The sequence below is a fragment of the Leucopleurus acutus genome (genome assembly GCF_964270905.1).
Source record: "Leucopleurus acutus genome assembly, chromosome: 2".
In the NCBI taxonomy this organism is placed as follows: Eukaryota; Metazoa; Chordata; class Mammalia; order Artiodactyla; family Delphinidae; genus Leucopleurus; species Leucopleurus acutus.
Genome location: NC_139143.1, coordinates 192,391,334 through 192,669,712, shown reverse-complemented (window position 1 = coordinate 192,669,712; position 278,379 = coordinate 192,391,334). Strand labels below are relative to the sequence as shown.

General features: G+C 59.2%; 4 protein-coding genes across 7 annotated transcripts; 3 read left to right on the top strand and 1 right to left on the bottom strand.

Moving 5' to 3' along the window:
* Nucleotides 1-30,310: 30,310 nt before the first annotated feature.
* GABRD (gamma-aminobutyric acid type A receptor subunit delta) lies at nt 30,311-40,456 on the top strand (the record flags this gene model as incomplete). Of its 2 annotated transcripts, XM_082834249.1 has the most annotated exons (9): nt 30,311-30,378; nt 36,157-36,269; nt 36,568-36,635; nt 36,733-36,953; nt 38,113-38,195; nt 38,622-38,759; nt 39,368-39,523; nt 39,735-39,946; nt 40,172-40,456. In XM_082834249.1, 9 exons carry the CDS (start codon nt 30,311-30,313, stop codon nt 40,454-40,456), a joined length of 1,344 nt encoding a protein of 447 aa, XP_082690375.1. The 2 variants fall into 2 exon arrangements, with proteins under 2 accessions (XP_082690375.1, XP_082690376.1); XM_082834250.1 differs by lacking the exon at nt 39,368-39,523.
* A 13,552-nt stretch (nt 40,457-54,008) lies between these two features.
* Nucleotides 54,009-155,296, top strand: PRKCZ (protein kinase C zeta). Of its 3 annotated transcripts, XM_082834628.1 has the most exons (18): nt 54,009-54,226; nt 58,978-59,099; nt 60,042-60,131; nt 61,823-61,873; nt 123,310-123,395; nt 127,946-128,077; nt 128,651-128,732; nt 129,723-129,775; nt 132,361-132,549; nt 135,307-135,404; nt 146,804-146,890; nt 148,354-148,489; nt 148,676-148,763; nt 149,739-149,858; nt 150,546-150,625; nt 151,008-151,097; nt 154,200-154,315; nt 154,462-155,296. In XM_082834628.1, the coding sequence occupies exons 1-18, from the start codon at nt 54,156-54,158 to the stop codon at nt 154,547-154,549; spliced, it is 1,779 nt and encodes a 592-aa protein (XP_082690754.1). In that variant the 5' UTR covers nt 54,009-54,155; the 3' UTR covers nt 154,550-155,296. The 3 variants fall into 3 exon arrangements, with proteins under 3 accessions (XP_082690754.1, XP_082690755.1, XP_082690756.1); XM_082834629.1 differs by lacking the exon at nt 54,009-54,226 and having other exon boundaries at nt 59,074-59,082; XM_082834630.1 differs by lacking the exons at nt 54,009-54,226; nt 58,978-59,099 and adding an exon at nt 59,183-59,257.
* A 2,198-nt stretch (nt 155,297-157,494) lies between these two features.
* Nucleotides 157,495-162,399, bottom strand: FAAP20 (FA core complex associated protein 20; the record flags this gene model as incomplete). Its single annotated transcript, XM_082856938.1, has 4 exons — nt 157,495-157,769; nt 161,569-161,855; nt 161,947-162,082; nt 162,338-162,399. The coding sequence occupies 4 exons, from the start codon at nt 162,397-162,399 to the stop codon at nt 157,697-157,699; spliced, it is 558 nt and encodes a 185-aa protein (XP_082713064.1). The 3' UTR covers nt 157,495-157,696.
* Nucleotides 162,400-187,183: 24,784 nt separating this feature from the next.
* On the top strand, nt 187,184-245,150 carry SKI (SKI proto-oncogene; the record flags this gene model as incomplete). Its single annotated transcript, XM_082834561.1, has 7 exons — nt 187,184-188,253; nt 242,105-242,224; nt 242,306-242,421; nt 242,906-243,168; nt 243,269-243,570; nt 244,149-244,379; nt 244,962-245,150. The coding sequence occupies exons 1-7, from the start codon at nt 187,285-187,287 to the stop codon at nt 245,148-245,150; spliced, it is 2,190 nt and encodes a 729-aa protein (XP_082690687.1). The 5' UTR covers nt 187,184-187,284.
* Nucleotides 245,151-278,379: the final 33,229 nt, after the last annotated feature.

The window sequence follows — 278,379 nt, the reverse complement described above, 5'->3', positions numbered from 1 at the left end:
CCGGATGCGCAGGCTCAGCGGCCATGGCTCACGGGCCCAGCCGCTCCGTGGCACGTGGGATCCTCCCGGACCGGGGCACGAACCCGCGTCCCCTGCATCGGCAGGCGGACTCTCAACCACTGCGCCACCAGGGAAGCCCACTTTTTACTATTTAAAAGAGAATTCTAAAGCAATAACATACAAAGCACTGCATTTGCAAAGTCAGACAAAGATGCCCTATATAGAAACTGTAACAGGAAGCTGGTGGCGTTGTCTAGAAACAGACAAAAATACTTTAGGCAAAAAGCAGTAACAGCAGTAAGAGGGTCAGGTCATCACCAGAGGCTCAGCTCACCAGGAAGATACAACAGTGGTAAATCCACGTGTATTCAAACGCATAGCCACTAAATAAACAAAGCAAAGACTAGCAGAACAAGGAGAGTCAAAAGTACAAACGCTAGTGGGAGGGTTAACACGCCTCTCTCAGGGACTGACACAAAACCAGATAAAATAAGTCATTAATGACACACATGTAAACAACATCATCAACAAACTGAACCCCACAGACATACATGGAACAGAAACAACTATGGAAATTTAAGGGCTCCCCTAAACCATTACACAGAATATTTACAAAAACTATCTACTGGCCCCAAAGCAGGACTCAACACATTTCAAAGAACTAAAATCATACGAAGCTTATTCTCTGAGCAAATTAATCAGCCCAAATCAGTAACAGATAGAGAAAAGCAAAGCAGATGGGAGCAGGAAGACCCCTGAGCTCACCTTCGCCCGCGGACACAGAGAGAATCACCCTATCACAGAGCAGCTAGTGACGAGAAAGGGCAGGAGCTGAGAAGAAAAGACCGTCTACACCTGAAGCTGTACAGGAGGACTCACAACAGGCGGGGCAGTCAAGACCCAAAGCCCCGGGTGGGTGAGCTGAGCACGGGAGGATAATCACAACCGCAGAGGGGCGCCCCAAGGAGTCAGGGTCCCCAGCCTGGGGGCCCTGCACCAGGAAGTCGAGCCTGAAGAACATCTGGCTCTGAAGGTGAGCGGGGCTTCCTTCCAGGGGAGCCAGAGCGCCGTGCGAAATAGAGACGCCGCTCTTAAAGAACACAAAATCTCACGTGCTCAGGGCCCAGGACAAAAGCAGGAAATGGAGAGGAGCCTGGGTCAGACCCACCTGCTGATCCTGGCAGGGCAGCTCATCCTGGGGACACAGACACTGGTGGCAGCTCTAACACAAGGACACTGGTGCTGCCAGTGCCACTTCAGAACCCTCCCTCTGGCTTATTAGTGCCGGGACCTGCCCTGCATGCCAGCCTGCAGGCACCAGTATGGGGACGCCTCAGGCCAAGCAGTGAGCTGGGTAGGGGCATAGCCCCACCTGCCAGTAGGCTGGCTGCCTTAAGACTCCCTGAGCCCACAGCCACCCCAGGACCTCGCGCTGTCCACCCGAGGGCCCAGGACCCAGTCCCACTCACCACTGCCCAGCACCAGCCCCGGGACCAGCGTCACCCACTAGCACGCAGCACCAGCCCCAGGACACCCTGGCCCCTGGCCCTGCCCCCCAGTGGGCTGATACTCCTACTCCAGGACTCCCAAGCCACTTACATCAATGGGCAGGTCGTCCAGACAGAAAATCAATCAGGAAACACTGGCCTTAAGTGACACATTAGACCCAATGAACTTAATTGATCTATCTGGAACATTCCTTCCCCAAACAGCAAATACACATTCTTTTCAAGTATACGCGAGACATTCTCCAGGACAGGTCACATGCTAGGCCACAAAACAAGTCTCAATAAATTTAAGAACATTGAAATCATATCAGGCATCTTTTATGATCACAATGCTACGAGACTAAACATCAACTACAAGAAAAAGACTGCAAGAAACACAAGCATGTGGAGGCTGAGCAGCATGCTGGTATGCAACCAATGGGCCACTGAAGAAATCAAAGAAGAAATCAGAAGAATTCCTGGACACAAATGAAAATGAAAAGCGGGTAATCCAAAATCTGTGGGAGGCAGCAAAAGCAGTTATAAGCAGGAAGTTTATAGCAACACAAGCTTCCCTCCGGAAACAAGAAAAATCTCAAACAAACAACCTAACCGTACACCTAAAGCCTAACCCTAAGTAGAGACAGCAGAACAAATGACACTCAAAGTTAGTAGGACAGAAATCGTAAAGGTCAGAGCAGAAATAAATGAAATAGAGACTTTAAAAAACAATCAGGAAAATCAATGAAACTAAGAGCTGGTTCTTTGAAAAGATAAACAAAATTGATAAACCTTTAGCCCAACTCATGAAGAGAAAAAGAGAGAGGGCCCAAATGCAGAAAATGAGAAGGGAAAAAGAAGTCACAACCAGCAATATAGATCAATGGAACAGGACAGAAAGCCCAGAAATAAGTCCACATGCTTACAGTCAATTAATCTACAACAAAGGAGGCAAGAATATACCATGCAGAAAAGACAGTGTCTTTAATAAGTGGTGCTGGTAAAACTGAACAGCTACATGTAAAATAATGAAATTAGAACATTCTCTAATACCATACACAAAAATACACTCAAAATGGATTAAAGACCTAAATGTAAGACCAGATACTATAAAACTCTTAGAGGAAAACATAGGCAGGATACCCTTTGACATAAATTGTAGCAATATCTTTTTGCTTCCACCTCCTACAGTAATGAAAATAAAAACGAAATAAACAAATGGAACCTAGTTAAACTTCAAAGCTTTTGCACAACAAAGGAAATCACAAACAAAATGAAAAGACAAGCCAGAGAATGGGAGAAAATATTTGCAAATGAAGCAACCGACAAGGGATTAATCTCTAAAATATACAAACAGCTCATGCAGCTCAATATCAAAAAAACAAACAACCTAATCAAAAACATGGACAGAAGATCTAAATAGACATCTCTCCAAAGAAGACATAAAGATGGCCAAAAAGCACATGAAAAGACGCTTGACACTGCTAATTATTAGAGAAATGAAAATCAAAACTACAATGAGGTTATCACCTCACACCAGTCAGAATGGCCATCATCAAAAAGTCTACAAACAATAAATGCTGGAGAGGGTGTGGAGAAAAGGGAACCCTCTTGCACTGTAGGTGGCAATGTAAATTGGTACAACCACTATGGAGAACAGTATGGAGGTTCCATAAAAAACTAAAAATAGAACTACCATACGGCCCAGCAATCCCACTCCTGGGCATACACCTGGAGAACACCATAATTTGAAAAGATACATGCACCTCCAATGTTCATTGCAGCACTATTTAAAATAGCCAAGACATGGAAGCAACCTAAATGTCCATCAACATATGAATGGGAAAAGAAGATGTGGTACATATATACAATGGAATATTACTCAGCCATAAAAAGGAATGAAATAATGCCATTTGCAGCAACATGGCAGGACCTAGAGATTATCATACTAAGTGAAGTAAGTCAGACAAAGACAAATGTCATATAATATCACTTATATGTGGAATCTAAAAAAAAATGGTACAAATGAACTTATTTACAAAATAGAAACAGACTCACAGACTTCGAAAACAAACTCAAGGTTACCAAAGGGGAAAGGTGGGGGGAGGGAAAAATGAGGAGTTTGGGATTAACATATACGCACTACTATATATATACAATAGATAATCAACAAGGACCTACTGTACAGTACAGGGAACTCTACTCAATATTCTGTAGTAATCTATATGGGAAAAGAGTCTGAAAAAGAATGGATATATGTATACATATACCTGAATCACTTTGTTGTACACCTGAAACTAACACAATATTGTAAATCAACTATACTCCAATATAAAATAAAAATTAAACTAAAAAAAAGAAGTTACAACTGGCACCACAGATATACAAAGGATCATAAGAGATTACCACAAAAAATTATTTAAAAAAAAACTCCAAACAAACAGAAGTCCAGGATCAGATGGCTTCACAGGTGAATTCTACCAAACATTTAAAGAAGAGTGAACACCTAGCCTTCTCCAACTATTCCAGAAATTTGCAGAGGAAGGAATGCTTCTGAACTCTTTCTACAAGACCAGCATCACCCTGATACTAAAACCAGACAACAATATCACAAAAAAAGAAAATTATAGGTCAATATCACGGATGAACATAGACGTAAAAATCCTCAATAAAATATTAGCAAACTGAATCCAACAATACATTAAGAGGATAAAGTGGGATTTATACCAGGGATGCAAGGCTGTTTCAATATCCACAAATCAATCAATGTGATACATGACGTTAACAAATTGAAGAATAAAAATCATATGATCGGGACATCCCTGGTGGTGCAGTGGTTAAGAATCCACCTGCCAATGCAGGGGACACGGGTTCGAGCCCTGGCCAGGAAGATCCCACATGTCATGGAGCAACTAAACCTGTGCACCACAACTACTGAGCCTGCGCTCCAGAGCCCATAAGCCACAAGTACTGAGCCCGTGTGCCACAACTACTGAAGCCCACGTGCCTAGAGCCCATGCTCCACAATGAGAAGCCTGCACACCACGACGAAGAGTAGCCCCTGCTCACTGCAACTAGAGAAAGCCCGCGCGCAGCAATGAAGACCCAACAGCCAAAAATAAATTAATTAATTAATAGATTTTTTAAAAGGCCATCGACTGAGCGGCAGATGATGTTTGCAAATATATCCAATAAGCCGTTAATATCCAAGATATATACAAACTCATACAACTCAACAGCGACAAACTGAACAACCTGATTAAAAAATGGGCAGAGGATCTGAATAGATGTTTTTCCAAAGAAGACATACAAACGCTGGTCGAATATGGAGGAAAGGGAGCCTTCCTGCACTGCTGGTGGGAATGTAAAGTGGTGCAGCCACTGTGGAAAACAGTATGGAAATTCCTCAAAAACTTAAAAATAGAACTACCATATGATCCATCAATTTTACTCCTGGGTATTTATCAAGGAAAAAAACCCAAAACACTAATTAGAAAACATATATGCACCCTTATATTCATTGCAGTACTATTTACAATAGCCAAGATATGTAAGCAACCTAAGTGCCCATCGACACGTGAATGGATAAAGAAGATGTGGTATATATACACAAGGGAGTACTACTCAGCCATAAAAAGAATGAAATCTTGTCATCTGCAAAAATATGGATGGACCTCGAGGGTATTATGCTAAGTGAAATAAGTCAGATAGAGAAAGACAAATAATGTATGATTTCACTTATATTTAGAATCTAAAAAAACAAAACAAATGGACAAACATCATAAAACAGAAACAGAGTCATAGATACAGAGAACAAACAGGTGGTTGCCAGAGGGGGTGGGAGTGAGAGGGGGAGAGAAATAGGTAAGAGATATTGGAAGGTACAAACTTCCTGCTGAAAAATAAACAAGTCACAGGGATGAAATGTACAGTGCGGGGAATATAACAATAACTATATAGTATCTTTTTATGGTGACCTATCGTAACGAGACATACCCTGTGATCACTTAGAAATGTATAGAAATATCGAATTGTTATGTTGTGTAACAGGAACCAACATAGTGTTGTAGGCTTATTATATTTCAAAAACAAACAAAATCATAGAAAAAGAGGTCGGGTTTGTAGTTACCAGAGGCGGGGGATTGGGGAAGGGGGAATTGGATGAGGGCATAAAAACGTACAAACTTCCAGTTATAAGATAAATAAGTACTAATGATGTAATGTACAACATGGTAAATGTAATTAACACTTTGTATGTTATACATGAAAGTTGTTAAGAGGGTAAATCCTAAGAGTTCTCATCATGAGGAAGAAGTTTTTTCTATTTCTTTAATTTTGTACCTATATGAGACGACGGATGTTCACTAAACTTATTTTGGTGATCAGTTCATGATGTATGTCAAATCATTATGCTGTACGCCTTAAACTTATACAGTGCTGTATGTCAATTACATTCCAATAAAACTGGAAGAAAAAAATCAAATCAAAAACTATAAATTCACCTTATTTTTTGAAAATAAGAAACATACTTCTAAATAACCCATGGGCCAAAGAAAAAAATCATAATGAAAATTATAAAATGTTTTTAACTGAGTTATAATGAAAATATCATATATCAAACTGAGTGTAGCCAAGGTAGAACAGAGTGAATTTGTAATCCTAAATGCTCATATCAGGAACAAGACAGGCTAAGTATTAATGTGCTAAACATGCAACTCAAGGGGTTATAAAGAGAGCTGCGATATAAACCCAAAGAAAGTAGAAGAAAACAAAAAAAATTAGAAATTAATGCTGCAAGACAAACGTGATAGAGATGTTCCTCAAAGCCAAAAGTTTGTACTTTTAGAAGATTTATAAAACTGACAAACCTCTAATGAAACTGATAAATAAAAAGAGAAAGAACAAATCATCCATATAAGAAGAAAAGGGTCTCTAACTACAGATACTACAGACATGAAAAAATGTAAAAATGTCACGAGCCACTTTACACCAATAAATTTGAAAATTTAGACAATGGACAAATTATTAGAAAAATATTACTAACCAAAATTGTTTCAAGAACAAAAAATAGAAAACTTGAAAATTCCCACAGGCGTAAAAGAAATCCAATCAAGAGTGAAATATGGGGACTCCGGGAGGGCTCACACCAAGGAGAACCTCCCAGAAATGCTGCTGCCAGTGTCCCTGTCCTCACGGGGAGGCACAGCCACCCCCCGCCTCTGCAGGAAACCCTGCAACACTAGCATCTTCTATGGACCCCTGACTGCTGCTTGAGAATTGCCCTGTGGATTTGACTGACCAACGATTGTGATATAAGCAGTTTCAGGTGACTGGCCCAGCAGGAGTGAGAAGAATTTATCTTCAGTATAAACTTCATTATTCCACAGTGTCTCTTCATTTGCCTGGGAGGTAAGAATAATGAGACTCAAGGAGATTAAGCAATGGAGTATTTTCACTGCTCAAATGTAATGATGCCATGATTCTGATGGAGTGTTGACCACCCCTCATACACTGCTTTCTTCATCCAAGTGCTAATTCCATCTTATGAGACGCTGTGTCCTTTCCTGGCTGAGGAAAAGAGGATCTACAGTGCGGGCAGACAGCAGAAGCAAGAAGAACTACAATCCTGAAGCCTGTGGAACAAAAACCACACTCACAGAAAGATAGACAAGATGAAAAGGCAGAGGGCTATGTACCAGATGAAGGAACAAGATAAAACCCCAGAAAAACAACTAAATGAAGTGGAGATAGGCAACCTTCCAGAAAAAGAATTCAGAATAATGATAGTGAAGATGATCCAGAACCTCGGAAAAAGGATGGAGGCAAAGATCGAGAAGATGCAAGAAATGTGAAACAAAGACCTAGAAGAATTAAAGAACAAACACCTAGAAGAATTAAAGAACAAACAAACAGAGATGAACAATACAATAACTGAAACGAAAACTACACTAGAAGGAATCAATAGCAGAATAACTGAGGCAGAAGAACGGATAAGTGACCTGGAAGACAGAATGGTGGAATTCACTGCTGTGGAACAGAACAAAGAAAAAAGAATGAAAAGAAATGAAGACAGCCTGAGAGACCTCTGGGACAACATTAAACGCAACAACATTCGCATTATAGGGGTCCCAGAAGGAAAAGAGAGAGAGAAAGGACCACAGAAAATATTTGAAGAGATTATAGTTGAAAACTTCCCTAACATGGGAAAGGAAATAGCCACCCAAGTCCAGGAAGCGCAGAAAGTCCCATACAGGATAAACTCAACGGGAAACACGCTGAGACACATAGTAATCAAATTGGCAAAAATTAAAGACAAAGAAAAATTATTGAAAGCAGCAAGGGAAAAACGACAAATAACATACAAGGAACTCCCATAAGGTTAACAGCAGATTTCTCAGCAGAAACTCTACAAACCAGGAGGGAGTGGCATGATATACTTAAAGTGATGAAAGGGAAGAACCTACAACCAAGATTACTCTATCCGGCAAGAATCTCATTCAGATTCGATGGAGAAATCAAAAGCTTAACAGACAAGCAAAAGCCAAGAGAATTCAGCACCACCAAACCAGCTCTACAAGAAATGCTAAAGGAACTTCTCTAAGTGGGAAACACAAGAGAAGAAAAGGATCTACAAAAACAAACACCCCAAATTAAGAAAATGGTAATAGGAACATACATATTGATAATTACCTTATACGTGAATGGATTAAATGCTCCAACCAAAAGACACAGGCTTGCTGAATGGATACAAAAACAAGACCCATATATATGCTATCTACAAGAGACCCACTTCAGACCTAGGGACACATACAGACTGAAAGTGAGGGGATGGAAAAAGATATCCCATGCAAATGGAAATCAAAAGAAAGCTGGAGTAGCAAGACCCATATCAGATAAAATAGACTTTAAAATAAAGCATGTTACAGGAGACAAGGAAAGACACTACGTAATGATAAAGGGATCAATCTAAGAAGAAAATATAACAATTATAAATATATATGCACCCAACATAGGAGCACCTCAATACATAAGGCAACTGCTAACAGCTATAAAAGAGGAAATCGACAGTAACACAATAATAGTGGGGGACTTTAACACCTCACTTACACCAATGGATAGGTCATCCAAACAGAAAATTAATAAGGAAACACAAGCTTTAAATGACACAATAGACCAGAAAGATTTAATTGATATTTATAGGATATTCCATCCCAAAACAGCAGATTACATGTTCTTCTCAAGTGTGCACGGAACATTCTGCAGGATAGATCACATCTTGGGTCACAAATCATGACTCAGTAAATTTAAGAAAATTGAAATCATATCAAGCATCTTTTCTGACCACAACGCTATGAGATTAGAAATGAATTACAGGGAAAATAACATAAAAAACACAAACACATGGAGGTGAAACAATACGTTACTAAATAACCAAGAGATCACTGAAGAAATCAAAAAATACCTAGAGACAAATGACAATGAAAACACGATGATCCAAAACCTATGGGATGCAGCAAAAGCAGTTCTAAGAGGGAAGTTTATAGCTATACAAGTCTACCTCAAGAAACAAGACATATCTCAAATAAACAGTCTAACGTTACACCTAAAGGAACTAGAGAAAGAAGAACAAACAAAACCCAAAGTTAGCAGAAGGAAAGAAATCATAAAGATCAGAGCAGAAATAAATGAAATAGAAACAAAGAAAACAATAGCAAAGATCAATAAAACTAAAAGCTGGTTCTTTGAGAAGATACACAAAATTGACAAACCATTAGCCAGACTCATCAAGAAAAAGAGGGAGAGGACTCAAATCAATAAAATTAGAAATGAAAAAGGAGAAGTTACAACAGACGCTGCCGAAATACAAAGCATCCTAAGAGACTACTACAAGCAACTCTATGCCGATAAAATGGACAACCTGGAAGAAATGGAAAAATTCTTAGAGAGATATAACCTTCCAAGACTGAACCAGGAAGAAGTAGAAAATAGGAACAGACCAATCACAAGTAATGAAATTGAAACTGTCATCAAAAATCTTCCAACAAACAAAAGTCCAGGACCAGATGGCTTCACAGGTAAATTCTATGAAATATTTAGAGAAGAGCTAACACCCATCCTTCTCAAACTCTTCCAAAAAATTTCAGAGGAAGGAACACTCCCAAACTCATTCTATGAGGCCACCATCACCCTGATACCAAAACCAGACAAAGATACTACAAAAAAAGAAAATTACAGACCAATATCACTGATGAATATAGATTCAAAAATCCTCAACAAAATACTAGCAAACAGAATCCAACAACACATTAAAAGGATCATACACCATGATCAAGTGGGATTTATCCCAGAGATGCAACGATTCTTCAATATACGCAAATCAATCAAGGTGATACACCATATTAACAAACTGAAGAATAAAAACCATATGATCATCTCAATAGATGCCGAAAAAGCTTTTGACAAAATTCAACACCCATTTATGATAAATACCCTCCAGAAGGTGGACATAAAGGGAACCTGCTTCAACATAATAAAGACCATACACGACAAACCCACAGCAAACATCATTCTCAATGGTGAAAAACTGAAACCATTTCCACTAAGATCAGGAACAAGACAAGGATGTTCACTCTTGCCACTATTATTCAACATAGTTTTGGAAGTCCTAGCCACGGCAATCAGAGAAGAAAAAGAAATACAAATTGGAAAAGAAAAAGTAAAATTGTCACTATTTGCAGATGACATGATACTATATATAGAGAATCCTAAAGATGCCACCAGAAAACTACTAGAGCTAATCAATTAATTTGGTAAAGTTGCAGGATACAAAATTAATGCACAGAAATCTCTTGCATTCCTATTCACTAATGATGAAAAATCTGAAAGAGAAATTAAAGAAACACTCTCATTTACCATTGCAACAAAAAGAATAAAATACCTAGGAATAAACCTACCTAGGGAGACCAAAGACCTGTACGCAGAAGACTATAAGACACTGATGAAAGAAATTAAAGTTGATACCAACAGATGGGGAGATATACCATGTTCTTGGATTGGAAGAATCAATATTGTGAAAATGACTATACTACCCAAAGCAATCTACAGATTCAATACAATCCCTATCAAATTACCAATGGCATGTTTTACAGAACTAGAACAAAAAATCTTAAAATTTGTATGGAGTCACAAAAGACCCTGAATAGCCAAAGCAGTCTTGGGGGAAAAAAACAGAGCTGGTGGAATCAGACTCCCTGACTTCAGACTATACTACAAAGCTACAGTAATCAAGACAATATGGTACTGGCACAAAAACAGAAATACAGATCAATGGAACAGGATAGAAAGCCCAGAGATAAATGCACGCACCTATGGTCAACTAATCTATGACAAAGGAGGCAAGGATATACAATGGAGAAAAGACAGTCTCTTCAATAAGTGGTGCTGGGAAAACTGGACAGCTACATGTAAAAGAATGAAATTAGAACACTCCCTAACACCATACACAAAAATAAACTCAAAATGGATTAGAGACCTAAATGTAAGACTGAGTACTATAAAACTCTTAGAGGAAAACAAAGGAATAACACTCTTTGACATAAATCATAGCAAGATCTTTTTTGATCCACCTCCTAGAGTAATGGGAATAAAAACAAAAATAAACAAATGGGACCTAATGAAACTTCAAAGCTTTTGCACAGCAAAGGAAACCATAAACAAGACGACAAGACAACCCCCACAATGGGAGAAAATATTTGCAAATAAATCATTGGACAAAGGATTAATCTCCAAAATATATAAACAGCTCATGCAGCTCAATATTAAAAAAATAAAGAACCCAATCCAAAAATGGGCAGAAGACCTAAGTAGACATTTTTCCAAAGAAGACATACAGATGGCCAAGAAGCACATGAAAAGATGCTCAACATCACTAATCATTAGAGAAATGCAAATCAAAACTACAATGAGGTATCACCTCACACCAGTCAGAATGGGCATCATCAGAAAATCTACAAACAACAAATGCCGGAGAGGGTGTGGAGAAAAGGGAACCCTCTTGCACTGTTGGTGGGAATGTAAATTGATACAGTCACTATTGAGAACAGTATGGAGGTTCCTTAAAGAACTAAAAATAGAATTACCATATGACCCAGCAATCCCACTACTGGGCATGTACCCTGAGAAAAACGTAATTCAAAAAGACACATGCACCCCAATGTTCACTGCAGCACTGTTTACAATAGCCAGGTCATGGAAGCAACCTAAATGCCCCTCGACAGACGAATGGATAAAGAAGTTGTGGTACATATATATGATGGAATATTACTCAGCCATAAAAACGAACGAAATTGGGTCATTTGTAGAGATGTGGATCCATCTAGAGACTGTCATACAGAGTGAAGTAAGTCAGAAAGAGAAAAACAAATATTGTATATTGACGCATATATGTGGAACCTAGAAAAGTGGTACAGATGAACCAGTTTGCAGGGCAGAAACTGAGACACAGATGTAGAGAACAAATGTATGGACACCAAGGGGGGAAAGCGGTGGGGGTGGCGGTGTGATGAATTGGGAGATTGGGATTGACATGTATACACTAATGTGTATAAAATGGATGACTAATAAGAAAAATAAATAAATAAACATTTTAAAAAAAATTTTAAAAAAAAGTCAAATATGTTCCCACCAAGAAAACTCCAGGCTCTGAGGCTTCCCTATCAAGTTCCATGAAACATTTGAGGTTCAAAATGTTCCAGTTTCACACACTTTCTTCCAGGAAAGAGAACCAGAAGGTCCACTCCCTGGTTTGTTTCGTGGAATCACTTAACTTTTGCTACGAGAGCCTGGCGGTGACAACAGGGAAAGGAAAACCACAGACCAGCCTCACTCTTGAGGTGAAGTACCACCAGGCTAAAGCCAGCAACACGTAGACAGGATGACACATCACGACGAAGACGGACTTGCTTAGCATTAGAAATCAAGTCAACTCACCACACGAGCAGACCAGAGAAGAGAAATATACAATTGACTCAACGCAGGAAAAGACATTGATGAAATTCAACATCCCACTTACACTTTTTAAAAATGTAGCAAACTGGCGTTAGACTTCTTTAATGTGATAAAATGTTTGCCAACAATAATCCACAGGAAGCGTCATACTTAATCATAACATTATTAAGACTTCCCTGGCGGTCCAGCGGTTAAGACTCCGTGCTTCCACTGCAGGGGGCGTGGGTTGGATCCCTGGCCGGGGAGCTAAGGTCCCCGCAAGCCGCTCGATGTGGCCAAAAGAAAAAAAATCATAAACGTTAAAAGCATTTCCTTTAAGACTGAGAAAAAAACAAGGATGCTCTCTGAAGCCACTGGGTCTCCTGACTGGAACAAGGAGAGAAGAAAGAAATACAAGGCATGAGGAGTGGAAGGGGAGACAGTTGTTTTCAGATAACACGATTGTGCATGTAGAAAGTCCCAGTGAGTACAGAGATAAATTGTTAATGTTATCGAGACAATTTAGTAATGTTGCTAGATATAAATTCGGTAATAAAAATCAATGATATTCCTATTTATCAGAACAAATAATGAGAAAGCAAGATTTGGAAAACTTATTTACAATTACACCAATAAATATGAAGTACTTGGGAATAAATACAAGAAAAAAGGAGTAGGACCCCCGATGAGAAAATGATGAAGCCCCATGCCCGTCAGGCGACGTGAAGTGAGACCTAAAGAAAGGATAAGTGGAGTCAATGACCCAGGTTCTTCAACAAATGGATGCCGTGGGGGGAAAGGGAAGCGGAGCTGTTCTGAATGTAAACGCCGTGAGAGACAAGTCAACCGCGTGCAAGGGGGGGTTCTGGTTTGGAACCTGAGTCAAGCGAGAAACTGTAGAAGACATTTCTCAGGTAACGTGGGAAAATGAACACCAAGTGGTGTTAGATTTTATTAAGGAATCAATGTTAACTCGGCTGGGGTTGATAATGAATTTGTGGTTATGCTAAAAATAAGTTCTTTATCAGTTAGAATTGTGTACTAAACAGTTTACGGGTGGGGCTTCCCTGGTGGTGCAGTGGTTGAGAGTCCGCCTGCCGATGCAGGGGACACGGGTTCGTGCCCTGGTCCGGGAGGATCCCACACGCCGCGGAGCAGCTGGGCCCGTGAGCCATGGCCGCTGAGCCTGCGCGTCCGGAGCCTGTGCTCCGCAACGGGAGAGGCCACAACAGTGAGAGGCCCGTGTACTGCAAAAAAAAAAAAAAGTGTTTATGGGTGAACTATTACACCTGGGGTTTTCTCTGAAATACATCAGCCAAGCGCTACAAGTGAGAAGCAGTAGAAGCTCCAGGATTGACTGAAGGGGGGCTGGGCGCCCGACAGTTCATAGGACCACTACGTGGTGAGTTTGAAATTGTCCATAACAAAAACCTAAAGAAGAATAAAACCAATATAAATAAATCAATGGAGAGGTGCATGTTCACGTAATGGACACTCAATGCTGTCAGGATGCCAGTTCTCTCCAAATTGCTCCCCAGAGGCATTAAACCCCCCCAAACTCCGACAGGGCAGCGTGTGCACGTGTGTGCACGCGGCGGGCAGGGAATGCACATCTCAGTCCACATGCTAAGAAGCTGCGTATCCACCCCGGAAATCAGTTCCTTGGGGGCCAAAGACTCACAGGTGAAGAGCAAAGCTGCTACCGTGAAGGCGGAGGGGCCTTCATGCCTTCAGGTTTTCCTAAACAAGACATCAAAAACATTAAGTCACAAGAGGAAAAGCTGGCAGAGTCTCGTACGCTTAAAAACTTTGGCTCAGGTGACACCCTAAGGAGAGTTTAAGAAACACTACAGATTAGAAGATAAATGCAACACATTTCCCAAAAGGTTTACCATCAAGACATGTAAGGAACATCGTCGGCTCAACAGAGAAGGTGGGCAGCCCAGCAGCAAAACGGCGAGACCGTAACAGGCAGGTTACAATAAAGGACGTTCAGACGGCTGGATCCGTGCCTGTTTTCCTGGCATGATTAGTAGTGCTCCCTGTAACTCTTAACAGAGTCCTGGCCAGATGATGAACTGTTTCTTGGTGATCAACCTCATTTGTAATCAGGGAAATGCAGAGTAAAGCCACATACTGTTGTTACACAGCCGTCAGACTCGGTAACACATTCCGAGCCTGAGTGTACCAGTGGCACAAAGGACACGAAGCAGTGGGGAGGCGCACGCCCTAACGGTGGGAGGGAAAACCGGGACCGGGGCTTTGAAAAGAGCTCAGCATTGTATCGTAGTTAAATGTATACACGCCCTCTGCACTGGTATCCTATTGCTGCCGTAGGAAATTGCTGCACACTCGGGGGCTTAGCACAGGTGTGTCATCTTACAGTTCCGGGGTCAGAAGTCTGAATGAGCCCCACTAGGCTAAAATCAAGGTGTCGGCAGGGCTGCCTTCCTTTCCGGAGGCTCTGGGGGCGCGTCCATTTTCTTGTCTTTTCCAGTTTCTAGAGGTCACCCACGTGCCTCGGCCAAGGCCCCATCCTACCAACTTCAAAGCCACTACTGTCAGGTGGTCTTTCTCAGGCTGCTTTCTTTCTGGCTCCCCTCCGCCTCCCTCTCACACTAGGAGGGCCCTTCTAGGTGCGCTGGGCTCACCGGGATAACCCAGCACTATCTCCCATCTCAGAGTCAGCTGACTAACAACCTACATTCCCAGTGCCTGTAACCTAACACATTCACGGGTTCCAAGGGTCAGGACACGGCGGTCTCCGGGGGCCATTATTCTGTCTACCACGCCCTCTGACTCAGCAATTCCTCTCCTAGGCGTTTACCCTACAGAAACTTAGATGCTGTATTAGTTTCCTGGGGATGCCGTAACAAAGTACCACAAACTGGCTCTTAGAACAACACAGAAGTATTTTCTCATAGTTCCGGAGGCCAGAAATCTGAAATCAAGGTGCCAACTCCCACTGAAATGCTAGGGAGGGATCTATTCCAGACTTCTCTGCTAGCTTCTGGTTCCCGGGCTTGTGGCAGCGTAACTCCAATCCATGTGACAGTCTCCCTGTGTGCGTGTCTACGTCCAAATTCCCATTTATAAAGATGTCTGTCATATTGGAGGAGGGGCCACCTTCCTCCAGTATGACATCGTCTTAACCAATTACATCCCCAATGACCCAATTTCCAAATGAGGTCATATTCTGAGATACGGGGGGTTAGGATGTCAACATATCTTTTTTTTGAGGAGACACAACTCCACTCCTAACACACATAGATACCAGGAGCCATAACGAGACCCCAGAGAGCAGTGTGCGTAAGAGCAGTAACTACGGAAACAACCCACAGCCATCGGCAGCAGAACGACTGTGAGATCCACACCGCGGCGAGCCAGCTGGTGATGGAGGTGACGACCCACAGCTCGTGCAGCAGTGTGGATGAGGCTCTTACACACAGCCGAGAGGGAGGAAGACACAAGCACAGGCTGCCTTTCTTCTTCCCCTTCCGCCCCAGGTGGGCCTGTGAAACAGGGTCCACAGTGGCCCAGACTGGGTGACAGAGCCTGAGTGGAGGAAGGCAGTCAGTCCAGTGTCGGGTATGAGAGCCCGAGCGGGGAGCGGGGAGAGGGGGTAGGTGTCCACTGTGTGCGCCACTGGCTCAAGCCTGGGAGGGATGACATAGCTTCAGAGCCTCAAACTACCACCCAACAAAATACTCGTCAGTTACAAAGGGCAAGGCCACTTCCCCGGCGAGAAGCTGGCAGGCACCACCTTCATCAAGCGAGCAAAGCAAACTTGCCACTAATGTGACAAATGGGCCACTGTGAGCCACCTGACGGGATGGAACGAGCAGAGAGTGACACGTGGCCTCACTTCTGTGGCTTCCCTGCCAAAGACGCATAATGGGAATCTGATCACGAGGAAACATCAGACAAACCCAGAGGGGCTTTCTACAAAGTCACTGGCCTAAACCTTCAAAAGTGTCAGGGTCACGAAGCCAAGGAAAGCCTGGTGAATGTTCTGGAATGAAGGAGACTGAAGAACCACGATGACTGCTCAGTGCAGTGGGGGGTCCCAGACCGGACCCTCTCGGGTTTGTGACTTTATGGGTCTTTGATGGTCGTGTGTGGTTATGCTGGAGATTGTCCATATGTGTAGGAAATGCACACGAAAGTATCTGGAGGTGACAGCGCATCACGCAGGCAACTTATCCTCAACTGCTCCAGGAAACACGTTTTTTATGCTGCACTTGCAACTTCTACATAAATTTGGGATTGTTTCAAAAATTAAAAAAGAATATATACAGCATTTCCCATTTATATAAGGTTTAAAAACAGGTGAAACAATTATATTGTTTACAAACGGTAAAACTAAAGAAAATCAAGGAAATTATAATCAGAAAGTCAGGCTATGGTCACCGGGGAGGGGTCTGCGTGGGGCAAGGGCAGGGTAGGTTGACTTGGGGTGCTGACCAGGTTCAATTTCTGGACTTGGGTAGTGACTAGTGATGCTGGCTTTATAACCAGTCCTTCAGCAGTACCTGTGAGTGTACTCGCCATCGGTCTGCAGGGATAACCCATCAGGGAATTCTTTGGACTGTGGGTACCAGAGCCGGTCCGCCCATCACCTGCTTCAGTACTTGGCTCACGGCAGATGGTCAAGGAGTGTTGCCAGATACATAATGTGAGCACGTAAGACGAGTGAAACAAATAATAGAGATTTCCAGAAGCAGGTAACCATTAAACACCAAACTGAGATGACCTCGGAATTCCTTTCCTCTGCCCGGACCCTGAGTCCCCTCTTCTTACCAGCCGGGCTGAGCCCTCGAGTTTTGCTCAACGGTGTCCTAGATGTGAAAGGACAACATCGCAACGTCCGCGCGGAGCCGGAGCAGAGCTCAGAACCCAAGCTTCACGGCACGCTGGGGTCCCTGAGACCGGCCAGGGGCGACCCCCACTCCCCGCATTAGCACTTATTTCTTGGGCAGAACTTCCACGATGAAGGCGCTGATTTGTGCCTGAGGGGGCGGCTAAAGTCCCCGACCCAGCCCCAGGCTCCGGGGCCAACGGACCCACCTCTCAGCAGACCCGCCGGGGTACGAAGGGCGCGCGCTCCGGGCGGAGAAGCTGCTCGGCTGCGGCTGGCTGCGCTGTTTGGAGCGGGCAGCTCCATGGCAACGGACGGCTCCACCGCGGTGTGGGGGTGCCCGCGCCCCCCTTCCCCGCTCGCGCGATGGCTCGGTCCGGCGGCGCGCCCCCCGCGCAGGCGCAGTGAGGCCGAGGCGGCCACTTGCGCCCCGAGCGCTGGAGGGAGGCGGGGGCGCGCAGCTCCGGGGCACCGGGACCCGGGCGCTGGCCGAGGCCGAGGCCGCGGCCGGAGGGTCGCGGGGGCACCCAGGCCGTGGCGGAGGAGACCAGCGCTGCTCGGTGGACCGAACGGCGCGCCAGGCTGCCTCCCCTGGTTTAGGCCAAGCCGGTCGAATTTCGGATTAGTTGTCAATTTTAAAAACAGGAGAGTTCACATAGAATCGGGGTTCCTCACTTTTCTTTTCGAGATGAGAGACTTGGCAGAATATGGCACACTGGGCTGGAGCTGAACTGAGCTTTCCCCGCGCATTCTCCAGTCCCCAGCCCTGCCCGGGCCCAGAGGGGCGTGTGTTTGCGGCTGAGATGCAGGGATGTGAAGAAGGGTTCTTCTCGCCAGTGCACTCAGTGCCGGGCCCTGGGTCCCCGAGTGAGTCCGCGTATTCCCCGTCCTTGCAGGGCCCCGCGCCTTCCAGCATCCCACCTGCATGTGACTTGCAGGGCCGCTGGCCCTGCTGGCCACTGGCTGGCTTTGACTAGTGTTTCCTGATGCCACAGTGGGGCCCAGGAAGTCCCTTAGTTTCATCCTGGGATGGTGAGATCCATCAGAGCCATCAAGCCTCGTGAAAAGCGCAGCATCTCTGAGAGCTGTGGACTTTACCCAGGTGACAGCAGTTACCTCTGCCTTCATTCCCCTGCAACGGTGCCCAGGCCTCTTCCCTTCTGGACCGAGGAACAGACCTGAGTCACCATATGAGCCCAGGGCAGTTTTTCTAAGAGAAATTATTCTTCTCTTCCCCACCCCACCCGAATTACGGAGCTTCTTCCTGGTCAGCTTGCTTCTCTGAGCCTGTCCATATGAATGATTAAGGCGCTTTCTGCTAAAGAAAAGGGCAGCGGAAGACTGAAAAGAGCCCCGTGTCCACCAGTGAGAGCTGGGTGAGGTGCAGCCGCACAGCGGAAGGGCTGGGAAACCTGGAATGATTGCCAGAACATACCGTTAAGGGAAAAACATCAAGATGCAGGACAGTGGTTACAGTATTTTATCTAAGAAGGGGCAGGTGCAATAAGAATATACTTGCTTATTTTCTTACATTATAAAGTAACGTAAAAATGGTTACTGACCAGGGGCATGAGGGTCAGTCGTAGAAACCAGATTCTCTAAATGTGCTTGTACAGTTGGCTATGGAACTGTGTAATTATAAAACCCAAAATAAGACAGAAGACAAAAAACAAAGAAAAGAGTTGAAGACAAAATAATAATAAAAATAAGAACCTAACTCTATGTCAGTTTGGTGGCTTAACCAACAGAAAAGGATAATTTCAAGTGACTTTAAAACCCAACAGTTTGTGCATACCTAGTAGACTATAAACTATACAATTGTTTGCAGTAATCCTGGTCTTTGGTATAACATTGATATTGTTATTCTGGAATTATCCAAAGTGGGGTAAAACAAATAAGTAGTATAGTAATATTAGGAACCAATATTTTTCATTTGGGCGAAGAGATAGAAATATAAAAAGTGGAAAAACCAGTAATATTGGATTTGGATGTGAAATATTAGTATGAATTAATATAAATTTTTCTTTTAAAATATATTTCTTAGCTCTGTCCACTGAGAAGGTCTAGAACTATCAATATGGTAGCCACTGGACACATGTGGCTATTTAAATTAATTAAAATTAAATACCTGAACGAATATTCGTACACCCATGTTCACAGCAGCATTATTCACGACAGCCGGGGGAAACAACCAAAATGTTCATCAGTGGATGAATGGATAAACAAAATGTGATAGATACATATAGTCGAGTATTATTGTGCCTTTGAAAGGGATGACATTCTGACACCTGCTTCAAAATGCATGAACCTTGAAGACATGATACTGAGTGAAATAAGGCAGTCACAAAAGAACAAACATTATTTGATTTCACTCACATGAGGTACATAGTCAAATCTATAGAGGCAGAAAGTTGACTGGTGGTTGCCAGGAGCTGGGGCTGGTGTGGTGAAATCTGGGGTGAGTGTTTAGTGGGGACAGAGCTTCGGTCTGGGAAGATAAAGGAGTTCTGGAGATGGATGGTGGTGACCGTCGCACGGCGATGTGAATGTGTCTAACGTGGCTGAACTGTGCACTTAAAAGTGGTTACAATGGTAAAATTTAACTTCTGTATATTTCACCACAGTAAAAACATTTTAATTAGATAAAATTAAAAATTCCACTCCTCGGCGGCAGAAGCCCTGTGCGGCTCACAGCTGCTGTATCAGGTGCCACAGGTTTAGAAAGTGCCCGTCACCGTCTGGGACAGCGCTGGTCTCAACACAATCACCAGTCCAGCAGGGATGAGCACTCTCGGCACCCGGGCTGTTGTCCCTACACGCCGTTTCCCACGAAGAAAGAAAACAGAGCTTCCTAGAAAAAAACGGCTGATTCCAGATCTGAGGCGGAAAACGTACAAGACCATCCTGGAGCATCTTTACCGACAGAAAGCGAGGAAATTATCAACGATCCTAGTGCTGTGTCGGAGGATTCATTAGCCAACTTGCAGGGCTCCCGCCGGTCAAAGTAGGGACAGTTTTGAGTATCCAAGTGTAGGGGAGATCCCGTGGCAAACCAAGGCCAAAAAAGAAAAGAAAAGTAACTGTTTACAAAGGACTGAAGCACATCAAATACGTTAATATCCATGAGCTCATTCTAAACATAGAGTCCTCATCGGTCATCTTTGGAGGATGCTAGGATACTAAGTTACTATTCTGACAACTTCCTAGCAGCCATGGGGGAGCACCCCTGTGATCTCCCTTCCAGAAAGCAGGTGCATGTAGCTGTGAAGAGTGGCAGCTGGCGACCCACCTCCAGCTGCAGTGCTGTAGTTGGACGGGGTTTGAGCAGATCCCACTCTCTCTCTGGCTGGCATCTGGGCCCGACCACCTCCCCCGGCATGAGACTCTCTAATGCACAGCCTCTGCTCCAGAGCCCATCCATACCCCCTCTGCGCTGGCCAAAACCTTGTCAGGTTTACATTAGAGTTCAGGTCTTCTGCTCAGTCTTGCTTTCCCCCTCTTTCCATCCACAGGTGTCAGATCAGGATTGCGGAATGAAGGCCTTCTCGGCCCAATCCCACTTCCTCCCCTTGATCTTTCATAGGCACGAGCCTCCAATAAATCTTTTGCATTCCTAATTCCCTCTCACGGTCTGCTTACGGGAGGACCCAGACGGACACAGCTGGCACCAGGAATGGTCTCAGAAAGCAGATGGCATGATGGGGATTTGTAACCTGATCACTCACTGTCCAGCTGGCAAGGAGGAGCCCATCCTGGGTAACATGTGGATGCCCGGAACAAGGTGGCAGTCTGCTGGTAAACTTCCACCAATAACAAATTGGGAGAAGGTGGCTGGTACAATGATTGAGGAGAGTGTGTGTTTGTGGGGGGCAACAGTACAATGATCTGGCTGTTACTGCGTTGCATTGAGGGGGTAGGAAAAGCTGGAGACGCTTAACCAACAATTGAAACTAAGTGTGTTGACACCAAAAGCAAAGGCAACAAAAGCAAAATTAAACAAAGGGGGCTACATCAAACTAAAAAGCTTCTGCACAGCAAAGGAAACTGTCAACAAAATGAAAAGGCAGCCTATGGAACAGGAAAAAATATCTGTAAATCATACATTTGATAAGGGGTTAATAACCCAAAATACATAAAGAACTCATACAACTCAGTAGTAAAAAGAACCCCAGACAATCCAATTAAAAAATGGGGGGCTTCCCTGGTGGCTCAGTGGTTGAGAGTCCGCCTGTCGATGTAGGGGACACGGGTTCGTGCCCCGGTCCGGGAGGATCCCACGTGCCACGGAGCGGCTGGGCCCGTGAGCCATGGCCGCTGAGCCTGCGCGTCCAGAGCCTGTGCTCCGCAACGGGAGAGGCCACAACAGTGAGAGGCCCGCGTACCGCAAAAAAAAAAAAAAAAAAAGGGCAGAGGATCTGAATAGACGTTTTTCCAAAGAAGACACACAATAGGCACATGAAAAGCTGCTCCACATCGATAATAATCACGGAAATGCAAATCACACCTGTTAGAATGACTGTTATCCAAAAGACAAGAAATAACAAGTGCCGCTGAAGATGTGGAGAATAGGGAACCCTCGTGCACTGTTGGTGGGAATGTAAATTGAAACAGCTGCTGTGGAAAACAACATGGAGTTTCCTCAAAAGATTAAAAATAGAACTACCATGTGATCCAGCAATTCCACTTCTGGGTATTTACCCAAAGAAAATGAAAACACTAACCCAAAAAGACATCTGCACCCCCATGTTCACTGCAGCATTATTCACAAGAGCTAAGACATGGAACCAACCTAAGTGTCCATCAGTGGATGAATGGATAAAGAAGATGTGATGGGTGGCTCAGTGGTTAAGAATCTGCCTGCCAATGCAGGGGACATGGGTTCGGGCCCTGGTCCGGGAAGATCCCACCTACTGCAGAGCAACTAAGCCCGTGGGCCACAACTACTGAGCCTGCGCTCTAGAGCCCGCAAGCCACAACTACTGAGCCCACGTGCCTAGAGCCCGTGCTCCGCAACAAGAGAAGCCACCGCAATGAGAAGCCCGCACACCACAATGGAGAGTAACTCCCACTCGCTGCAACTAGAGAAAGCCCGCGCACAGCAACGAAGACCCAACTCAGCCAAAAACAAATAAATTAAAATAAATAAATTATAAAAATAAATTAAAAAATAGTAAAAAAAATTTTAAAAAGTGACATCTTGCCATCTGCGACAACATGGAGGAGCCTTGAGGGCATTATGCTAAGTGAAATAAGTCAGACAGAGAAAGACAAATAGTGTATAATCTCATGTGTGGTAGCTAAAAAAAACCCCCAAAAACCAGAAAAACCCACCACCACCAACAATAAAAAAACCCAAAAAACAAAACAAAAAGCAAACAAACAACAACAACAAAACCCAAAAGACAAAGAAGGAAGCAAACAAAAAGTCCGGACTCATAGGTGCGGAGAACAGGTGGGCGCTTCCAGAGGCGGGGGCGGGGGCGGGGTGAGATGCACAAAAGCATCAAAAGGCACAGACGTCTAGGCATAAGAGAAATAAATCGTGGGGATGCGATGCACAGCACGGCGACTATAGTTAATAACACCGTGTTGCATATGTGAAAGCTGCTAAGAGAGTAGGTCTTTGAAGTTCTCATCAGAAGAAAAAAATTCCCATAACTATGCTGTAATGGTGGTTACCTAGGTTATTGTGGTGATGATTCTGCAATACAGGCGACCCTTGAGCAACGTGGGTTTGAAGCGTTTGGCCACTCATGCATGGATTTTTTTCAATAAATACCTGCACTCCAGTACTACAGGGTCCGCGGAGCCGCGGCTGAGGTGGGGCAGCTGTAAGTCAACCCGGGATTTCCAAGCCCCGCGTTGTTCAAGGGTCTGCTGTATACACAAACACGGAATCACTATGTCGTACACCTGAAATACGTACGTATGTCAGTCATACCTCAATAAAAAACTTCAAATTGAAAGCAAAACAGTATCTAAACCATGATGATTATAACACATAATTGTATTACTTGACAGAAAAGAACTTCTCAAATTAAAAATAATGAAAAAGAAGAAAAAAAACAAAACTAAGAGTGAAGGCCGGAGCTGCTTGGTAGCTTATCAAGAGGCTCTTACCTCCTTCTCTGGAGAAAAGGAGGTGATGGAAGCGGGACGAGGACAGGCTAGAGATGCTGAGATTCAGAGGTGTTGGAGTCCAAGCCAAGGTAGCTTCGCTGTGCCAAGATCAGGTCCTGGGACCAAGGGCAGGTCGAGGGGCCAAGGGCAGGGTCCTGGGTTCAAGGGCAGGTCCGGGGGCCAAGGGCAGGTTCTGGGACCAAGGGCAGGTGGGAAATCTTGACACATAGGGCGGGATATCTGGGTGGAGGCCCCAGCGTTTTTGGCTTCCCAGGCTGCTCTGAAACTTCAGAGGCGGCAAAGGTGGCTCCCGTCTCCCTAGGGGAGCCAGCACTCCCCGCATCTGGAAGGACACCGTGGAGGTCTCCCCAGCAAGGCATCAGGGCCCTGCTCAGCCTCTGCCCCACGCCTCCCCTGGCTGCCAGGCTGGTGACTAGGGGTAAGCTGCAGCCTCATCGGGTACCCGTGAGCCTGGGAGGAGAGGAAGGGGCTAAACGCCAAGGACTTGCACGAGTGAGCACCTCGACCCGGCCATGGGGAGGGGCGGCCGAGCAACGGGGCCAAACCTGAGCCTGTGACAGGGAGAGGTTACGAGGGCCTTTCTCTTGGGATGTGGGGTTTAATACCTTGAGGAGCCAGAGGAGGCTGAAACGCACGTGAAAGCGGCTGCAAATCTTCTAAATTTGATGAAAACTCTAAGCCCACAGACCCTAGATGCTCAAGCAGAATAAATACAAGACAATTTACACCAAGACTCAAACTAATCAAATGGATGCAAATGAGAAACAGAGAAACGCTCTTCAAACCCCCAGAGAAAGACACACTTTCCCTACAGAGCAGCGGAGAAACGCCGCCCAGCTTCCTGTGACAAACCAGAGACAGAGGAACTTGAAAATAAAGGAAGGAAAGAGAAGAAAACTAACCCAAACCTTGTCGACCTGAACGTGTTGGAGCAAGTCTTGAGGGGCAGAGCACGTGCGGCTAGGGGGCTGCGGCAGGGGGCGGGGCCACTGGATGGGAAGTGAGAAGGCGTCTGCACCAGCATCACCCTGTGAGACTCCAGAAAAGGCAAAACTGTAGGGATAGGAAGCAGACACCTGCGGCCATCTGGGCCCAGGGCTGGGGTGCAGTCACCTCCTCGGGGGACTGCAAAGGGGCAGGAGGGAACTTTTAAGGTGGAGCAAATGGGCAATGTCGTGATTTCAGTGGTGGTTATACAACGCTCCATGTATATCAAAGCCATCAAATTGTATAGTTAAATTAGTGAATTTTATTGTATGTAAACTGTATTTCTATAAAGCTCATTAAAAATAAGCTGGTGGCTTCCCTGGTGGCGCAGTGGTTAAGAGTCCACCTGCCAAAGCAGGGTACACGGGTTCGAGCCCTGGTCCAGCAAGATCCCACATGCCGTGGAGCAACTAAACCTGTGCGCCACAACTACTGAGCCCACATGCTGCAACTACTGAAGCCCGCGCACCTAGAGCCCGTGCTCCGCAACAAGAGAAGCCACCGCGACGAGAAGCCCGCGCACCGCGAAGAAGAGTAGCCCCACTCGCCGCAACTAGAGAAAGCCTGTGTGCAGCAACGATGACCCAACACAGCCAATTAATTAATTAATTAATTAAAAATAAGCTGAACACAGACATCAGTCCGCACCTACTGGACCACGCATGACCTGGCTTCTGCCTGCCTCACTCTGCTGCCCTCCCTCCCTCCCTCACGGCCACTCGGGCCTGGCCTTGCTCCTGTCTGGACTGGCCAGTTCACTCTGCCTCAGGGCCTTTGCACATTCCGTTCTCTGACCTGAACACTTACCTGGCTCTTGGTGGGGCTGGCTTTTCCTCCAGAAGGGATAGAATGGAATCCAAACCTCAGCTCAGATGTTGCCCCTCACAAAGGTCTTCCCGCCCACCCTGTGTACAGTGCCCGTCCCCACAGGTATTCCCCATGATTGTTGTCTTGCTGAGGTTACACTTGAAATGGTCTCTTTTGTTTGTTTACCCACTGATTGTCCAGGATCTTCCTCCCAGAAGTTGAGGCCACTGGGGACGGGAACCTTTCATATCTTATTCATGCCCAACGTCTGGACCAGTACTTGGCACAGAGTAGGATGAATAATTCCATACATATTGGTTAAACGAATATTGACCTGTGTCGGGGCCTTTCTTAAGGAAGTTTAATCAAAGTATCCAAATATCGAACGTGAAAAAGATTACAGCCAATCTCCTGCTTTCACTACTCCAGCATCCTGCCCAGAGGATCAGCTCACCAGACCAGAGAGAGTCTTGGGGAGCTGCGGGAGCAGGGTCGCCCGACCACCGTGGGGACCCTCTGCCAGCAGCCCCTTCAGGACTTTCACGTCAGTCAATTCAGTCGCGCTGGCACCTAAAGGAGAGTCTTTTTCACTTGATAGGCAGCCCTTTGTTAGGTATGTTAATCTGCGTGTAGCATTTTCCGTCACATGAAAGAATTCAAATTGTCGCTTTAAAAAACATAAAATACGAGAATAGAATTCTGTCTTCTCCTCATTACACGTGAGCAATTGTACTTGGACGTCTATCTACCTCATGCAGAAAAAATTCGCTAAGTGGCCAAGTTCGGGTGTTTATTGGTTCTCAGGGCCTTGATTACCAAAACCAGCCTCGAGACGCAGCCCCATTTCCAGCGCATCCTTTGTTTGAGCAGACAGTTGATCTCGGCCCGCTGCAGGGATTTTGCATGTGACCCTTTCTGCTAAGTTGCCTCTGCTTCTCCAAATGAATGGATTCCATCTGGAAATCATGGGATTAATAATTACACTCTAATAAGCTGAAGAAAATTTTTCTGTGTCACTGCCATTTTCTCTGGTGCATTTTCCCAGGAAAATAATAAAACAACCTCACAAATATATGAAGCAGGGATTTTAAAATTAGCTGGTGCAGCTTCCCCTCCTGAGTCCCTGTGACTCACCTGTACCTCCTGGGGCCCGTCCTCCTGCTGCAAGGGATTCAGGCCAGCTCTCTGCCCAAGCTTTGGACTCGGTGCCGTCCCTTCCCCTATGTCACGAGCATGCGGCAAAGCATTACCCGAAAGAAACAGGCGGAAAAGACAGCAGGCTGATGATCTCAATAGTCCAGTACACGCACCAACCACACCTTGCAGCTCCCTAGGTTCTACCTAGGGCGTTGTTACCCAGGGAAGTGTTGAGGTGGTGAGTCCGGGGGACAACCACAGAAGTAGAGTGTCTGTACCTTCCAGGGCTAAATGTGCGATGGCCCTGCTCAGTGCCACGTGGGGGAGAGCATAACGCCTTCCTGCACTAAACAGGAGGAAGGTACAGCAGCCGCTGCCCTGAGCCCGTAACCAGAGGGCTCTGCACGGATCGTCCGCCGGAGAAGCCGTGTTACCTGTGAAATAAGAGGAAGGGGAGCGAGTGGACGAGTTAAGTAGACCTCCAGGGACCAAACGCCTCAGGGTGGAATTTCGGGCTTCCTGTTCATCCCTGTACCCAGGCTCTAGCGCCAGGTCCCCTGTCCCATGCTCTCAGTGCCAGGCCAACGGGGTGGGGCTGTCAGGTATCTGGGTGAAGAGCACAGACCTCACCTGAAATGGACAGAGGCCCTTCATCTGATTGATTTGGAAAGTTTCAGCAAAGTCACACTTGGAGGGTGGGGTTCTGCCTTCCCCCCCAAAAAAATCACAGGTGTGGAATAAAGATGGGGAATCACCTACACTGTTTTCCACAGAAGGGGGGGACCTGAGCACCTACAAGTTAGACTGTTGTCTTCAGTGAAGACAGCCCATGAGGTCCTCTGTAATGGGCTTCAGCCTTGGGGACTTCCGGTACCCAGGAAACCCATCACCTCTCAGCTTCTCCTCTGGCAAATGCATAAAACAAGGTCAGGAGAAATTCCTTCCCTGAGGCCACACGGCCAGTTAGGAGCAAGACAGGGACTGGTACCAGAGCTCTGACTCTGGGGGCATTTCCTGAATTATCAAAGGGAGGGGAGAAGTGGACCTTCGGTGGGGCTGCCCCGCATAGGCTTCTCCCCATCCTGGGACGGCTGGAGCTTGTCTGGGTGGAGCGGAAGATGAGGGCCCCGAGACCGACTAGTGACACATCAGGGGAATGCGACCGAGGCTCAGGAGTGCAACAAGCTAATTCTCAAAACACTCGAGGAAGGAAAAAGGAAAATGCCCATTCTTGAGATCCAAACTGAAGCCAACTAGCACCAAAACAGAACTAAAATAAAGCTTGCAGACTCTGGGGAAGAAGTTAAGCATTTTGATTTGAGGTCAGTGAACAGCCGGGCATCCTAGAGGGAGCTGTGAAGGATGGGCGGTATCACGGGTCCCGCGGGCGTGCAGGTCGCTGCCTTACCTCTTTCTCTGTCCTGGCTTTGAAACGTGCTTCTCTCCAGGGCTCGAGGAAGGAAAGGTGATTCGATGGTACGCAGCGCCCAGGGCTGCGGCTGAGAGGCCTGTATGGGAGTTCTCCAGCGAAGCCCAGTACTAATGCTGGGCCTCAGATAGTGGACGAGGGTGTGGAAAATGGCAATAATCTGGTTCACCCTGAACCGACTGAATCAAGTGATTCAAGGTCGGCAATATTTCTCAGAGGCTATCAGCACCTGGATCTTCTCAGATCCAAGAAAAGAGGGTGACAGTGAACCCAGAGAAAGCGCTGGAGCCTGGACCAGCACAGAGACCAGAGCTTGGGCCTGAAACACAGGAGAGCGAGCGCTGTGCGTGCTCCCGAGCGCCTCGGGGTCTGACCACACCAGCTGTGCCGGCTCTTGGTGGCTCTGAGCCTAAATTTCCCTGCATTTATTAAGCATCTATCGTACACCAGAGGCTGTTAGACACGAGGGCTGCTCTAGAGAAGCAGACAGACTAGATTCTAATCTAGCAGAAGAATAATGAACACGACCCTCGTGAGGCTCCGGGCCCTCACGCCGTGCCAGGCCCCACTCTCCGCACTTTCTCGTGGGTTAACTCCTCAACCTCCCGTCAAGCCTGCGCAGGAGGACAAATGGGAATGTGTCCAGAGACACGCCCAGAGCAGACGCTCACACACACAGCAGGGCAGTGCTTCCACGTACCCAGAGGACGCAACCGAGGGGCCAGGGGACCCTCCAGGGGGGCATTTTTGCTGGGACCTGCCTGACTGTCTTAGAGCTCATTGCTGGCTCTAGGAAAGGAGGCTGAGACCCAGCCCCCTTGATCCGTGGCCCTCAGGATTGGGATAGAAATTCCCAGCAGCAAAGCCCTTTCTTTCTTTTCTTTTCTTTAGTATATTTATTTATTTATTTATTATTTATTTATTTTTTTTTTGCGGTACGCGGGCCTCTCACTGTTGTGGCCTCTCCCATTGCAGAGCACAGGCTCCGGACGCGCAGGCTCAGCGGCCATGGCTCACGGGTCCAGCCGCTCCGGCATGTGGGATCTTCCCGGACCGGGGCACGAACCCGTGTCCCCTGCATTGGCAGGCGGACTCTCAACCAGTGCTCCACCAGGGAAGCCCTATTTGTTTATTTATTTATGGCTGCGTTGGGTCTTTGTTGCTGCACGCGGGCTTTCTCTCTAGTTGCGGCGAGCGGGGGCTTCTCTTGTTGCGGAGCACGGGCTCTAGGTACACAGGCTTCAGTAGTTGTGGCACATGGGCTCAGTAGTTGTGGCTCGCAGGCCTAGTTGCTCCGTGTCATGTGGGATCTTCCCGGACCAGGGCTCGACCCCGTGTCCCCCGCACTGGCAGGTGGATTCTTAACCACTGCGCCACCAGGGAAGCCCCAGCAAAGCCCTTTCGATACTCCCCATCGCCTGCCCCGCACCTGCTCTGGCCAGTGTCAACAGTCACGCACAGGACTCAACCCACTCCAGGACCAGTTTGCCCATTTTTAAGTGTTTTCATGAGACGTTCGTTTTCGGTCGTGAACTGGTACCGAGTCCAGAAGTGAATGAATGAGACCAAACGAGAAGAGTTTGTGGTCACCTTTTTTGGGGAAACTGTGTAGAGTTTTATGTTCAGAAGAGTCACAGTAGAGAATACGGAGACCTTGGCTTTCTTGGTGGTTCGCTGCGGGTGGCGGTGGGGTGAGGTAGGGGTGTCGTCTCGTCAGAGCCCAGCCGTCGGCCTGCGGGCAGGTGTGATGGAGCCTGACCCGCCAGGCAGAGAAGTCACTGGGCCCCGCGACCAGAGCGGGGTTTGACCACAGACCTGCGGGCAGCGAAGCGGCCACGCCTGCTCTCACCGCCCACCCGACGGAGGGTGGGCGAGGCGCAAGCGCCAGGGTCTTGGAAGGAGCTGCCGGTGCTGGGGGGCGCGTCTCGCCCGGTAGAAGCTGAAGGCTTCTGGGGCGCTGGCACCCTCCTCCCCCCGAACCAGCTCCCGAGGACCCGTGACCCCCACAAATAGCCCATCGCAGACTCCGCCCCAGGGACGAGGTTCTGCCGCGCCCGTCGGTCCGCAGGCGCCTGGCCGGCAGCGAGAGGCCGCGTCCACGCGGGTCCTGCGCCTGAGTCGCCTCCCGGATAGACGCGCAGAGGGACCCTTTACGGCCGGCAAGGGCAGCGGCGCTGGGACGGGGAGTGCTGGACCCCCGGCCGGGGGCGCGGGGGTGTGGCGGAGGCGGGAGGGGAGCTGCAGGCGGGGCGGCCGGAGCTGGAGGGGGAGGGCGGGAGGGGGCCGTGCCGCGCGGCGCGGGGCGGGGCGGCTCCGGGCTCGCCGCTCCGTCCGCCCTCGCGCCCGCGCCGCGCGCCCTCCCGCTCCCGCCCTCTTGTGCCGCCGCCGCCGCGGCCGCCGGCTAAGCAACTTCTCGAGCTCCCGCGACCGGCCGGACCCCGGCGCCGTCCCCGGCCCAGCGCCCAGCCGGCCGAGGCCATGGACGCGCTGGCCCGGCTGCTGCCCCCGCTTCTGCTGCTCTGCGCGCAGCAGCACCGCGGCACCAGGTGAGCGAGCGCCGGGTCCGCGCTGCGCCGGGCCGCCCTCGGTGGGGAGTCCCGCGCCGGCCAAGCCCCGGCTGCCGGGATGGAGCCCCGTGCGAACCCCTGCTCTTCAGGGGCCCGCGTCTTCCCGCACCCACAGGCTCCCACCGTGTCTGTCCCCCATCCCCCCATGACTCCCCCACCCCGTCTCCCCCGCGGGCCCTCCTTTCCGAACTCGCCGCGGAGATGCCCTTGGGCGCGGGCAGCGGCGACGTTCTAGGTTCTGGCAGCCCCGCCGCCCCGGTGCTGTCCGCCGTCCCGGTGCTGAACCCGCGCCGCAGGGCCGGTCGAGGGCGTCAGAGCCGCTCGCAGTTTGCCCCGGTGCCCGGGCTCGCCTGCTGAGCTCGGGTTCCTCGCCCCAGCCGGCACTTGGCCGATCCCTGGCTGGCTGGTGCCCTTCCAGGCGCGGTCTGAGCTCTCAGCAGGGCCCCAGCTTCAGGCAGGAAGAAAGGAGGGGTCCGGAGAACACGGGAGAGGAGGCTGCTCCCCTCCCTCGGGCACCAGCTTCCGTTGCCTTTAGCAGTCTGGGGTGGACACGAAGGCGCGTCCTCATGGCAGGTGTGGCTGTGGACCTCCCTTCTGGGACCATTTCTAATGCCATCCGACTGCAGGGTATGCGAGTGGGGGAGCCAGGTGCCCCTGGCAGGGGACAGACTCCGGATTTCTTTTTAACTGTCAGGAGAGGGGATGGGGTGCCCTGTCTTCCCCCGCGAAGGCAGAGGCTAAGAAGAAAGGTGCCTGTGCCGAGGCTCCCTCCCTCTGGCTCCCAGGGGCCAGCATGGTCCCAGCTCGCTTTTCACGTCTCTGCAGACTGGACTTGAGGTGGGCCCCGGGCTGCCCAGCATCCTGACCACTGAGTCTGGTTACCAGCCATAGGAGCTGTGAGGGGCCTTTTTGAAAATCATCTTGGTGCCAGGGCTGCAGAAAAAAACAGCAAAAACATCTCTCCCTGCCCCTTCCCCCCAGCATTCCAGACTTTGTGGTCAACCAACTGAGGTCGAAGACTCTAAAAGCCAGAAATCGTTGAACACTGGCCTGTGTTGTGGCTGTAGTCACTTGGACAATACGTAACACGGCTCTGTGTGTGTGCGGTCAGAGCTTACTTGTTGGTGGGTGGAGGGCAGAGCCTGGCTTTGGTTGTAGACCTGGCTGTCACGTCACAGTCACAGGCAGTGCCCGTGTGGCCCCTGTCCCGGGGCCTTGTTCTGTATCAAGCCCAATGGGCTGTTCTCCTCTCTCCTCTTCCTGCTTCGCGGTCCCAGAAAGGGCGAAGCGTTGAGGTGTGGCTGTGGAGGGATGTGCTGGGGGCCGGGGGTCAGCCGCCGGCTCAGGCCCACAGCTGCGCGCCGCAGTTCTGAAATCCAAGTTGCTCTGAGCCCCAAGTGTTTGTCTAAGTTTGACACTCAGTTGGCGGCAAAGCCTGCCTTGCTTGTTTTGTCTGTATCCACGCTACTCGTGAGGCATATTTATACATTTCCTGCTGGAAAATTCTCCAGACACACCCCTCCCCAAGTCCATGAGTGCGTTATATTGCCTTTCTAAAATCTGCAGTGTTTTGAACTCCTACCCCATCTGGCTCCTGGGTTGCTGGGCGAGGGGCGAGCCTGTCTGCCTGTGTAGGAAGGCTGAGGCCCCGGTTGGGACGAGCGCCTCTGGGCTTTGGGGGCCTTCGGGGCCTCTTTTCCCATCTGCTCTGCGTCCCTCCACTCAGATACCAGGGCAACAGTGGCTTCCCTTCCCTCGTGCCCACCCCGGGGCGGTGTCGGGGGACATGGGGCGAATGGAAGGGCCTCTTTGTTGCCGCCCCTCAGCCCAGGTCCCGGGGCTGCTGGTGGGATGAGAAGGGAGTGGGCCGTGCAGCATTTGAGGGTCGGGTCAAGGCCACGCTTCCCTGAGCCTGAAGATCCGCCACGCAGTGGGCCGCCCGAGCTCGCCGGCTGCCTCCCCGAGTGGGTGGCCTTCCGGGGCTGCCGGCACCCCCGTCTCCCTGGAGAAGCTGTGCCCGCGGCTCCTGCCTCGCCCTCACCTCCCGTGAGCACGATCGTCGTGGTGTTCGCCTTGGTAACTGAGGTGCCGGCGCTGCAGCGGCTGCTCTAAAAGCAGAGCTGTCAGGGATCCGTGGGCTTCGTGCGCGCAGGGTCCGGGGTGGGGGGTGGGAGGATCCTGGGGCTGGTGCCTGCTGCCTCGTTCAGCTACACCCACCTTCCCTTTCCATCCCCAGGGGCACAGGCAAGTGACAGGGGTGGGGCTTCTCTCAGGGGGGCCAGGAGAGGGCGGGGGGCCTGACGGCACCCAGGAGCAGCCCCAGGAGGGCGGAAGCTGCCTGTGATTTCACAGCACCTGCTTTGTCCCACGAGCTTGAGCCTGGTGTGTCTCTGAGTTTCTGTTCCTCTAATGAAACCCCAACCCTAGGCCACCGCCGGCTTCCAGGGCCATCAGAGGAGTTAGACGCTCCCTCCCGGAACGCGGGTCAGAGTCCCAACATTCTGACCCCATGCAGAGCCCCCCATGGACCAGGTACCCCGCCTGCCCCACTGATTCTACCTGAACCAGTGGAGGAGGGTAGGGCCCTCCAGGACCCAGAGCACCATATAGCCCCGCCTCCAGCCCCCGCATCCCTTCGCAGCTGCGGAAGCGGCCACCTTGTCCCAGGTGAGATGTGGCACCGCAGGAGGCTATTCCCTTCTCCCCACTGGAGACGGCAGAGCTGAGAACCCACCAGTGTCCTGACACTTTCAGGCGAGCTTCATGGTGGGCGCTGCCCTTGCCCTTGCCTCCGTGCCCCTGAGCGTGTGTGAGGCCCTGGCCCAGGACAGGTGTGCTCACCTGTGCCACCAGCCCAAGGCCGGGAAGGGTGGTGTCTCCTGACGGCCTGGCTCCAAGCAGGCCAGCCGCTGGGCCGGTCCAAAAGTAAAGCCTCATTCCAGTCCCTTTGTGTCTGACCTTCAGGGTGAGCTCCGTTTGCGTTTCTAATTGTGCTTTACGTGGGGCCGGGGCTGCATTTAATTCCGTCTTTTACTTTGTTACCAAAGCACCTGCCCTGTCTACACGCTCTACCCAGCCTTCACCTGGAGGGACCCCGTGGGCCTGCGGTGAGAGCGGGTTTCGCAGGCCTCACCAGCTGAGGACCTCCTGGGTCACGTTCAGCCTTCCTCGTGGGCCAGTATGTGGAGCAGGCGAGGGGCCCAGGTGCCCTTGCCGGCGTTTCCCAAGCCCCGGCGGCCCGAGGCCTTCTTGAAGGCCCGGAGAGGGCGGCGTCCCGGGGCCAGTCCCGCTGGGTACCGAGCCCCACCAACTCAGCGGCAGAACTTGCTCCCGGCCCCTCCCTCCGCTGACCCTCCCTCGGTCTGGACCAGGCCCCTTTCTGTCTCCATGGCCCGCCCAGCCCATCATCCCCCCGACCTCCACGATGGCCCCCAGTTTATCCCCCCATTCCCTCAGGACACTTCCCATGCCCCTCCCTCACAGGCATCCAGGTTTGGTCTAATTAATCGAGCAGCTCCTTGTTCGGAGTGCCGGTTTCCCCTGGACCCCGGAGGAGCCCCACGGTCCCCCCTCCACACTCTCTGCCCCATGCCTGCCACCGCCCTGCAGGCCCCTCCCAGACCCCACCGCGTGGAGCCCTCGGCTGCCTCCCGCCTCTTGCCTCGGCCCAGACTCACTTTCTCTCTCTTTGGGCTGTGATGTCACTTTCTCGGGGAGGCTGTCCCTTTCTCCCCAGCCAGAGGGCTCCTGACCTCCCCTTCCTGTGACCGTCTTCACGCTCAAAGCCCCTTGCTTTGCCACCCCTTGCAGACGCTGACCTCTGGCCGCGACTGTCCTGGCCCGGCTCAGTCACATCTCTGGAACAGGGCAGCACCAAGGGTCACACTAGCCAGATGGAGGCGTGGATGAATAAATGCGTGATCAGGACAGCTTCCTTCAGGGGCCCGGGGCAGGGCCAGGAGAGGGATGGGGGTTCAGTGGAGGTGGGGGGGAATCAGCGTGGGGACATGGGGGGTCAGAGTGAGCGCTGGAGCAAGAGGCGGGACAGATGGCAGAGGGTCTGGAGGGTCAAGCGGGCGTCTAAGAGGGCGAGGCTGGAGTGCAGGAGTCAGTCGGGGGCAGTAGCAGCTGGAGGCAGGCAGGAGGCTGGGGCCATGGCGGCGGGGGGCGCGGTCTGCGGTGGCCCAAGTGGGGGGTGGGGGGGGCGGGGCACAGGCTGCGCCGACAGGCTCAGCGGTAGCCGGTCCCACGTCCGGAGGGGAGGGGTGGGGTGGCCAGCGGCAGCACCGCGGGAGCCCAGAGGGGTCAGCGGTCTCGTCACGGTGGCCAAAACGGCCCAGAGTGGGGCGCCTGGGCACGCGGCCACGCCGGACTCTGGGGAGAGGAAGGAATGGCCTCAGAGCTCCCAGCTGCTCTGCACCCACACTCTGGCGCATCGGCTCCCCTGCGGGCTCTGGATGGGCTCGGGCCCCAGGTGCCCTGGAGGCCTTCTCTGCCCACTGCGGACAGCAGTGATTCAGAGGAAAACAAGAGGCTTCCTCCTGAAAGTCCCTCCTTGTTCCCTGCTGTCAGGTTTAGGAGAAATCCTGCCCGCCCCCCCCACCTGCCGTGGCCTGGAGGAGCAAGGCTGTGTGAGGTTCCCGGGGCTGCTGTAACAAGCGACCACAAGCTGGGGGGCTTGAAACAGGGGGGATTTATTCTCTCGTAATTCTGGACGCCCGAAGTCTGAAGCCAAGGTGTCAGCAGGGTCCATGCCTCTCTGCAGCCTCTGGTGCTGCCGGAGTCCCTGGTGTCCCTCGGCTTGTGGCCGCATCACTCCATCCCTGCCTCTGTGGTCACGTGGCTTCTCCCCGTGTGTCCATTTCCTTTTCTTCTAAGGACACCAGTCATGGATTTAGGGCCCACCCTGGTCTAGCATTTCATCTTAACTAATTACATCTGCAAAGCCCCTGTCTCCCAATAAGGTTCCATTCTGGGGTTCTGGGTGGACATGAATTTGGGGGCGCTGTTTCCCAGAGGGCGAGCAGAAGAAGGGGGATGGGCAGAGCCACAGGGGGGCTTCCAGCAGTCGGCGTGTGCGGGCCACGAGACGCCTGTGTCGTTGGGTCCCCGTGCGGCCCCACCGGGGACAAACACGACCAGCACAGGCTGTCAGTGAGGTTAATCTGAAACCAGGGCGCGTGGCCCCCAGCTGCTCCGGGGTCAGGCTAAGCCCCGGAGGCACGTGGCAATTTGGGGAGATCTGGAGACTGCCTGGGAAGGGACAGAGAGCAGGAGGCCGGCCTGCAGCCTCCCCACGGGCCCTCGGCCTGGACCTGGGTCCCGGGTTTGGGACCTCACCCTCTGTCTCCCTCTCCCCAGCCTTCAGCCTCCTGGTCACACGTTTTTTCTCCCAAGTCACCTCCTACAGGACACATTGCCCTCAGAAGCTGAAAGGGAGGCCATGTGCTCTCGTTGGGGGACCCCAGGGGTGGGGATGCTGGGTGGTTATGGAGGGAGCCGGGGCCTCTGCCTGACCTGGGTGGCCTCCCTCAGGGCCGAGTGAGTGGGATGTAAGCTGAGCGTAGAGGCCAGTGGAAGACGCCCAGGAGTCCTGGGCTCTGCACCTCCCTGGGGCTCCCTGTGTCCGGCGTGAGTTCCTGGGACTGGTCAGGTCCAGCCCGCAGGGCCTCCCCCCTGTCCACCCCTGGCCTAGGTGCCCTGGACAGGCTCTGTCCCTGGCACCCTGCCTGTGACCAGAGGGCCTTGCGTTTCCAGGGCAATGAATGACATTGGCGACTACGTCGGCTCCAACCTGGAAATATCCTGGCTCCCCAACCTGGACGGCTTGATAGAGGGCTACGCCCGCAACTTCCGGCCTGGCATCGGAGGTGAGAGTGGCCGTCGGGCTCGGGCAGACCCCGGGTCCAGTGTGGGTGTGAGCCCTGCTTGGCTCTGGGCTGGTGCGGAGGCCCGCTCCCCTGAGGGGCGTGCCCGAGCTCCTGCACCAGCCCCCAGGGAAACGGCTAGGAAGGTGGATCTGCTCAGGCCGCAGGCTGGCCTTCCCTGCAAAGCCGCTGGCTGTTCCCTGTCCCGCCTGCTGGGGCATTCGCTGGCCTGGCTGAGCGGCGGGGGTGCCGGGCCCTGGCCTCAGCCCCACGTGCCTCGGGCCTGGCCCCTTGCTCGCAGGCCCCCCTGTGAACGTGGCACTCGCCATCGAGGTGGCCAGCATCGACCACATCTCTGAGGCGAACATGGTAGGTCCCACCGGCCTCCGCCCCGCCCCCGGCCGCGTGCCCCAGGAGCGAGCGGAGGGGCTGACGGCCGGGCCTCTGCGTCCCCCCACCCCCGCAGGAGTACACCATGACGGTGTTTCTGCATCAGAGCTGGCGCGACAGCAGGCTGTCCTACAACCACACCAACGAGACTCTGGGCCTGGACAGCCGCTTCGTGGACAAGCTGTGGCTCCCTGACACCTTCATCGTGAACGCCAAGTCCGCCTGGTTCCACGATGTGACGGTGGAGAACAAGCTCATCCGGCTGCAGCCCGACGGGGTGATTCTCTACAGCATCCGGTGAGCCCAGCCGGCTGCCTGCCCACCCACCCCCCACGGAGCGCACCGCTGGGAGCTGGGGGGATGGGGGTGGGGGGTGGCGGTATTTATATCCCCCGGCAACCAGCAGCTGCGCAGGAAGCCGAGGTTGCTGGCCGGAAGCCAGCAGAGGCCGCTATTTGGCTAACGCGTGCCCTTGTCTCTTTAAATTGAGGTGAAGTTCACATAACGTCAAATCAAGCATTTAAAAGTGAACAATTCCGTGATACTTAGCACACTCCCCATGTTGTGCAAACATCACCTCTACCCACTTGCCATATATTTCGCCCGAAAGGAGACCCCGCGCCCGTTAGCAGTCACTCCCCATCTCCCCTCTCCAGCTCTGCAAACTGCCAATCGGCTTTCTAGCTTCGTGGATTTGCCTACTCAGCACATTTCACACAAAAGTAATCATACGCTACGTGACCTCTTGAGTCTCCTTTTTTTCACTTAGCATAGGGTTTTCGAGATTCATCTATGCTGTGACATTTATCAGAATTTCCTGCCTTTTGATGGCAGCGTGACATTCCATTGCATGGATACGCCAGTTTTGTGTATCCGCTCCTCCATGGATGGACAGCTGTGCTGGTTCCACATTTGACTGTTGTGAGCTGTGCTGCTGTGAACACACGTGTACATGTATTGGTTTGAATGTGTGTTTTCTGACACATGCCTTTTAAAAGTGGACTTAATTGCCAACACTTTAAAGATCAGGAGATTTACATAAGAATCTAAATTCTCTTGGAAAACCAGCACACTCGGCAACACCAGCCTTTTCCCAGGCTGCATGGTCAGTGGGGACGCCTAGAGGCCGTCCCCAGGGGCAGACCAGGGGGCTCAGGCTGAACCCGCCTTCTTGGCCTCCGGCTTAGCCAGCCAACTGTTCTGAAGGACGAGGAAAGTGAATGAAATCCGGTTCTTGATCCCTGAAGACTCACAGATATCTGTAACGTGGCCACAGTTTCCAGTTTCCACCCAAATGCCAGCAGCTTGCCGGCAAGACCAAAGGCAGCCTGCTGCCGCCCCGTGAGGAGGCCGTACTGGCCGGTGCAGGAGCGTCTCGGCCATGTTGGGCCAGAGAGACGCCGGCTGCCGGGGGCTGGCCTCATCCTGGGGACCCACCGGTGTGTTGTCTGGGCAGAATCACCTCCACGGTGGCCTGCGACATGGACCTGGCCAAGTACCCCATGGACGAGCAGGAGTGCATGCTGCACCTGGAGAGCTGTGAGTGCGGGGCGGCGCAGGGGCGGGGCGGCGGCGCGGGGGCGGGGCCGGCGCGGGGGCGGGGCGGCGGGGCGGGGGCGGGGCGGAAACGGAAGGACGAGAAGGGAGACAGGGGGCCGGAAGGCCCTCCTGCTGCGGGTCAGCGCCCTGCCCAGGACAGCCGGCCCTGGAGCCCAGACAAGACACGTGCCTGTGTCACTGGGCCAGCATGGCGGCCCCTGCGGGTCACCCTGGCAAGGGCGACCTGCCCTTTGGCCCCTCATCTGGCCTTGCCCACCTTTCCGAGGTGCCAGGCGTGGGCCCAGGCCTCCTTGCTCCCTGCCTCTGTGTATCGGGCTCCCAGCACAGGCAGGGCAGTCCTGCGAGGGCTGCCAGGGGCTGGGGAGGGGGCGCCGGGCTCTGCGGCTCATGTGGGCTCTCCTGCAGACGGCTACTCGTCCGAGGACATCGTCTACTACTGGTCCGAAAACCAGGGGCAGATCCACGGGCTGGACCGGCTGCAGCTGGCCCAGTTCACCATCACCAGCTACCGCTTCACCACGGAGCTGATGAACTTCAAATCGGGTAACGCGGCCTCTCGCGGCCTCTTCCTTGCGAGCCCCGCTGGTGGCTTTCTAGGGCTTTCTGCAGAGCCACTAGCCGGCCCCGAGGGCCCCCGGAGGCTGCGACTGGAAAACCGCTGGTCGGCGCAGGCTGTGCCTGGCCGAGCCGCTCGGGACGAGCCCTAGTGCGTGCCCGGATCAGGTTTCCTCCGCCTTACTCCTCGCTTCTTCATTGCTTCCCGGGGTTCGAGGGGTGCCGGGGGGCTCCAGGGCCAAGCCTGTGTTGGCTCCCGGCCCCTCCCGCCCCTGCTGCCCGGTCATCGGAGCCAGCGAGCCCAGGCTGGCTCTTTCCTCGAGCTGGGCTGCACAAGCAGGGCAGGAGAGGGGTGCACTGCGCTCTGGGAGGGGCCCACGGGCCAGCAGCAAGGCCGGAATCTTTCTCCTCTCCCTCCTCTGGTGGCCCTGCCGCAGGGCCGGCCCCTCTCCTGACCCATCAGGCTGTGGGGGGAGGTGGGCACAAGGGTCTTCCTCTCTTTGGAGGCCGGCAGTGGCCCCAGTTCCCGCTCAGCGCCCCTCTCCCCGAGCACTGCCCTGGGTGGTGGGCCTGGTGCTAACGGGGGTCTCCGGCAGCCGGCCAGTTCCCCCGGCTCAGCCTGCACGTCCACCTCCGGAGGAACCGGGGCGTCTACATCATCCAGTCCTACATGCCCTCCATCCTCCTGGTCGCCATGTCCTGGGTCTCCTTCTGGATTAGCCAGGCCGCAGTGCCCGCCAGGGTGTCTCTAGGTACGGGGCCCTGGCCTCTCCCCCGCGGGAGCTGGTGGAAGGAGGGAGTCTGGGAGCAGGGCCCTAACCCCACTTGTCCTGAGCACAGGCCTTGCCTTGCAGTGCCTCGGGCCCACTGTCCTGGGGCAGTGGCCAGCCGGGCCGGGCCTGGTGACAGGAGCCTGAGCTGCACCCAGGTGGGTTCCAGTAATGACACCACCTGTCCCCACAGGCATCACCACGGTGCTGACCATGACCACGCTGATGGTCAGTGCCCGCTCCTCCCTGCCGCGGGCGTCGGCCATCAAGGCGCTGGACGTGTACTTCTGGATCTGCTACGTCTTTGTGTTTGCCGCCCTGGTGGAGTACGCCTTCGCCCACTTCAACGCTGACTACCGGAAGAAGCAAAAGGCCAAGGTCAAGGTCAAGGAGCAGAGGGTCGAGGTGAGGCTGGGGGTGGGATGGGGTTCTCATGTTCAGGACGAAGGACAGCGCCCCCGCCCAGCACCAGGAAGGGTCAGCATTGCCGGCGGGGCAGGGGGCACTTTTTCCTGTGCTCAGCCTGGGACCCTCTGCCGCCTGCTCTACCAATAGAGCCGCTGGCCTGGGCTGGGGGTCCTGCCCCTCGCTCGCCAGCCACTCAGCCTGCCCCTCTCCCTCCCCACACAGATGGACGTGAAGAATGCCATCGTGCTCTTCTCCCTTTCGGCCGCGGGCGTCACCCAGGAGCTGGCCGCGTCCCGCCGGCAGTGCCGCGCGCCCGGGAACCTCATGGGTTCCTACAGGTCGGTGGAGGTGGAGACAGAGGAGACGAAGAAACAGGGGGCCCAGGGGGGCCTCCGTGCGCTTTTCAAGCCCATCGACGCGGACACCATTGACATCTACGCCCGTGCCGTGTTCCCCGCGGCCTTCGCCGCCGTCAACGTCATCTACTGGGCCGCGTACGCCATGTGAGGCCGGCTTCGCAGGTCCCATGCCCGGGACCTCCTGGGGGAAGGACCCCCGGGGGGCTCTGCGTGTTTCACAGGGGGGAGGACCACGGGCCACATAAAAGGAGAGGAAGGCCTCAGCCTCGCTCAGCACCCCCAGGCTCTGTCCCCACCCTCACCCGGACCCCTGGTCTGCAGAAGACGGCCCAGCAGCCCAGCCTCCTGACCTGGGAGCCAGGCAGGCACCGGGACCCAGGGAGCTTTGCGTCTGACTCGGGAAAGGATCCTGATTCTGGGACTTAGCTCTGTGGGTTTGGACCACGGAGGGGGAGGAGGCCGGGCATGGAAGGTGCGCATCTTCTCGGTGAGAAAGCGGGAAGGCCTTTGGTCCCAGCATGAAATAAAACGGAGCCTTTGGCCGTTGCTTAAATTCACTGTGGCCTCCTCTGCTGGAGCCTGGAAGGCTCCCCTCCCACTAGCTCGACGGGCTCAGGACAGAGGGACTTGGGGACCGAGACTTGAGGACAGAGGGGCTGGGGGGAGGCACGGGGGCTGGAAGAGTCACTCACCCCCAGTCCCTTGGGTGCATGGCCGGGGGTGCCACCTCAGTGCCTTCTGTACGTGGTGATGGGAGAACAGAGACCACCAAGTCCCCATGAACACCCAGCCCCCTCCCACATCTGCTGCCACCACAGGGTGGTGGCACAGGGTGACAGGGTCGCAGCTCTCAGCAAGGGGCCCGGGTCACCCCTGCACCAGAGCAGGGCAGGTCCTCGCACTCAGAGGGGACAGAGGCGACTAGAGGGGCGGCTGTGCAGCCGAGCTGGGTCGGGAATGCCAGGCCCAGTGCCCTGCTGTGATCAGCCAGGCCACGACCCCGCTGGCCCTGAGGTGCCCCCGCGAACCACCTCGAGGGGCGTGTGACGGTGACTTTGTGGGAATCAGGAAGTGTGCCCTGCTGGGCCACCTGCCCAGGGTGTGCTCTGCCCCCAGGCCACGGGAGCGGGCTCTGGGGATGCTCACCCACTGCAGGGCTTAGCTGGCAGAGTGACCCCTGAGGCCAGCTGATCCAGCCAGGGCTGCAGGGCCCGGCGGCCCCCCACGGGAGCAGCCGTGTCCGAGGCCTGCCTCCCACCCAGGGCTCACACCTCGAGCTCAAAGGCCCCTTACCTCCTGAGGACGCCTCCTTGCGGCAGGCTGCCCCTTGGGCCCCCCGCTCTAAAGGACTAGGCTGCAGGGCTGGGCAGGCTCATCCCAGGGGGCAGGACCGCCCAGGGAGCGGGGCCTCCGGGCCACAGAGTGACTGACGTGGGAGCAGCAGGAAGCAGGTGGCCGAGACGCAGCAGAGCCTGGATCTGGGTCGGCCAGGGCCCCAGGCCATGCCTGGCCAGCTCGGACAAGAGGCCAGTGACGCCTCTTTCTCCCCTTCCCAGATGGGCGCCCTCTGGCCTGTGTGTCTCCAGCAGCGTCCCTGCTCCCTCCTCCTGGAACATGGAGAGCAGCCCGGGGATGGGACGTCCAGGCCCCGATGGCGTCCTGAAGTTACTGGGCTGGGCCCGAGACCGCCCACAGCACCCCCCGCCCCTGGCACCCGGGGTCGTCCTGCCCTAAGGCCTGCCTTCCACTGGGGCCTCTGGCGGATGCGCGGGTGGGTTCAAGGTTCCCGGAACTGCTGTGCTCACCTGGGTCCGCTGCCAGGACCCTGCCCACCCCGGGGCCCGCCTCCCCCCCCCCGCCTTCTTCACGGCTCGCAGGCTGCCCTCCTTCTGCCGCACGGTACCCACAGGGAGCTATTTCAAGCTGGGCTTTGTGGCCGCCTTGGGCACCCACGCAGCGAGGCCCGCCCGGGCAGGAGCCTTCGCTCGGTTCTGCAAGCGGCAGTCACTCCCTCTAGCCGGCAGCTGCTATTTCTGCCCGCATGTTTCCAGGGCCAGGAAGAGGGACGGGAAGGGCTGACGCTCTTTAAATGCAAGTTCTGTTCCGGTGCTGATGGCACGAGCAGATTGAAGGCCAGGGCGGATCAAGGTTTGCAGCTGAGAGGAGCTGACTTGGGCAGGAGTGGCAGCGCTTCCTGAGCCGGGGCACCTGGGCCAGGTGGCCGGGTGGGGCGGTGGCCTGGGCTCTGCGTGGGCCTCATTCCAGCAGGGACGGTCTTTGGCGGCTGGCAGCTTCCTTGTCTGTGTTCTCCCGTGGAGGCCGGGATGCGTGTGCTGCCCACGTAGACTCCTAAATGCTCCCCTGAGCCTGGGACAGCTTCTTCCCCGAGGCTGGAGGGGACAGGGCCCCAGGTCCCTTCCGTCCCCTGTAGCAGGGGGAAGACCAGCACGGACCCCTCCCCCTTCCAGTGGGGCACAAGCCTAACCGTGCGCAGCCCACACCTGGGGGCGCCGTTTGGGTTCCCTCAGAAGCAGAGCTCGGGACAAGGACCTGGTAGAGGGAGTTTATTTGGGGGGAAATTAGTTTCCAGGAGTGCCCGTAGCAAAGTGCCACAGACTGGGAGGCTTAAAGCAACAGATTCAGGGAATTCCCTGGCGGCCCAGTGGTTAGGACTCTGCACTTTCACCGCTGTGGCCCGGGTTTGATCCCTGGTTGGGGAACTAAGATCCCACAAGCCACACAGCACGGCCAAAAAAGAAAAGAAAAAGAAAAACTCATGCTCTTACAGTTCTGGAGGCCAGGAGTCCAAGATGCAGTGTGGGAAGGCTGGGCTCCTGGAGGCTCTGACGGCAAGCCTGTCCCTGGCCTCTCCCCAGTTCCTGGCACTGTTGGCAATTCCTGGCGCCCCTCGGCTTGATGGACGCATCACCCCATCTCTGCCTCTGTCATCACGTGGCTTCTCTCTGTGTGTCCCTCCTCTTCTCGTAAAGGTACCTGTCATCGGATTTGGGGCTCTGTAATCCAGGGTGACTTCACCTTAACTAATTATAGCTGCAAAGACCCTATTTCCAAATAAGGTCACATTCTGAGGTTCTGGGTGGACATGAATTGGGGGGGACACCGTTTAACCCAGTACGGAGGGTGACACCCCAGATGCAGGAGCAGGGTGTGGGGAGCACAGAGGAGGGAGGGAAAGTCTACAAGGAGGCAGTGAAAGTCTACAATGGGCCACCAGGTCCCATTCCACTGGGGACCCCTGCAGAGCCCTGGGGAGCGGGCCCCGAACAGTCCTTTCTTTAAAAACTTTATTTACTTATTTGTCTGAGCCGGCTCTCAGTTGTGGCACGCGGGATCTTTAGTTGCTGCATGCGGACTCTTAGTTGCAGCATGTGGGATCTAGTTCCCTGACCAGGGATCGAATCCAGGTGCCCTGCATTGGGGGTGTGGAGTCTTAGCCACTGGACCACCAGGGAAGTCCCCCAAATTGTCCTTTTGAAGAAGAAGGGTCTGGGGCTTTACCACCAACTCCCAGCCCTGACGCTCTGGAGGGCACTGGAGACGCTGCACCTTACACTGGGGACAGCTGCCAGCAGTCACCCCCGCGGCGCTCACGCCTGCTCAGGGTGGCACTGGTCCTTCAAGGTGGCAGCTGTCACGGCAACAGCAACAAATGACAAGGACGTTTAGTGGAACGAGCCACAGTCGGTGCCACAGCTGTGGCCAGCCTGGGGCCATGATAAGAGGCCTCCTCCCCCTGCCCCGTACCGTCCCTGGCCGGCCTTCTGCTCGCTAAGGTCACCTCTTGGTGCAGTGACCCACGCTGTATGAGGGCTGGTGCCACCTGTCTCAGACGGTCCACCCCTAGTCACAGGTGAGCTCCCACATCAGTAACTGTCCCCTGTCCAGCCTTACGTCCACCCCCGCCCCCCAATCCAACACCTTCCAGAGCTGCTCCCACACGGCCAAGCACGTGTGAGCCGCGGGCCACAGGTTCTCCATATATACGCCAGCTCAGGCTGTTGCGACTCGGTCCCGGCTGTCGGTCTGGATGCAGTGAGGGAAGGCGGTGGGGGGTGGGGAAGAGTCTGAAGAGCGTGGGGGGGGGGGGGGTGGATCGTGTCCCCCGGGAGATGTGTTAAGTCCTCCTTTCTGGTACCTGTGAGTGTGATATTGGATATAGGGTCCTTGAAGATGCAGTTAAGATGTGGGTTTAGATGAAGTCCTGTGGGATCAGGGTGGGCCTTAGATCCAACCCCTAGTGTCCTTATTTACAGAGGACACAGTGAGACAGGGAGACACCTTGTGGAGACAGAGGCAGAGAGGTGTCTACAAGCCAAGGAGCCCGAGGATGGCCAGGAAAGCCCCGGAGTCTAGGGCAGAGGCTGGCAGGGATCCTCCCTGCTGCCTGGAGAAGGAACCCGCCCTGCCCACGCCCTCACGTGGGCTTCTGGCCTCCAGACTCCGGGAATAGATTTCTGCTGTCTGAAGCGCCCCCTCCGGTTGTGGTCCTTTGTTACAGCATCCACAGGAAACGCATCCAACAAGCACCCTTTGGCAAAGGCATCCGCCTCAGATGTATTCTTAGGGACCCCTGACAAGGGAAGCCTCTTTCCCACAAACAAGCGGGATACAACTTGGGGGTACGGGACCCTCAGGTGAACTCAGTCCTAAGGACCCCGCACCTCAGGCACTATTCCCCCCCGTCAGGGTCCTGATCTCAACTCGAGAGGCCTGGCGAGGCGCGCGGGCCGTCCTCGGGGGGTCTGTCGCCTCACCTAGGATTGGACCTGGGGCCTGACGGTCCGCACCCGCTGCCATCTTGCTGCAGGAGACAGGGTGGCCTGGAGAACCTTCCGGCTCTCCCCGCCTGCCCTGAGGCCACAGTCGGCTCCAGAGGCAGCAGAGGGAGGTGTGCAGGCCTCCCCTCACCTCCCACGTTCCACCAGCGAAGCCAGGCTGTTGTCATGACACCACTGAGTGGCAACCCCACGACTCTTCCAAGACCCAAAAGCAGCATCTGTGCAAGGACTTCAGTGCCTGGGGCGGCCTTGGGAGGCCCAGGACGCAGGAGCAGGCAAGGTGGGGAGATGGGGGAGGGAAAGCCAGTGGCGTGTGGCTACTGAGCTGTCTCTGCGGGGTGGGGCTTCCATCCCTGGAGCCCCTCTGAGGGGCCCCTCGCCACGGCCCCCGAGGATGGGTAAGCCGGGTCCCCTGCCCCACACCCACCCCCGGCCGAGGGCTGCCCCACCCCGGGACATTAAGCCTCCACCCTTTCAGGCTGCCCCACCCCAGGCTGAGCAGGTCAGAGGAAGTCCCAGGCGGGACAGCGGTGGAGATGGAACGCTGGCCGTGAGCTCGGGGACTGTCCCCCTGCTGCTCTGAGGTTGGAAGTGAGCTGAGGGGACCTGGCCCAGGTGTCAGGAGCCGCTACAAGGAGGTTCTGGATTCCCAGGGTAACAGGGTGATCGTTTGGGGGAAAATGAGCGCGTTCTGCCTCCCCAGGTATGGCCCCTTGGGTGAGAAGTCCTGTACACACAGCGGCTGAGAGTGTGGGCTCCGGACGTGAATGCTTGTCATGTAACCTTGGGCAAGTGACCCACCTGCCCCGGGGACCGTCACCTGTTAAATGGGGAGACGATGGTATAAGGTTGTCGTGAACATTAACTGCTATCATTAATAAAAGGCACCTACAGCGGTGTCTGTACCTTGTCCCACTCAGTAGGTGCTATTGGTTGGCCCAAGGCACGCGTCTTCCTGGGCTGCAAGGCGATTAGTGTTTGGGTTTAGATACTCGAAATAGGATTTGCAGCGAAGACCATACACTTGCAATCTGGGCTGTGTCTTGAAAATTCCCTGCAGTCTCTTAGGTCTCATTGAGCACAGCAAGGGCACTTCTAGGAGACGCTGGGGGTGGGGAAGGGCGTGCTGCCCTGCGGAGGAGAGTCCGTCCTGAGAAATGCGAGAGCCCCCTCTCCCAGCCCAGGGGGCTGCAGGAAGGAGAAGAGGATGGGGGAGGAGGAGGGGGCTCCCCCAGGCTCACGGGAGCTGATGTGTACACGTCTCCCTGACGCCAAGTTCAGTGAATTCACGCCGTGGAACTGGGCAAACACTATACCCGGGGCTTTGATTTTCGGGGAGCTGGTGTACCAGCACGGCAAGTGGCGTGTGACACACGGGAGAAGGGACACCCGTCCCCATCCTGGACTCAACACAATTTAGAGGTGGAGTGGCGAGGCCAGACAGTGCGATCAGACCAGGCGGGTGGTCCAGCCTCTGGGCTGCCTGCCCTGGTCCACTGAGGCTGAGTGAGGGGACCCTCGAGAGAGGCTGGGGCTCCACTGAGGCCAAGGAGCTGAAGGACAGCAAGGCAGAGGCCTGGAAGGGTCGCCAGCCGGGACACCGAGGGCAGGACACCCCTCCTGGGAGGCCTGCTGGCTCCGCCAAGTCAGGAAGCCATGTCCCAACTTCCTGCTGGGAGACTGCTCTCCACGGGACTCTGGGTCTCTGCACATCTTATGAGCAAGACGCTACCTGCCTTTTGTCCTGCACTGTCTCTCCAAGGAGGTCTGTTGCGCACACAGCTTGGACTTGTCCCCGCAGGGGAAGGGGCAGGTTTTTCTGCCTGGTATAAAATACTTGGTGACTGGACCTCAAGTTCATCTCCTATAACGGAACCTGCTGTGCACACGGCGTCCACCTGGGCTACCTCCCTTAAGGTGGCCCCTCCCTGGGTGGGCCCAGGTGCCCGAGCACCTGGATGGGGTAGCTGTGGGTTTAGTGTCCTTGGCCTGGGGTGCCCGCAGCCCCCCTCTCCCAGGTACCGAGGGCGCCACGCCCCAGGCCCGGCCTTCGAGCAGTCCTGGGAACCGTCTGGCCAGGCTGGGTGGCTTCCCCCCAGGGTGACCTTGAAGGCACAGCTCTCAGGACTCCCCTGAGGCACCGTGCGGATGGGGGGCAGATGGGGCACAGAGGGGCCTGCCCTGGGATCTGCGCTGGACCCTGGAAGGCGCTGCATCTCCCAGGGCTGCAGAGCCTCAGCCACCTACCCACCCGGGTGGGAGCTGCAGAGATGAGGTGAAGTCCCACCCTGGAAGCAAGTGTTAACCCCACCTGCTCTTCCACGGCGAGGGTCATCGGGGGTCAGAGAGGGCGGAGGGCTGCCTCTGGGTGCAGCTCGTTTTCCCTTGGGGACGGCAGCCAGGGCCCTGTGTCCACAGGAGGCTCCCGACCCTGGGTGACAAGGTCCCGGTGACCTTCTCCCTGCGTGGGGAGGCAGGGACGTTTTCCTCAGGCAGGGGCGCCTGAACACAGCCTCCCGCTGGACGGGGCCTTGCTTGTCCATCTGCTGGTTTGCTGGTTTCTGGGGCCACCCAGCAGGGGTCCTGGCAGAGCTGCTCCTGCCTGGCCTGGGTGAGCACAAGCTCAGGTGTGCGCACGTGTCTGCACACGCATGGACTTGTGTGTTGTGTTGCATGTGTACGTGCCTATGAGTGTGCAACTTTCCATCTAAAGGTCATGCGGAGCCCATGGCTAGGCAGGTCACCTCCCACGTTTGAGCCTGCAGCTGACACGGGGACAGCTGGTTTGCAAACGTTTGCATTTCCAGTTCTTTTCTTAAAGCAGATTCCCAGAAGTGGAATGATTGGACCCAACGATGCAGACGTGTTTTGTGCGCTTGTCTCTGAAAGGTGGTCCCAGCTGCACCTTCCCTGCTGGATGGGGGCCTTCTGCGCGCCCTCCACCCCCAGGCTGGGGTTAAGGACAAGCAGTTTAGAAGCAATGCTGGGCTTCAGGCCGCGCCCATCTGGGGCCGCAGCCTCACGCTCTGATGGGCGGGCTCAGTGAGGCGGTGGCATCTCAGCCCGGTGGGTCCTGATGCAGGTGGCCTGGCGTGGACAGGCGAGGATGGGCGAGGAGCTCGGGCAGAGGGTGGGAGACCTGTCTCGGCTCTGCCACCGTGTCTCCCTGGGATGCCTCTAGCGCTTGCTCCGTATTGCCATGGTGACCGTTCTTTGGGTGCTGCCGGCACGGCAGGCTCCATTTGGGTTGTAAACACAATCCCAGGCCGACTTGGGGACAGGAAAGCGGGACAGACTCCATTTCCCAGCGGCCTCAGGACAGGAAGCGCCCCTCCCTCCACGGTGCTCCGAGCTGCTTGTCCTAGGCCCTGCTCTGTGGGCACGCCTGGCCTGAAAGGAGAGATGTGCGCCTGTCCCCATTGGCCTGGGCAGGTCTGGTCCCAGCCCTGAGACCCTGGACAAAGCACTGGGCCACCCTCACCCTCAGTGTCCTCCTCCAGAGAATGGGGCACGTCCTAGGGGTGATGCCCGGCGCAGGGTCTGACCCTGGGGGTGCCTTGCCTCGCGGTCCTCACCCGTTCAGCGTGAGGCTCAGCCATGAACGTGTGGGAAGTGCCTGGCTCTGCAGCCTCCAGCCCCTCCCAGCCGAGCCGTCAGGGTCCCGCCAGCCCCTCTCCAGCCCTGGACGCAGCAACCCCCGGTCCCTGCTTCCTGCCTCTGCGGACGCGGCCTCTCCCAGCACCTCCTCTGGCACGCGCACACGGAGACTGTCTGGGTCCAACCCGCAGACAAGCCTCGCCGTGCTTTGAAACAGGGACCATCAGTGTAACTGACGGTTAAGCTGAGAATGCGCCACTGCAGGGGGAAGACAGGGCTGAGGTCCTCGGAGGGGTGACCTTGGAGCGGCCCCTCCCGGGGCTGGACTCCGGCCCCGCCCCGGACCCCGCGAGCAGCTCCGCGCCTCCGGCCGTGTCCACGCCGCGCCCTCTGCCGGGAACGCGCAGCACTGCGCCCGCGGGAAGGCGCCTGCGGGGGGCGGGCTCCGATGCGGCTCCACACCCCGCAAGGCACCGGCCCCGCCGCGGCGACGCACCTGCTCCAAATGCCGGCAGTGCCGGGGGAGAAACCGTCACCCTCTCCTGAAGGAAGCCCTTCGGGTACACACAGCTCCCCCCCCGCCGGGTCTGCCCCTCGCCGTAAGCCGTCCTGCTCCCTGGGCCCCCAGGGGCTTTCTCGGGCCGCCCGGACCCCTCTGCTCCTGCCCCACCCCTCCCGCCCTCAGGCCCCACAGCCAGCCTCCCTTTCCGGGCCCTCGGCAGACCTCGCTCTCTCCGACCAAGCTGCCAGGTCTGTGACCTGTCGCCCGCCAGGGTGCAGCGCCCAGTCGGCCCGCAGTCGACCTCCTTTGAATAAATGAAGGAGCAGGTGAAACGAATGTTGACATCGAACCCGTGTCTCCAAATCCCGAGATCCGAGACGAAGAAAGGAAACATCTGCGGCCCATCCCCCCCACAGCTGCGCGTGCCAAGCGCCTGTCCGCGGGCGTCGCGGGCTCTCCCGTGACCTGCGTGCTCCTCGCCAGGCCCCGCCCGGGTCCGTGTCACGCCTGGCGGGATGACCAAACACCCAGGCCCACCCCACGGGCCCAAGCAGATGCTGGCTCCGGCAGTCACCTCTTCCTGGGCAGCCCCAAGTGCTGAGTCGGCACAGATGCCGCCTGTGAGCTTTGATGAGGAAGGCCCCCAGGCGGGGTTCTGAGCAGGACCCCTCAGGAGGGACCACCGACCCCCACGGGAGGGGGAGCTTCTGTCCGATGAGGCTCACCGAGCGTAAACTCCACCTGCCTTTCACCTGTCACCTAGAGGAGCTCAAAGTTGTTGAAAGTACTCATAAAGAACATTTAACAAAGAAAATCAGGGGGCGAGCCACACGCTGGCGGCCCACTCTGCCCGCTGCCGGCCCTGCCCACCTCCTCCCCGCGGTCCCACAGCGGGTGGGATGCACAGGCTGCAGCCCCGCCCTGGGTCCCAGGTGACAGGTGACAGGAGGGGCAGAAGGCCCGGCTGTGTTTGGAGGGGGGCCGGGCAGGGGGAAGGTCTCCTCTCCCTGCACCTGCCGTGCTGTCGGACCTCTACAGTGAGCCATTGCCACTTTTATAATCAGCCAATAACAACACACATTTGTACTTTTCACTTTGGAAATAATAGGTGTTTGTGATCATGAAAGTATATGAGAGCTTTGTGGAAAATTGGGAAATACAGGAAGTGCCCAGAGTGAAGAGGACCAGCCCTCGGCTGCCAGGCCCCTTGCGGGTCTGTCCCGCCTGTGCCTCCGTCCAAGGGTCACTGCCGCTCCGCCCCAGGCGACATCATTATGCTGCAGCCTGCCGGGTGGGCCCCAGAACAGGCCCGGGCTCCTAAGAGGACGACTGGTCCCAGCATTTCTGAGGGGTCTTCACCCATTTGTTCATTCATTCATTCATTCCAGGTGTGCCAGATGCCTGATGCAGTGGGGATACAGCGGTGACCCAGGCTGACGGGATCCCAGCCCCGCCAACTACCCAAACACCCCATGCCTGTGGCCAGGATGCCGGGTGAGAAGTGGATGCCAGGCAGGCTCAGCTGCCTGTCGCTCAGTCGGGACCAAGCCCTCTGTCCTCGAGGCCCTGAGAGGGATGGCTCAGTGGCCCTGCCCTCTGGAGGGGGTCTGCTGGCCTGGGCAGCAGCTCATTGTTTTGCAGAACTTGTTGGTGGGGGGAGGGTCTTTCACCCTCCCCCCTCCGGCGGCCTCAGGGAAGTGTTCTGGGCACCGCAGGCAACCCATGTGCCCTCACCCGGGCCTGGGGCTAGACGAGGCGGGGGACCCCTCCCCTCCTGGAATACACCTTTCTCCTCCCCAAACCCCATGGGGAACAGAGGCCCCACTCTCCAAACCCACCTGACCCTGAGCAGGCAGCTACCGGCCCCCCTCGGACTTCCTCACCAGTACTGGGTGACCCAGCTTCCAGACTCCAGGACAGAGGGTCCCATGTGGCATTCAGGTCTGCAGGCGGCGGCCAGCACCCACGGGGCCAGCTGGAACGCTCGGAGCTCCTACCCTGACCAGGGATTCCCTGGTTAGAAAGGGCTCTTGTGTCCGGTGGGGCCTTGGATGGGGCATGTCCAGGAGATGGTGCCCAGAGAAGGGACCCTCGCTAGCCCGTGCTGCCAGCAGGGGGAAGAGGGCATCAAGGACTGGACCCCCTGGCCCCTCCTCCTCTGCCCTCATCTCGCTCTGAGGCAGGAAGTCAGAATGTGTGTGTGGGGGGACGGAGGGCGGGGGTGGTGCTGTGGGACGTCTTGCTCTTCTCGGCCCGTCAGGACGTGCCCAAGGCCGTGTGCCAGGCTGGGCTCCCGGTGGCCCAGGGGACACAGCCACAGTGCTGGCCATGGGGCCAGGTGAGGGGCTGGCACAGGGCGCTGCATCCCACACACTCACCTCTGGGCCACAGGTTCCTGCTCCCTCCTGTGAGCGCCATGCTGCTCCCCTCACATGACAAACCCTCGGACCCCTCCCCTTCCACATGCACCTGACAGCCAGGGAGCTTGGTGCCCACGCCGGGGCGTGGAGGAGTGCCCACGGGGTGGGGTCGGGAGCAGACTAACACGGGCGTCAGGGATGTTGGGTAGAGACTCAAGGGAAGTGTGGGTCTGGGCAAAGGTGCCACAGCACATGCGAAGGCCCTGAGCCAGGAGGGGGCCAGGGGGCCGGTGTGGAAAGAGCCATATGAGGCTGGCGCGAGACCCGGCAGAAGGCCTGGGGTCCCTGAGGACGATGCAGACCACTGCAGGTCTTGAACACCAGGGAGATGGACACAGATGGACTGAGGTTGGACCAGGTGGCAGCAGTGGAGGTGGTCGACACGGCAGGAATCTGGAGCTGCCAGGATCTGCAGATGGTGGTGGGCTGCGTGTAAGAGGGAGAGAAAGCAAAGGAAACCCCGGGAGTTTTGAGGTGAGAATGAGGAAAGAAGGGGTGGGCGCCCTGAGGTGGAGGATGGCATGTCGGGGAGCTCTGGCGGAATGAGAGGTGTGATGGTGGGGGAATCAGCCCAGCGGGGCCATCTGAGCTTGGGATGGTACTTCGAGCCCTAAGTGGACACGAGCAGCTCAAGGGCTTGAGGGGCACCCGTGACTGAGGCGGGGGCGGCGGGGACGCATTTAGAGGCTGACGAGGAAGCGGCAGAGGCACAGGGGAGAGACAGCAGCGTCCTGGGGTGAGGACACTGCCAAGGGTCAATGCAGAAGAAGCTGACAGTTGGCCACTGTACTTAAAACACAGGAGGTGGTAGTGACAGTGGCCTCAGAGAAAGTGGCAGGAAAGAGAAAGTGGAGATAAGGCTGCAGAAAGCTCTGGGCAGGAGTTTGTTGTAGAGAAGAGCAGAGAAATGGGCAGGTGGGTGGACGGCTATGGGGCGCAGAGGGCTCTGTTTTTTAGGACGGAGAGTTCACAGCACCCTAAGTAGGTGAGAGGTGGGCTGTCTACAGGTTTCTCTGTGTCCATCTCTAGGGAGAATATGGGTCCTATGACCATAGGGACTATGTCCATGTGGTTCTCCAGGGACACCAGCACCCTGTACTAGGAGGCGCCAGGAAGCTCTGTGGAATGAAAGAGTGAATGAGAAATCCTTACAATTGTCCAGGTGAAGAGTGGTGAAGGCTTAGCCGGGACTGGAGTCGGGGGTGGGGTGGGGTGGGGAAGGGGAGGGAGGCAACAGGGGTGTGGCCCAGAGTAGGACAGGCCTTGGCGGGGGCGGCAGGGATGAGGGGTCTGTAGATCTCTGAGCCCGGGGTGCGCACCTGGTGCCCAGCTGAGATCCCACAGACTGCAGATTTGGGCCCCTGTGGATGCAACCAGTAAGGGATGGGCCCAGGATGCAGGCACCTGGTGGGTGCGGGCCTGGATATTATCCTAAGGCGACAGTCCGGAACCAACGCGCGGTGTTAAGAAGACCCAGAGAGGATGTGGATTCACAAGTGAAGGTCACGGGCGAGCTGGACAAACGCAGCCTCCTTGTCCCGAACCGAGGAGTGAACTGGAGCAGAGGAGCAGGCTAGCGAGTGTAGACAAACCTTCCGCAGAAGGAGGAGGGCGGCTGCGGCCGGGAGAACCCACTGAGCCCGGACCTGCCGGCCGTGACCTTCGCTGGGTTCTCTGCTCCTCGCAGTCTGTCTCCGCAGTTGTAAGCTGGCCGGACGCGGGTCACGCGGTCCGATCGCCGTTCGGAATCCAGGGTCTGAGCGGCGGGCTGCACTCGTCACGGGCGACCCGTCCCCGCTGTCCCCTAGCCCAGCGGCTCGCAGACTCGCGCTCACCCGATTTACTCGGGCTTGTTAGCACAGACTGCTGGAGTTTCGATTCAGCGAGTCTGGGCTGGGCCGAAAGCTTGAATTTCCAACAACTTCCCGGGGCGCGCAGCGCAAGGGCCCCACCTGGGAACCCCGGCCAGGGGACCCCACTTCACCGAGGGGCCAGCGCGCGGGGCAGACAGGGGGCGTCGGTTGCCGGGCAGAGCCGGGCCGCGCGCGCCCCCATTGGCCCCAGGTGGGGCCGTGCCCCGCCCGACAGGTAGTCCGCCCCGCGCCGCGCCATTGGGCTGCGGCCGCGGGGTCCCCCGGGGATTGGCCCAGGTGGCGGCCCCGCCTCGACCTCATTGGCCGCAGGTGCCACCGCCTCCGCCCCGGGACCGCCCGCCCCGCCGATTGGCCGCCGGCTGGGCCTCGGGTCGGCCATGTTCGGACACCCCCCGCCCCCCTCGAGGCCTGACGCCGGACTCCGTGCGCGCCCCCACCGGCGCGCTCGCGCCGGCCGCGCCCCCGCCCCGCCCCGCCCCGCCTGCCGCCAAGTTCCGCGGAGTTGGCCGGAGCGGTGCTCCTCTGTCCCCGTTCCGCGCGCTCCCTTCCGCGTTCCGCCGTCTACCCCACCTGCGCCCCGGCCGGGCCGCTGGGGCCCCGCGCCATGGCCCGAGCGTCCGGGGCGCAGCGCTGACGGCGGCCGGCGGAGCGCGCCATGCCCAGCAGGACCGGCCGCAAGATGGACGGGAGCGGCGGCCGCGTCCGCCTGAAGGCGCACTACAGGGGGTGAGCGCGAGCGCCCGACGGCAGGGCCCGGCCGGGGCGGGGGGCGTGTGCGCCGAGGCGGCGGGGCCGAGGGCAGAGCCGGGCGCGGGGAGCTGCCCCCGACAGCGCCGGCCGTCAGCGACCGTGTCGTCGCAGCTTCGGGAGGCCAAGGGCTGGGGGCAGCCGGCCGTGGCGCGGGAGGGAGGGGACAGCGAGGCCCCTCCGGGACCAGGGGCGTCCCGGGAGGTCCGGAGGCGCCAGCGCCTAGAGGCGGCCCCGGGCGAAGCGGGCGCTCCGGGCGCACTTGAACGTCACCGGCGGGAAGGTTCGCGGGCAGGGTGGGGTCGGACTGGCCCCCCGGCGCCCTAGCTCGGGGTCGCCGGGCCCAGCTCGGAGCGCGCGGCCTTGCGGGTCTCTCCCCGCCCCGACGAGATTTTCCTGGGCTGGGACTTGCCCGGAGGGGAGGCGAGCGTCTGGCACGCCCCGCAGCCCCGGGCCCTGTGTTGTGTTGACACTCTCCCTGGAAAGTTGGCCGAAACATTCAGGCCACGGCCTGTAAGGACGAAAGTTTTTGTCAAATTGTGAAGATTGCTGGCAGGTTTTTAAAAACGAGGTTTTCCTAAACTTTTTCCAATGTACCCGACCAGCTCTCAGTTTCAGAACCGTTTCATGACCGGGTGAAGGGCAGGTGCGGTGAGCCGCCTGGTCGCGCGAATGGAGGGCGCCTGGAAGGGCTAGGGCCCTGCGTCCGCGCTCGGCGCCTGGATTCGACCTGCCTCCCTGTGAAATGGGGCGAGCCGGCGCCCGCAGGGGTCAGTGGCCGGAGCGCCTGGCCCGGCCCAGAGAGCGCTCGCTGGACTCTCGGTCGCGTCGGGACAGCCCTGGGTGGGGGCGGGGGGGCGGGGGGGGAGGGGCTGCGCCCAGAGGCCGGGACCGCGCTGCGCGCTCGGTGTAGACTGAGGTCGGAGGAGAAGTAGGAGCCTTTGCTGCTGCTTCTTTCCACTGGTGTTGGTCTCCGGGAGCCCCCAGATCGGACCTGGCTGCTCCCAGGGTCGCCTCTGCCGGGGAGTGGGGAGGGGAGCGGACCTTGGCCCCGCAGATGAACTTGGTGGTCTCGGCTGTAGTGGCACCGGAGGAGGGGCTTCGGGCTCGAGCTGGGGAGCACACCTTGTTTGGGGTGTCAGTCAGGCCTCTCCTGCCCGCTTTGCTGTCCTCAGCCTGACCACCTGGGAACGCAGTGGAGGGGGCAGCAAGGGGAATTGGTGGCAGTGCCCCAGAAGGATTTCTGGGGGGGGAATGACTGGCCAGCCCACCTGAAGAGGTTGAGGGGGTCTTGTCTTTTGGCTGGCAAGGTGGGCTGCAGACCGAAGCTGGTGAGGTGTCAGCCAGGTCACTGAGGGTGAGGAATGGCTGCCGTACAGCAGAGACAGTCCTCTTCCCTTCCTGGAACCGTGGAATAGAGCAACAAGTGACTGAAAATCAGAGTTGATCCTTAGTGAGAGGAAGTCCACACCCGGAGAGGCCGGGGGCAGGGGGGAGCCAGACCCCCAGCCTCCCCCCGGACGAGTTCAAGTAGGCACTGCGCCAGGGGTGGAAGGCGGACCAGGCAGTTGCCGTGGGCAGAGTTCAGGGAGCCCCAGGGAGTTCTGGCTGAGCTGCCTGTCCGTCCCCTCCCCGGGCTTGGGCCCCTGGAGAGCGCTTTGGTTACCGGGGGAAATGTGACCTGTTGAGTCTGGTTTCCCGGCGATGAGGCCACACCCTATACTCTTCCCTCCTCTTTCCCGTCCCAACCTCCCCTCCTTCCTCTCCCCTCCCCTCCCCTCCCCTCCCTCCCCCCTCCTCCCCTTTCCTCTGCCCCTTCGCAGTCCCCTCCCCCTCCTCCCTCCCCCTCCCTGCTGCGGCTTCCTCTCTCCTTGTCCCACTCTTCCTTCTCTCCCTCCCACCCTCCTCATTTCTGCCCCAGGCTGACCGTTCCTCCTCGATCCCAGCTCCTCACGCCTCCCGGTGCTTTCCCTGAAGTGCTCCGCACTGGCGCCTCTAGCCGGGACGAGAGAGTCTGGCGTCTGAGTTGGGAGACAGTCCTCGGCGGGCGCTGACCTGATGCTGGCTCCGGAAAGTGTCCGCTGCGCTCCGCGCTCACTTATCCAAACCCCGTGGGTCCGAGTGAAACTCTTTCTCTGTGCTGCCACTGCAGGTTATTTTTAACCAGCAGGGCTGGGAGCTGAGGGTCAGATACATTGGAGACACTATTCTTTTTTTTTTTGTGAAATTTTAAGATCAGCTTATTAAGTTCAGTGCTGAAAGCCATCAGAAGAATATTCTCCTGAAAATTATTTTTTCTTAGAAAAAGAGAAAGGAAACTCAGCACCCTCTTAGCATGGCCACAGATGCGATGGCAGTCAAGCCTCTCTGAAGACGAGCTAGTCCATTAGTCGGTCGAGTCCCTCTCCTGTCGGCAGGACTGCAGTCTGGATCACCCTGTCATCCTCCAGCCCCAGGTCATCCATTTCCTGGAACAAAGACTCATCTACCTCCGCGTTGTCTCCAGCATCTTCCAAGAACTGAATATCAGATGTGGAGACACTGTTCTTAAAAATAGGGGGTCGTCAGTCGCCCCCACTGGGGGGATGCCTTCTCCCCTCGCCCTTTCCCATCCCCTCCCCTCCCTGCCCCAGGCCCTCCAGAGGCTTGAGATCACGGTCTCCCCCTTGCTTGCTGGGCCTTTGGAGGTTGTGCAGTCACCAGACAATGAGGGTGGGTCCGGGGGTCCGGCAGCTTCTGTGTTTTCAGGGGGTTTCCAGGTGATGCATGCTGGGTTTGGAGACCCTGCTCTGCCCGCTTTTCTGAGATCACAGGAACACTTGGCTGGATCTTCCTTCTCTGCAGCTCAAGCTTGTCTTCCAGAACTCTTATTGAGGGCCTGCTGTGTGCAAAGCCCGGGCCTGGGTGCATGGCTTGGGCAGACCCAGGAGTCCCGGGAGGGGCCCTCCAGCAGGCTGTTGCCCCAGCCCGGTGCTCTGTCTTGGCGCCCCTGAGCTGGCAGCCTCAGGATCCCGTTTGCTCAGAGATGCCACTTGATTCGGGTTTGGGATGACATTAGGGGTGGTGGTCAGGGGTCTGGCCGGGGGTTGGGACAGTCCCTCCCCACTGGTGCCAGGGTCATGCGTTGGAGGGAAGAGCTGCAGTGCTGTCACTGGGTGATGAGCTTGGGGCCCAGGGGCGCCTCCAAACCACTGGGGAGCTGCCCACCCGAACTCTAGGCCCTGAAATGCTGGGGGGTGGGGGACTAGCTGCCACGTGGGGTTAGAACTGCGGAGGAGGGTCATGGGGCAGGGAGAGGTCAAAGGTGAAGGGATGGCAGACTGACTTCTAGAGTTCCCTGTGGCAGGGGGACTGGTGGATGCTGGGTCATTGGCGAGTGTGGGCAGCGTGGGTACCAAGTCTGGGTGACCCCAGGATGATGGGGTGGGTGCGATGGGGGCTTGGTCTCTGGGGCCCCCGCTGATGAGCCGTGTGAGCCCTCTGTGCCTTGGTTTGCCAAGACGTCGCAGGCTGTGGTGAGCTTGGGGCCCCGGGGACAGGTGCTGTGGGTCTGTGAGCAGATGGGGCCAGTTCCAGTGAGAAGGGGTGGGTGGCTGGGGGCCATATCCCCCCACTCGATAGGGTGAGCGACCCGTGGGCCGGGCCCCAGCTGTGGTGGGCGCCCAGCAGACAGGTCTTGGTGGCCCTGGATTTGTTACCTGGTGGACGCAGACTCTATAAACACACGTTTGACAGACTTCAGAAGCCAGCAGTGTTAGCGCCAAGCAGACCCTGCATTTCTCTTGTACAGGATGTTTCACGTCTTTCTTCATACGCTCCACACCCTTGTGGTGTCAGATGCTAGCAGAATTTCCCCAAAACTTGAGCGTATTCTAAAGTGGTTCTTGCTAAGAGTCTCAGTGAGCATAGCCGAGTCAGTGCCAGCCCTGCTTTGGGTGGTGGGTGACGGGAGGGGACAGTGCATGGTGGGGGGGATGCCCCTCCCCCCATCCTGGGGGGGGGTCGAGCGTTTCCCTCGTGCTGACTTGCCTCACCCCCGAAGGGCCAGCCTTCAAGGGCTGACCGAGAGTCCCTGAGCTGTCTCCAGTGATCCAGCTTCTACTTCCCTATTTTGGATGAAAAGATAAAAGGCAGTGACATTCTGGGACTGGCTTTTCCAAAAAACCGAACCTGGAATTCTGTTGTGGCCGCACCAAAGGCGGTCGAATGGTCCCTCCAGGGTTTCAGGAAGCTGCGGCCTTGGATTAATACATTACCGCCTTCTGCCCCCACGCCCCCAGTTCCCGTCTTCTGAAGGTATATGACGTGGCCCTGTTGGCGCCATGGAGGTTGAGGGACGGTGTATTGAGGCTGGTGGGCTTGAGCTGAACAGGCTGTGTCCAGCCGCCCCACCCTTCTTGGGTGACCGTGCTGGCAGCCTCACTCCCGGTGTCCGAGCAGGTCTGCCCGGCCTCCACGGGGGGTGGACGGTGCTTTCTGCCGTGCCCACCCTGGTCCTTCCGCCCCACTGAGGCACATCCCCGCACCCAGATAGACCTTTCTGCACAAGGGCACTCGTGGTGGTAATTTACGTAGACTGCGGGCAGTGGTTCTGGGGAGAGCCTGTAATATTCTCTTTGGGGACAACGTTGCTTCATTTATTTGGTCAATAACTTGGTTAATCAATCATCAGTACTTCATGTGGCTTAAATGTGCGCCATGGTGAGACCTGTGCATCCTTTCTGCCCCAGGGACATCCTGATCACCAGCCTGGACTCCGCCACCACCTTTGACAAGCTCTGTGAGGAGGTGCGGGAGGTGTGCCACCTCCACCAGGGCCACCCGCTCACCCTCAAGTGGGTGGACAGTGAAGGTAGCGCCTGGGCGTGTGTCGGGCGGGTTGTGAACCTCTGAATCTGTGCGCAGCCCCTTCTGGGGGCGACGGACGACCTTGGAATTAAACCGGTTAAATTTAACCAGCTTCCCCACTGGGGTCGTTGGAAGCTGTTTCCTGGGAAGAGGCTGCGACAGGTGCGTGGACAAACTGGGCAGGGGGGTGGGGGGTGAGCTGCCCCTTGTAGGGGGAGCCACCCACCCCCGCAAGGCCAGCTCTGGTCTGGGCACCAGGGAGAGGCTGCAGGGTCTCCTGCACACCTTGCACGGCTCCTTACCCTCCTTAGGTGACCTTCCTTCCCCGTATCCCGGGTTTTTCTGTTGGGTGATTTGGAAGCTGAGCTCTTCATTTTCTCGGGGAAGTGGGGAGGGTAAGGGTGGCCGGGGCCCCAGGGTCCATCTCTCCTTCCCTCTCCCTCCCTCCTCTCTACCCCCCGCCTTCCTTCTTTCCTGCTGCTGGACACACTTCGGAGAAAGCTGAGGGTTTGGGAGACCATCCAGGAGCTCCCTGGCAGCTCAGCCTGGACAAGGGGCAGGCAGGTCTCTGGCCGTGCCCCTTCCCGCAGGCACCTGGCCACGTGGGGCACTGGCTGTCTGTGGATCTGTGCCCCTGTCCAGCCGCAGCGGGCAAGGAGCCCTTCCCTCCGCTCTAGGACTGGCTAAGCGTGTGCTTACTCTCGCCCTGGCCGGGAAACCTAGGACGCCTTAGCTCCCCGCGTGGCCTTCTCGGGCTGTGGGTGAACTCATTGCCCTTCTAGGCTTAACTGGTTCTGCTGTCGGGCCCTGGCTGGGGTGACCTGCTGGTCAGGCTGGGCAGCTGGTCACAAGCAGTGAGACTACCCTCCCAAACTCGGGTGCCCGCCACCGTGAACCCCTCTGCCTTGGGCCTGCGGTGGCCTCATCCATGTCTCTTGTCCACCAGGTGACCCCTGCACTGTGTCCTCCCAGATGGAGCTGGAGGAGGCCTTCCGCCTGTCCTGTCAGCGCAAGGACGAAGGGCTCATCCTTCACGGTCAGTGCCGGCCAGAGGGTGGTCTGGGGAGGGTGTGCGTGCGTGCGTGCGTGTGTGTGTGTGTGTGTGTGTGTGTGTGTGTGCGCGTGTGTGTGTGTGTGTTGGGGGGGCGGGGGCGCTCTGTCAGACCAGTAGCCACGTGGAGGATCGCGGTTTAAGATCTTAGGATGCCCGAGAATGTAAGGATGTGGGATGGGATGCAATGGGGTTTTTTTCTCTTACATTTTATTAACCCAGATAAAATTGCTCTTACTTGTAAGGAGAGGCCCGGGTCCCGGAGCTGGTTAGCCCTCACTGCCCTCATTTCCTGGGGGCGGCATCGCTCACCTGCCCCCACCTTTCCGGGAGCTCCAAGGGCCTGGGGCCCACGTGCCTGCGGGCAGAGCAGGGACAGTGCTGCAGCCCTGCCCCGGGGCAGATGAGACCCTCCCCGTGGCTTTCTGCAGGCTCACAGCCTCCCTCCGCTGGTTAAGCTCAGCGCGGGGTAGAAATTGAGTTGCGGGAAGCGTTCTTTGCTGTCGTGTCAGTATCGTCTTTAAATCGCAGGTTTTCAGGCTGTGCCCCCGGCACTTTGGGGTTCTGCAGGGTGTCTGCCGAGAGAGCGTAGTTCTGGCAGCTGTGGCCGCCCTGCCACCCTGCATCCACTTCTGGTGCAGCTTATAGTCAGGCGGGGGCCGCGGACGGCTGAGCCCAAGAGCCAGGACCGGCGCACAAAACCATCTGTAGTGTTCTTTTTTTTTAAATTTAATTAATTTATCTTTGGCTGCGTTGGGTCTTTGTTGCCGCGTGCGGGCTCTCTGTAGCTGCAGCGAGCAGGGGCTGCTCTTCGTTGCGGTGCTCAGGCTTCTCGTTGGCAGTGGCTTCTCTTGCTGCAGAGCATGGGCTCTAGGCGTGCAGGCTCAGTAGTTGTGGCGCACGGGCTTAGCTGCTCCGCGGCATGTGGGATCTTCCTGGACCAGGGCTCAAACCCGTGTCCCCTGCATTAGCAGGCGGATTCTTAACTACTGCGCCACCAGGGAAGCCCCTGTCCACGGTTTTCTGTTGGGTCATCGTTCTCTCTGATGCTGGACTAGTGGTTGGTTAAAATACCTAGTTTTTGTAGTCCTTTGTATGAACGTGGATTGAACGTCAAACCTACGCTCGTCCACTGCCTGGTGGTGGTTAGCACGTCTGTGTTGACTCAACAGTGAAAGGTTTGGTACTTTCAAAATTCACTCTGTTTTCTAGATTAGGAAAAAGGTCATTTGAGCTAGGTTTTAATACGTTTAACCTTTTCTAGTAACTTATTGTGGAAGCCCAGGGTGTATCTTACCACGCTTAATTTTGAACTCCATTTTGAGTGTAAAGACGTGGGCCGAGATGTGCTTTCAAAAGTCAGTTTTCAAGGGAATTTCGGTTCTTCCCATTCCCTTATGGACTTATCCATACACACCAGGAGTCCTCCTGGGACGGCTCTGCTCTCTAGACCCCTCTGGCTGCTTTTCCCCCTGAATTATTCCGTGCAGCTCCGTGTCTCGTCAAAGGGAGTTTGGCACACATCCATGTGCTGGGTTTGCCTTAATGAGCGTCTCCCAGGAGCAGGCTCTCATCGCAGCGGGGGCTGTACGGGCAGCCTGACTCCCAGCAGGACTTCTCACGAGGCCGCAGTGGGCACTGACGCTCTCTCTCTCTGTCTCTCTCTCTCTGTGCAGTTTTCCCCAGCATCCCCGAGGAGCCAGGCATGCCCTGTCCGGGAGAAGACAGTGAGTATCGCCTCTCCCATGACCTGTGTCACAGTAATGGGTTGACGTGTCTGCTCTGCGAGGCGGGGGAGGATGGAGCTTGGTGGCCCGAGGCTTGGTGCTCCTCGCAAACAGTCTGAAAGCAGAGTGGGCAGCGGGTGTGGCCTCGTGTGGGGTTTTCACTGGTGTCCTCGCCCTTGGCTAGGGGTGTATCCACCATCAGACAGGGCACCGGCTTGGTCAGTGATGCCATGAGGTAAAGCCCAGGAGAAGCCCTGATGCCCCCCGGCGGGAAGGGGCCTGGCTGGGATGGCTGGACACTGCTCCCGTGTGTCTGTCCCAGCTGCGGCCACCCCCAGACCCGGTCATCGGCCCCTCCCAGTCCATACCGGGCCCCCCAGGGAGGCATCCGTTCCTCCTCCACGGCAGGTCTGTTGGTTGAAGATAGAGTCCCAGGGGCCGTGGGTCAGAGGAGAGCTTCTGACCACGCCCCGGAGGCCCCTGACCCTGAACAGCATGCCCTGCCTCGTCTTTCAGGGCAGGGCCCCCACTGGATGGGGCGTAGAGAAACTTTACACCAGTCACCAGACCCTCCTCGGGCCCTGGCGTGGTGCTGAGGGGCTCTGGACCCCGGTGGCCGCTTGTTCGGTTAGGGGGACTTGGCTCCGCCTCCTGCCAGCAGGGGTCCCAGGGTGGGCTCCGGATCAGGTCCCTGGGCCCGGCCTCTGGGTGCCAGCAGCGTCCTGTGTGGGGTGGGAGCAGATTTGAGCAGAGGCCGGACTTGGGTGCGTGACTGGCATTTCGGGGGGCAGTCGGGGCTGAAGAGAGGTGTGGGAGCCCTTAGCATAGAGGAGGCTGTCGAGGCCACGGGGGGCGTGGCCAGGGATGAGGGCCGGGCCTTGGGGTCTCCCAAAGAGAGCAGGGGACCCTGGAGGAGCAGCCAGCAAGGCCATGGAGACATCCGATCGTGGAGCCCTGGCGGGAGTGGAGCAGGCAGTCTGGAGAGGCAGCAGCAGCCCAGGGGCCGGGGGAGGTGCTGCCCCAGGGGGCGGACGTGAGGGGCAGGTCTGGGAAGGCTGGGGGGTGGGTGAGCAGTCCCAGCGCGTCCTGGCTGGGAGGCAGATGTCCGCCGGTGGTAGATAAAGCCAGAGGTGGGGGGCGAGCCTGGAGCGTCTGAGGCCTGGAAGCCGCCCTGAGAAGGTGGGCGGGGGGGAGTCAGTCCCACGGGTAAGACTTCCTGGCCGCCGCCCGCCCCGTCCAGGACAGCAGGCTCCTGTGCGCATGTGCGGTTTCGCTGCCAGCGGCCCTTGGACCTGCCAGGACGTGGCTCAAGACAGGACACTGCGGGGGTGGGGAGTGCGGCCAGCTGGGAGCAGACCCCATGAGCAGAAGCCCACCCGCAGGAGCCCCAGGTGGCCAGAGAGGAGCTCGTCGGTGGGGGGCTCGGAGGCGGGTGGGCCTCCCGGGGGTCCTCATCCCCCGCGGGGCTGCCCCTCCCCGTGACCCCCCGCCCCGGGGTACCCACGTCTCATGGAAGGGGCACACTTTTGATAGTTCACGTTGTCTTTTCAGACACATAAAAGGATAAAATAAGGTAGACCTTCCAGCTGGAAGAAGGGTCCCCTCCACTGTGCTCTGTACGAGGGGTCCCCCAGCTCGTTTCTTTGCCCCCTTGATGGCTCTCAACCACAGTGACAGGCTGTCTGTCTGTCTGCCCAGAGCCGTCGCCAGCAGCCCGTGCGGCGCGGGGGTCGCCCAAGCATCTCTGCATCTCGGTCTCTGGCTGCCCGGCCATCAGCTCAGGCCAGGGCCCCAGCAGTGCCGCCCTGAGGGCCTCGGACCTGCCCGTTCTGTCCCCGACTCGGTGCCCTCCTGGCTTCATCCCTGCATGGACGCCGCCCTGTCTGGGGCCTCATGTAGGGGATGGTGATGGGGGTCGGCACAGCCAATGCTGTGCCCTCCTGGGGTCGTGGGAGTCACAGGGTCTCTGCCGGAGAGGGACGTGGGCTGACGTGTGGGCAGGGGCTGCATCACCGCGGGGGAATGCGGAGAATGTGGGGCCATCCCCACTCGCGAGCAGGTCCTTGAGATGCTCACCAGGGGCGGCTCCGAGCTCCGGGCCACTCGCTTTTGTTGGAACATTCCAGCAGCCTCTCCGCGCAGGTGGAGGATGGGGTGGACGGAGGGTGGGGGTGGCGTCCCCTCCCTGGCTCTGCTTGTCCAGCTCGGTCGTGACGCTGACCTTGGGCAGTTAGGACCGCCCTGCGCTGGTCCCCCGATGGTCCGGGTGCAGGCACGATCCTGGCACCTGCGTGGGCGTTGGTGTTCACTAAGGCCGGGCGAGTGAGAAGGGTCAGGCTGGTGGGACAAATGGCACCCTTGACCCGGGTCAGGACCGCGTGCAGATGCTGGCGGGTCTGACGGGCGGTAGCCAGACAGGGACACGTGGCAGAGATGCAGCCTCAAGATCATGCTGGGCATGTCCGGCCGGGCCTGTGTTCGTGGCAGCAAAGCGCCTTCCAGCACCTTCTGTGCAGGTTGTCAGCCTGAATTTAATCGGTTCTATAGGGTTTTTAAAAAATGGTGTAAAGTACACCTAATATAAAATGTGCTATTTTAACCACTTTAAACTGAACAATTCAGTGGCATTTAGTAGGTTCACCACCTCTGCCGTTCCTGAAACACGTTCAGGAAGAAAACCTCGTGCCCGCGAGCAGTCGCAGCTCCTCTGCTCGGCGCCTGACAGCCACCAAACTGCTCCATCTCTACGGAGTTACCTGGTGTAGACATTTCGTGTAAATGGAATAGATAATATGTGGTCTTTTGTCACTGGCTTCTTAACGTGATGTTATTGAACTTCATCCATGTTGTAACGTGTATCAGAACTTCAGTCCTTTTTTTTTTCCCCAATTTTTTTTTATCACGGTGAAATACACATAATATAAATTTATCATCTTAACCATTTTTAAGTGTATAGTTCATTGATATAACCTGAATTCATATTGTTATGCAGCCATCATCACCATCCGTCTCCAGAACTTCCTCATCTTCCCAAACCGACACTCTGCCCCCATGAGACACTCAGTGCCCACCCCTCCCCCAGCCCCGGGCCCCACCCTCCTACTTTCTGTCTCTGTGAGTGTGACTCCTCCAGGGACCTCACAGAAGCGGGATCCCACAGAATTTGTCCTTTTGTGTCTGGTTTATTTCACTCGGCATCATGTCCTCAGGGTCCATCCACGTTGGAGCAGGTGTCAGAGTTTCCTCCCTTTCTAAGTTTGAATAATATTCCATTGTATGCATGGACTACGTTTTGTTTATCCATCTGACATGGGGTCGCTTCTGTGTTTTAGCTACTCTGAATAATGCTGCTATGAACATGGGTGTAGAAATATCTCTGAGACCCTACTTTCAATTCTTTTGGGTGTACATGCAGTCATGAATTGCTGGGTCATAGGGTAGCCCTAGTTTTAATTTTTTGAGCAACTGCTGTGATGCAGTGGCTGCACCATTTTACATTCCCGCCAGCAGCGCACAGTGGTTCTAATTTCCCCATATTTTCACCAGTGCTTGTTGTTTTCTGGTTTTTTGATAGTAGCCATCCTGGTGGGTGTGAGGTGACATCTCACTGTGGTTTTGATTTTCGTCTCCCTAATGATTAGTGGTGGTTGAGCCTGTTTTCATGTGCTTGTTGGCCACGTGTATGTCTTCTTTGGAGAAATGTCTACTCAAGTTCTTTGCCCATTTTGAATTGGGTTGTTTGTTTTGTTGCTGTTGAGTTTTAGGACTTCTCTACATATCCTGATATTAACCCCATATCAGATATATGATTTGCAAACATTTTCCCCCATTCTGTGAGGTTTTTTTTGTTTGTTTAACTTTGTTTATGGTGTCTTTTGATGCACAAAATTATAAAATTTTCATGAAGTGCAGTTCGTCTGTGTATGCTTTCGTTGCCTGCGCCTTGGTGTCATGTCCAAGAGATCATTGCCAAATCCCATGTCGGGAAGCTTTTGTCTTTGTTCTCTTCCAAGAGTTGTATAGTTTCAGATCTTACGTTTAGGGTCTTTGCTGCATTTTGAGTTAACTTTTGCATATGATGTTAGATGAGGGTCCAACTCTGTTCTTTTGCATGTGAATATCCAGTTTTCCCAACACCATTTGTTGAAACGACTGTCGTTTCCCCATTGAATGGTCTTGGCACCCTTGCTGGAAATCATTTGACCATTTGTGTGAGGGTTTATTTCTGGGCTCTCTCTTCCATCCCATTGGTCTATATGTCTGTCTTTATGCCAGTACCACAGTTTTGATTACTGTAGCTTTGCAGTGAGTTTTGAAATCAGGGAGTGTGAGTCCTCCAGCTTTGTTCTTTTTCAAGATTGTTTTGGCTGTTCTGGGTCCCTTGAGATTCCATAAGAATTTTAGGATGTTTTTCTGCCAAAAACATCATTGGGATTTTGGTAGTGATTGCATTGACTCTTCAGATCACTTTGGGTAGTATTGATATCTTAACGATATTAACTCTCCTAATCCATAGACACCAGATGTCATTCTACTTATTTATGTCTTGTTTAATTTCTTTCGGCACTGTTTTATAGTTTTCAGTATACAAGTCTGTCACTTCCTTGTTAGATATATGCTTAAGTATTTTATTCTTGATGCTAATGTAACTGGAACCGTGTTTGTAATTTCCTTTTTGGGTTGCTCACTGTGAGGATATAGAAATGCAACTGAGTTTCATGTGTTGACTTGCTATCCTGCTATTTTGCTCACTTTGTTCTAACATCGTTTCTGTGGAATCAGTTTTCTGTGTCATCTGTGAACAGAGATAATTTATTTATTCCTTTTCAATTTATATGCTTTTCATTTCTTTTTCTTGCCTAATTGCTCTGGTTAGAACCTCTAGTACTCTGTTGAATAGAAATGGTGATAGTGGGCATCCTTGTCTGTTCTTGATCTTGAAAGAAAAGCTTTCAGTCTTTCACCGTTGAGTGTGATGTTTGCCGTGGGTTTTTCCTGTATGGCTTTTCTTGAACTGAGGTGGTTTCCTGGTTTCTAGGGTATGAGAAATGTACTTGGTCCTTGTCCCTAGTTTACGGCAAGGAGCTCCTAAAACCCTAGGAATTTCCTGAGTGATAGGAGTGTCTTGTCATTCATTAGGATGTGATTTAGGGTGGGGGCCCTGATAGCCTCAGGGTGGGGCTGGTCACTGGAAAGGCAAAGAGATTAGAGGCTTGGAGCTTTCAGTCCCACCCCCTGACCTTAAGGGAGGGGTGAGGGGCAGGAAGTTGAACTAATGTCCAACAACTGCCAATGATTTAATCAACTGTGCCTATGCAATGAAGCCTCCATAAAACCCCGGAAGGATGGGGTTCAGAGAGCTCTCAGATCAGATTTGGGGGAGTGGCTCCTGGAGAGCTGGAAGCTCCGCACCCTTCCCCGGGCCTCGCCCTGCGCATCTTCCTTCTGGCTGTTCCTGAATTAATCTGGGAAGTTAAATGTTTCTCTGAGTTCTGTGAGCTGCTGTAGCAAATTGATCGAATTGAGGAGGGCGTTGTGAGCCTCCAGTCTATAGCCGTGGGTCAGAAGCAGGTGTCAACCTGGACTGGCAACTGGCATTGAAGTGGGGTGGTGGGCAGTCTTGTAGGACTGAGCCCTTACCCTGTGGGGTCTGACGCTACCTGCAGGGAGATGGTGTCAGAATTGAGTTAATAGCTTGGTAGTATGGGAAAAAGCATACCAGGTACCTCCTGTTCCTAGTTTGTTGAATATATTTATGGTAAAAGGATTTTCTACTTTGTCAGATGCCTTTTCTGCATCCACTGATATGACCGCATGTCTTTCTTTTGTTCTGTTAATGTGGTTCATCACATTGATTGTTCACCTTTTTATTCCAAGAATAACTCCCCCTTGGTCATGGTGCATAAGCCTCTTAATATGCTGCTGAATTTGGTTTGCTAGTATTTCGTTGAGGAGTTTTGTGTCAGTGTTCTTTGGGGACGTTGGTCCTTCGTCTTCTTTTCTTGTAGTCTCTTTGCCTTGCTTTGGCGTTAGGGTAAGTTGACCTCCTAGAACGACTTAGGAAATGTTCCCTCTTCAGTTTTTTGGAAAAGTTGGGGAAGGACTGGTGTTAGTTCTTCTTTAAATGTTTGGTAGAATTCACCAGTGCAGCTGTCAGGTCCAGGACTGTTCTTTGTCGGGGAGCTTTTTTTTTTTATTACTGACTCGCTCTCCTTACTAGTTACAGGTCTATTCAGATTGTCTGTTTCTTAGTGATTTAGTCTTGGTAGAGTCTGTGTTTCTAGGAATTTGTGCGTTTCATCTAGGTTATCCGGTTTGTTGGTGCACTGACTTCTGTGAGATCAGTGGTAATGCTCCCACTCCCATGTCTGATTTTAGTCGTTTGAGCCTTTCCTTTTTCCTTAGTCCACCTAGCTAAAAGTTTGTCGATTTCGTTGATCTTTTCAACAAAAATGGTTTCCCTGATTTTTCTCTATTGGTTTTCTATTCTCTGTTTTGTTTGTCTCTGCTTTAGTCTTTATTATTTCCTTCTGCTAGCTTTGGGTTTTATTTGTTTTTCTAGTTTCTTAAGTCGTATAGTTAGGCTGTTGATTTGAGATCTTTCTTTTTGAAAAAAAATTTATTTTATTTATTTATTTTTGGCTGCGTTGGGTCTTTGTTGCTGCACGCGGGCTTTCTCTAGTTGCGTTGAGCGGGGGCTGCTCTTCGTTGTGGCGCACGTGCTTCTCATGGCGGTGGCTTCTCTTGTTGCGGAGCACAGGCTCTAGGTGCGCGGGCTTCAGTAGTTGAGACACGTGGGCTCAGTAGTTGAGACACGTGGGCTCAGTAGCTGTGGCTCACGGGCTCTGGAGCGCAGGCTCAGTAGTTGTGGCGCACGGGCTTAGTTGCTCCGTGGCATGTGGGATCTTCCCGGACAAGAGCCAGAATCCGTGTCCCCTGCGTTGGCAGGCAGATTCTTAACCACTGCGCCACCAGGGAAGCCCCGAGATCTTTCTTCCTTTTTAAGGGAAGCATTTATAGCTGTAAATTTCTCCCTTAGCTTCGCTTTCTCTACATCCCTTAGGTCTTGGTATGTGGGTCTTTGTTTGTCTTTAAGTATTTTCTAATTTACATTGTGATTTCTTCTTTGATACACTGTTTGAGTGTGTTGTTGAATTTCCACACGTTTGTGAATTTTCCAGTTTTCCTCCTCTTGTTAATTTCTAACTTGATCCTGCTGTGGTCGCAGAAGATATTTTGTATGATATCTGTCCTGTAAAATCGATCGAGACTTACCGTGCGGCCCGATGGTTGGGAGGGCAGAGTTTTAACCGCTGCGGCGCCAGGGGCACCCCCCTGGGTGTTCCGTCGCATCTTATGTGCCGTTCACCTGTGGTTGGACGTTGGGTTCTTCCTGCGTCTTGGCTCTTGTGGACATTCATGCACAGGTTATAGGTTTTGAAGGTACTGAATTGGTCATTTTGTTCTGGCCACAGCACAGAGAAGTTTTCAAGTCTGTGTATGTTGAAGCATCATCAGAATAAACTGTCAGCAGGGCCCGGGAGACGCCCCACCTTAAAGGGTTCTGGCTTCTGTCCGGTTCCGTGTCCTGCGCAAGCAGAGCTTGGTTGCCCTGCATTGCCCGCGAGGTGCAGGCAATGGGGGTGAATGTGCCGTCGGCTCAGCTGGGAGGATGTGCTCCCTGCTGTCGGCAGCAGGGTCCTGATGGCAGCTGGGAGACCGGGAGGCTCCCTCCCACCAAGCGGAAGCACCTTTCCAGGGCGTTCCGGGGCGCTGTGTGTGGGGAGAGCTGGGCTGGCTGGTGACGTCCCCGGGGGAGGTGGGACCTGCAGGTGGTGGCTCTGGGTGGCTCATTGGAGTCCAGGAATGACGTGGCAGCACTGGGGCCCGAGGGAGGGCCACCTGCTGGCTCTGGCAAGGGCGCGGGGCAGCCCAGGGCCAAGCGCGGGGTGGTGGCAGCACAGAGGGGCTCTGTGACCTCACGGTGCCCTCTGTGCGTCATCCATCCCGCTGGGGGTCCTCCTCTGCTCACACGGAAGTGTTCATGTTGGATTTTTGTGCGTTTCAACCTGTTTCACATTTTCCTTTCTGGCTCCCCCAAATGGAAGAAATATTTCGTTTCTTGCATTCTGGTCTTTGATTTGTCTAGAACATACAGCTGTGTCCCCGGTGGTGTTGGCCTGGGTGTCTGGCTGGACGCATCTCCTGTCTCAGATGTGAGTGGCCAAAGCTCTCGGGCCCGAGATGCAGCAAACCCAGGTCTCTGCTCTGCCCCTCGGGCAGCGGGACTCAGGGAGCCTATGAGATGCAGCAGATGTCGTACCTGGGGGCGGCGGGGATGTGGAGAATGCGCCGCACACGGGCCTGGGTCGCAGCTCCTCCAGAGCATACAGTCACGGTGACAGACGGCAGGCCGGTCCCCGCCGGGATTGCCGCAGTGAGCATCAGGGTCGCACCCGGTTGCTGTGCAGGGATCCCGTCAGGGACCCTCCTCGCCTCCCCTTTGCCGTCCCACCCCCATCAGGAAGGGAGGGCACAGGGCCAGCAGGCGGCCGGGCCCCTTCCGGGCAGGGTCCCTGAGTGCCCACTGGATGGCCTGCTCTAGGCTCTGCTGGGCCACTTGTCCTTGCAGCCACGAGGCCCGACGGGAGGGAGAGGCCTGGCGCAGGGCAACGGGGACTTGGGGGTGTGCGGTGCTGCTGGGCGTGTTAGGTCCTGGGGCTGCGCGACCTGGTACCCCGAGCTCAGAACAGCTGGAGACGGAGTCTGCAGTGGGAGCTCCGGGGGAGAAAGGTCTGGGTCTTCTGGCTGCACACTCCTCCCTCCGGCTTCATGGGCACCTCCCCTCTGTGTCCGCCTGTCTTTCCTCCTCTTCTTACAAGGACATGTCATTGGATATAGGGCCACTCTCGAGCCCCTTACTTCCTCACGTCTGTGAAGACCCTTTTCCGGGTAAGGTCCCATCTGCAGATTCCAGGGTCTAGGCGTGGACATGTCTCGGGCCAGCACCCAGCCCCCTACAATCGACTACACTCAGGTCCGATCCCCCCGCACCCTGTGGGTGTGGTCTGCCCCCGGGAGGTACCCTCTGCACAGGGTCCCTGCGGGCCTCTGGCGTGGAGCTTTGCGGCAGACGCGGTGCAGGTTTGCAGGGAGCCCAGGGCCCTCGCAGTGTTCGGGTCGGGGTCCCGTGCGGAGCTCTGAGGGGTGGGACCCTGGATCGGATGGTGGAAGGCGGGTTCACACCAGGCCCCACGCAGAGGTGTGGGGGACGGGGACCTGGGGGCTGAAGCGTGTGCTGCGGCCAGGCTGGCGGCCAGGAGCATCGCCTGGCCGGCTACTCGCGCACAGATTGTGGGTCTGGGTGGCACGTCCGTGGGTCTTCCCGCAGGGAGCAGGCCCAGCAGGGGCTAGGCATGGTCGAGACCTTCAGCCCTCCCGAGGACAGTGGGGTCCTGTTGCCCACTGCCCCGTCGGCCCCCTCTGACGGCCGCTGTCCTTAACGTCTGGCCGCACTCCCCTCAGTGTGACCGGACCCCTGTCGGCCACTCCTGCCGGCCCCTCCTCCACAGGGGCTCTTCCCAGGGACCTGACTCCAGCCTGGGGGCTGGGGGTGATTGTCAGCTGGAGCGAGCCCCCAGCAGGGCGGCCTCCCTGGGAATGTTGGGTAGTGAGTGTGTGTGCCTGGCTGGGAATCAGGCAGGTGTCCAGGCAGCAGCCGCAGCTCTGCCAGTGGAGCAGATGACAGACCCGTTAGCTACTGCCTTTCCTTACCTGTAACATGGGGTAATGGGACTGTGAATCAGACACTGTTTGTAAAGCGCTGAGACCTCCGTGGAGCGAGTGGTTATTCAGTGTGTTTTAAAGGACAGTTGGGGGCACTTACAGGGCAGAATAAATGCAATAAACGAAGCCCTCTCGGTCACTCGGGAGTGTCCCTGTGGGTGGTGAAGTTGGCCCCAGGAGGGCTTCCTGGAGGAGGAGTCTCGTTGGAGGCCCTGTCACACGGAGTTAGCCGTGGACACTGCGGGTGCTCGAGTGACCCCCGGGAAGGGGTGTGGGAAGGAGGGCTGCAGCGTCAACACCAGGATCCGGCCGGGGCAGGGCTGGCGAGTCTGGACTCAGCCGGGCTTCTCAGTCCTTAAAGGCCTCGGAGAAAATGCAGATCTGGGGTTTGGTGCTGGATCCCGTCTTAAAAGCCGCCAGTGTCCTGCGAGGTCCTGGGAGCCTGGCGCTGGCAGGCTGTGTGCTTCGTGTCATTGGTCCCGGCCTGTCCACACGCTCAAGCGACAGAGGTGTCCCTGGACTGTTGGGTGGGCTGGCTGGTGTAGGAACCCCCCTCCAGCCTGCTCCCAGGGAGAGGCGTCCCACGTTCAGGGGGGCAGGCAGTGCTGCAGAGGACCCTGCTTGTCACCTGGGTGGCCCTTGTGTGGCTCTGGGGCCGAGCCTGGCACCCAGGGCAGGACCCCCAGGGTCGGGGAGATTGTATCTGGGCCAGGACCCTTCAGGTCTGGAGGTGGAGTCTGGCTGGGAGGATGACGGCTGGCTTTGTCTGCAGCTGTGCCCACTGCCAGCCCCTGTGGGCTGGGCCAGGCTTCCTCACCGGTCAGGAGCCCCAGGCCTTCGGGGGCTTCCGACGCCCTCTTACTCCCAATCAGTGGCAGCGGCGTGGGGGTGGCAGCCTGGCCCTGCTCTCCCTGCAGCTGGGCCCCAAGCCATTTCCTCTCCGATTCTGGGGCCAGAAAGCTCTCACAGCCTGAGGTGTTAAAGGCAAGTACCTGGGTACATGCGAGTCAGCCTATGGGAGAGTGAGCGGAAGGGAGACTCACCTGGGCTCTCACCTGGGCATGTACGTCCGGAAGCCCAGAGGAGTGGTGACCACGGAGTGGGGCCGGGTTGGGGCTGGTGGGGACAGCCACGGGCTGCAGGGGCCACGGTGGGTTGCGGGGGAAGGGGCATCCCCGCCAGTGGCTGTGGGAGAGGAGGGGGCTCAGGCTGGGCCCCCTGCCCACCCGCCTCTCTCGTTCACGCTCCCACCCGCTGTGCCCGGAGCTGCTGTCTCGCCTGTTCTCTGGCTCTGAAGCTTCGCGTGCCTCCCGGACACACGCTGGGCGACCGCCCAGAAGCAGAGCTGGTCCTGGAGGGGCCTTGGCTGGGGCACGTCTCCCGCGGCCACGACCCACCAGGGAAACCAGGGGTCGCTCCGTGCGATGGTGGCGGCTCCTGAACGCGTGTGTTTGTGAGAGCCCAGAGGGCGGTGCCGCCATGCTGCCGGGTCCACACCCCGGCTCCGGCAGGTGAGGCAGCTTCCTGTGCCTTGGTTTCCCCTGCTGTGAAAGGGGTCTGGAGTGACCGCCCCCTTGGGTGCTGTGTGGGCACTAGCAGAGCTAGAAGGGCTCCGGGAACAGGCTGAGTACCCAGCTCGCCGCCTCCCCTGCCCCCGCTGGTGGATCAAGGGCGAGGTAGTTGCCCCCGTCGTGCGCTCACGGCCACCCAGCGTCCTCAGAGTGAGAGGACGAGAACGAGGCCCAGCGTGGGTGGGGGGCTGGGGGTGGGCCAGGTGGTCGAGCAGGTGTGGGTGGACCGGTTACCACCGAATCCTTCCAGGAGGACGGACGCCTGCTATTTCCTGGTGTTTATAGGTGTGTGTACTGTTTTATTAACAATCCAGTTTCAGGAAATTCTGTGGCGGTCCAGTGGTTAGGACTCTGCGCTTTCACTGCCAGGGCCCAGATTTGATCCCTGATCGGGGAACTAGGATCCAGCAAGCCCTGCAGAATGACCAGAAAAAAAAAGAAAAAAGAAAAAAATCCAATTTCGTTCAGCTTTGTCTCAAATTATCTGCAATAAGCTGGAAAAGCTACTTTTCCACCTAAAATGGACTTCCCGTGAAATGCACAGTCTCCTGGTTCAGCTTGGGTTTTCTAGAGTTCTGCAAAGCTGGGTGTTTGGAATGACTGGAGGAGAGATGGCTGAAGGGCAGCAGCGGTGACACCAGGCGCGTCTTTTGCAGGTTCTCCCCTTGGACTCAGGATAAATCTGCATTTCCCGTCGAAGCCCACTGTGGATGTGATGGTTCTGCGATTTTATGATTTTATAGTCTTAGGGTTATGCCAGCTTTTCCTGTAAAAGCCAAACGATAAATATTTGGGGCTCTTTGGGCCATTTAGCCTCTGTCTTGGGCTCTCAGCTGCCGTGTGGTGTCGAAGCAGCCCCAGTACGGCCGCGGGGGAGCAGGGCTGTGCTACCGCGAGGTGTTCTCGATCGGTACTTTCACAGCTTCTGGGGACTTTCTACTCCAGCGGCGCTTCTGGAGTTGTACTGAGTTTCAAACACCCTCGCACGGTCACTCGATGCGGGTCCGAGAAGCTCCAGGGTGACTTCAGCCCGGAGCAAGGGAAGGAGCTGGAGTCCAGACCCAGAGCTTTGGCGCGGACTCTGTCGGGAACACGGGTAAGCGTAGACTCCTGAGCCGGCTGCCTGCCTAGAATCCATCCGAGGAGGGAGGCCTGAGGGTGGGGGAGAGAAGTTTCCAGCATGTTCCGTGCCCCCAGCGTGAAGCCTGGCCACACAGGCTGAGCACAAGCCCTAGGGGCTTCAGGGAGGGGAGCCGAGTCCCCTCGTGATTTTGGAATTGGAGGGAAAAGCCGGCCAGGGCCGGACGCCGGGTATAGTGGGTCCTGGGGCAGGTGTCAGAGGTCCGGGGTCCACTCTGGCCACGGCCGGCACGACACAGGCCGCGTGGGGGGGCCCACCTCCCACCTCAGCCTGGAGCACGTGCGGTTCCAGGCTGGTCACCCCGATACTTGCCTCCTTGGGAGCTCGGTTCCCCCATTTCTGCCCTTCCCGCTGGCCCCCCCACCCCCCCAGAGTAGCAGCAGCATCAAGACACACCTCCTGACTTGGGTTCGCTGCCTCATTGACCGGAGCCAGGCCTCTCTCCTTCCCCTCCCCCCGGGCCGCAGTGCCCAGGCCTCGGGACCCGTGAGCATTCACGTTGGACCCATTCTTGGCCTCAGCGATGCAGGTCGGAGGTCACCCGCACTCTGGTGGCCGCGGCATCCCCGCATCCCGGCCGGTAAGCCTGATGTGGTGGCCCCAGGCCCCGCCGGGCTCTGTTCCCCATGGACGCTGCGTTTGAGCAGCTCCGGGAGGCCGAGCCGCTGCCCTGGGCTCCCTTCAGGTCCATTTCAATGCAGAGATGCTTGTGGTCCTGTGACGTCAGCTCCTCGACATCCAGGCCGTGTTTTAGCTGGTGCCTCAGCTGCCGGCTCCAGCTTCCCAGGGGAGCCGGGTACCACCCGGGCCTGGAGACATGAGGAGGCAGGGATGTGAGAGGCGGGGGACAGGCCGGCCAGCCTTCCTTTAAATATCTCCCCTGGTGTGTGAGCCCCCCTTGCCTGTTGTCGGGTCCAAGGGGAGCAGGGGGCAGCGTCGGCACATTCAGGGAAGGAGGATGCCTCCTTTCATGCCCTCTGCTCCGTAGAGCATAAAGGATCCGGCCGAGGAGGCAGTGGAAGAAAGCCCGGTAAGTGATGCGCATCTCCCGGCGGGGCAGCCGCGATGGTCCGCGTCTCGGCTGTGTGGCACCCGGCCTGCAGCCTCCCTGCTGCACAGATGCTCCAAACACAGGCGCGCTGGTGCCACCGGCCCCGGGCAGGGATGTGGCCGCAGCAGCTCCGGGTGCGCAGGGGGAGCAGCGCCGAGGGGTGACAGGTTTTAGAAAAACAAGCCCCAGGGGAGCGTGCCCAGCGAGGGATGCGGCTGACGCGGGGGGAGGGGGTGGGTGGGGAGGAAACCTGCCCCTGAAATCGGACGGTATGTGACCGAGGCCCGGCCGCGCGGCTGGTTGGCTCTGGGAGCAGCCTCGTTTTCATGTGGCAGCCTGGCCGGGGGGCCCTGCTCTCTCCCTGGGAGTTTTGCTGCCGGGGCTTAGCGGCGAAGGGTCTGGAGTGAGCGTGCATGTGTGTTGCCTGCTCTCTGCTCCGCGTTGCTGCCGCCTGCGTGTGGGCAGCGCCACGATGGGGCCGCCCGGGGCCCCCGGCTGCCCAGGCTGCCCGCGGCCGGCACCTGTTTCCCAGCCCTGAGCCCCATGCGCAGAGCGGCTGTGCTCCCGCAGCCCCGGCGGTCCTGGCTCTGGCTCCGGCTCCGCGTTGAGGGCAGGCAGGTCGTGTCGGCGTCTGGCTTCTCCGCCCGGGCCTGGGAGGTCGGCGGCCGGGTCCCTGTTCTGACATGACTGGAGGTAGACTCGGACGCTCCGGGGCTGCACGTAGCTCGCGGGGAGGTGGGGATGTGGGTGCTTTTCTGACGTCCATTTTGCAGAAGGTGTTTTTGTAAAAATCAAAAACACCAGCAGGCAGCCCCCGCCCGCCCAAGGCTGGTGGGGAGCAGGGCGGGTGGGCTGCTGGGTGGTGGGTTCCCCCCCATGTGGACGGTGCTGGGGTGACGGGGAGGCTGTTCTGCCAGAGCCGCCCCTCCCCCAGGAGCAGAAGGACTTGTACCGGCCACCCTGCAGCCAGCCCGGGATGCGGGGGTGACTCATTTGTTTTGGATCCTAGAATCACAGAACGTAGGGTGCATTGGAGGGGTGCATGGGAAAGGGAGACGGAGCGGGTGTTGGCGCACACGTGCACCGGCCAAGGAGCAGAAATTAGCTGTGTCATAGTTTCTTCAGGATGTCTTGGCCTCTTTCCTTTCACGCGATCACACGCTGCCCGTGCAGGGCTGGTGGGACCCTCAGGGCAGACACGCTGCCCAAAGACCCAGGACGTGACTTCCAGGCCTCAGGGTCTCGACTGGGTTTAGTCAAAGCCGTGAATGGGGGACAGGTGGGAGGAGTGAACGCCCCCAAAGCCACAGCCATCCTGTGTTGATGCTGCCAGGTGGGGCAGTGGCAGGGCCCACCTGTATCCATGTGGCTTCACCACTCTCCTGTCTCTGCTGCGTCAGCCACGACGGGCCGCCTTCACAAAGTTCAGAGCTGCTGACAGTTACGTAAGGAGTGTGAGCTCCGTAACCTTCCAGACTTTACTGCCAGGGCTGCCTATTTATCAGTCGGTCACACGGAGCGGCCGGGAGCCCCTCCGGGTGGATGTCACCCTCCGCCCCCCCGTCCCTGGGCACCGACCTGGGGGCCCCGTCAGGGTCGTCTGTCGTCCCTGCGGAGACGTCCTGCTTCAGAAGCTCCCCGTGTTCCCGTCTTGTTCCCTTTAACATTTGAGCAGTGGGGGGGGGGGGGGGGTTGTGTTTACCCCCCAGGACGGAGCGGATCCCATGCAGTCCAACCCCCGGGAGGCCCATCCTCCTCGGAGCTCTGGCCGGAGAGTGTGCCTGGCTCAGGCTCCAGGCCCCACTGAGCATCCGAAGGCCTGGGGAGCCGTTGTTTCCTGCTGTCGTGGGGCTGTCGTGGGGCTGTCGTGGCGGGCGGAGGATGCCCTGAGCGCTGCCTGCCAGAGCCAGGGCCCAGCGACCCCCAGCCCCGTGGAGGACCAGCCCTCTTTCCGGGTGTCGTGTCTCTGTTTACATCACAGAACAGAGAACGATTCTTTTCCATGTTTCCCTGCCTCGCTCTCTGGGAAAGGCGCGTTTGGGGGCTGGCGGGGCTGGCCGCCCCCTTGGTGGATCCCTGCTGCCGCTGGGCCTTTGCTCGTCTTTTCCCTCCACTCTTGCAGGGCGGGCGGCGCTTGGGGCTACGGCTCCACAAGGGTCGGATGGGCGTTTCATGTTCTAGTGGGGTCCCCGGCTCCCAGCCCAGGGGTGGGCACCAAGCAGGCTCTCTGTCCATAAGAGCTTGTTGCTTTGTGGGAGGGGCAGGAAAAGCTTTGTCCAGAATCAGCCATCTGCACCAGTTACCCAGTGTTTGAGTTGTTTTGGTCACGAAATCATGGCTGACATCATCCGATTGGGAGGTGGCGCCACAAAGTCCCCGCCGTGTGTGTGGACGTGGCGGTTTATTTTAGGATCGTCCTGAAATGTAGAGTAGGCCACCTCGTTGGTGCCTGGCTGCTTCTCCTCCGTGTCTCTGAGGCCTCCACCCAGGCCCAGCCGGATTCTGATCCCCCCCAGATAGCCGAACCATGAGCCGGTGGGTCCCCGTTTCCTCCAAGAGAGATTCCGGATCAGGAGAGGCAAGGACGCCGAGTTGACAACTAACGAGCCTTTCTCGGTAGTTATTTCAAAGGTGCCGAACCGTGGTCTGACAGCTGTGGAGGCTGTTTCAGCTTCATTTCAGTCCATGATCATTTATTGGGTGAACAGGAGATTGTACACGCGATGCTGGGGTGGGGTGGGGTGGAGGGGACCCTGAATTTGCATTTTATTGTTGAGTTTGCTAGTTTGCATGTGTCTGGTCTTTTCTTTTTAATTAACAAATTTATTTATTTTTGGCTGCATTGAGTCTTCATTGCTGTACATGGGCTTTCTCTAGTTACGGCGAGTGGGGGCTACTCTTCGTGGGGGCGTGGGGGCTTTTCATTGTGGTGGCTTCTCTTGTTGTGGAACACGGCCTCTAGGTGCGTGGGCTTCAGTAGTTGTGGTGCGTGGGCTCAGTAGTTGTGGCTCGTGGGCTCTAGAGCTCAGGCTCAGTAGTTGTGGTGCACGGGATTATTTGCTCCGCAGCATGTGGGATCTTCCCGGACCAGGGCTCGAACCCATGTGCCCTGCATTGGCAGGCGGATTCTTAACCACTGTGCCACCAGGGAAGTCCCTGGTCTTTTTTTTTTTTTTTTTAAAGTTTATTCATTTATTTGTTTTTGGCTGAGTTGGGTCTTTGTTGCGGTGCGCGGGCTTCTCATTGCAGCGGCTTCTCTTGTTGCGGAGCACGGACTCTAGGCATGCGGGCTCAGTAGCTGTGGCTCGCGGGCTGTAGAGCGCAGGCTCCGTGGTTGTGGCTCACGGGCTTAGTTGCTCCGCGGCATGTGGGGTCTTCCCGGACCAGGGCTCGAACCCGTGTGCCCTGCATTGGCAGGCGGATTCTTAACCACTGTGCCACCAGGGAAGCCCTCCCTGGTCTTTTCAAAGTCTGCTTTTTTGCCTGTGTCTTCTGTGGGAAGTTTAAGAAGAGTTGACTTGTGGCAGTGGGGAGCATCTGTGTGTGGGTGCGGCGAAGAGCGCCTGGGAGGGAGAGCTGGGGTCAGCACCCCAGGGCTGCCCTGGTCAAGTGGCCCCGTGGCCCCCTGCCCTGCGCCTGTTTCCTTTTCTGTGATGTGGGCTTGTTGAGAGGATGGAACAAGGTTGTGTCAAACGTGGAGGAGCTGGGCATCCCGTCCTGGTCAGGAGATGCGCATGTGTACAGTTTGCGTTGTATATTGTTTTCATACCTTGCATTTAATTTTGAGTTTTATGTTTCTATTTTAAGGTGTTGAATAGTCCATGGGGTTTAAAGGGAGAGAACAGGTGTCGCCACCCCTCTGCCACCCTTGGCATGTATTTCCAGATTTCCGGATCACACTTTTCCGTTGGGGGTGTTACTTGTTCCGCTCTGCCTCTGGACACGTCAGCTCAGCTCTCCCTCCCTCCCTCTACCCCCAGTAGGGTTGTTTTGTCATTGACTGTATCTCGTGGTCATGAGCCACCAGCATTAGACTTCCTGTCTTGTACAACTTGTAGTTTTTCTTGCTGTTAATACTTGTCTTGATTTTCGTCCTTGCAGTTTTCTAGAAGTCCTGCCTCATATTTGCCCATTATCTTCCCAGCGCAGGGACAGCCCTCCCGGGGCCCCCCAGGCCCTGAACAGCATGCCCAGGACCTCCCTTTGCCTTCATCCCGCAATCTCCTGCCACTCTGCTCTGCCCGCCGCCTCCATCCCTGGCTCCCCTGTTCCCTTTCTTGGCTTCATCTCTGGTTAAGACGTCCTCCAGAGATGTTCTGAAAGAGGGGCCCCGGGGTTGGGGGTGGGAGGTAAGGCTTTAGAGACCTGGAGTGGAAGTGCTTTTACTTGAGTGGAACATGGGTGATAGTTTAGCTGGGTATGGAAGCCTGTTAGAATCGCCCCCCTCAGCACCTTGGAGGAACCGACTGTGGTCCACTAGTTTCTGGTCTGATGGCAAAGTCAGAGGCCATTTTGATTGTTGTGTGTGTTTTTGTTTTGTTTTGTTTTTCTGCTGAAAGTTTCTAGGATCTTTTGTCTTCTGTATTCTCAGGTTTCACGATGATGTGCCTGGATGTGGGCCTTTTTGTCTCTTGTGCTGGAACTTTCAACGTGGAAACTCAAGGCATTCCTGATGGGAAGGTTCTGTTCAGTTATTTCTTTCTTTCTTTTTTTTTTTTTTTTTTTTTTTTTTTTTTGCGGTGCGTGGGCCTCTCACTGTTGTGGCCTCTCCCGTTGCAGAGCACAGGCCCCGGATGTGCAGGCTCAGCGGCCGTGGCTCACGGGCCCAGCCGCTCCGCAGCACGTGGGATCTTCCCAGACCGGGGCACGAACCCGTGTCCCCTGCATCGGCAGGCAGACTCAACCACTGCGCCACCAGGGAAGCCCTGTTCAGTTATTTCTTTGATGGTTCACTTTTGACGGTTCTGTTACCTTCTCTTCCCACTGATGGTTAGTTGGAACTCCTGGACTGGTTCTCTTATTTTCTATTTTCCACTTCTTCTATTTTATTTTCTAGGTGATATCTTTAATTTTTCTTGTCCAAACCATCTACTAAGTGTGTTGTCTTGTCCTTGTTTTTTAACTTCCAAGAGCTCTGTTTTGTTCTCTGAAGGTTGCTTTCTAGAATAGACTGTCCTGCTCTTGTTTCAGAGCTGGAAGATCAGTGTTTCTTTGAGGTTATAATTGTGGCAAGAGGCCGCATCATGTGAAGTGATTACGTGAGTCACTGAGCACTTCTCTGGCTTTAAGGCTTCCCAGGCATGAATCCTTTAATCCTCGTGCTGCCCTATGGGTACCTGCTATTATTGTTTGTGTCCCGTGGAGAGAATGCCACCCAAGGCACGGAGAGGTCAGGTCATTTTCCCACAGCACACAGCTGTGCCTGGTGGAGCTGGGGTCCATCCCCCGCAGGCTGGGCCCAAGTCCAGGCCCCTGCTCAGACCCTCGTAAATGGAGCGTGACTGTGGGTGAGAGTCCCCGCCACTTTGAGAATCAGGTGCGTGAATGAGGTCCAAGCAGAGTAGGGCAGGCGCAGGAGGAGCTGGTGTCTTCCTTCTCCACGCGTTCTTCTGCCCTTCCCACTGCGTGTCCACCCAGCTGCTTCTTCTTGGCTTGTATTGCTAGGAGGTTTCCCCCGGCCCCCATGACCCGTGCTCATCTGCCCATGGGGATGACTGGTGCAGTGTCCTGGCTGGGCTGCTCCCGGGAGGCCAGGGGTCTCAAGCTGGGTGACCAGGCTGCCGTCATCCCCCCCAGGCTGGGCCCTCATTCTGCCCGCCTCCAGGGTGAGGCCAGGGGTCTCCTCCTCAGAGACCAGGAGCCTCTGAGTTGAGGCCTTGGGGGGCTCCGCCCTGCCCCGTCTCCTGTGACCCCCGGTCGGCCGCCCATCTCCCAGGGTGCCACGCGGTGCCCCTCTTCCCACCCCCCCACCCCCGCTCCTGTGACGGGTTTATCGGTGCTTTCCTTCCTTCGACTGTGGTCTTGGGAGGGAAGTAGGAAAATGATTGTGTTCCTGCTGCTGTGTTTACCTGGATACCACGTAGGTGATTCTTTCCCGAGGCTAAATTATGCAGGAGAACCAGCGCTGGGACAGGCCTTCGCGGGTGGGTGTGGGCGAGCGTGGGCATCTGGAATCGGCCTGTCCGAGGGCCCGAGTGACCGTGGGACAGAGGATGCGGGGCTGACGGCGGCGTGGGGTGGGGTGGCCCCCAGTGAGGGGCAGCGGGAGGCGGCAGGGCTGGCGCGTCGCGGGCGCTTCCCAGCAGTGGTCTGTGCGTGTGAGTTGATAGACTTTATGTTTTAGAACAGGCTTGGGGTTAGGGAGAATTGGGACGGCGGCACGGGACCCGGTAGCACCAGTGTACACGTCAGTCACAGCTAATGATCCCACATACGCACGTTTCCACGAGCTCGAGCCCCACCTCACTCGGGATTCCTCAGTTTCTCCTCGTGTCCTCTTCCCACCCGGGACCCCACATGACATTCAGTCGTCACGTGTCCTCGGGCTCCTCTGGCTGCGACAGGCCTCAGATGCCTTTGGTTTCTGTGACCTTGGCCGTGCGCAGGAGTGCTGGCCAGGTGTGGGTCGACTGCCCCTCTTGTCTGATGTTTGTCTCATGTTTTTCTCACACTTCGACTGGGGTCAGGGGCTTGGGGAGGAGCCGCGGAGGCGCCGCCCTTCTCATCACATCACGTCGGGGCACCTGCTCTCACATCACCAGGTGACATGGCCTCGCTCACCTGGCTGAGGTGTGTCTGCCAGGCGCCCCCTGCAGAATCCGTCTTTCTCCCTTTGCATCCTCTCCTCTGAGGAAGGTTGTCAGCACAGCCCATCAGGAGGGGAGGGGGCGTCCCTGCGGATTACCTGGACTCTTCTGCTCGGGGTGTTTGATGTCCCTTCCATTGCTTTCTTTCTTCACATCAGTCTGGACTCACAGATGGTGGTTTTGTACCCGGGATTCTCATCCAATATGACTTTCTTCTTCTGTTGCCCACATTGTTCCAGCTTCGGCCACTGGGAGCTCCTCAGGTGGGTCTGGGGAGTGTGAGGGCCAGACCGCTCCCCAGGAGGGTGGTGCTGGGGGCTCAGGGGTGTGAGGTGGACCTGGAGCCCCCGTGGGTGGTGAAGCGGGGGGATCTCTGACCCCCATAGGTGGGGACACAGGCTTTCCCTCCGTCCCTTCACCCAGGAGAGACGGTGAGGGCAGGAGGGCACGAAGGGCAGCATGCTGGTCGGCCTGTTACGGTGGCTCAGCTGCCGCCGTCGGACGCGGGATCTTCCCGGCGAGCATGGTCTGTTCTCTTCCGTCCTGTCCTTCCGTAAAGCAGTGATGGTGACACAGGCCGAGCCCCAGCCATTGCGGCTCCAGGTGAGGCCCCAGGACGGACGCCATGGCAGTGCTGCCCTGGGAGAGCCCAGGCGTGTTTCTGGCTGCTGACCTGACAGGCCTGGCTGGAGCAGCTGGAAGCGGCTCCAGTCGACGTTGGTGGCCGCGCGCCCCGCTCTGGCGCTGTTTGGGGAGGGGACGCCGTGCGGGTGACCATGCGGGGGGCCTGGGGCTGCCGAGCGGCCGTTCAGGACGGACCCGGCAGATGGCATCTCTCCAGGAGCAGGTCCGCCGGTGCCGTGTGTACCTTGGCCGCTGCGGAAGGTGGATTCACGTGGAGGCTGTAACTAACCGACCCGTGAGTGTGAGGTTCGCTGGTTGAGCGTCCGGTGACTGTTTTGTGATGTCAGCAGCTGAGCGCTGGGAAAGGCTACGTTCATGCTGGTGTCCCTTCTGCCAGTCTGCCTGGTGTCAGTGCTCCCACTGCGGCCGATCCTCAGCCGCCCAGCGACCCGACCGCAGGCAGAGCTGGGGGAGACACGCGGTCATCTGAGAAGGTCAGCAGGGTGACACGGACACCGGGTCCCAGCTGGTTGATGACCGTAGCTCAGGAAGTGCTACCTGTCCCCAGGCCGGCCTCCTTCAGAGTGGCACCCGTGGCCTTTGACAGTCGGCGGGGGAGCCAAGCAGCGAGCGGCTCCCGGGAGCGGCCCCGCAGACAGCTGGCAGGGGCAGCACGCCCACCACGGTGACAGGACCGAACGTGAAGCCGCTGTGAGGGTTGTCACACTATGGACACTGGTCTTAAGCACCTCCTTCCTGGGTTAGCATTTCATGTCTCGCCTGAAAGCATCTGGGTCTCAGAACGGACCCCCGGACCACGCACACCCTCGCCTCTCACCAAACTGTGCTCTCGTTGATCACATTCTTTCCAAATCCTTTGTCATCGGAGCTGCCTCCCCGAGCCAGTGCCGCCCACCAGCGGTCCTGCTTCCAGCACGGGCGCCTCTCAGGTCCACGGAATGAGAGGAGGTCCGCGGTAGAGCCTGTGGCCTGTGTCCCCCACGTGGTGTCGGCGTCCGTGGGAGGGTTGTCACTGTCGTGGCGCTCCCGAGGCCGTTTTCTCTTTCCATCGCTCCCTCTACCGATATCAGTAGGCATTTTATGCTGTAAGGAAGAGCCGTCCCTACTCCCCTCCCTGTTTAAAAACAATGTCGTACCCGCATGGGGTACGACATTGAGGGGTTTTCTAAATTGTGAGTTTATTAAAATTCATTTCTGTCATTTCTTTTGAGGCTCTATTTGGCCGGCAGAGCCTGGGGAAGCGGCTCCCGCCGGCTTGGGGCGCGTTCCCACCAGCGTTTGAGGGCGTCCCCGCTTTCTGGTGTAGTCACCTCTGGGAGCAGCAAGCACGGCCCCAGTTCCAGCCCGGAGCTTCTGTTGCCCTGAGGACCCAGCCTCCCCGGGGTGGGGGAGGGCCTTTAGAAGCAGGGCTGGGTTCCACGCGCCCCTCACCCCCAGGAGTAGGACCCGAGCTCGCGCTCTGACCCTCGAGCTCCCACCGGGACTGGAGCTGCTGCGGCTCCGCCCGCCTCCGTGCCTCTCGGGCTCTCTGCGCACGCACCGACCCTGTTCCCTGGCAGCCTTGGTCCTTGGCCTCTGCTCCCCCGACACTGGTTCAGTTCGAGCGCAGCTCCCAGGGGTTTACCTAGGTTCCGTTGTCATCGTCCCTATGGCTGTGTCTAGGTAGTACTCAGTCGGGTTTATTTATTTCTGTCTGCACTCAGTTTTAGGGTGTGTTCCTCATCCCTATTTGTTTATTTTATAGAAGGGTTGTGTAACACATGAACATGATTCAAAAATAAAAACAGTGTGCAGGGGCTTCCCTGGTGGCGCAGTGGTTGAGAGTCCGCCTGCCGATGCAGGGGACACGGGTTCGTGCCCCGGTCCGGGAGGATCCCACATGCCGCGGAGCGGCTGGGCCCGTGAGCCATGGCCGCTGAGCCTGCGCGTCCGGAGCCTGTGCTCCACAACGGGAGAGGCCACGGCAGTGAGAGGCCCGCGTACCGCAAAAAAACCCAAACAAACAAAAACCTGTGTGCAAAGATTCCTGTTCATGTACCTTCGACCCATGTGCACCCAACTTCAGTAATTTTTTTGGCTTGTTCCTGTGTTTCTTTTTGTAAAAATAGGTGTGTGTGTGTGTGTGTGTGTTATTTACCCTTTTTCGTTGCACAAAGAGTAACCTAGTACACGTACTCTGCTCGTACTTTCTTACTCTTGTCTGCTATTATACACACATGCGTATATGTATTTAGAATGAGGATAGAAATATAAATAAATGATAACTCCTAAAATACTGACAGCATCGCAAAATCTAGAAAACTCACTAATTAGACCCACCATTAAGTATCTGCTTGGCATGATTCTATAATGCGTTTCTCCCGGTATGTTCTAGCTGCAAACACTGTGGCTGCCTTCTCAAGTGACAAGTTTGCAATATTCCCTATAGAGAAGCCTCGAAGATAATTACCTCCGTCCTTCCTGTCATATAGTTGACAAAATTTTACTTTTTGGCCATTTAGAAAATCTTCTTTTTGGCCTCACAGATTATTATTGGAAACATCACGTCAATTTTTAGGATTGTTTTCAAATTTGGGAAAGACCTCAGTTTCTTTCACTTAAGGTCTGTAAGACTTCAGAACAGTTCAGATTTTCTTGTACAGTGACTCATCTGACAGATTCTTCGAGATGATAATCACGCATTTACCGTTTTGCTGTCCAGGTCCTCGCTGTAGACACACATTGTATGAATTCTGTGTAATCTTCATTCACGTTGTAGTTTTTAGAGATGCTTGAAACGTGTGACTTGACTCAGTATTTCTGTAAATGCGTGAAGCACAGCGCGTCGCCCAGAACTACCGGCAGCCCCCAGTCCTGCCACAGGTTGGTACCCACAAACGTGATGATGCTTTAAAGCTATGACGGGGGCGCTGGCCATTGTCCCGCAAAGCATCTGGGACCAGTCAGACCCCTGAGCATCAGACACCCCACGTCCACCCACATTCCTGATACATCTTCTTCAGTTGGCCGTGGCCAAATAACACATGGTATAAAAATTACCATCTCAACCCTCTCTCTGATTCTCTTTATTAAGATTTTATGTTCTAGAGCAGTTCTGGGTTCACAGCAAAATTGAGAGGAAGACACAGAGAGTTGCCCTACCCGCCCTGCCCCCAGGCACGGCCTCCTTGTTACCAGCACCCCACCAGGGGGTACACTTGTTCCAACCCACGAACCCACGTCATCACCCGGAGCCCGTGGTTTACACTGGGGGTCACTCGTGGTGGTGTGCGTTCTGTGTGTCTGGACAAACGTATGATGACGTGTACCCACCACGACAGTATCATACAGAGCAGTTTCCCTGCCCTGAAAATCCTGTGCTCCCCCGGTTCCCCTCTCCCTCCCTCCAGCCTCTGGCAGCCACTGGTCCTTTTACTGTCTCCATAGTTTTGCCTTTTCCAGAATATCTTATTGTTGGAATCATGTCATGTGTAGCCCTTTCAGATTGGCTTCTCTTCTTGAGTAATATGCATTTAAGATTCCTCCATGCCTTGGGGTTTCCCTGGCGGTCCAGTGGTTACGACGCCATGCTTCCAATGCAGGGGGCACGGGTTCCATCTCAAGATCCCACGTGCCACGTGGCATGGCCAAAGTAAATAAATAATTGATTAATTTAAAAGAAAAGGTTCCTCCATGTATTTTCATGACTTGAAAGTTCATTTCTTTTTAGTGCTGAATGATATTCCACTGTCTGGAAGGACCACAGTTTATTTATCCATCACCTGCTGAAGGACATCTTGGTTGCTTTTCACGTTTTGACAGTTACGAATAAAGCTGCCAGAAACGTCTGTGTGCAGGTTTTTGTGTGAACGTAGTTTTCAGCTCCTTTGGGTACATACCAAGGAGCATGACTGCTGAATTGTCCGGTAAGACTATGTTTAATTTTGTAAGAAATCACCAAAACTGTCTTCCAGGGTGGCTGGTCCGTTTTGAACTCCCACCGGCAACGAGTGCGAGTCCCTCATCCGTTGGTGCACATCCTCACCAGTGTTCGGTGATGTCGTGTTCTGGATTTTGGTCATCCTACCAGGGCCATCTTGACCATTTTTAGCGTGTGGTTCAGAAGTGTTAACCGTATTCTCACGTTCTACAACAGATCTTGAGAACTCTCTCATCTTCTGCTTTTAAACGAAGAATTCTGTGAGAAACAGGAGATAACAGATAGGTTTGGAGCACCATGGCTTATAGGGTTAAGGCCTTGTCATGGGCCAACCGTGTCCACAGCCGGGAAGGGCCCCACGACCAAGAGAGCAGTGACGTTAGCACCTTTGGACAGTGGCCTGAAATGCCTGGTGGTCCTTGCGGCTTATATGCCACTGATAAGACCTTTGCTCCGAGGGATTTTAATGATGCCCTTATTTTTGCATAGTTTTTGTTTGTTCATTTTGTTCTGTTTTGGTCTCATCATCCAGAAAATGTTGGTGTCGTTACCAAAGGACTATGAAAAGATACCCGAGCAATATGTCTATTATGTCATCAGACAGATTTACTGTGGGCTGAGTGAGTAACTCAGAGGTGGTTTTTCCTCTGAAGCTGGCATTTTGGGGAGTCGGGGGTACCATCTTTCTGCTCCTGTGTGTGGGGAGGGCGTGGCTGCTGGAAGTGACCTGCCACGGAAGAACGTCTGACCTAACGGGGTGGGCACCCGTCCCGTCCGGCCGCCGAGGAGCTGGCACGGGTGTGGAGGCAGTGAGGACAGCGTCTGGGCGGCCGCAGCAGCGGGCGCTCTGGCCTCGAGGTGGGGCTACGGGGACAGCGGTGAGGGGCGGGCTGCTTGGTGGCTGGCACGTGCTGGCCGCCCGGACACGTGGCTTGAAGGCGTCCTTTGTTCTGATGGGGCGGAGCCAGTGCTGAATAGCAGCTTTCTCTGCGGCCGCCGCGGCAATGAGGGCTCTGCCTTCGATGCCCCCCCATTCGAATTCCAGTTCTGCTGCTTCCCTCCTGTGTGACCTTAGGAAGGTCGCAGCCTTTCCTATGGACCTGGTCCAGGCTCCGCCTCCCTCACCTGGATAACCCTGCCCCCTGCAGGCGGAAGGGGCCTGTAAATGGGGTCTCACTGGGAGTAACCCCCTGTCACCACCCCACCCCATCTAGCCGGGCTGAGGGGGCCCTCGCTGTGGGAGTCCCACCTCCCTCTGCAAAGGCAGCTCACGTCAGGAGGGCTGCAGGCCTCCGCCCTCCCACCCCCGTCTCCTTCCCCATCCCATTGCACACCATCCTTCCCCCCCACCACGAAAACTCACCCCCCCCCCCACCGTTTGTCCTCTCCCCCGGCACCCAGGCTTTTGTGCTGCCCCCCACCCAACCACCAGGGTGTGGCCTCTGTGAGGGTGGGGTCCGCCTGCTTCCACCTCAGGTGTGTCCTCCCTGGGCATTCACTGAACAGGCTCCCACGAAGATGTCCCCTCCTTAAACCAGAGGTCCCCAGACCCTGGGACCGGTCAGCGGTGGGCTGCACAGCGCTGCCCACTGCCCGGAAGCAGTGTCAGCCCCGCCACGTGGCTCAGGCCGCCGGGGCCTTGAGCCAGCCCGGGGCCGGGCCACGTGTGCCGCTCGGCGTCTCGGGAGGGTCGCTGGTGACTGAGTGGGCGGGAAGGCAGCCCTGTGAAGACAGGACTGCCCACTTTGTATTTAAAACAGCATTTCTGGTTGACAAGCAACACGTGTTGAGTACAGAAAATTTGAGACACGCAATGAAATGGAAGGGGAAAAGTTTGAATTGCCCCTTATGTCGCTCCCTGGCGAGCGCACCATTTTAAATTCTGTTCTAGCCTCGCGTGCTTACTAATATTAAGGAAATACGAGGCGTCAGGTTAGTTAAAATCCCTCCCTGTCGTCAGCTCACGGTTCGGGACTTGGCCGTGGGCGGGCAGGCGCTGGGGTTCGGGCTGTGCGTGTGGTGACCCGGGGGCGGCGGGCTCCCCTCGGCCGCTGCGCCGCGCCGGCCCCTCTGGTCCACTCTTGGTTTCCTGGGTGCAGAATGAGCAATCACGCCGTCAGAGAACATAAATACGTTTTTATCATTTAAAGTCTTGTGAACAGGCGACTTCCCTGGCGGCCCGGTGGTCAAGGCTTCGCCTTGCGATGCAGGGGTGCGGGTTGGATCCCTGGTCGGGGAGCTGGGGTCCCACGTGCCTTGGGGCCAGAGAAGCAACACATCAGTCAGAAGCAATATGGTAACAAATTCAATACAGACTTCAAAAATGGTCCACACCAAAAAAAACATCTTTAGACATAAGTAAATAAAGATCCTGTGAGCTGCTGGCGCCTGTCACCGTGTGTTCGGGTGCGCTGTCACCTGAGCGCTGGCATCCGCCTCCCGGCTTGGGAGATGGGACACAGCGATGGTGGTCCCTGGGTGCCACCACCCACATTACCTTTTCAGTTTTTATTCCCTTCCTGAACTTTCTGCATGTCGAAGAGTTGACTCTCCAGCCGGGCAGTTGGAGAGTCCGTCACGCGTTGGCGTCCTCATGTGGGTGAGGGGCTGGGCGGGTGTCTGTGCCTCTGTGCTGCCGTCCATCATCTGACCGACCCCCGGGGACTGTCCTGTCGCAGGGGCCTTCGAGCCGCAGCCTGGCCGAGGAGGCCAGTGTTCCCCTTTCGTCCCGGGCCTGCCCCGGCCAGGGGAGGAATTTAGCCACTTTGTCCCGACCTTTCTGAGACGTGGCTTCTACGTGTGAACTGCGTGTGGACCCTGGGACTCACGGGTGTGTGTGGGAAGGGGCGAGAGGCGGGTGGTGGGAAGAGGACCCACATTGCTGAGTTGATTATGTAAGACCCTGTTTCAGCCCTGTGGGGAGAGGGGCCGGGGAGGCTGAGGGCGAGTCTAGGGATTTGGGGCCTGTCTCCGTCAGCTCAGCTGCTGTAACAAACATACCCCAGGCTGGGTGGCTCAAGCAACAGGAATTCCTCACGTTTCTGGAGGCTGGGCGTTGGAGACCTGGGTCAGTTCCTGGCGAGGTCCTGCTTCCCAGGCTCCTGCTGTGTCCTCACGGGCCGAGAGGGCTAACTCTGGTGAATCTTCCTCGAGTTTTAAGGGTGCTAATCCCATCATGGGCCCCACCCTCATGACTTCATCTCACCCTAATCACCTCCCAAAGGCTCTGCATCCAAATACCACTGCACTGGGAGTCGGGGCCCCCCCAGATGGGTTTGGGGGACATGGACATTCTGCTCATGGCAGACGTCCAACCCAAAGGCACCGGGAGGGTGTGGAGGTTCCAGGCGGTATGTCTACAAGGAGCAGGGATGGGAGGGAGGGGCCTTGGAGAGCAGAGAGGTCACCAGGACACGCGCTCAGAGGGGCTGCGTTTTGTGCAGTGTTGGAATGAGGATGTGTGTGTGAGGATGCCCAGGGGTTGAGGTCAGCCGTGGAGACTCCAGGCTCCGGGGGTTGCCTCCTGTCCTGCAGCGCCTCCCCCTGTCAGGGTCTGCTTCCTGTTCCCCCCGCTGCTGGGACGGGGTGACTTAAGCCGCCCAAGTTTATTCTGTCTCAGTCTGGAGCCTGGTGTGGGCAGGCTGGCTCCCTCTGAGGCTGAGGGAGGGTCCATCCGGCCCCTCCTGGGCTTGGAGACGTCGTCACGCCCACGTGGTGAGCTCCCCCTGCGCCTGTGTCTGAATTTGCCCTTTTTATAAAACCGCCAGTCATTTTGAGTCAGAGCCCACCCTGTGACCTCATTCTAACTTCAGACACCTGCAATGACCCTGTTTCCAAATAAGGGCACCTTCTGAGGTGCTGGGGGTCAGGACTTAGCATTTGGATTTGGCCTGAACAGTCCCCGCAGAGGTTGAATCCTGGGGTCTCCGTAGGCTCACAGCCTGGCAGGTCTGCAGTCTTCACGGCCAGCTGTGCTTGGTGTCCTCTTCTAGTTGGGAACCAGAAGACTGCCTGAGGATTTATAGTGGGTGGTTCGTGACCAACCATAGAGGACCCCGCTGACCAGGCCCCAAGCCCAGTGTCCCCACAGGATCCGTCACACCACCCGGAGGACACGGCGTGGCTGCGGCATCCTCCCCTGCGGCCACCCCTTCCCGGACAGGAGGCCCTGGTCGCTGGGCAGAGTCCTGAGCTCACGTGGTCTTGAAGAAACACCCAGGGCTTCGCCAAGGAGGCCCTTGCACATGTAGGAATGAAGCTTCCAGCCCCGTTTCATGTGCCCAGTGTGTGGTTTGCTCTCTGGACCTCACGCAGCCTAAATGTCCAAGGTAGAGCCCGCCCAAATATTTCCACGATATTAATTTGACTTTCTGTATAAGTTACAGAACCTCGTTTTTCTTGATGTTATGATCGAAGCAGATTATTGAATACACCTTGTAAATACCGCTTTTAAAGACCACCCAATGTACCATCACGTGGATACACTTTAATAAAAGGGTCGGAGAACTATGGGCCACACACCAAATCCAGCCCACCGTTGTTTTTTGTTGTTTTTTTAAAATTGTAGCAAAGTACACTTAATGTAAAACTTACCATTTTAACCATTTCTAAGTGTATAGTTCAGTAGCGCGTTCACACTGTTGTGTAACCATCACCACCATCTGTCTGCAGAACTTTTTCATCTTCCCAAACTGACACTCTGCCCCCATTAAACACTCTTCACGCCCTCTCCCAGCCCCTGGCCCCCACCCTTCTGGCAGCCACCATGTGAATCTGAGTCCTCTGGGTCCTCTAAAAGTGGCATCATACAGGACATGTCCTTTCGTGTCTGGCTTGTTTCAGCATTGTGTCCTCAAGGCTCATCCACATTGCAGCAGGTGTTGGAATTTCCTCCTTTTTAAGGTTGAATAATATTCCATCCTGTGGATGGACCACATTTCGCTTATCCGTCATCCACTGATGGACACTTGGGTTGCGTCCATCTTTTGACTGCTGTGAATAATGCTGCTCTGAAAATGGGTGTACAAATACCTTTTCGAGTCCCTGTTTTCAGTTCTTTTGGGAATATATGCACAAGTGGAATTGCTGGATTGTATGGTATTCTATTTTTAGGTTTTTGAGGAACCACCAGACCATTTTCCGTAGGAGCTGCGCCATTTTACGTTCCCACCGGCGTGTACAGGGTTCCAGCTTCTTCACATCCCCACCAACACTTGGTATTTTCTGGGTTTGTTTGATAGGAGCCACCCTGTTGGGTGTGAGGTGGTGTCTCACTGTGGTTTTGACTTCGTTTCCCTGGTGATCAGTGACGCTGAGCATCTCCTCGGGTTTGTTGGCCATCAGTCTACTGTATCCTCTTCGGAGACATGTCTGTGCAAGTCCTTTACCCATTTTAGAATCAGGTTGTCCGCCTGTGTGGTGTTGGGTTGTCCTGGTAAGTGTGCAATGACAGACCACAAGCGTGCACATTGGGCCCCGCCTTCTCCTGACCACGTCACCCGAGCAGAGCAGGGGCGGTCCGAGGCGTTGGCTTCAGGGTGGAGAGCAGACGTGCGCCTGCGATGTCAGCGCGAAGGTGGACCGTTGTTTTCTTTCTCTTTTACGTCTTCTGATATTTTCCAAGTCTTTCATCAGCTTATTTTTATAGCATACAAGTTCATTAAGAAGGAAAAAGACTTGTGTGGAGGAGGAAGTCTTGAATCAGGAGGCAACAGAGGGCCTGTGAGTCACTCCATCCCCACGAGGACGTGGGTCTGGGGCAGCATGGCTGCAGTAAGACGTTTCCCTGCTACCGCAGACCCTTGCCTCCCGTGGGGTCCACCCGTGGCAGCTGCACCGTCTGTGTCCAGCCCTCCCCGGACGCCCCATCATTTCAGCACTCCCCCGCCCCCAGCATGTTTTCCTATGTGTGGCGACTCCTGGGAGAACAGAACGAGATGCAGCGAGCCTGGGGCTCTGGGCCGTCTGTGGGGTGATGGGGGAGCCTGGGGGGCCTGCTCAGCTGCGAGGAAGGCAGGCAGCGGGGTCCCACTTCGGGCCCGGCCCAGGGGGGCAGAGCACAGGGTGGCCGGCACCTCCCTCTGCTCCCGGCCTCCCTGGGGGCGCCTGCTGGTAAGTGCAAACCACCTCCTCCGCTTTGGGGCCTTAAGAAGCACTGGGGACAGCCAACATCGTCCTCAATGGTGAAAAACTGAAAGCATTTCCACTAAGATCAGGAACAAGACAAGGTTGCCCACTCTCACCACTCTTATTCAACATAGTTTTGGAAGTTTTAGCCACAACAATCAGAGAAGAAAAGGAAATAAAAGGAATCCAAATCGGAAAAGAAGAAGTAAAGCTGTCAGTGTTTGCAGATGACATGATACTATACATAGAGAATCCTAAAGATGCTACCAGAAAACTACTAGAGCTAATCAATGAATTTGGTAAAGTAGCAGGATACAAAATAAATGCACAGAAACCTCTGGCATTCCTATACACTAATGATGAAAAATCTGAAAGTGAAATCAAGAAAACACTCCCATTTACCATTGCAACAAAAAGAATAAAATACCTAGGAATAAACCTACCTAAGGAGACAAAAGACCTGTATGCAGAAAATTATAAGACACTGATGAAAGAAATTAAAGATGATACAAATAGATGGAGAGATATACCATGTTCTTGGATTGGAAGAATCAACGTTGTGAAAATGACTCTACTACCCAAAGCAATCTACAGATTCAATGCAATCCCTATGAAACTACCACTGGCATTTTTCACAGAACTAGAACAAAAAATTTCACAATTTGTATGGAAACACAAAAGACCCCGAATATCCAAAGCAATCTTGAGAACGAAAAATGGAGCTGGAGGAATCAGGCTTCCTGACTTCAGACTATACTACAAAGCTACAGTAATCAAGACAGTATGGTACTGGCACAAAAACAGAAATATAGATCAATGGAACAGGATAGAAAGCCCAGAGATAAACCCACACACATATGGTCACCTTATCTTTGACAAAGGAGGCAGAAATGTACAGTGGAGAAAGGACAGCCTATTCAATAAGTGGTGCTGGGAAAACTGGACAGCTACATGTAAAAGTATGAGATTAGATCACTCCCTAACACCATACACAAAAATAAACTCAAAATGGATTACAGACCTAAATGTAAGGCCAGAAACTATCAAACTCTTAGAGGAAAACATAGGCAGAACACTCTATGACATAAATCACAGCAAGGTCCTTTTTGACCCACCTCCTAGAGGAATAGAAATAAAAACAAAAGTAAACAAATGGGACCTAATGAAATTTAAAAGCTTTTGCGCAGCAAAGGAAACCATAAACAAGACCAAAAGACAACCCTCAGAATGGGAGAAAATATTTGCAAATGAAGCACCTGACAAAGGATTAATCTCCAAAATTTATAAGCAGCTCATGCAGCTTAATAACAAAAAACCAAACAACCCAATCCAAAAATGGGCAGAAGACCTAAATAGACATTTCTCCAAAGAAGATATACAGCGTGCCAACAAACACACGAAAGAATGCTCAACATCACTAATCATGAGAGAAATGCAAATCAAAACTACAATGAGATATCATCTCACACCAGTCAGAATGGCCATCACCAAAAAATCTAGAAACAATAAATGCTGGAGAGGGTGTGGAGAAAAGGGAACACTCTTGCACTGTTGGTGGGAATGTGAATTGGTTCAGCCATTATGGGGAACGGTATGGAGATTCCTTAAAAAACTACAAATAGAACCACCATATGACCCAGCAATCCCACTACTGGGCATATACCCTGAGAAAACCATAATTCAAAAAGAGTCATGTACCAAAATGTTCATTGCAGCTCTATTTACAATAGCCCGGAGATGGAAACAACCTAAGTGCCCATCATCGGATGAATGGATAAAGAAGATGTGGCACATATATACAATGGAATATTACTCAGCCATAAAAAGAGACGAAATTGAGCTATTTGTAATGAGGTGGATAGACCTAGAGTCTGTCGTACAGAGTGAAGTAAGTCAGAAAGAGAGAAACAAATACCGTATGCTAACACATATATATGGAATTTAAGAAAAAAAAATGTCATGAAAAACCTAGGGGTGAAACAGGAATAAAGACACAGACTTACTAGAGAATGGACTTGAGGCTATGGGGAGGGGGAAGGGTAAACGGTGACAAAGCGATAAAGAGGCATGGACATATATACACTACCAAACGTAAGGTAGATAGCTAGTGGGAAGCAGCCGCATAGCACAGGGAGATCAGCTCGGTGCTTTGTGACCGCCTGGAGGGGTGGGATAGGGAGGGTGGGAGGGAGGGAGATGCAAGCGGGAAGAGATATGGGAACATATGTATATGTATAACTGATTCATTTTGTTGTGAAGCTGAAACTAACATACCATTGTAAAGCAATTATACTCCAATAAAAATGTTTAAAAAAAAAAAAAAAAAAAGAAGCACTGGGGTCCCGTGCACCTGAAGATCACGGGCTCCTTTAGGACGGAAACTTCCCTGAGCTCCACGTTGATGTTCTTGGAAGTGAACAGAACAAGCATAAATTATTCACGGGTTTTAGCTGATCTGTTTTTGTACAAAGGGAGCTTTTAAATTTAAATTTTTTTTTTTTTTTTTTTGCGGTACGCGGGCCTTTCACTGTTGTGGTCTCTCCCATTGCGGAGCACAGGCTCCGGACGCGCAGGCTCAGCGGCCATGGCTCACGGGCCCAGCCTCTCCGCGGCACGTGGGATCTTCCCGGACCGGGGCGCGAACCCGTATCCCCTGCATCGGCAGGTGGGCTCTCAACCACTGCGCCACCAGGGAAGCCCAGATTTAATTATTTTTAAGCACTAAAGAATGGTTTAGCTGGAGGCCCAGTTTTTGAAGTGAGCGAGGTGAGCAGAGGGCGAGGGCAGTGGGGGGCGGGTCGCGGGCCGGGGGTCCAGGCCCCTGTGCTCAGAAAGGAGGGGCCGGGCCGGCCGGCGGAGCCAGGCGGTGGCGCTGAGTGTCAGTCCCAGCAGCTCCAGTATCATAAACCTCACGGGCCTCAGATGCACTTGCTCCCCACAGGGTGGGGGAAACACCTGCTGCTGCAGGTACAGACCCGGCCCAGGACGCACAGGGATGCCGTGTGACGGATCATTGGAAACAGACGCACAGAGAAGTTGCAGCGCCTGCGACGGGTCTCCTGCTATGAGGGAGGCTGCAGCTCGAGGCCCGGGGCCCCCAGCCTGTGGGGAGGAGACGGACGGCCCATGGGCTAAGCTGGCAGCAGCTGTTCCCTTGCAAAGTGTCTCCTCCTGGGAATGGACAGGCATGGGCGGGTGTGGACACCGCGCGGACATGGCGTGGTCGGGCCTGGATGCTGTGTAGACAGGTGTGGGTGAGTGTGGACACACTGTGGTTGTGGATAGACAGACGTGGATGCCATGGACAGAGGCACCTGCGGTACTTGGGCCCCCCTGTTCCGGAGACCTCCCCACGCTTGGAACTGCACTGGGCACGGCCGCCTTGGCGGGGGTGGGGGGGTGCCAGGTAATCGCAGGTGTGGACACGGATGCTCACCTGCAGGCAGGGTTGTGGGCACGAGGTAGAGAGGCCTCGGTGCTGGGTCCTGGTCCACGTGTCCCTCTCCCGGTCTGACTTTGGTGGCCACATCTCCTGCTGGACACCTCTTTGTCCCCACCCCCTCGGGTGACCTCCCAGCTTGTCACATCGGTGCAGCCACGTTCCCTGGGAGCCCACGCGTCCTCCGGAATGTTCCCTCTGATGCGCGGTGTTGGGGTTCTCCTTTGCCATCACCTCCCCCACCTCCAGGGGCAGCACCTGTCTCTGTCTCTGGACCCCGTCTTTGGCAAGAGATGGAAGAAACCTGGTTCCAGTCCGAGCTGCGCATCCCAGGCCCGTGGCCTCATCCTTGTGTGTGAAGGTGCAGGCCCACGGTGTGGACGGCAGTCGCCGCGGGGTATGGGGTCTTTTCTGAGGCTCCTGCCACGGCCTCCTTTCCCACCCTCGGCCCCTGTCTCCCGTCTTGGCTGTTCTTGGCCTTGAATTAATTTCTTGCTTTCTAGTCATTTTTCTGAAAGCTCGGTTTTGAGCTCTTTCCTTCTCGTGTCTATAACAAGCTCTGCCTGGATCCCCCCGGGCCCCCCACCCGTGTGCATATCTCCCCAGACCACCACCGAGCAGGGCCAGGGACCCCGGCCGTCAGCATCTGACTGCCTGTTGGCAGCTGTGGAGAAGTGGCTCCTCTGTGCCTTCGAGCCTGGGGCTTCAGCCCTCGGATGGGGCGGGCTTTCCGTGTGCCTGGGCCACTCACGCGAGATCATAGGTCCCTGAGGGCCAGGGCAGCACCAGAGGCCCAACCACCAGGAGGCCCAGAGCGCAGGCCTTGGCATCCAGCCGCCCCTACTTCCCACTCCGGTCTTGGGTGGGCCACCTCTTCCCTGGGCCTCCATTTCATCTCCAGGTGGTAGATGTGGACACAAGGCACTGAATCACGTGGATTTTGTGGGGATTAAATGCAACAGTGTGTAAACATGCTTGGCACCACGCTTGTCTTCAGTAGGTGCTGGAGCCAGTGTGCTAATGTTGACGTATTTCTAGCGGTAGGTGACAGTTCTGGAGGAAGCGGCTTCGGTGCACTGCTGCCGTGGTGGTTCCACGGGAATCAGAACGGTCCTGGGCTGTAAGTCGCAAGTCAGGGAACGTGGAGCAGCGTCCCTTGCGGACGTCAGGTTTGCTCCTGACTCATGGCTTCTCGCAGACACCCGGGGGTCCACTATGACCTCAGTCTCTGCTGAATCCTCAGCTGGAGTGTCAGTGCATGCACGCGCGCGCGCGCGCGCGCGCACGCACACACACACACACACACAGACAGACAGGCACCGGCACACACACACACACACACGCAGACAGGCACCGGCACACACACACACACAGACAGGCACCGGCACACACACACACACACACACACACACAGGCACCGGCACACACACACACACACACACAGACAGGCACCGGCACACACACACACACACACACGGGCACACACACACGGGCACCGGGGTCCTCACACAGACGGGCTTCCTTCCTTCCACGTACCTGAGTGGCGGCCCCCGGATGCCGGGTTGGGCAGATGCTGGGAAAACCAGTGACCTGGAGGATACACTCCCGGTCTCGCCTGGTTAATGAGCAGATGTGCAAAACGATAATTTAAAGTTCCAGCTTGTAATTAACATAAGTGGCACCAAGGCGGAAACGCTGGGTAGTGGGGCTGGTGCGGGGGGCGAAGGAGGTGCCGGGGCGGGGCGTGGTGTGACCCCTGAGGCAAAGCGCAGAGGACCACCGACATGGCCGTGGGGGGGGGGTTCCTGGGGGGGCGGAGGGCGGGGAACATGGCTGGTCAGAGGAACCGGGAAGACCTGCTGGTGGAACCACCCAGAGAGGTGAGGGTGAGGGTGAGGGCCACACAGGAGCCTCCGGTCACCCCTTAGTTGTGCATTTTGTGAGCCTGTAAGGCATTTGTTCAACAAAACTGCATCCTGGGTGTGACCAGTTTGCTGTTCCAGTTAAGTTGGACGTCACTTGTCCACATCCAGCTAAATCAGATGACTTGCAAGGAGCAGAAAAAACTTGAATTGCATTTTCGGAGTAACGAAAGTGACATGAGGATGCTCTCTGTGGGAAAAGACAGCCCTCGGATTCCGCACCCTGGTGGCAGTGAGCTGCGTGCACTGTGTGCTCGGAACCAGCTGGTTCAGACCCCGAGTTATTTCTCGTCTTCGCGAAGCACGTAGTTATCCCCAGGGTCTTCCTGACCCCGTGATCATGGCCCAAGGGCAAAGGAGGAGCCGGTCTCAGCCCAACTGCAGGCTGCAGTCTTTTCTTCGGTTTCATTTTATTTTGCAGTGGTAGATGCTGTTTTGCTACAGTTATTTCAAAATCTGCCACTTGGAAAAACACGTCCCTTGGGGGACCATCTGCAGGGACCCAGGATTCCACAGAGGCTGCAGCTTTTGTGCTGACATCTAGCTTTGTCACCCCGTTCGCCCAAAGGTCACCCGCTGCCACCAGGACGTCTCCTCTGTCCCCAGCCCCATGGCCCTGAGCTGCCCTGTCCTGCTGGTTGCCTTCCTGGTTTCCGAGCTCTGAGGTTTGCTCCCAGGGCTCTGCCCCGGATCTGAAGGCTGTGTCCCGTCCTCTCCGTGGACAACCTCGTGTGGTCACTGTCGCGAGGGTCAGCTCCTGTGGACGAGGATACCTTTGTGTCACGTTTTGGCAATTCTCACGGTATTGGAGGCTTCATTATTATTGCGTTGGTTACGGTGATCTGTGATCGGTGAGCTGTGTAATTGTTTTGGGGGCACCATGAACCACACCCTTATGAGATGGTGAACTTTAATCCACGAGTGTCGTGCGCGTTCTTACTGCTCCACCCCCCAGCCGTTCCCCCTCTCCCTCCCCCTCCTCGGGTCCCCGTATTCCCTGACACGACAGTACTGAAATTAGGCCCGTTAATAACCCTGCAGTGGCCTCTGAATACTCAGGTGAGAGGAAGAGGTGCACGTCTCTCACTGTAAATCGAAAGCTAGAAATGATTGCGCTTAACGAGGAAAGCATGTCAGAAGCTGAGACAGGCCGAGAGCTAGGCCTCCTGCACCAAACAGCCGGGTTGTGAATGCAAAGGAAAAGTTCTTGAAGGAAATTAAAAGTGCTGCTCCAGTGAACACATGAATGATAAGAAAGCGAAACAGCCTTATTGCTGATATGGAGAAAGGTTTTTTTTTCTTTGTTTTGGGGGTTTTTTTTGGCTGTGCCGTGCGGCATGCGGGTCTTAGTTCCCCAACCAGGGATGGAACCCATGCCCCCTGCATTGGGAGCGCGGAGTCTTAACCACTGGACAGCTAGGGAAGTCCCTGATGTGGAAAATGTTTTGAGTGGTCTGGGTATAAGATCAAACCAGCCACAATATTCTTTTAGGCCAAAGTCTAATCGAGAGCAAGGCCCACACCCTCTTCAGTCCTGTGAAGGCTGAGAGAGGGGAGGAGGCTGCAGGAGAGAAGTTTGAAGCCGACAGAGGCTGGTTCATGAGGTTTAAGGAGAGAAGCTGTGTCTCCGTAACAACAGCAAAGTGCAAGGCGAAGAAGCAGCAAGTGCTGATGGAGAAGCTGCAGCAAGTTATCCAAGAGATCCAGCCCGGACCGTTCGTGGAGGCGGCTACACTACACACCAAGAGATCCAGCTCGGACCGTTCATGGAGGCGGCTACACTACACAACAGATGTTCAGTGTAGACGGAACTGCCTTCTATTGGAAGAAGATGCCATCTAGGGCTTTCATAGCTAGAGAGGAGAAGCCAATGCCTGGCTTCAAAGGACAGGCTGACTTTCTTCTTAGGGGCTAATGCAGCTGGTGACTTAAAGTCGAAGCCAATGCCCACCTACCGTCTGAAAATCCTAGAGTGCTTAAGAGTTTGGCCAAGTTTTCTCTGCGTGTGCACTGTAAATGGAACAAAGCCTGGATGACAGCACATCTGTTTACAACATGGTTTACTGAGTATTTTAAGCCCACTGTTGAGACCTATTGCTCAAAAAAAAAAAAAAATTCCTTTCAAAATATTACTGCTCGTTGACAATGTACCTGGTCACCCCAGAGCGCTGATGGAGGTGTACAACGAGATGAATGTTGTTTCCATGCCTGCTAACACAGCTTCCATTCTGCAGCCTGTGGATCAAGGAGGAATTTCAACTTTCAAGTCTTAATATTTAAGAAATACATTTTGATCAACTATACTTCAATAAAAGTAATTTTTAGAAAAATCAACTATACTTCAATTAAAAAAAAAAATTTAAAAAGCAAACAAACAAGAAACACATTTTGTGGAGCTTCCCTGGTGGCGCAGTGGTTGAGAATCCGCCTGCCAATGCAGGGGACACGGGTTCGAGCCCTGGTCCGGGAAGATCCCACGTGCTGTGAAGCAAGTAAGCCCGTGCGCTGCAACTACTGAGCCTGCGCTCTAGAACCCGCGAGCCACAAGTACTGAAGCCCACACACCTAGAGCCCGCGCGCCACAACCAGAGAAAGCCCGCGTGCAGCACTGAAGACCCAACACAGCCAAAAATAAATAAATTTAAAAAAAGAAAGAAAGAAATTGCTGCAGCCACCCCAGTCTTCAGCAGCTACCACCCTGGTCAGTCAGCAGCTGTCAACATCAAGGCAAGACCCTCACCAGCAATAAATAAACAAATGATAAAAAGATTTGCCGCAGGCTCAGATGATGGTTAGCATTTTTTAGCAATAAAGTCGTTTTTACTTAAGGTATGTACATTTTTTGAGACATATGCTACTGCACGCTTAATACACTACAGTCTAGTGTAGACATAGCTTCACATGTGCTGAGAGACCAGAAAATTCGTGCGACTCGCTTTACTGCGACCTTTGCTTTCTCTTTGCTGGAACCAAACCCGCTATCCCTGAGGTGTGCCTGTACTGACATGTAATCTTGACTTCATGATTTCCTGGGGGGCTGTCCTGCGATGCCGTCCCACCCCCTGGAGGCCTAGGGCTCCTGACTTCCTTGTGTCTGATTTTCTAAGATGAGCGGCACAATGAGATAGTTACTTTTAGTAACTATTAAAAAGACATTAAGGGCTTCCCTGGTGGCACAGCGGTTGGGAGTCCACCTGCCAATGCAGGGGACATGGGTTCGGGCCCTGGTCCGGGAAGATCCCACATGCTGCAGAGCAACTAAGCCCGTGCACCACAACTACTGAGCCTGAGCTCTAGAGCCCATGAGCCACAACTACGGAAGCCTCGCACTGAGAGCCTGTGCTCCACAGCAAGAGAAGCCCGCGTGCAGCAACAAAGACCCAACACAGCCAAAAATCTAAATAAATAAATAAATTAAAAAAAAAAAAATTAAAAGATTCTCCGTTGTGGAGGGATCCCGAGGGGGCTCCTCTGGTTCTGGCCCTGCCCCCCTCATTCTCGACCTTTGAATCTCCTCTCGATATGTAAATCCCGCATCAGAATTGAGTTGTGACAACGTGGGCTTTCCCCCCAGTAAATTCTTAAAGCCTTTCAAAAGCTTAATCTCAAGGAGAATCAGGCCCTTTTGTGTGTTTAATTAGCAAAGCTGTTTTGAATCTCAAACATGGTTTAAGAGACCTAAGAAACTGCACCAGCTGAGTCCTCTAACTGGCAGGAGGCCGGTGGGCATCCTCCCTCCCCCGCTTCTCGGGGTGGCCCTGGCCGTGAAACCCCAGGGACAGCCTCCAGTGCGGGTCTGTTCTCTCTTCAGCTTGTGTGTTTCATTCATTCATTCAGTGCAGCTCGGCTGTCACGACCATGAGCCAGGCACCTTGGGCTGCGCGTGGCCTGTGTCACCGCTGGCTGCAGGGCCCAGGACAAGGCTCCCTAACCTCAGTTTCCCTTCTTGTGAAATGGGGGGTAGGAGTGGCTGCCTTGCAGGGCTGCCATGCGGGTCCAGCACCTGCTGCCCTGCTCGAAAGCTCCTTTCCCTGCTCTCTGCCCTTCTTCCCCAGCCGTGGTCACAACTCCCCGACTATCCCTCACCCACTAGAACGGGGCGCTAGGACAAGAGCTGTGCACGGGGATGCAGGCCTCGCCCAGGTTCGTGGGACTTCTGCCATGAGCGTGTGTTTTCCTGTCAACTTTGTGGCCCTCGTGTCTGTTGCTCTGTTACTTAGGAGTTTAGGATCAAAAGCTTTGGAAATACTGAACCGACCTGCAGTCCAGATGCTGCCTCGTAGGCCTGCCTGTGAAACGGAGATGTCAGTGCCTGCCTCCAGGAGGCCTGTGAGGGGACAGGATTCAGCATCTCCTCGGCGTGGACCAGCATCCGGTACAGAGTGGACACGGGGTAGATATGTGGTGGACATGTCCCGTATTATGTGTAGCAGAGACAGAACAGATACACCATAGACACATAGTAGATAGGTAATAGATACATAATAGATACAGAACAGATACACAGCAGAAATTCACATGTAACAGACAAGTAGTGGGTACACCATAGGATCAACACATGCTCATGGTGTATCATGAGTGTCCCGCCTGGGGTTCACTTAGCTGTCTGTGGGATCCTTTTCACAAGGGAGGACTGTTATGGGGGTTTGGAAAAACAGTCCAGTTTTCTTTCCCTCTCTCCCCCTTTTCCTTTTTAGCAGACACAGCAGAGCAGCGTTTCCTGTCTGGTGGGTGGAGGAGTGTCCTTCTGGGTTGGGCCCTAAGGTCAGGAGGGCGATGGGCTGGGGGAGGGGGTGGGAGGGTGGTCCTGGAGCCAGTCCCCCCCGCCCCCGACCCCTTGCTCTGCCCCAGGAATCTTCTGAATTTATATTTTTTCCGCAGAGTCCGGTGTGGGCTTTTCAGGTCTGCTTACAAGTTTCTGTTCTGTTTTGTTGGTTTGTCTCTAGACCCCTAGAAACTTCTTTTTCTTGTTCTCTTCTTCTTTGAAGAAGTCTAAAGATGCCCCCACTGCCCCACGAAAGGGTCCCGAAGCAAGGACGTGCAGTCAACTGCGAGGCACACGGCCCGCAGCGGCCCTACCGCACTTTTTCTTCTCCTGTTTCTCTCATAATTAGGCCTCTCCCTCTGGGGAAGGGCGCTGCTGCTCTTGAGGGAAGGTGGGATGCACTGCTGAGACGTGGAGGAGAAGCAGGTGTGTCTGCCGGGCCTTGGAGATGCTCTCAGACCCGCTGGGGGAGGGCGCCCCCCCCCCCCGCCCCAGCCTCGCTTTTCTGCCCCTCCCCCCATGTGCGAGGCCTTTACGAACACGTGGGCCCTGCACTCTTTCTAACCATCTCTCTAATCGATTCATATCAACGTGACAAATCTTTTTTTATTTTATTTATTTATTTTTGCCTGCGTTGGGTCTTCGTTGCTGTGCGCAGGCTTTCTCTGGTTGCGACGAGCGGGGGCTGCTCTTCGTTGCGGTGCGCGGGCTTCTCATTGTGGTGGCTTCTCTTGTTGCAGAGCACGGCTCTAGGCGCACGGGCTTCAGTAGTTGTGGCTCGCGGGCTCTAGAGCGCGGGCTCAGCAGTTGCGGCTCACGGGCTTAGTTGCTCCGCGGCATGTGGGATCTTCCCGGACCAGGGCTCGAACCCGTGTCCCCTGCATTGGCAGGCGGATTCTTAACCACTGCGCCACCAGGGAAGCCCGCCAAATCTTTAACATCATGAAGAAGTCGAATAAGCCGCTTTCTCTGGGAAGCCTTCCCCAGCGGTGGGGCTGCACTTTGTTTCTTAGTCCCTCTTAGAATGGGGCGGGGGGGCGTATGGGTACTTGAACATCAGCCGCTTTGTCCGTTTAGCCGTTGCTCCTTGAGACCCACCGTGAAGAGACGTGAAGACGGTCCTCGGGAAGCTCACGGTCCGGGACGAGGGTAACTGACGGGGCTGCGTGGGACGTGGGACTTGGGGCAACACCACCCGCTCCTCGCCGTGTGGCTGCCAGCGTTTCCCGGCGTCTGCGTTCGGGCGGCGGTGGGCGGCTGGGGGAGACTGGCATCTCCCCGTGACCTGGACTGTGTGGGGTTCCTTTCCTGTTGGCGTCACGAGGCTCTCGGGGGAGCAGGCTGGGCGCCCGAGGCGGCCCCAGGCGACTTGCGAGAGCAGCTTGGGTTCGGGGGGCGTGGGGGGCAGGGCCAGGGCGTCCGGGCTGTGACGCCCGGTGCCACAGGGGGTGGCTTTGGGGCTTTCTTGTCCGCTCCCTCAGCTGTGGAGGCAAGGGAAGGGGATGGGGTGCTCGAAGGTTGTCAGCAGCTGAAAATCGAAACTGGGGTCACACGGCTACGTTCTCTTTGGCTGAAACCCAGACTCGGGGCCCGTGGAGCTGCGAGGCTGGCACGGCGGCCAGGCGGACGCTGGGCGCTTCCCCTGGAGCAGCAAGAAGAGGGTAGACCTGGCTGACCACAGACCGCCCGCACCTCGCGGCCTTCTGTGTACAAGGCCCCTGGTGACCTGGTCTGCTTCAGGGACTGGGATGGTGCCGCCTGTCCGCGTGGAGTTTGTGCCCTAGAGGGAGGGAGGGCACAGGCGCGTGGCTGGAAGGGCCCTGGGAGGGCTGCTTCCACCAGGAGACGCTGTTTCAGCGAGATAAGGGGTCGGGGAGCTGGCTCTGCCCAGGTGGGAGGGGGAGGGGTGGGACCGGACTGGGCCCTGGTGTGGGCGGAGCCCGGACACTGAGGGTACCTGGCCTGGCTGGAGGTGGGGGGAGGAGAGGGAAGCCGGGGCCTGTCCTGGAGCCGTTGTGAGGCGGGAGCTGCGCGGTCAGAGCGTGGACCAGGCAGGCGCCCCATGCTGAGTGGGGTGGGTCAGGGCCAGCAGGCCTGTGCGGCCCGCTGCTGCCCACGAGGCCAAAGACACGGCAGCAGAGGGTCAGGGAAAGGGGGCAGGAGTCCAGCGCTGGGAGAAGATTGGCAGGACCTGGAAGGACCAGGAAAGAGGGAACTGGAGGGTGGGTCCCACGTGAACCGTGCAGGTAAGTGTGGGCAGGTGAGTGCAGAGAGATGAGTGTGGACAGGTGGACGCAGGCAGGTTAACATGCATGTGGACAGGTGGACGCGGTAGGTGCACGGACACCATCTTCCGAGCGAGGGGAGCAGCCTTCAGGACTGGAAGTGTGTACTCTCCACTAAGTCTCCGTTCGTGGTCAGACACGTCCAGGTACTTAGTCAGCCGAGGACGCCGACAGCTGCTCAGCTGACCCCGGTTCACTGCTGTGCATTCGTGCAGCCTCGGCGGGCGTTCGAGCATCGTGGTGCGGTTCCGGCGAGGATGCTGAGGTCATGGAGGACACGGCCCTCGTGGGAAGGTGGTCTCATCACGGTGCCGGCCTCTCAGGCGCTGAGGCCACGTCCTGTCGCGTGGCTGCAAAGGGCGTGCGGTTGTGTGTCGTGGCCTCGCTGCCCCTCTCCCAGGTCTGGTGCTTCGATCCCAGAAAGGAGGCGGCGCTCTGGCCTTGTGCTCGCAGACGACCAGGAGCTGGCTTGTCCCTGGCCAGCAGGAGGGGCCCGCAGGCTGCTTGCAGACAGGGACCCGAAAGGAGCTGAGGGGCGGTGGGGGGAGCCGTGGGCGCGCCCGGGGCTTGTGGTTGGTAGGACGGGGACCGTGCTGGCGTGTGCGGGTCTCACTAAACGGCCATCCGAGCGGAGTGGATTTGGGACGAGGTGATCACGTGGCCGAGAGCCGCGAGGAAGAGCTAGCCATCTGCTTCGAGACATGCTGTAGGGACAGGAATCCTTCCTCCAGGGTGGATAGGGCTGGCCACGAGGACCGGGGTGAGTCCAGGGCAGGGGGAGGGCCCTGCCTGGTGCCCAGCGTGGTCCCAGGACAGCAGTAGGATGAGGGAAGGGAGGCCCCGCCTTAGTCATCTCTCTGTCTCTCTGTCTCTGTGTCTCTGTGTCTCTCAGAGGCCTCCCTCTTGTTCCTCATTGGACCAAAGATGGTTGGGGCAGGCGAGCCGCTGGGGGCCGGGCTGCGTGAGAGGCACACCTGAGGGCTTCCGTCATCACATCTTGTCTCTGACTCTGACCCTCCTGCCTCCCCTTCACAAGGACCTCGTGATGACACTGGCCCCCAGATAATCCAGGATCATCCCCTCCCAGGGTCCTTACCTTAATCGCGCCAGCGGAGTCCCTATTTTCGTGTCAGGTGACACAGGCACAGGCTCGGGGACTAGGACAGGTCATCCCTGGGGGTGGATACTCAGCCGGGCACAGGGGCTTCCCGGCCCCCCACTGTGGGCGGTTTCTGGTCCCCTCTAGAGGGATTCCTGGCGTGAAAGCGAGACCCAGACGGAAGGCACTGGTGGGCTCACTGGGGCTGGGGCAGGGGCAGCCTGGGAACCCCCTCCAGCTCTCTCCGGGACCCCTGGCCTTGGATGGCCTCAGTTTGCTCATCTGTAAAGTGGAGTCCACGGTACCTGCCCCTTTGTCCTCTGATGATCAGAGGTTGTAACGGGTATTAAAACACTCATTACAACCACTGACCTGAGCTTCATCAGAATGCCCGTGGAGGGGGCCGGGCGTGGGACAGGGAGAGGGTGCTGGCAGCAGCTGTGACGCGGGGGCTGATACCGGCTCACCCTCGGAGCTGCACCTGGGCTCGGCCTCTCAGCAGCCCAGTTCACGGACCTTCTTACAGACCCGCCTGAGGAGGCAGGGGGAGCCCAGATCACGGCCTGCGCGACGTGTGTGTCCCTGAGATTTGATCGTGTCGGTGTTGGGAGCCACACGGGAAAGGTGATGGCTTCCCAGGGCCTGGGCTGGGGATGGGGCAGGGAGGCTGTGGCCAGGCGCAGGCAGGAGGCGTGGGGAGAGTCCAGCCTCGGCCACAGGAAAAATTTGTGGACTTGGTCGCTGGCTGGGCATTGAGGGAGCGCAGGTTTCTTTCTGCCAGGGGGGCCCCGGGAGGGGGAAGAGCCGGACAGGAGGGGGCGTTTCCTAAGGGCTTCCGTGAGTGACCAACAACTGAAAACAGATTCTCTAAAACTGAGGCAGGAGACCCAACAGCCAGGACTGACCCCGGCTCTTCCTCGGGCGGCCAGACCTCTGCAGTGCTGGTTTCCGCAGAGGGGCTTACCCTCCGTCAGGCGCCGCATCAGGGTCCCCGGCTGCTGGGTCACACCGACGCCTCGTGCCCTTGGTCACTCGCCCACCTTCAAGTCATCACTGGTGGAAAGCCCTGCACATGGCCTGGCCTGGGCTGGTGGGCATGGGGCCCTGCAGGGCGGGGGTGTAAGGAGAGGGACCCCGCCCCCCGCCCACCTCTTTGATCTGGTTTCCGATCTGCTCCTAAGGGCTGGTTTATCCAAGAGAACCACCCTCCGTGCTGCTCGCTGCTGCCACTGTGGGTGGCCACCGGCCTGCATTTGGGGGCACTCGCTCTTGAGCGCTGCCCCCGGCGCCCCGCCAGCTCACCGCTTGGACCTCAGCCCTGCCTGGGACGGATCCCACCCTCGCCAGAGCCTCTCTGAGCTCCTGCTTCAGGGGGTCCAGATCCTTTCCGCCGTCCTCGTTCCTTACGATCCGATCCTCAAGCTCAGGATTCACAAGAACTTGGCACGTGTGTGTGTCCAGCCTCCTGTCCAACCATCTGTCCATCGAGGCTCCCAGATAGCCACCCAAGTGGAAGAGATGAGCGCAGGGTGAAGGGCAGGCTGGCTTCCTTTCAGGAGGGCCGGGAGCCGCCCCCCCACACCACGTTCTGTCAGTTCTAGGACCAGCCTCCCGCTTCCTAACATGGCTGAAATCGGAGAGCATCGTGCAGGTCTGGGTGTCCCCGTTTAGCCGGCAACGTTTTCTTTCTTCCTGGTGCATAAAATCACGGTCTTTCTGACAGTTGGTGGCCTCTTAGGTTGGATGAGGAATGTCACAGAGGTGGGCTGGCATCAGGCAGAGAGAAGGTTGGGTGCGGGCATGGACGCAGGCCTGCAGGTGGGTGATCCTGAGGGATGTAGGTCTGCGGTGTTGATGAGGGCAGGGAAGGTTAAGGTCATTGGTGTTGAGCTAAAGAGATGGGGACCTGTGGCTCAAATCTTTGAGGACAGGGCAGATGGTGTTGAAGTGTGGAGAGAGGGGAGGGAAATGGCTGGGGGGGCAGCCCACCTCCCGTCCCTCTCCCCTCCCCAGAGGGCGGGTGTAGGGCCGAAAGTTCCAGCCGTCTAATTATGCCTTGGACCGTGACGACAGCCTCCAACCTGAAGCCAATCTCATCAGCTTACAGAAGACACTCAGGACTCCTAGGGTTTTAGGAGGCGTGTGCCGGGAGCACAGTCGTGATAACTTTGCGTTTCCACCCTCTTCTCAGGCTGTAGGGGTCCCGCTCACACGTCCTGCAGCACACGGGCTTGTCAGAAGCTCTTTGCAAGAGAGCACGTGTGAATGGTCCCACATCGTGGCCGTGGTCCGACCTCCTCTTTACCCCTGAGGCTGAGTAAGCATCTCACTAACGGGCTGTTTAGGACCCACTGCTGTCGGTGCCCGTCCAAGTCTTTTGCTTAGTTTCAAAATCAGGTTGTTTAAAAACAACTTAATCGGCTGTGCGTCTGTTCTCCTGCTTTGCGGGAGCTCTTTGTGTGTTGTGGATGCGACGCTGCCAACACCTCCCCTCACTCAGCGGCTTGCCTTTCCACTCTTGATGAACAAAAACTGGACGCTCACTCTACAATTAGTGCTTTTTGTATCCTGTTAAAGAAATATTCCCTTAACCCCAGGTCCTGAGTATTTTCTCTCCTGCCCAAATTGCAGCTTTTCATTTGTCCTACATCACCTGGGAGTGAGTTTTGTGTATGGCGTGAGGTCGGGGCGGAGGTTATCCGCGCCCCCCCCCGCCCCCTGCCGTGGTGATAACCAGTTGATCCAGAACCACTTATAGGAAAACCCATCCTTTTCTCACCCCGATTCAGTGACATCCTTATCATACATTGTCGGGGGTGGGGGCGGGCTGTCTCTGGACTTGTTCTGTCCTGTTGGCCTTTTACACCAATATCACACAGTTTTAACTCAGCTTTTTTTTTATTATTATTAATTTGTTTACTTATTTTAATTTTTTTGGTCTATGTTGGGTCTTCATTGCTGTGCGCAGGCTTTCTCTAGTTGCGGCGAGCAGGGGCTACTTGTCATTGCGGTGCACGGGCTTCTCATGCAGTGGCTTCTCTTGTGGCGGATCACGGGCTCTAGGCACACAGGCATCAGTAGTTGCAGCACGTGGGCTCAGTAGTTGTGGCTCATGGGCTCTAGAGCATAGGCTCAGTAGTTGGGGCACACGGGCTTGGTAGTTATGGCTTGCGGGCTCTAGAGCACAGGCTCAGTAGTTGTGGCACACGGGCTCAGTTGCTCCGTGACATGTGGGATCTTCCCGGACCAGGGATCGAACCTGTGTTCCCTGCATTAGCAGGCGATTCTCAACCGCTGTGCCACCAGGGAAGTCCCCTAACTCAGCATTACAATAACTCTTAATATCATTGTGTTTTAAGTCCTGCGATTTTGTTTTTCTTCAAGAGTATCTTGGTTGTTTTTTACTTTTTCTATTTCTATACGAATTTTACAGTTGGTTATAAGTTTCCCAAAACCCAATGAGATTTTTTATTTGGATTACATTTGAGTTCATAGATCAACATGGGAGAATTGACATCTTTACAGCACTGAGGTTTCCAATCCATGAGAATAGATTTAACCCTTCTTTAAATTCTTTCAGTAACGTTTGTGGTCTCCTGTGTAGCAGTCCTGCACATTTTTTGTTAGATCATGTCACTGCCGTTTACTTTTTTGTTTTTAAAGAATTTATTAGTGCTTGTTTGCTTCTAGGTGATTTTTTAAATTATTATTATTTATCTATTTTATTTTATTTTTGGCTGCATCGGGTCTTAGTTCCCCTGCAGTATGTGGGATCTTAGTTCCCCAACCAGGGATCGACCCCGCGTCCCCTACATTGGAAGGCAGATTCTTAACCACTGGACCACCAGGGAAGTCTCTGCCATTTACTTTTTAATGCTGCTTTAAGTGGTGTTCCTTTTATAATTTTGTTTTCTATTTGTTTGCTTATAAAAATGTATGGAGAAATGCAGTTGATTGTTGAACTCTTGTCCAGCAACCTTGTTAATTCACATATTAATCCTAGCATTTTGGGACTTCCCTGATGGCACAGTGGTTAAGAATCCACCTGCCAATGCAGGGCACACGGGTTTGATCCCTGGTCCAGGAAGATCCCACATGCTGTGGAGCAACTAAGCCCTTGCGCCACAACTACTGAGCCTGTGCTCTAGAGCCCATGAGCCACAACTCCTGAGCCCACATGCCACAACTACTGAAGCCTGCGTGCCTAGAGCCCGTGCTCCGCAACAAGAGAAGCCACCGCAATGAGAAGCCCCTGCGCACTGCAACGAAGAGTATCCCCCGCTCGCCGCAACTAGAGAAAGCCCGTGTGCAGCAGCGAAGACCCAACGCAGCCAAAAATAAATCAAATAAAATAAATTTAAAAAAATAAAGTAGTCATATTAAATATGAAAAACAGCTTTTAAAATTTATCTCCATGGTGTATTTTGTGACAATGGCGAATCAACGAACCCAACGCAGCCATAAATAAATAAATTATTTAATTAATAAATTTTTTAAAAATCCTAGTATTTTATCTGCGGGTCCCTTTGGGTTTCCTATATACACTACCATTTCGCCAGTGAGTTTTATTTCTATTTCCAAACCTTCAGCTGTTGCCTTGTGGCACTGGCACTGTTTATCTTTCCAAAACATTGAGCCTGTGTCCAAAACATTATGGAACAGAAATGCTGACAACAGGCATCCTGTCGTTCTAGATTTCAGTGGAAAGTTTTCACAATTTTACCATTAAGGATGTTGTCTGCTGAGTGACTTTTCTTTCTTTTGTAAATTCCCATCATCAAATTAAGGAGGTTCTATTTTATTCCTAGTTGAGGGTTTTATCCTGAATAACATAGAATTTTACCAGATGGATTTTTTTCTCATCTGTTGACATACTTTTCTCTTTTATTCTGTTAATAAAGTGAATTACATTATTTGGCTTTGAATGTTAAACCAACCTTGCATTCACTTAGTTCACCCTGTTTGGCTATAATGTGTTATCCTTTCTATATTTTGCTGGATTCAGTTTGCAAATATTTGTTTGGTATTTTTGCAAACTATGTTTACAAGAGAAATTGACCTATAATTTTCTTTTTTTGTAACGTTGTCAGAGTTAAACATGGAGGTATATTGGCCCTAAAAAATTAATTGAGCTTTTTAAAAAAATATTTATGTATCTTATTTAATTTATTTTGGCTGTGCCAGGTCTTAGTTGCAGCTCACGGGCTCTTCGTTGCAGCATGCGAACTCTTAGTTGCGCCATGCATGTGTATCTAGTTCCCCGACCACGATCAAACCTGGGCACCACGCATTGGAAGGCAGATTCTTAACTACTGGACCACCAGGGAAGTCCCTGAGCTTTTTTTTTAATTCTTGGGAAGATTTACATTAAGACTGATGTTATTTCTAAATTAATTATTTAGAAGAATTTATAGCAGAGCTCCACGAGCCTGGAGTTTTCCTCGTGGGAACATTTTAAATTCTAGGTTTAATTTTTAAAATACAAATTAACTATTCAGATTTTGTATTTCTTCTTTTGTCACCTTTAGTAAGTTGTGTTTTTAAGGATATTTTAAAGTCTAAATCATACTTATTGACATAGTACATATCTTTATTATCCTTTAAAATATCTTTAATACCTATAGGTGTTAAATTATTGGAAATTTGACTTCTTTTGGTTTTCCTTCATGTATTTTGTGCTATATTATGTGCGTACAGATTTAGGATCATTATATCTTCCTTTTGAATTGACACTTTTATCATCATGAAATGTTGCTCTTTTAGATGAAAAATGTTATTAGCATTTATGTCTCCTTTGTCTGACATCAGTATAGCTATGCGTGTGTGTGTTGGGGGGGAACGGGGGGATCTTAGTGTTTATGTGGTATATTTTTTCCATCTTTATACTCAACTTTTCTGTATCATATTTTGGAAACAGCTTTTATAAGCAGAAGTTAGTTGTTGTTTTTGACCTAGTGTGAAATCCATGTCTTTTACTGAAGCATTTAGTTCATTTACATTTAATGTCATACTGATAAGTTACAGTTTAAATCAATCATCTTACTATTAATTTTGTAACTGACCTATGTGTTCTTTCTTTTGGCCTTCCTTTCCTGCCTTCTTTTGGTTTAATCAAGTGTTATTTTTTTAATCACCCCACCCTGCTTTTTATTAGCTTTGTTAAGTAATACTTTTAAAAAAAATATACTTAAAAAAATATTCTAGGGACTTCCCTGGTGGCACAGTGGTTAAGAATCCACCTGCCAATACAGGGTACACAGGTTCGATCCCTGGTCCAGGAAGATCCCACATGCTGTGGAGTAACTAAGCCCGTGTGTCACAACTACTGAGCCTGCGCTCAAGAGCCTGTGAGCCACAACTACTGAGGCTGTGTGCTGCAGCTACTGAAGCCCGTGCACCTAGAGCCCGTGCTCTGCACCAAGAGAAGCCACGACAATGAGAAGCCCACACACCACAACAAAGGGTAGCCCCTGCTCGCCAAAACTAGAGAAAGCCCACGTGCAGCAGCGAAGACCCAATGCAGCCAAAAAAAAAAAAAATTCTAGCAGGACTTCCTTGGTGGTCCAGTGGTTAAGACTCTGCCTTCCAATGCAGGGGACACGGGTTCGAGCCCTGGTTGGGGAACTAAGATCCCACATGCCGTGGGGCAACTAAGCCTGCGTGCCGCAACTACTGAGCGTGCAGCCCACAACTAGAGAGGCCACGTGCCACAGCTACAGAGCCCACACGCTTTGGAGCCTGCGTGCCACAACTAGAGAGAAGCCTGCACGCTGCAACAAGGAGCCTGCGTGCGCAACTAAGACCCGACACAGCCAAAAATAAAATAAATAAATAAATATTTTAAAAAATAATAGGGACTTCCTTGGTGGCGCAGTGGTTAAGAATCCACCTGCCAATGCAGGGGACACGGGTTCGAGCCCTGGTCCTGGAAGATCCCACATGCCTCGGAGCAACTAAGCCCGTGCACCACAACTACTGAGCCTGTGCTCTAGAGCCTGTGAGCCACAACTACTGAAGCCTGTGTGCCTAGAGCCTGTGCTCTACAGCAAGAGAAGCCACTGCAACGAGAAGCCCGCGCACAGCCATGAAGAGTAGCCCCCGCTTGCCACAACTAGAGAAAGCCCGCACAGCAACAAAGACCCAACACAGCCAAAAATAAACAATAAATTATTTAAAAAAAATAATAATATAATAAAATAAAAAATATTCTGGCTACCTTAGGAATTTTAAGAAACATTGTTGGAATGCACCTTAAGTTACTATTTTTACTATTTCTGGGTAAGGTAAGAACCTTACGACGCTTTAGTCTTACTTATCCCCTTATCAATTTTTATGCTATTGTTGTCATGTGTGTACCTTTTACTTATATTTTAAACTCCACAATCATTGTTAGTGTTGTTTGAAATAGCGTGCGTTCAGATTCCCCTTCGGATGCACACATTTCTTCCTGCAGCATTGTGCTTATGTCCGAGACCATCTTCCTTCCCGAGAAACTCCCTTTAGTATTTCTTCTAGCAGAGATTTGCTGACAACTAATTGGTTTTTGTTTCGGTGCAAACATCTTTCTGTTGCCTTCTTTCTGAGGCCGTTTTCTCTGGGTGTGGAGCCCAGGTGGGCAGCGTTGCTCTTTCAGCACGTCTGGTGCATCATCTGGCCTCAGCCGTTTCTGTTGGAGACTCGCCTGTTCCCCCGTTACTCCCTTGGTTGCTTCTCTTTCCTCTTTGGCTGCCTTAAAATGGTCTTTGTTCTCTGTTTTAGCAGCCTTGCAAAAGAGGGGGAATATTGAATTTATCCTGAGGTTTGTAGAGTTTTTTGGATCTGCGGCACCGTGTCTTTTGTCTCTGCTGTAATATATCAGCCGCGTCCTTTCAGATGGTGCCCGTCCCCTCTCCCTTTGTGCCCCAGGCGCCACATCCATGTCTTTTCACCGTGTCCCATATGCCCTCTTCCTCTTTCCTGCACTTCCTTCCGTCCCGGTTTTCCCCCCACTGTGTTGCAATCTGGATCTTTTCTACTACTATGTCTTATTTTGTCTAACCTGCTCTTAAATCTGTCTCCTGAATTATTCATTTCAATCATTGTATTTTCACTTTGAGAATTTCTAAAATGCTTGGGTTTTTAGAACGTGATTCCTTTTTTCATAGACCCAGTTCACAGGTGAAATTCTCTCGTTTTACCTTTTTCAATATACGTAGAATATCGGAATCTCCTGGGAGGCCATTTTTATTGACTGTTTGGTCAGATGCCCCTATTTCTTGACCTTCCTGGTAACATTTTACTGAGTATCAGATACTGTGCTTGAAAACGTGTAGGAGCTCTGAGTGAGGTTATTTTCCTCTTGAAAGGATTTGACTTTATCCCGGCAGATGGAGTGTGGGCGAGTCACCTTGATTCTGTTGAGGCTGGTCTGTTTCTCATTTTCCTTTCATATCTTTTAGTAACTGCAGCTGGGAAAGTCTGGGGGGTCACCAGGACCCCAACCTCCAGCTTTTGTCTCCCCAGCGCTGTGAGTCAGCCAGAAATCTCCACCGAGCTTTGTTCTTTAACCTTCTAGCAGCTCTTTCTGCTTGATTTCTTGGCCTTTGCCCTGGATTGGCGCAGCGTAGGACTCAGCAAATGCCTTGAAGGGCAGCCTGGAGTTTTGGTTCACTGCCCCACGTTCCCCTTTCCTCTGGGACTTCGAGAGAGCCTCGTAGTGGGGGGCCACCCTGCCACTCCAGCGAGGCTGGGGGCAGAACGTGAAACCAAAGAGGTTATTCTAGAGCCTTAAAGATCTGGCGAATTTGTCTGGCCAATTCTGGGGCTTGCTGGGGACCTGTTGCTTTCGCTCCTTTTCTCTTCCTCCTTTTGGAGTGGGACTGACCGACCTGTGCCTGTCCCAACATTGCATTTTGGTTTTGGTTTTGGTTTTTGTTTTCTGGCCACTCCATGTGGCTTGCAGGGCCTTAGTTCCCCGACCAGGGATTGAACCTGCACCCTCGGCAGTGAGAGCCCTGAGTCTTAACCACTGGACCACCAGGGAAGTCCCCCAACATTGCATCTTGGAAACACACAACTTTCCCAGGTCCAGGCCGGGGGCGCCTTGAGTGTCACCCCGCCCCCCGGTTTAGATGATGTTTCAGTGAGACTTTGGACGTCAGTGTTGCTGCAGGAGTGAAGGCTTCGGGGCTGTTGATGGAGTGGGTGTGTTTTGCGTGTGAGGGGGCATGAATCTGGGGGGGCCAGGAGCAGATTGTTTTGGACCAAACGTGCCCCCCAAATTCCTGTGCGGAGGCCCCGACCCCAGGTGTATGTGGCGATGGGGTCGTGGGGAGGGGTGCTTGTGCCGCAGGAGAAGAGACCCTGGGAGCCCCTCTGCCGAGTAAGCTGGCCGAGGCCGTCGCCAGAACCCGGGCCTCCAGCCGCCAGACTCTGCTGCAGCCCAGCTGTGGGTCCCGGGAGGACCCAGGCGGCCCCTGGGGCGGGCTTGTCTCGGCTGCCCTGAACCCCAGTTTTCATCTGCAGTTGGATCCCACGAGCGCCAGGCCTCGCTCTCCGCTTGGCCTCCCAGGAGCCAGCCTTGTCTCCCATTCTGACCCGCACATCTGGCCGTGATGCCGGCCCGTCCTTGTTGTGGTCCAGCCACCACTGGCTGTCTTTGGAGGGGCTGTGTCCTCAGTCCCCTCCCATCGTTTCCCCTGGCACACTCGGGGTGCCCGTGTTCCCAGCCCGAGGCCTTCTCCCGTCGGCCTGGCCCTGTGCTCCGGGCCGCAGGTGCAGCGGGTCTGGGGGGAACACGGGCCCCTGCAGCACAGGTGGGCTCTGAGCAGCTCCAGGACTCGTGCTGTTTATAAGAAGTGAGTCCGTAAAGGAGGACACCTGCATGGAAGGGAGGTGGTTCGGCGGAACTCATCTGCAACAGATCGCTTGCAAGTTGGTATACGTTTTTCCAGAGAATCTTTCTGAAAACATTGGTCAGACATTTCATCAAAACTCAACTCATTTCAGGACAAATTTGTATCTTTGTGATAAAAACTGTGAGAACGTTGAACTGTTATAATATCCCCCCGCCCTCTCAAAACACCTCTTAGGATTGGGTTTCTCAACTGATGGTGTTTGGTGACAAAGGGACAGCTCTGAGGAGCCCTGGGAGGCCTGCCCTTTCTGGGAACCCCTAGGGTGTGGCCCTGGCCTTGCGCCCCCTGTGCCTCGTCGAGGTCTGTTCTTTAATGGGGCGTCTGGGGCCCTGTGACAGCAGCTTGAGCCAACAGGGATGGGCCCTTGGGTCTGTCTGGATGGCTTGGTCGCCCTGAACCCCGGTGTTGGGCGCTGGCCGGGCCCCTGCTGTACATGGAGGACGCCGTCTGGTCCTCACAGCTCCTGTCCTGGGGAGCAGAAGACCTTTCTTTTCGTAAGCGTTTCTCTTTACAAACATCAGGAACCTGGTCCTTCGCTGGATCTCTCGCACGTGCCGGCCCCCCCGTCCCTCGGAGCCTTTGTGGGAGTGAATCCGCCACTCGGGGCTCCAGCGCTGGGTCAGGGTGCGTCCGTCAGCCGCTCCTCGAGGGAGACACCCCTTTCCCCTCCCCACCCCCGGCGGCTGCTCCATGGCGCCCGTGGCCACTCTCCTGTCCACGGCGCCTAGCGTCCTGACCTTCAGCCGCTGTGTCCTCACGGGCACAGCTCAGATGTCCATCTTGGCCACCAGGGAAGGTGTCCGGCAGGTGGACTCCTGCGGGTGTCGCCGAGCCTCAGGGGACGTGTGTCTGCCCCGCCGCTTTGCACACAGCGCGTCACACTGGGGGGACCCTCGCGCCTCTTCTCCCTGCCGTGCATCAGGCTCAGGGAAACGAGCCGCATGCTGGCCCCGGTCCCCAGCTTCCTCTCGGCGGGAGGCCCCACCGGTGCTGCCAGGCCACGGCACTGGCACGTGCTCCAGATAGCTGTGGCCGCAGCTGATGGTCTGTCTGCCCAAGAGACATCCCCACAGCACGTGTCCAGAGGCGGCAGTATGGGGTGGCAAGCCTGGCCCTGGTCACTCTGTCTTCCTGTGGCCATACCCTGGGGCTGGCCCCACCTCGTCCACGCAGCCAACCACGCCCGGGCCCTGTGTCCCTGCTCCACTGCCCAGGGAGGGGCGACCTGGCCTCAGAGGGAAGCCCCTCTCTGCAGCCTGATTGGGTGGTTTCAGTCACGTGACGGCCCTGGACCCATGACATCCCTGGGGTCACCCTTCCTGGATTGCTTTAGACCCAGATGGTCAGCTCTGCGCCAGCAATGCCAAGGCTTGGGGGCCACGTCGGGACCACGTGCGGAAGGCAGGCTTCTGTGGGAGCCGGGCCCGCTGAGAGGACCAAACTGCCGCTGTGCCCACGTGGCTGGCTTCCTGCCAGGGTGGCTCTGAGACCCTTCCCAGGTCTGCATCTGTAGCCTCTCAGAGGTGAACCGCCTCTCAGAGCAGCGGATTTTAAGTTGCATCTTCTGCTGGGACACATCAGAGTGGGGGGCAGGAAGCCACGAGGGAAAGGGCCCTGGAGGGGGCGACCCCGCCGGCCCTGCTGTATCCTGCTCACTGCTGCTCCGCCCCCAGCATGACCCGCAGAGCCACAGGAGGACATGGGTCTGGGTCACACGGCTCTGGGGACAGTGCCCGGTCCCTCCTGAGACACAGCGACCATCTGGTGTGCGTAGCAGTGGGCTGCCGGGTCCACAGTCGGGTGACACCAGCCACTGGGAAATGCAGGCGAGCTGTGTGGCTCCGTGGGCTTCCTGGGACTGTTTGTCCACACTGGCCACCGTCCCTCAGGACCCCCAGCCTGTGCGGCCACCAGGCTTCTCAGCAGCACCAGATACGTGGCCCATGGCCAGGCCAGCGTCCCATGTAAACCCCAGACTCCTGCTTCTGGATGGTCACGTGCAGCCTGCGGTAGGAGCCTTCTGGTGGGATGTGTGGTCGGTGAGGACAGGGGGGCCTGAGTGAGTGCGCTGCGCACTGGACACGGGCCCCGCCCTCCTGAGCATGGACCCCATGGGACGCCACTCGCCCGGAGGGAGCTGGGCCTGGGGGCAGCAGCGCGCGCTCTGCTGAGGACCCCCACCCCCAGCCTGAGGGACGAGGGCCCCTCACCAGCTCCCTGGCCTTGCCTCGGGCTGGTCACCAACCCGGAACCACCAGGAAGGCTCTCGGCTGACCCACATGCCCCGTCGCCGGAGCGCTCCCGCCACAGTTTCGAGGTGCTCTAGGGCTGTCCGGGGGTTGTGCTGGGCTGGTCACCTGGGCGGTGGGTCCGTGTCCAGCAAACGGTCAGAGAGGCTTCCAGTAGCATCGTGATCTGCCCTGAAAATTCGGAGCACCCCATGTTCCCCCCAAAATCTGGGGGCTGCCTGGTTTGTTTCAAGGTCTGTTGCTCTAAGCTCCCTTTTTAAAGTGTATTTTCTTCGCCTTGTCAGAGCCCTCAAGATGCTCCATTGCCATAGAAACTGAGCTCATTAAAGTTCCCTGCAGCCGTCCTAATTATAGAATTCCAAAGACAAGCGGAGAGCTGCTTTGAGGGTGTCGTTCAGGCTGAGAAGGTATAGGAGCGGCTGAGCAGACGGGGCCACGAGGGCCCACTGTCGTTCCCGCTCGGTGTCCGTCCAGAGCACAGGCGCCGTGGAGGCGACCGGACACCTCCAGGTGCCCAGCAGGCTCTGGCTTCGAGCAGCTCTGCCTCCGAAGTCGAGCCTCCTGACCCACCAGGATACCGGGTGGAGCAGCTGCGGGGTCAGCTGGAGCCGCCCCCCAGGGCCCGCTTCCCACGGAGGCCTTGCCAGCCCGCCCGGCTGGGCTTCAAGACCGTTTACCACTGAGATCTGCCGAACGGGGAGGTGGACACTCAGGGCCCGCGGTGGGTGCAGCGGGCGGTGGGACGGGTCATCCCCAGAGCGCCCGCCCCGGGATGCGCTCTGCACATGCGTGTTCTCTGAGAACGTGTGTCCTTTTCTTTTTCACACTGTGTCGGAGCAATGCTAACCGAGGGGAAACTGCAGGCAGGTTACACAGGAGCTCTCTGAACTGTCTGCAACTTTCTGTACGTCTGAAATTACTTCAGAACAAAAACTCTGTTTAAAAAAGTATATATATTTTTAAATGCAGGATGCCCTGCTGTCCCTTGTGGTTCCTTGTGAGTCACCTGGGCACTGCTTTCCAGGTGGCAACATGGGTGTGGATTGGACACCACAGGGGCTCCCCCGCCTCTGCCGGAAGTGATGGCAGGGTGTGGAGCCGGGCTGTGCACTGCCAGGGTCTCTGACAGCACCTTCCTGTCTCTGCCTGGGGTGGGGAGTGATGGAAAGTACCACCTGAGAGTTCATGTGAGTCAGTTCTCCAGACGAGAATAAACAGGACGTGTGTGTAGAGAGAGTGTTCACTGTGAGGGATTCGTTCACATGTCACGGAGGCTGCAGGCTGGGTGCAGGAAGAGCCACTGCCATAGTTCAGGTCCGAAGTCCTGCTGCAGGACTTCCTCTCGCTGGGGGACGTCAGCCTTGGGGTCTCTTCAGGCCTTCGCCTGATCGGACGAGGCCCACCCTCATTGGTTTAAACGTTCATTTCATCCAGAAACACCCTCACAGAAACATCCAGAATAATGTTTGACCACAGATCTGGGCACCGTGGCCCAACGCAGCTGACACATGAAATTAACCACCACATTCCCCTCCTTGCCAAGAGGCACCTCCTGAAACCATGCTCAGTCTCTAGTTAAAGACAACAGCACGGTCACACCTCTGCCCGACATTGCACGGCGGTCCTGTGTGCACAGGACATGCACTGACCCTTCCCCCAGGAGGGCTGGTCGTCGGGAGGGGCCTGGAGGATGTGGCCCCCTCCTGCCTGCTCACCACTTTACTCCCTGGTTCCCCTCCCTTAACTTGCACATCTGCAACTTCTGTGGCCTGGGAGCCGTGTCACATCAGTGCCGTGGCTCTCTGAGGCAGCCCTGCTGGTCGGTGTTCTGCCGTGGGTGTGAAGCGCACGTCCACAGGCGCTGCTCCCCGCTGGTCAGGGTGCGAGCCGGTGGGGGCGTGGATGTGGGCCCCTGCTGCGGGGTCGCATGCAGCGGCCGGGGCCTTTCTGTGCAGACTCAGAGCTCTGTGTTTCTATTAAAATCTGAAACTGGTTTATAACCATGTCGTTGTTGCTGCCTCCGGCCCCTCCCTCTGTGTTTCTACAGTTCTGATTGTACATCGTTCACTGCAGCACTCGAGGCACTTCAAGAGCATGGGACTCACGTGTGTTATAAAACAACGGAGTGGACACGCGTGCCCTTAGCAGCCGACCCGCCCAGCGCAGACCCACTGCTTCTGGTCTTCCACTGACCAGAAGGATTTCATCTCACACCTGCGCATCCTGAAACGACACATTGTCCGTTTTGCTTATTTTTTAGTTTGGTAACAAGGGCGTCATTTCACAGAGCCCGCTTTATGGACGTCAGTACGTCGCTTCATATTGATTTTTTATTTGGTTTGATTTTGGAAGATGCGTCTGTGCTGCTGAGCACAGCTCAAGTCAGGTTACGGCCAACGGGTCCTCCTGAACGGTCGCGCCCGCAGGTCACTTGTCCTCTTGCCGATGGGCCTGGGCGTCCGCAAACACCCTTTGCCGGCTGCGAGCCCACGTGTGAGGTCCCTCGGGCCTTGGTCTCGGAGCAGTGCAATTGCCGGGTCCCGGGGAAGCACGCGTGCTCTCGACAGTCAGCTTTGGCCCCGGTTTAGCCCCTGTCTCGGAGGACAGGCGACTTCCGATTGCTCTGGTCCTTGACGGTATTTGCCGTTGCGGAGACTCGTCTTTCATTGACGCTTCTGCTGCTCTTTCCTCGCCGATCTGTGGAAGCACCTCCCGCATCCCGCATCGTTAACCTGTCTCTTGGTGCGGCTGATGATGGAGACGGTTTGTCTGCCTCTCGGGCGGCCCCTGGATGGACATGCGTCCTCCCTTCACGGTACTCAGGTGTGTTCCTCTCCTCTTTGGGCCGGTGCTTTTTTGTCGCTTTGCCTCTCGTGGTGCGTCCTTATCTTTTGAGGCCGCGGCTTGTGTGTGGAGTGAGGCAGGCGTCCGGTCTGCGTGGGCTGCCCTCACGATACCTGGATGGGGGCGGAGACCACAGGAGCTCACTTCCCAGGGTCTGGAGGCTGGACGGCTGAGGCCCAGGTGCCAACAGGGTCGGCGCCTGGTGAGGACACTTGGCTCACTCGCCGCCTCCCCGGTGTCCTCCCGCCCTGGAGACCGAGCTCGAGTGTCTCCTCTTCTTGCGAGGATGCTAATCCCATCAGGGGCCCTACGCTATGACCACTAACCTCCATTGCTTCCTTAGGGGCCCCACCTCCAAATACAGTCACATGGGGGCTGGGGGTAGGGCTTCCACGTGTGATCTGGGAGGGCACGTAGCAGCCGGGCTCCAGGCTTCTCTCTGTGGACGGCGGGACATCGCCCGCCTTCCTTCAGTCCTGCTCCGTGCCCAGGGATCAGCAGGGCTCCGTCCTGTCCCCTCGCTGAGCTTTCCGGCCTGCTGGGGCTCCCTGGTACCCTTGGCCTCTGCTGGGACATCCTTGAGTCTCTCATTTCGGGTGGCTTTGCTCAAATTTGAAGGGTATCCGGTGGGCTGCATTTTCAGGCTTTCACACGGCACGTGTGTGAGCGCAGGAAGGAGCCGGAGTCTCGTGCCGCCGCGTCCCCGGCTGAGAGCCCAGCTCCCTCTGTGTGTCTGTGTCACTCGGTGCCTTATGCCTCCGTCTGCGGGGACAGCCGGGGGGTGTGTGCGCCACACGCGGGGACGTTAGCGGGAACCTGCCGGGGGCCAGGCTTCCCCCAAATCAGGCCGGGAGGGCCGCACCCTGTCATCCGGGCAGGGGTCCTGGGGAGTCACCAGGGACCCCTCGGAGCCCAGGGCAGATGGGCTGGGGGGTGAGGACGCTACCTCTGGCCGGCCCTGTTCTGTCTGGGTGTCGGCTTCTCGGTTTCCCCCTTCGTCTCCCATGTAACGGGAGAGAAGCCGGTTTTGCAGTCACTGTGACCTGGTTTCGGCAGGTTCCAGCCAGAGCTGTAATTTGCTTGTTTTAAAAACATTCTGTTACGGTTTCCACGTCAGTATATTCCTGGCACTTCCCTGACTTCTCATGAAAGTCGCCTTCACTACAGAGCTTTGTAAAGGCACAAAGCTTCCCGTTGTGTCCTGAGTATTTTGTTTTCACATACTTTCAAAGTGTTTTGAAGGAGCAAAGTTGGAAACGTTTTTGAGGAAGAATAAAACCAACGGTTCTGGTTATACGTTCAGCTCCGCGTTTTTAACGAGCAGCCTCCCTCCTCAGGAGTTTGAATTATCGAATGCAGGTTGTGAAAGCGACGGTTTGGGTAACTTTCAATTCAACATTAGTGTCCGGTTGGTTTGGCTTTACTTCTGTCCCTAGATTTGCTCTTCAAATGGGAGCCCGGGACGGAGGGGGCGGGATGGTGCTGGCTGGACGGACGCCCGTCTCGGGCTGGCCGTGGACTCCCCGGCGGCCAGGGTCCCTCTGAGGACGGTTGGGCGTGCACGTCCAGGGGGCCCTCGGCCCGTCGGAGCCTGTCCCTGTGTGGAGAGGGGCCTGGTTTTCACGCCCGGAGGGAAGGGGGTGGAAAGGAAACACGTGGGAGGCCACACGGGCCCTGATGTCTTCACAGCCTGACCCTCCACGGAGGGCAGCTCTCGCGGCACATCCAGGGGCATCGAGGGGAGGTCGACCCCGGGATCGCGTGAGGAGTGGCTGTGGGGACGCAGGCGTGTCAGCTCGGCGGGTGGCCTGTCCCCACCGCACCGCACGTGGCAGAGCTGGGCTCGTGGGCCACTAGGCCGTTTCTTTACCCCTTTCTGCTGTTCTTTCCAGAATCCATCTACCGCCGTGGAGCCAGAAGATGGCGGAAGCTGTACCGCGCCAACGGCCACCTCTTCCAAGCCAAGCGCTTTAACAGGGTGAGTTGCTGTCAGGCCGCCGAGATGCCCCCACTCCCCCCCGCCAGAGGAGGTGCCGGGCTCCGCCCTGCGCACAGGCGAGGCCTCGAGCCGCTTCCACAGCCGCTGTCCCTGGATGACAACGAGCCCTTTACGAGACTTCCTGAGCCCGGGAGGTGCCAGCTCGGCCTTTTCTGATGAACTCGGCCTGTGTGTCCCTGTTACGGGATCCCCTGTCCAGGCGCTGTGGCTCCCGCCTGCCTGCGTGCATTCAGAAGGGACGCAGATTTGTCCCGTTACCGGGATGCGTGTGTTACCCCGCAGTGTCCCCCGTTGGTCCCAGGGGTGTCCTGCGAAGCCCAGAGCCCGAGACAGCCCTCCAGCCCCCGGCCCGCGGGCCCCGCTGTCCAGCCCGCTCCGAAGGCACTTTAGCCGAGCATCTGGGGTTGCTCCTCGTGCTGCCCTGTGTCCTGCGGAAACCGTGGGGTTCGCGAGGCTGTGTAGCCGTCCCGCTGGCAGGTGGGTGGGGAGGCACCTGCAGGGGTCCCCATGGCCGGCAACCACGCGCCCCGGGGCTGCCGGCACAAAGCACCACAAACTGGATGCTTCGCCGTCCGTTCTCTCGCCGTCTGGAGCGCAAACCAAGGTGGGGTGGGGCCGCTCTAGGAGGGTCCTTCTTCCTGTGTAGCTTCTGGGGTTGCTGGCGGTCCTCGGAGCTCCTGGGCTGGGAGCTCAGCCCTCCAGCCTCTGCCGCCTGCTCTCTGTCTCTGCTCCCCAAGGACACCCGTCACGATTAGGACCCAGTCTGACCTCATTTTAACTTAACTAACTGCACCTACAAAGATACTTTTCCACCTGAGGTTCTGGGTGGACCTGAGTCTGGGGGGACACCACGGAGTCCAGTACAGCAGCCGAGCGCCCGCTGACCTGGGGACCCCCGCATGCGCTGAGCGCTCTGCCCCCCCGCCCCCCCCACGTGGCGCGCCTCCTCCGTGCCCCTCACAGCCCCGTGTGTGCCACCTCCCGCCGGGCACAGCACTCTGCCCTGAAGGTTGTGCCCGCACCTGGCACACGGGAGGCGCACACGACACAGTGGATTATCGTTTACTGTAGTGGATGATTGGGGAAGAGGCAGCGGGGGAGCCCTGGGCGCCATGTTGGGTGTAAAGAAGGGACGCGGCGTGTCTGTCGGGAATGAGAAGGGCCCTGGGAGCCTTGGCTACGTTGGGAGGGCACGGGGTCCTCAGGACATCGGATGCTGTGGGGAAGTCGGGCGTCGCCGAGTGCTGGCAGAGGGCTGGGGTGCGGGAGTGATGGGCCTGGCCGACGGGTGTGGACATGAGACTTTGCAATGAACCACCCAGACGGACCGGGTGAAGCCTGGAGAAATGGGAACGTCCAGCCCCCGTGACGCGAGGCCCCCACTGCCCACCCCCTCCCGTGTTTATTTAAAAAACGGACGACCAGCCAGCTTGTGGCCGGTGGCTTCTCTTCCTGTGCATCTGGGCACCGGCTCGGTTCTGCCAGAGAGGGTCTCAGGTAGACGGGATGGGCCACCCTTCAGGACATCAGAGAACTGCTTCCCTTCGTGACAAATTGACTCACGGGCCCAGGACGAGACCCACCCACCCGGCAAGGCCGCCGGAGGGGCCTGGCCGCTACCTCCCTGCAGGTTCTCCAAGGAAAACCCATTTCTCTGATGGCAGGGTGCAGAGCCTGGCACTCCTCCTGCCGCACCCTCCCCAAACTCTGTGGGCAAAGGCTTCTCCTCGAGGAGGAGGGGAACTTGGCGGCTGGGGGGCGGTACCCACTCCAGCCCCGTCCCCACCCGCCTCCCCGAGCGCCAAGCAGCTTTTCACAGACACCAGGAGGCCGAGGAGGGAGCCAACCCCGAGACCCCCGACAACTCTTAACCAGCCCCGCCATTCACAGATGGGGAGGCGGGCGTGTCGCCGGTTGTCACCAGGCACAGTTCCCACCAGGGTCCTTGGGCTGCACGTCTGAGGCCGCATCATCCACCAGTGTTCATTACGGGGCAGCGAGGCCGCCCCACGTGTCTCAGGAGCTCCACGCCTGGCTCCGCGGGCTCAGCCAGATTCCCAGGGACAAGCCCACAAAGGAGGCCACTGCCCTCCTTTGCTGGTGACCCAGGGACGGAGGCAAGGGCTGTCGGCCTCACTGGTGACCCAGGGACGGAGGCAAGGGCTGTCGGCCTCACTGGTGACCCAGGGACGGAGGCAAGGGCTGTCGGCCTCACTGGCCCGAGCTCCCTGCCTGGAGCTGTCTCTGCACTGGACGCAACTGAGCTTCTCGAGCAGAGAGGAAGGCTCCGCTGGGGACTCACGGGGGCGCGGGGGCAGCGTCCAGCCCACAACGGGAGGCCCTGAGGCCCTCAGCCCCGGGGCCGTTGGTCTGAGCAGCTGGAACAGGGCTGAGGCAGCGAGCAGGTACTTCAGGCTTTGTGGGCCGTGCAGCCTCTGTCACGACAGCCGGGCCCTGACTCGGCCATTGCTGTTGCCGTGTGAAAGCAGCCCCGGACGCCGGTGACTGAAGCCTGAGCGAGGAGCGCCTCGGCAGCGTGTAAGGGGCTTAAAATACTTGCACCCATTAGTCTACTAAGTCACGTGATTTTCTGAGAAGTGAAGCTTGGGTTTTAAGTTTTATTTATTATCATTATTGGGTTTTTTTGGCCACAGCTCGCGGGATCTTAGTTCCCCGACCAGGGATTGAACCCGGGCCATGGCAGTGAAAGCACCAAGTCAACCACGGGACCGCCAGGGAATTCCCTAAGTTTTATTATTTAGTGGCACGTTTCTTGAAACGTTGATAATTCAAATCTAGTTTTGAAATAAAGAGCCTTTGGCAGCATTGTGGCGGCCTCTCCTGGGGGGATGTCTGCACGTGGCCTCGACGCGACTGACGGGTGCTGGAACCCGGCAAACTCACGCTGCCCTTGACCACCCGTTGTCCTGGCCTGGACCCTGGCGAGGGTGGCTCTGTAGGAAGAGGGATCTTGGTTAATTCGCGAAGATACCAGGTGGCTGTGGGTTTGCCCCAAATAGGATCCAGGCATTATTCGACGGTGTTCTGGAGAAAGCTAAACACATTTAGCACATGGTAGAAAAAGACGTGGATTTTTGTAATGGTTCCATGAACGGTGAGCGGTCCTCAGAGATGCCGCCCCTTCCCTGAACCCCGAGTTTACTCACCAGCACTCACCCTCCTCGGGCAGAGGTGCCAGGGCCGGCGTTAAACTGGATTGGCCCGGGTCGGAGGTCTGGGGGGTGGCCCTCTGTCCAGCCCCCCGTCTGGCCCTTGCTGCCGCATCTCAGGCCGTTCCCAGAGGGAGTCCCACAGCCCGTGTTGGCCTCCTTGGGGGAGGGATGGTTCCGGCAACGTGGGGGACTTGGGTACATCCTTCTCTTTCCTGTTACCGAAGTTGAAAGCAGGGGGGCGCGCGGGCACACGCGTGTGGACTTGTCTTCAGCAAACCTTTATTGGGCACCCACTGTGTGCCGGGCACTGTCCCAGGTGCTGACCACGTGGCCGTGACTGAGACGTATGCGCTCTGTGTATGGGGAGGGGGCTCCTTCCTGGTGGGAGATCGGCTTCTCGGTGCCCGCTGGCCGCCAGCAGCCCGTCCTGCGCCTCAGGCCCCCACCTCGTGAGGGTTCGCTCTGTTTCCTAAATGAGCTGCATTGCGCAGCTGGTACCGTGTATCCTTTCTGTTCTCCAGAAGTAATTTGAGACTCTCTCAAAAGAAAGAAATTTGTTTAAAAAAAAAAAAGCAAAAGAGGGTAAAACGCGAAAACGAGTTATGGCTGGAAAAATACTAAATGGGGAGCCTGTCGACGTGCGGACACCACGGAACTGCGAAGATGACTTTGGACGCCGAGTGGTGGGCGGGTGACCAGACTTCTGCACACGCTCACCTCCACACATTTTGTGACATTCCAAAAACTTCTCCAAACAAGCCAAAAATGATCATGAATTTCAGGTGTTTAGAACCAAGAAGAATAAAGATTGACCATTTAAAATCTTTTAAAACGCTGAGAAAAATACCAAGATAATTGCATAGAGCCCCAGAGCAGCTCAGAATCCTGACACGTCCTGACGCCAGGCAGGGTCGCTTCTGTGGTCGTCGTGTAGGTGGGTGTTTGGACGAGGGTCAGGCAGCCGGCTCTCCCACCCGCTTCTCACCTGGGTCCCTCCACCCACAGGGGGCCCCTCGGCTGTTCTGAGCGCAGCCTGGTAGGAGCTACGACTCCCACTCCAGGCCCTGCGAGCGGGGGGGGGCGCTGCCCGTGGGTCTCCTCACCCCTGCCTGCCGGGGCCTCCCCTTTTCCCTCACAAGGAGCAGAGCCCCAGCGCCCTCCTTGGGGCCCTCGGTCCCCCCAACCTTGGGACGGAGCTGCCGAGCCTGGGCGGGGGCCTGGTCCCGGTTGGATGAGGCGACAGGGCCACCTCCCGCCCCAGCTGCGCGTCGTGACGGTGCAGCATGTCCGCGCGGCGTGGCGGGGCCCCCGGGGGCACCGGGCCCGGCTGACAGCGGCTGTTCTCGTCCCGTGCAGAGAGCATATTGTGGCCAGTGCAGTGAAAGGATATGGGGCCTCGCCAGGCAGGGCTACAGGTGCATCAACTGCAAACTGCTGGTCCATAAGCGCTGCCACGTCCTCGTCCCGCTGAGCTGCGACAGGCATATGGTGAGTGGGGGCCGGCACAGCCTGCGCGGGTGTCCACACTGCCCCGGGGCCCTCGGCCTCCTTCTGTCCAGGCGGGGCCCTGACATCGTCCCTGCCACCCGCGAGAGAGAGGAGGGGGCTCCCGTAGGCTGCAGGGTGACGGCCCAGGCCAGCGGTCCGGGTCGGGCCCTCTTCCTGAGCCCTGGGAGCCCCCGGCACTCTTGGGGGCCGCAGGGTCCACCAGTAGGGAGCCTCCTCGATTGTGACGTCAGCCGTGGAACCCGGAGCTGGGGCCTGACTGCAGCCGACGCGTGATGGGGGCTGGGGGCGGGAGAGAGGAGTCAGCGTCACTGTGTAAATACACGCGCTTTCTAAAGCACCTGCCGGGAAGGTCGCGGCCCGAGGGGCTGAGCGGTCACCTCGGCCTGTGGACTCACAGGTGACTTCAATGCTCCTCCTCCCGTGTTCAGTGCGATGATGTAACAGTTGAGTGATACGTGTGTTACAGTGTGTGTTACATAACAGGTGACTTACAAGTCTCCAGAAGCTCCTTCGTGGCGCCCGCCGGGTCACTGTGTTGCCGTCTCTCTGCAGGATTCTGTCATGCCTTCCCAGGAGCCTGCAGTGGACGACAAGAGTGACGACGTGGACCTTCCTTCTGAGGAGACGGATGGAAGTAGGGGCTGCTCGCCCCGCCCCCCGGGAACACCCGCCCGCCTCCCCTTCCCCCGGGGCACCCTTTTAGATCCTCTCCTCTCACCAGGGGCCAGTACCTGGGAGCATGTCCCGTGCTCGCTGCGGGACTGGGGAGGGCTCTCAGGGCCCCCCTCGTCCGGTCAGAAGTGGGCGGGGTGGCCTTCCCTGGGCGCCCACGTCTCTGTGTGCTGCTGCCTGGGGAGCCCGGGGCGGGGTTGCCCTCTTTGCCGACTTCGGACGTTCTAAGAGGCACGTAGCGCAGCGGGCACCATGGATACCCATGTCTGTGGAAAGGCCTGCAGTGCGCACGGCAGGCTACTGTGTAGTTCTTGAGTTTTAGTGGATTTTTTTCTTTTTTCTTTCTTTCTTTCTCTCTTTTTTTTTTGGTTGGGGAGAGACTTTTTTTAATGCTAAGAAGCATTCAGAGAGTGACTCCGAATACCAGTTGGACTGATGGCCCAGCTCTGAGCTTCTGCAGTTCTGTGCGCCATTACAAGGGTGTGCAAGGGCCCTAGCCCTCGTTTGATAAATGAGTTCCATCCCCTGGGATGACAAGAGGCCACGGAGCATGAAACCCTTAGCACAGCACCTCATGTAAAGGAGACCCTTAACAAGTACCCGTCCACCCGGCCAGCCATCTGCGTTCCATGAGAACAAAGACCGGAAGGCTAGACACCAGAATCTTACGATCCGTCACTTCAGAAGAATCGCTAGGGAAACTTGTCACAGAGGCAGGTTCCCAGCCCCAGAGGTTCAGAGTCAGCAGGTCTGGGCGGGGCCCAGGAAGCTGCATTTTCTTAAGTCTCTAGTTGAGTCAGAGTGGCTGCCAGGCCTTCACCCTGAGCACTGGCTGGCCTGGCGACCTGGCCTGGGCCACTGTGTCTCCACAGAGGGGCAAGGGCCGTGGGGGTCTCAGGCCGCGTCCCCGGCAACGCCTGTAACACCGCTTTCTTCTTCCTCTCTTCACTAGTTGCTTATATTTCTTCAACCCGGAAACATGATAACATTGAAGATGAACCTGAGGTGAGTGCAGACGGCTCATCGGCATTTCCAGCGTCCTGTTTGCAGGTGCTTTAGCTCATTTCTGGGGCAGTCGTGGAAACTCGAATGTGAACGAGGAGGGCTGGCGGGAGCACGGCCTTGCGGCATCGGGGATCGCGCACACTGAGGCTTCCAGGGCAGAGGTCTGGGAGGTCTTCCAGACATTTAGCACAGAGGTGCTCTCTGTACAGCCGAATGGGCAGAGAGCAAGTGAACGTGGCAGCACGTGAGCCGTTGCTGAATCTCAGAGGTGAGCATGTGGTGCTCACTGTACGTACTCTTCCACCGACGCAGAACTGGGCATGAGGGGTCATTGGCTGAGTCTGTGTGAGCCCAAGCTGCAGGCCTGGTCTGAGCCCGGGTCAGGGGACCCCTCTGACCTCAGGATCCTCTTCTGTCAAGTGTGGATAATGATTGCACCTTTCCGTGAGGGTAAACTGAGAGCATTGTATAAACGCTTAGCACCATGCCCGGCGCACGGGAAGCTTTCCACGGCACTGACTGCCGGCGTGGCCGTTTCCACATCAGTACAGGTGGGTCAGGCCATCACGGTGGACCACAAGGGGCACCCGTGACCTCCACAAAGGAAACCCCGTGTTCTTGTGCTTTGAGAGAAAGCGGGAAGGCTGGCCTCTGGGGCGTGGGCTCACTCTGACCTGGCTGTCACGCCCACTCCAGCACCCAGGTTCTTACATTTTCTGCGGCTGTCCCCCTCCCCCGTGGTGGGAGTCCCCGTCTCTAGGACTCAGTGCCTTGTGTGGCAGGGACGTTGGCGCCCACAGGCAGCTCTCACGGGCCCTCTGGTTTGGGGGGGATGGGGTGTCTGGGGTGGGGGAGTCGGCCTGTCGGGCGGCAGTGAAGGAGAGGTGGCGAGGAGGGGGGAGATGACAGCTCCGGGAACAGGCCCTGCTGCCTCCACGGCTGGGTCTCACCAGGGGCACATCCGTTACGAAGCCCCAGAGGCTGCTGCCCCAAAGGTTCTTGGGGGCCCAATCCTGGCACCGTCTTCTGCTGCGGGTGAGGCCTTCCCACGTCCTCTCCACCCAGACAGCACAGCGGGTCCAGGGCTGCAGTTTTAGTCAAAGTTTATTTGCATAAAAGCCTGCCTTTATTTTCTGTGTGTGCTTTCCACACTACCCAGCAGCTCTGCAATTCTCAGCAGACGCTGAGCGTCCTACAGTGTAACCCGGCTCTGACACCATCGACCGGGGAACAGATCCCCCAGGTCGGGGGCTCAGTCCCACGAGACGGACCCCTCCTCCCACTTTAGATGCCAGTTGCAAGTGCTTCTGAGCGACTGGCTACAGATTGGAGGGTCCCACGACCCCCTCCTCAGGTTCAATTAATTTGTGAGAACGGCCCACGGGACTCAGAGAAACATTTTACTCACCAGATCACCGGGTTCTTTTAAAGGGTTGTAACTCGGGAGCAGCCATCTGTAGGAGGCTCACAGGGCAAGGCGTGGGGAAGGGGCGAGGGCCACTCCCAAGTCTCCACGTCACCAGCCCAGAAGCTCCCCAAACCTCTCCTTTGTGGGTTTCACGGAGGCTTCATTACACAGGTGTGATGATTAAATCATTGGCCGTTGGCGCTGGAGTCGGGCTGTAGCCCCTCTCCCCTCCTGGGAGGTCAGGGGATGGGACTGACCTTCTGATCCCTGAGTTGGTTCCCCTGGCAGCCAGCTGCATCCTCAGGTGACCTAGAGGCTTCCCGGTAGTTGCCTCATTAACATAACAAAACACACCTTGCTGGCTCTCGGCACTTAGGAAATCCCCCCCAGGTTTGAGGAGCTGTGTGCCAGGAATGGGGCCCTAGAACAGAGAGGAACTTGCTGTTACAAATCACAGCATCACAACTGGACTCTGGGTGATAAATGAGGCTCAGGAAGTTGTGGTTCTGAGCAAGGACATTTCCAGCTGGAGCTCAACCTCTGTGCACAGGACCTCAGGGAACAGCAACGCCTGAGAGCCCACTCCTTTCCCAAGGTCAGTGTCCCCGCCTGGACGTCTAGGTCTTTCTCCCTGGTATTCTGTGTCTGGAGTGAGTCAGGAACACTTAGTTACCTAACTCCCTCCACCAGAGAATCCTTGCCAGAGATAATTCTCAGGAGGGGAGCTTGTGCGCTTAATCACGTTGCCTTTCTCTTTCATCGTATATTGTTTCTAGCGGTACTTGCTTTGGAAGGTCTTTCCAGACATTAGCAAGTTATGCTTTGCAACCCCCCAGGGAGGGCCAGGTGGCCTTCCGGCCGCGGCACCGATGGCCCCTGGGTGTGTGAGCCTGCGGCCACCTCCTCGGCCTGTCCAGGCGGGGCTGGCCCCGAGCATCCTTCCTTGCTTGCAGAGGGCCCACCGGTGGCTGATGACGGCTCTCGGATTTCCGGCCCCTTCCACCAGAAGCTCTTGGCGTTTGCTCCTGGGTGGCGCGGAGGTGGCGGCCTTTGGCACAGAGAGTCAGGACTTGTGAGCAGGATGGGACTCTGGGCTCCGGGGCGCAGACGCCACGTCTTCCCCCGCCGCGCACGAGTCTCCTTCCCGCTTCCTCCCGTTTTGTCCTCCCTCCTTCAGGACCTCAAGCCGGTCATCGATGGGATGGACGGGATCAAAATATCTCAGGGGCTCGGGCTGCAGGACTTCGACCTGCTCAGGGTCATCGGACGCGGGAGCTATGCCAAGGTCCTGCTGGTACGGCTGAAGAAGAACGATCAGGTCTACGCCATGAAGGTGGTGAAGAAGGAGCTGGTCCACGACGACGAGGTGAGGGCCCGCCTGCTCGCTCCTTCGGGTGGAAGTCAGCGCGCGTAGCCGAGTTTGCCGGTTGGCCGCTTCCAAGCGCGCAGTTCAGTGGCGTCTAGCGCATTCACGGTGTCGGGCCGACCTCGCCAGCGCCCCGCCCCGTCCCCGTGAGCAGTGCCCCCCGGCCCCTACGGCCGCCACTGTCTCCGTGGATTTGCCTGTTCTGCACGCTCTGTGTAAGTGGAACCGTGCGTTATGGGACCTTCTGCGTCCGGCCTCTCTCATGGAGCGTCGTGTTCTCAAGGTCCATCCACGTGGTAGCGGGTGTCTGCGCGTCCTTCCTTCCTTTTTGGGCCTCGGCCACGTTGCGTTTTACGGATCCACCCGCTCAGGCCTCTCTGTTCACCCGCTGACGGGCCCTGGGCTTGTCTCTGCGTCGCTGCCCGAGTCGCGCTGCCGTGAACGGCTCCGTGCGGTTATTTGTCGAGTCCCTATTTCCACTCGTCCTGGGTGTTTACCCAGGAGGCGAACTGCTGGGTCATAGGGTCGTTCTATGTTTACCTTTCTGAGGAACTGTTTTCCACGGCAGCTGTGCCATTTTACATTCCCAACAGCAACGCGTGAGGTTCCCAATTTCTGCGCGTTCTTGCCGACGCTTTTGCTATTTTCTGTTTTTTGACCATTGCTGTCCTGGTGGGTATGAAGTGGCTTTGATTGGCATTCCCATAGTGACAACGTGTTGAGCTCCTTTTCATGGGCTTCTTGGCCTGACGTACTTTTGACCTGTTTCTTTGACCCCTGAACGGGGGTGACGTCCCTAAGAAGCAGAGAACTGGCTTCACGGGGAGCCCCCGGCTGTTCTGGTGCAGCCGCTGCTGACCTGTGAGGCCGCTTGGCGCCTGTGGAGCGGGGGCCACGGGCGGGCTCCCCGGCCCAGGCTCGCAGTGCAGAGGGCAGAGCGGGGCTGCACCGAGTCCCGACCTGTCCTCCCAGCAAGTGTGTTTGTGCGGTGCTCACAGCGCCCAGCTGGCCCCTCAGCCCTGGGTGCTGAGCTCACAAGTGAGTTGGGACATCCGTGCCTCACAGCTGAGGCAGCGGAGGCCCCAGGAAGTGCGGGGTCCGGCCGGCGTCTTCACTGCCGGTTGCAGCCCGCAAGAGGATTCCAAGCCCCTTCCCAGCCTGCGGCCGGTTGGAGGGTTGATGGTGTGTGAGGGCCGGTTTCTAGAACGCTGAGAGGAGAGGCCTCCAGAGAGAGTTACTGCTGTGGTCGCTCTTGGCATCTTCACACGTGGCCGGGACTGGAGCTCGGACTCGGAGGTGGTCAGGGGAGCGAGACCCTAGGATGTGGCGCGCGGGCCAACTGTGCGTTTGTGAGAGGCGCTGCCGTCCCGTGGCCCCCGTCCCAATCCCAGGAACCTGGGAACAGGACCTTATTTGGGGAGATGTAATCACAGATCCTGCGGTGGTCATGCTGGATCAGCTGGGGAGGCCCTAAATCCAGTGACGAGTGTCCTTTTAGAGAAGGGCAGGGAAAGATTTGAGACAGGAAGGAAGGAAAACACACACAGAGAAGTCACTGTGAAGACAGAGGCGGAGAAGGGCCAGAGTCCCCTGGAGGTGCAGGAAGGACCCTCCGCGGGGTCCTGCCCACACCCTGAGCCCAGAGGCTTCTGCCTCAGAGCAGCGAGAGGATACAGTTTGGAGGATTTGAGTCTCGAGGTCTGTGGCGCTTTGTTAAACTAGCGTGGGGAGTCCGGCAGACGGGAGGCGGGTGGACCCGGGGGCGTGGGGGAGGAGGCATTACGCACCCAACGGTGTCTCCTTCCTGAGCACCCGGGTGGCCCGGTGCCTGCGAGAACAGACGCAGGGACAGTCAAGGGCTCTGTTTGAGGCCGGCTCTGCACATGAGACGCTGAGTGCGGACACCAGGTGGCCATTGCACGAGCGAGTGGAGCTGGGGGAGGTGGGGCTGGTCAGACGGAGCCTGCCGGCCAGGGCGTCCCCGGGAGCGAGGGGCAGAGGGGTCAGGACCCAGCCCCAGGACGAGCAACCCAGACGGTCTTTGGCCACCAAAGGGATGCTCACTGAGGGTCTGCTCGTTTTTCCAGAAACCTTCAGGGGAAGGCAGGCTACCGTGGACACATCCCGTTCCCTCTCGCTTCCCAACCCCTGAGACAAGAGGTCTAACCCGGGGAATTCGGGGACTCTCGTCCGACTCTGCTGTCTGGGGTTGTAATGGAACCAAAGCTGAGACTCTCAAGCTGAGTTTTCCCCAGGTTCCAGTGTGGATTGGGAGGGAGATAGCCCTGCCGTGGGAGCTGGTGCTTGGGAAGGGGGTGTGAGGTGTTGGAGAAACCTCCGTTCTCTGTTTCCTCCTGTCTTAAGTGGAGATGATAATACAGACTTTCCAAGGCTGCCACGGGCAGCACACGGGGCAGTGCGGGACAGCCTGTAGCCCAGAGGCCAGTGCACAGCTGGTGATGGTGGCTTTCGTGATGGTGGTAGAAACGGTGAGAAATGTGAATGGTGATAGATGACAGGTAACGATGCTGATGGTGGTGGAGATGCTGATGGTGGTGGAGATGATGAAGGTGAAGGTGACGGATGGTAGTGGGTGACAGTGGTGGGGTGGCGATGGTGGTGGGGAGAATTTCTCAGCGGGCGTTTTCTTCTCCTCTCTGCGTGGTCTCCCCTCCAGCAGAGCTGACATTCCTCTCTTGCCTCCCCTTCTCCAGGATATGCCCGTGAAGTGTTCACACTCCCTGGCTTCTCTTTCAGGACATTGACTGGGTACAGACAGAGAAGCACGTGTTCGAGCAGGCATCCAGCAACCCTTTCCTGGTCGGCTTACACTCCTGCTTCCAGACAACAAGTCGGTAAGAGGAAGGGGGTGCTTCTGGGGTTCTGCTGCTCTCTGACCTGAACCGTGTGGAGGCTGTGTCGTCACGAGGCCTCTGCCGTCGTCTGTAGGGCCCCCCGTCTGCAAGTGTGGGGGCTTTTTGGTTCCTCAAACTAGCTTTGTTGTCCTCATTGGCTGGCGTCATATTAAGTAAATTTCATACAAATGAAGCTCAATTCTTCAATTCTGTTTACAAATTATTTATTGAACGCATCCCACTGGTACAAGCATGGGAGCGGGTATTGGGACGCCACTGTGAGCGGGAGGCCTGTCTATCTGCTTATGGATCTCACTGGTTAGTGGGATAGATGAATAAATACTAACCAGCCTCACTTAGAAGCTTTGTACATATTAGAATTCTACTTCAAAAAGGTTTGGAGCTACTGGTCCAGGATAGTCAGCGTACACTCAGTTTGGAATTTTCTCGGCCAGATGACTTGAACTCACACAGTTTGTTTACTTGAAAAGTTACTGTGTTCTGGGTCGGGGTGCTCAGGGCCCACCCCCAGGTTCGGTGACTTAGGAGAACTTGCAGGACACGGCACATCGTCAGACTCAAGGCTAAGGCTTACTGCTGTGGAAGGACGTAAAGGGAAACGACGCACGGGGTGAAGTCGGGAGGAAACCAGGCGTGAGCTGCCCGGAGTCCCTCCCTGTGGAGTCCCACAGGACACCCTGAATTCCTCCACAGGGAATTGTGAAACTCGGGGTTTACTGGGGGCGGGTCACGTAGGCACCTCTACCTAACACGTGCCCAAGTCCCACACGCCCAGCCAGCAGCAGGTGTTCCGTGTAAATCGTGTTGTTTGTGCAGTGTGATCACGGTGAGATACGCTTATCTCTCGGGGAAGGTTTATATCAGCGCAGGGAGCCAGGGATCGAGCAGGGCCCGACTCTGCCAGGGCCCAGCGTGCAGCAAGCCTCTCTGCACGACGGTCTCGGTCCTGCTCCGCCCACTCTCTGCTGGGGCTTCGTTGTGGTCAGAGCAGTGACTCACCCCCCGACACCCCCCGCACCCACCCCCACCTCTCTCGATCTTCAGTCCCCTGTTCCCACCGGAACTGGCGTTGCCACCTTCCCAGATCTCAGTGATTCTGCCTCCTGAGTGGGTCTCAGACCCTCCCTTTCCCCCTGAGCCCCAGCTGCAGCCTCCTCGGGGCGTCCGGTCCCTGGGGCACCAGGCTGTCAGTTCCCCCACGTTGGAACTGAGCCATGTTTCGAGAACATAGATCTGAAGTATCCATCACCTGCTTCAGAGCCCCCCGACCACTTTCCCAACTGCTTCTGGGAGACGGTCCAGGCCCCTAGGCGTGTGGACGAGGCCCCTGCAACCAGCTGCCCCTGGGTCCCTCTGTCCGTCTTTGCCGCCCTGCCTGCCGGGCCTCTTCCCCCGCCCGGGGCTCCGGGAGGGCCCAGCATAGTGTCCGGTGCGCGTTCCTCACCTCTCTTTGGCTGTGACCGGGCTCTTGGGATTATGGGGCACGCCCGAGGGTGTCCCCCCAACCCCACGCTTCCTAAACGTATTGTGAAACGAGCCTTGCTGTGTTTTTCAGTTAACTTCACTGTATGAACTTGTAGGGTGTGGATGTACAAGGGTCAGGTGTTTCAGCCTCACTTCCAGCCCTGTTATAGGAGCACAGAGGTTTCTGCACTCACGTCCCGGAAATCCGCCGGCTCACGTGTTCCCGGGTGCGTTAAGGTTAGAATTGGAAACAAAAACCATCCCGCAGGTGTTTCTGTGTGAGCCCCACGATGCAGGTGCGCACTGTAGCGCCTTTGCAAACTGACGTGAGAAGGTGTGTACCGCCTTCGCACTCACAGCCGGGAGGCATCCCAGGAGCCATTAGCATCCGCGTCTAGTTCCTTTGCCTCCCACTTCTGTGGAATCCGCCAATGATGTCTAGAAGCACCTGAGACCTGGTTAGTCCGGATAGGTGTCTTTCCGGGCTGTTTCCACGTGCCTGCTTTGACGCCAGTTTATGATATACGCCTGTCCCCCACCACCCACGGCGTGAACTCCCTGAGAGCAGGGCCGGGTGGGGTGTTTCGTGCTCCCAGCAGTTGGTTCATGCCTGGCACCTCACAGGCAGTTGTGGTGTTGAAGGATAATTTTCTTAAGGTACAGTCATGTCCTTGGTACAGATACAAAGTGAGCGTGTGTCAGCGTTTATGTGACTCACTGATCAATGAGGGACTCGTCAGAGGTTACAGCCGCTCACAGGAGAATTCAAGTTCCCGCACACGTCGGGTGACGGGGACCCTGGGACTGGCCGATGCCTGGCGCCGAGCCGGCCGGGAGGCCGGGAGGGGCCCCACCAGGCAGACTTCCTTTGCGAGTCTGTGGACGGCACTCTTGGTGTAGAACGCACCTGGTTGGAAAGTGGCTCAGAGACGGAGGGAGAGCCCGGAAGCCGTGCCCTGGGAGGGAGGTGGCAGCAGAGCCTGGCTCCTCCGGAGACCCCGTCCTCATTTCGGTCTTTCAAAGCCTTTTGTGGTTCTCCTGACAGTGGGACCAGCAGAGGCTTGGAGCCGACAGCTGGGCTTCGCGTGCCAGCCCCCCTTACTGTCCGGGCGACCTCGCACAGGGCACCCTCTCTGGGCCCCGTCTCAGCCCTGGGACAGGGCATGGCAGGGATGCTCACCTCAAGGGCTGTGGCTGTGGGTCCGTCAGGGGAACGTTTACAGCCAGGAAGGCCCCGCTCCCGGGGAACCGTGAATGATGTAAGCTTCGGCTGAAAGGGCCTCTCTTCTTGGGGCTGCTGGGCCTTGGAACAAACAGACGGAACCTCGTGTCCGAGCCCGCGAGGACATAGGAGCCAGCAGCTGCCCCGCCCCACGTTGGGCGGCTCTCGGCACCGCGCCCACTGCTGCTGGTGAATGAGGAGCGAGGCCACTGGAGTCGGGAACTGGGAGGTGGGTGGGCAGGGTGGCAGCGGGGACGTGGCTGGGATGGGCGTGCGGGCCACCTCGACTCTTCCCGTGGGCTCCTCGCCGAGCTGCCGCCCCGAGGGCCTGCCGTGGTGGCGGGAGCCGGCGGAGCCCTTGCAGCGCCACTGAACACAGCGGACACCCGCTCCACTCCGGAGCTGCGCCCGCGGGCCACCACCAGCAAAACTCTGGTAAATAAGACACAGTTTCTCACGAGCAGTTATCGGAAGGGGGTCTCCGGATGGGAAGAAAACAAGCATTTCTTTTTTCTCCCCAAATCCAGTAGTGCCATCCGGCTCTGCCATGTTCCATGTTCACTCATGGACGTGGAGCCCCGAGCATTACAGTCACTAATGTCGCCACATGTATACACAGGGTACAGAGCACCACGCGTGTACAAACGTATGCAGATGGTACAGTGGGGTTTTATTTTTAATTCTTTTATAAATGTATTTATTTATGTATGTATTTATTTATTATTTTTGGCCGCGTTGGGTCTTCGTTGCTGCGCACGGGCTTTCTCTAGTTGTGGTGAGCGGGGGCTGCTCTTCGTTGCGGTGCGCGGGCTTCTCATTGCGGTGGCTTCTCTTGTTGCGGAGCACGGGCTCTAGGCGCACGGGCTTCAGTAGCTGTGGCGCGTGGGCTCAGTAGTTGTGGCTCGCGGGCTCTAGAGCACAGGCTCAGTAGCTGTGGCGCACGGGCTTAGTTGCTCTGCGGCGTGTGGGATCTTCCCGGACCTGGGCTTGAACCCATGACCCCTGCGTTGGCAGGTGGATTCCTAACCACTGCGCCACCAGGGAAGTCCCACAGTGGGGTTTTAGTGTAAAATAAACATCTGTGTTATGGAAAAACCATTGTTCGTATCCACACAGCCCATCTTTTCTACACAACAGCCAAAATTAACTCCGAAATGGCCAAAACAGGGGAAACGGCTTCAGTTTACGCTATTGTGGGGAACATGGGTGATCGAGAGATGGTGGCTGGAAATCTATTTCTCCCTCCCCCAGCCCCCCACGTTAGATTGTAGTTTGGGGACCTTTTTCTCGCTTCTGCGTGATCTCAGATCCCAGATGAGCAGGCCACCAGCAGAGTGTTTGCAGCCGACTTGCTGTTCCAGCGTAAAGCCTTTTAACCGTTGGCCGATCGGTTGTCTATGTTCACGCGCGGCCGCGGGCGCTTCTTACCCTTTAAAGAACGCAGCGGCTGTGCCTTGCTTGCGGTGCCCGCCTAGACGCTAAGCTCGGTTCTTCCTGGTTCCCGGTGGCTTCGAGATGTGAAACGCCCTGTGTGTTGGCCTTTGTAAATCGCACCTGAGGACTCACCTGCAGCTCTGGAGAGACCTCAGCCTGGACGGGGTCCCGGGGCCCCATATAGGGGGGCCACAACGCACACGTGTACCCTGGGAACGCCGCCAAGGCGGGGTGGGGTGGGGGCAGAACCCACGAGGGACGGTCGCACGGGTGTGTCCCAGGGGAGGCGGCTGTGCCGGGGAAGGATGAGGAAAGGCTTGACAGTGGGACGGCTTCTGAAAGCACCACGGTCCTCAGCCGGGGACGCAGGACCTGCTGGGCGAGGAGGCCTGAGGGAGGCCTAGAGGGAGACGAGGATGGTGAGTTCGCCCAATGCCAGGGAGAGCGTGGCAGGACTGACGAACGCTTGGCGCTGCCGGGGCGGCAGGCGGGGTCTGACGTGGAGAGCTGGGGGCGCGGGGCAAGCGCGTGTCCAGTGGGCGGTGTGGACGTGGGGCTGGGAAGCGGGAGCCGAGGGGGAGCCGGGGCCACGTGTGTTGTCGCCACGGTGAGGAGCCGGCGGGCCTGCGGTGAGCAGACCCCGGGCCCAGTCTGACCTCCGCCCGCTCCTGATGGAGGGTCAGGGAGATCCGGTTCCCGGGGGCCCTGGTGGTGGTCACGGGACACCTGTGACATCTGCGTGAGGATGCGCCCACGGGGCCGTGCACGCGGCAGGAGTCATCCGCGACCTTGAGGGGCAGGTGCTCCCTCCTTGGGAACGTGAGTCACTGTACTTTCCAAAGGCAGTACGTGTGTTCCAGTCATAATTTAAACCCGGAATAGAAAGCGCGGCGCTGAGTGACAGTGGGCGTGGGTGGAGCCACGTCAGCCTCTGTTCTCCACCTGGATCCCCTGCATCCCCTAAAACGGTCCGGACACTGCCCTGACCCCTCAGGCTACCAAGCAGGGCCCCTCGGGCTAGACTGCCCGGCACGAGGGCGCACGTGGGGAGAAGTGAGTCGAGACTCCCTGGAACACTCAGGAGGTTTCAGGACTTCGCTGTATTTTTCCATCGTTTCCATCTCTCTGGAAACACTGTGGTAGCTGTTGTGGATCACCCCATAGCCCCGGACAGTGAGGGACCCTTGGGGCATGGCCTCCGTCCGCCTAGCCCAGGGGCCTGAGTCCTCCTGCCGCTGTGCCCACACACGGCCTTCACTGAGTGTGATTCCTTCTTTCTTCCTAATCTGGTGGCGACTGGCTGCTTTCAGACCGGGGCAAGTGGGTGGTGGGGACGTGTTATTACCGCGTGCTTGGGGACGGGCGTGCACGGGCGTGGGACATGCCCTCCGTGAGCGGGCGTCCTCGGACCATCCCGTTAGGATGCGGTGACTCCCCCACGCAGCCACTGCCTGACTGAGATGACGTCCTGTCCAGCTGCACGCCTCCCCTGGACAGGGCCTCGCTAGAGCTGGGCGTGGGGGCTCCTTTGGTCGAAGTAACTGTCAGGACCAGGCCTGAAATTGCGCTTTTGCCAACTATTAAACGACATCAGAAACCACGTAAAAGGGTAGCTCCTTTTTTAAAAAAAACTTGACGCCATTTCAAAACGCAGGAGAGTGGAGGAGGGAGTAGCTTTGTGCGCACTGCCTGGCCTTGTCACCGGCACGTTCTGCTGCTTGTTTTCCCTTCTGCTGTTTATTTGTCCATGTGGACTTTGGAGTCAACCTGTCCAGCTCCGGAAAGGAAGACGGGGCATCCTTAGGGTGCAGGCGCTTCCTGCTCAGTCGCGTGGTTTCCCTTTTCATCTGCGCTTTCGGGAGATCTTAGTTTTTCTTCGTGCAGAGTTTTCAGCTCCTCGCTTCATCTTGTCCTGAGTGTTTCTCTCTTCTGTTTCTACTGTAGGGAGGCCGTTTCTTCCATTAGAGTAACAAGCAACGGACCGCGGTTTCTGCACATTGATTTCGGGCCCTTGGCCTCATGATTCTCTTTCTCCGGTAAATTTCAGGTGGTTTTCTTGGACTTGCGGCTGTGCAGTGATAACATCTGCAGACGATGCTGTTACCCCCTCCTTCCCGATTCGTGCCCCTCTAATGACATCAGCCGGTACCTACCACATTTGGGGACTGGTGGTGGTGGACAAACCTGTCCCCTTCCTGACCCCAAGGGGACGCGTCAGGTGTTGGCACTGAGGGCCCAGCGCCAGCTGCTGTGGGCCAGCGGGGTGTCAGGAACGCAGAACCAGACCGCGCTGGCATTCCAGTCAAACGTGTTGACGTTTGCTACACCAAGGGGCCCAGGGGCACTGGGGGAGGCAGGGAGCAGCAGGGACCAGCGTCTCCACCTGTGGCCATCGCCCTGAGTTCCAGGTCCACAGGGGCCCCGTCTGACGAGGCTGGAGGCTAAGGAGGTGCTGCCCCTGTCTGGCTTTTGGGAACAGGCTCACCCCCTGCGGACTCCTGGACCCCATCATCCCATCTCCCCCAGAGCCTCAGAAACGCAGCTCAGAGACTCCCAGTGGGGAGGTTACAGACACGCCAGTAACCGGCGTGAAGTTACAGTTTGTCTGCAGGAAGTTTACACCTCTTTTTATTTTATTGTCAGGAAAGAGTATGGAATTTTTCCAAAGGTCTTCTCACCGTTTGTGGAGGTGATTGTTATGACTTTTACTCCTCGGGGCCTCCTAAAATGATGAATTGTATCATTAGAACCTATTTCCCAGGGTTGAACTCTCCTTGAATTCCTGGGGAAACGCATGCCTGGTCTTAGTGTACAGTTTTGTTAATGTGCTTTTGAATTCAGTTTTCTGATCTTATTTAGGAGTTTTTCATTGATGTTTTCTGATCCATCTATAGTTCCCCTTATACAATCTTTATTAGATTTCTGCATTTTCCTTATTTTTTTACTCTCTGGAACATTCTAAATCTCATTGAAATGATCTCTTGGCAGGATTCCCTGAATCTGCTGGGGCCTGTGGTGTTTCAGAGGGCAGCTTCCCTCTCTCCACCACCCAATTGCGTTTGCTGTAATTTTTATGTTTTTTGGGTGTGCCACCCTCCCGCCGGCCCTTCTGTAGCCGCTTCGCGGTTTCGGTCTCTCCTGCTTTGCTCGATTCCATCATGAGGCATGACTCCCGAGTCTGGGAAGGGCTGGAGTTCACGTTCCGTGCGTCCTTCACGTGTGAGAGCACAGGCGCTTGAGCCAGGCTTAGCCAGGTCCCCTTGCCCTCGAACGCAGACGGGTGCTTGGTAGTGTGTCCGTCCAGCACGCGTCGTCCGCGGGGAGCTGGAGACAAGCTGTTCGTCCCCCCCGCTCCGAGAGGAGGTTTCTCTGGGCCTGGAGCTGCCAGCTCCCCTGCTCTGCTGGCAGCTGCCCCGGAGCCGTGGGCTGCATCTGGTTTGCATGCTCCACCGCGACCGCTGTGAGCATGCTTCTGAGCCAGGGTTTTGGTTCTGACCGTGTCTGTCCTGGGCTTGCCTTGCGTTTCTGATTTGTGTTTTCATCCGGGAATGAGGGTGGTCTCTCCCGAGATGCTCCCTTTGGCCCTCAGCCTCCTTTCCTGTCTGTCGTTCATTGTCGGGAGCCCAGGTGCTTGTCTGCTTCCTCTTTTCCTTTCTTCGGTCCCTGAGCTCCACTGGGGGGCAGCCACCCCTGTGATGGGGGGTCGGTAACTGGCGGTGGGGCTCCAGGCTTGCGTTCTGGATTCATCCAGATCGGCCGCTATCAGATCTTATTAGACAGTAACTGTGTGATGCTGGGAAAGCTGTTTCACCTCCACTGCCTCGGTGTCCCCGTCTGTAAAGTAGGGAAACTCCTAGAACCTACCGCACGGTTCTCAGGTTAAGTTTTATACACAGGTGTGCTTGGAACAGTGCCTGACATTTTGTGAGGGCTGTAAAGTCTGCTGTTCTTGTTATTTTTGACACCAGCGGGGTCGACACTTTTTTTCAAAAGACCAGATAGTAAGTATTTTCACCTTTGAGGGCCACATGGTCTCTGTGGCAGCTACTCACTGGGGTTCAGACAGACAGAGACAGTGTTCCGATAAAGCTTTATTGACAGACACGGGTGGGGGGCCAGATGCAGCCAGCTGCTGGTGTCCATGTGGCATTACCTCTTGATCTCAGCACACTGTCCCATGCCATCGGTGTCCCCTCTGAGCGAGGTATGGGGCTGGTGTCTTTTTTAATATATATATAAATTTGTTTATTTATTTTTGGCTGCGTTGGGTCTTCGTTGCTGCACGCGGGCATTCTCTAGTTGCGGCAAGTGGGGGCTACTCTTCATTGCAGTACGCGGGCTTCTCATTGCAGTGGCTTCTCTTTTTGCGGAGCACGGGCTCTAGGTGCACGGGCTTCAGTAGTTGTGGCACACAGGCTCAGTAGTTGTGGCACATGGGCTCAGTAGTTGTGGTGCACGTGGCATGTGGGATCTTCCCGGACCAGGGCTTGAACCCATGTCCCCTGAATTGGCAGGCGGATTCTTAACCACTGCACCACCAGGGAAGCCTGGGGCTGGTGTTTTATCCCATGGGGGCTGTGGGGAGGTAGGGGCCTGGCCTGACTCATCCCCGAGCTGAGGAGAGCATCTCCCATGCAGATGGGGCCACGGTCCCCTCTTCCCCTGTCCCCGGCACCCTCAGCCATCGGACAGGCCCCGCATCCCAGGTTTGCCTCGGGTGATGGGGGTCAGGCAGGTAGGGCCGGCCTCTGGCCTCTGCTCCTGCCCTGGTCCCAGCCTGTGAGTTGACTGTGGTGTTTACTCCCCTTTCTGTCTCCAGCTCTTGATGAATCCTGTTTTGCGAGGTTTTACTATATTTTGCACATTTTGTTAAGTACCGAGGAAACGTAAGCTGCTGTCTCGGCCCCAGGGGTGGCTTCTTTCCCATGCTGGCATCACACACGTGCCGACTCTGCCTGCGCCATGGCAGAGCCCCGGGCGTGAAGCCCAGAGACGGCCTTCGGCTGCGCTTGGCCATGGACATCGGGGCGTTTTGTCATAGCAGCCAGCTTGTCTGAGTCACACAAAGCCTTGTCATCAGAGTGAATCAGCCCCTGGCGGCTCTAAAGAAATGCTGAAAGTGGTACACCTGAAACTGACACAACATTGTAAATCCAGTGTACTGCTGTAAAAACCAAAAAGGAAAAAGAAAAAGTGCAATGTTGGAAGTAGTATTGAGATTTATTTGTAGAAAACGAAAAAATCTTCAGATACACAGTTGCTTTAAGGAAAAAAAACATCCTGCTCTGTTCTTGTAGCTGATCAGTTTCACAAATTAAATAAATTCCTTGATCGGCAAGTTACCTGAGACCCGGGGCCCCGGGTGACAGCCACAGACCAGCTGAACGTGTCCCCGCGTCCACGCGTAGAGATGCGGCTTCTCTTGAAACTCCCTTGACGGTCTTTCCCCTGATACAGAGGGGAAACTACCATTGCCGCTTCTTCTCTGGGTTCTTAAGTGTCCCCTTAAATCTCTTCTGCTCCCTAAGCCGTCCTGCTGGTGTCTGTCTCCAGAATTGGTGTATTTCTTTCTGTCCCTGGGTGGGCGGCCACATCCGTTTCCTGGGGAGCACCCACGTTGGGGTGAACACACCTCCTGGGGCTGCAGGATTCCGGGTCCTGGTGGCAAATACCGTCCTGTGCTTTGATGTCCCAGAGTTGTTAGTAAATGGTTTTTTTTAAAACCGGTCTGTCTTAGGCCTCTCCCCAGGGGTCGCGGACCTGCATAGCACTTCCCTCAGGGTAGCTGCCAGGATCAGAAGTGCACGCACGTTGGAAGAGTGCCCGGCGGTCAGCGGGGGCTGCGCAGCTGTCGTTTCTCCTTGCTCTTCGGAGCCGGCCGGCAAGCTTTTCCCGTCTCTCACCTCTGTTGCGGTGTGAAAGCGGCCACAGGCAAGATGTGCGTGAGCACAGACTGTCTGCAAAGCGGGCGGACCCGTGTCAGGGCCAGGGTTCCTGGACCCGTTCCGAGAGCATCCTTTGGAGGCAGGGGAGCCGCCCTGCCCCCACAGAGGAGCTGGGTTTTCTCCAGGATGACAGGGAAGGCTCTGGCTACCCACCCAGTGTTCAGGCTTTTGTCTCCATTTCTGCTATTTATGTATGTAGGAGTTGCTTCTAGTCTAAACATGTAATCAGAGACTTGGAAGGCGATTTGCAGCTCGTTCACTTGCCCCGTGTTAAAGGACGTCATCACTGAATCAGGGATGCAGACAGGCTGGGGGGCCGGCGGGTTTGCTCCCCTCCGTCTGTGCTCCCAACTCTCCAGAAGCGCCCCAGAGGAGCCGTTGACCTAAAAATCCGCGAGCTGCCCTCAGCAGGGTATTTCTGGAAAATCGTGTGGGAATTTAATTTTGAAAATGGAACCTTATTAAATGTGAGAAGGATCTTATCAGAAAAGAAACCACATGGTAAATGGTAAATCTGGAGACTTGAAGGGCCCTGCCTGCATCCAGAGGACGGATCTGTCAATCCCAGGGATCCTCCCGCCGGCAGCCCCAACCCCGCTGCCCCCAACACCCCTCCTCCCTGTGGCCAGGTCAGCGAGCCTGACCCTCCCCCTTGGGACCTGTTGTTCAGGGAGGGTCCCACCCACTCCTTCCCCTCCTGGCTGCCCAGCCCACTGGCAATCTTGCGGCCTCTGCCTCAGGCCCTCCTGGCCAGCGCACCTGTGCTCTCACCTGGGCACCTCCTCCCCCTTCCGCCTGCCCGTCCCCCCTCCCTGGGGTGCATCCAGACGGCGGCCAGAGGGTCCTTCGCATCAGCTGGTTTGTGCATCTGCCCTTCTGGCTTCCCCTTGGCCTACAGGGTGGTCCCTCAGCTCTCCGCCCTCCCCCGTGGCCCCTCCCGTCCCCCCACCACCCGGGCTTCTGCTCCCTGGGGAGGCCTTCTGCGGCCACCCAGACACATAGTGCCCTCCCTGCCCCAGTGGGCCTCCGGCCACCAGCCCTGCCTTATTTTTACCTTTTTTAACCAAAGGCAGGCCTGGCACCCCTGGGAGAACAAATAACTGTGTTGGATGCAGCGAGTGGTGAGTTTCTCTCCTGAGTTTTACTGCATCGGGGTCAGAGCTGAGCGGCTTCCCTCTGACCCCAGAGTGGGGCGGGCAGCCCCGGTCACCGCCTTCCCTGGGCCTCTCAGGAGGGTGACCGGCCAGAGAGGGGGACCCCTGGGGGTCCCGGCCGCGCCTGTGACCCTGGCCTCCCCGCCACGTGTCCCACAGGTTGTTCCTGGTCATCGAGTACGTCAACGGGGGCGACCTCATGTTTCACATGCAGAGGCAGAGGAAGCTGCCCGAGGAGCACGCCAGGTGGGTGCAGCCGGGGGCCGGGGGGAGCCTGGGGGGTCGGGAGGAGGGAAGTGGATTTGGGGAAGGGGCACGGGGGGTCACTGCCTCCCGCCAGGGGCCAGGCCAGAGCCGGGAGGGTCCTGGGAGTGGCCAACCCCCCCAGAGCGCGGCGTGTGCGGTGGCGCCGTGCTTTCCCCTGTTTCTGAAACGGGGTGAACGTCCCGACCATCAGCTTAGCCGCCTGGACGGCAAGGCCGCTCCCCGCCATCTGCACGGATGTACAGCAGGGGCTCGCCTGGAAGAGGAAGACCATCCCCATTTCTTTCTAAATGACGCTCAGGGACACTGACCCCATCACCGCCGCGCAGCCTGGCCTCACGGGCGGGTGGGGCCTTTATTTCCACCCCGTACGTAGCTCTTTCCTGTTTTCCGTATTTTTCTCTTTTCCTCATTTCCTCACTGGAAAATAATTCCACGCGGCATCATGAGTCACCGTAGAGCCTTTCTGGGGGGAGGCGGGTGGTCATTGGAGAAGGGCGAGCCCCGCACGCTCGTGTCCTCTTCCTAATGGTGGCAAAATGCGCGCAAGATAAAATCACTGTCTCGGCGCGGTTATTTATTTATTTATTTATGAGTTCGCAGCTCAGCGGCGTTAGGCACATTCACGGTGTTTACAGCCACCACCACCGTCATCTCCAGAACTTTCTCACCTTCCCAAACCGACGCTCTGGCCCCATGAGGCACTCACTCCCCACCCCGCCCCCAGCCCCGGCCGCCACCCTCCTCCTTTCTGTCTCTATGAATCGCCTCCAGGGACCTCGTAGAAGCGGGATCACGTAGGATGTGGCCTTTCGTGCCTGGCTTATTTCACTCAGCATCGTGGCCTCAAGGTCCACGCGCGCCGGAGCAGGTGTCAGAGTCTCCTCCCTTTTTAGGGCTGAATATTGCTGCATTGTGTCAATGGACCACATTTTGTTTATCCATCCTCTGACAATGGACACTTGTGTTGCTTCTGTGTTTTAGCCACAGTGAATAGTGCTGCTGTGGACATGGGGGTACAAATAACCATTCGAGTCCCTGTTTTCAGTTCTTTTGGATGTATACGCAGAAGCAGTATTGCTGGGTCACATGGTAATTCTGTTTTTAATTTTTTTGAGGAGGTTCCGTACTGTTTTCCACGGCAGCTGCACCATTTTACATCCCCACCAGCAGTGCACAAGGCTTCCAGTTTCTGCACATCCTCACCAGCACTTGTTCTTTTCTGTCTGGGGGGTTTGGAGAGTGGCTGTCCTGGTGGGCGCGAGGTGACGTCTCATGGTGGGTTTGGTGTGCGTCTCCCTGACCACGAGGACGCTGCGTGCCTTGTCCTGTCCTGTCGGCCCACGTGCTCTTCAGCGGAGGATACGGGGCGTCTGTGCGCTTGGGCCCCCGTCCCGGTTCCTGGTTGGCTTCTCTGCTGATGACGGGTGTCACCCCCTCCCCAGGTTCTACGCTGCTGAGATTTGTATCGCACTCAACTTCCTACACGAGAGAGGGATCATCTATCGGGACCTGAAGCTGGACAACGTCCTCCTCGACGCTGACGGTCACATCAAGCTGACGGACTACGGCATGTGCAAGGTGGGCTCCCGGCCCGCTGCCCCCGCCTGCCTCTGGGGGGTCCCGGGCAACCCAGCGCCCGCTCCGTCTCGTCCTGGCTGCCGGGCTCCGGCCGCCCCCACGTCACCGGTCCTCTGTTGGTTCTCTCGCCGGCGGGGGTGTGTCTGGCGGGCCCCTCCCTCCTGGTAACTGGCTTTATCCCTACAGGAAGGCCTGGGCCCCGGTGACACGACGAGCACTTTCTGCGGGACCCCGAACTACATCGCCCCGGAAATCCTGCGGGGAGAGGAGTACGGTGAGCGTGGGCGGGGCGCTAGGGCGCTGGGCGCAGCGGAGGCGGGGGAGCGCGCCCCAAGCCCTGGGAGTTTCCTCTCCCTGGGGACTCGGCCACGGAGCAGAGAGAGAGGGAGGTGGGCCTGCCTGGGGCCAACCCTGCCGGGGCTCCCAACCAGGGGCTCTGGGGCCCCGGCCCGGCAGCCGGGGTTTCCTAACCAAATTGCACTAAAACGCACACCTTACCTCGTCCCAGCCCCAAGCTACTAACTGGCCTCAGTCCCCAGCTGTTGTCCTGTGTGTCCACCTGAGTGTCCCCTGGCGAGGTCACTGGACAGGATCCCTCTGGTCAAGGCGCCCGAAGGGCTTGGGCAGGAGAAGACGAAGTAAAGACAGAGGCAGGTGTCCCGAGTCAGTGGGTGCCGCCCTCTGGAGGGGGTCCCCAGAGCCGCTAGAGCCACGCACAGCCCCCATGGACACTGGAGCTTGTCACCCCTTCCTTGGGTTCTGCTGTTTTCACATCCCAAACATACCATCGAATGTTTCCACACATTTTCCTTGCTGTTAACAGTCGGGGGGCGGGTAGGCAGGGTGGGCAGTTCTCGCACCCTCAGATACCTGGGCACCCAGGAGGCTGATAGGGTTGAAGTCACTTAGTAGCCAGAGAAGGACAGACGGCAGCTGTGGACCAGAGCAGGGAGTCTAGAACCTGGCCCGGGATGGGGACCCCGTGTGTGATGGAGGTGGACAGCTGCAGACCCTGGGAGCAGCTGGCCGTCCGTGGACTGCCTCGATGTGGAGACAGCTCTGCAGCTAGTAAGGGGGAGCCGAGCGTCCCGGGGACAGTGGACAGAGGGGAGGCCAGGCTGCCTGGGAGACGCTGGGGACACGCATCCTCAGCTGTGGTTCAGGAAACGCAAACTGTCATGACTGTCGCCCCGTGACGGGACAGCACAACTGGAGAGGCCCGGCCTGACAGGCCTGCGCTCTCCCCCAGGGTTCAGCGTGGACTGGTGGGCGCTGGGCGTCCTGATGTTCGAGATGATGGCTGGCCGCTCCCCCTTCGACATCATCACCGACAACCCCGACATGAACACCGAGGACTACCTTTTCCAAGGTGCGCGGGCCTTGCGTCCAGCTGACTCCACACCCTGCGGGTTTTCCCCTTTCAGAGGTGCAGGTCCCCAGGCTGGTCCCCACGGCTGCCACAGACTAGGTGGGGCCACCCGTCCACGACCGGCTCTCAGGGAGCAAAGCCCGGGCCGTGGGTGTAGGAACGGCCGTGGCTGGGGGGGACACGGCACTCTCACGCCCACGGGAAAGACAATCTGTCCCGATTTAGCCCAAACTCCCTTCCGCCCATGCCAGGTGTGCACATGAGTCCCGGGCAGCGGCTGTGCTGAGCCACAGTGCTGCCCCCTTCCAGCCACGGCTCCTTGCAATCTGGGCCCCGGGCCAGAACCGACAGCCCCGGCATGCTGGGGCTCAGGGCTGAGGCTGTCCCCACGGTGGCCTCTGGCACCCGTGGACGTGGGGACGCAGGGCCAGCTGAGCCACCGTTGGTTCGTATGTGATCGTGAGCACGTGTGACCGTGGGCACTAGGGCCCTTTGGGGCCTCGAGACCCTGCTGGGGTGTGGGATGGGGCCCAGGGCACCACGAGTGCCCCGAACCGCCTGCTCAGGAGGGTTCCCAGCGCCCTGCAGGCCGCCGGCTCCCTGGCTGCTGGGCAGAGCTGACATGGCGGGCGGGGGCTGGGCACAGAGAGGGAGCTGGCTCTCACCTCCCGGTCCGGGTCGTTGCAGTCATCCTGGAGAAGCCCATCCGGATCCCCCGGTTCCTCTCGGTCAAGGCCTCCCACGTGTTGAAAGGATTTTTAAACAAGGTACGCTCGTGGCCACGTGGCGGCTGAGCCAGCCGTGGCTGCGGCCCTTCCTCAGTTACTGGGGCCACGGCTCCACCGGCTGGTTGGCATTTTTAGTGTCGGGCGTGGGTGTGGCTCTCTGCGTCCTTCCTTGGTCCTACGGATGCTTGTTCACGCTTGACAAAATGTGACGAGGAGGAACGATGCCAAAGCGGAACTTCCCGGAGGAGCTTAACCTGCCGGGAGGAAGCGCTTCCAATGAAGGGAGCGTCCGGCCTCCGCCTGGGTGCTGGGCCGGCGGGGGCGGCCCCGGGGAGGGCAGGCCCGCTCCCCTGCTGGGCACGGGGGTCAGGGGCCGCCTTGCTCTGCGCTGACTTGTCCTCATTTGAACTCTGACCCCCAGGACCCTAAGGAGAGGCTCGGCTGCCGGCCGCAGACTGGATTTTCCGACATCAAGTCTCACGCTTTCTTCCGTAGTATAGACTGGGACCTGGTAAAGCAGCGCGGAATCCGATACCGCCCCCCGCCCCGTGCGGTGGGCGGCCCTCGAGGGGGGTGCGATGGGTGGAGATGGGCGGGGAGCCATCTGGAGACTCATGAAGGACAAGGAGGGGGCCTGGCGAGCCCCTGGGGGCGGGGGCTGCTTCTTGAAGGTCCTGGGAACAGCCTTGCCTGGGCGTCCATGCCATGCTGGGGGGTCCCGTGGCGGGGTGCCCGGTCTGTGACCGCTGCCATCCGCCTGAGTTGATTCAGCTCCCGGACGTTTCCGCTTGGCCGGCTAGCTAGTTCCAATAGGACATCCCGGTGCACCGTGGCCCCTCCCCCCTGCAGTGGACCTTGACCCACCCAGGCCTCAGGGACTCAACCTCCAGGGCCTGGACCTTCTCCCACCCCCACTGCAGCCACCTGGGTCTGAGCCACCCTCATCCGGGCTGGTCCCCGGCTTCGCGCCTGGCCCCTAGCAGCAACGGCCTCCTCTGCTGGGCCTTCGTGATCCCCTCGACGCCCGGCATACCAGGCCCGCTCCTGTCTTTGCACAGCTGTGCCCCTCCCCGACCTCCACCGCTCCCTCACCTCTTTCAGGCCATCTCCTCAGAACCGGAGCCGCCACCCCTCACCCCCGTCCTCTGCCAGCCTCCTCTTTCCCATAACACCGCAGGGCTAAGTGGTGGGATGCACAGGACATCACTCGGGTGGCACCGTTCTCATCCACTGTTTGTTTTTGTTTTTTTAATTTGGTTGCGATGGGTCTTAGTTGTGGGGGTGGGCTCCTTAGTTGTGGCTTGCCAGATCCTTAGTTGCAGCTCGTGGGGTCCTTAGTTGTGGCATGCGAACTCTTAGTTGCGGCATGAGTGTGGGATCTAGTTCTCTGACCAGAGATCAAACCTGGGCCCCCTGCACTGGGAGGGCGGAGTTTTATCAACAGCACCAGCAGGGAAGTCCCTCGTCCACTGCTTTTGACTGAGGGGAGAGGAGGTGACATTGTGTATGGGATACTCCGGGGGCGTTTGCCACGGACTGAGGCGGCCTTGGCCCCCAGAGCAGGGGCAGGGGTGGGGCTGGGCTCAGAGGACCCCAGGCCAGCACCCAGCTGTGCTTTTGCCCCGTGGTCTTTCTGACTCTTGCTGTTTAAATGTTTCTAAAGCAGCCTGAGACCTGAGGGAGGGAAAATCGTGTGAGAAGTGCCCCCTTTTCTCACTTTTTACCAGAATGTATTTCATACATACAGAAGAATACGGAAACTTGCACATGAGAGGAAGTCAGGGAAGAAGGGAAGGCCTTGTGTCCCTGTAACAGTGCCCAGGGTGTGGCCCAACCCTACCAGCTGCCGGGGCCTTGTGACTGCAGTGTGTGCACGGGTGTGCAGACACACGCACGCACACAAACACTGGTGACCCCGCTCTGCCTGCGGGTCGGCCCGTTCCCTCTGCTCCTGCATCCCCTGGGTGACAGACACAGGCGTTCCTCTGCCGGGGCCCTGGCAGGTGCGCTGGTCTCAGCCCTGACACCTGGGCGTTACTGGGAAGGATTCGTCTGTTTCTGTGGCATCCTCATTTCATGCACCAACTTCGCCAGCAGAACCTGCGTTCGTCCTTCCCAAGTCCCCAAACTTACGGAACATGTTTCAACATTCCAGGCCCAGTTTGTTTCTCTTGCTATAACTGGAGTTCCTGATGGCTCTGGGTCCCACAGTGCAAAGAGCCGGTGTGAGCTGAGCTGGGCTGGGCTGGGGGCTTGTTTTTGACTCGGCTGTCGCTCTCTCCCCACACGGGGCCTTGGGACAGTTCCACATCTTGGACGGGGTCCCACGGAGGCCCCACCCAGGTGGAGGTTTCCAGGCTCAGCGCTCACGCAGACCCTCCAAGGGAAGGGGGCAGCCCGTCCCGAAAGGCTTGGGGCATCCTCTTCCTGAGTCAAGCTGCTCTGGGCCTTGAGAGCTGAGGGCTCCGGGCTGGAGGGCTGGCTGCTGGCTCACACGTGGCTGGTGTGGGTGGGAGCAGACCCCACGGGGCAGGACCTTACCTCTCACTTACGACTCGATCTGTGTTCTTAGGAGTGCGCCTGGCCCAGCACAAGTGCGCAGCGCACACCTGGGTGGGGGGTGGGAGGGTGGGTTATGTCACCGAGTGTGTGAACGTGGGGGCCGCTCCATCCTCGCCGTCCTCCGTCCTGTGAGCGGTGTGGCGCTGAGTTGCTCTGCCCCAGAGCGCGACTCGCCCTCTCCAGGCATGAGCATGTCTCATCCTCCTAAACGTCGAGTAGGAAGCAGAGTCTGGGTCCTGAGACGCCCCATTTCCCACCTGACAAGCGTTTTACTGCCTTGCGTCCCGTTGGGATTAGAAATACATAGAGGGCTTCCCTGGTGGCACAGTGGTTAAGAATCCGCCTGCCAATCCAGGGGACACGGGTTCGAGCCCTGGTCCGGGAAGATCCCACAAGCCGCGGAGCAACTAAGCCCGTGCGCCAACAGCTACTGAGCCTGCGCTCTAGAGCCCGTGAGCCATGACCACTGAGCCCACGTGCCACAACTACTGAAGCCCGTGCTCTGCAGCAAGAGAAGCCCCCGCCCGCCACAACTAGACAAAGCCCTTGCAAGGCAATGAAGACCCAATGCAGCCAAAAATAAATTTACATATAAAAAGAAAACCATAGAAATGGCCACTTAAGGCTTTTCTGGGAGAAGGGGTTCCAGTGTGGGCGTCCCTGCCAGGTCCCAGCTCCTTTATGACCTGGGTTCCCAGATTAAGAAAGGAAGAAACTTCCCCAAACCAGCCTCCTTTGGTTTAAGTGGTGGGGCTGCCGAGGGGGGGGCGCAAACCCCAGATGGCGTGGGATCCCGCGTGGGTGGCCGGACCTTGCGCTCCATCCCAGGTACATCCCGCACGGCCTGCGCTGCCAGCATTTTTCAGCTCAAGTAGGGTTTTTATGACTGGAAAATTTGCCTGCTGGACTTTAAGAGAAAAACAATCGGTCTTTAAACATGAGGCATATTTAAAGGCGGTCTCTTCTGTTCGATTCCGTGGTTTATGTTTGTGCAAACTCCAAGCGGGCACTGAGCCGGCGCGCGTGGGTCTGACCGCGTGTCTTCTTGCAGCTGGGGAAGAAGCAGGCCCTGCCGCCCTTCCAGCCGCAGATAACGGACGACTACGGCCTGGACAACTTCGACACGCAGTTCACCAGCGAGCCGGTGCAGCTGACCCCGGACGACGAGTAAGACCTGCCGGACGGGCGGGGCGTCCTGAGCTGCGGGGGCGTGGACGTGGTAGGGTCTCGCGTGGGGGTGGGGGCGGGGCATCCCGAGCTGCGGGCCGGGGTCTCGCGCGGCCCGTCGAGCCTGCCCTGTCCGGTACCCTCAGGGACGTCCTCAAGAGGATCGACCAGTCGGAGTTTGAAGGGTTTGAATACACCCACCCGCTGCTCCTGTCCGCCGAGGAGTCCGCGTGAGGCGCCGCGTTCTCGTCGTGGACGCGGGCAGACGGTGCGGGCCTGTCCCCGACCACCGCGCATGCATGCATGCCGGGCTGGGTGCTGGCGGCCCGGGCAGAACAGCCCCTCCATGCGGCCCGCGGCCGCCTGCACCAGAGGAACTTGCTTCTTGGGCCTGCGCCGCGGAGGCCGCTGTGCCCGTGTCCGAGGGAGAAAGTGTCCCCGACTTCGAAGGTGCACACTTTCCACAGAAACAGAACTGACCTGCTCCGCCGGGAGAGTTAGCCTGTAACGTCCTGAGGAATAAAGTGTCCCGATGATGCTGAAGCTTCCCTCTGATGCCTTTTTTTCGCGGGTGGCACCCACCCAGCGTCGCAGGCACGGCCCCACCCGGAGGAGGCGCGGGCCGGGGACGGGAGCGTAAGTGCCTGCGGGGACCCACTGCAATGGAGCATTTTTACAAATTCGGAACATTTTCTAAATCCTGGTAAGTTCCTGTTGTTAATATTTAACAAGTATTTTCATACCGAGCACGTCAGTAGCCCCTGTGGTCTGACGCCCAGGCCCCCCCTTCACCAGGTGGGCACCGCTGGTCCCGACCCAGGCATTAGACTGACCAGGAAAACTGGATCATAGAGGTTCTAAAACACGGCTCACCAAAGCACCCGTAGACCAAAAAACAAAATTTGAAAACTAAATCCGCACAAAATATATTTCTGGAAACACTAAGCAGCGCCTATGTGGCGTCTCGTGTTGTGTATCAGATTTTGGGAAAATGTTTTTATCAGAAATAATGCTGCTCAGAATTAGGAATTTTAAAAAGATACATGTATGACGGGTCCTAAGCCTTAAAGTGCAACAATAAATCTGGAATACCCTCACACACGCATCTCTGGGCACGGCTCACCCCCTATTCCCATAATCTGCCAAGGGGGCGCGTGTCACTCGGCCACCCTCGTAAGTGAAAAGCAAACCCGAGGTTTTCTAGAACGAGGTAGATCGTGGGTTTGCAAGTCCCTGACACGTCAGGTGTGGCTCAGGGACAGGCAGAGTGTGTGGGGGGGGGGCAGGGGCCTTGCCCGCCCTCGGGGACAGCAGTCCCCGGATGTCCCACATCGCCACACACCCCTAGGCCTTGCTTCTCTCCATGTGTCTGCGGCCTCGGGCGGATCACGGTAATTAAAGGATAACAGAAGCCGCTGCCTCACCGTGACCCTCCGCAGACACACCAGCCTCCCCAGGCCCCTGACCCCGGTGGCAGAGCAGTGTCCATGGAACGTGTAGGCTTGTCCCAACCAGCACCCCAGTTGTGACCAGAAGGACCCGCCTCCAGAGACGGAAATGAGGGACCACGGACCAGAGTCAGAGCTGCCTGGGCCTGAGGGGCGTGGCAGCCCCGCGGTCATGTCGTCCTGGAGCCACGCGTGAGGGCTGCGAGGTCGCCTGGGCGGGGGAGACCCCGCTTGCCCAGGACAGGGTCATGGACGGCCTCAGGAGTCCCCTTCCTCCCAACAGGGGTCGCGTGCTGCATCGGGTATGGTGACATCTTTGCTCAGACAGCACAGGGGCCACGGATCTGTTCAAACTTAAGGCATTTATATCAAGGTTGCGGTGTTGCCAAACAGCTTCCCGGTCACCAGTGCGGTTGCTCCAGTACAAGACGCGTGCGTGACCTGTGCTCCTGGGGAGGGGAGATTTTGTGCACAGTCACTTGTTTTTATAAATTGAAGGTGAAGGGTGTGCTGAGGCGGGGTTTGGAAACAAATCATTAACATTTTCCGGCGGCTCCAGTCACAATACGGTGTCCTTTTGATACGGTTCTTGGAAACTGGGGCCGTCAGAACTGTAAAGAGGTAACCGCGTCCCTGTGGTTTTGCACAGTGAATGGCGGCGCACGCGGCCATGGCTTTCCTCCTGCAGAGGGGGTGCCCACCAAGGCCACACCCGCTCGTGTCTTGCACATTATTAAAGACGTTAATGACAGTGCGTGCTGCTGTCGTTTTCATTAGAAGTAGGCGTCTCCAGGAGCAAAGGCTCCTGAAGCCATTTTTGAAACAGATTTTATTTTTCAGAGCAGCTTTAGGCTCGCGGCCAAAGTGAGGGCACGGCACAGAGTCCCCGTGCGCCCCCGCCCCGCTGCCGCCTCCGCCTCCCAGCATCCCCGTAGGGGTGCATCTGCTGCCAGGGAAGAACCTGCTCTGCTGCATCACCCGGGGGCGGCACATTCTGTGGGTTTGGGCCCAGGCTCGATACACGTATTGCGTAACCACCCTTGTAGTTCAGAGTATTTTCCTGCCCTGAACTCCTCTGTGCTCTGCCTGTCTATGCCCTCTCCCCACCAGCCCCTGATCTTTTTACCGTCTCCATGGCTTTTGCCTGTCCCAGAAGGTCCTAGAGTTGGAACCACACAACGTGCAGCCTTTTCACATTGGCGTCTTTCACTGAGAAATGTGCACTGACGCTTCCTCTGTGTCTTCTCATGGCTCGTCTGAAGCCCTGTTTGAAAGGAAAATACCAACTTCTGGGGGTTAACCCTAGGCTTCCACATCCTACCCCCTCCCTCCCGCCGGTGCTGCAGCCGCTGTGGCTGTGCTGGAGACGAGGCTCTTCCAGAACCTGTGGGCCAACAGCGCCGAAGGAACCTACCCGCACCCGCTCCCTGGCCCTGCTTCCCGCGGGCACTGAGAGCACGAACGGGACACAGCTCACGCAAGAGGCCGGCAGGCGGGCCTGTCCCTCCCCGTGAATTCCCGACTTGAGGGGAGCTGCTCTGAACCCCTGCGGGTGGTGACAGGCACCAGTGACAGTGCCTTCCTTGCGGGCAGTAACCTACAGCTGCAGAAGGAGCAGGTTCACCCGGGGGTTAAAACACGGTCGTGAAATGTGAGCCACTCAGAGGGGTGAGCAAAGCGTCCGTTCTGCCAACCTGGGTACAAATACCCGAACTGCTGGTGACACTGTCACCTGCCTGGGCTGCTCTGTCCACTTCAGTCACCACGCTGCTCAGCATCACCCCAAAAGGAAAAAGGACCCGATGTTTTGGCCTCAACACAGACGCGGGACGTGAACGTCTCACGCTGACGCGCTTTAATGCACAGCTTTGGGGGACGCAGGGCGGAGGGGCGGTGGCCCAGCCGGTGGAGGGGGAGCCGTGGGCCGGGCTGCTCACCACACCACGTCGTCCGTGCTCTCCGCCAGGCACTGGGCCAGGTGGCTCTCAATGTCCAGCTGGGTCAGCCTGCGAGGAGAGGAGAGGGTCACGGGCAGGGAGGGCGCCCGGCCAGAGCACGCGACACCCGCTTTCACGCCCTTCCTGGGTGCTCACCACGCACCGAAGAGTAGCTGGAGAGAAACGGGGATGGTGCCCTCGGCTGGCAGAACCAAGGAGGGGGCCCCCCAACCAGAAAGGGCCTTTCCAAACCCTGCTCCTGGGTCCAAGGTCGCCAGGGCGCCCAGAAGGCTTGTTGGATGCCCGTTCCCAGGCTCACCTGGCACCTGCGTCTGAGACTGAGGGGAACCCTGTGTCAGAAAGTCCCAAGTAAAGGGCGTGGGCAAGACACGGGGCCCCCCAGGTGGAGGGCGGGGTCCCCACCCCCCATGGCGGGGGCTCTGTCTCATTAGTCAGACAAGCCCACCAGGTGTGTCCACACGAACAAATGCCCCATGCGTCCCTTCCCTCCTTCCCTCCGAAGTTTTCCTTCGAAAACTACCCGCTTGGCAACCAGAAAAGAAAAGGCGTGAGCGCTGGTGACTAGGAGGGCGGTTACTACGAAGGTGGGTGTGCACCTCAGACCTGAGAATGTGTCTTCTTCACTCAGGGCCTCGGCCCCTCTGGGGAAGAGGACTTAGTGGGGCTCCACGGCCCACGGGTCAGCCCCTCGGCATTGGGTGGGGGAGGGGAGAGTGGACGCCGGGCACAGCGGGCGCCTCCCATCCCTGACCTCGTCTGATGCCATCAAGGAGGAGAGGCTGGGAATGACCGTCCCCCATGTGCTGGTGGCCCGTGTACGGTCAGCTTGCAGCCACGGGGCGCAGAGGGCGGCAGAGCCAGGCGTTCGGCAGACCAAGCTGGTCACCTGGCCAGAGTAGACAGGCCCTTCCCTGCACCACTGCGTCCCAGCGCCGAGCCTGAAACGACCTCCTGGCACCGCGTGGCTCGGCGAGCCCGAGGGCCACAGCCTCTCCCCTGACGCACGCCCACGGCGGCCTCTGCTGCTCGCGGGAGCCCCTGCCAGTCCGGGTGGCCTTGTGCTCCCTCCTGGGGATTTGAGGCCCCCAGTCAGTGCCTCCTCGAGTCCCTAGAGGCCCCTCGGCCCGTCCTGGGAAGCAGCCCCTCCACGTGCCTTCTCCGAGGCCACCAGAAGACCCTAAGATCTGGACCGGGTCACCTCGTCCGGGGGCTGCCCGGCACTGTCCCTCGGTGGGGACACAGTCTGGGATTCCCTCACGCGCCCCAACAGGGGCCTCGTGGCGGGTCCACCTTGCACACTGAGCTTCTGCCTCTGTCTCCCACTCGTGCCCGGTGCGTGGACGGGAGGCCCAGCACAGGAAGGGGCTCTGCTCCGACCCTCCAGGGGCCTCGGAGCGCGTGAGACCCCACGGGCTGGCCTGGGTCTCATCACGCGGACACGGTGCCCTTCTGGTTTCCCGTCCTCACGTCAGGTGGCGGGTGAGAGCCAATCTCCGGAACCAGCCCCGAGCTCACGGACCCCGAGAGGCTTTCACACACACGTGGTACCTGACGGCCCTCAGGTCAGAGAAGAATCTCAGAGAACAAACGGTTCTGAGTGACCTGGAACACGCGAGGCTCCGAGAAAGACAAGCACCGTCTCACTGCCTGTGGCGCCCAGGCCGCCCGCACCTCCCGCGGCCCAGCAGCCCATCCCTCTGCTCCGAGGGGCGGCAGGGCTTCCATCTCTGCCCAAAAACAGTCCCCAGAACCACTGAAAGCAAGCGTGGGACAGTCCCACTTCTGTCCCCTAATGGCCTGACCTGTCCCCTTGCCCCAGGGGTGGAGGGGCGCGGGGGTGGGGGGCTTTCCACTGTCACCCTGCAGGCTCGGGGTGTGGCCCGGCAAGGGCCCGCTCTCTCCTTCTTAATCAGAGGGAAGAACGTGCTAGAAGCATTCCAGACACGCGGAGGCCTGGACCCAACCGCACTGACACCTACTCTGCAATCCCGAGGCATTCTGCCCAGCCTCAATCTAACTGCTTAAAGAGCTCAGACTAGAACTTTCTTTCTAGCATATCTGGGAGTCCTTTTTTAGACTGTGTAGAAAAACAAGTAATCCAAGAACAAAAGCCACCCCTAGACCGGGACGGAGGGGCTGGGCCGCACGTCTGCTGCCAAGAAGACGTTCTTTCGACGGGTACGAATCAAGAGAACTTCATGTTTTAAAAAGCGTTCATGGCTTCATCAAGACTCGTAGGCAGGGTTGGGGGTACGACTTCCCTGGTGGCGCAGTGGTTGAGAGTCCGCCTGCCAATGCAGGGGACACGGGTTTGTGCCCCGGTCCAGGAAGATCCCACATGCCATGGAGCGGCTGGGCCCATGAGCCATGGCCACTGAGCCTGCGCATCTGGAGCCTGTGCTCCGCAGCGGGAGAGGCCACAACAGTGAGAGGCCCTCATACCGCGCAAAAAAAAAAAAAAAAAAAAAAAGAATCCTCCTTCCAATGCTGGGGACACGGGTTCGAGCCCTGGTCGGGGAACTACGATCCCACATGCTGCAGGGCAACTAAGCCCGCGCGCTGCAACAAAAAATCCCATGTGCTGCAACTAAGACCCGATGCAGCCAAAAATAAATAAATAAATGTTTAAAAAAAACACAAAAAACTGGTGAGAAAGCTGGTGTTTGCAGCCCACAACTGTCCTGAAGCATCAGTACAGGCAAGAGACATGTTCGGTGAGACACTGGGTCTGGGAAAAATTTTCCAGCGCTACGAGGCGCACGGGCATCTCATTGCAGCTGCCACACCCGCTGCACCCACCCCCGCCATGCCAGACCTGTGCCAGCTGGTGGGCCTCGCCCACAGGCCCCCCTGGGGACAGCCACCTCCTCACCCCTCGCCCTCACTCTCCCCACCCCAAGCCGTCCAGGCCCCCAAAAGCTTGGCTCCAGTGGTGTCGCCACTGGAGGAGCCTGGATGTTTGACTGCAGACCTATGCAGTTTTGTGCCACACGTTTTGATCACTGGTTTGATGACTTTTGTCTGTCATCAGCTGCTAGTTCTATAAGCCACTCCCTTCACCCCCCAGGGCTGGTTTTACTTCTGGAAAACCAAAGACAAGGCACGTAACTGAACCCACTCTCCAGGCCACAGGACACGCAGAGCACGTCCAGCTACCGAAACCGGCCGTCCACTCCCTTCATCCGACCAAACTCCTTCCCGCCGTCCTGACCCCCATGACCCCCCACACACACCTGTGTTCTCGGCTTTGTGACATGTGGCCCACAAGCTGGGCAGTTGGGACTTCTTAGCAAAGTCCAATTCCACCACCCTTACTTTTAAAAAGGTATAAAAGTATACATTAGACTTTTAAAAAGAGATAAGTATCTCTAGACACAGAAATGAAATCTTGTTTTTAAAACTGGCAATCCACCCACGGGGGAAGGTGCCCGAGGGGCTGTAACAGAAAACTGCTCAGTGACCCACAGCCTGGACTGGCTCTGGAGGCAGTCCACCCGGGGATGCCAGTCACCTCCCGGTTCCCGGATGTCAGGGTGGACCCGGTTGGAGCCAGAGCCTCCCTGCCCTCATGCTGCAGAGTCCCAGAGGCCCCGTCCAGGAGGCTGCAGCCTGTCAGCAGGGCCCCAGGCCGGTGGACCAGGAAGTAGACCCCCAGACCTGCACCCCTGTGCTCTCTGGCTCATCAGTACCGTCTCTGTGCTTTGCCCACTTTTTCTGCCTGAAATATCACTTTAGAATGCCAAAGTCGCGCTCAGTTACCCTAGCTTTCTGAAACTGCCTGTGGTTTCCAGAGAAAGAGCCACCGGGTGGCAGCAGAGGGGAGGGAAGGCCCAAGGGGGCCACTCACCTGGGGGCGAAGACGGCCTGGCACATGGGGCAGCTCTGCAGAGTCGGCAACCCCTCTACGGACGGCTGCTCCTCGGCGCTGGAGGTCCCGCGGGGCTCGGGCGCGGGGTGTCGTTGGGGGGACCAGGCGGAGGACCCCGTGCGCCCCAGGGCCTCGCGGAGCACCCGGTCGCAGTCGCTTGGGTCCCCGCCTCGCCGCGGGGCCGGCGGGAAGGGCGTCCAGGAGAAGGTCTCGGTTCCCACGATGAAGCTTTCCGGGGGCGCGCGCTCAGGGCTGGGCCTGGGCTCCTACAAGACGAGGTCGTTGGACCGCGCCCGCCCCGCCCCGCCCCGCCCCAGCCCGAGACCCGGGGCCACGCGGGGACCACTGCACACGCACCTGGCCGGGGAACGCGGGCAGCGGCGGCGGCTCGCCGTCCACGTTCAGCTCCGCACACGCGGCGCGCAGCAGCTCAGCCCACGGCCGCGCACACTCGCCGCCGTCCGGAGGGGAACCGGGGGGCTTGCTCGGGGACCTGGGGCGACGGGGCGGTGAGAACTCAGCCGGCGGGGAGGGCACAGGAGGGAGGACTCAGCGGGGGGGGACAGGTGTGCAGCTCGGCGTGGGGAGGTGAGAATTCCACGGGTGGGGGTCGGGTGGGAAGAGCTGGGGGGGCGGGGCAGGTCCGAGGCGGGCTCGGGGAAGCACGTGGGGACGTGACACCCGGCCACTGCTCGGCCGGGGACACTAGCCTCCCCATTCTCCCTGCTGCCCCCAGCCCCGGCCTCACCGGACCCCCGAGGGTGGCCTCCGGCGGCTCAGTCTCAGCCTCGACCTCTTCGCCGCCTCCATCCGCCCGGAGCCAGCGCGTCCGGCGGAAATGAGCGGCCCGCGCGCCGGACCCCGCCCCCAGCACAGACCCCGCCCCCGGCACAGACCCCGCCCCGGGCACTCCCGGCTCGCCAGGGCAGAACCCAACCCGGGACCCCCTAGTCAATCCCCGCACGGCCAGACGTGAGCTGTGGACCCCAACTCCCACCCCCACGTGGGCGCTTGACCCGACCCTCGGGACCCCACGACCTGCTCCGCAGGCCATGAGGTGACCTCCCCTTTGTGGCACTATCGGAGGGTGGTATCCTGACCCCAACCTTTGGGGAGACGGAGGCCAGGGTTCCTCCGTCCACCGCGGAGGCAGCACTGAGGTCGGGAGGCTGCCTTGCCCTGAGGGAGTCATTTTCCAGCTGAGCCGGGGGATGCCGCCCTCACCCCTCAGGCCTGGGGTCTGCAGCGGCTTCTAGGAGTTGGAACTGCGCGGGAAGACAGCTGGGGGTCCTGGCGTCCCCACCCGCCGCTTCCAGGCCTGATCTAGCTCTGCCACCTCCCTTTGCATCGGCAGCCCTGAGCCTGGGTGTCCAGCTCTGACGACCCGGGCGATCCTTACCCGTTTCCTTACAAAAGGGAGGAGCTTAGTTCCCTTAATTAAGAAATAGAGGGATTTCCCTGGTGGTCCAACGGTTAAGACTCCGCGCTCCCAATGCGGGGTGGGGGGGTGGGGTGGGGCCTGGGTTCGATCCCTGGTCAGGGACCTAGAGCCCGTGTGCCGCAACTAAGACCCGGTGCAGCCAAATAAGTAAATAAATAAAAAGCAATGTGAGACGACCAAGTGCAGCGCCCGAGTCCTGGGCCAGGGGCGGGGGCCTGGAGGTGGAGGGCCTTTGAGGGGGCTTCTGTGACACCCCGGGCGCCAGGCACTCTCGTCCAGTGACCTTGCAATCCGCCACGTGGTGGCAGCAGACGCCCAGGCACCCTCGGCCACTCCTGTCGGTGCAGAGTTTGTGCCCTGGGGGCCCCAGGATGGGACTGAGGTGTGCAGGACGAGCCGGGTGGTGGTGGGGTTCCCAGACGCGGCACCACTGGCTCTGGCTTCAGCTTCCGCTGCTTCAGAGCCTCTCCTGGAAGTGTCACCGCGCCTCTGAGCGCCAGCCGTGGGGACTTCCAGGAGGAACGCAGGCAGATGGGGCCCCAGCAGGCCTCGACGGCCGGCGCGTGCCCCACTGTCGGGCCGTTCTGGGAAGCCGCGTGGGGACATCTGTGTGAGCAGCTGCTCCTCCCCCGCAGGGCTCTGGGAACTGAGCCCTGGGGTCTTCAGCGTCCTGGCCTCTGCCTGTACAGACCTCACACAGCCGATGCCCCAGCCCAAGACAGACAGCTTGAGGCAGGAGCAGGGAGGGTCTCAGGTGGACCCAGGTGCCCCGAGCAGGTGCAGGCCCCGGTGGCTGTCAGGGCCTGGCTGAGCCTGGCTCTGGCCTTCAGCACAGCGGGTGGGGGGCACTCATGCTCCTTTGGCCTTAACCACGCCAAAGGGCCTCATTTACCCTGGGCTGCTGGGGGGTGCGTGGGATCTAGACCCCAGGCCAGGCAGAACAGAGGCCCTCGGGATCCATGCTCTGGGGATGGCAGAGCCAGAGCGACATGTCAAAGCTGTCTCCTGGGGGCTTCTCCTCTCTGGTTTCATCCGGCTGCTGGGGATTAACTCCCCCATCACCACTGAGACCTACAGCCGGGGACACTTCCACCGAGAACAGAGCCGGGGTGACCTGTATGCCTGCTCGCGGCAGGTGCCGGCACCCGGCAGGAGCCCCGTCCCCTTGGCTGCCGCTTTCCCGACAGCTGCCGCCGCCCGCCCAGCCCGCACGAGGACCTTCTGGAGGTGGACGGGGACCCACCTTGTCGCAGCTGTCCTGGCGTTATCAGCAAGACGCGGTGGCGGTGAGGGGGGGCGGGGCTGGAGGAAGTTTAAAAGTTGAACGTGATTCAAAGGCTCCCGTTTTCTGAGCCACCTGCTGCAGTGACAGGCCGCGGGCTTGGCTGGAGAAGCATTTCTGATCGGGACTGAGGCTGGCACCGCGGGACAAGATTTTTACAAGCCAAGTTTATGTTTACAGAGAATATTTCACGTTCTGGAGGAGGCAGCCCTCCAGCGAAGCAGAAAGGGCGCCAGTGGGCAGGGGTGGCGGCCCCACCAGCTGTGAGGCCACCTCCCCCCGCGCTCTCTGGCTTTGTCCACGATGGCGCACCAGGTACGCCCTCCCCTCCCAGAATCAGGGTAACATCTGTGGCCAGCTGGTCGGGGGCCCAGCCCTCCCCAGCACCTTCCGATACCTCTGGGCTCCTGGTGTCCTTAGAGCCAGGGTGACTGTGCTCTGTCCTCCCCCCCAACGGAGCGGAGTTTGCTGCTGACCGACTGGTGCCGATGCCTCTACTCCACGGTGGGCCGGCCGGGTGAGACCTGTCAGCTGGACCCCGGCCCAGGGCCGGCTGGCGAGGTCTGAGCCCCACTTGGTTTCCCCACACCCTCCTTTGGGACCGGCTCTGCCATTGGGGCAGCCAAGATGGCACAGGCGGGCAGGGCAGGGCCTGAGACCGGCGGGCACGACCAGCCCCAGAGAGCACCGCAGCCTCCAATTTCCAAGTGGAACAGGGCGCCGGGGGCACGTGCTCCGTGTGGGTGCCCTGTCGGTGCCCATGCCAGCCAGGATGGCCTCAAGGGCTGGGCCGCCCCCTCCCTGAAGCCCAGCCTTCTGACGCGGCCACACCTGCTGGCCTGTGGGTGCCAAGAGGGCAAGCCTGCCTGGAGCCGGGCAGTGCATTCGTGGGCACGCAAAGCGCCAGACAGACAGGCTGGATTGAAACAGCTGCCCGGGAAACATCGCAGGATCCGTCGGGCAGCAGAGCGCGCGCAGGGCCCACTCACCGGTGGGGGAGTTAGGGCACCCTTGGCCTCCTCAGGGACCCTCGTCACGGCTGCAGAGGGGTGGGCGTCCATGGTTGGGACCTCCCACGGTCAGCGGGCTAAAGCCAAGGGCCAGCTCGGCCTCCAGCCTCCACTTTAAGAGCCTGAAAGTCACAGGGCAGCCGGGGACCCTTTCACCGAGAACAGAGCTGGGGTGACCTGGCGTGGCAGAGACAGCAGCCTGCGGCCAAGCACCCATCCTGGCCACCACCTCTCCCTGGACAGCCACCCTCTCCCAGCATGCATAGCGAACCTTGTCACTCCCTTGAGGTCTCCACTGTTCCCGCCCCCACCCCCTCCTCTGCTGCTGCCCTGCGTGCAGCAACGCCGGCTCTGCCTCTGTCCCCATGTCTCCACTCCTGCCAACCCTTGGGCTCTCCTCTGGGGTCCCCTCCGCAGAGAAGCCCTCTGGACTCTTCCTGCCCCTGTCGCCTGCCTGGGTTTCCCTGCCGTCCCCGCCCCCTCAGTGGGACTTGTAGGGCTGGGGTACTGTGTGCCTTCCTGGGTAGGTGAGCCTGCACTCTGCCCCCACGGTGTCCCCGGAGCCTCGGGGGTGCCGGAATCCGAGGATGAGCGGGGCCGGCGAGGGGGGCGCCATGTCAGCTCTCCTGGGGGGAACGGAAGTCCAGCAGGGACCAAGCTTTGAGGGTACTGGGCGGCTGAACAGTGTCCCCGGGGAACCTGTGAGTGTGACGTTGTTTGGAAATAGGGTCTTTGCAGCTAGAATCAAGTTAAGATGATGCCGTACTAGGTCAGGGTGGGCCCTGAATCCAGCATCACCGGTGTCCTCACAAGAAGAGGGGTGTTTGGACACAGCCACACAGGACAAGCCACGTGACGGCAGAGGCAGTGATTGGAGGGATGTGGCCACGAGCCCTGGAGCACCTGGAACCCCAGGAGGCCAGAAGAGGCAGGAAAGAGTCTCCCCGGCACCTCCAGAGGGTGCGGGGCCCTACGACACCTTGAGTGTGGAGTCCTGGCCTCCAGACTGTGAGAGAGTGGATCCCGTTGTTTGAAGCCCCCAGGTGGGTCATTTGTGCAGTAGCCACAGGACACTGACACAGAGACTCGGGCCTCTCCAAGCTGTCAGCACCACGTGCAGCTGGAAGACTGCCCCTCCCCTCCCCCACCCTCCCCCTCCCTCCCCTCCCCTCCCCTCCCCTCCCCTCCCCTCCCCTCCCCTCCCCTCCCCTCCCCTCCCCTCCCCCTCCCTTCCCCTCCCCTCCCCCTCCTCCCTTCCTCCCTCCCCTCCTCCCTTCCTCCCCCTCCCCCTCCCCTCCCCCCTGCCCTCCCCCTCCCCTCCCCCCTGCCCTCCCCTCCCCTCCCCTCCCCTCCCCTCCCCTCCCCCTCCCCTCCCCTCCCCTCCCCCTCCCTTCCCCTCCCCTCCCCCTCCCCTCCCCTCCCCTCCCCCTCCCCTCCCCTCCCCCTCCCCTCCCCTCCCCTCCCCTCCCCTCCCTTCCCCTCCCCTCCCCCTCCTCCCTTCCTCCCTCCCCTCCTCCCTTCCTCCCCTCCCCCTCCCCTCCCCCCTGCCCTCCCCTCCCCCCTCCCCTCCCCCTCTGGGTGGAGAGGGTGGGCCAGTGCCGCTTGTTATCCCACTCGGGCCAGCTCCTTGCTCCAGTGGTCTCTTGCCTGCTTACGGCAGATCTGCTGGCCAGAGCCTGGCCTTCTAGGCCCCCACCGCGTCACCCCCATTTCTGTGTGAGCCATTTCTGACCACCTGCTGTGAGGGAAGCCTGATGCAGAAAGCTCTGACCGCCTCCCTGGAGACCTCCTCAGGCAGGGGCTGTCCTCAGGCTGGCCTGGGTGTCCCGGTGTGGCTCACAGGGTGGGCATCCCCATCAGAGGTGTTGCTGGGCCTCAGCTGGGTCCTCCCCCTGCTCCCCCCCACCCCGGCCCGCCTGTTATCCTCCTCTTTTCCCTCCCCCTTCAGCCCCCTCCTCTCTTCACAAGGGCACAAAGGCTTTAGCTCCTCCCCGTGTGGACACAGAGGCTCGGTCAGGGCTCAGCAGACAGGTATCTGACCTCCCTGCAAGAACGAGTAGGGGTCTGTTGGGGCAGGGGTGGTGGGCACGGCAGGAAGCTGCTTCCTCCCTCCCACCCCCGCCCCCAGGGGCCTTGCACCTGGAGTTATTTCACCTGAGTCTTACTGGGATCCAGGACTATGGCCAACAGAGGTCCCAGCAGCAACCCCAGGTCACGGGGCGTCAGCCTGAGGCAGCTCGAGGGACGCCAGCCCCTGGCAGAGGGCCTGTGTCTTCTTTCCACTGCCACGTTTGGGGCAGCAGCTGCTCAGGGCACAGCTGTCTGTTGTCTGGCCCAGGGGGGCAGGAGGGGGCCGGGCCACCTCTCTGACGTGAGACCCCTGGGCTTCACCATCCAAGAGGCAGGAGCAGCAGGGACGCCCCCCCCAGGCCCCACCCACTCCCGTTGCCCTGGGTGCTGAACTGCTTCTGCCTTGGGTGTCGCAGGGCCCTCAGGGGCCTGGCAACCCCCCAGGCCAGAGGGCAGCCCCGGGTCCTGAGTGTCCCCTTTGAGGCCTGCAAGGGACTGTCCGGCCAGTGGGGCCTGTGGCCCCGTGGAATCACTTCTCTGAACTGGCCTTACTCGCACCTGTAGCCCAGCTTCCTGCCTGTGCCCACCACCCCTGCCCCAACAGACCCCTACCCGTTCTTGCAGGGAGGTCAGACACCCGTCTGCGGAGCCCTGACCGAGCCTCTGTGTCCACACGGGGCGGGCTAAAGCCAAGCTGGGGCCCAGCAGGACGTGGCTGGAAGCCGGCTGGGGGCCGGTAGGTACCCACCCAGGCTGCTGCCTCAGCCCCTGGGGCCACTGAGGCTAGCCTGCCTCCACTCCTGCCGCCTCCGTCTCCCCTCCTTGGGCCTCACCCCCGGGCCACTCCGCAGGCCCCGGGCTGGGATGCTGGCAGGAGGGCAGGAGGGCCCTGGCTGGGGCAACAGCCCAGGGAGAGAGCTGGCCGCTCACAGCTCCGGAGGCGGCTTCTGGCCCATCTGGCCGCTCAGAAGGAGAAGGTGGCGGGAGGGGTGGGGGAGGGGGAGAGTGCAGGAATTTAGGGGCCCCCCCAGGTGAGGGGGGGCGGGAAGGGGACCAGGAGTCAGGGACACGGGACCTGTTTGGGGTCATTCTCAGGCAGTGGGCACCTCCCAGAGCTGCTGCTGCCCACCTGCCCAGACAGCGGCACCGGGCCCTGACACGACTGAGCCCCAGTCGGCCATCCAGGGCCTGGGAGCGGCTCAGCAGGCCCTGGAGAAGGGGCGCAGCCCGGCTCCTCCCCCGCTGCTTCCTCCCTCTCCCTCGGGAGTGCCTGGGGCCCCTCCGTGGCCAAGCCCCCCTGACCACATTGCCGGTCACCCCACCCAGGCCAGGCACGGCTGAGCTGGCCTTCCCGGCAACCCCCGTGCACAGGGGTCTCCCTCGCTGGGGCCAGCCGAGCCCACGCCATCCTCCTCCCAGCTCAGCCCTGCGTTGACTGTCACCCGTCCAGGAGCGGGGGTGGGGGGGGGTGGGCGGCTCTGAGGCCAAGGTGGGGCAGGTTCCCGACGATTCATGCGGAGGCTGCATCAGCGCCTGGGTGGTGGAGCTGCCAGGATGGGCTCCCTGAGCTGCTTCCCCCGTGTCTGGCCCATGCGGGGCTCACTTCCGGGCACCAGCCCCGCATCGGAGGACAGACGGGCCGTCTAGCCCCTGCCATCGGCTGCGTGACAGTGAGCTCCGAGCAGGGACTTGAACCCAGGTCTCCTGTGCTGCTGCCCGGCTGGTGGACTTCCCGATTTAGTGGCACTGAGTGGCCTTGAGCGGGGAGTTGGGGTCAGGGGGTGAAGGTGGTGCTGGAGCTCCAAGCCCTGGGGCAGGGACAAGGGGCAGCTTCTCTGGCCTGGGAGACCCAGGCCCGGCCTAGGCAGACGGTGGAGCCAGCTCCCCTCCTGGGTGCCCACGTGCCCCACGGGCTGCTCCTGGGCTGGGGAGGGGCCCCCGAGACCCTCAGGGAGAGGAATATGCCCCCGACTCTGCACCCACGCCCAGCGACCCCAGCTGCCCGGGGTCTGCTGTCCTGCGGCTGGTGAGTGTGGCCAGTGCCCCTCTGGCGTCCCCAGGCCTGGGCGGCCGGCCTGCCCCTCGACTGGTAAAGACTGCCCCAAATCTTCTGGACCACAGCCTCCTTTGAGGGACCCATCGCTGCTGGGCGCCCCGGGGTGGCCGGTCCCCCCGAATAGCAGCCTCTCTTCCGCATGCGATGAGAGCGGCTGGCCAGCTGGGCAGGGAGGACGCTGCCGAGACCCGGGGCCGCGCAGGGCTTCAGGCAACTGTGGGCGATGGGCCTTCGCAAAGCTGCCCGAGGACGCCCTGCAGCACGGGGTCCTGGGAGCCGAACTCCAGGGAGAGAACCTTCCAATGCTGCCCTGGGTCTACGGTCGGTTGTCCCCGCCACACCCTCCTCCGACCTGCCCTCGCCCTCCCAGCCTTTGTCTGTCTGCCTGCCCGCCCCTACGCTCGGGTCGTTGAGAATGTACAGTAGCCACCTCTGAAGAGGTGAAAGAGGCAGGTGCAGTTAATCATGAAAATATATTTCATTTCAACCCAGCATATCTGACATATTACGTTTCACCGTGGAATCGTATGTCAGTTATTAGCACGTTTCCACACATTCTTCTCTTCAGGCTGGGCCTTTGCACGCAGAGTACGGCTCCTGTCGGCCACGTTCCAGGAGCTCGGGGTGGGGGGGGGGCACGTGTGGCCGTGTGACCGTGTCTGGGCGGAGGGGCCTGGGAGCACAGGAAGCTCCTGCCACGTGCCCACTGGAGCCCGGGGTCATGCTCTGGGCCCTATCTGCCACGTCGAGGCCGCGGGCTCCAAGGAAGCGCTCCTGACCGCCCCTCACATACCACATCAGGGTGCCGGGGGATGCCGAGAAGCAGGACCCCCCGGAGGTCTGCTGCCCTCCCACCCTGGGCCCGGCCTTCTGCACCTCACCTGTGGGCCGACCTGGGCCCCGAGCCCTGGAAACACCTCCATGGGCCTCAGTTACCCTGTTTCTTTTCAGCCTGGTCTGAGAGCTGATGCCTCTGGCAGGCCCGGTGTCTTAGTCCGTTTGGGGTCTGCTGTGAGAAAACATCAACACCATAGATGGTGGCTATAAACAGCAGAAATTTCTCTCTCACAGCTCTGGAGGCTGGAAGTCTGAGATCAGGGTGGCAGCATGGTTGGGTTCTAGTGAGGGCCCACATCCAGGTTCTGTGTCCTCACACGGTGGGACACAGCTTTGTGCCGTCCCTTTTATGAGGGCACTGACCCCATTCACCAGGGCTCCACCCTGGTGACCCAATCACCTCCCAAAGGCCCCACCTCCCTAATTGGGGTTAGGCCTCAACATACGAATTTGGGGGCCACAAGCATTCAGGCCACAGCATCTGCGTGGCTCCCGGTGGGGGTAGGGCACCGCCGGGTCCAGATGCTTTCATCACAGGCACCGTCTGGCGTGGGCCAGGAGCAGGGGCCCCTGTGGATTCACTCACTGGCCTGTCTGCGGAACATGGGTGATAGTTGATTTCCTCCAGAGAAGCAAAGCAGGGAGAAAGAATTGGCGTGGGAGATCTCCTGTCGCAGAGACCCGGGTCCCCCTGCAGCCCTGCATGTCACAAGCAAACACACGCACTGGAGGGAAGCTCCTTACTCTGTCCAGGCTCCTTGCCAAGCCTGCAAGGCGGGCCATGAATCCTAAAGCTCTGACAGAGACGCTGCTGTCCCGGCTGCTGTCAGGGCTGGGACTCTGATTCCCAAGAGGAAGTCCAAAATGAAACAGTTTCACTAGTGAAAGGAGAGCCGCGGAGCAGAGGGCAGTTACCAGAAGTGGGAAAGCTTCGCTCTGAGCTCTTCCACCAGATGGTGTGACTCGGTGAGGGTCCCCTCCCCTGGGCGAGGCGCCCCACTCCACCTGGTGCCAGGGTGCCCACCCAGCCAGCTTTGGTGGCCCGTCCTCTAGGGTGGGTGATACAGGGCCCCACCCCCCAAGGGCAGACGTTTTTGCCTGAGAGCAAATCAGGACAAACTACAAGGTCGGAGAGGGGTGCATTTTTCCCTGGGAAAATGCATGCTTGCAGAAAATAAATCATTTAACAACTTAGATTTGCTACATTCCAGAATAGAGGCGAGTCGGTGAAGGGTGGGTGCAGCTTTTCACCTGGCACCGTGGAGCCGAGCCCCAGGCTCGGGGGCTGCTGGCAGGGCCGGGTCCCAGTAGAGGAGGGTGGGCCCCACGTGGCATGGAGACCCGGGGTGACCTGTCCCCAAGGCAGGGGGAGCCGGGGCCTCTCCCCTTGGGCCTCTGGAGCGGGGCCCTCCCAAGGTCCGCTCAGCCTTCTTAGGTGTGGGCTGGGGACACCTGGAGCTGGGAGAGGCTGGCAGCCAGCAGAGGCTCCATGTTCCTGAATACCCTGGGGCGGCCGCTGCCCGGAAGTGGCCGCACTTCCCATGAGGAGGGCACACTGGCTGGGGCCCTTCCCAGCTAGGCGCTGGGTGGGCAAGCCTGCGGGCACAGACCTCTGGGAGGGCCCTGGCCTGCCTGCTCTCTGCCCCGGCTCGCTCCTGCCCCGAGGGCTTTTCCATTCTTGTGCTGAAGACTCAGAGATGCAGGAGGCCTTTCTGCTCACAACCTCGAGCTCTGTGTCTGTGTGTGTGGGTCTCTCTGTGTCTCTGTGTGTGTGTCTGTCTCTGTGTGTGTCTGTGTGTGTCTGTGTCTGTCTGTGTGTCTCTGTGTGTGTCTGTGTGTCTGTCTCTGTGTGTGTCTGTGTCTCTGTGTGTGTGTGTCTGTCTCTGCGTGTGTCTGTGTGTGTATGGGTCTCTGTGTCTGTGTGTGTCTGTGTATCTGTCTCTGTGTGTGTCTGTGTGTCTGTCTCTGTGTCTATCTCTGTGTGTGTCTGTGTCAGTGTGTGTGTGTCTGTGTGTGTCTGTGTGTCCGTCTCTGTGTGTGTCTGTGTGTGTCTGGGTCTCTGTGTCTGTGTGTGTCTGTGTGTCTGTCTCTGTGTGTGTCTGTGTGTCTGTCTCTGTGTGTGTGTCTGTCTCCGTGTGTGTGTGTCTGTGTGTGTCTGTGTCTCCGTGTGTGTGTGTCTGTGTGTGTCTGTGTCTCCATGTGTGTGTGTCTGTCTCCGTGTGTGTGTATCTGTCTCTGTGTGTCTGTGTGTGTATGGATCTCTGTGTCTGTGTGTGTCTGTGTGTCTGTCTCTGTGTGTGTCTGTGTGTCTGTCTCTGTGTGTCTCTGTGTGTGTCTCTGTGTGTGTGTCTGTGTGTGTCTGTGTGTCTGTCTCTGTGTGTGTCTGTGTGTGTGTCTGTGTGTGTCTGGGTCTCCATGTGTGTGTGTCTGTCTCCGTGTGTGTGTGTCTGTCTCTGTGTGTGTCTGTGTGTGTATGGATCTCTGTGTCTGTGTGTGTCTGTGTGTCTGTGTGTGTCTGTCTCTGTGTGTGTGTCTGTCTCCGTGTGTGTGCGCACACACGTCTTGTGTTCTCTGCCCCAGAGCTGAATCCTGAGGCTCCTCCTGACCAGGGTGTTTCCTGCCAGGAGGCCGAGGCTGGAGGGGCTGCCGGCTGTGCTGGGCGGTGCTGGGCCCCATCCTTCGAGCTTCCCTGGGGTGCTGGTCTCTCAGGCCCGCCTCCTGCCCTCCTTTCTTCCTCTCAACTTTGCCCTCCCTCCCTCCCCCTCTCCTTCCTGGCAAGTGGATCGAAATCCAAACTTGTTGTGAACTTCTCCCCTGCAGTTGTCCACTGGCCCTTCCAAGTTAAATATTACTCACGGAGATGAGAGCCCGCTGGGCAGCGCTGGCCTGGAGGTGGACCGGTCTGGAGAAGGTGCTGGGCGGAGGCCAATGCCAGGCCTGCGGCGGCTGTGGGACTGGGGGTGGGGCTGGGGTGGCAGCCGGGAGCCCCACCCTTTGAAGTGAGCTGTTCCTTAACCCCTGCACTGTGCCCAGAACAGCGGGCAGCGGTGCCCTGGGCGGGGTGGGGAGGGGCCGCCCAGGGGCTGAGAGGGGCTTGGCCTGGGCCTGGCAAGGGCCCTCCCATTGGCCGGGTGGCTCCTGCCCTGTGCCAGGCTGGGGGCGGGACTGGGAACAAATGTTCCGAGAAGTAGCCTGTGTCTTTCGAATCGATTCCCCTTCTCTCGCTCTCAGTTTTCCCAGCAGCGAAGTGGAGGCACAGGGGTGCTGGGTACAGGACGTCCCTTCCTCCTCTGCTCACCCGGCAGCTGCTCCACCCCACCTGCCAGCGATGGGCTGTGGCTCTGGGGGCCTCCCAGGCCAGCTCAGAGCAGGGTTCCCCAAACCCCCATCCCCCGGGGGCAGCAAAGCTGGGTTTGCCCACACTCCTCTCAATACCTTCTCCACCCCTCTGCGTGGAACCCAGTGGGACCCAAGCATGCCCTCGCCTTAGGGCCTTTGCACCTACTGCACACGCCCCTCTGCTTGGTATCCCACACCCCCACCCTAGTCTTTATTTATTTATTTATTTTTGGCTGCACCGGGTCTTAGTTGCGGCACACGTGATCTCTTTAGTTGTGGCATGCGGACTCCTAGTTGCAGCACACGGACTCTTAGTTGCGGCACATGGACTCTTAGTTGCGGCGTGCATGCGGAATCTTGTTCCCCAACCAGGAATCGAAACTGGCCCCCCTGCATTGGGAGCACAAAGCCTTACCCACTGGGCCACACCCTGGTCTATTCTTAAGAGCACATACTCCCGACTAATATAGAACATATGGAAATTTAATTTTTCATTGTCTCCCATGAAACTGTAAGCACTTGAGAACAGGAATTCTTTTCTGCTTGTCACAGTTTGGCCCTTGATAAACCTGGTGGAAGAAATCAATTTCACAGTCACGCCTGGCATGGGATCTCACCCATAAGCACTCACTGCCCCTCAGGGCCTGAGCCTCCGGCCTGCACTTGGGTCCTAGCCTGGGCAGGATGCGCCTGGCTGACCAGAGCTCAGACCAGGGCCCCCTGTGCGGGGGTCCAAAGGGTGCAAAGGAAAGGGCGGGGCAGTGGCTGTCCCAGGAGTCTGAGCCTTACATAAAAGCCCCGAGGGAGGGAGTTCCCTGGTGGCCTCGTGGTTAGGATTGCGGCTTTCACCGCTGTGGCCTGGGTTCAATCCCTGATCTGGGATCTGAGATCCCAGAAACCATGCAGCACGGCCAAAAAAAATTAAAATAAAATAAAATATTAAAAAAAAAATCCAAGGGAGAAGGGTGGAAGGACAGAGGCACACAGAGTCCCGCGCGGGTACCTGCGGTAACGGTGGGGCGGCCACCTGACCTGTTCTGGGGCCACAGGTCTTCCATCCTTCACCTTCACGCCCCTCAGTGTGAAGCCTGCCCCCTGCCCCTCACTGTCCCACAGCTCCCAGACCCTGTGTCTCTGGTCCAGACGGAGCTTGTTGGGGTAGGTGCTTAACTGGACAGGCCACATGTGCATCCCTGCCCGAGCCACCTCTGCTCAGGGCCCGGGTCTGCTCCGGCCTGGGCCCTCTCTCTCAGGGCCTCCTCCAGGCCTGAGGACACAGCCTCAGGGTGGAGAGGCTCCTGGGGGAGCAGTGGAAAGGCCCACCTGTGGCCCGCAGGAAAGTGCTCTGCACAGCTTTTCGTGAACATGTCTGTGTGGGGCTCTGGAGACGGGGCCGCCCACCGGCCTGCCTCCTGTCCAGACCTGTGAGTGTGCCTGCCTGTGTCAGATGGAGGCGAGTTGGGACTTCGTACCTGAAATGCAGCCAGGAGGGCAGGAATGTGAGCCTTGAAACCACCTTCCTGCGATGTTGTTTCTGGGAGCAGGGACGGCAGCTAATGAGCTATCGAAGTGTCTTCTTTGCCCTTCTGGGTGCTGGCGGCGCAGAGTGTGGCCCCAACTCTCGGCCTGGCCCGTGCCAGTGGCTCTGACCCCCCACGACGCCCCCGCAGCCCTGCCTGCTCCCCTTCTCCTCGGCCCCAGACCCAGTGTCTGCTTTCTGGCTGGGGCTGGGGTTCATACCATCCGTCCCAGGCCCTGTGGGGCAATGGGGAGGCAGAGGCCCTGCTTAGGGGAGGGGACCCCGGCATCCCACCAGGCAAGGTAGCCTCCGCAGGCCCGGGGGCTGGGGGGCCTGGCTCTTTGGGACTCCTCCGCCGGAGGAAGAACTCCTTCTGACCGTGGCAGGGACGCGGGGCTCTCCGCCGAACTCGCCCGTCCTGCGAGGCCCGGCCAAGACTTCTCAGCCGTTTCGGCAAGCGTCTGGGCCCACGGCAGAGCAAGTGCCTGGGAGTGGTGCGGACCTGCAGTCCTGAGCGTTCCTACCCTCGGTCTGGGCTGAGGGCAGCCCTCAGGCTGGGCATTGAAGGGACAGCTGGGTAAAGTGTAGCCCAGATAGAGACACAGCCTGGTGACCAACTGCAGGACACCTCAGCCCAGGAGGAGGGACCAAGGCCCCCCAGTCCTGCAGCCAGACCAGGACCAAGGTGTGGAGCCTGCGGCCCGTGGACCGCACAGCCGGGAGGGCAGTAGCCCCGGGGCCGGGCAGTGTGACAGCCTCACCCAGGGGACCAACACGCACGGGCAGCTGGCACTTAAGAGACCAGGCCACAGGGCCTCCAGCGCTCCTGCTGCCTGCACGGCCCCAGCACGGTCACCACAGGGGCCACACAGGGGCCACCGGGGCCGAGGCAGCTCCCACAGGGCAGCAGCGTGGCAGGGAGCCCGGGGCGGAGGGGCCCAGGGAAGGGCCTGGCCAGCGGGCAGCGGGCACGGGGAGGCGGCGGGGCCCACGGGGGCTCAGCCGGGCGGCCCCGCGTGGCGGCAGCGGCGGGAGGCCTGGGCGGCAGGAAAGGGAAAGGTGACGTCATTGCCGCCTGGAATCTGCTGTTTGGAGGCGTCGCCATGGAGACCGGAAGGCTCAGGGTGGGTAAAAATAGCAAACCCAAGAGGGTGTAAGTTCCAAGAACGCGAGTCTCTGAAAAGAAAGGAAAACACGGTCTCGTTCGTTCTCCGTTTCTCGAGGAGGACAGAGGCCGGGGGCTGGGAGCCGGGGGAGGGGCCGCGGGGCTTCCGGCTTGGCCGCCACCCGCCGGCCCGCGGTCCCCGGGGTCCCTTCTGCCCGCCCGCCGGGAGCTTTGTCCCCAAGCAGGGCGTGGTGCACGCCGGACTCCCGGCGGGGGCGTCTGGAGTCCGCTTCCTCCGGGCGGGGCTGGCGGGAGGCGGCGCCGGGGCCACTTTCCCCCGAGGCGGGGCCCGAGCGCGGGCCACCGAGCGGCCTCGAGGGGCGGACAGCTCAGGGCCCCAAGCTTGGCCGCCGGGCCCAGAGGAGCGGGAGAGCGGCATCCCGTGGGAGAAGCTCGCGATGGGCCCGGCCCCGCCGGCTCCACGGCCGCCCCTCCCGGAGCTTCCTTCCAGGCAGCGAGGGGGCCTGTCTTGCTCCTCTCCAGGCCAGGAGCCGGCTCGGCCCTCGCTGTCTGGACACCCCTTCAGCTGTGTCCTCTGGGGGCCCACTGCGTCCGCGTGGTACCCGGCCACAGAAATGAGGCAGGAGGTCTGAGGTCCCTGGGCCCTTCTGCCCCTGGGAGGACCCCTGCAGCCTCAAGGGGCTCCTGGGCCGGTGCCCCCTCTGGAGAGCAGGGCTGTCCTGCTGGGGCCTCCAGTGGCACTTAGCCAGGCATCCTCTGTCCTGACCTAAGGGAAGTGCTGCAGCTCCTCTGGAGACGCAAGTCCTGGCGGACATGTTGCTGGGATCGGGGCCCACGGATGACCCAGGTGCCCCAGACCCAGAGGGAGGCAAGCCCATCCCCATCCCTGGGACAGTGACTGGTGATGGCAGAACCCTCGTGCCCTGGGGAAATCCCTTCCTTCCTCCCCCTCACGCCTGAGGCTGGGGGTGGGGCTGCGTCTCTGCCCACAGCCCTCCCAGGGAATCTGGAAGGAGCTGCCCTCTCTTCTCTCCCACCCTTGTTCTGCGGGGTGGGGGGAGCCCCCTCCCCACGCAGGGTCGGGGGGGCGCCTCTCATGCCCAGATGCCCTTGGCTGGTGATGGCTGATGGTTGGAGAGGGAAGGGGGGAATGGAGCCCCGTGTAGGGGGAGCTCAGTCCCCCAAGAAATAGCTCGGATGCCTTATGTAATGAGTGAGCTCACTGCAGCGCCTGCCAGGAGTGACGGTAGGAGGGCGGGAGGGGCCTGTTCTGGAACGGAGCGCGCGGCTCCGACGTTTTACGAGGAGAGAGGGGCCCAGGGCCTGTGCAGCAGGAGGGGACTGCAGAGGCTGGGCCTGGGGTCTCCTGGGGCGGCAGGGGCCAGGGAGGGAGCAGGGCCCGGGTGCCACGGACGGGCCTGGGGTCCGTAGGTCGAGACCCACCCTACTCCTCCTGAGCCCCCAGATCTCTCTGGGAAGCCGCGTGGGGGGCCTTGGAGGGGTGGGCACCAGCTGCCCTCTGTCCTCCCTCCCTCTCCCCTTCCCGTGACGTTCACCCGGGGCGGACACTGCTCTGAGGACGGCCTCTCCATCCTTTCTTCCCTGCCGGAGGCCTGGGCCACCGCCCCTTCGTGCCCCCTCCCCTCTGGGGTGTGCAGTGACCCCCGACCTCCTGTGCGACAGGCCGAAAGCCCAGAGCCAGCCCAGCTATCCTCTGTCTCCTGGAGACGCAGCCTCAGGCCCAGAGAGGGGAAGGGGCTCAGGGCGGCTGCAGCGGCCGTGTGTGGTGCCCCTCGGCCGTAGGAGCGGCTCCCACGGCACCCGGCCGGGGATACGTGCCCCCGCGCCGGTGGCTGGGCCTGGCATGAGGTGCCTCGTGTCAAGAGACCTCCCTCAGACCGTCCACCAAGATTTACTGAGAGTCTGCCCACCACTCACTGCCTGGGGTCCCTGATGGGGAAGCGACAGGTCCCAGGCAAAAGGAGGCAGACCCCAGGGCCTGGGCAGGGGCTCAGGGCGGGGCACACCCTGCTCCTAGAGAGTGTGTTTGGGGAGGCCGTGGGCCCAGGACAGGGGGATGGGGCCTGTCCTGGTGCTGTAGGGGCGAACATCCCCGGTGGGGCGGAGCAGGACGTGGGGGTCCCTCTGGATCTCAGGGTCACCGGGCTGCTGGGAGGTCGAGTGGGCGTGTTCCAAAGGCAGGCTCCCTTGTTGCTCCACCTCTCCACTGAGGTCTCTGGGGTCTGGCCCTCAGAGCCCTCACCTGTTCCCGGCCCCCCACCCCGACGGCTCATCACAGCCACCTGCCCACACCCTGCTGCGGGCGGCTGGGTCTCACCCGGGCTCCCACATCCTTACCGCACGGCGCGCTGGGCAGGTCCCGGGCCACCCCGGCCTTGGTGTGCCCTGCCGTGACACGGGATGGTGACCCCGTGCCCTCAGAGCCACCTGTGCACGTGAGTGTATCTCATGGGCCCTGGGCCCCGAAGAGGTCCTACTGTCATTACCGGCAGCTTGGGCCCCTGGAGGACGTCTTTGGAAGGTGCTGGTGGGACCTTCCTGCAGGCGAGGACCTGCCTTTCCGCCCCCATCCTGTCCCTTGTGCCCAGCTGGCGCCTCTCAGCAGCGTCTGCTGGGCAAGGGCACGTTAGGGGGTCCCCGAAGGGGCCCAGCTCCCCCTCACACCCGGCTCGGCAGCCCTGGCCCTCATCCCGGGGCCCAGGGCCCAGCTCCCCCTCACACCCAGCTCGGCAGCCCCGCCCCTCGTCCTGGGGCCCAGGGCCACCCTATGATCGGCGGGTTGTGGCCAGCAAGGGGCACGTTCTGTCCGGAGCAGCACAGGATGCTTCGGGGCCAGGGTCCTGGGGGCAGGGGCGGGTCGCAGGGCAGGTGCCCACAGCACGCCCTCCAGGCTGAGGACGTGTCCCCAGAGGCAGGGGCTTGGAGCCCGTGGGGGGGGGGGCAGCTGGCAGTGGCGGCAGCCTACGAGTCCCTCCCTCATTCCTGCTCTTTCTTCCTGCTGCTTCTGGGCCTCCAGGGCTTGTGCTGAGTAGGGCCGGGCGGGGTCTACCTCCCCCCAGGGGCAGGGGCTCCAGAGCCAGCCTTGTCTCCCTGGCCTGGGGTCAGGGCCTAGACGTGGGCTTGAGCAACCGCCTGGCTCCTGGGACTGCCCACTGCCCTGCTCGGGCCCCCAGAGGCCAGGCGGCCTCAATGTTGCCCCACAGGGCTTCGTCCACGGCTGAGGCTGGGCCTGCTGTGTCGGGGCGGGCGGGGGTCTGGCAGTGCCTCAGGGCCATGGGGTGGGCATCTGGGTGGCTCTGGTTGGCACAGGAAAGGGGCCCACTCTTCCCTTCCCTCCAGGAAGACAAGGGCAGCTCCTGGACAGGGGCAGGACTTTGGGGCTGCTGCCCGCAGTGGGAGATGGGCAGGACTTGGGGGTCCTGGGTGAGGCAGCCAGTCCACCCTCATGGCCAGTGGCGACTCCCATGCACCATGGCCAGGTCCTCTGCTCAGCTCCCCAAGCACCAGCTCAGCTGACCCCCACGAGGCAGGTCTGGGCTGAGTGCTGGGTGCGGGAGCCACGTGTGACCCGGCCCAGGCCTTGGTCCCCAACCACCTCAGGGGAGGCACACACACACCCTTGGCCCCTGGATGAGTAGTCCTTATATGGGCCACGAGGCTGACGCCACAGAAGGTTCCATGAGGGAAGGGGGTCCCTCCCAGACAGAATGGTCCAGGGGAAACAACAGGGAAGGTCAACAAGACTGAAGCAGATTCTTTGGAAAACTAGCAAATGCAGGTCAGCACGAGGAAGAAATTAAAAATATTTGTAGTTCCCTCTCTTGGCAAAAACCACTTTCTTGTCTCTGATGTAGAAACTGAAGACCATAAATGTCTGAGCACCACGTTGGCTGTGCTGATGATTGACGGCGCTCCGTCATCATTCAGTTTAAAACTTTTTGGGGGCTTCCCTGGTGGCGCAGTGGTTGAGAGTCTGCCTGCCGATGCAGCGGACGTGGGTTCGTGCCCCGGTCCGGGAAGATCCCACATGCCGTGGAGCGGCTGGGCCCGTGAGCCATGGCGGCTGAGCCTGTGCGTCCGGAGCCTGTGCTCTGCAACAGGAGAGGCCACAGCAGTGAGAGGCCCGCGTACCGCAAAAAAAACCCAACAACTTCTTGGGACTTCCCTGGCAGTCCAGCCGTTAAGACTCTGCACTTCCATTGCAGGGCCACAGGTTCGATCCCTGATCCGGGAACTAAGATCCCACATGCCGTGCAGTGGGGGAAAATAAACGTTTTGTGATTCCCATTTTATTCCTTCTTTAACTGATGACTTGTTCAAAGTGTGTTCTTTAATGTCCCAAACTGTGGCATTTGGGGGGGGCAGAATGTGAGTGCGTCTTTTTGTTGTTACTTATTTTTAGTTTAGAGTTATGATTTGTTCGTTTTAATTCTTACCAAAGAAAGATACATAGATGAAAGGAACAAAAAGAACCCATAGGGTTAGGACTCTTTGGACGAGTCTGGTGGTCACTAAGCCATCTCCGTCCGCCCCTGGGTCCGGTGGCCTGGCCTCAGCCTCTCCCAATTCTTTCAGCCGTTTCTTGTCTCATTTTTCTCCGTTTTTCTAAATCGTGCTCTCTTGCTGCTTCTTTCTTCGTTTACGAGTTTTGGACATTGTGAGACGGAGCAGCGATGGCCCAGCACCTCTGCCCTCACCTGACTTTCTCTTTTCTCTTCCTAAATGACCTGAGTTGTTTACACTATTATAACCGTGTCAACACTGCTCACGGCTAGGCCAAGTGGTGAACTCTGCTGAGGTTTTCTCTTTGTCTTTCCTGGAGTTAATATTTGCTTTGCTTTCTTTTTCATCTGCTGAGTTTGTTCCTACAGCTAATATCTCCTACCTCATCCAGGAGGCTCTCCAGTTTTGAATCTAGTCAGATACATCCTATATTCCATCAGATCCTCGTTTCCCTGTCACCCCCTGCCCTCTTGTCCTATTCTGGGCTGGTTGCTTTCTGGGCTCCTCCTCCAGGCTGCTGGGCAGAGTCTCTACGTCCCCTTCATGGACCAGACAGCCCCTTCTCAGCCTGGATGGTCATGGCGGAAGCCTGGCTCCAGCTCCCGTTTGAGAAATGGCCTGTGGCCTCAACTCCTTCCCACCGTGGCCTTAACTCCCTGACCTCGGTGGCGTGAGGCCAACTCCAAGCCCCGTGTAGGCTGCATGGTCTCCACCCCGCTCACCCCTGGGCCTTGCCTTCCGCCTTGTCTCCAGCTCTGCGGAGCTCCCTCCCTTCTGAATTTTCACATTTGTACATTTAAGGAGCGACCTGTATTCCCTGGCTTGTGCCCGTGTTGGACCAGGAAGGGGGTCCAGCTCCTCCGCCATCTTGGCCGGAGTTGCAGCAGACACTCATGGGGTTCTTCTTGTACCCCCCAGGCCTGGCCTGCCTTGCCCAGCGGCAGGGCTTTCAGCGGCCCCAGGCTGGAGCCCGCTCCGCTGGCAGCTCAGGCTGATGAGGCCGCACAAAGAACCCATGCCTCCTCCCCATGATGTTCTTAAAGAAAACTGTGTGTTTTCTAGCAATCTCAAGCTTAGAGAGAAGGTGGAAGTTGCAAGAATGGTACAGGAACACCACCCCTCACGCCCCACAAACCATTGGAGAGTGAATTGCTGACGTGGGGCTCTATCCGTCACACCCCACAGCACCAAGTCCCAGGTAGGGCTGCTGCCCTCTGAGCCTCAGGCCACATCCGAGGCTTTCTGGTCCCTCCAATAACATCGTTTCTAGTAACGAGATCCAGCCAGGGACCACATGTTGCCCTGAGCCGTCGTATCTTTCGTCTCCATCAGTCCGGAATATTCCTCAGCCTTTCCCTGACTGTCATGAGCCTGACACCTTTGAAGGTTCCAGGCCCATCTTTCTGGACAAAGTCCCTCTGTGTGGGTGTCGGAGGTTTCGTCACGGTCAGGTGCAGGTTATGCCTCTTTGGCAGGAGAGTCACAGACGTGAGCCAGCATCCCACCCTGTCAGGTGGTGCAGGGTTACGATTGATCTGATGACCGCTGGTGTCCACGGATGGCTCGGTTTGGGTGGTCCTTGACAGGGTCCCCCGGGAACTCACTGTTCTTCCTTTCGCAGTTGACGGGAGCCTTGTGGAGAAGAGCTGTAAAACCATGCAAATAGCCCATTTCTCATCAAACTTTCCAGTTACGAATACATTTTATTTTAATAAATATTTAAATACGCATGGCCCTGTGGTCTAATACTTTACTTCACGGTTATAATCCACGGCCATCATGATGGTCTCCGACTTGCCGTTGGGGGCCCTTCGAGCCAGCTACGCGGCTTTCAGTGTGTCCCTGTTATGCTCTGGGCTCTCCTACTTCCCCACACAGTAAGATGTTCCGGCCTCGTCCTGTACTCTCTCTGCCCAAGCCCTAAGACTAGCCATTTCTCCAAAGGCCCCTGCTTCCTTTGAGTGGAAGATGGCATTTAGAAGCCAAGACACAGGTTCTTGGGGTGCCTGCTGCTGTTGGAGTGTCATTCCTCTAAGGGCCTCTCACTGCATTTATTTATCTCTTTCCATTTTTTGTTTCTTTTTTTTTTTTAAACATCTTTATTGGAGTATAATTGCTTCACAATGGTGTGTTAGTTTCTGCATTACAACAGAGTGAATCAGCTATACATATACAGATATCCTCATACCTTTCCATTTTTTAATTCCCATCTCTAACAGCGAGAGACCTGAAGTGTCACCAGTAATTTGTTTCCTTATTTGCTCAATCCCATGTGTAATCAATCTCCCTGCTCCAGTGGATGTCCCCTCCCCTCCTTGGGCTCTGACCTCAATCAGGACGGCCCCCGGGGATGGCTCTGCACCCCAGGCTCCAGTTCCAGGAGCCTGGGGTGACAGGCTGGTAACACACTCGGGTGTCCTGCCTTCCTTCCCTCCCTCCCTTCCTCCCACCCTGATTTGTGTGTCCTGGAAACACCTCCCAAACACATATTTTCACTCAAATCTTTGTCTCAGGGTCTGCTTTTGGTGGAACTCAAAATAACATAAAAGTCTTTTCTAAATTTTTATCAAGCTCATGTTACTTGAGTAATTTTTCTTTCAAACTTCAAGTTTTATAACGGTATCTCAGCACTTTCCTGACGATGGTAGTTTGTGCTTGTCTGAGACCGGGCGTTTTCTTCCCATGGAGCAGGGAGGAGGGAACAGGTGGGACCAAGGAGGGCAGAGCTGTCTGTGGGGGTCGCTGTCAGGACCTGCTGATCTGAGCCTCCCGGTCCGCTTCCCCAGCTGGGCCTCTGAGCTGCCCCTGAGGTCAGGGGCAGCTCCTCACTGCCAGCACCCTCTTCTCTCAGGTCTCGGGGTGCTGCTGGCTGCAAAGCCCACCCCCAGGTCCTCAATAATCTTGATCCTTTACGAGCAGTTTGCCGATCCTTGGCCTCCTTGGCCCCAGGACACGGAAGCACACGGGGCAGAACTTGGTCTCCTTCGCCACTGGTCCCAGAGCCTGGCTTGTGCCCATGGGGGTACGAGCTCCACAAATGTGTATTTATCTCGCAAGTGAACACGCACACGACCAGCTGCCCATACCGGTCAGTGCGGCAAGGGCTGGAGAGTGAGCTGGGCGGGCCTGGTGCAGCAGGTTCCAGCCCCTGCCCCCCAACGTGGCTGTGCCCGTGGCCTGGACCCTCCACCTCACAGTGTGGTGCGTGGCCTGTGGCAGGGGTCAGTGGGGGGAGCAGGCCACTGGCCAGGGCAGCTGCTGCAATGAGTTGAAAGGAGGAAGGCCAGACACTGGGGGCCCCCAACTGGGCTCATGGAGAAGACAGGGCCTGGCTGACTCTCTCTAGGTACAGCCGTCCTGGCCCTCGGTGGGTAGGACGGCCTCAGCTGCTCCAGAAACTCCAACATCTTTCGGGGAAGGAGACCTCAAGGTCCATCGAGGCAGAGAAGTTTTAGTGACCAGTCCAGGCCCTCCCTGAATCTCAGGGCTCTTCACCCCTCACCTGTCCCCCACCCTACACCCACCCACTTTGGCTTCAATCTGGGTTCTGAATCTCTGGGAGTGTTGGTCCTTCCACCTGGCCCCTTCCTAAGACCCCTTCCTAGAGCCCTGCAAAGCCAGAGGACAGGGGGTGGGCGGGGTGGGGGGACACTGGGAGGCAGGCACTACCTGTCCAGGGGGCCTCAGGATCGGGGCTCTCCCGGGAGTGCCCACTTCGCCGAACGAGGAGGAATTGTGCGTTTGGCTGGAAACCCTCCCTGGCCAGCCCTCTGGTGCTCCAACATCTCCTTTCAACTACAGGTTGCCTGACTGTATGGGAGTCAAAGCCACGTGGAAGGAATGGACTCAGGTACAACAGAAATTTTTTTGGTCCAAATGGGACCAAGAAAACAGCCTCCGAAAGCAAAGAAGTCTCTTTTTTTTGTTTTGTAAGGACCCCTTTCCTAGTTTTCCTGTGCCAGCACCCGTAGAAAAACCTCGCGTTGGGGGCACTGGAGTGAAGAGTGGAAGACACAGCCCCCAGGGCGCAGGCAAGGGTGGGAGAGGGTTCACGTCCCTGGCGGGGAGTGGTCAGGCCTTCAGACGTGCAGCACTGCACCCTGAATCTCAGGCCTCCCTTGAGACTCTGCAGCCATGCATGTGTGGGGTCACTGCGCATCCTAGCTGCATCTCCAGACACCTGCCCGTGCCTGAGGGGCGACAGAGGCCGGCAGAGACACCGGGTCGGCCCCCCCGGGGGCAGACACAACCCTGGGGAGTGCTGGTTTGGGGCCAGTTCCAGCTTCCACTGGGGAGGCAGGAGCAATAGGTAACAAGCTGAAGGTCACACAGGCTGAAGTGGGCATGGCCCTCTCGCCTCTGCCTAGCACTGTGCCCCCCCCCCACGTGTCCCCCAGTGCCCAGGACAGCTTGGGTGCCCTTGTCCTGTGGAGGAAAAGATGCCACTGCCCAGCTTGGCTGGACTGTCCTTCTGCCCTTGGCTTGAGCACCACCAGAATCGTCCTCCTGATCTCAAGTCCCCACCCCCCAGGCCTCTGCCGGATGCTGATTCCTCTGGGGGCCGCCCGGCCAGCCTGTCCAACTTCAGCCCCGTTCTTGTCCCACCCAGCACTTTCTGGTTTGTCTCTCCCTCGTGATAGAGCCACGACAGACAGTGGGGTCTCCCACTGGCCATGCCCTGGGTGCCCTGCAGATGTATAAATGGCTCTCTGGGCCCGGGGGGCTATAGGGTAAGGGTCGTGCCAGCTTGCCGGGGGCAGGAAGGAGCCAGGTTCCTGCAGACCCACCCTGGGCCTGGGCCTGGCGGCGACCTGGATGCAAGCCCTGCCCTGGAACTGGTGGGAGGCCCAGCCGCTGGCTGTGTGGGGGGACCACCTTGCAGGGTCATGGGGTGGCCGGCCCTGCGGCCAGTCATCCCTTGGGGGTGTTGTGTCGCGCCTGCATCGCTTGGGGGTCCCCAGAACAGGCTGCATGATGTCTGTGTCCTGTGTGGGGTCTCCGGGGTGCTGTAATCCCAACGTGTGTAGTAACCCACATCGTGCTGCTCGGTGTCCCCGTCCTATGTGGGACGTGGATCGTCTGGCCTGGCGTCCCCGTCGCCTATGTGGGGACCCCGGGGGCTGGGAGGTGGGCGGTGGAGGGTGTGCCGCCCCGTCCCGTCCGCCACTCAGCTGGTTTGCGGTTGTAGTGGGGACCTTGTGTGGGTTTCTGGCGGCGATGCGGGGAGTGGTCATCGCTCTGGCGGCGATGCGGCGGCGGGCCGGGCGCCTTCGCAGCCTCGCAGGAAGCTGCCGCCACCGGATGGGGGACCCGGGGCGCAGCCGCCGCCACCGCCACCGCCCCCGCCGAGTGGCCTTCCGGCGGGCGGGCCCGAACGGAGCCGAACGGGGCTGAGTCCCGGACGGGCGGGGCCGAGCGGAGCCGAGCGGAGCCGAGCGGAGCCGAGTAGCGGCCGGGCGTGCCCGAGCACAGCCGAGCGGGCCCGAGTCCCGGGCCGGCGGGCGGGCCCAAGCACGGCCGAGTGCGGCGGAGCGCCGAGCGCGGGCGGGCGGAGCGCGCGTTCCTGGAAGAGCCGGACCGGGGGGCGGGCGCATTCCTGGCCGGCGCTCGGCTGAGGCGGGCGCGCGGCCCCAGACGACGCGCGGGGCGGGGCGGCGGCGCGGGGCGGGGCGCGGGGCGGGGCGGCGGCGTGAGCTCAGCGCCCGGCGCTCAGTCCGAGCTGGAGCGAGCCGCCGGGAGGATGTACGCCGAGCCCCGCGCCGCCGCCGCCGCCGCGGTCTGAGTCCGCCCCACAGGCGCTCCGCCGTCCCGGAAGCCGCGCGCGCGCGCGGGCGGGCGGGCAGGCCGCGGAGCCGGGCGCGGGCGGCGGGGTGGGCGCGGGCCGGGCCGGGAGGCCGGCGGCGGGCGCGACGCGGCCGGCCAGCGCCGCCGGGACGAGCCGGGCGGGCGCCGCGCGGTGGGAGGAGCGGGGCGGCGGCGGCGGCGCGCCGCGCGAGGACGGCCCGGCGGGCCCCGCGCCCGCGCCCCCGCTCCTCCCGGGCCCCTCGGCCTCGGTCGCCGCGGCGATTCGCGCCTCGCGGCGCCGGCACCTGCCCGCGCGCCCCCCGCGAGCCCCGGGCCCGCGAGCGTTGGCGTTGGCGTTGGCGGCGCGCGCTGGGGCATGCCCCGCGCCTAGGGCCCGGGGGGCGCGCGGGGGGCGCGCGGGGGGCCCGGGCGGCGGCGGCGGCGGCGGGCGCGGCGCGGGGCGCGTGGATGTGGCGCCGGGCCCGGGCGGCGGCGGGCTCCAGCGGCGGGACCCCTTCGCCCCGCCCGCCTTCCCCTTCGCTCCGCCGGGCGAGGCCGAGGCCGCGGCCGTGATCGGCCGGGAGCCGGCGGCGGGGGGAGGCCGGGGCCGGGGCCGGGGGCGCCGCCGGGGCGCGCGGGGCAGCGGCGGGGGCCGCGGGGGCCCGGGCGCGCGGGAGCGGGAGCGGCCTGGGGAGCCGGAGCGCACCATGGAGGCGGCGGCGGGCGGCCGCGGCGGCTTCCAGCCGCACCCGGGGCTGCAGAAGACGCTGGAGCAGTTCCACCTGAGCTCCATGAGCTCGCTGGGCGGCCCGGCCGCCTTCTCGGCGCGCTGGGCGCAGGAGGCCTACAAGAAGGAGAGCTCCAAGGAGGCGGGCGCGGCTGCGGTGCCGGCGCCGGTGCCCGCGGCTGCCGAGCCGCCGCCGGTGCTGCACCTGCCTGCCATCCAGCCGCCGCCGCCCGTCCTGCCCGGGCCCTTCTTCATGCCGTCCGACCGCTCCACAGAGCGCTGCGAGACCGTGCTGGAGGGCGAGACCATCTCGTGCTTCGTGGTGGGCGGCGAGAAGCGCCTCTGTCTGCCGCAGATCCTCAACTCGGTGCTGCGCGACTTCTCGCTGCAGCAGATCAACTCGGTGTGCGACGAGCTGCACATCTACTGCTCGCGCTGCACGGCCGACCAGCTGGAGATCCTCAAAGTCATGGGCATCCTGCCCTTCTCGGCGCCCTCGTGCGGGCTCATCACCAAGACGGACGCTGAGCGCCTGTGCAACGCGCTGCTGTACGGCGGCGCCTACCCGCCGCCCTGCAAGAAGGAGCTGGCGGCCAGCCTGGCGCTGGGCCTGGAGCTCAGCGAGCGCAGCGTGCGCGTGTACCACGAGTGCTTCGGCAAGTGCAAGGGGCTGCTGGTGCCCGAGCTCTACAACAGCCCGAGCGCCGCCTGCATCCAGTGCCTCGACTGCCGCCTCATGTACCCACCGCACAAGTTCGTGGTGCACTCGCACAAGGCCCTGGAGAACCGGACCTGCCACTGGGGCTTCGACTCGGCTAACTGGCGGGCCTACATCCTGCTCAGCCAGGACTACACGGGCAAGGAGGAGCAGGCGCGCCTCGGCCGCTGTCTGGACGACGTCAAGGAGAAGTTCGACTACGGCAACAAGTACAAGCGGCGGGTGCCCCGGGTGAGTGTCCCGCGCCACGGCCGGGGCCGGGGAGTGAGTAGGAGGGTGGGCTGCGGAGAGGGTGGGGGTTCCTCCTGGGTCAGGGGCTCTGCCTCCCCTACACGTCTCAGGGTTTGGTTTGGTTTTAAGGAAATTTGGGGTGGCGTTGGCGTCCCCATAGATGGCCATGTATCTGGGAGGAAGGTCCTCCCGTCCGACTCCTAGGACAAGCCGCTTGCCTGGTTGGGGGCCTCGAGGGCTGGCCAGGGTGGGTGAAGCCTTCCTGAGGCCCATAGCCGGTGCCCAGCTGGGCCGGCAGGGTCAGGCTTCAGACCTCGGACTCTTCTGCCCTGAGTCCCGGGAAGTTTGATACCGGCCGCGTCCAGGCTGGAGCCGGGAGCCCAGGCCTTCCTGGGGCCCAGGGAGGTGTCCAGGCCGAGTTGGCGGAAGGGACCTGCCCTGGCCCTAACGCTCCCGGGCTGGCACACGGAGGGGCGCCTGCCCCTGTGTCCTAGGAGGCAGAGCTTGGCCGGGCAGGGCCTGTTTGTGCCTTGAAGGTTTGGGAGACGGACACTAAACCGAAGCCAGGTGTTCGGGCCGTGGTGGCAGGGGGCCGGGACTCGGCGACTCCAGCTCTGTGTGTCTGCCCTGGCCTGCCAGGGAGCGAATCCCAGAGTGCCCCATGCGGGGGCGAGGGCCCCTTGGCACTGGGCTCGGGGACTGGCCAGCGGGCACCCGGGGCCCCGAGTGTCAGGGTAGCCGCCGGCCTGCGATTTGTTTTGGATGTGCACCTTTCCTTCTCTCCTTCCCTCTGAAACGCCGAAGGGCGCCGCGGGGAAGGGCCGCTGGCCTAGTCCCTGTTGTTTGCCAGACGGAGGATCTGTGTGATCCAGCCTGGCAGCTCCCGGGCCACTCGACGCCGAAACCATTCAGTGGGGTCCACGCTAACTTTCTGTGACATCTCTCCCCTCTCCCCGAGTATTTGTAACTTTTCTTTTAAATATCCAGGCTTATTAAATTGCACACACAGAATGCTGCATTGGCTCAGCTATTCTTGGGAGGCCTAATTAATTCAGCTATTGCATCAAACTTTTTTTTTTCCAAATCTGTGAATAGATGCTCCCGCCCGGTTTTCTCTGGGCGCCCCTCCAGCGGAGTGTCAGAGTCTCAGGGAGCGGAGGAGGGGAGGGGAAGTGAGGGCCTGTCGCCTGCGCTCAGAGGGGCCACCGTGTGCGTTTGTGGATTCGTGGTGTTTCTGCCCTTGGCTAGGCTGGCGCCCAGGTGGCAGCTGTCTGCAGACTATGGGGCTGGGATTGGGCGGGAGGGACAGTCTGAGTGGGCAGCGCTGGTGGGGGAGTATGCTGCTGGGAACGGCCGGCGGCGGATCCCAGCAGGCTGGCCGGGCCCTTCGTTTTAGACTGGGAGCTGGCTCTGGGTGGCGTGGTGGGCGCTCCCTGCACACTGGGGGCCTTTCTGTTTGGGGTGCCTGCCCCCTTGACAGCCATCGTGGCCCGAGGGAGCCCCGTGTGCAAGGTGGTGCTGGGTTCTGGCCGACTGGGGAAGCCCGTGGTGGGTGACTTACCCCAGGGTGGAACGCAGAGGGGCTTGTCTCGCAGGGTGTGTGTCTGTGTCTGTGTCCGAATCTGGGTCGTGTATGTTTGTGGCTGTCTTCCTGGGGTGGGCTCTTTGTTGCAGCTGCAGGCCCGGGCCTCAGCCCTCTTGCAGCAGGCTCTGCTCTTCTGGACATGGGTGTCCGTAGGCTCAGCTTGTGGGCCCAGGGACTGCCAGGTGAGAAGGCAGGACCGTCCCCTGAGCCACAGTCCCAGAGAAGAGGTCAGAGGGGGCTTTCGTGCCTGGTGATTTCAACAGATGGTCAGCACCACCCTTTCTCCTCCTGTGCTCCCCCCAGCGCCGCTCAGAAAGCTCATTCACCGGTTAAAAAAATCTCCCCAGTGATGACGAAGATGTGGTCGCTGTAAGTGGTTGTTGGGGTCCCCAGGCCGAAGTGTCAGCGCGGCCTATCCTCGCAGTGGTGGTATGGGCCGGCGGTCCGGTGTCCCTCCTTCCGGGCCTCGGCCGTGTGGCTGGCTGGCCGCTCACACGCTCCTGTGCCTACCTGCCACTCCTGTACCTCAGGGGGCACTCCTCCCGCCGGCCTCGCCGCCTATCCTGTTCCCGGGACTCTGCTCACTGCCTTCTCTCTGTGACTATGTGGTTGGGAATTCTGGGGTGCGTGGTCCTTTCCAGAAGTCGCCAGCACAGCCTGTCTACATGCCAGGGACACCCCACCCGTGAGAAGGGAGGGTCTGAGCCTCAGGATCAAGGGGACCCATGGCTGCCCAGACCCTGCTTGTTCTGGAAGAAGCTGCCTGGGAAGACCCCCTCCCGGCGCCCTGCCCGCCTCTGTTCACCCCTCCCACTCCCTGCTCGACAAATTATTCGCGGGTTGTGTTCTGATTTCTTCACTTTTTTCGTAGTTTAGTTTAATGTTTTTGGTCTCCCAAGGCTGAGGGCAGAGAGGAACAGAGTGTGCTGGCAGCACTCTTTGTGGGGGCCTTGGGTGCCGGGGCCATGAAGTGAGCCGAAGCGCGTTCCAGGTGCCGGGGGCCTAGGGGTCGCCCGGGTCCTCTGCCGTCAGCAGTGGGCGGGGGCCAGGGACTCTTGTGGGGTCCTGGTGCCCAGTGGCCTTCTCTTGCCCTGCTGTGCCTGCGGCCTGACCGCGGTGGGGCGGCGATCCCAGCGTGGGACCGAGTGGGGGGGGGGCGGGGCTCCAGCCTGAGCAGGAAACCCTTGAAGGTGGCGCGTCCATGTGTGCCAGCCGGGGCCCTCCTCAGTGATGCCCCCCACGCCACGGGGGCCCCAAGGATGTGCTCTCGGCCGTCCCACGGCTGTCGGGGCTGCCGGGGCCCCGGCTGCTGTCCTTGGTGTCCCGCGCTGGGCGGGTCTGAACGTGGAGCCCCACGGGGCTGCTCCCATGTCCTCGCCCTGTCTCTCGCTCCGTTCCTCACTAGCTGCCTGACCATGAGCAGGTTTGCCTCAGTTTCCTTACTTGTGAAAGGGGGACTGTAGTAAGTAGCGGCCATTGGCAGTGTGTTTTGGGGGGTGTTTAAGTGATGAGGTCATAGGCGGGGCGAGGACGTGTCCTTTTGCTGCTGGGAACATGTGGCGAGGAGATGGGGGCCTCAGAGCCTTCCCACGGCCCCCTCCCCTTTTCTTCTGCCCAGTCGGCTCTGTCCCTTATCTGATGGCGTTTGAACCAAACCGGACTGTTTTAAAGGTACGGCTGCTATCAGTCATGGCGGGACGTTGGTGCTGCCAGCCTGGCTGCTGCCTGGGACGCACCCCTCGTTCCGCGGGAGGGCTCCTTGCGGGCCGAGCAGGCGGCGGGGCGGGGGTGTGCTGTCTCCCCGGGGCTGGAGCCTGGCCGGTCCTTGTGTGGTTAAGAAACGGGCTCCTGGGAACTGCTGTGCCTTCGGAGGGTCCCGCTTCTCAGACCGGAGACCGGGGATGGTGTCGCTCGCTGGCCCCTGTCCTTCAGACGCTGAGTCCTCGCAGGAGTCTTCTTTGTAGAATTGCCTGCACACCAGGGGCTCGTGGGCCGATGGTTGCCGTGGTGTGTGGTGTGAGCGTCCACGGTGCGGTCTGTCTGAATTCCTAGCGCTGGAACAGTGTCCCTGCGTCACCTGATGACAGCTCTCTAGTCAGAGAGCAGTGTTTCCTCAAAGTAGAGACCCGGCCGGGCTGTTGGCGTGGAGGAGCGTTGAGTCTCGTGGTGTCTGTTGCGGATCGGCTGTGGCTGTGGTGGAGGGAGACCTGGGCCTCTAAGCGGGCTGCGTGTTGTGCGTTCAAGCCGAAATGGCCACGGGAGGGCATGGAGTCAGGAGCGTGCGACAGGCTGGAAGGGACTCTGGCCAGCATGCCTTTCCCGGCACTCCCTCTCTCATGGGGGGCTGTGCTCACCGGATGCCGTCAGGTTTGGCCCTAGATGTAGAGGTTTGGCTGTCCTGTTTTTTCTCTAAGATATTTACTTGTCTACCTGTGTATCTATCTATTTATCTATCTATCTGTTTTTCTTGGCCGCGCCAGGTCTTAGTTGCGGCATGTGTGCGGGAGCTAGTTCCCCGACCAGGGATCGAACCTGGGCCGCCTGCATTGGGAGCGGGTATCTTAGCCCCTGGGCTGCCGGGGAAGTCCCTCGGCTGTCCCTTTGTCCACTTGTTTTGCTCGAGGTTTTCATGGGGCTCCATGGTGATTCCCTGGCCTTGGACGCTCAGCTGAGAAGGCGGGGTGCCATTGGGCGATGATGCGAGGCCAGGCTCCCGGACGGGCCCCGCCCCTCGTGCAGGAGGACAGGGTCTGCGGGTCCGTCTGGTCCTCAGCGCGAAGGCCCCAGAGTGAGGCCGGGGCCTTGTCAGAAGGGAAACAGCAGCTTGAGGAGCCTCTGGTTGCTGCCCTGAGCCCTGTGGTCAGCCGTGTGTGAGGGAGGGAAGGCGTGGGGGGCTGGCCCTCAGTCTCTGTGCAGTGAGCGGGCCACGTCTGCCCGTCTTCAGCCATCCTGCCAATGTCCAGGACGTCTCCTTGGAGCTGGGCGGGGCCCTCGTCTCTCTGGGGGCAGCAGGGTCCTTGAGTGGCCCTCGCCTCCGACCCTCCTGCCCCCTGGGACCCCTCAGTCGGCGCGGGGCTTCGAGAGTAGGGCCAGTGGCTCCCACGCTTCGTTGCAGCGCGTCTGGGTACCGTCTGTCTGAGATGCCAGGCGAGGCCCACGAGGAAGTCTGGGGAGGGTGACCGCCGGGCGCCGGGAGGGCCTGGGGGAGGCGGTGCTTCCAGGCCCTGCGCCCCGGCTGTCTGGCGGGAGGTGTCCGTGGCCGGCGGCCGGACTCTGTGGCCCGGAGACTGTTACACAAGCAGCAATAATGTGTCTCTTTCTAAGGATTGCGAAAGTTGGGGAGGATTTCTCCACTGGAAGAATTATGCAAGTTTCAACTGAAATGTTTTTTAGAAGTTTCTTTGTTTTGAGTTAAAATACAGAGGCTGAATTATTTCCTTAAGATCTGTGAGAGCTGCAGGAGAGGGAGAAGGCTCCATTCCTCCGAGGGCCCTTCCTTCCCTCCTGCCCACTGGTCATGGGGCGATGGGGCGAGTCCAGGGGGGCTGGGCCCTGAGATCGCGGGGCGGGGGCTCTGGGCCACACGCATCCGTGGGTTAATGAGGGCCGATCCGAGCCTCAGAGAAGGGACGGGAAGTCGTTTCCGGGAGTGTGGGGCCCACGCGGTGGGGTCTGAAGCTGGTTTTGGTCGGAGTTGGGTTAGCACTGCGAACGGTGTCCATGTGTCCGTGTGAGTGGAGTGGGGTGGGCGGGGCCTTGGGCTGCATGTGTGTCCACGGTGTGACCTGTGCCAGCGTGGCCCGGCCCCCCATGCAGCCCCCAGGGCAGGGGGGGAGCAGACCACAGCTCTGATGCTGCCGTCTGTGAACGCAGGGCTGGCCTCCAGAAGCCCCTGCTTCAGCACAGTGGGACGGCCGGGGGAGCAGACAGGACGCTGTCGGGTATTTGGCGTTTGCGTCTCCTCTGATTTTACATTTTTGATTTAGAAAGACTCAGAGAACACTGCGACTTCTTGATTTTGCAGCTACAGACAATTCAGGAAGTTGGCGTGGCTCTGTGGGCCGCGCAGCCCGCAGCGGTCAGGCCTGCCCCGCGGTCTGGGCTCTCCGGGGAGCCCTTGTTGCGGCCGGCTCTGGGGTTGTGTGTTTGTGGTTGTGTTGTCGGCTTCATGGGGGGGGTGTTGGTCTCGGCTGGGTCCCCAGTTCCGGGCCTGGAATAAATACTCGTTGAATGACTCATAGAGGCATGAAATCACTAATCGTCAAGGTTTACTGGCAGCTTGGCTGTCGATGGCTAGAAAAGGAGAGAGCGGGGAGCTTTCCCGGGAGTGGACAGAGCTGTCCTGTAGGTGTCGGGCGTCCTCACCCTGCTTCACATTTGCTTGGGTCTGCGTGGGGGGTTCGAGGGACGCTCTCCCTGAACAGGCCTCGTGTGGCGTCGGCCCCGACGTGTCTTCCGCTGGGATGCTGGTGGCCTACTTCGAAAGGAACATCTCGTTGAAAATAGGCTCCCCGCGACGTGGCCATCAGCGTGGAACTGGGTTGAATGTCAGGACTGTAGGTGGGGGCGATGGATGCATTTTGGGGTCAGCCACTGGATGTCAGGTGGTCCTGTGTGCCCGCGCTGGCCTCCCTCAGCCCCCGAGGAGCTGTTGGCCACGTCGTCACAGGAGCCAGGTGGTTGTGATTGGTGCCTGGGGACCTGCCCAAAACCTGGGCCTGGCGGCACGGTCTTCTCCGCACCCCACTCTTCCCAGCTGGGCAGGGGCGCCCCCGTGCCTCTCCTGCGTCACGTAGCGTGTTCCGGGAGGGCCGAGGGTCTGTCCTGCTTCGTGTGCAGGAAACCACCCCAGCACGGGAGCCCACCTCCACATCCATGGGCCGTCCCAGCCACACCCGCTGCCAACAGCCCTGGGGAGGGCGGCGGCCCACCTGGCTCTGAGGCCGGGGGTATCTGGACGGCCTGTGGGGCTGTGACTGGGCCTGTGAGTGGCCTGCTTTCTGGGTCCACGTCTGTTCTCTGACACCTCAGGGTTCTTTCATGTTGCCGTGGCCCTGGTTCATGGCTCAGGCCTGGTGGGTGGGCCAGGCATCCACGTGGCAGCGGCAGTGACAGGCGAGCTGGCCAGTGGCCGCGTGTGCTGCCTTCACACCCGACCTCCTCGCTCTCCGGGGTCGCGGCCGTGCTCGCGGTCCCTCCGGCCCGTCCTCGTGGACGTGTTCCTGTTTGCCCGGCGTTCTCCTCTTGGATCAACTCACTGCTGCCCTTCCACCCTTGGAACAAGAGGGGCGGGCCGTTGGCCCTGCAGACCCCCTCTCACCCTGCGTGCGGCTGGGGTGCCTCACACGGGGACCCACGGGTCCAGCCGTGGACGGCAAGGTGCACAGTCTTCACGTGGACCCGCCGGGCGCGGGCCGGGCCCTAGAGACGGTGGGGCCTCGGCGCCCCGGTGCTTCATGTTCCAGCCGCCGCGAGTGAGGCTGGGCTGGGAGGCGGGTGTGGGCGGGTGTGGTTGTCTGACTCCAAGACGTCGCCCCCTGCGGGGCGGGTGTGTCTCTGGAACCGCGGGCTGGTGCTCCGTGAGCCCCTGGCGGAGTTGGGGCAGATGGGGCAGGAGGGCCGCCGTGCTGCCCCTGGAGGAGGGGCAGGTGCATGTGTCCCATGGGTAGTTCTGGAATCCCCTGGCCCCTCCCCCCCGGAGGTCAAGGCAAGGTAGAGGTGCTGGGCTGCAAGGGGGACCCTTGGGGGCGGGGGTCTCTGCTGGCCTCGACTTCCTTCTCCACCTGGGGTGGGGACCCCAGCCTGGCGTGAAGCCCCGGGGGTCCCAGCCCTGCCCTCCCTGGTCTCGCCTGGGGCTGCTGGCTCCCCTCACCTGCCGCCTCCCGCTTCCTGGCGTTCGAACCACGTTGCCCAAACCGTTAAAAAAATTATACTCCCAAGTTGAATGATATGCAAATGTAGTCAATTAAGCGAGGGGATTTTAATTAGCAGTTTAAGTTCATGTGTGAAGTGCCTAGCCTTAATTACTTGACAGTTTTGTTGTAAATTTGCTAAGTTTTTTTTTGCAGAACTATCAAAACTGTGATTTTTTTTTAACATCCTTGTATGTAATAAGTGTCGCCTAGCTTGCCTGACCCTAGTGGGTCTTTTCTGCATTTATAAAGCTCTTTAGGCTGTGAGACCAAGGTGGGCCCTGGGCTGGCCCCGCGTCACTCCAGGAGGTAAGCTGTGCTCCGCGTGGCCTGAGCGGCCGTGCGGGGTCCTGGGCTCCCTGGTGGGGGATGCTCAGGATCCTCCTCCCAGCCAGGGTCCGGCCACCTGCAGTGGAGCTGGGGCTGGGCCATGTGCCGACGGGTGCGACTGCAGAGGACCGAGAACGCGGCCCCTGCCCTGCCCGGCACTGGCACCCCTGCGGGCTGGGTCCCCGGCATCCCTGCCTGCCGTGAGGGCTCGGGGATTCCGAATCGCGCTCCTTCCCCACGGCGAGGAAGAAGGCCTCCACTCCTGCCGCCCCCCACCGAGCCGACAGTGCGGCCCGAGGCCGGCCCTGTGTCCAGTCTCTGCCGCGGGGCGGGTGTCCTGCAGGGGAGGTTGGAGTCTCCTGTTTGGGGAGAACTTGCTTTCATTTTCCTGTTGCTGCTGTTGAGGTGGTCTTGAGTCACTTGGGGGGTCTCCCGTGGTTTTTAGTGCCCCTCGGGATTTAACTACCTGAGCTGGAGTCCTCTCACGCATCACGTACGTAATTAGGCTTTTAAATGTTCCGTTAAACACTTACGCTTGTGTTGCGATTTCTCTCATGCGTCCCCGTGCCAGAGGCCCTGGGGTCCCCGGGGCTGAGGACTGTGGCCGGGACTCCACAAGGCAGCCCTGCAGCCTGGCCCCGCAGCGGCTGTAAGCGGGCGGAGGGATGGGGGCGCAGGCCGTGCCTGGGGCTCGCGAGAGTCGCAGACGCTCCGGAGCCGCCTGGGCCTGTGCCTTTGCTGCTACGGGGTGAGTGGAACAGAATCCTGCCCAGCAGAGCCCACCGCCTGAAGGGACCAGCGCTTGTCTCTCAGTGCCATGGTGACATGTCTGTGACTTATAAACTGGGAGATTCAAGAGTGCCCCGAAGTCGGGAGGTCAGTTCACGCAGCCACACACCCGGTTCCACACGTGCCATCGTGTTACTCGTTTCTTTTCATCTAGCTCTTTCCTCCTCTTTATTTGTTTTTGTTTTTGTTTTTTTTTGGCGGTACGCCGGCCTCTCACTGTTGTGGCCTCTCCCGTTGCGGAGCACAGGCTCCGGACGCGCAGGCTCAGCGGCCATGGCTCACGGGCCCAGCCGCTCCGCGGCATGTGGGATCTTCTCGGACCCGGGCACAAATCCGCGTCCCCTGCATCAGCAGGCGGACTCTCAACCACTGCGCCACCAGGGAAGCCCTCCTTCCTTCTCTTTAAAAGCAGACCCCAGGCATTATCTCACTTCACGTTTAAGTGTTTCAAGATCCATCTAACAGGTACAGAATTGGAGAAAATCACCACCACTCTGCCATTAGCGCATCTGACAAAATCGTCGAGAATGTCTTAGTGCCAGCCAGTCCCCGGCCTGTGTTTGGATCCCCGCCGTCTCAGACACAGTCCCCTGTGGGGGCCTTGTAGGATCCGGGGCCGCCGTTGCGAGTGGGTGACAGCCCTCCCTTGGGCACACGCCCCTGTGTGCACGTATGTCTGTGCACGTCTGTGCGTGTTTACAGCCACGTAGCATTTTTGCGAGTAATCTGTGGTATTGAGGGTCCTGGCATTTATTCTGCATCCGAGGGTTGGGCCACGTTTTTGTTATTACAAGTGATGCTTCAGGGAGCATCTTACCACGGATCCCTCGCAGAAACCTCAGCACAGCCGCGCGTGGTAGCACGGAAACTCATGCACACCTGCCAGCTGCTTCCTGCCCCCCACCCCCAGGACACCATCCTGAACGTCCCCGTGTCTGGACCTGTGTCCATCGAGGCTGCTGGCTCTCCCCTGGGTCTTGTCGCGCGGTCTGCTGGCCTGGTTGCTGGGCGCACGCCAGCCTGTCCCCACTCTTGTGTCGATGGACTTGGGAGTGCCTGCGAACAGGAGTGTGGCGCGTCCTTGGTGCAAGTGTGTGCACGTGTGTCTGGAGCACGGGCTGTGCTGGGTCAGAGGTCGTGCTGAGCTGTTTTCTGAAATGGTTGTACTGGCTGACCGGCCCCTGAGGGGAGGGGAGGGGAGGGCCTGGGTCCTGAGGTGGCTCAGGTCAGTGGTGACCGCAAGTGCATCTCCTCAGACGCCTGGGACTTCCGGTGAGTTTCTTGTAGGAGATTTGGTGGCTCAGAGCGAGCTCCCTGGCCTGTTTCTTTCATTTAATTGTTCACGCACACGATGTGTCTCTGTACTTCTCTGGCATCTTTGGTCGAGTGGGGTGACTGTGTGCTTAAATCTGCGTGCACATTCCTGGGCATTTCTCAGGAGGCTCTGACCCCCGCAGGGTGTAGGCCCTTTTTAAGGGCTCTAGATTTTGTTACCAAAATTCTTTCTCTAAACGGTGTGCCAGTTACACGCCCACGTTCCTACCTTCTCACAACGTTAGGTTACCGTCATTCAGAATAGCTTTGTTAATGTGAGAGGTGACTAGCTCTCGATTCCTTTTTTGCTAATGGAGTCGGCCATTTTGTTAGTTTAGTATTTTTTCTGTAATTCTCCTTGTACGTGGTTTTTGGTGTGTGGGGTAAAATGTATGTACCATAAAACTTCCCACGTTTTTTTTAAGTGCACAGCTCAGTGGCATTAAAGCACGTTTACACTGTTGTGCAAACATCACCACCGTCATCTCCAGGACTTCCTCATCTTCCCAAACCGACACCCTGCCCCCATGAGACACTCACTGCCCACCCCTCCCCCAGCCCCAGGCCCCACCCTCCTCCTTTCTGTCTCTGTGAGTGTGACTCCTCCAGGGACCTCACAGAAGCGGGATCCCACAGAATTTGTCCTTTTGTGTCTGGTTTATTTCACTCGGCATCGTGTCCTCAGGGTCCATCCATGTTGGAGCAGGTGTCAGAATCACCTTCCTCTGTGAGGCAGAGTAATACTCCACTGGATGGATGGACCGCATTTTGTTTATCTGTCATCAGACAGTGGACAGTTGGGTTGCTTCCATGTTTTAGCTACGCTGAATAGTGCTGTTGTGAGTGGGTTTAGCCTTCTGTCAGTTCTGTCGGGCACGTTCTCACATGTGGAATGGCTGGTCACACGGTAATTCTGTGTCTGCTTTTTTTTTTTTTTTTAATTAATTTACTTATTTATGGCTGGGTTGGGTCTTCGTTTCTGTGCGAGGACTTTCTCTAGTTGCGGCGAGCAGGGGCCACTCTTCATCGCGGTGCGCGTGCCTCTCACTGTCGCGGCCTCTCTTGTTGTGGAGCACAGGCTCCAGACGCGCAGGCTCAGTAATTGTGGCACACGGGCCTAGTTGCTCCACGGCATGTGGGATCTTCCCAGACCAGGGCTCGAACCTGTGTCCCCTGCATTGGCAGGCAGATTCTCAACCACTGCGCCACCAGGGAAGCCCTGTGTCTGCTTTTTGAGGGACCTCCATACTGCCTTCCACAGCAGTGGTGCACCTGTGTCCCAGGTTCCCCATATCCTCGCCGACACTGGTTTCTGTTTTTTGATGGCGGCCATTCTGATGGGTGTGAGGTGGTGTCTCGCTGTGCTGTTGACTCGCGCTCCCCGATGATCAGTGATGCTGGGCATCTTGTCGTGAGCCTGTTGGCCGTGCGTGTGTCTTCTTTGGAGAGAGGTCTGTTCGGAGTCCTTTGCCCTTTTTGAACCGGGCTGTTTGTCTGGCCTTGTTCAGCTGTAGGAGCGCTCTGCCTTTTCTGGAGTCTGATGCTTTGTCTGCTGCTTCAGTCACCCCTCTGTTGTCACTGTGGCTGGACACCCATCTTTATACAAGGAGACCCCACGTGCCTCAGAGACTCTGGTGCAGCCAGGCACAGTGGGAGGGGTAGTGACCTGCTGGAGGAGAGGCTGCCGGCGAGTCTCACAGTGGAGCGTGGCGGGCGGACCTGGATGCAGACGTCGTCCGTGATGGGGCGTCCGTGCTGTGCCCGGCTCGTGGGGGCTGGGAGGGAGCCTGCAGGGGCCGGGGGTGGCTCTGCCCACCACGCGCGGGCCGTCTTCGCGTCCTGGGGAGGCCTCTGCGAGGGCTGCTGTGCGTGTGCCCTGGTCGGGGCCAGGCTTTGGACAGATGGCCAGGCCTCAGCCCGGGGTGGGGAAGGGAAGGGCAGGAGCGTGTCAGGCTCCGAGGGGCGGCCCGGCGAGCCTGGCGTGAGGCTGTCTTCTCTCTGTGAAGTCTGCCTCCTGCCCCAGTTTCTGGAGAAAGTTCTGGTAAGAGGAAGTGATGGACTCTCTGAAACTGATGCTTCTCCCCACACAGAGAACCGCGTCTCCACCTTTTAAGCGTGTCACGAGATGTGGGTGGCGCGCTGGACCCAGAGCAGGCGGACACCCACCCCTGCCCTGGACAGCTTGGGGGCAGCTCGGGGCAGGAGTGCCCGCTGGCCGGACGCTGACTTTTCCCGGGAGACTGGGAGGAAGGTCAGAGCTGCTCCTGGGCAGCTGGGCGGCCGACGCCGAGCTCGGGGGCCAGCGTGCGGACCTGCAGCCCCACCCGGCTCGGCTCCAGGACAGTTGGGAGCCCAGGAGCCCGAGCCCAGGACCGCTGGCCCCTTGGTGTCCTCCCTCTACCTTCGGACACTGCTTCCCGCGTGGCTGGCGCTCGTGCCCCTCTCGTGGCCCTGGGTCCAGCCCGGCCCCTAGCCTTGATTTCCACTAGTTTGGCATTGGTTTCAGGGGGCCCGGGAGACACGGGTCCTCCGGGTGGGCCACTCGCTGTTGTGCTCCGCCACCTTGTGGAGGTGTGGGTGGTGAGGGTGGGGGTGGGGGTGGCATCCCTTCCCAGGAGCCCCGAAGGGCCTTGAGGTCACGGGATGGCCCCTGGGGCCTGGGTGGTGGCCTTGGCCGGGGCGGCCGTGCCCCGCTGCCCGCACCCCGGCCCCGGGGCTGCACTGCCTGAGCTGATGACCCGGACCATCCCCGATGTTTGCTTTCCAGACGCCCCCATCTTGGCCTCTTGCAGGGGGGGCGCGGGCTTGGACTTGGGGCGCCGAGGTCACCGTCTGCTCTTCCGTCCAGCTTTGTCTTAGCTGTTGACTACGGATGAGAGACAGGGTAGTGGGGCTGTGCGGCCCGCCGTTGGCTCTCGAAAGGAGGGTCCTTGATTGTTGTTTTGCAGATACCGCCCGGTCTGCCCACTGGGTGGGGTGACGCCACTGGCTGGACTCAAAGGGAAGACCCGGTGGTGGGAGCCTGGGCGTGGCCTGCAGTGACCGCAGTGAGGCTGGCTCTTTGTGCTTGGGTTAAAGAAAAGAAGGACTTGGAAATCGCTCAGAGGGCTCTCCCTGGCCTCTCCCGCTGCCCATAGTGAAGCAGAAATCACTGTCTTTGGATCTGATTTTAACCTTTCCCCCCCACCCCCCATCTTCTCTGTGCAAGTAGTAGTAAGTATAATTTTTTGGTATTTCTGGTCAAGTAGAAGTTTCTTGAAACTTAGAGAGGTAGTTTAGCTTAGTGGTTAGGGGCATGGATTCTTAAAACCTGACTCCTGGGACTTCCCTGGCGGTCCAGTGGTCAGGACTCTGCACTCTCACTGCCAAGGGCCCGGGTATCATCCCTGGGCGAGGAACTAAGGTCCCACAAGCTGTGTGCTGCGGTGAAAAATTAAAAAAATAAAACATTGGCTCTTTACCAAAAACAAAACCAGAAACGACAAACAACCGAACAACACTTGCTTCCCGGGCCCAGATCCTCGCCTGGCCAGTCTCTCCCTCGGATCCGAGGCCCTGTTACTTCCTCGGGCCTCAGTGTCCCCGCCTGCGAAGTGGGGTGGTGGGGTGCCCACCCCTGCGTCGGTCACGATGAAGGCCCAGCACTGTGCGTGAGCGTCCGGCTGCCCCAACCCTTTTCTCTTTCCGAAGCCGGGGCATCTGACAGGAGGCAGCGGGCCCGACAAGCCATCCCAGGAGCCCAGCCGGGGCCATGTGTGGGCATAGTGGGCTGGCACGGTGGCCTCCCTGCAGCTTGCCGGGCCAGTGGGGCGGGCGCCAGCAGGTGCTGTGGGCAGAGCACACGGTGAGCCAGGCGGCCACAGCTCTCTGTGCCAGCAGTGGGCTCACGGGTGGACTGGGACCTGTGCCGTCTGTGGTCAGTGTGCCCCATGCTGGCCACCCCGATGGACCTGCAAGTTCTCAGCCCACTTCCAGGGGGTGGGGTCCGAGGTGGGGGGGGGTAGTGGTGTGTTTGGCCTGGGCCCCTGCGTGTGGTCCTGTTGGGAGGCTGGGAGCCACCCGTGTCCTGGGGGCCCCTGGGCTGTGTGCAGGCCGGGCGTGCGTGGGCCAGCTCGGCCGCCCACCTCAACCATGCCAACAGGTGGTGCCTGGTGACGGGCTGCGGGAGTCCCTTCTCTGCCGAGTTCAACCTTCACGTGGCCCCATGGCGGGAGGGAAGACCTGCATTCTGTTTCAGAGCAAGACTCACGGGATGGGATTTCAAGTGGGACAGCTTTGGGTGATTCTTCAAGTGGTGATTTGGGTAAACAAGCCAGCAGCGGTCCTCTCCGGTGGAAGCAAGGGAGTGTGTACCCGCTTAGGGAGGTTCCTTCCCTGTCCTGCTGCTGTTGGGCTGGGGGCTTGGGAGGGAGGAGCCCGTGGGACGGGGTCATGGGCCGACATCTCCTGTCGGCAGGAGCCAGGGGCTTGGGTCTCGGAGGGGCCGGGGGTGTGGGGTGTGGGCGTCGCCATTCCCCTGCTCCTTGTTGGTCCAGGTCCTCATGTGCTGGATTCTGGATCATTGTACCAGAGAGTTGAACTGGAATTTGACATTTGTTTTTATAACCATGTTTGTTACTGTTCAGGAAATCTGGAATTTTGAGAGTTAGGTTTTTCATGCTGTTTGATTTCTGACGACGCCTTTGGGTCCGTCTTAGAAAAATCACTCAGCGCGGCCTAAATATCGCAGGCGGTCACTGCCCTGCGCGAGCTGGGCGTCCCCAGAGCGCCGGGCCCGTTCTTGGTGCGCGATCCCGTGTCCTCATTCTGTGGCGTGGCTGCTGCTGCCGTTGGTAAACCTGCTGCGTCTCCTTGGTTTGGGACTTTTTAAGAAATCTTCAAACCTGCAGTGAAGCTTTGAGAGCAGGTTCACCAAGGTTCACACCTGCTATGCTGGAGGGAGTGTCCGTCACTGTGGTCCTTGGGTGTGTGACCACCGGGGGGCCCAGCTGCTGCCCCGTCCTGAGCCCGTCATCTCTCTCGGCCCTTTCACAGTGGTTTGCTTCTGCCGGGGACCCGCCGGGATGCGCCCTGGGCCGTCTCTTCCGGGCCGTCTCCTGAGTTCCTCCCCACCTTTGGTCCTGCCTGACGCTGCATTTGGAGGGTGGGAGCCGTCCTGTGGATCCTCCAGCCGGGTGCCTTGGCGTGTCTCCTGGTCGGTGTCAGGTGGCGTTTGGGGCGGGATCGTGAAGCTGCAGGAGGCTCAGAGTCTGCCTCCCCTTGGGGACAGCAGCTTTTGATCCCTGTCGTGAGTGGGGTCTGCCTTTTCCCTCCATGGTTAATAAGTAATCTGTGGGCAGACTTTAGACCCTGCCAGCATCCTGTCCCCGTGAACTTTCTCCTGGTGGGTTCAGTGTCCCTCTGCGATGTTGCCTGACCAGCGACAGTGGCCGGTCTGCTTCTCCCGGAGCTCTGCCCTCCCTCCCCCTCCTGCTGCTTGGTGTCACCAAATTCAGCCCATTTCAGTGTCCCAATCGTTCTGCCATTATCTGATGCCTAAACTGTCCCTCTTTTGGCCACCTACTGGGACTCGGTCCCTCCTGATGGCTTTTCTCCCACCCCCCACCGCCATGCCCCACACCTCATGGCAGCGTGTGGCCCATCCTCTCCTGACGGCTCCCTTATAGGGAGCCGGGTCACCAGGTGGTTTAGTCTGAGATGCGGCCCCTTGATGTGGACGCGCCTGCCCCCAAGCCAGAGCCCGGGGTGTGGGGGGGTACCAGTCTCGGTAGGGGTTGCCTCACGTCGGGCAGCGGTAAGGTGACTGCTGACGGCAGATGATCTTTCTGCACGTGAATGTTGGGCCGTCTTCCATTTCTCATTGTTGGGGGTCATGGATGGAACCCAGCCGCTTCCTCCCCAGTGGCTCGTGTCTCGGGGGCCTCCCATGGGGCTGCGTCTGTTGACATTTCACTGTCCCTGAGCCCAGAGGCCGTCTCTGTGCCTGTGTCCACTCGTCCCTGGGCTGTGCCCAGGTGCGCCATGCGCTGGGGTCGCTCACACTCTTCCCTGCCCAGAACGTCCTCTCGTTCCTGCGCCTGGATCTGTGTCCTTCTCTGGGCGAGTGGGGTCAGGAGGGCAGGGAGCCTGGTGCTCCGCGCGGCCTCCAGGTGCCTGTCACTTCGGTTTGAGGTGGAATGGAGAGAATTGAAAAACGTCCCTTTTTTCTCCATTTGGAAAGCAATCCTTTATCCTACCTCAAATCTCTGAAAGCCCTGTGAGATTAAAAAAAAAAAGGGGGTTGACTCATTTTAGCTACCCTAAGAAGGATGAGGGTGTTTTGAGAGCAGTAGTGGCTGATCGAGGATGAGGTCGCGCCCTTGGCGTGGCCCGATGTTCTGAAGCTCTTCTGGGCTGTGTAGGGGCGGCCAGGCTCCAGACAGGTGCCCCGTGGCTGTGCGGCTGGGGAGGCCCCCAGGTTCCAGGCCCTGTGCTGGGGATACAGCCTCCCAGGGAGCAGTTTGCAGGGTCCCTTAGGGCTACAGTGCTTTGTACCTGCCGAGGGCCTCCGTCCGTGTGAGCTCCTGACCACAGAGAGTTGCCAGAATGTTAATCCAAGGGCAGGCACGTCAGTGCTTTGTGCCCAAAAAGAAGACGGAGCTTAAAGACACGCCTGGCCCCTGGCCACGGGCACCTTGCCCCCGGCTTTCCGGCATGGTCCGCGTGCCTCCAGAGAGGACGAGGCCCGTGTTCCCACCGCCCCTCCGAGCTCGGGACGGGGTCCTTGGTTGAGGCCAGTGTCGGGCCGATGCCCAGCTCTGCCAGAAGAGCCTTCCCGTGGGTCCAGCCTATCAGCAGAAGGTTGTAAGTACTGAGCCTCCCAGGAGAACAAGGAGGGCCCGACTGGAATGGATGTTCAGGGCCCGACTTGGTTCAAGTTGCTTTGGCTGTGCCGTGGGGCACTACACCGTGGCGCACAGCCTCGCCCGTCCCGACCTGCAGCGCGTGGGTATGGGCCGAGCCCTGCCACCCTTTCCGGCCCCGGCCCCCGCAGTCAGCCAGCGTGGGCGTGCCGGGGCCCTCGCGTCCCCCCGTGAGGCCCCTGAATCAGCGTGTGTGCTTTGCTCTTGACGTATCCTTTGTGTATCCCTGGGGCCGGGCCTCCGGTGAGGGGAGAAGGACCCATCGCGGGTCTGTCCTCAGACGGCGATTTGAGGAGACAGCCTGTGAACCTCAATTCCCTCAAGCCCTCCTGCATTCACGTCTTGTCCCGCCAGGGGCCTCGCTTTTATCCCTGGGGACGCGTTCCCACACGTGTGCGTTTCTCAGTAAACAAGCCACGCGCTCCAAGCCCGACGGTGAGGCAGAGGCAGAGGCAGAAATGGGCCGCGTGAGAGCAGGAGCAGGTGGCCCTGCTGTGCGTCCCGCTGGCCGCCGGGCCCGGGGGATGGCGTGTGCCTGAGCAGCGGGCACAACGGTCTCGTGCGTGGTGCCGTTGGCCGGGCCGCACCAGTGCTTTCCGCTGCTCAAGGCCCTGGTGTCGTTAGTTGAGGCCCCTTCCACGCCCCGCCTGGGTGTCGGATTCTGTGTGGTGCACAGGGAACCAAGGTGCCCTCATTTGGATGCTGGAGGGCATGTGGCCCCGGGGAGCCCAGCCAGAGTGGGAAGGAATGCCACAGCTGCCAGGTGGCGTGAGGGGTGTGACGGGCGGGGGCGACCCGTCGGCAAAGGCCTTGGCCGGGCTTAGCGCTGGTGGCGCCTGTCCGTCGTGGGCAGAGGTGGACCCTGTGGGCGGAGCGCTCGCTGCCGGGGTGGGAGGTGCTCCGTTCTCCTGGAAGCCTCACACCCGCCCCGCTGATCCACGTCAGGGCTTGCTGTGACGGGGGAACTGTCCGGGCCCCGTGCATGCCCCGCCGCGACTGCCTGGCCGCGCAGATTGCCCTTGCCACAGGAGGTGACTGCGCTCGCTGGTCCCCCCGCTCTGCAGTCAGAGAAGGGCCGCAGGTGCCACAAGTGGAGGCAGCCAGACCTCTGTGGGCCGCGGTCCTGTAGTGTGTGTGCGCTGCTGGGCCTGGCGCCGTCCTGAGCTGTGCTGTGTTGTTTCAGGTGCCCCAGGTGCATTGCTAGGTGGTCTCTAGGTGGGTCCAGGGGGACCTCTCTCGAAAGTTCTTCCGAGACTTTCTGATCCACGTGGGAGCTTCTTGTTCATCTCGAGCTGTTGATTCTGAAGTGTCGGGAAGGTCCGCCGTATAGACTGGGCCATGGACCAGCGTGATGCACCTGCTCGGAGTGCTGGCCGGCGGGCCTGTGTCCCTCCCCCCGGCCCCTTGCCGGCCCCTCTGCCCTTAGACGAGGCAGCATCAGGCTGTGGGCCCAGCGATGGATGGAGTTGTCTCCAGGATTGGTGCTGACGGAAGGAGCTAGCTGGCCCAGGCCCTCCAGCCCATCCTGGAGCACACAGGGGGCTGCGAAGCCCCACCCGCCGGGGGTCCTTCTCCTTGCTCCCTGTCCCTTGAGTAGCCCTGAAGCGGTGCTGCCTCCCCCAGGAGCCGCCACGTGGAAAGCTCGGGGTCTTTGTCTGCCTGTTGTCCATTTTGATTTCCTTGGTGCTCAGCGTAGACGTGCTGACGCGCACCCTCTGGCTGCCGGACAGTCCTGTGTGCACTTCTGGTTGGGGCAGCTGAATCGGGATCTTCTGTTTGCTTCCGACGTCCTCAAGGTCCAGGCCAGCTGACGCTGGCTGTGGCTCGGCCTTCGCAGGCAGGATCGGGATGTCCTGGGTGGACACGGCCGTGGGGGCTCTATTTCCTCCAGATGCCCGTTCCCGCTGCGGGGCACAGGTGACCTTTAGCCACATGCTGCCCAGCGAGGCCCGCTTTGTAATGTGGTGGAAGATGTGGGCTTGTGCCCCTGCTCCCCAGGTACGCAGACGTCACTTCTTCGTCTTTTTGGGGTTTGATGTTAGTTCTTATCACGATGTGGGCATTCTCTTACCTTTACTGTCACTTGGGGTCATGGCTAAAGAGCCGAAGGCACAAACCCAGTGACCCTGTCCTATACTCTCCACTTGGCTTTGGGCAGGGGCTTCCTTTGGTTCACGGCTTATCCTCTGTTGACCCTGTTTCTCAGTCACCTGTGCCTGCCACCCGTCCAGGCCTGCCCATGCCGTTGCATCTCAGGTCTGGATAAATCCACCCTTCGTGCTGACTGTTGTGACTGTGGGACGTGTTTACCCTGAGCCAGCGGATGTGTTCGGACCTCATTTTCTGTCTGCTCTAGGTCCTGCATCCTGACCTCACTTCCTTTCTGCTCTGGGTTCTGCATCCTGACCTCACTTCCTGTCTGCTCTGGGTTCTGCATCCTGACCTCACTTCCTGTCTGCTCTGGGTCCTGCATCCTGACCTCACTTCCTGTCTGCTCTGGGTTCTGCATCCTGACTTCACTTCCTGTCTGCTCTGGGTCCTGAGTCCTGATCTCACTTCCTGTCTGCTTCTCACTTCCTGTCTGCTCTACGTCCCGCATCCTGATCTCATGTTGTGTCTGTTCTGCGTCCTGCATCCTGACCTCACTTCCTGTCTGCTCTGGGTCCTGCATCCTGACCTCACTTCCTGTCTGCTCTGGGTTCTGCATCCTGACTTCACTTCCTGTCTGCTCTGGGTCCCGTGTCCTGATCTCACTTCCTGTCTGCTCTACGTCCTGCATCCTGATCTCACGTCCTGTCTGTTCTGTGTCCTGACCTCACTTCCTGTCTGCTCTGGGTCCTGCATCCTGATCTCACTTCCTGTCTGCTCTGGGTCCCGCGTCGTGATCTCACTTCCTGTCTGCTCTGGGTCCCGCGTCGTGATCTCACGTCCTGTCTGCTCTACGTCCTGCGTCGTGATCTCACGTCCTGTCTGTTCTGCGTCCTGCGTCCTGATCTCACTTCCTGTCTGCTCTGGGTCCTGTGTCCTGATCTCACGTCCTGTCTGCTCTACGTCCTGCATCCTGATCTCACGTCCTGTCTGTTCTGTGTCCTGACCTCACTTCCTGTCTGCTCTGGGTTCTGCATCCTTACCTCACTTCCTGTCTGCTCTGGGTCCTGCATCCTGATCTCACTTCCTGTCTGCTCTGGGTCCCGCGTCGTGATCTCACGTCCTGTCTGCTCTACGTCCTGCGTCGTGATCTCACGTCCTGTCTGTTCTGCGTCCTGCGTCCTGATCTCACTTCCTGTCTGCTCTGGGTCCTGTGTCCTGATCTCACTTCCTGTCTGCTCTACGTCCTGCGTCGTGATCTCACATCCTGTCTGTTCTGCGTCCTGCGTCCTGATCTCACTTCCTGTCTGCTCTGGGTCCTGCGTCCTGATCTCACTTCCTGTCTGCTCTGGGTCTTGTATCCTGACCTCACTTCCTGTCTGCAGTAGCTCCTGCGTCCTGATCTCACTTCCTGTCCGTTCTGTGTCCTGGGCTTGGTCATTGTTTCCTGCTCCCCTGTGAGGTGCTGTCTCCCTCCTTGAGACTGAGGTGCCGGACCTGGCGTGTGCCCTGCCTCTTCCCTCTGAGCCCGGCGTCAGGCAGGTGACTGTGGCAGGCCTGGTGCGGGCCGTCTGCCCGGTTGCAGGTGCCTAGTGGCGAGTCCCGGCTGTTGGTCCGTTGCTCTCCTGTCCTCTGGAGCACCTTCCGGCTGGATGTCGGCCTCTCTCCGTGTCATTTCTGGGGATTTCTTCCACTTTCTCATCTAATACTTTTTTTTTGCCCGTCGACTTTTGGGTTTTGTGATTTTAATTTTTAATGTCTTTTTCTGTTCTTCGTTTCTTTTGTGAAAGCGCTCGCCTGTTCTCGTTTCATGGATGCAGTATCTTGTCTGTTATCCCCAGGGATGTTAACGGCGGTTTCCTTTGAAACCCTTTGGTTTTGGGGCCTCGGCTTTCCCCACGCTGATGGTTCTTTGTCGTCTGCTCACGTCGTGGGGAAGCATGATGGGCAGCAGTGGGGTGGTATGGCTGGGCACTCAGGGTCCGCCGAACTGTCCCGCGGACGCACTTGCAGATGAGCCCCTGATGTTGCTCCCGAGAAACGTCCTCTCTGCCCGCCGTGGTCGCTGGCGTCTTCGCACCCCGCGCTTGTCCACGTGGCCCGTGGCCCTTGGCCACCGCTGCCGGCCCAGCCTCCTCCCGCCCGCACAGGTGCTCCTTCGCTGGAGGGTGGGGGCTTTGGCGGGTTTTGAGAGGAGGGCGGGGTTGAAGCGTCTTTGTTCTTCCATCTTGAAACTGGTTTTCTTTCATTCCGCATTTTAATTATTCCATCTTCTTGATGAGTTTCACTGAATTTGCAAAAGGTTTTGGCATTTTAAGCATTCGGGAAGGAAGAGCATAAAGAGCTGCTTTAAAAAGGACGATGCGGTACTGCCAGTGATCTGTGACTTAACCAGAGCAACCCTCGGATAACCAGGGTTTATTTTCTCGCAGTGTTTTGTTTCTTGCTAGTGTGTGTGCATGTGTGTGCACCGCCCTTGAAGGTCTTGCATTCAGCATCTCCGGCTGAGTGTGGTCTTGACTGATGTTTGGAGGAATGACTCAGACCCCTCGTTCTGAGGTTTAATCATCCCCGAGTGTCGAGTGGAGGCAGTCAAGGGAGAATGTGAACCAAGACAATTTTGGAATTGCCTTTTAAAAGTGGGTTGAAAACTCCTTGTCAAGAAGTGAAAAGAACCAGCAGGAGCTGTTCGGTAATAGAGGTTTGTCAGGACACGTCTCGCTTTCCTTTCTCCTTTTTTGAGATCTTCTCCTGTGGCGAAGTCAGCAGACACGTTTCATCACCGGCCGCCCAAGGCCCAGGGCCTCCTGCGGAGTGTGGGCTGTAGCTTTCTGTTAGTGCTCATTCTTGCCTCTGGTTCAGTCCATGATTCTTGCCAGTTTTCTAGACCAGTGGTTCTAGAGCTTGGGCTTCAGAATTCTTCAGTGACTAGCTTGTGAGTCCCACCCCCGGAGTTTCAGATTCCTAGATCTGAGGTGGGCCCTGAGAATTTGCATTTCTTACAAGTTCCCGGGTGACGCTGCCCCTGGGCCCCCCTGGGAGAAGCCCTGGGCTGAGGCCAGAGCCCACCCGTCTATGTAAATAAAGCTGTATCTGCTCACGGCCTTGCCCGTGGCATCCACTTGGCCTGTGGCTGCTTTTGTGGGAGCCTGGAGCAGCTGGAGTGAGAACGCAGGCCCCAAAAAGCCAAAAAAAAAAAAAAGAGCCAAAAATATGGTTTGTCCTTTATAGGAAGTGCTTGCAGGTTCCTGATCTGGACAAAGAAATGACTTGAATGCATGGCCACGGCAGTTCTGCGAATCTTTTGGGGATGGAAAAGGACGTGCTTGGGATCGACCGCAGACGAAATGGTGGCCTCTGCTGCTCATTTACACTTGTCGTTGACCTCTGGGAATTGTTTCAAGCCGTGGAACAAATGAGTCCTGGAACATAAAAGCTCCAGTTGGGATAATTGCTGTATAGTTTGTTTAAAGGCAGCTTTCTAAAGGTATAATTAACATAATAAGCTGTGCATATTTAAAACGTACAGTTTGATAACGTTGACAAATGTGTGCACAGGTGAAACCATTGCTCCAGTCAAGGTGAAGAAACCGTCCCTTAGCCGCGAAGTGTCCCGTGCCCCTTGGCGGTCCCTCCGGCCTGTCCCCCATCCGCACCCCGGGCGGCCACCGAGCAGCTTCCTTCACTCCAGATGGATTTGCCTCTTTTTCGGTCTGGTTTCTTCCACTCAGCGTAATTGTCTCGCGATTCTTCTGTGTGGTCGTGTCGGTAGTTGGGTTTTTTGTTTTTGCTCCATTGTACGGATTTGCCGCAGTTTGTTTCTTCCCTCACCTGCGGACGCTTGGGATCCTTTCCAGTTCCTGGCCGTTACTCATAAAGCTGCTGCGAACGTTCCTTTACAAGTTGTGCCGGGACGTTCACGTCTCATTCCTTTGTGTAGACACCTAGGTGTGAATGGCTGGGTCGTGTATTTGTGTGCAGGTTGCCCTTCTAGAAACGCCGAGCTGGTCCAGAGCACCCACACCACTCCCCGTCCCCGCCAGCATCCCCGCCAGCATCCCCGCCAGCATCCCTGCCAGCACTTGCTGTGGTTGCTCTCGTTTCAGCCCTTCTAACAGGTGTGGAGGGGTATCTCATTGTGGTTTTAATTTGCATTTCCCTAATGACGTTGGGCATCTTTTTGGGGGCTTATTTGCCGTCTGTGTGTCTTCTATGGTGAAGTGTCTGTTCAAGATTTGTTGGTTATTTCAGTGGAGTTGTTGTCTTATTGGTGAATTTTGAGAGTTCTTTATGTATTCCGAGTGCAAGTCCCTTCTCACGTTTATGCTTTGCAAAACTTTCTCCCTGTCTGTGGCTTTCTTTTTTCTTTCTTTTTTTCTTCTCAAGAGTAGAATTTTAACATTTTGATCAACTCCAGTGTACCAGTTGATTCTTTTGGACGGGGCTTTTGATGTTTTAGCTGAGAAATCTTCCCTAATGCAAGGTCACAAAGATCATCTCTTTTGTTTTCTTCCACAGATTTTGTAGCGTTCAGGTTTACATTTAGGTCTGTGATCTATTTTGAGTTAATTTTGGGGAATGATGCAAGGTCCACATCCAAGTTCATATTTTTGCATGTGGATGACCAGTTGTTCCAGTGCCATTTGTTATAAAGACTATACTTTCTTTACTGAATTATCTTTGCACTTCTGTCAAAAATCAGTTGTCCATATGTGTGTGGATTTATTTCTGGACTCTCTTATGTTCAACTGGTCGAGTTGTCTATCTTTATATCAATGTTGTGCTGTTTTTGATTATTATAGCTGTATAATTCTTGAAATCAGGTGATATTCACTCTCTAGCTGTGTTCCTTTTAAGAGTTGTTATGACTATTTCAGGTCCTCTGCATTTCCATATGAATCTTAGAATCAGTTTGTCAATTTCTGTGAAAAACAATCTTGCTGAAATTTTGGTTGGGATTGAATTAGATTATAGGTCAATTTGGGAAGAACTGATACTTTAACAGTTTTGAGTTTATAACCCACGGTCAAGGTATATTGCTGCATTTGTTTAAGTTATGCTTAGTTTCTCTCAGCAATATTTTATAGTCTTCAGGGCACAGGTCTTTGATGCCTTTTTTCAGATTTATTGATTTATCAACAAGTTTTTTCCTTTTCTTTTTTGGTGTTGTTGTAAGTAGTCTTTTTTTTTTTTTTTTTTTTTTTGGTGGTACGCGGGCCTCTCACTGTTGTGGCCTCTCCCGTTGCGGAGCACAGGCTCCGGACGCACAGGCTCAGCGGCCATGGCTCACGGGCCCAGCCGCTCCGCGGCATGTGGGATCCTCCTGGACCGGGGCACGAACCTGTGTTCCCTGCATCGGCAGGCGGACTCTCAACCACTGTGCCCCCAGGGAAGCCCTGTAAGGACTCTTGTTTTTTAAATTTCAGCTCCTGATTATAAGTTGCTAGTACAATTTATTTTGCATCTTGCAACCTTGCAAATCATTCTAGTAGATTTTTGGAGATCCTGTCAGGTTTTACATCTGTGAATAAAGGCAGTTTTGCTTCCTCTCTGATCTGGATGCCTTTTCTTCGTCTTGTGTGGTTGCACTGGCTGGAGCCTCCTGTGGCTGAATAGACATCGTGAGAGCAGACAGCCTTACTCCTGGTCTAGGGGAAGCGTGCAGTATCTCACCACTGGGTATGTCGTTCACAAGTTACTGGGGTTTGTAGATGCTCTTTATTCGACTGAAGGAGTCCCTACAGTTCTGTCCTTGATTGCTTTGATCAGGAACGGGTTGGAGTTTGTCAGATGCTTTTTTTGCATTTATTGAGATTATTTATATGGTGCATATCTTTTTTAGTTCATTAATATAGTGAGTTACATTGACTGATTTTGAATTCAGCTAACCTTTCGTTTTCTGGGATAAACCTCCCCTGGTCACGGTGTCTCATCCTTTTAGAATATTGTTGAGTTTGACTTGATAAAATTTTGTTTATAAGTTTTTTTTTTAATAAATTTATTTGTTTTATTTATTTTTGGTTGCGTTGGGTCTTCGTTGCTATGCGCGGGCTTTCTCTAGTTGTGGCGAGCGGGGCCTACTCTTCATTGTGGTGTGCGGGCTTCTCATTGAGGTGGCTTCTCTTGTTGCGGAGCACAGGCTCTAGGCACGTGGGCGCAGTAGTTGTGGCATGTGGGCGCAGTAGTTGTGGTTCGCGGGTTCTAGAGTGCAGGCTCAGTAGTTGTGGCTCACGGGCTTAGTTGCTCCGCAGCACGTGGGATCTTCCCAGACCAGGGCTCGAACCCGTGTCCCCTGCATTGGCAGGTGGATTCTTAACCACTGCGCCACCAGGGAAGCCCTGTTTATAAGCTTTTGCATTTATATTCGTGGGGGATATTGGGCTATAGTTTTTGTTTTGTTTTTTCCTTCTTGTAATATCTTTGTCTGGTTTTAGTATCAGAGTAATGTTGGATTCATAGAATTATTTGGGAAGTATTCCATCCTTAAACTTTTTGAAATAATTATTTATTTCTTTTCAAAATATTTGGTAGCGCTTACGTTGAAGCCCATTTGGGTCTGGAGGTTTTTTTGTGGGAAGGTTTTTAACTATTCAGGTTACCTGTTCTGGGTTGAGAGTTGCTTTTTACACGTAACTGCCCAATTCATTTAAATTGTCAAATTTACTGGCGTGGGTTGTTGACAGCGTTTTCCTGTTCGCTGTAGAAATCAGGGCAGTGGCGCCTCTCACGTTCCTGATGCTGATCATTTTTCTTTTTTTGTTTTCCTGATCAATCTGGGTAAAGGTTTATCGATTTTAGTGGTCTCCTCAAAGAACCAGTTTGGGTTAACTGATTTTTTTCTGTTTTCTATTTCATTGATTTCTGTTTTGATCTTTATATTTCCGTTTCTTTGGTTTACTTTGGGTTGAATTTGTCCTTTTTCTAGTTTCATATGTTGGACGCTGAGCCGTTTCTTTGAGACCTTTCTTTCTTTGTGATCCAAGAGTTTGGTTTTCTCCTGAGGCCTGTTTTAGGGGTATTGCACATATCCTGGTGCATTGTTTCCATTTCCATTCAGTTTAAAACTTTAATTACCATTTGATTTTCTCTTTGATGCACGGGTTATTTAGGAGTGAATTAGTTTCCAAACATTTGGGAATTCTCCAGAGGTCTGTTACTGATTGCGCATCGAATCCCACCTGGTAAGAGCACCCACCTGTGTGACGTGGCTCCTTTTGAAGGTACCGAGGCTGGTTCCAGCCCAGAGTACAGTCCATCTCGGTAAACCCTCTGTGCACGTTGGGGGAGCTGAGCTGGGGGCTGCTCCGAACCCTCAGGTCCAGTGTTGGCAGCCTTGTTCACAGCTGCCGTCCTGGCTGGTCCTCTGTGTCCTGCTCTCTGTCATTGCGAGAAGCGACTTGGGATTTTCTATCGTGACTGTAGATCCGTCTCTGCAGTCAGGTCGGGTTTGGGCTTCATGTATGTTGTAGCTTTGTTATTAGGGGCATCCGTGTTTATGATTTTTTTTAAAGATCACTTGACCCTTTTTATCAGTTATGAAATTTCCCTCGTCCCTGGTGAATACTCTTTGCCCTGAAACATACTTTGCCTGATGTTAATGTGGTCGTTTCAGCTTTTGTTTACTTTCTTTACTCCTGTGAATTTGCGTCTCCCTTCCCACGCCTTTGCTTTAACCTATCTTTACGTTTGAAATGTGTTTCTTGTAGGCTGCATATGGCTTTCTTATCCAGTCTTACAATCTCTGCCTTTTAGTTGAGGGTGTTCAACCCACTGAGGTTTACTTTCATTATTGACAGGATTAGGTTTGAGTCTTTCATCTTGTTCGTTTTCTGTTTTTCCATCTATTTGTTTCATTTTTTGTGGGTTTCTGCATCCCTTTGGGTTAATCAAATACTGTTTATGATTCCATAGTATTTCCTTGTTGCCTCCTTTGCTGTGCTCATTTTGGGATTTTAAGGATTTGCCCGGGGCTTCAGCCTTTATCCTCGTCACCTTGGACCTGTCACCGTTCAGCGGCACCCAGCACAGCACCTGCAGCGCGAGAACTTCACTGCAGCCTGCCCATCGTTCCGCTCCTGGCTTTTTGTTTCATGCACTGCACTTTTACGCGTGTCATAATCCCTGCAGTACGTCATTACAGCTTATGATTAAACAATTACTTTCTTTCTATAATAAATTCCTTTCTTTTATTTATTTCTTTTCGGCTGCGTTGGGTCTTCGCTGCTGCGTGGGCTTTCACTAGTTGAGGTGAGCGGGGGCTACTCTTCGTTACAGTGTGTCGGCTTCTCATTGCGGTGGTTTCTCATTGCGGAGCACAGGCTCTAGGCATGTGGGTTTCCGTAGTTGTGGCTCACGGGCTCAGTAGTGGTGGCTCGCGGGCTCTAGAGCCCAGGCTCAGTAGTTGTGGCGCACGGGCTTAGTTGCTCCGCGGCATGTGGGATCTTCCTGGACCAGGGCCCGAACCTGTGTCCCGTGCATTGGCAGGCAGTTTCTTAACTACTGCGTCACCAGGGAAGCCCCTAAACAATTGCTTTTTAAAGGCGCTTACATAAAAAGAGAGAAATTGATACATTTACTTATGTAGTAATCGTTTCTAGCACTGCTTATTCTTTTGTAACGCCACAGATTTCCATCTGGTGTTGTTTTTCTTCTGCCTGAAGCATGTCCTTTAATATTCCTTATTAGTATGGGTCCACTGGTGGTGAGTTTTTTGGTGTCAAAGCGTATTTACTTCCCCTTTGTTTTTGAAAGGTATTTGCAGTGGGTATAGAATTCCAGGTTGATAGTTTTTTTTTTCCTTTCAGTACTTTAAAGATGCTGATCTGATGTGGTCCTTTGTTCCTCTTTCTGGGATGTCTTTATGATTTTCATTTTATCACTGGTTTTGAGCATCTTGATTTTGATGTACTTTGCTGTAGCTTCCTTTATGTTTTTAAAAAAAATTTTTTTAAATTAACTAATTAATTTATTTGGTTGCACCAGGTCTTAGTTGCGGCAGGCAGGCACCTTAGGTGTGGCAGGCGGTCTCCTTAGTTGCAGCTCATGGGCTCCTTAGTTGCGGCTCACCAGCTCCTTAGTTATGGCACGTGGGCTCATTAGTTGTGGCAGGCGAACTCTTAGTTGCAGCATGCATGTGGGATCTAGTTCCCTGACCAGGGATCAAACCCAGACCCCCTGCATTGGGAGTGTGGAGTCTTATCCACTGTGCCACCAGGGAAGTCCCTGTAGCTTTCTTTATTTTTATTTTTAAAGATTTATTTATTTATTTTAGGCCGCATTGGGTCTTCGTTGCTGCATGCGGGCTTTCTCTAGTTGGGGCGAGTGGGCGCTACTCTTCGTTGCGGCGCGCGGGCTTCTCATTGCGGTGGTTTCTCTTGCTGCAGAGCACGGGCTCTAGGCACGTGAGATTCAGTAGTTGTGGCACGCGGTCTCAGTAGTTGTGGCTTGTGGGCTCTAGAGCGCAGGCTCAGTAGCTGTGGTGCACGGATTTAGTTGCTCCGCGGCATGTGGGATCTTCCTGGACCAGGGCTCAAACCCGTGTCCCCTGCATTGGCAGGCGGATTCTTAACTGCTGTGCCACCAGGGAAGCCCTGTGGCTTTCTTTAGATTGCGTGTGTTTGGGGTTTATTGAGCTTTTGGAGTTCACAGTGTTTTTCAAGTTTGGAGAGCTTTTGGCTGGTGTTTTGAAGACTTTTTCTGCTCCCCGTGCCTCGTGCGGTAGTAGCTCCAGTTACCTGTTGATTCACCGTTTGAAGTTGCCCCCCCCCCCCCCCCGAGATGCTCTTCCCCTTCTCTTGGGTTCTTTCTCTCTGTTCCATTGTGATCAGTTTGTCACAAGCATCTGCGCTGCACATACGCTCTGCCAGCCCATCCAGCATCGTCTTCCTCTTGTGGAAGTTTGACTTCACAGACCTTCCGTGTCTCTGTTTAACTTCTTGAGCACGTAGAGTCTGGCCTTAGTGATGGTTTTAACGTTCTACGTGAATTCCAGGTTTTGGTCCGTTTCAGTGGGTTTGTGGCTCTGCATTGTGGTTCGTGTTTTCCCGCTTCCTGGGCTATAGACGTTTTGATGCTGAATGTTCCGAATTCCTGTAAGTCTTCTCAAGCTTTGTCCTGGGGCACAGTTAAGTTACTTGCAGACAGTCTGATCCTCACAGGTCTTGCGTTTACGATTTCTTGGGTGGGTCCAGAGGAATGCTCCTTCTAGGGGTAATTATCCCCCACACTGTGGCAAAACCATCCTGAGTAGCCAGGACTGCAAGGACTCGGGTACTCCAGCCTCTTGGGGGGAGCAGGGGCTGCTCCCAGCCCCGTGTGGGCCCCAGGCGCCATTCCCTTGAGTCCTCTTGCTGGGTCTTTCCCGGCCTCTGGCAGTGTCCTCACACGCGTGTGCCAGCCTGCGCTCTGCCCACCCTGCCCACACCCTGTGGATATGTCCTGGGCACTCCAGCCGCACTGGCCCCTCTGGACCATCAGCTCTGTCTCCTCAACTCGGGGTGCCCTGGGCGCTGCCATCTGAGAGCTCAAGGCAGTGAGCTGGGTGGCCGAGAGCTTCCACATCTGTGGGGGTCACTGTCCTTGGTCAGTATGTCCAGTGCCTTGAGGGCGGTCGTCTCCTGGATCTTGTCTGGGTTTTAACTGGCTGGGGGAGGGGGTGATCGGTCCCTGTGACGCCATCTGGGCTGCAGGCGGGTCCTCTCCCCGCGGTGTGGTTACTGCCCCCAAATCGGCTTCCAGCTTGTCTAATCAGGCACTCTTTCATAAACAACATTAGAAAAACGAGATCAAAAGTTAAAAAATTGCTGTCATCTTGCGGGATGCAGACATCTGGGGAGGCTTCTCTGCACGGGGGCGTGTGGGGGGTGCTCTGCGCTGCTGGAATCCCATGAAAAGCAAAAATAGCTCGAGACTTGAGTGGCAGACCCCAGGGGTGCTGTCGGCCCTAGGAAGGAAGGTGAGCGAGTCAGACCCCGAGGTGGAAGGCTTCAAAAACACCTCTGCGTTGTGCTGACTGGCACGGCAGTTGTGAGCAGATATGTTTTCCTTTTTGCAGTAATCTTGGCTACATTAAATTCGTTTTTGTTAACATCTTCATTACTGCCTTTTCAATTTTAGTCAGAATTGATTATGAACAAAGTGCTGTGATTTTGACTATTCAGAGTAGCAGCTGTGTCGAGCCAGCGCTTAACCAGTCTAGCGACAGGCTTGGTGTCCACGCGCTCTCCGTGGCACCTGCGAGAATGGGCTTGTGTCCACGCGCTCTTCGTGGCACCTGCGAGAACGGACAGTGCTCCGAGTTGAGGACTCGGCTGTCGGGGAAGGGGGATTACCAGGTGCCACTCATTTCAGGTTGAGCAGGGACAGAGTTGTGTGTTTTGCTTTTCAGAAATTTCCAGGCAGTGTGATGCCTTTCAGAGTGAGGAGGTGGCACACCGGTTATGCCGTCGGGGTGTAGCAGAGTGGTGACAGTGGCCTGTACGCCCTCGTGTCCTCACGCTTAAATACCACATCTGCCTAGAGCCTTCCTTTAGGTCTGGAGGTATGGTCAGTGGCTTTGGGGCTCGGCCAGGCCAAGGGTGGGGCTGCATTCTCCTAAACACTGTGGGGAGGAGCTCAGGGCCCAGCAGGTCAGGGCTGTGCTGTGGTCCCGCCCAGGAGGGGCGCGCACGTCTGTGCCACGGTGAGCCTGGGCACCAGGGCACAGGTGGGGCCGTGGGCCTCCTACTTCCAGATTGTCCCTGGTCACAGGTTGCAGTGCCACCCCGGTGTCTGCCCAGAGCTGCATCAGAACAGTTTCACCGGGTGGCCGGAGATCTTCCTGAGTGGCCCGGGTGGCCCGAGCCCTGGAGTCAGGGGGACAGGGCTGCCGTGGAACAGGCCTGGGCGCCGGGCGGGGAGCCCCTCGGTGGGCGTCACTCACCCTGGAAGCCCCTGCCCCAGGGGTGCCTGACTGGCCCCAGCCCTGGACTGGCGGCCTCCCGGACGCGGGGCTCCAGCTCAGGGAACTAGTCGCGTGGCAGGACCTCAGCCCCGGGGAGCTGATCCACGTTGTCTTTGCTGTTGTTCTGGGCCTTTCTGGCGGCCGGTAGATGCCCCCGTGTGTGCCCCTCACCCCGATTCCTCCGTCCCAGCTTCTGGACAGGCGTAGCCTCGAGTGAGCACACCTGGGTGTTGGGCGAGGGGCCGGGCTCCTGCCGGGGGTTGCGGTGGCTGAGCCACGGGGTGGAGTGCCAGCACGTGGGGCGGAGGAGGTGCCGGCCACGGCTTGGCTTCCTGAGTCGGGAGGGGCCCTCGGGGGCACACGGCTGCCTGGGAAGTTGCATCCGGGGCACAGGGCCTCGTCTGGCCCCCCCAGTGGTGCCGAGCTGACCACAGGGCGGCGATGGGCCGGGAGGCTGTGAATGCTGGGTGACGGGGAAGGCGGGCAGGGCCGGCCCAGACCCCTGCCCGGTGTCCTCCGGCCCGGTCGTCACCGCGGGCCTCTGAGTCACTCCAGGGGACTGTCCGGAACCATATTTGATTTGGTTTCTGGAGGTGCGGGAGAGTTTCCCTGCCCGGAGTTAGAGCACAGTCCTTTCCCTGGCCGAGGGGGTGACTGACCTGACTTGCTGGTGGAGGGCTGCAGAGCAGAGGGGCTGAGGGCCAGTGGGCGCACACGGTGTGGCGAGGCCTGGCGCTCCTGCTGAGGAAGCTGCGGGTCGCCTGGTCAGGTCCCCGGGCGCTTGTGGGGTGCCAGCCTACGTTCAGCGGTACTGGGGGTCCACCCGCCACTCGGGACCCACTGGGCTCTGGCTCAGGCGTCCCTGCCACGCTGGGCCCTCGGTGTGGCCGTGCTGCTGGGGACTCTGGATGAGCCCACACCTGACCCTCACGGCCCTGTCTGGGACCTGCTGTGACGTCCATTGTGTGCCCCTGGGCAGCATGTCCTGCTGTGACGTCCATCGTGTACCCCTGGGCAGCGCGTCCTGCTGTGGCGTCCATCGTGTACCCCTGGGCAGCGCGTCCCATGAGAGGCGCTGCCAGCAGGTTCTGCGGAGGCCGCAGAGCGGCGGGGCCGCGTCCTAGTGGGTCTTTCTTCCTCTGGCTCCGCTCATCACGCCCGGCGTGGCGGTTTAGAACGACAGGCCTCACGGGGACAGGCGATGACCTGGAGGGAGGTCAGCGGGCGGGCAGGCGGGCGGGCTGTGTGCTGCGTCGTGCGGTGGCTCTGGCTGGTCCTTAGGGACGGCGAGGCTCGGTAGCGTCTGGTCTCGGGGTGTGACGATGCGCTGCTGTCAACGCCCAGGAGAGACCGGGGTCACTCGCTGATGGAGCCTGGCCCCGGGTGCAGCCTGGTCGATGGCCGTGGCCGGCAGGTCCCTGCTTCTCCCGGCCTGTCGTCGTGACGCGTGTTGGGGGGGATGGGGCGTGCGGGTCGGTCTCTGCGCCCAGAGTCTCAGCCATCCCTGCGTGTCCCCTGCTCGTCGTGGCCGTGCCCTGCACCGTCGGGCAGGTTCTGGGCAGCGCCTGCAGTGTCCTGTGCCGCGATCCCTCCACCGCTTCTGCCCCATCCCCGCTGGCGGGTTGGGTCCTCTTTGGTTCTCACACAGGAGCGTCTGGGAGGTGTAGGCATTGGCTCACCTCGCGAGGCCAGGGGATGGACGCAGCCCTGGTGACCTTCGCCGGCCCCTCCAGGGTGTGGGGGTGTGGCCGCAGGTCCCAGTTCTGTCCCTGTTAACGAGAGGTCAGGCGGTCACAGAGGGTGAGGAGGTCTGCGGGCCCTGGGCCGCCATCTGGCCATTGTAAAAGGGGCCATACACATTTCTGGACGGGGGCGGTGGGTGTTGGCCGCCCTCCCCTCCCCCGCCTGTGGGCAGACACCCCTGCGCCCTCCTCTCCTGGTGTCTGTGCCGAGGGTGAAAAGTTCAGGCCACCAGCCCCAGAGGGAGCTGGGGGTGGGGCGGAGCCACTGCGTGCTTTCCTCTCAGGGCCAGCAAACCGGCCTGCTCCTCGCGGGGCGGGGCTGGGCTCCAGACAGACGGACGTGGTCCCGCCTGTGGCATCCCAGGGACTGGCACGGTTCACCGTGGGTGGCGGGAGCATAGGCACCCCGGGATGCGCCCTCGCCTGTGGTCAGGCCCTCAGGCTGCCCCGGCAGCCCCAGGTGGAGGGCACCTGTCCCCGAAGGTGCTGTGGCCTCTGCCCGACGGCCACGCCGGGGGCGGTGCGGCTCATCCCTTTGGAGCTTACTTAGGAGGGCCCTGTCCGGCGTCCTGTCGCCCAATTCCCACCGGGGATGAAGGGCCAGCCGGGGACTTGCAGCAGCGGGACCCTCGGCACAAAGGCTCGATGCTGCCCTGCGCCGACCCAAACGCTCCTTTATGCCGAGCTGCTCCCGCCCCACAGAAGCCTTTGTCCGTCTGGGCCTGCCAGCACCCGGACCCCTCTCCGCCCCCGCAGGACCTCCAGGGCTGAGATTCGGCCCTTGTCCCTGAGGGTCTCTTGTGTGGCTGCCCGACTCACGGAGACTTGGGGGGCCTCTGGGGCGCCCCCTCCTCCCATCCGGGCCACTGCTGAAGGCCAGGAGGTGCTGATGACCTTTGTGCAGATGGCCTGAGAGGACGATGCCCGGGGAAGAGTTACCCAGTTGACAGAAGCAACTTCTTGGAAAGGGGACCTGATCCCCAAAACAGGCAGCATCCTCAGGACAGGGAGGATGTGTCCGCCCTCTTTGCTCGTTTCCTTTTCTCCAGGGGGCACTGGCCCCTGTGGGCAGGTGCAGGGCCAGCCTGGCCGAGGGGCCTGGGGAGAGACGCCCCGCCCCCGGCCCCTCACTGGCGCGGCAGGCCTGGGCCCTGCAGAGAGGCCGGGTCGAAAGGTCACTGCCCTGATCTTTACGCCACGTCGTGTGTTCTCACGACCCCTCGCCCTCCGCACAGACGGGCAGGGCTGGGGCTTGACACGGCCTTTCAGGGGATGAAACAGGCTGAAAGGTCTGAATTGCAGCCCTGAGGTGACATGTTTCAGTAGCTGAAAAATGGTGTTAAAGCGCGCGCACGCACACACACACACACGCACGCACGCACGCACGCACGCACGCACGTCTCGGTTTAGGACAAAGAGAAACCAGGACTGGTTGGGACGACACCACTTGCTAAAGCAAAGTGAGGTGGGAAGCCCCGGTGGGAGGCCGCACCAGGAGCCTCCTGTTGGCGGCCGGCCCGGCGTGGGGAGGGCCTTCGGGACCTTCCTGGCAATGACGGGGGTCGACGAGTCGGTGTCCCTGTTTGCTGACCCTTCGGCGCTGCCGTCTCGTCCACATTGTCCTTGATGTCGTCTGTGTTGCCCCAAACCCGAGTCTCCCCGTCACTGCCCTGGCTTGTGTCTGTCCGCAGTGTTGGGACCTCCTTTCCCCCCCACCTCCTCTGGCCCGCACCGGCCCTGCTTCTCTGGACCCTGGAGCAGGTGAGGTGTTTCTGCTCCCAGGATGACCCTGGTACCTTTTTAAACAAAGCCGTCCCTCTCGAGGCTCTGAGGTGCTCTGCTTGTAGCCGGCCTCAGATGTGCTCCTTCCCGGGGGCGGCAGGTGGCAGGGAAACACGGGTTATGTTGCCGCTGCCCGTGCCTGCGGCCGGTGGCGCAGAGTGTGCCAGGCCACTCAGGCTCCAACGACAGGGCTGCAGGAGCTGGAGCTGCAGGGGCAGGTGGCTGTGGAGATGGGCGTGGCACGGGGCCCTCTCCCCTCCTCCCCTCCCGCTGCCCCGCCCGGCTCCCAGCTCTGTCCTTCCGTTTTCTGTGTCACTGGGAGTAGGTGAGTGGTTCACAGGCTGGAAGCGCTCACGTATTTGGGGAAACCTCCCTCACACGTTGTTCTGGTTCCTTCTGTGACTTTCCAGAGCACTTGTGCTGTGAATCCTGTGCGTCTTCCCTGCACTTCGGTGGACGGCACCCTCCACACGCTCAGGCCTGCCTGGGGCTCCACGTCCACACCCTGGTCACGTGCGTCCCCGCACCGTTTCTAGAAGCGGGAGTCAGGTTGGGGCCTGGGGCGTGAGGGATGGCGAGGTGGACGCTGTGCCAGCCCCGTGCTGGTCCCGGGAGGTCAGCGGTGGTGACAGGGACCGCGGACGCGCACCCCCATCATCTGTCGTCGCTCCCTGTGGCCGGCACGGGGCGGCGTCTGCGGCCTCTCTGCTCTTCCGGGGACAGGCGCCGCGGCCGTGTCCGGGCTTTGCTGCCCTTTGCCCACTGGCCCTTCAAGGCCCCCCCGGGCCCCCCCGGGCCCCCCCTCTCCGGGGCTTTGGGTTTCCCACGAGCACTCTACCGCATCCTTCAGTGTTTGCCGGCAGCTGCGGAGGGGCCTCTAGAGGGCTCTGGCCCTGTGGGAGGGCCCCGACACAATCTCAGCCCTTGCTGCCCAGGGGTGGGGGACTGGGGCCTCTTCTCTGCTGCGGAGACGCTGGGGTCATGCGTGCCTTTGCTCTCTGGCCTTTACCCTCGGGGTGGAGGTTGCTGTGTGTGGAAGAACTGGTGTCGGCTTTGCTGCGGCTCAAGCCTCCTTCGCCCGCTGTGCCCGCAGCCGGCCCGGTTCCAGGTTCCAGTCCACGCCGCCCAGCATCCTGGAGGGAGGTGGTCCTGGCCCTGCGTCTGCCTCTCTGGGGACGGTGGGCAGGGCACACCCCCAGGGGCACCAGGACCCGTTCTTCGAGCTCTCAGGTCACTTTCTACGCTCAGAAGTTGTTTTCTTGGTGCTCAGTATTTGTCTCCAAAAGAAGGGTGAGGCCCTGCGGTGAGAGGAGCTGCCTGGGCGCTGGGCCCCCGGGCGGAGGTCGGCCTGCCTGGCTCTGCTGCTCCCCCCGCTGGGCACGAAGGGTGGGCCCTCAGCGTCCCTGTGCTTCCCGGGGTCCCCCTGGCCCACCCTGGGGTTGTGCCCCCCCCTCGATGCTACAGCCTCGCCTGTCGGAGGGTTGGCTGCTCTCCGGTGACGCTCCCTCGTTAGGCTGTGGATTCTCCCTGGGAAAGGTGAACAGCCTCCCCAGGGCCTCGGTCCTGATGTATGCAGGACCCCTAGCCTTGAGGTGTTTGCCTTTTGTTCCAAAACGTGGGGGGTTCTTGGGCCCCTGTGTCCACGTGTGCGTTTGCAGTGAGTGTTGTGTGCGTGTCCTGGCCTCCGGCTGCTCCCAGCGAGGGCAGGGCGGGTGTGGGGCTGTTGGCGCAGCCGGGCTCCGCCCAGGGGGCGAGGAAGTGGGTGTTCACAGCTGCCAAGCCTGGCTCTGGGGGAAGGTCTCTGGCTGACCGTGGACGCTCGTTCTGTTTAAAAAGAAAGACTGTTTTAAAGGTAGGGTCAGCTAGATTTTCTGATTAGATGACTTGTCTGAGGAAGTGAAGTCAAGAACAACTCAAGCTTTGGTTTGGTGATTGACAGAGAGCTTGTGCTGTTCACTGTAAACCGTCCAAACAAAACTTGAGGCTTGTGACCTTTTGCTTTCTGGGTGCAGGTCAGCAAGGGCTCGCTCCACCCTTGACGGCAGCCCTGCTTCGTGGTCGCCCCCAGCCGGGGTGGGGCCTGGCCAGCGTGCAGAGGACACACAGCGCGCTCACCCCCCGTGGCGAGTGCAGCCTGGAGGCAGGAGCCCCGTCCTCCCTGGCTCTCTGAGTCACTCTTCCTTGCTGCCTCCTGGCCCAAAGTGGCTGCTCAGGCCGAGCCTTCACATCCACGCACAGGAGAGGCCGGCACCCTGGGCCGGATGGAGTCACGTGGCCTCGCGTCGTTGCAGAGAGTCCTTTCAGCTGAGCAGGGCGTGCTGGCTGCAGGTCTGGCCACGTGGGCTCAGGCCTGGCCCCAGCCTCACCTCCTCTGTCCTTGCTGGGAGGCCGTGTGGGGCAGCAGCTAAGATGGGCCCTGGGGCCAGACGAGCGGCTTTTCTGGGGCCATTCTTGCAACATGCAGATTCCTAAACTTGCTTTGAAGACGACTCCCAGTGGAGAAGTCCCCACCTGGTCACTCACTCCCCAGGCAGAATCACGTGGTCCTCACGTGTCCCTCTCCCTCAGCCCCTTAGAGCAGGGGCCTGACCTTCCTGTTCTGAAGACAGAGGCCTCTCCGTGGGTCCTGGAATGTTGCGGGGAGATGGGGCTGCTCCGAGGCTGAATATGGATGGGGTGTCTGTCGGGGCTGTGCACGGTTAGCGGGCACGCGGCCCTGAGGCCCGGGCTGTCAGCCACCACCGTGGCGTTCTCATTTCTGATAGGTGCGCAGCCGGGTCCCATGCGGACCTGCAGGGCTTGGCCCTTTCCTGTGCCTGCTGCCAGGGTTGGGCGGAAGGCCAGGAGCGCCACTGAGCCCCAGGGCGTCTGTGGAGATCAGTCCTGGCCTTGGGTGGGGACCCCGAGCGTCCGGGCTTCCTTGTTACGGCCAGAAGCGTCCCTAACCCTGCAGGAGGAAGAGACCACCTGCTGGAGGGCCGGTGCTGGCCAGACTCCAGAGCTCCCAGCATGCGGGACTGCGGGCCCAGGGTCTCCATCCCAGCCATTGCCTCAACCCCCAGGAAGCTCCGACACCTTGTGTCCCCGAGACACCCAGGGCCTTGGGACGGCCGTGGATCCCCCGGGCTTCCGTGCACCCACAGGGCTGCATGGCGTGTGTGGACCCCAGGGTGACCCCACGCTGGTCCTTGTGACTTGGCCCCAGGGGCACCGCTCCACCATCCGGGTCCCTCCCTTAGCCCTTGACTGCAGCCTTAGACTCTGACCTCCTGTCCTGCTGGGCGTGCGGGGAGGGCGTTTCCACAGCCTGTGGGAGAAGCAGCCGCCCCGTCTCCTGGGCTCCTGGGCTCCTGGGCTCCTGGGCTCCAGTCGCTCTGGCCCCGCACGCGGCGCTGGCGTTTCTGGCCCAGTTGTCATGGGCCTGGTGTCTGGAGGCCCCAGGCTGCGCCGGTGAGCAGTGCAGGGCTTTCCCTCCCAGTCCAGCGGGGGCGGCTGAATGCCAGGTGGGGCCGCAGAGCACTTCTGGGGCTTAGTGGCCAAGGACTGGACAGTCACCCCAACTCCCAGCCGCCGGGCATCTCCGTGTCCTGAAGGCCCGGGTCCCTGGCCCCCCGCGTCTCGGTGGGTGCTGCAGGCCTGGCGGACACCCCACGGGGGATGCCCTGATGGAGAGCCCCTTCCTGCCCGCCGGCCTTCTCCGGGCGCCGCGTCCTCCCGCCCCACCACTTCCAAGCCCCTTCCCGTCCTTGTCACCTCCTCTCCTCTGGGCTTGCCAAGAATGTCGGGAAATTGGGGGGGGGGCACAGGAAATGCCTCCTTCCCTCTAAGGACTGCTCCAGCTGCAAGTGCAGGGGGCTGGGGGAGGGTCACGGACGTGGAAAGCTGTCCCCGGCCAAGGCCACCCCACGCCCCAGCCCTGCAGATAGAGGGGCGCTGTCTGCCTCACTCTGGCCCCATGTGCACACCCTGCTAGGGGGAGACCGAGGCCGGAGGTCGGCGGGCTCCTTGAGGGAAGTGAGGTGTTTCTCCTTTAGTTGTTTCAAGTGGGATCTTTCAAAAAGCAGATTCAGTGGTGGCACCCCCTCTCCCGCCATCTGTGTCATTAGCGTTTAGGAGACACGTTAGCCATTGGGGTGGAACCCGTTCCTGTGTGGGCAGACGGCGGCCCCTTCTCCAGGAGGCCGCCTGGGTCACCATTGCAGAGGGAGGGCCCGGGGTTCCCAATGTCACTGCCAGAGCCCGGCCTGCTGTAACCGCATGTGATTGAACCCCTGAACAACCGCGACATGACACCCAGTCTCCTGGCCTGCAGAGAGGAGGCCGTGTCACCTGACACCTCACACGTGCACCTTTTAAGAATGTACACCTGGCCTAGAAAACAGCAGCGAACACAGGCTATAGTGTGGGTATTAAAAAACGAAACCGGAGACCCCAGTCTTCCTATTAGATCATGTGAACTCGAGTCTTAGGGTCAGTGAGGGTCAGAGAGAGCGCGGTGTGGGCCGTGGGCTCCAGTCCCTGCTGTGGCCTTGGCCACAGTGGGCAGAGCAGGCCCAGACCTGGGGCGAGGGGCCGGCCGCTGATTGTAATGGTGGCCCCAGCCCTCCTCCCCCCAAGGAGAAGGCACAGGAAGCCCCTGTCTCTGCTCCCCCCCCCCAGGGCTGCTGGGACACCCTTCCCTTCCCTGTGAGGTCCTTGGCTTTGTGCAGTGAGAGAAGGGGGCCCGGGGGCTGGTATGGGCGGGGGTGGGGGTGGGGTCAGGTCCTGGGCCGGGCGGGTCCCCTGGTGCAGCCATGTCACCCAGAGTCTGGCCTGGCAGCACTGGGAGAGCCTTGGTGCCTGGGCCCCTGGCCTCCTGCCCCTGCCAGGCCCTGCCCCCACCTGCCTCTTGATGGGGGGGTGTCCTGGGATGCTTCGCAGGAGGGGAGCTTCAGGGGTCTCAGGGCCCGTTGCCCGGCTCACCAGTGGTGGGGATTCTGCAACTACGGGGCTGTCATGTGACTGGCGTGGTTCCTGCTGTAGGCGAGACGTGTTAGGGCTAGACGTTCGAGAAACGCCATGTCCTCTGCTCTGAGGTAGCAGAGCCCGTGTCGCCCCATTTTTCAGATGAAAAACTGGTGTGGATTCTTCAGCCGCGTCCCCCGCTCAGGCCCCTGTTGCCCGCGTCCTGGCTCTCCTGGGCCCAGTGTGGCCCACATAGCCTCCTCCCCGGTGCTGGTCACCCTTGTCCCCTTCCCCACCCCAGCCCACCCCACTGGCAGGGATGAACCTGACGGGAGGGGCTGGGCCCCTTGGAGACCCTCATCCGAGTGTGAGGGTGACGCGGGAGCTTCACGCCGTGTGTTCTTCATTTTACTAGGAACCCACTCTGGTGGCCCTGCCTTCTTGTGCCCTGGTCAGTGCTGGCGACAGGCCCGTGGACTCTCGGCTCTGTGTCTCCAGGCTCACGTCTTCGGGACCCACGAGCAGCTGTCTTTCAGCCTGGGCTTGGGGACTCACCAGGATACACCAGCGGTGACTTCGCTGGCCCCTTGCCGGCCTCGGTGCCTCCGCCTGGAAGCAGAGGCGGCCACCGCGCCAGCTCTGAGTAGCCCCGCGGCCGGGCAGCGCCACCGTCCACCCGCGCCGGCTCAAGCGCAGGGCTCAGTGTTGTGTCGGTCTCTACGGCGAGAAAACAAGCAGGGCGGCTGCCGGGAGGGGGAGGGGGAGGGGGAGGGAGGGAGGAGGTGCAGGCGCTGAGGAAGCCGAACAGACCGGCGGCGTGGGCGGGGCCGGCCGGGGCTACTTCCTGGCGGGGAAGCGGGCGAAAGTGCCGTCCCTCCAGCTGCCCGCTGAGGCCGGGGTGCCTGCAAGAGCGGGGCTGGGCCTTGTCGGCCGTCGGCACGTGCAGTGCCTGGGGGAGGGGGACCTGCCTGGGGGGGATCTTTAGGTTGCTGAGGAGTGGAGGGCAGCTCCCCTGGGACCCCGCCTGCTGGCGGAGGAGGCTGCACGGGGTCTGGCCCAGCCGCGGCGGTGGCCAGGTCCGGTGTGTCTTGCCTTCGGCCTGCGCCGCCCGCTGGTCCTGCCGCCCACGCCTGGCTCGCCGCAGCCTCCTTTTGGCCCCGGGTCACCCTGATTTCTCTCGGGGCTGCTTGCAGGTCTGGGTGAGGGGCCAGGCTGTCTCCCCCTGCTGCTGCGCCCCTCCTGAGAGCCCCTCCAGGGGAACCCAAGGTCTCCAGCTGACCGGGGAGCCGTTGCCAGTGCCGCTGCGAGAGCGCCCTGGGTCGGGCTCCCTTCCCTTCCCCCTCAGGAGGCCTGCACCTGGAGGAGGAGAGGTGGAGGCAGATGGGCTTTCAGCCACCCTCCTCTGGGTCACCTGCCCACCGGGCCGCACCCACCCGGGGTTCTGCTGTGGCCCCCGTGGCTGGAGGGCGGGGTGGGTGCTCCACGCACGGTCCTGCGGCTCCATCCCCGTCACATTCCCGTCAGTGGCTGGTGTGGACAGGGGAGTTTAGGGGCCCACGTGTGTGCTTCCTGGACAGATGCACCCCCAACGATAAAAAGAAGTGACCTTTTCCTGTAATTAGAATTGGGAGCACAGAAAACCCTCTGGCTTTGAAGTGTGTTTGGACCCCAGTGGGCAGCCTGTGTGCTGCCTTGAGCTCTGGTTCAGATGCATGGTGGTTTTCGCGGAGCTGTGGGGAGCTGGGCGGCAGCTCACGGCAGCCTCCCCAGTGAATTTCTGTCTTCCCCGCCATCACCAGCTCCGTGTGCACTTGGGAGGTGTTGACAAATGGGCTTAAAAGTCTTCTTTGGAGGATCTTATCCTTAACAGGTTAGAGAGTGGTTTCCAAGTTCCCTCGCTCTGGCGTGAGCCAAGGCTCAGCTCCGGGTGGCGCTCGCACGCGCCCTGGGGCTCCACGTGGGTGACACTGGACCGCAGGGCCGGCTTCTGTGGGCAGCCCTTTGCGTCCCCAAGGACGGCGAGTGGCCGCTGCTGAGCCTGTGCAGCTGGGCACCTTGCGGGTCCACGGTGACCGAGCGCGTTGAGGGTCTGGGCTGGCTTCGTAACCCGGCTTTTGTCTGGGAAGCAGGAGGAAAGGGCCTGAAATGCCTACACTTCATCTCTCTTTTGAGGTCTCTCAACTTGTCGCGGGGGGGAGGGGGTTATTGTTTTTTAATGCCATTTCGGATAAAGAAAAAATTAAAAATTTAAGCTATCACCCTGAGTTTTGCCGTTCCTCCTCCAGTCGTGTGATGCCACTTTTAAATGCAAAGATGAGAGCGTCTGAGGTGTGTGCAGGGTCGCTGCAGCCTGCGTGTGTGTTTCGTCCTTGTCTGGCTGACGGCACTGCCCCCCACCCCCAGCTGCCTCTGCCTCCCTCTGAGGTGTGGAAGGCGGGAGAGACGAGAACCCGGGTCCCCAGCTCCCGTTCTGGCCGCGTCTCTGACTCTAGCGTGGGTACCGAGAGGCCAGGACGGCCTCCTGGGCTGGGGTGGGAGGCGGATGGCCCCCTCTGTCTGAAGGGAAGCCCTGGCCCGTTGGGGTCACACGCCATCTCTCTGGCTCTGCACACACCCCTGTCCCGTTGGATTTCATTTACAAAATAACATTTGATCAAAGGTGAAGAGGTGACCCCAGCAGAGCATTGACCCCAGTGTGCGGTCGTGTGCCTGCAAAGCCAGCCCTGGTGTCTCACCTTCAGGTTAAAAAGCCCTCGTGGGAGGGGCCTCCTAGGACCCCCTTCCCGGCCCTCCTCCTGCCCCCGGGGGTGTGTGGGAGTTGGTGTCAGGCTCTGGAGGGCCGGGAGACCCTCATGCTGTGCAGAGATTGGCCGCCTGTCCCCTTTGGGTGGGTACATCTTGGGGATGTTTTTACTTAGATTCTGAAGATGGGGACAGTGCTCCCTGGACAGGAAAAATCCTGATGTGGAGAGAAACGGGGAGCTCCTGACATGGGCAGTTTGGACCCCAAGAACGTCGCGAGCGGCCTCCTCTACCCCCGAGGGTGGTTCAGGCTCTGTGGCCCCCTGCGAGGTGGGCTGCTGGGAGGGTCTGCTCCCGTGGACTGAGCACGGGGCTCCCCTAAGTGGGATGGGGCGTGTGGGCGGTGGACCTCGTCCTCCGAGGGCCTCCCGGGGCCCAGAGAGCTGGGTGCCAGCCAGGGGGAGGGGTCGTTTGAGAGCAGAGAGTCCTCGTCTCTCCCCCCCGGCTGCCTCTTTGGAAGCCCCCCATCCGGCACGGTCAGCACTGGAATTTGGGTCTGGTGGGCGGAGTGCTGAGAGCAACACCGATTCCCTCCTGCCTCTCAGGATGCACGGATTGGGGGCGCTCGGGGTCCATCACGTGCCCTCGCCTGGGGCTGGGCCTCTTTACTGGCGTCGTGTCTGTGTGTCAGTGAAGTCAACTCTGAGGTTGGGATGTGGTTGACCCGTGGGTGTCATGGCAGTGCCCTCGGGACGCTGATGGTGGCCTGGATCTGGGCCTTCTGGGCATGGAGCTCCTGGGCCTTCGAGTCCCTCCACAGAACTGACTAGCCCGCAGCACCTGTGTCACCTTCTCCAGGACCCCGGCCCCCAGGTTCCCGGTCCTTCTTCCGTCCTGGCTCACGCACCCACCCTCCCGAGGCTCCCACTCGGGCGAGTTGTGATGCGTAGCTCGCGGCAGGGCCTGGCGCATGGCAAGCAGGCTTTCTGTGCACAGAGACCTGGGGTCTCGGGCTCCCAGCCCCAGGCCCGGCGGCTCCTCCCGCGGGAGTGGGGGGCGGGTGAGATGGTGGAGCCAAGTCTGGGGACGCGTTCCCGCTTCGGCCTCCAGTAGTGTGTCCTCCAGGGTGGGACACTGAGCAGCCCGAGGCCTCAGCTGCCCTGGGCCCCCAGGTGCTCCGCCATCTGCCGCCCCCTCCGCTCGCAGCCGAGGCCTAGGGTCCCGAGGCCTCAGGAGACCCTCGGCCGGCATCACGTCGGCGTTTGGAGGAGCGGAAGGCCCTTCACTGGAAGGACGTGGGAGGCTGCTGTGTCCCAGCAGCCTCTGATCCTGGCTCAGCGCCCCCGGCCAGCGTCCGCATCGGTGCCCTGACTGATGGGACCAGGCGGGGCTGGGGGCTCTCTCCCCAGGGCCTGTCCCAGGGCCACCCGGGAGCCACCCCACCAGCCTGCCAGGTCTAGGGCTCTGCTCAGTGAAAGGCCTGCCAGGTCCCCGCTGACTCCCGGCCGCCCCGGGCCCGGGCTTCTCTCTGAGGCTCTCACCTGGAGCAGGTGAAAGATCACACATGAGAGTGCCGTGTTATGCGTGTGTGCAGGCTACACGCCCCTACACTTCCGTCCACTCGCGTGTGCCCCGATCTTGTCCTGGTCCGAGCACGGCAGGTGTCAGCTGTGAGTCCGGGGGCGTGTGGGGGGGTGCCCTGGAGGTTTAAGCAGCAGAGGGTGGCCCTGGCCCCCACCCGGCATGGCGTGCAGCTCGGAGGAGGAGGCCAGTGGAGGGGGCCTGGAGCCCGCAAGGCACGGGGGCTGTGTCCCCAGGGGCGGCGAGGGAGACGCCGTGGGTGTGGTGAGGCGCCCACAGAACCCCTGGCGGCAGTTGTGGGTGTGAGCAGAGGGGCCGGGGACAGGCTGGCATCTGGGCACGGACGTGGGGCGGGGGGCAGAACAGGAGAAGGTAGGGGCGGCGGGGCGGCTGGTGACCCGGCAGAGCTGCTGCCCGGCCCGTGTGCCCGCTGCTGCATCGGGGCCCTTGTCTGGGGACAGCGCCCCAGCGTCCTGGTGGCTCCTGCGTCAGAGGCTTGTTGGGGGTCGAGGGTGAGGCCGACCTTCCCGAGGGGCCTTGGTGGGGTGAGGGCCGCATGGGGCACGGTGGTGTCCAGCCCCGCCCCTCCCGCTGCCCCGTAAACTGTCCTCTTCCTCTCAGGCTGGTTCTTAGTCACCCTCCAGAAGGGCGGCCCCAGTGCCCTGTGTTGCCTGCCGGCTTTCTCTCTTGTTCTGGATGGCGAGGCCTGTTGGCCCTCCTCCCTCTCTGCCCAGGGGCTGGAGGCCTGGCGACCACTATGCCCCCCCCACCCCCCCGGCCGGTCAGGGCGCTGGGAAAGACGCTGTCCCTCACCACTCCTCAAGGACATTGTCCTAAGAGTAGAATGAGCCCCAGAACAGCTTCATTGTTCTCGGGGTTCTGGTGTTTGGGGTTTTTTTTGTAAAGTCCTTTTAACAGTTACTTTCCAGTGACCGCTAAGGAAAAGAAAAGGTTCCGTTCCACCCTGCCTGGTCCAGCGGGGGACTTCCCCTGATTTTCTGATGCTAAAAGGGAGGTTTTGCAGGGGTGTGGGAGGCCTTGTGCAGCAGGGCTGGTGGCGGGTCCGTGACGTGGCGAGGACTGTAGGGCCACCGGAGGCCTCCCCGTGTCGGGGCTGATGTCCAGGGTCTTCAGGGACACCCCTTCCCAGAGCCCCGCCCCGCCCCTCCCATCCCCTCCCTGCATTCTCCTCCACAGGAGGGTTGGTGGGGGTGGGTGGGAGGACCTCCCTCTGGGAGCCAGGCCAAAGGTCCCTCCTTGCGGAGGGAATGCTGACCCCTCCATCGGGAGCCGCTGAGGTCTGGTTCCCAGGGGAGGGGCAGTGACTGTTTCCTTAGAAAAGTCTTAACTTGTTCTCATCGATGGTGTGGAAATAACAGAAAAGGTGACCCATTTAAGTTTAAAAAAAATCAAAGCAAATCTGTAAAACTGCTATTTTCACTTCATTTTGGGGTTTGGGGTTGTCTTGCAAATTTAATCCGCTTCCTCTGTACCACAGTAATCAGAAAATAGGTTAATTTAAGCATAATATGAAACATGAATTATCACGTGGAAAATATTAATGGTACTTACAAAAATAGCTCTGCAGTTTCTAGAACTGTGAAATCTGCAGGACCGTCCATGACGCAGCCCTTGGGCTGATTTAGAGGTAGTGGTCCCAAGCGTGGGGGCTGAGAGCTACGCTGTAGGAGACGTGGGTGCTGTTGGCAGGACTTTGTCACAAAGCCTAGGTGGGATGCGGTGGCCCGGAGCCCCACCATCGCCCCGGGGAGCCACACTCTCTCCTCTGCGGCCTCCCTCTGAGGCGAGGCGGGCATCCCTGCAGGAAGGAGCCTGCGATTCCCTGCTGCGCCCACCCCGGGCAGGGGTTCAGGGGCCCAGCAGGGCTGGCCCCGGTCTTGGCGGTGGGTCCGCGTGGCTGCAGGAGCGGGGCTGACTGCCCGCCCCTCGAGCTGCTGCTGCGGTCCCTGTGGGCAACAGGCTCACCCCGGGCGGGAGAGTCCAGCAGAGCGGGGTGGGGTGGGGTCGCTCTGCGGGGTGCCATGTGCCTGCCCGGCGCTGGTGCCCACCCACATGCACAGCTTCTCTCTGTGTCTGCTCCCCTCCGGCTGTGTCTCTTTGGGTATTCCCACCCTGTGCTCCTCATGTGTAGGGTCTGTGGGCGTCTGCCCCTCTCCATGGTTATGGGTTCTTGAGGGACTTTCCCCTGCATGGTGGGCGGGGGCCCCAGGCCCTTGTTGGTCGTGGTGGGCCTCCTGGGCCAGCACGTGACGTGGGCGTGTCCTCCTGGGCTCAGCTCCACACTGCCACGGGGACGCTCGCTTGTCTTCTCCGGTGTCAGAGTGTGCGGACCGGGGTTCCGGGGCTGAGAAGCGGGGCTGGAGGCTGCTGCCCCCGCCGATCTCCGGGAATCCCAGCCTGACGGCTGTGACAGCTCCACCTCCACCGGGGTTCAGAGAGGTGGGGATGGGTTGCTTTGAAGGCCCCATGCTGCCCAGCAGGAACTTTTCATCTCTGTTTGTGGTCCTGGCTGTTTTTCTGCTGATCCGTTAAATGACGGGAAAATTGCAGAATGAGCAGCTGGACCGTGGGGCGCTCTGAATGTCACGGAGAGACCCCAGGCTCCCTGGCCGGCCCCTGCCCCACGGGGGTCTCCCCGGGACCCCCGCCTCGAGCCCCCGCCGGGCTGCGGTCACTGACACTCACCTGTCCCTGCTCTGGGGGACAAATCCTGGGGCTTGGACGTCTCAGGGATGCTTCCAGTGCGTTTCTTGCTCCTCACCTAGAATCCGGGTGACAGACCCTCAGTCCTGCCTCAACTCCAGACCAGCAGTGACTTTCTAATTCAGAAATATCAGTTAGGAGTGGAATTCCGTCTTAAGATTCAGTTAGAAATAGATGTGTTGTATTAAGATTCCTAGACTTTTCTTTTCTTTTTTTTGTAAGATTGCTATGGGTTTTTTTGTAAACGTGGTTTTCGTATGCCGTCTGTAACTTTTAAAAAATGCTCCCTTAGACACGTTTTTGCCGATTTGTACATTTGTAAGACCGTCTCTCACCGCTTTTCTGAGGCCTCAGTCTGGGGGGTGCAGGCTCGTTCTTGCGGGTGGAAGGCCCCTGAGGTTGGGGGCCGGGGTGGGGGGACTGCTTTGCCTTCCGAGTGGCTCGTAAGATGGTGATGGGGCCACAGGTGATGCCGAGTTGATCCCCCAGAGGGTGCTGCCCCTGGGTGCCGACCTGGGCGTGCCCACGTGCCCATGTCTTGGCAGGGGACCTAGGTCTTCAGCTGCTGAGGGTCGGGGCACAGAGCGGGGAGGGCCAGAGGGCGGGTGCTGGTGGGGGGAGCGGGTGGATGCCGGCCAGCGCGCTGAAGGTTCTCCTGCCCCCTGCTGTGTGAGGTGGTGGCCTGAGCAGCGCCCTCTGACCCTACCTGTGAAGTGGCACCAGGCTTGAGAGAGCCAGCCGGGGCGGGGCTTCCGGGGCGCCCACTGCCAGGACGCCAGGCCACAGGGTTTGGGAGGCGGGGGCCGGGGTGGGCCTCAGGACCTCGGGGCCGCCCTCCGTGTCGAGCCTCTGCACTTGTGTGCAGCCCCACACCCACCCGCCATGGGACCCTGGCCAGGGCCACGTTGTCACCCTGGACATGCCCTGGCTGCCCGGCCAGGTGCCCAGTGGATGCCAGCCCCGCTGGGACCTTGCCTGACCCCTGACGCCGTCTCGGTGCCATGGACCTTGAGCGGCTCCCCGGGCTCCTCAGTCAGGAACCCTCGATCCTCAGTGGTTGGGTTTTTCAACCAACAGTTCCTCTTATTTTTCTAATAGATATTTTTAGTAATAGCTTTGTTGAGATGTAATTCGCGTGCCAGAAAATGCGCCCTTTCTAAGAGTATGACCCAGTGAGTTTTAGTATATGCCACCCATCACCGTCGTCTAATTTTAGGACGTTTCCATCACCCCGAAAGAAACCCGTGCCCCGTGGGCCCCCCATCACCCAGCACCCACCGATGCACTTCCTGTCTGTGGAATCTCCCGTTCTGGACGTTTCACGGGAATGGGACCATGTGGCCTCTCACGTCTGCTCCTCTCACCAGGTGCTGTGTCCTCACGGCTCCACCGTGTCGCGTGTCTGTGCCTCACTCCTTGTCAAGGCCGAGCGATACTCGGTGTGTGGATGGATGGGACCACGTTTTGTTTTTTCATTCACCCACTGACGGACATTTGGCTGTTACGAATAATGCTGCTTTGAATACTCGTGTCTGATGTTTTTGCGGGTGTGTTTTCAGTAATCTTGAGTACAGGCCCAGGAGTGGAGTTGCTGGACTGTACGGCAGTTCTGTAGACTGTTCCACGGCGACGGTAACTCTGTTCCTCCACCAGCAGCACACAGTGTTCCGGTTTCTCCACATCCTCACCGCCGCTTTTTTTTTTTTTTTTTTTTTTTTTTTTTTTTGGTACGCGGCCCTCTCACTGTTGTGGCCTCTCCAGTTGCAGAGCACAGGCTCCGGACGCGCAGGCTCAGCGGCCATGGCTCACGGGCCCAGCCGCTCCGCGGCATGTGGGATCTTCCCGGACCGGGGCACGAACCCGCGTCCCCTGCATCGGCAGGCGAACTCTCGACCACTGCACCACCAGGGAAGCCCCCTCTCACCGACGCTTTGTAGCGTCCATCCTTTCAACAATTACAGCCGTCCTAGTGAGTGTGAAGGGGCACCTCATGGTGTTTTTTTAAATTCTACTTTTTTGGGGGGATGGTTGTAGGTTCACCTGCAGGCGTACGAGGTGACAGGTATTCCCGTGCACTTGGTCTAGATTCTGGTACCAGGTGTGAGTCCCTCTTTCTAGTCCTCTCGGGTATTTACTGGGGGTCACGGGGTGGTTGTACACCAGCTTTCCTGGCAGCTGCCCCGGGTCACATCCCTGCCAGTGGCGCGCAGGCTCCCGATTTCCCTGAATCCTCACGACACTTGCTTTCTGGTTGTGATCGTCGCCGTCCTGATGGGTGTGAGGTGCGTTTCCCTGACGGTCAGTGACACTGAGCACGTCTTCACGTGCTTGCGCTTGTTGGCTGTGTGCGCGCCACCTTGGGAGCAATGCCTGTCCAAGGCCTTCGCCCTTGAGATGGCTTGTTTTTGTCTCGAGTTTCCGTTCTCATGTGTTCTGGATCCAGGTCCCTTATCAGAGGTGATTGCAGAGGTTTTTTTCCGTTGTGTGTGCTGTCTTCTCACCTTCTCGATGGTGTCCTTTGAAGCACAAATGTTCTGATGCTGCTGAATTCCCCCTTTGCTATTTCGTCTTTGGTTCCTTGTGCTTTGGTATCATCTAAGCGGCTCACTGGGGGTGGGGCTCACACCGTTGGAGCCCTCATGGTTCCTCCAGACGCTTCACCTTCAGGTTTTCTCTGAGATGGTTTGAGGAAGCAGTTTATCGTAGGGGAGCTGCACAGAAACAGTCTCGGCCTTAGGGAGCCGGGAGGGCCCTCCCCTGGCCGCCCTCACCCCGAGAGCCCGGTGAGGACGTGAGGAGCAGAGGGGAGGTTTGGCTTGTGTCCTTTCAAGGACCCGCTTTCCAGCCGTGTGGAAAATGAGCTCATAACGGTGGCAGCGCAGGTCCAGCAGCCCCTGACGCCCAGGCCGGGCTGCGCTCGGCCGCCTTCGTCCTGACCGGTGGCCCGTGGGCGGGGCCTCGCCGCAGCGGCTCTCTCCGATCTTGGTCTCCTGGGCGTTTGGGTGATCCTGCTGCTTCCCCCGCACTGGCCTGGGGGGAGGTGCCGTGGGCTCTGGACCATCGTCACAGCTTCCTGGAGCAGTTGGTGTTGCAGGTTGGCGGCCAGTGGTCTCGCCCCTCCGCCTCTGCCTTCTGCACGGGACCGGCAGCAGTCACTCTCCCCACGCCCACCCGGTCCTCCCGGCGCGTCCCAAAGCCCTTCCCTGAAATCCCTGAAGTGAGAGCCGCCTTGGATGGTGGGTGAGGCGCTCTCGTGGCCCCTAGCACAGCCTGCCTCGGCCTTTGGTGCAGAATCTGTGGGACTGTGAGCTGGCAAAGGGGAGCCGCTGCCTGCAGGTCGGCTCTGAGGCTGGCTGCTCTCCCAGCACACGCGCCGCCGCCTGGTGAAGAGGTGGAGCGGGGGTGGGTGGGGAGGGGATGATATAGGGGGTGCAGGCAGGTATGTTGCACAGCAGGGCACGTGCCTCTGGAGGACACCCCCAGCTCTGTGCGAGCTTCCCCTGGAAGGTGTGCGCTCACAGCCGAGAGATGGGGACGTGGCCCCTCGTGTTGATCTGTGGGGGCTGCTCGCTGCCTCCGGGGAGAGGCTGGCGCTCTTCCTGTATCTGCTGGCTGGGCTGGGTCAGCCTGGGGTCCGGGGGGCAGGGGGTGACACCGAGGCTGATGTCCTTCTAACAAGTTGACGACCAGGGTCTGGCGGCTGGACAGTGCGTGTCACCTCCTGGCCGAGCACAGTGCCTGGCCGGACCCTCATCCGGGCCTGGCCCCCGAGGTGGCAGAACTCCCGCCCCCAGCAAAGAGTTGGGGGAGCCAAGTGTCGTTTCCTCCGTGGGGCAGGTCTTCCGTCCAGGCCGTGCTCCTTGGCCAGCGGCGCAGGTCTCACTGGGTGGACGCGCCCACCTGGCCCCCCAGACACATTGTCTAGTGCTGTTGGACCAGAGGGCGTGTGGGGACCAGCCGCCCTCAGCCCTGCAGAGCGCCCAGGGCAGCGGGCATCCTGGCCTTAGGCCCCGAGGCCAGAGGGGACGCCTCTGTGCTGCGAGAAAACAGACCGATCCAGCCCGGGGACGGGGGCGGTTACCACTCTCCTCTGGCTGCCAGTGCGCGGCCTGCACAGCTGAGCGTCGCATGTGCACGACCCTGAGCAGGTGTGTGTGCTCCCTGGGGGTGCAGGGAGGCCCCTCATCCTGACGGCCCGGGGCGCCCTGGACAGACGCCTGCCGCCATGCAGTTGGCGGATCTCAGGGCAGCGCGGCGCCCGTCTGGGCGGGTGGAGCCCTGTCACCTGCACATCCCACAAGGGCTCACGGATGCAGTCGTGGACCTGAGCAGGGAGGTGACTTGCTCCAGCCGGGCAGCCACCTGGGTGGCATGCACTCCCACGTGCTCCATGCTGGGCCCAGCCCGGGCAGCCCCGCTGTGCCGTGTTCAGGCGGCATCTCCCTCAGCCCTGCCTGCGTGTCTGTGTTCGAGGCCTGAGTCTGAGCCTTCCTCTCTGAGCCCCGGGCCCTTTGGGGCTGGTCCTGCCCTTGCTGCTGGGCTTCTCTTGCTGTGTCCCGTGCAGGTTAGCGCTGGGCGGCTCTGTGCCCTGCTGGTCCCCGGCTCTGCATTGCGGTTAGTGGGATCCGCCCTTCTGTACTGCTAGGGTCGCCCCAGAGCTGGGAACGTGGAGGGGGGGGTGGTATGCCCCAGCGCTCTGTGTGTGCGGACGTCACGCCGTGCGCTCAGGCCTCAGCCCGGTGCCACGAGCTGCATCTGGAACGTTCTTTCTCCTTTCTTTCCTCCCCCACGTACGTTGTCGCTTTCTGTTTTAAGATGTCCAAGGTGTAGGGCATAAGAAACGGAGCACGGCGCGGCAGGGCAGGCCCATGGGGTAGGGACTGCCAGCATCCGGGGGCTCCTGAGGTCCCCAGATGTGCAGGCCAGGGCCCAGCGTCCAGGCCCTCGTGCTACCAGGCCCTGGGGCTCTCAGTGCAGCCCCAGGGGGCTGGGGGTGGGGACTCAGAAAGCCAGGGTGAGCTTCGTCTTCGATGGCCCAAAGCCCTCCTTCCGCCCCTTCCCCACCTCTGGGCCTTAGCACAGGGTGTAGGCTGCTCTGCCAGTGGGTCCAGGGCCTGCTGCCTGCAGGGAGGAGCCCCCCAGGTTTGCCTGGCTGGGCTGGCCTGCAGGGCCTGTGGGGCTCAGGTACTAAGTATGGCCCTTGGGAGCACAAGGTGGGGGACGCTGGAAGCCCCCCCGGCCCGGTCTGCCTGCTGCTGTTGCACTGGTCTCTGGCGGTGGCCACAGTCCCAGCAGCCGTCCACACTCCACTCCACCCATATCCAGCGGGCCCCACGGTTTGGTGCCTCTGACTTGGCTGACGCTCCTGGCCTGGCCGGACATGAAAGTCACAGGAGTGACAGCACTCCCAAATCGTACCCCCAAATCCTTGCAGACGTACACAGGTCCCTGGGTGACACACAGACCCCACAGTGGGGAGCGCCCTACGGGCAGATGCGTGTCCTGTCCTCCGTGGTGACGGACGCGCATGGCCGCTGAGCAGTCCTGCGTGGCGGCACCCTGTGGCGGTGCGGTGTCTCCTGGGACCCACGTCTTGGCGCTATCCCTACAGGCTTCTCAGTCAGGCAGCACCCCCACCCCCCGCGCTGGGGCATGTGCACGGGGCACGTGCTCCCACCCGGGTCCACGTTTGTGGGGAAGTGGCCATGGGCGCCCAGCCCCACTGCCGGGGAGCGTCCTGGGCTTCGAGGCACCCAGCGGGGTCAGGAGCCGGAGGCCACAGGCTCACCTCCTCGCACGGGGGGACGTGCGGCCATGGCCACACACAGCTCTGTCCCTGACTGCCTGCTGTCGCTGGCCCGTCCTTCCCAGGGCTTTGAGGAGGCCGCACTCCCTCGGGGCCCTGGCAGCCCCGTGCCCGCCCAGCCTCGGTCCACAAGCCCCTCTTCCGCTGCTTCCTCGTTTTCGTAACCGGTCGGCTGCGCTTCCTGGAGGGCGCACTGGGGTCCGGAGTCTCAGGGGCTGCTCGGCTTCCCGAGTTGCCTCCCCGCGTCCTGGGTGGACCAGGGCTCAGGGTGAGGCGGGGGCAGGAGGCTCCGGCCCTTCTCCCAAGTGGGAAGCCGCCTCTGCCGCACGGCTCATCTGACACCCGCCACGAGGCTCCCTGAGGTTTCTCGGAATCGGAGGAGCCGGCGGGGCCGCTGTGGCTTCTCTCCCTTGAGAACTGGGCTCAGACAGGAAACCCCACCCTTGTGGGTGTCGCCCGGTCTAGGCATCACCACGACTCCTTTCCCCTGAAAAGCAGCACCAAGTGGGTCTCTCTTTCCTGAGTGTTTTCAGGTCTGAGCAGACGGTCCCCGCTGTCTGTGGGACCCCCGAACCGTCTCCTGGGGCTGGGTGGGCAGGCTGTTTGTTGGAACAGCTGCCCTGTGCGGGGACCGACCCACAGGTCTGGGGCCCGAGGGCTACACGTTGCCTGGAGCAGAGCTAGGGAGCCTGGCTCCCTGGCTGCGGGGTCGGGGGAGGGCCCCTGCGCACACACCCACGCGTGCTGGCTCCTTCACCCTGGGGGGCCTGGCCCAGCCTGGCCCCCTGTCTCTTGAGTTCTGTGGTGATGGCTCTGCTGACCCTTGGGTCAGTTCTGGGGTTCAGTATTTTCTCCAAGTGCCCCCTGGGGCAGAAGGAGCCCCTCCCCCCATCCACCCCACCCCTCTTGAGGTCTGGCCTGGGGGTGATGGGCACTGTCCCCCAGCCCCTCGCCCTCAGTGGCCTCCCGGATACGCCCAGGCTCCGGCCGGGGCGGGGTGGGGGAGGCACCGTCCGTCCTCCAAAGACTGTTCTGTTTTCTTGGGGAGGGACCCTGTGTCCTCAGGCCTCTGGTGCCAGCAGACTGGGGGGAAGTTTGACACCAGCCCAGGAGGCCACTTGGGCCACAGCGTCCAGCAGACACAACGCCCGGCTGCTGGGCCCGGGGTCGCTGTCCCAAGCTTCCTTCCCTGACAGCAAGACTTGGGAAAGTCGAGGGGGCTTCCTTGCCAAGCTGAACACAGTTCATTTTGGGAATGTTCCTTCAGGCGGGGAGGGGGCACGGCCCAGGGCTGCCCTGCCAGCCTAGCGTGCAGCTGCCCCAGGCCCCATGTGGTGAAGTCCAGAACTCTGGGGGTGCTGCGTGGCGCCCCTGGAAAGCTCTGCGTGGCGCCGACAGGGCCCTATGCTCAGCCAGCGAGCCTGCCTGCCGGGCCGCCTCTTCCAGACCGGCGGTGGCCTGAGGGTAGGGGCAGGGGTCCCTCCTGCTCTCTTGCACCAGTGCCCGGTGGGCGTGTGTGCAGCACTGCTGTGGGGCCGGGCCTGCCCTGGGTGATGAGTCGGGCAGGGTGTACGCGTCCCTGGACACGCCTCATGCTCAGCTGCGTCTGAGACTGGGCCCTGGGGGACCCCTCGCAACCTGCCAACGGGAACTTCTGTGTTGCTCACAGGTCTCCGAGCCCCCGGCCTCCGTAAGAAAAGCAGACGACGCCCCCTCCCAGCACCCCACACCCTCCGAGAAGGACAAGCAGTCTGGCTGGCTGCGGACTCTGGCCGGCTCCTCCAGCAAGGTGCCGTGTGGCCCGGGCGTGCGGGGCGGGCGCGCGGGGCGGCCTGGGGCCCAGCCTCTGACGGCGCCTCTCTCCCGACAGAGCCTGGGCTGCATCCACCCTCGCCAGCGCCTCTCTGCCTTCCGACCCTGGTCCCCTGCGGTTTCTGCGAGTGACAAAGAGCTCTCCCCACACCTCCCAGCCCTGATTCGAGACAGGTGAGTACCCGCCAGCTCTGATGGGCATGTCTGCGTCCCAGCTCAGCCTGACCCTGCTGTGGGGCCCCGAACCAGTCGGGGAAGCAGGTTCCCGCTTTAATCATCACTGAGCTCGACGGGCACATGGTCTGGAGGCTGTGTGTCAGATCCCCAGCCCCCCGGTTGAGGCAGCTGCAGAAGTGCTGGCTCTTTGATGGCATGGGGGGTGGGGGGGGGGACGCTAGGATTTTCTGTGGCGTCTGGAGTTGGCCGCGCGCTCTGCATTGGCTGTGGCCTGTCCCACGTATGGTGGCTGGTCACCGTGTTGCAGCTCCCCCAGGGCCCCGGGCTGTAGTGTCCGCTCCCTTGCACGGTCCATGGGAGCCGGGGCCGTGATGGGGGGTGGTGTGCAGCGGAGGTGCGGAGACATGCAGGGGCACAGGGGCGGGGTGAGGGGCCGCAGGGGGCAGATGCCGAGGCCCCGATGCCCGCCACACCCCTGCAGCTTTTACTCCTACAAGAGTTTTGAGACGGGCGTGGCCCCCAACGTGGCCCTAGCACCGCCAGCCCAGCACAAGGTGGCGAGCAGCCCGCCCTGCGCCACGGTCGTCTCCCGGGCCCCCGAGCCCGTCACCAGCTGCGTCCAGCCTCGGAAGCGGAAGCTGACAGTGGACACCCCTGGAGCCCCGGAGACGCCGGCACCCGGGCCTGCCCCCGAGGAGGAGAAGGACTCGGAGGCCGAGGTGGAGGTGGAGGGAAGAGAGGAGTGTGAGTGCGGCCGCAAACCTGCCCCGGGGCGGCGGGGGCGCCCGCCCGTTCTTCCGGGGGCGGCCCCTGCTGACCCGCGCCCCCGCCGCCTGCCTTGCAGTCACCTCCTCGCTGTCCTCGCTGTCCTCCCCGTCCTTTACCTCATCCGGCTCCGCCAAGGACCTGAGCTCCCCGGGCCTGCTCGCCCTGCCTGCGGCGCCCGGCGCCCCCGATGCCGCGGCCCCCGCCGACGCCCCGAGCAGCGGGCTGGAGGCCGAGCTGGAGCATCTGCGGCAGGCCCTGGAGGGCGGCCTGGACACCAAGGAAGCCAAAGAGAAGTTCCTGCACGAGGTGGTGAAGATGCGCGTGAAGCAGGAGGAGAAGCTGAGCGCCGCGCTGCAGGCCAAGCGCAGCCTCCACCAGGTGGGGCGGGCGGGGGCCGGCGGGGGCACGAGTGTGCGGGGAAGGAGCGGGCGCTGCCCCGCCGGCCCCTTGCGCGCCGGTTCCGGGCCGCTCCACCCGGGACTGCTTCCTTTCCCGGCGGGGGCTGGAGGCCCTGCGGTTGTGCCATCGGCCCCCTGGTCGCCTTGTGCGCCACCTTGTGGGGGGCGGGGCTGTCACCCCAGGGCTCAGCTGCATTCACACCTCAGCCGGCGTCTGACACATGGCCCCAGCACAGCACAGCCCTGTCAGCCCCGAGAGCCCCATTTCCACCACTCTCTCAGAAACCCGCACCAGTTCCCTGGTTCTGGTTGGAGGTGTGGCTCCCCACATGCATCTTCATGAGCGTGTTGGGGGCTGGGGCTGAGACCCCGAAAAGGGCCGCCGCCTCTCCTTCTGGCTGCGTAGGGTCCCCGGGGCCCCCAGATGACACCGTGCCTGGGGGAGCCCCCTCCCCCGGCCACAGGGACTCCCCCCGGGCTGTGCACGGTGGGCACCGGAGGGCCGGGGCCGGAGAGGCCTGGCGTGAGGGCGCCCCTGAGCCGGCGCCCTCGCCCCAGGAGCTGGAGTTCCTGCGCGTGGCCAAGAAGGAGAAGCTGCGGGAGGCCACGGAGGCCAAGCGCAGCCTTCGGAAGGAGATCGAGCGGCTCCGGGCTGAGAATGAGAAGAAGATGAAGGAGGCCAACGAGGCGCGGCTCCGCCTGAAGCGGGAACTGGAGCAGGCGCGGCAGGCGCGCGTGTGCGACAAGGGCTGTGAGGCCGGCCGCCTGCGGGCCAAGTACTCGGCCCAGGTATGTGGGCTGTCCGGCCGGGGAGGACACGTGCACCGTCCGTCGGCATCTCAGGGTCCCTCCCCTCCTCGCGGGGCCGCCCCGGGCGTGGGGAGCCTGCAGGCCAACCTGGCCCTGCTGGGCTTTGGGGTCCTCCTTCCACGGGGGTGTCCTGGCCCCAGGCTCTCCTCACCTCCTGTCCTGGGGGGAGGGCCGCACCCATACCCGCACCCATACCCGCACCCTCACCCTCATGCACCGTTAAAAGTCACAGCCTGTCCCAGTTGGCCACCCTGCCTGGCCTGGGGTCGGGAGACGGGGTCCCATCTCACGGCCATCTCCGGGGCCCGGGCCGGGGCCCAGGAGGCTGAGAGGTGCCCCGAGGCCTCCGCGCTCGGGGCTCGGGTAGTTCCCCAACTCAGGGTCTCCGCGGGCAGGGTTGGTGCCGCCCGGGAAGCTCCCCCAGGCCCTGCCAGGCTCACCAGCCCGGGTCCAGTGGGCGGCAGGCGGGGCGAGCCTGTGATGGGCCGGAGGGTCAGGCCGGGGCCGGGGCGGCGGCCAGGTGGGGAGCGGGCCCGGCTAACGTGGGGCGTCCCCTTCCAGATCGAGGACCTGCAGGTGAAGCTGCAGCACGCGGAGGCCGATCGCGAGCAGCTGCGGGCTGACCTCCTGCGGGAGCGGGAGGCCCGGGAGCACCTGGAGAAGGTGGTGAAGGGGCTGCAGGAGCAGCTGTGGCCACGGCCCCGCTCTGAGGCCACGGGCGGCGAGAGCACGGCCGAGCTGGAGCCCTAGCCGGACCCACTGTCTGCTGCGCGGGGCGGACGCCACAGGGTGGGCGGGCGGGCGGGCGGGCAGGTGGGTGGCGGGGCTGGGGGCTCCGTGCCGGCGGGGCTGCTCCCCACCCCCCACCCCGGCCCCCCCAGCCCCGGTCCATATAGCACAACGTCTTACTGTGCCTAGAACCAAGCAAGTGTTTGGAACCACATACTTTTGGAATCCACTGCAAAATTTTCTACTGGCCAAGGTCAAGCAAGCACGCCGGTCCCCACCTGCAGCCGGCGTCGAGGCCAGCTCGGTAGCTGCAGCTGGCGCTCCGCTTGCCGGATCGTTCTAACATTTACACTTTTGTGATAAGCTATTTAAAACCCATAAGGAGACTTGATATTCAAAGAAATCAACATGTTTTTTAATGACTAACTTTTAAAAGCCCCACCCACACGTGACGCCACCTGAGGACCCGCCAGGGAGCCAGGGTGGCAGCCGCCCTGCCCCTCGAAGCCATCACAGCTCATCCCGCGCCCGCGGCCGCGTGACAACACAAAGGGTTTTTCTCCAGAGTCTATTTTTTCAGCCACAAGGAACCCCGTCTCCTGTGCTGCCACCGGGAAGGGCACGGAGAGCACCGCGCAGGCACGATGAGCTGGAACACTGCCGCCTTACCCGCCCGCCGCTCCGGCCCGCCTTCCACAGGTGTGTCCGCAGGTGTGCTTGGAGGCGACGGGAGATGGGTCCGCGCTGGCTGGGCACACGCGCCCTCGGCCAGGCAACCCTCTCAATTCGGCAAACGTTGCTCCTTCTGTTTGGGGACTGAGGCTGCAGCATTGGAACAAAACACAGCATTATTTCACTTCTTGTTTGTTCGTTCATTTAAACATATATTTAGAACTGCACTTTGTCAAAAATCTTCCCTTCTCTTTTTATTCCCCAGTTAACTGAGGTTTTTACTTTCAAATACTGCAAACCGATTTATAGAGCATTCACATCCTAAGTGCTCAAGTGTTTAGAAACCCCTCTGGTGCTTGGTTGAACAAGGGAATCACACGAAAACGAAAATGCAAAAACTGAACTTCGGGGGGTAGTTCTGTGCCTTCCAGCATCTTGTACAGCAAACCCTGACTTGTCTTTTTACCCCCAAAATATGTCTTCAGTAGCTATTGAATCTGCCACTATCACAATGAGTTACTTGCATTTATTCCAAATAATCTCGTTTACTCTCAACTGTATGCGAATTGTATAAGGTTTCTTATGCCCAAGCTTGAAAAATGATTTCCCAGTAGACGAGGTGGCTGCCCGTCCTAAAATCATGGTATTTATTTACATGGAGAGATCTTACCAGAACCCTCTGCCCGACTCCGTTCCAGCACCCCGGCAGCTGCGAGCGTGGCCGGGGGTGGTGCCGCAACCGCCGAGTGGAGCGGAGACGGGTGACGGCATCGTCGGTGGGGTTTTGCCCTTGGTTTACTGGGTGGGGGCCGGGTGCTGCCGGCCTCCCTTCTAAAGTGCAATGCAAAAGGGACATCGTGTATATGCAGCGTTTGTTTGGTTGTTGTTGTTTGTTTTTTGTTTCTTTTTTGTTTTTTAATTTTTTTGCTTCTGTTTTTCTTTGCAGTTATTAAATCTGTATGCATGGAATTTAAAACCTCTGCCATACGTATATCCACCGATGGGCATTATTACCGTGTCGTGTAGAGGGTCGGTTGTGTCACGCAACACTCAGAATGCTGTGTTTAGCTTTGTTTTTCCAGAGTTGTGTTTTTGCGGTCATTTCTTCAAGGGAAAGTAAATGATGTAGTTGGAGCAAAGCGTTAAGCGTGTGTCAGTGTGCTTCTGTGCGGCTGTGCTCTGTTGCCAAGTCTGAAAATCCGTAGTGAGATCGCAGGGCCCCCGGGACCCGCCCGAGGCCACCTGCTTTGCTCCGTTTACTTTCTGAGTTTTTAGGCTCCAGAGGGAGATACATTTTTCCAAGTTGCGAGTGGGGGCCGCTGCGCCTCCTTGCCCGCGCTCTGTCCCCTCCGGTCACCCGCACGTCTCGGCCATCGGGTCTACGCCGCCACTGTCCGGCTTGGTCCCCAGATGTCGGGAAGAGCTGGAGGTGGGGTGGTGGACTCAGGCCCGCCCCGAGGTCCCTTGGCCTGCCAGCGCCGTTGGCGGCCCCTGGGCGAGGCCGGCCATGGGGCTGTCCACGCTTGTCCTCGGGGGCAGGGTCCCTGGGCTCCTGCCGTGCGGCTGCAGTTGGAGTTTCTTTGCTGAAGAGGCACTCTCCCGTAGGCTGTTGACTCTCCCCGTGTGTAATACCCATTATCGAAATGATCGTGTATTCAGTTTAATCACTCATTATTTCTATGCTGAAAGAAGACTTTTAACGAAGGGAAAAAACAACAGCAATAACATTCATATCTATGGAGCAGCTAACTCACTCACATGATATCTTGCTTTTCGTACAGAACTCGCCGATGTACAAAGCGACCATGTAAATACTTTTTCCTCTGATACTCGTGTATCATACGTATACGTGGTGGGTCCTTTGCCGGATCTCTCTTCTTACCTGGTAGCTGTCTTGTTTTCTGGGTTATTTCTACCTGAGGCAGAACATGCCCACCGGCTTGAGCCGGTTTTCTGGGCGACACCGCCCGCCGCGCCCACCAGGCTCGGGGAGGCCATCTTGTTCTTGCTTTAAGTCAGGAGTCACAAATGACACTTTTTTTTTCAATTAAGGAAAAAAACCACAGCTCCACCCTCGTACCCGCCAGGAGCGTCTGCATCACCGTCCCCTTCTCTCCTTTGCTGCTGCTAATGACAATATGATGACTTACTCACTATTCGAAAACTATTTTTATGTAATTAATGTATGCTTTCTTGTTTATAAATGCCTGATTTAAAAAGAAAAAAACAGCTTGGCATATTTCTCTATTTCTCTGTGTACCCGTTAGTCCTTTGGCGCCCCTCCCCAAACAGATGACATCGTAAGATAAAGGACCCGCTCGCCTGGCCACCCCAGAACCCTCCTCTCCAGCACTCCCTGCCCCTCCTCCAGCCGCCATCGAGGCCTGAGCCCAGGAAGGGGCGCCTGTCTTCCGGTCGATCAGACCCTGGGGCCTTTCGGTCTCCACTGAGCCCAAGTGGACACGGGGCACAAGCGGGCAGGTCCCAGCTGGGGCGCCCTCCATCCCTCCCCCTCCAGGTCACGCCAAGCTGCGGCTCCTCCTTGTACTGTGGGCGTCGGCTGGGGGCCCTTCCTGGCCTGTCCCCATGGGGCCTGGAGGCCTGCCCCCCCGCCACCCCGGGGTAGACGGCCAGCTCCCTGCAGAGTTGCCCCATGTCTTTAACGGGGACGGGGCCAGGTGGCATCAGAACCGCAGACCCCAATGTGCTGCCCTGAAGGATGAGCAGAGGGCCACCACCCGCCTGCCCGACTACCTAGGGGCTTCCCCAGGACCGCCCCGCCCCCGGTTCTGGGCCCCAGAGTGCCACCTCACTAAAGTTCCTTTGGCCACCCAGGTCCGGCCTCCCAGCCCAGGCCGTGGGGCCTCCCAGGTCACCTGGAGAAAACGCACCGCAGCCTGGGAGGGCTCCCGGGTCCCTACTCCTCCCCCCAGCCTTGGGAAGCCCCCCAGACCTGGGCCCAGAAGTGCTCCCCTGGAGCCCCCGGGGAGGGGGGACACGAAGGGCTGCAGTGTGGAAGCAGAAGCCCACTCCGCCCAGGCCAGGCTGGGGCGGGGACAGCTGGGCCCAGGAGAAAGCCGCCCCGAGGTCCAGGGTCATGGGGTGCCACCTAGGGGCGGGGACAGGTCAGGGGAAGGGAGGCGGGCGGGGCCCTAAGCTGTAGCCCCGCCCCTCCCGCCCGCGCATTGGACCCGAGAGCGCTGCCTGGGGCCCTGGGCCCCATGCCCTCTGCCCCCCTCGGCGCAGGTGTCTCCTGGGCCTGACTCCTGTCCCTCTCAGGAGCGGCCTTCCACTGAGCTGTAGGGCCATCAGTCAGAATCTGAGGGCCCCCTTCCCCGGGCAGGGCTGGACCCTGGGGCACTGCCCTGCAAGAGATGAGGCAGGCACGGCCCCCAGGGAGCGCTCCTGGCCCACGCACCCAGAGCGGGGAGGAGAGAGGGAGAAAGGCCGGTGGCCAGACACTGTGTCCACGTTACTGGGCCGTGCGGTCCCTCGTCCACCTGACCGCTGCCTCTGCCTGGACATCCAGGGTGCCGCGCAGCACTATCTTCTGGGGTCTCCTGAGTGGTCAGCCGTCCACTGCGGCCCATCGGGGGTCCTGCAGGCATGGACGCCAGTTGAGGGCAGCTGAGGCCCTGCCACTCCCAATGATGGACACGGACGTCGTCCTCACGACCTCCACTGAGCCCAGCAGGGTTGGGTGGTGTGACTGGGGGTGATGTCCGGTGTCCAGATCTGCCGCCCCTGCAGGGCATTGTCACCACTGAGTGGGCGCCATGTGCTCCACAGTCTGCACTTGTCCCCAGAGCTGACGTGAGGCCTCGTTCTGGGCTCCGCCTGGCGACGGCCTCTCCTCACCCTCCCCCAGAGCATCTCTGGCCGCCAGCGCCCAGCCCCTCGGCCCCTGGCTCCACCCCGGCTCCCCGCTCGGGCGGTCCACGTAACACCCATGGTCCTGACGGCCAGGGAAGTGGGTGGGGGGAGGTGTTCCCGAGGGAGACTGGGGGCCCTCTGGGGCTGGGGGAGTGCAGTGGGTGTGCAGTCTGGGGGTGTCCTCACGGCCAGCGTGGTGCTCAGCCCGTCGGGGGCCTGGAGCTGGGCCGGTGGCAGCTCCCGGGGGCTCCGGGCTCAGCCGTCTTCCTGCGCTGCCCTGGGCTTCCCTCTGGGTTCACCTCTGGGTGGGACCTGATGGCATTAAAGGGCTCTGGGCACCCCCGGCCCAGAGAAGACAGGATGGGAGCCGTCTGAGCTCAGAACCCCCTTCCCGAGCCCATGCTGAAGGGGTCAGGGCACCCCGAGGGCTCAGAGAGAGGAGATCAGACCCTCGGGGAGGGAGGGACCCCTCCTCGGGAATTCCTGGCAGCCCCATGCCCCACCCCCCCACCTCTGGGTCCCCAGGCTCGGGACTGTCACACCAGCAAGGGCCTCTGTAGGGACCCACGGGGCCATCCCCCAGCCTGGCCTTTGCCCAGGGCCCTGGTTTGGAGAAAGTGTCCCTGCACCGGCAGCTCTCGGCGGGCCCCCCGCCCACGCTGGGGCCAGTTCCCAAGTCCCCCCGAGGCCTGGGGTGACGTGAGCCCAGGGCGGGGTGCTCCTGAGAACCTCCTCGGCTCCCCAGCTTCTGTCCCTGCCCCGTGGCTCCCACCCCCCGGCTTTCACTTCTGCTCCGTCACTGGCAGCTGCGGGCCCCACCCCGGCCCCCTGGGCTCTCAGCTGTGCCTGCCTGTGTCTTGGGGTCCTCACCCCTCTAGTCTGCCGGTCCCAGAGCCACAGTCTGGCCCCCCCAGCCCCTACCCAGCGTCCTGTGGTCAAAGGGGCCAACCGCAGGCCGAGCGCTGGGCCCTTATCCGGGGAGGCGGATGCCAGGCGCGCCCTCGTGGAAAGAGGAAGCCGCCTGCCCTTTACAGCAACAGCTGGCACAGCCCATCCTCCCTTCCCCGAGCCCCTGGCCCTCGGTGTGGCCCCCACCCAGCTTCCACCCCACCCACACCTCCAGCAGAGTGCAGCTGTGGCCAGCAGCCGCCTCCCTGGCCCACCTGGCCCCAGACCCCAACCTGCCCCTGCCCCCTCGTCTCTGCCTGTCCTGTCGCAGGGTCACCCCTTCTTGCTGGCCAGGAAGAGAACCGTGGGAGGGCTCCACGAGCGGGTCTAAGATTAGGGCGGTTCACGAGACCCCTGAGGCCTCCTTCTCCCACACTGTGCTCACCAGGCCGCTGGGCAGCTGGTGGCCCACCGGGGCTGGCCAGGAGCCCTGGCCGCACTCTGGGTGACCTGGGTAGTCCCCCCTCTCCCCGCAGGGAGGTGGAATCCCCTAGGGAACAGGGACGCTGGCTCGTCCCCCAGGAAAGTCTGTGTGCCCTCAGGAAAGGGTGGGGCTGTCAGCAGAATGTGAAACCAGGGCCTCAGAAGTGACCCTGAACCCCTCCCCACAGAAACCCACTGTGCTCTCGGGGGCAGCAGCCCTGCACCCTCCTGTCTGCCCACCCACTGACGGGCGACCCTGGGAAGGATACGGGGACAGAACTTTGGGGACCTGGATGCCTGCCGGCCCCTGCCCCCAAAGATTGAGGACGTGCGCCTGCAGGGCCATCTGTGCCCAGGCCTGTGCCAGAGGCCAGGGCCGCTGGGGCTCCTAGCCCTGGAGCAGGTGGCCGCACAGCAGGGGGGTGGGCAGGCAGGTGGAGTCAGCCCGACCTGGCTTGTCGTGGAGCGTCCTGTGCCAGGCAGGTGTCCGGCCGGGCTGGGGTCGGGCCTTCCTGCTCTGTGCCCAGCCTGGCAGCCCCTGCAGGCAGGAAGCTCGGCCCAAGCTCTCTCCCAGGTCACTCCTGCTGCCGTGGAGGCCTGTTCCGGAAACCTCCAGGGATAGGGCACCTTGTGTGGGAGGGAGCCTGAGGTTGCCTTCTCTGCAAGGCCCCCATCACAGCACTCATGTCCAAGGTCACCTGAGTCCTGCAAAGCCCAAGCAGAGAGGGGAGGCAGGTACCTGGCAGCGCCCCGTCACCGGTGCCCCCTGCAGCCCCAGAGAGGCAGGTGGCATCGGGTACCCCCTGCACCCAGGCAGGCCGTGGGCGCGGCTCTGCAGTCTACAACCTGGTGTGTAGGGAAAGCCCTGGCAGCGCGCGCTTAGTGTCGGGGTGCCCAACCTCCCCCTCCTCAGCCCCTCAGGTTTCCTCCCCCCACCCCTCCCCCACGCTCAGAACCCTCTGGTCCCTCCACCGAGTCAGGAGAAGCAGGTGCCGCTGGGCGGCAAGTGCGCACCGACTTGCATCAGGGCCCACCCCACAGGCCTTCCTGGGCTCCATCCTCTGCGGCCCTGGGGTCCCCAGGCCCACGGCGAGGGTGCGGGTGGGGGCCTGCCTGGAAGGAAGCCCTGCATCCTGAAACCCTCCAAAACCAAACCTCCCTGTTCTGGCCGGGCGGGTGGGGCGGGGCCAGCTGGTGACCCTGGCCGGGCCTAGTGCACGGCCAGGCTGGGCGCGCTGCGTCAGGCATCCAGGGCTGTGCTCACGGTGCCCTCCGCGGGGCTCCCAGCCAGAGCGGCTGGCAGTGGGACCACCGGACAGATGCTCACCTGTGAGCACGAGAAAGCGTCAGACACGGGGCAGCGGTGGAGAAGACCCCCCACCCTGCCCAGTGAGCAGGACGCAGGGCCCAGGAGCTCCGCTGGAGAACAGGAAGGGGCTGAGCCACCAGGGCTGGGGTCAGAGACCCAGGTCCTCAGGCCCAGGACGGCTGCGGCACCTCGTCTGGGGCAGGGGTCTCCTGGCCTTGGGGGGCAGGTTCTGCTCGGGCGAGCGGCTGCGGGGCTGGGGCCGGGAGGAGAGCACCAGTGCGCCTGCTCTACACACCCGGGGCCGGACTCGTGGAGGCGCCACCGAGAGGCCCAAGTGACCCAGTGCTGCGGCTGGCGCCGAGTGGGCAGCAGAGCCCAGGCAGCCAGGCCGGGTCATCCTGTTTCCCTCCCCTCTCCTCTGTTCTGCGTACACCTGGGGTTCCATCGGGCGCCAGAGGGCTGCAAGAGCCGGGCAGGATGGCGAGTTCCCATGAGTCCAAACCCCCACCCTGCTCTGCCCTCGGCGGGGCCTTGACCTGGGGGACGTGTGGCCCACACCCCAACTTCCTGTTTCTAAGAAAAAACAGTCCCAGAAAAGGCTCTGGTGGTTTGTGGAGGAGGTTCCCTGCCAAGGCCGGGCCAGGGAAGGGTGGTGTTGCGTCCAGAGGGCTGCAGCCGGCGCGGCCAGGCAGGTGTCACTGGCCGCGTCACTGGGGGCGTCTGCCGTTCCCCACAACTGCTTCCCCGGCGGGAAGGCAGCGGCTGCTCCAACACGCCCGGTGGTGGGAGGCCCAGCTGGTCGGGGCTCCTCCGCCCAGTGCGGCCTCCCTGCAGGCACCCCTGCCAGGACACGGGCCTCGCCCCCGCCTTCCTGCGCCCCCGTGCCTGAGGTTGGCGCTGGGCCGGGTGCCCGGGCCTTCCCCCAGCCCCGGTTTACGCGGCACCCGCGAGACCGCGTCTCGGCCAGACGCCAGGGTGGCCCCCGGCCCTGGAGGTACCACCCCGCCTTGTCGGAGGCAGACTAGGCTCCTCCCCTTGCCCCGCCCACCCTGGGGGGAAGGGCGGGGGCGGAGAAGCCCCTGGAGAATTATAATGCTGGTTCCCAACATTCCAAATTCCTGCTCCTTCCGGCTTGGCCGGAAGCCGGGCTGGGGTGGGGGGAGGCGGTGGTGCGCGGGCTGGGTGCGGAGGCCTCTGGTAGGCCCTTTTGGGGTGAACCTAAGCCCCTTTGCCGCCTGCTTTGCACGCGGCTCCGGGTTCCCGGTCCGGAGTCTAGGGGTGCGGGTCGGGGGCCACGCCCTGCTGGGCCAAGGCTGCGCGCCACCCCAGGAGGCCTCTCCCAAGTCACGCGGGTCTCGGACGCCCAGCAAACGTGCCGATGGGGGTGCAGAGCGCGAACCCGAGATGCACCCCCAGCACGGGGTGTCCGTGTGGGGCCCGGCACCCAGTGAATCAGGCAGCGAGTAGGTGTCTCCGCCGGAGTGAGTCACCCGGAGGGTGTGCGCCCCTCGTGGGCGGTGCTAGGAGCCTGGGGGGCGGGCTGCGGGGACAGGGGCGGTGGGTTACGCCCTGCCCAGGAAGGCCCTGCTCCAGTCGGGACAGGGCAGATCCCCCCACTTCCTTCCCCGGAGCTGCCTCCTGAGATCCAGCGAGGCTGGAGAGGGGAGGCTGCTGCGCCCCATCTCCGCGGTCGAGGGGGCTTCCCCAGCAGAGCCGGGACGGCGGGAACGCAGGCGGCCGGGGTCGGGAATGGCCGCGCAGCTGCCGCGCCCCCGCCCCGTGGCCTCAGTTTCCGATTACGCGTCTACAGAAACCCCGACGCGGCCCCCGGGCCCCGCCGCTCGGTTTCACTTCCCCTCCCCCTTCCCGGCGGGGGGCGCGGGGCTCTGTCCGCCTCCGATTCCGACGGGGGTGGGCACGGCGGCGCTTCCGGCCGTGGGGCGGGGTCGGAGATGGGGTTACGACGGGGCGGCCTTCCCCCGCGTAGGCCCCTCCTCTCCACGCCTGCGCCCGGCGCGGGGGTGGGGCCGCGCGTTCCCCCGCCGCCGCGAGGTAGACCGCTCCACCCACCGCGAGGGGCGGGATCAGGTTCAGGCCCGGGGTGGGGGTGGGTGCGGAGCGGGCCGGGGCAACCCACACGCCGCAGCCCGGGCACTCGGGCCCGGGGCCCGGGGGTGGCGCGCGCTCGGGAAGGAGGGAGCGGGCGGCAGGAAGTGCCCCCCTCCCGCCCTGCGCGCTGGGGAGAGGCGGGATGGGGGGGAGGCAGAGGTGTACCCTGTGGGGGGAGGGGCCTTGGGGGCACGTTGGGCTGGAGCCCCCGCGCCCTCTCTCCGGGGTAAGATAGGGGCTCCCCACGCGCTCCGAGCGTCTCCCCTGCGGGGGCGGGCGGGCGCTGACGTGTCCACGCATCCGAGCGCTGCGCGGCCTAGGGGGGCCGGGGTGTCGGCGCGACCCCCGGCGGCGGAGGCGGGAACTGCACCTTCGGGCCGAGCGCGGGGAGGGGCTTGCTCCGGGGTCGGCACACGAGCCCGCCCTCCCCAGGAGGTTTCCGCTCAGCCTGCTTGGGTGTCCTTATCTCTGGGGGGCCGCCTGCCTTTTATGCCAGATCCGAAGCAAAACGGATCCTTTAAGACCCCTCGAACTTTGGGCAGCGCGTTCCCACCGGTGTGGAAAAGCATCCCTGTGAGAACCCTGCGCGGGCTCCCTGGAGGCCTTGGGCCCCGTCCCTCCCCACTGCCCTCCAGGCAGGCGCAGACTTGAGTCTAGTCACTGCTGGGGGGGGTAAGCACCTCCTCTGGACGGGGGTGGGGGTGGGGAAGCCCCAGGGCGCCCCAGCCCCCAGGGTGGGAGGTGGGATGGGCCTTGAAGGATGTGACCAGAGACGGCCTCGCATGACCTGCTCCCCCTGTAGAAATGCTCTCCCCGCCTCTCTCTCTGTCCCTGTCTTCTCTAGGCCTCGCCTCCTCTGTCCCCAGCCCTCACTGTCATCAGGATGATAACCCCCTCGTCTACACACCCTTCCTCTCCCTGGCACTGGCTGGTACTTGGGGCCCCCTCCCCAGGCCCTGCCTTGCCTCTGGGACCTCACCTCCCCCCCCCCCCCCACCAGCTCACAGCAGGTCTGGGATGTCCACTGGCCAGCTCTCCAGTGCACCCGCTGGCCAGCAGGTTCTTTCCAGATCGGGGCCTTTGTGGTGCTCCAGGTGCACCCCCAGCCCTGGCCCAGGCATCTGCCTGAAGGCTCCCCTTCATCTCTGCTCCACCTTTGCCCTCTTTTCTAGTGGGGTCCTCGAGAGGGGCTCACCAAGGATTAGCCCACAGGATGAGAACCCCTGGAGGGCCAGCCCGGCCTCGATCTGGTGCAGAGGCCCCCGGTGGCTGACGCGGCCAGGCTGGCATTTGTGCTGCGTGGAGGGCCAAGGAGTGTTGAGGGCTCGGGGGTGCGGGGGGTGGACAGCACTCCTCCCGGGCCCCTCCCCAGGTGGTCCCACCCACTGGGCTCTGGAGCTGCATCTGTGGGAGGGACCTGTTCTGGTTCCTGTTGCCGGGTGTCCAGGGGGCAGGGTCGGGGGCGGCTGACAGTGCTCTGAGCCCCTGTGGACGGGAGGGTTACCAGGAGGACGGGTGTCCGTGTTCGGGGGAGCAGTCCCGCTCAGGGGCCGTGTGGGGCGGGAGGGCTGGCCTGCCGGCTGAGCCCGCACATCTGGTGTCCCCATGACAGTCCTATTTATAGTCTCCATCGGAGAACGTCCCCGGCCGTGGCAGTGGGGCGCCCGCCCGCGCCTCAAGACCCAGGGCCTCGCGCCAAGAGGAGCCCGGGCTGGGGCAGCTGCGGCCAGTGTGGGCCACCGCCTGGCTCGCTTGCTTCCGGGACGCCCCCAGGCTTGCTGAGGGCCAGAGGCGGTCCCGGGCCTGAGCAGGGGGGCCCGCGGCAGCCGCTCCCCACCTGCCTCCCAAGGTCCCCTGTGCCCACCCCAGCCCGGCTCTTCCATCAGAGAGGCCCCGGGCTGGCCCTCAGTGGCTGTCCCTGCCCTGAAGGGAGGGGGCAGGAAGGGGGGCGCCGCGGGCAGCTGTCTGTGTGCCCTGGCGGTGTTGCTGAAACAGGCCTGGAGACCCTCGCCGACTCCGCCAGGACCGAGGGCTCCCAGGGCACCTCGGGCTAGCAGTGAGCTCACTGAGCGGGCCAGGCTGCCCCGGAGCCTGGCTGGCGGGCTGGCCCCCCTGCGCCCTCCAGGAAGCCCTCCCTGGGGGTGGCGGGGGGGTGCTCTGCACAGCTGGCCTCGCCACCCGACTGGCACCGAGACCAGGCGGCCTGCCCGGGCTGCGGAGAAGGAAGGCCTCCGCCGGGGGCATCGTGGGCGACCCGCCGGCCAGCGGGAGGGGAGGCTGGGGGGAGCGGCCTGGAGTGCTCTGAGGGGCTGTGCCTGCCGAGGCCCTGCTGGGAAGTGGGCTGGGCAGAGGGCAGGCGGCCCCAGCTCTCCCGGCTCTTCCCGTCTCTGTGTGCGTCCCTTGTCTCTGGCTCAGACTCCAGTCAGGGAACGAAGTTGCCAGGACTCGGGCGCGTGGCTGTCACTCGGTAAATGGCCCTTCCGTGAGTGGACCATCTGGAGTCAATCCCTAGCCCCAGAAGTCAGAGGCAGGAGGAGGGTCCACCGGGGGCGCCGAGGCCCGGGGGAGAAAGGAGCCCCCTCCCAGAGCCTGCTGGAGCCCGTGTAGCCTCCTGGGGTGTCAGGCAGCCTCAAGGCAGCCCCCCATCAGCCTCTGTCCATCTGCCCGCCCCACCCCGGTGTGGAGGAGGGTGGCTTGGAGGCCCCACCTGGCCCACTGGTGCTGCTCTCCTGGGAGACTCCCAAGAGGCCTGCCTGCCTCTGAGGAGAAGGCCCCGGGCGGGGGGCTCTCCAGGCCAGAGGCAGACGCATAGCCGCCCCCGAGAGGCAGGCCCGCCGGAGGCCCCGCCTGCCTGGGGGGCACTGTCTGCAGGTAGGGCCCTGCCTGCGGCCGCCTTGCCGCTCTGGCCTTTCGTGGTCCAGGCTGGATGCTGCCCCTCCCAGGACCCCCTCTTCCCTCCCAGCTCCTCCTCCAGAGCTGGTGTAATGGCCGGGCCAGCACCTCTGGCTTCTGCTGACCCTCCCTCTTTTTTTTTTTTTTTTGAGAATTTAGATTTTCTACAGATTTGTCTGTGGGACACAGTGTGAGGACTGGGGGTCCTAACGGGCTGGGGGCGGTGCCTCTGGTGTCTGAACCCTCCCCAGCACCCCCTGACCTTCAGCTGAAGTCCTGGTGGGTCCCTGGGGCCGTGGCTCAGGCGCGCGGCCAGGAGCAGTGCCTGCCCCCCACCCAGGACTCCTGGCAGCGGGTGGGCACGAGGGGAGGGGCAGGGGACAGCGCCTTTCACCTGGGACCGTCCTGCCCCCACCCCACCTCCTGGGTTCCAAGCAGCCCCTGCCCTCGGGCCTTCGGAAAGTAAGTTTCGTGGGCCCTGTGTTTGCAGAGGCTGCTGACTGAACAGCCAGCTTCGCTCCAAGTCTGCGGGGGCACCCACGGTGGGCAGCCCCCGCCCCACGTCCCGGGAGGCCCGCATTGTCCTTGTGGGGCGGCGACCTTGAACTTGCTGCCCTGGGTTTGGGGACTGAAAATCGTGATGCTGATTTGGAATTCAACCCCAGAAGATGCCTCCTGACCCGGGCGTGTGGGAAACACAGCAGCTGCTTCTGTTTCCAGCATTTTTGTTTTTTAAATTGAAACATCATTTTCATTGTTTTCCTTTTGACAGAAGTGTGGTTTTATCTTGAAGCAAAGAAGGAGCTGCAGAGCGACTTGCCGAGTCTTGGGGTGGAGCCGGTGGATGACGGGGCCTGGAGGAAGCTGTCTTAGGGGATTTTCAAGGGCATGGGGTCCTGGCCAGGGCTCTGCCCCCGGGATTCACGCAGCTCTGTGTGGACACCGCCCCCTGCAGCTCACCTGCCACAGCCTCCGGAGGGGGCGCTGTCCTGCACCCCCTCCGTCTGCCTCCACCACTTTGGGTGGGGTAGAGCCCCCAGGAGCCCAGGCATGATGCAGGAGTCAGGGGTTCCCGAGGACGGGCCCCTTCTGGGAACTCGCTGCTGGGACACCTGCAGCCTGGCCTCTCCTGACAGCAGTCAGAGGCAGAGGCCCTGCTAGGCCAGGCTGGCAGCGTCTGTGGCTCCTGGAGCTCGTCGAACCAGAAGGAGGCTGACAGCTGCCGCTTGCTCCGGGCTCCCCAGCTGCCACCCACGTCTCGGGCTCAGAACTCCATCAGCTCCCTCATCGTGGAGGTCCTGGAACCCCCTTTCCCTCACTGGCTGTCATTCCTCTCTGTTCCTCATGCTGAAGCTGGCCCTTGGCGGGGCTCACGGCCCAGCCGCTCCCCCTGCCCTGGGAGCCGGACCGAGCAGAGGTGGAGGGTCGCCTGGGGCCGGGGCTCAGCTCCCCCGTCCTGCAGGGGATCAGCTCCACCCCGCTGCCCCATCTGCCAGCTGTCGACCGTGTATTGAGGCAGGTGTGTTGAGGGAAATTGGGTGGGAAACCTACTAAGAGAAAAGCAGGAAGGGTGCAGGGCTCTCGTGCTCTGGACTGGTTTTGATCATCAGCCTCCTCTCGCCTTTCACGTTAGAACATAACTATTCCACATAGACCTACGTCCTAAAGACAAATGGACCTCTGCTTCCTCCATCCCTCATTACATCCATCCCCATCCACCCACCCACCATCCATCTATCCATCCCTCTGTTTATTCATACTTCCATCAGTCCGTCCACCTACCCACCCACCATCTGTCCGTCTGTCCTTCCAGCTGTCCCCCCACCAAAGCCCCGCTCTGCACACCTCCTCTGCCTGTTTGTCTCCAGTGCCTGCACGCTGCCCGGCTTGGAGTAGCGGCTGCACCAACTGGGTTCTCCGCATTCACCCATTCCTTACAAATACCCGCTGGGTGCCTTTTGTAGGCCACGTGCTGCACCAGGTGCCGAGGTGTGCTGGTGTACAGAACTGAAGAAATGCCCACCCTCTGGGAGATTCGTTTGTGAAACGCACGGCGTCCTAGCCCGTGACACATGCAGAAGACGGAAGAGGAAGCAGGGAGCGTGGAGGCCGTGTTGCTGGAGCTGGGGTGGGGAAGGCCTTGTGAGGAGGTAAAGAGCGAGTGCAAAGGCCCTGAGGCAGAAGCGTGCCCAGCTTAGCTGAAGGAGCAGCGAGCCGTGGGGTCACCTGGTGGAGGAGAGACGTCGGGGCAGGGCGAGTGCTGGGTGGGGTGAGATGGGGTCAGCTGGGGATGCACCTTGAAGACCTGCAGGATTGCTGGGGTTGAGGTGGGGGCGTGGACCACAGAGCGAGAGAGAACAAAGGCGGACGTGGAGGATTTGGGCCTTAACGACAGAAGACTGCGTAGTTGTCAGCCCAGCAGGAGGAGCGGGTGTGGGGCACGTCAGGTCTACGGTGCCCTGGACGCCCGAGGGGGCTGCCGCACCACCGCTGCTGAAGCCAGGGGAGACCAGGAGACGGCGAGCTCCCCGGGAGGTGGGGGGGCGGCCCAAGCCCTGGGCCCCAGGGCTGAGAGTCAAGGGGATGGGGGGCCTTGCCAGGGCCACGTCTGGTGCCTGGAGCCCCTTGGGGCAGGTGGCCCTGCTCTGAGCGCTGAAGTGGGGGCGGGGTGCTCACGGGGAGGGGGGGTGCAGATGGCAAGCGTAGGAGGGAAATGGGTGCGGGATGAGGGGCGGGGGGTCAGCAGGGCGTTTCGGATGGGAAGCAGAAGCTTCATCCTCGTGGCTGGGGGCTCAGGGGCCCGTCCACTCGGGTCCAGGGGTGACTGTGCCGGTGAGGGAGGGGCTGAGGGCTCTGGGCGTCCCCTCCCCCTTCCTCCCACTCTGCGAGGGCAGCAGGTGGCCAGGGAGAGGAGGAGGTCGTGGGCTTCAAGGCAGGGGGTGAGCCCAGCCCTGTGTGGATGCGGGGAGATCTGGGGCCCTGGGCGGAGGCTTTGGATCCGGGGTCTGGAGTGTGGTCGCACCCCGAGTAGGAGGTTGGCAGGTGCGGCCCCTCCGCCGGCTCCTCCACGTGGCTGCACGTCCGGCTGCCCCCAGGCCTCCCGGCGTGTCCCCTGCTCTATCCCCCGAGCCCCAGACCTGGCTGATTGGTTGGGGGTGCATTTCAGAGGCAGCTGTGAAATCTGACAAGCGGTCCCTGCAGACACGGCCTCTGGTTTCTGGAAAACCCGTCACCTGCCTACGGCCTCTTGATTCTCGTTTGGGAGCCGTCCTGACCCTCAGGCTGCCAGCGGGGCCCCGGAGCCACCCTCCAGGGCAGGGACGGCGGGGAGGCAGGCGCTGGCCGGCCGGCCTCCGGGCAGTGCTGGGCCGAGGGGTCTGCTGGGCCGGCTTTGCTGCAGGGCTCTGTGGCCAGGGGACTGGGACCGCCAGGCCTGGGCTCACCCCGGGGAGAGCGCGGATGGTGCAGACGTGCCAGCTGAGAAGGGCACCAGCCACCACCGGCCGCCCCGCCTTGGGACGCCCAGATGAGCCGCCACGTGTGTCCGGGGGTCGGGGGAGGAGCCCCCCTCGGAAGTCGGTGTTGCGCGTTCTATTAAAGCCAGTGGTGGGTTCCTCGGGCAGCCCCCTAGCTCGGCGCTGCAGGGCCGCCTCCAGGGGCGTGGGGCTGCTGGCCCGAGCCCTGCGCCGAGACCCGAAGGTGTTTGAAGGCAGCGGGCAGCGTGTGGCCCGGGAACGGAGGGGTGGCCACGTCATGGATCACGACGACACACCCCCTGCGAGAGGCGGGCACTTGGACCAGGCTGCCGCCGCCCTCAGATCCCCCGCACCCCCCAACCCCCACCCAGGGACCCCGCCTCAGTACCCTGCCCGGGGCTCCAGGCCCTTCTCCTGGGGAGTTGGGTGTGCAACGCAGGTGAATAAGTGCTTTTGGGGTGAGGGAAGTCGCCTCCCACCCCGTGTCCTGGGGCAGAGCTGGGGCCGGACCCGAGGACACATGCCAGCTCTGCAAGGTGGGCCGGGCTCAGGGCCTCCCCACCCCGCCGATGGGGCAGCGTGGCTGAGGGCAGGGGTTCTTCTGAAAATACTTTCCTATCTTTTTAGAAGAAAAATAATTCACTTCCTCTAGGATGCTTTTAAAAATAATTAGCCTCTGAAGACACGGCTGTCTGGCTTGTCTTGTGGGAAGGGGCGGCTCTGGGGGTGGGATTGCTGCCCGCTGGGGGACATGGGAGAGAAAGAAACACTTTTCTTCCTTGCAGTCTGTAAACTGTCTGGAGAGCTTCAAAGTTGGAGAAACCATAAAAAAGAAAATAAGAAATAACAGAAAGTGAGGTTGCCATGGAAACCATCCTCTCCCGCCCTAGCCCGCCAGTGTTGGCACCAGAGCGTGGAAAAAGCTCGCAGGGCTGGCCGGGGCTCCCACCAGGAATGCGGCCGCAGCTGAGGGGGGCGCGGGAGTCGGCTCCCACCGTCAGGGAACATTCCAGCACCCGGGGTGGAAAACAGGCCACCTCCCTGGCTGCGCTCTACCCTCCGGCTCGGGCCAGCCTGGGGGCCGCGGACGCCCCGCGTTCCTGGGGCGGGACGAGAAAGGGCCTCTGGGGCTGGCAGGAATTTGCTTGACCTTGAGTCAGTTCCTTCAGAAGAAGCCACGGTTCTGGGGGTCCTGGGGGCCGGCTTGGGCCGCTGGGAGGGGGCCCACATTCCGCAGCCGGGCACCGGGCCTCCCTGGCCGGCCTGGAGGAAAACGGCGCATGGCAACGCCGCAGTGTTTCCAAGCAGCCCGGTTTCTAGGTGTTCCCGGGAACACGCAGCCACACCAGCCGCGGCCAAGGGCGCCGGCGGGGGAGCCGGCGAGAGCTCAGTGGGCAGCGGCCGCAGAGCCGGGCCCCAGCCCTCATCTGACCTTGTTCCTGAGGCCCTTCTCCCAGCAGACGGGAGAAGGCCTGGCCAGGGGCCCCCTTGCCGGCCTCGGAAACCACCCAAGGCCCAGCCCAACCGCCACGTGGTCCCACCGTGGGCCCGGCGCCCGGCCGAGCCTGGCCTGGCTTGACCCACATCTCAGAGACTCGACCGTCCACCTGGCTTTGCCCCTCACAGCCTGGCAGTCCATTCGGTCCCCTGCTGGCTTCTCCCAGCTGGTGCACGGGGGCACGCTCTCTGCCTAGGCTCGCCACCTCCTCCTTGGGCGCACGCGAGGGTTCCGGGGTCCTGTTGGGGGTGACCTCGGGGCTGGTCCTGTTGGCCAGTTGGCAGGAGTGTGTAGCTGTTGTTAGGACGGCCAGTGCCAGCTCAGAGAGCCAGGCGGGGGCACTGCCTGGAACCCCAGCGCTGCCCGTGCACGGGGGCCTTTCCGGCTGAGGCCACGGGCAGGGCTCGCTAACACTCCCAGCTGCACGAGGGGTCGGGGGGGGGCCCACACCCGGAGGCCTGCCTGCCCTCTGACCAGGACCCCAGACGGACCCAGGGACTTCCGCCTTGGCCGAGGGGACAGGATGGCGCCCTGCTGGCACGCACAGTCCTTGCAAGGGACTGAGCCTTGGGAGGTGCTTGGTGAGGACCCTCGGCCGGTTGCCCCTCCACCTGCCCAGGCCCCTCTTGGTGCGGCCTCGGGGGGGCCCAGAGACCCTTGTTGGGGGCACCCTCGTGCAACCCGAGGCCCATCCGGAGCCCTGGGAGCTGCCCTTTCTGATGAGGCGTTTGGAGGTCGACACAAATGACTCATTCGGATCCTGGAGTGACAGCCGGAGATGCCCCACCTGGCCGTGTCCGCCGCTGCCCGCCTACCTGGGAAGGCCGCTGCTGCCAGCTGTGCCGTGACCACCCTGTCAGGCCTGCGGGGAGAAGAGGAGAAGGCCCTTGAAGGCACTGCCCGGGTCCCCCGCATCCGGGCCTGAGGACAGCGGAAGCCTCAGGCCCGCCCTCGTGTGACCATCCTGCCCTCCCAGGCCCATTGCTGCCTTTGAGGGGGAGTGTGCGCCAGCCCCTCTCCGCTCTGCCTGCACCTGGAGGGGGGTCCCTGCGAGCCCTGGGACCTGGGTCTCCGGCCCTCAGCCCCCGAACCTTGCCGTCCGATCCCAAACGTGCCCACAGACGGATGGAGCCAGAGCTGGAGCCAGACAAACCCAGTCCCAGCCCCACTGCGGGCGCTGCCCTGTAGAATCCAGGGGCTGCTCTGAAAAGTGGACGTCAGAGCTGCACTGAGGCCTCACGGAGGTGCGGAGTCTGTCTGGGGAGGACACAGGAGCTGTGTTTGTTTCCCAGCGAGGAGTGACAAGTGGCAGCTGGGACTCGGGGTCTGGGGCCGTGGGCGCTGGCGTCCCCTCGTGAGGCAGGAGAGGAAAGGCAGCGGGTGAAGACAGGAGGTCGCGGGGGTCCCAGGGGCCACAGCTGTTCAGCCCCGGGGCCCAGGCCAACGTTTCCGGCTCGACCATGCGGGCTTCTGCTCTGCAGTGAGTGACGGGCTCGCCCCGCCTGCCCGCAGGGGAGGGTCACCTGCCCAGGAGGACCACCTGGGCTTCACCTCCAGGGAAGGGCAGGGCACCGTGCCCCAGCTGAGCCCTGACTGCACCCTCCGTTTCTGCCCAGCCTTGTCCACGCATCCTCGGGGGACAAGGGAGCCAGTGCCGTGTGGACGGCAACCCTGAATCCTTGGGCTGCTGGAGCTACAGAGTCCCAGGTGCCACAGGCTGGGCTTTGCCCTGACTTGCCCCCCAAAGGGACTTAGGGGAGTGGGCGGGCTCCCCCACCCCTGCCCTCTGTGGCTGGTGGTTTCCTGTCATCAGAGCCTGGCAGAGCAGGGGGCGCCTGGCACAGGCTTGGTGACCCACCAGGTTCTGACCCCTTGCCAACTTCCACACCTCAAGCGTGGTTTGGGTGATAAAAAATTAGAGACAAAAGATTTTAAAATTCCTTCATTTCCAGTGGGGGAGATGGGCCTTGGCTCGGACCCAGGAGCCGCGTTAAAGATTCTGAAGTGTGGGTATTCAGCTCTAAGAATAACCAGAGCCTGTCAGGCTGCCAGCTTTAAGAGAAATAAACGGGGTTACAAGAACCCTGAGAGTTTTTACAGAGCCCTCAGGGCTTCGAGAAAACAGAGGCAGAGCCGGGAGGGAGCCAGCGGCTTAGCTGACGGTTCTGGTAGACCCGAGGGCTCGGGGTCTGGCCCGGTGGAGACCGGTGCAGCGGCAGCCCGGGCGGTGTGTGAGGTGGAGGTTCTGTCTGAGCCCAGAAATGCTGACGGGGCGCCCACTGTGTGCACAGCGCTGGAATCAGGAGGGCTCAGGGCTGGGATGCTAACGGACTTCCTCTCGGAATCCACCTGGACTCCAGGTCAGTGGGAAAGCGTGCGTGGGGTCAGTGGGGAGACCCGAGACCCAGGTCTGGGGGGGATGGGGATGGGGCAGGATGTGGGAGGGGCCGAGTGCACCCGAGGTCCTGCAGTCCCCCATCCAAGGCCTTCCTTCTGTCTGTGGCTGGTGTCCTTGTCTCCATGTTTCTTGTGTTCAGGGTTCTTGAGTGTCTGAGATCTGTGGGTTCATAGTTGTCATCAAATTTGAAAACATTTTGTTTGTTTGTTTTTGTTTTTTTGCCGTACGCGGGCCTCTCACTGCTGTGGCCTCTCCCGTCGCGGAGCACAGGCTCCGACGCGCAGGCTCAGCGGCCGTGGCTCACGGGCCCAGCCGCTCCGCGGCACGTGGGATCTTCCCGGACCGGGGCACGAACCCGCGTCCCCTGCATCGGCGGGCGGACTCTCAACCCCTGCGCCACCAGGGAAGCCCAGATTTGAAAACATTTTGGCCATAATTTCTTCAAATATGTTTTCCGTCTCCTCCTCGCCCCATCACGAGGGGCGTGATTGGAAGCTCCGATCTGTGTGCGCGTCTGGCCTCTTGAAGTCGTCTCGGGGTTCAATGAGCAAGATCTGCTTACCGTGGCCCGTCTTGTCTTGCTTTGGGTTTCATCTGGGATGGCCGTGTCTTCAAGCCCACTCGCCCACCGCGTGGCCATTCCCCCTCCGTCAGACATCGCACTTTCAATCTCCAGACGTTTGATTCAGTCTTCTCAACCTCCCATGCTCCATCAGTTGTCACCGGTCCAGTGTACGTGCCCATGAATTCTTCCACTTGTGTCGTCCAGGGTCAGTTCTGATGGACTGACTTTTCTCCTCGTTACGGGTTCTGCTTTCCTGCATCCTCTGTGTGCCCGGTAATCTTTGATGAGAAGCTAGACATTGTGGGTTTTACCTTCTTGGCTGCCGGATACTTTTGTATTCTTGTAAATATCCTTGGTGCTGTTACGTTACTTAGAAGCAGTGCGATCCTCTTGGGTCTTGCTTTTCAGGTTCATTCGGTGGGGTTTAAGGTAGGACCCTTGCGAGTACCAACGCCCCGTGAATTTGGAGGTCTTCCGGCCCGGCTGTTGGAACGAGCCCGCACTTTTCACAGCCCGTGTGAGCCCTGGACCCGACTCCCTTTAACCTTCTTGGTGGGTCTCTCCTGGCCTCTGGCACGATCCCCACTTGCACGGGCTGATCCGTGCTCTGCAGACTCTGGGGCTCTCTCCTCTCTGTGCTGCGAACTCTTGCCGCCTCGGCTTTCCGGGCCTCCCAGCTCCGTGTCTCCCCGCCGGGGCATCCCTGAGCCCGCCTGGGTCCCCTGCCTGCGCCACAGCTGGAGACCCCGGAGGCAGCGCGCTGGGGGACCCGAGGGCTCACCCCAATGGTTCACCCCCATGGCTCACCCCGAGGGCTCACCCCGACGGTTCAGCGTCACGGTTCCCCATTCCTCGACATCAGATGTACAATGTCTCGAGGACTGTTGTGTCCTGGATCTTGTCCAGTGTCTTACTTACTTGCGGGAGGGCAAATCCAGCCCCTTGCATTCCATCTTGGCTGGAAGCAGAAGTCCGTTTCTGCATTTACAGACCAAACCGAGGCCTGGTGCCCAGACAGCACCAACGTGTCTTCCAGTGACCCTGCCTGAAGGGTGGGGCTCCTCAGGGGGCGGGCGACCTCGAGCTCCTGCTGCGTGGGGCTGTCCGTCCAGGGCCTTTGTCAGGCGTCTTGACCTGACAGATGTGTCCCTGTGACACGAGGCCTGCAGTGAAGCTTCCCTGGTGGGTCCCCCCGAGTCCTCCACGAGGCCCAGGGGCCTCACCCTCTGCCTGCTCCAGTGGGACACGTGGTCCAGCTGGGCCTCCTGCGAGGGTCCCTGTCCGGCACTCAGCTACCCAAGGGACCCGCCAGTCCGTTGGCTGTCCTCTTGGCACAGGTGGCCCCACGGCCGTGCCGCTCCTTTCCGGAGGCCCTGAGAGTGTCCTGCCAGAGCTGGTGCGTCGCAGCACTGCACTGGGGTCACAAAGGCCCTAGGAATCTGCCCTGGACTTTCTCTGCTGAAATTACCGGGAGCACGTCTGATCCTGAGCAGAGCTGTTGCCAAGGCGACGCCCACGGAGCCTAGGCTGGGTGTGGGGCTACAGCTGAGCTCCGTGGCCCGTGGCTTCTCACTGCTTTTCCACGTGGCCCAGGTCAGGAGAGCCAATGGGCAGAGGTGAGAAAAGGGCCGTGATTGGATGAGAAGCTTGAGGCTGGTCGGCCAGACCCCGGCGAGCAGAGCGCCTGCACACAGCCGGCTCTTCTGCAGGCAGCTGGCTGCAGGAGGCGCTGGGTGTCGGGAGCCGCTGGCCAGGCGCCCTGTGACCACGGGAGAACGGGGCTCACGCTCTGGAGAGACTGGCTCTCCAGCAGCCCACGTGAGCCGGGCCTGTCCACCCACAGACCCGCAGGGGACGGGCTGGGGTGCAGACCTGCACCTGACCCTTGAGGCCATCTGTTTTCCAGTCTCTGGAGTGTGGCGTGGGGTGTGGATCCCCCGAGGCCTATCTGGGCATGGGGACCAGTCTTTGAGGCTGACCCGCTGCGAGAGCGTGGGGACCCCTTCCCGCGGCCTGGTCAGGGGACAGCCCCGGGCAGTCTGGGTCGAGGCCCAGGATCCTGGGGGTGGGCGGGAGCGTCACGCCAGCACTCGTGGGATGTGCCGGCTGACAGGGCCCAGTCAAGGCCCCAGTTCGGGAAAACTGTCGCCCTGAGGGTCTGCAGCCTGCAGAGAAGCCCGCCCAGGCTCCCCCAACCTGCTGCTCATGTGGGGCGTGGGCCCCGGGGCTTGTCTAGCCCCCGCGGAGAGCCCATACGAAAGTTCCAAAATTAAAAGTCAGCTCGTCGCAGCACTGTGGCTGGCCCTGATGTGGGCCTAGCCGGGAACTGTCGCTGCCTCCCTAGGACCCCGAGAGAGGGGGGTCTCACGCAGTGCCGTGGGCTCTGGAGCAACAGCCCCAGGTTGGTGGAGGCCTCCGGGCGGCTCCTCTCCCAGAGCCTCCTGTGCCCCGCGGGGCACCGCTAGGCAGTCAGCTCCAGGCCCTGGAAAGCCTGCAGGGTGTTTTCTGTTTGCGGGTGCCTGCTGAGGGGGTCCCTCGGCCAGGGGGATTGTGGGTGGTGCCCTGGGGGTCGGCGTGTGAAGGGTTAAGGGCTCTGTCGGGCCTCCAGCCTCCGCATCTGCCGTCGGGGTGATTCTTCCAGCCCTGCGTCAGGGGGGAAGCATCCCGCTCTGCTGTGGGGCGGAGCGGTCAGGGTGCCAGAGCCGCGCTTCCCGGCCAGCTGTTCCCGCCTGGCCCACACCTGCTCTGGCTTGTTATTCCTGCGGACAAGACGGGCTCACTTCTCAGTCTTTGAAAGTCTCTAAAGAAGTAAAGAACCTTCCGTTTCTCTTGTTTTCCATGAATGCCCACCCCGAGGAGCTCCCTGCCGAGGGCCGGGAAGGCAGAGGGCCCGTGGGCTTTGCCTCGGTCCTCACGTGGGGAGCCTTCGGGTCATTCGAGATTCAGTTCTAAAGCATTTGCCTGTGGGCCCCTGGGCTGAGCCCCGTGTAGGAAACGGAGTCGGGGGAGGGCTCCCAGAATTGGCCCCCAAAGGCCAGAGGGTATGGTGGGAGGCCTGGGGTCCCGGGAGAGGCAGGCAGCCCCTGGCCTGTGGCCGTGGAGTTGCCCGTTTACTCCATCACGGGGGCCGAGGGGGCCCCGTCCCTGCCCTGCGGCTGCAGGTGTGCTTCCCTCTTGTCTGCCCACCGTGGCCTCACCAAGCCGGGCCTGCCTGACTGGGCCCAGCACATTCAGGGTGCGGGGACCAGCGCTCGAGACAGGAACTGCTGACCCCGGTGGTTCCTGGGCCGCGCCCCACCTCCCTCCAGTCCAGTGCAGGGCTGTCCTGGACTCGGCAGAGGCGGGGGGCCGGCGGGCGGAGGGGAGCCCAGGATGCAGGCTCAGGGAGGACGCGAGCCTGCCTTAGGGGCTCGGCGATCACCGCGACCCTCTGCGGAGGTGGGGGGCTCTTGGACCGTGGGCTTCAACTGTCTATTCAAGTAGAAAATTGTCTCCATCTGCGTTGGCCTAATGACTGATTAAATGACTAATCACGGAAGCCTTAATGAAGCCCGTTTTTCTCTGAGCGAGCAGGGCGTGTCGCTGTGTGTCAGGCTCCGGCTGGTCCTCCGCTGAGCGGTTTCGGGCAAGGTCAAGTGCAGCCACCAGGCTGATGGGGCTGCGGGCGCGTCTTCCTGTCACAGAGCCGGCATCCAGGATTTCTGGGGAAGATGCAACCAGAGCCACGTGCTCCCCAATTCGGTGGAATTCTCCCGTGTGGCCGGGCAGGCTCACGGCCACGGGTCTGAAATGGAGAATGTGTTGTGCAGCTGACACAGTCTCACATCATTCAGGAACTGACAGGGCTCTGTGTCATGCTGTGAAATTCCGTAATACGCCAGGAATGTCTCCGCAGGAATGCAGCGAGGCCTGCGGTGGAGACCACGCTCTCCTGGGAAGCAGCACGGCACAGGGCCGCCCTCCGGCCTCCCTGGGTCCTGGGGCCGCACGGAGGGGCCACCCTGTCCGCACGCCATCTCCCCTGGTCTGGCACTGCGGGGACTGGGGACCAGGGCAGGCTCCCCTGACCGTGGTGGGGCAGCAACTCAGGAACCAGACTCTGAGACGCAAAGAAGCCACGTATGCGATGGCCGGAAAGAGCCAGAGCCCCGTGGACGCAGGCCATTCATTCCCAGGGGAAGGGGAGTTCAAGGCGGCCACACCCCCTGTACGACCCCCAGGACTCGGGCCCTCCCTTGTCGTCCACACGCAGGGCCCTTCCAGGCCGCAACCCTGCCGGGTGGGCGCGAACCCTGCCTGCTCCCTCCACAGGGCGGGGTCTGTGTGGTGAGGGGCCCCGGTGGGCTGGGCGCCCCTTCCCTGGGCGGGCGTGCACCTCCAGGAGCAAATGGTCAGAGCGTGTCTGCGGCGGGGCCGGGGCCTGGTGGGCTGCCGGCTAGGCTCCGGGGAGGCCGCGACCCCCAGGCCGAGGGTGCCGGTCTGCCCCAGTGGGACCCCTTCCCTCCATGGAAAGGCTTACTTTAGGGGGCACAAAGGTAATTTAATTAAACCTGAACATTGTGACCAACAGCAGGTGGTTCCCCTTGAACTTGCCCCTGTGTTACGTGAAATAAAGACCCGCTCAGCTCTGAGGCTGCAGGGCCCGCGTCACCCAGCCCTCGTGGGGATGGAGAGGCACCCTTGCAACCCCGGCTACTGTTGGAACCCTCTAGGTGGTGACGATGGGTGAAGCTAGCAAGCGACGACGTGAGGTGTCCTGCGGCTCTGAGGGGTTACCAGGGGAGGACACGCAGGGGCCCTGGGGCAGGAGGGCAGGCAGGTGGTGGCTGAGTGGGGGGCCATGCGGGCTGTGGGCATGGCCGGGGCTGCTCTGAGGGTCAAGTGGCCCTGGGGCCGCAAGGTCAGCTCGCCCTGGGCCCAGCCCCACAGTCGGCCGCCTGGACCACTTCCGCGGGCCCCGGGAGCTGAGCAGCGCCGGCCGACCCTTGGTCTCCTCCTGGGTCACCCTGGGTTGGGGGGTGGCGGCCACCTGAATTCAGCGGCTCCTTCCACCCTTCCTGGACCTTGGGGTCCGACACCTCGAGGCCAAAGCCTACAGGCCAGCCTGGAGGCTCCACGTGTCGGATGGCCAGGTGTCGGATGGCCCCAAACTCAGGGCCCCGTGGACGGGGTTTTGGGGGAAACGGAAAGGGTTTCCAGCGTTGCCTGCTGCGTGCTTGCCAACCAGAGGTGAGGGCGAGGGCTGGGCTGCACCCGCCGGGCATCCACGTACGCCGTCTCGCTCCCGTGAAGACTGTGGGTACCTCAAGGAACCTCGTCTGCAGGCAGGTGTTTGCCAGTTGGCCCGAGATTCGGAACAAGCAGGAGACAGTTGTGGCGGTTTGCAGTCAGCTTCTGTCAATATCTGCATCTTTAGCAAGAGTGACGGACACGTCTGCGAGAGGGGGGGTACGGCAACTCTGGGGTTTGCTGCGTGGGGGAAGAGCGAGCGGGGAGAGCCTCGTCTGGGGTGGCCCTGGCAGGGCCTCGGCAGCCTTGGGCTGTACCAGGAGTGACCGGTGGCCTGTGCCCCCCGGGGTTGCCACAGGGTGAGACCCGCGGGCGGCCCCCATGCTGGCCTCTCCCAGGCTTTGCCTCCTTCTGCCCCCCCAGCCCTCCCCCCGCCCCCAGGGCTGGGAGGCAGACTGTCAAGAAACAAATGCGGAAATGCAGATGGTGACACAGGACGGGCTTGGCTTTGCTGGACGGGGACGGCTCTGTGGCCTCTGTGTTTGCCTGAGCCAGCCCGGTGGGGTGGGGGGCCAGCGGGGGACCCGACTGGCCCTGCACTCCGTCTCGGCATCTGGGTCAGGCCCTGCAGGCCGGCTGCCCATTACAGAAAGAGGGGTCCCCCAGCCGACCGTGGTGGCTCTGTGGTGGCCCTGGTGGGGGAGGGAACCGCCGTGTGTTGCTGGTGAGACCGTTCGGGGCAGAAGGCACTAAGGACTCACGAGGCCCCGCCGGCTGCAGGGGCCCACGTGCCCCTTCTCCCCCCACCCCCGCCCCCTGTGGGTCTGTCATTCACAAACCAGCGCCCCAGACTGGGACCTGGCCGCCGGGTGGGGCCTCGAAAGGCGTCAGGAGGAGGTGTCACTTTGCCCCGGTCATGTAGCGGGGAGCCCTGTGCAAACGCTGTGCCTCCTGGCAGGGGTGGGGACGGTGGGCCCAGCGGGAACCGAATGTCCACGGCTCTGTGGGAATTCTCAGTGCAAACCCGGAGACCCAGGTGCTTCTGACTTGCCAGAGCCGGCTGCTGGAGAGGATGGGTTTCTTAGAAGTCCCAGAGGTGGGCTTTTGGGTCCAGAGGCAGGTGTGGAGGCTGGCACAGGGCACTGACGCCTGAACAAGCGCGAGGGAGTTGTGGGCAGGGACCAGGACGGCCCGCACCCCATAACGCAGAGCAGGAGGTGCTGGGGACCTCCGGCTGGTGCCCGCCTCTTCCCTGTATGGGGCCGGGGACCACACAGACCCAGAGCAGGTCGGGGACTGGGGGGCACAGAGCTGGGGCCCTGGAGGAAGGCTTGAGGCCAATGTCCGTCAGCACAGGGCATCTGGGCAGTGGGAGTGTTGGGGTCTGTGGGGGGAAAGGACCTCACGGCTGCAGGAACTGGCCCCGGGGCCTGGGAGGTGGATGCAGGCCAGGCAGGTGGGCTCGGGCCGGGGCGCTGGGGCCAGGTCGGGGTTTGCCTGTCCACACTGGCACGTGTCCTTAACCGCGGCAGCTCCAGGCCCCGTGGGGAGCTCTGCATACGGGGCCCTGCCCCTCCACAGCTGGCCCGGCTGAGGGGGTGGCCCAGGAGCTGTGGGAGAATTCAGAATTAAAAATATCTCTCCGGGGTTTCTATATTCGGAGAACGAGCTCAGATGGGGCTCCCCAGGGAGAATGGGCCAGGCCTCCATTCGGGCCAACACGTGGGCACGGAGCAGTATAAGACGCAGACGTGCCCTCCTGGGGTGGTACCCACGCTAGCAGAGGACATTTCATTTCAAGAGCTTGGAAAGCCCTCAGCAGGGCCGGCCTGCGGGAGGAGGTGGCTGCTCCCCCGTCTTCTCAGAAGAATTGGACGGTGAGAAGCTTCTTTTTGCTGAAATCAGACGTTTCCACATCAACCTCAGCTGCCGGGTTGCCACAGTTACCAAATCAAGCACCAGTTCTGCCCTGAGCATCTGGGTGTGTGCACAGTTATGTGAGTTATTCCTGGAGTGTTTCAGCCTTTGGCTTGCACGTGTGTTCCCGAGATCGAAACACTGGGCAACGTGGGGTCTCGTGTCTCACAGGATCTTGCCTGTTTGTTTTGTTCTGTTTTGAGTCTGTGCTTCTCCGGTTATCAGTGAGCTTCATATTTAATTCACAAACCGTGACTCAGAACGACACAGAAGGACGGCCCCGTCTGCTGGAAACGGCGCACCCCCGCTCCCCCCTGGCGAGTGGGATCAAAGGCCTGTCAGCCTGCCGACCCCGTGCCAGCCTCCAAGTGTCCCGGCCCGTCCCACACCCGCTGGCGTCACCGATGAGCAAGCCGATCGCTGGGAGCGTCGGCGGCTGCAGCATCTCAGGGCGGCGCTGCGGACCCCCTGCCCATCTGTCCTGCGTTTCTCCTTTTCCTAGAGTTCTGTGGCTGCGTCTGTGCCCACAGGCCTCTGCTCTTGTGTGGCTGTTTCAACGTGTGCCGCGGGCTGGCGGCGAGAGGCTTCCACAGCACTCCGACCTTGGCTCCCGTGGCTGGCAAGCCTCACGCTCGGGTCAGAGGCCGGGCCTTGGGGGCAGGCGAGCGTCTCGGAGGGCCTGGCACCCCTCCCTGGCCCCTCAGGGGCCATGTCCTCCCTCCCCGCCCACCCAGGGCCCGGCTGCCTGTCTCGGGAAGGAGGGCTCCTATCTTTCAGGAGCGGTGATTGGATTCTCCGGGTCTCACGGCCCAGTTGCCAGCCCGGGTGGGCTCCGCGTGGCCACACCTCATAGGTTCCACCCGTGAAGGGGACCCCAGGTGGCGGGCGCTGGTGGCTCCGTGGAGGGCCGCCCCGTGCTCAGGACCCCCAGGCACTCGGGTCTGGAGTGGGGCTTAGGGTCAGTCCCACCCGAGCCTCTGGGGCTGGTCTGTTTGGCTTGGCGGGGGCGGGTGAGGGGCTCCCAGGAAGTTCCTCTGGAATCCAGCCTCCCTCCTGCGGGGCAGGGTCAGCGCTGCAGGGAGCGTGTGTCTGAGAAGGAACAGCAGAGGGTGTCCCCTCGCCTCCCCACACAGCCCTGCCCACTGTGTCAGACAGAAACCCTAACTAGCCTGGGCGCGCCGCGGTCTCCAGGCCTGTAGGATGGGCGTGTGGCGGCCTGAGCGGCCGTGCGGGGCGGGGGGGGGGACGTGGGGAGACGAAGCGCCCGCCCGCCTGAGGCCTGGCTCCCCGCCCAGTGGCCCCCGGCCTCTGTCCACTGGCTGGAGCGGCCCGCAGGCCCCGTGAGGAAGGTATCCCCTGTGACCGCTCTGCTCCACCCCCACTGCCCCATCCCAGGCGAGGCCTTCGGTGCTGCAGGGACATCGCCGTCCTGGCCCAGGCCCCGGGCTCCCCTCGCCCCAGGCCACGGAAGCATGTGTGATTCCAGGGCAGACAGAGGTCTCGCTCGCGGCCTCCGTGCCCAGGCCTGGGGACACCGGGCAGGCGGGTGGAGAAGGGCCCCCCGTCCCCGAATGCACGCACCTGCGAGGCCCTGCCTGTGGCCCAGCTGACGGGGAGGCCAGCCGAGCCCCCAGGCGCCCGTGAGCGGGGTCGGCCTCTCCTACCTGCTGTCTCCTGGCGGGGCCCGCACTGTGGGCGTCGTTCTCCTGCAGCCCAGGCCTCGGGGCCTGCTGCCCGCCTTACAGAAGGAGCGGGTGGGGCTCCGAGGGGTCCCCCGCGCTGGCCTCAGTGTCTGAGCCACGTGGGGCTCTCCCGCCTCGCCTCGCGGAGGCTGTCCAGGAACAGGATGGGGTGGTACCCGGGGGGAGGGGGCCCGAGGCGGACGCCGGAGAGCTGGGTGCAGTTTCGCCCTGCTCGCCGGCGGTCCTCAGGGCAGCGGGGCTTGTGTCCCCCAGCGGAGGGGAAAGAGCTTTTCCAGAAAAATGAAGAACGAAAAGGCCCTTTAAGTGCCACAAAGCAAAAGTTTGAAGCGTGACTTGTGTGGCTGCGGTGGTCGGGCCACGGTGGCCACGTGGGCCCTGGGGGCCTGGCCCTACTGCCCGGCGGGGGGCCACGCGGCCCTCCCTAGGCAGGGCCAGGCCAGGTCCAGTGAGACAGAGCAGGCTCCGTGGCTGGTACGCTTTGGGGGCCACAGCCCTTTGACGCCCCTTCATTGGGGTCCGCTACCAGGCCTGGCAGGCTGTGCTCTGGGGCTGGGAGGGTCTCCTGTCGCGAGGCCCCTGCCGGCTGAGGCCCGGGCTGCCTGGGGCAGGCCTGGGCAGGCCACAGGCCAGAGGCCTCGTGCTCGGCCAGGCAGAGCCCAGCGCCCGCTTCTGAACAGTGTGGCCAGAGGACATTCCTGCCTGCTGACGGCTGCCCGGTGCGGGTGACGTCAGACCGCACCCGTAACGGCGAGGGGCATGGGTGGGGCTGCAGCCGCCCCCCAGGAGACCCTGGAGCCCTCCTGTGCTGGGGAGTGTCAGCGAGCTGGGCTCGGCCTGCCTGTCCTGCAGCGGGTGCCCCCCGGACTGCTGCTCCCCCCGGCTTCCTCCATCCCTCCTCCGCCTGGGGCCCCAAGGGGCGAGGGCGACAGGGGGCGTTTCCCCTAGCAGGCCCGCCCCCATGCTCCGGCGGCTCACAGACAGGGGTGCAGCCCCAGCCCTGCACCTCCGCACTCGGCCTTTTCTGCACAGAGGCCGACAGCTGAGCTTCCAGGGGACTCTGCGATGTGGCGTTGGTGCAGGGTCACCCCAGGACCGTCCCCAAAACAGGCCCATCAGGCCCGCTGTCCTATGGGGGCTGGACTCAGGGCTCTGCTGCCCACCCTCTGTCCATGCACACCAGTGGGGAGGAGCCTCAGGGAGGTGGCTGGATGCTCCTGCCGGCGGAGTCTGCAGGGTGGACCCCTCATCGGCCCCCCCTTGGTGGGGGGGCCTCCGGGTGAGTGGAGGGGTGTTTCTTATCCATATGCTCGGGATGGGGCCCTGGGGCTGCAGGCATTAACGCGCCTTCCCCGGAGTCCCAGCTTCTGCAGGGAGAGGTGGAGACGGGTCCCAGAAGAATTTCCAAATTACAGGTGGGGAATTATTTCTCCCGGAGGCGTCTTCACCTCATCATTATGGTACATTATAAAAAGGAAAGTCTCCCTCCACAAGGACGTTCTCTGCTAACGTCCTCTCCTCAGCAGCTTCTGCTGCCCTCACACTATTTACGTCCTGGGCAACGACAGGAACTGTGCTGCTGACGGCACCGTTTCCATTTCTTAACGCGCCACCAGCTTCCACGTGACTTCACGAGGCGCTGACTTCTCCTGCCTCTTTTATCAACACCCCTGGACAATAGAGACCCTGCGCTGTGCTCTGACAAGGTGACCGTGCTGGTAGCGCCAGGCGGAGCTGGGCTGGCCGGGCCGCCGTCCCTCCCGGAGAAGTAACCTCAGACCTGGGCCCGCAAGACGCCACTGCCAGGGGCTGGGGGCCGGGGGCCAGGGGGTGGGCTGGGGGACGGTCCACACCCAGCCTGAGCTGCCGCTCCCCGGCTCTGGGTGCCAACAGGGCTGTTGGAAGAGGCCCGTCCTCCCGACCATCACAGGCAGCCTCGGAGCCCAGGTCTCGGAAACCAACGGGGTGGACAAGGCGGGGAGAGGGCATGGTGAACCCGATGGCGGCTCAGGATCGCCTCCATCTCGGCCACGAGGGCGGGCATTCCCGACCCCCGGGACGTGCCGTGCGCCGTCCAGGGACAGAAGAGCAGGGTGCTCCGAGACCCGGCACGAAATGGCTTAAACCCCAGAGGCAGCTGTGTCTGCAGTCCTGGGAGGGCATCTTCCCAGATTCAGGTGCATTTGGACCCTGGCCTGGGACTGGGGGCTAGGAAGTGCATCTCACCCCAGTGGACGGCCCCACAGGGGAAGGAGGGGCAGGCGGCGGGGCAGCCTTCGGAATTGGGATCCTGGACACAGGAGACTGAGGGGTGCCCATCCCCACAAACACGTGCTGCCCGTGCTGGACACCAGGCCACTTCCTGCCACCTCCACTCGCCGGCCTCATCTGCTCAGGGGGAACCGCCTTCTGGGGATGGGCACCCACTCCAGGCGCTTGAGCCAGAAGCCGGAGCAGCCTCCATGCCCCCACCCCGCACCCCTCTCCGCGCCTTGTCTGCTCTCAGCAGCCCCAGCGACGCCAGCTCTGCCGCAAATACTTTCGACTCTGAACCACCATGCTCTCTGCGCCCACCACGACCTCGCGGGCCCCAGCACTGCCCGGCTGCTGCCAGCTCTGCCCGTGGTGGGACTCCAGGGTCCTCCTCACCCTTCGACCTGCTCTCCATGGAGCCAGGCCGCTGCCCCAGCTGCCCCCAGAGCACAGTCCGGCCGGGCCCCGCTCAGCCCCGCTCGCTGACCCCCGTCTCGGACATGCTCCCTGCCACCTCCTCTGAATTGGCTGGATGGTGGCTTCCTGGCCCGTCCACTGGGTCACTCAGCTTCTGTTGGCTCTGCTGTGTGATGTCCAAGCCTGCAGAGCCTCCCTGCGGACAGGTCAGCCAGCCGTTCTCCTGGCCGAGCTTGCACGGACTCCGTGGGCCCTGAGGATGCCACATAAGAGGAAGAAACGCCCTCATCCCCTTATGCTCCAAAGGGGACAGTGTTCCTGGGGGGAGGGGTCCCGCCTCGGCCTCCAGGGCCCTTGGCGCTGCTCCTGGCGCATTGCTGGGTCCTCCCCAGCCAGGCGGCCCCGTGAGCAGACGCAAGACTCCAGATCTGGGGAGTGACTTCTGAAGCCTTTATGTCGATTTTAATTACAACAATTACGGCTTTATCAGCAAGATAAAGGTCACTGCCGGCCAGGGAGATCAGGCAGCTTGACCTCTCCGGGAGGCAAATGCCAATTAATTATCTTTTTACAGCCAACTCAATTAGACTCCCTAATCACCTGTGTAGGACGCAGAGGTGAGAGGCGCAGAGACCTCGTGCAGGCCTGGCTGTTACCCGGGGGAGCCGGCTCTAGGCCGGATGTTTCCTCCATTTGCGAGACTCGAACCCCTAAGAGGTTATCAGGCCGAAGCGGACAAGCCGTCCTGTCTGTTGGTGACTAGACACACCGCGCAAGCCTTCAGGGCAGCCTCCATCAGCGAGGGGCTGGCGGGTTGCAGAGACAGGGACACACGAGCGCCTGGGCAGCCAGTGAAGCAGGGAGGTCCATGCGGGGAGGACACGTGGGCCCTGGGTCTCGATGACCGGGGGTCGGGGGAGGCATCCTTTAGGGCTGTGCACGGCCAGGCGGGCACCCTCGGGCCCCTTCTCCAGCCGCCCAGGCCCCTGGCGAGGGCCCCCTCTGGGCTGTGTGCCAGCCCCCGACCCCCGTTTGTCCAGTGGGTGCACACAGCTCTGCTGTGGCCTGGGGTCTGGCCTGGAGGGTCTCTCGTCAGCCGGGCGCGGGCAGAGGGGGCATGGGGGCATCTGTACTGGGCTCCCCTTGGGCAGAGAGGGCACGGGGGCATCTGTACCGGGCTCCCCTGCCACCAGGCCTGCAGACCTCTGTCCAGAGTCCCCGATGCTGTCTCCCCACGTGGCACGCGTGTGCACACACAGGCACACGTGCGCACATGTCCCGACTCTCACACTCCCCTGCCCAGGGAGGTCTCCAGCCCCAGGGCCACTGCCCGTGCACCCCAGACGGAGCCACCCCTCACGGACCAAGCCTTGGTCCCATTGGTGGTGTCTGCCTCGGAGGGCTTCCTAACATCTGGCAAAAACCTCTGAGGGACGGCTCCCCAGCCCTGCCACGGTTCCTGGAGGCTGGAGACGGGAGGAAAAAGAGGAGGTGCCCCTCCCCACTCACTGGATCCTGTCTGGGGCTCCTCCACGTGCATTTGGCGAACCAGCCAGAAGGCGTGCTCTGCA

Coding starts and splice junctions, on each gene's coding strand:
- PRKCZ (XM_082834628.1), top strand. CDS start 54,156: ATGCCCAGCAGGACCGGCCGCAAGATGGACGGGAGCGGCGGCCGCGTC. Junction 132,550..135,306: donor AGCTGGTCCACGACGACGAG/GTGAGGGCCCGC, acceptor CTTCTCTTTCAG/GACATTGACTGGGTACAGAC. Junction 150,626..151,007: donor TGAAAGGATTTTTAAACAAG/GTACGCTCGTGG, acceptor TCTGACCCCCAG/GACCCTAAGGAGAGGCTCGG.